Source organism: Falco cherrug, chromosome Z (genome assembly GCF_023634085.1).
Source record: "Falco cherrug isolate bFalChe1 chromosome Z, bFalChe1.pri, whole genome shotgun sequence".
In the NCBI taxonomy this organism is placed as follows: Eukaryota; Metazoa; Chordata; class Aves; order Falconiformes; family Falconidae; genus Falco; species Falco cherrug.
In genome coordinates this window covers 29,612,753-29,901,110 of record NC_073720.1, presented here as the reverse complement: position 1 = coordinate 29,901,110, position 288,358 = coordinate 29,612,753, and the positions used below count along the sequence as shown (strand labels likewise).

General features: G+C 40.5%; 1 protein-coding gene across 5 annotated transcripts; it reads right to left on the bottom strand.

Moving 5' to 3' along the window:
• Nucleotides 1–62,062: 62,062 nt before the first annotated feature.
• On the bottom strand, nucleotides 62,063–182,110 carry SMARCA2 (SWI/SNF related, matrix associated, actin dependent regulator of chromatin, subfamily a, member 2). 5 transcript variants are annotated; one of them, XM_055698385.1, is made up of 34 exons: nucleotides 181,955–182,110; nucleotides 171,744–172,004; nucleotides 160,969–161,092; nucleotides 149,151–149,480; nucleotides 148,167–148,268; nucleotides 145,635–145,884; nucleotides 139,067–139,193; nucleotides 137,661–137,834; nucleotides 137,263–137,436; nucleotides 133,134–133,304; nucleotides 129,094–129,147; nucleotides 127,506–127,636; nucleotides 127,231–127,291; nucleotides 125,623–125,723; nucleotides 125,179–125,326; nucleotides 121,818–121,981; nucleotides 120,035–120,101; nucleotides 119,383–119,493; nucleotides 117,650–117,892; nucleotides 117,239–117,352; nucleotides 115,071–115,178; nucleotides 112,605–112,691; nucleotides 111,638–111,684; nucleotides 110,210–110,376; nucleotides 107,021–107,184; nucleotides 104,336–104,563; nucleotides 100,613–100,690; nucleotides 96,225–96,443; nucleotides 78,314–78,531; nucleotides 69,277–69,382; nucleotides 68,386–68,487; nucleotides 64,939–65,071; nucleotides 63,642–63,784; nucleotides 62,063–62,973 (listed from the first exon to the last, which is right to left on the bottom strand). In XM_055698385.1, the coding sequence occupies exons 2-34, from the start codon at nucleotides 171,966–171,968 to the stop codon at nucleotides 62,938–62,940; spliced, it is 4,707 nt and encodes a 1,568-aa protein (XP_055554360.1). In that variant the 5' UTR covers nucleotides 171,969–172,004; nucleotides 181,955–182,110; the 3' UTR covers nucleotides 62,063–62,937. The 5 variants fall into 5 exon arrangements, with proteins under 5 accessions (XP_055554360.1, XP_055554362.1, XP_055554363.1 ...); XM_055698387.1 differs by lacking the exon at nucleotides 181,955–182,110 and adding an exon at nucleotides 181,630–181,754; XM_055698388.1 differs by lacking the exon at nucleotides 181,955–182,110 and adding an exon at nucleotides 180,718–180,734.
• Nucleotides 182,111–288,358: the final 106,248 nt, after the last annotated feature.

Genomic DNA, 288,358 nt, shown 5'->3' with positions numbered 1-288,358 from the left:
AAATCGAAGACCCCTTTCAGGATTTTTTGGCTGCTTTAATCACATTAAAAAAAAACTTAAATATTCAGATAATGTTGGTATTGCTTTTTCTTTTCCTTGTTTAGACTTCATATTGTTTTCTAATGCTGTCTAGCAGTAGTAAAAATATCCAGGTTAACCACACATTTTCTTTATACAGAACCATGGACGTGAGCTTAAATGTATATCTGCAGCAGGATTTCATTTAAGATTTGGGTAGTGAAAAGTGGAATGTTTGCCCTCTGCAAAGGTCAAAATACAGGTGTCGTCTTGCCAAATACAGAGAACCCATAAACAGAACTGCATAGACATTATAGCCTACATTGTGCTCATCTGCAAGTTTAAAAGCAACATTGTGTATCAAAACTGTGTTTTTCAGCCTTTACGCAGTGTTGCATTCTGCCCGTGTGAGTGAGCAGTGGATACATGTGGAGCTCTGCCTGGGCACAGGAAAGCTACCTGGGAGCTTATGGGTTAGAGGACAGACCAGTGGGGGTGATACTGCAACGGGTGTCCGCTACAAAGACAACCTGCTCAGGAGGAATAACTAGAGGAGGGACATCTTAAACTGGAAGAAGCCTTATATTCAGAGGACCTGAGACACTGAACTACCCTGGTATCTGGAGTGGCAGCATAGCAGGGCACAAGCAGTCCAAAAAAGTTTCTGAAGTGTGATGACAACACATGTGGTTGGGAAACCAAGCAGGAAAGATGCTTTGCTGGACCTCACATTTGCAAACAAGGAAGAACTAGTCAGAGATGTGAAGACTGGGGCAGCCTTGGCTGCAGTGAGCATGAGATGGTAGAGGTCAGGATCCTGAGAAAGACTAACACAGCAAACAGGAGGACTGTAGCCCTGGACTTCTGGACAGCAGACTGTAACCCCTCCAGAGATCTGCTTGGAAGAAGGAAGAACCCCATGGGAAACAGCCCTGGACAGAAAAGGAGTCCAAGAAAGCAACTTGAATTTCAGGGATCACCTCCTCCAAGCTCAAGAATGGTCCACGCCAACAAGCAGAAACCAAGCAAAGGGGGCAGGAGGCCAACGTGGATGAGCAAGGAGCTCCCAGTTAGACTTGGGCATAAAAAGGAGGTGGACAGGAGATGGAAGACAGGGTCAGGACCTAGAAAGAGTAAAGAGATGCTGTCTGAACATGGAAGCATGTGTTCAGGAAAGCCAAGCTCACTTGAAGTTTAATCTAGCAGGGGATATGATGGTAAAAAAGGAAGAGTTCTACAGGGTCATCAGGAATAAAGGGCATCCTAGACAAAATGTGACCACATGGAGCCCAGATTTGATGGCAAAGAATACAGAAAAGGCCAAGTTGCTCTGTGCTGTGTTTGCCTCATCCTTCAGGAACCCCAGGTCCCTGAGTCCAAGGGGAAAGTCCAGGACCATGTGGACTTGCCTTTCCTTGAGGACAATCAAGTTAGGAGCATTAAACAAACTGGACTTACACAAATACACGGGATCTGACGGGTTGCACTGAGTGCTGAGGGAGCTGTCTGATGTCATTGATTGTGGAGTCTCCGCCAGTGGAGGAATGCAAAATCCAGCTGAACATAGCTTTCAGCAACCTGCTTGACCTGACCCTGCTTTGAGCAGGGAAGGTGGACTAGGTGTCCTCTAGACAAGGTCCATTCCATCTCCAACCATTCTGTGGTCCTGTAGAGGCAGAGTAAACAGTGCTCCAGCTTCTCAGAGCTCCAGCCCTGCCACAGCCGGCTTAATGGGAGGGAGCATGTTTCTCTCAGGCAGGGCTGCTGAGCTAGTCTTCTTCCATTCCATTTCTATCATGCAGCCAGGGAGGTCTCCTAAAGAAGATAATGAAGAGCATTCAACAAGGTTAAGAAAACAAATTCCCTGAATTTCTGGCACAGGCCATGGAAGCAGAGATACATCAAGATCTTTTTATATAAGCATTTGTGCTTAGGAGTGTAACCCAACTATTAAATGACAGGAGTGAGGAAGAAACCTCCCCACTGGGCTGTTTTCTCCATAATTACCAATTACTGGGGCTTCTGCACTTTCCTTTGAAGCACCCCACAACTAGGTGCTGGCACTCAGCCAGGGAAAGGATGCTGAGATACTGCTAATTTATGAAGCGCAGGAAATACCAAATTACCTTTATTAGTTTTAATCTAGGTTTAAAGACTGACTATCCTAGAGGCAAGCCCTTAAGTGTCATCTGGAAAAAAAATCGTGTAAATTGAGCTTGTTCCAAATTTGAAAGTGTTTAAGAAGTTTTCCTATGTTTTCTAATATGTACATTAAGTTGGAAAGGAAAATGCTCTCCTTTTCATCCACTGTTCCTCCCACTTCATTGTTGAATTTATGCAAATATGTCCAGCATGCTTCTGTTGCTCTATTCCCTTACTCTCCAAGGTCTCATCTTCTCCTCACCTTGTCTTTTTGGGAAGGGGTGGAATTGTGAGCTTCTAGGTCTCCCACAGCATATGGGTTACACAAGCAGGCTCCTCAGACACTGCCTTACACAACTGTCATGACAGCCAATGCCCCGGCTATTTGGAGTGAAGGCAGAGGGAAATGCATATTTCTTTCCATACAAGTCACAGACCTTGAGTATTCTAAAGCCAGCAACGACAGAGTTAAACAAGATTGTGAAAGCAGGTTTTTCAGAGCCCAGACTACATTTGCAGCTTGAAAGCATACTGTAGCTTTGAGGAAAGTTTTTCATTATTGGACAGGATCCAGCATCTCGCCATCTATGTTACAGTTTGCTCAAAGGCAGGCAGATTATGAAGAAATAGCAGCCACATCTGTGGCAGCTACATTTATCCCATCTGCTTTTTATTTTATCAACTGGGAAAGTAAAATCCTAGTCATCACACAAGACAGTTTTATAAGGATTAGTGCAAATAATTTGGCACTGAAAAAACATACACATAAATGTTTTACCTTCTGGATGAAACATTTAAAAATTACATTTTGAATGTATTTAATTACAGTTACAAGCTTTCACCATTTATTCCAAGTCATTATAGTGCTTATAAGCTTCATCCAAGTGGTTTTGTGCCTCCCTTGCCTGAATAATTTTTGGAGCAGGTTACTAAAAGATGTTACCACACAGTGGTCTTTAATATGGCACTGGTCTGGATGCCCCCATTTTACCTTTGCTCAGGTCAATGCCATTAGTGCCACCAGGTGAAGTTAGGAGGTTGGTGTAAATGTGGAGAATAAGAAGGAACAGCAAACAGGAGAAGCAGAGGGACAGAAGATACAGCTCCACAACAATTTTTTTTCTGTCACTGATATGTGTCCAGGGTATCACTGGTAACCACATCATGCAGTACTGTCTATAAAACAGCCAGGCACTTCCCTGTGATCTCATTATGTGATTAACCTAAGCACAAATAACCTCACTTGTCTAGAAGGTAGAAACCTTTCCTTTCTGGTTTAGCTCTGCAGGCACATTTGTTCCCATGCCAACACCGGTTAATTGATTTCTTCTCCCTCTTTTTTTGTTCAGCTCTCCTCCTTCTTTCCTGTGTATTTCTCTAAAGAAGTCATAAGCTCAAACAAAACAAGGGGTTTACTATAATAAACAAGTCAATGTTGTTTATGTCTCCTCTTCCTAATAATTTTGCAAATCCTGTCCTATACCTTTTTCAGTTCAGGTAAACCTTTCTTAAGCATGGGCAACAAGAAATTTGCATAGTGTGCTGAGGAAATGTTGCCAATGCCTTGTATAATGACGTTAATATGTTCTTATATCTACTGGAATTGATTCATGCATCAGAGAGTTGCTGATCTCCCCAGGCACAGAGAAACTGCATCTTTGGGACAAAAGCACAGTGTGTTCAGTTCTTACTTGCTGTGTCCTGCATGGAGTACATTTGAAAGCCCTTTCGAAAGGATGCTAGTGTTACTGTCCCCATTTTACAAAGGCAATTCAGAAAATGAAATAACTTGCCCAAAGCCATAGAGCAGGCTGATAACTAAAATTAAGTGAAGACTATGTGTGCCTTGACCAGCAAATGCTTTGTCTTCTGGGTCACACATGTCAAAGAGAAGTCAGACAGGCATTTCTAATCTAAGGACTAGAAAAAATAAGGTGAAATAATGAAATTCTGTTGACTTCTCATCCATATGACTTCTGAAAAAAACCCCAGGAAACATGCCAGGGCATAGCATTGCTTTACAGTCACATTGGGTCGTTCCTTCGCAGAGTACAGGCTATCCTTGCCAGGTCAGAAATTATTTCCAGCTTGCAAGCAGACAACTAGCTCTATTACAGGCCCAAGTAATATTGCATAGCCCTGATCCTGCAAGACTTAATTTTTTTACTTTATCCACCATGATTAACAGCAGCTGCTTACATGGCTTTTCATTAAGTACTCAAATGAGTCTTTGAAATATTTCATCAAATTCATTGGGAGCTGAAAAATGAGAAGCCTCTGAGTTTGGGACATCTGTCCCAACCCACTATTCTCCACTAGGTTTCTTAAAATGTTGTTATTGACACCTTTCTCTGAAACAAAAAGAAAGCACATCCACCTGGTGCATCAGCCACTCCTCACATTTTTGTGTCTTCTGCAGACATGCTGAGGATCATTCTGTCCCATCTTTCTTGTCATTAAAGAAGATGGTAAACAGGATTGGAACCATTATTGCCATGGAGGGCAACCCTTGTGACTGGCCTCCAGCTGGGCTTAATGCCACTTAGGACAGCCCTTTAGGTCTGCTCATTCAAAACACCTCACCATTTACTTATCTAACCCACACTTCACCAGTTTGTCTATAAGGATGTTATATGATACAGCATCAGACATCTAGCCAAGTCCAGAACAACAGTATGCACTCCTCTTCTCATGTCCATTGAGCAAGTCACTTCATTGTAGAAAACCATCAGGTTGGTCAGGCATGATTTCCCCTCCATAAATCCATGCCAAGCACTCCTGGTCACCTTATCTGTAAATGGCTTCTGGGATTACTTGCCCCATTGCATCACGGACAAAGTGTAGGTCCAATTCTTAAAAATGGTTCCTAACCTGACTGTCCTCCACTGAGTGTGGACTGCCTTAGGAGCCTGGAATACCTGAGGGTGTTGTATTGGTAAAGAGAGAGAGGAGGAGGGTATTAAGAACTTCAGCCCTCTCCACATCTTTCTCCACCAAGGGCCCTGCCCTATTCAGCAGTGGGGCCATGATTTCCCTAGTCTGCCTTTTGCTGCTGCTATTCCTGTAGAAACCTTTCTTGTTGCACTTCACATGTCTTTCCAGATTCAACACCAGGTGAGCTTTGGCATTCCTGAACACATGCTTCCATGTTCAGACAGCATCTATCTTTCCTAGGTCCCCTGACCCTACTTCCATCTCCTGTCCACCTCCTTTTTATGCCCAAGTCTAACTGGGAGCTCCTTGCTCATCCACGTTGGCCTCCTGCCCCCTTTGCTTGGTTTCTGCTTGTTGGCGTGGACCATTCTTGAGCTTGGAGGAGGTGATCCCTGAAAATCAAGCTGCTTTCCTGGACTCCTTTTCTGTCCAGGGCTGTTTCCCATGGGGTTCTTCCTTCTTCCAAGCAGATCTCTGGAGGGGTTACAGTCTGCTGTCCAGAAGTCCAGGGCTACAGTCCTCCTGTTTGCTGTGTTAGTCTTTCTCAGGATCCTGACCTCTACCATCTCATGCTCACTGCAGCCAAGGCAGCCACGAATCCTCATATCCCCAGCTAGTTCCTCCTTGTTTGTAAGCATGAGGTCCAACTAAGCACCTCTTTTCTTAGTTCTTTGATCACCTCTGACAGGAAGTTGTTTAATCTTGCACTGGAAATGTCTTGAATTTCAGGTCTATTGCTCAAAAATTGTAAGTAAAGAACACTTCACTTTGGAGATAATAGCTTGTAGTTTCATCGATGTAAGTGTCTGCTAATTGGATAAATGCTGGACTCAACCTAAAATACACATCTGTAGTTTTTTCTTGCTGCACAAATCAGGCTTGGATACAGGGTTGAGGATTACAGTGACTTATTCCTCAAACAAAATTGGCACAGATGTCAGTCCTTCCACTCCATCAAGCAGTGGAATGACAGTTCAGTTTGTCAGCATGTTGTCTGTTTTAGGAACAAGACGTATATTCTACTGGACTGTGAATTACAGAAAAAGGTAAATACAGCTTTGCATTTTTGAAACATGTTTAGTGCATAGATTTGTGAATCTGTATCCAATGACATGGACCTTAAACTTACATTTGTACTGTGTTAATTTGCCATCTTATTTTACTACATCTAATTTGCTGTTTACACTTGGTTTTTTTGCTTTTTCCACTAGTAACTGCTGTGAGGAAGACTTTCGTAGTGTATCCATGAAAGATGTTATTATTTTTCATAACATCTTTCAGGGATGGTCTCTGAAATGGAACTAATTCTTGCCCCTTACTTCCTACTTAATTTTTAACTTACATTAATAGTTGAAGAGATTTTCTTTGTTTTGGTTTGGGGCTTTTGGGGACAGGCAGGGGGGATTATGTGACTTTTGTATATAAACCAAAATGGAGGGATTCTAAAATAATTTTGTCTGCCAGGCTGTATTTAATAAGCAAGTTTACCTGGGATATGGGGTGAGGTCTTTTTTATTTCAGTTAATGCAGAACCACCATGTGGGATGGGGCATTACCCTTTTACCATCATTAGCTCTGCTGTCTTGACTTACTGAAAAGTTCTGGTTGGAGGAGGAAAAGAAAGGAACATGAGTGCAGAAGAGGGGAGACAGGAATGCTGTAGTGCATCCCACAAGTCATCAAGAAATCAACATGTACAGTACTACTGCTGTAGGCTTGGAGAGTGGTCTTAATGCTGTGATAGATCCAGCCTTATGACACAAGTGACAGCTGCTTGGGGAACAGTCCCTGCTAGTATTGTCTTCTCACAAAAAAATCTTTCATCCTGTTGGCAGAAATGCCTTGAATCATGAGGGCTGCAGTGAACAATGCAGCTTTTGCTGCCCAGCAAGCCTTCAAGAAGTATTTTGTTCTCCATTTTCTACCAGATTTCCCAGTCTTGCTCCTTTGGCATGTTGCCAACTTCTGCTATAAAGTAAATCAGTTCTGTGCCTGTTCTTAGACAGAAGGTGACACTTGCTAAGTTTAAAGAGCTCTATAACTGTAAAATGCTTCTTTATTACTGCACATGCACAACAAAAGAGTCCAACATCTAAACCCTTTTCCAAGCAAGTAAGTTTTTTAGCATAGGAAAGTTAAACACAATTTCCATTTTCTCAGCTCCAGTTAAGTCCAGTGTATTCAAACTTGGAGCAAAGTGTATGAACTGATACACCCATTCGACTTGTGTGACAGATACCTTGACAACTTATATTTTACCAATACATTTTATTTTATTGATAAATTATTTGGTTAATAAGTTAAAAATTCTAGAATTAGTGTCTTTACTTGCATATTTAAAGAGATGCTGTAGCGTTTTCATGCAGAAGAAGGTACGTGGAAGGCAGTGAAAAAAAGAACAGATGTAAGGTAAGGGTGACCTCTATGTTAAGTCTTTACTATTTAAGGCGGGTACGGGAATAAAACAAAATTATGTTGTTCCTGGAAAAACCTGGGACAGTGAGGAGTGGCTTGTTTATCTGTGCTAACTAGTTGCCTGCTGCAGTGTTGAGACTGAAGCTGTCAGCCATAGGAAATGCTTCAGAAGTTGATTGTACGTGTAAGATCTCATGGGAATATAGTTCAGCCACCACCATGCTGAAGTGGGTCCGTTCTGTCTCTCTTTACTGTGTTTCAGTCAACTCTCAGCATGCTTTACAGAATTCATATGGAGATGGGAAGCACGTAGAAATCACAGCATAGAATGATTTTTTCTGGAGTTCTGGAAATTAAAACCAGCTACAGGTTATGATATATATATTCAAGAAACTAATACTGCTTGCTCCTGGCTAGGTGTTGATTGTGTAAAGAATCAAATCTGTGTTGTCTTTTCTCTCCAGGATAGAATTACCCCATGACAAAGCTAGTAGAGTCCCGCATGACTGTTTCACAGAGCCATAGCTTTATCAGTGATGACAGAACTGAGAAAAACGTGTATTTCATACATACAGTTCTTAACAATTTATTCAAGTTCTTTAAGATCTATCCAGACTTAGCCCTCTTTTCTGACATATTAACTTCTATAGTGAAGAACAGAACTGAAAACAGAGAGGCAGCTGCAGTCACTATCCTGCATACCTCCCCATACTCTGACAGGAGCTCTGTCCTCCAGCTCTCCTAACTGGTATCTCTTCCACAGCAACAAGGCTCACTGTCATGGAGCATGACAGGGTTTCCAATAAAATGCATTTCATCTCTTTCTCTGGGAGATGGATAACTTAAATGCTTCAGTGCAAGTACCCCTGCCTATTGACATTTAATATGACCTTCATGCTGTACTCATTTCTGCAAGAAGAGTTTAAAGGTCAGGGAAAGCAGCAAGCATGGTTGAGCAAGCAGATGAGAGCACCTTTACATCAGTAAAAAAAGGTATCAGGCAATTTGTAACAGAAGTAGTGCATAATTAGCCCTTCTGTGAATAAGGACAGGTCTATCAGATTCTAGAAGATATTTATAGACAGAAATGAAGTTTAATAGCTAAGAGTTTTTAAAAACAAGGAGTCCTAACATGGTCCTGGTACAAGTTGTGCACCTGGACAAGCATCTTATTCCTCTACCAAAATCAAATGGAAATATTTCAGGAGTTTTGGTACTTAATTGCACTGCATCCAATTTAAACAGCAGGCGGAACTGCCTAAAAGCTGTTAGAGACCTAACAGATAAAGTTCATTTGATGCCAGATTACACTAGGTCATGGAAAGTGGAGTTGAATTTAATGGACTTGACCCAGGTTGGACTCTATGATCTTTATGGGTCCTTTACTTGAGGTATTCTATGAATCTATGATTCTAAATTCAAACTAAGGGAAGATTTAATTGCAGAACAATTGCATTCAGGAAATCAAAACCAGTGCAGAGATTTTTTTGCAGAACTGCTTTCCTTGTTTCTCTGTGCTTGTTTCTAGAGGACTTCTGATCCAAACCTTTGGAAAATATTTTCCTTAGAACGTGGATTTTCTTCTTGAAATGAAGTGGAGCTGGAAGACAGCACGCAAGAATTTGCATTTGGCTTTGCATTGTCCAGACCAGATGACTGAATTGAAAAGGAATTAAAGTTTTATATCTCTTAGCTTGAACTTTACATGCAGATAATGCGTGGGATGTTTGAGACTCTTATTACAAAGCTGGGGGGTTTCAGCTGGGAGTACATCAACTTGAAAAGATGACCTTATTTGTGCCTTTACCAAAGCACTTTTGTGAAATACAGATGTTTGTAGGAAATATAGTCAAATGAAGATGCTTTGTGGATTAAAAATTTCTGACCTTGCTTGTCTGGCCACATTGTATATCTTGTGTTATCTTCCATGAGTGCAGAGGATCTCTACACATTCTGCCAAGGTTAGCTGGGTGGGTTGTGTAAGCCAACTTAAATGGACCATTTCTGCTGGTTAGTCTTGAATTATGGCCTCAATTGTGTCACTGTTTCAGGGAACAAAGGTACGGTTATCCCATCTTTAAGAAGAGAGAGAGAGAGAGAGAGAGAGAGAGCACAGTTATGTTGCAGGTTCTTTTCATCAAAGTTTCCATCAACCGATAATACAAAAGGCAAAAAATATGGACATAGTGTATGTGGTCATAGTACTGAAGTGTTCTTGATCTGATAGTCCTGCTTGCATTTTTTGACATTCACATTTTTACTCCCAATGAAGCATGAGATTCTTTAATCCTTTTGGTACTTACTAGTGTTTTCACGTGTAGTAATGAAAGGTAGATTAAACATTTTCAATATAAAATAAAAGATAGGACTTAGGGTATATCTCTAACATTGCTTGTCTGATCACAAGCACATATGATATAGCTTCACATTACCAGCCCATTTTAAAAATTTATCTAGATTTTAACAAAGCTTATCCAGACCTTGCCCTGTCAATCATTATTCCTCCAAATAATTTTCAACATTTTAAAGTCCATTTAAGTCTTCTTCTTTTCTGTGTTCTAGATAGTCCAAATAGAGCAGCACTTGTAATGTTTTAGTTTGGATGTGCACACCAAACTGGGGCATGCTGACTTTTTCCTACATTTTCTATGAGGCTTAGAAAACTTCAGGATAAAAATACTGTTTTACTTTAGGTGTAGCTGAAGTATTAAGGACAACAGAGCAGTCACACTTTATCATTATCAAATATATCTGTGAAGTAAACGCTGAACTGAAATGGCAGTGTTTGTGTGTCATTGTATTCTGAAGAACCATAGACCCACACAAGTGGTGGGACTTCACATCTCCTGCCAGCCATTTTAATGTACAAAAGAGAAGACTAAATCCATATAATTCCAAATTAAGAGACATGGTCAGAAAATCAACTTTAACATTCTTATTCTTGAAATTGATTCAGAACTCCTCAATCATAAAGCCAAATTATCAATACGTTGCTCTGTTATGACCCCTTGAAGAGAGGATGGGGCAACCCAGCATTTGCACTGATAGAGTTCTGGTGTGGGTTTAAATCCTCCCATTAGACATGCTCATCTCCATTTTCATACTGCTTAGATCAGTGTGTAAGTACTGAATGCACTACTTTAGCACTACTAAAACCAGCAACTTGCTTATCTGCATTTATGTTGTAGTGTATCCACCAGTTGCATGAAGCTTGCTACTGCTTACTTTAGCACAAAAGTGATCACAACACACCGTTTAGTTGGTCGGCCATTGTATTATTTAGCATATTGACCTACTGCCTATGTATCCAGTATGCCTGATGCCTGTAATATGAAATTAACCAGAACACTTAGTCCAGTCTGAAATGTCTTGTTCATTTCTCTTTACATTTCATGGGTATGTTCTTCTTTCCTTTTGGCTTTTGGACATGATCCTTTTCCCCAACACACATATGTTGAAGTCAGAGTGAACAAGTCCCATGCTTTCATTTTGAAAGGCAGTTTGAAACTACCCCAGGAAACCTTCAAGTTTTTGCACTGTACCCACTCACCTTAAGACTAGGCAGCTGTGTCGTGCAGCAGAGGCAGAATCAAGGCAGGAGTGCTGCTGGTATATTTACTACTGTCTGTATTCCTGCAGCTCGAACCATCCTTTTCAATCACTACTAACAGATGGTGTCCCCTGTCACACCCCAACAGCTGTGTGTGCTGTGTCAGCTTTCAGGATAAAACTATCATGGATGAAGCCATCAGAATGATTACCTTAAAATATGTTTTACTATACTTTGATCTGGCATCTTGTGTACTGCATTTTTGTGTTTGACTTGCTAGCAAGCTCACCTTAAGCTGTGAAACTCAACTTTAAACTCATCATTTGCGAAACAGAAGCCTAGAGCTCAGAAACCTATTAAAGATGGTACCAAGTGCCCTTGCAATGCCACTTGCCACTTCTCTCATCACTCTTGGATGCCAGTCCAATAGGTTGTGCCAAGTTTCTGCAAATGATCCCTTTGCCATCCTCCACACTAAGATGTTTTTGGGACAGCCAAACACATCCACAACTGACCTGACTGGTGCTTCAACAGGAAGGTTGGACTGAGTGACCTCCAGACACATTTCTATGTACTACCTCCGAGGTACATAGACACAGAACACAGTGTCTGTGGATGGAGATTTTCTGTTTGTTAGTTATTGCTTCTCAGAACAGACAGTGCTTATTGTTTAGGTTTCTTATTGCATGATATCAAAATGGCTGACTGACTGCTCTGGCCTTGTGCTGTGAAATTGCCCCCTGGAGCAGAACTAGCAGATAGCTGCAGTATGTTGGAGACATGCTTAAGCATGTTGTGCCTCAAAAGATGAAGATAGTTATGTTCATTGTGATCATGAAGACATAGACAAAAAGATTAATAGGCTATTCAGAAAGAACCTGAGCAAACCACTGTAACAGGAACTGCATGAAACAGAAGATGACAAATAAGGATTAAAGTAAGACATTCTGTATAATTATCTTGTTGTCTGCAATACTCCACAGAACTGCAGAACCACTGCAGAGAGAAAAAAAAAGACAAAGAGACACATGTGCAGAAAAAGGTGTGTTCTGCAAAACAAGTTCAGACAACCCTTAAAAATGAATGGTTGAGACTACAGAGAAAGAAGCAATCTGTGACAGTTGTATAGCATGTGTGGAAATGGAGAAGAACGCCTTTCAGACCAGTACTAATGCAACAAAGATCATGTAGAGTAGGTGAGACTAGAGTGCCTTGACTTACATATCGTAATACTGGGACTCGGAGGACAGCAGGTAATAAGTTCTATCAACTTAATTTTAAAAGAAAAATCGTCAACAGTACCAAAAGATGGAGGTTTTCTTTAGAGCAACTAACTTATAGGAATAGAAGTGTGGAGAGCAAACTAAGCATTAGTTCTAAGTTAGCTTTTATTTAAAGAGTCCTTAAGGCAAAATTCTTGTTGCCTAGCAGCAGTGTGTCCCCTTGTAACATAATTTGGTAAACGTAGGAGACAGTCTCCAATGTCCTACTCACTGTAGCCTTACTTTAAGTGACCACACACTTTATTTATTTGATAGATATCTTGTGGTTGCTATGGCTAAGCCCTGAAATATTTCCCAGATGTCTTAGTGATGTCCCACTATCAGAAAACCTATGTGCTGCAACTTCTTTGAAAGTTATCAGGTTCATGTTGATTATGATTCATTGTTTAACATATCCTGGAATATTTTCCTTCCCTATTAAATGTTTCTACAGAGTATGTTGTACACTAACCTTTCTGGAGGTAATGACGAAGTTACTTTATATTCAGTCTATGTTAGCATTAGCTTGCAAAATGAATGGCTGATTGATGTTTAGCAGCAAATTCATGCAAGACTATATTCTTTTCTCCATCTTTGATATCTTGTTATCTGCAACTGGATAGAGCTGGACAACAATGGAAGACTTCTCACATAGGTAAACCAAGGTCAATTTTTTCAGCAGAACAATCCCTGAAATAACTTTGGCAATGTAACAAGAGGATTATCTACCCCAGCAACCTCCTTTCTGTATAGAAATCAGAGGCCCTGGACTTCTTTCTAGGGCCCCCTAACTACATTGAAATATGACATTAACTTACAGAGTTATTTAATGTTTCAAAAATACTTAAACCCAGTTTAATTTAATCCTAATCCATATTTACACTTCTGAGCTTTTCAGTTTTGTTCCACAAAAAGGTCCAGTCTTGGCATTTTAAATAAAGTTGTGTTCATCCTCACAATAAAATTTATAGAGATTGTTTTTCTGCTCTGTGAAAAAAATCCTGAGAATAAAGAACCAGACTAGCATGGGAAAAACATGGTCTAGTGAAATTCTTAGATAGAAACAAGCAGCAAGTCCAGCTTTAAAAAAAGTGTTTTGGTGATTCTTAGCACTGCCAGCCACACATACCTATTTACATGGGTCTGAGTCCCATTTTCAAGACGTCTTTAGCTCTCCAAGGAGAATGTACAACCTCTAAACACGGCCATAGATCTTGATCTTATTACTGAAAGATAGGTATCTTAGGAGGCTTTCAGAAGATATGAGTAAATGCTTAGAGTGGTAAACCATGTAATCAGCCAAAGGTGGTAAACTGCTGTACATTATAGACAACTTACACCTGATGAATTTTATAAGTATTATATGACTTTAAGTATTTGGTATTCACTAATAGCAGAAAACATATTTCCACACCATGTCTAAGAACCAGCAGAACAGTGGCTTTATAAGCCATTAAAACATATTTCCTCTAAGTAATATTTAGAAGCAAAGCCACAGAAACCAGAAAGGTCAACCAAAGGGCTTGAGAGACCTTTCTGATGAAAGCTGCCCCTCCAAAGGCACTGTGGCTGTGTGCACAGACCTTGACAGGTTCAGCCCTTACAGCAGTTTCTGCAGAGACTGACCTTTTAACTGTGCTTCTCTGTACTCTTGAATACCCTCACTACTTAAGTGAACAAGACTGGGAACTTAGACATAGCTTTATGTGAAATGCTGGTGCTTATTTCACCAGCACAGATGTTGTTTAGCGTGGACTGAATGCTTTCTGCTGGAAAAAGAGAAAACACAGTATCCTGGTCCTCTTCATGCATGAACCCTAAATATTTGACTTGGTAGCATGTATGAGATTTACATCGCATGTTACTCTCTGCTAAAGATAGAGCCATTCCTTATTGCCATAGTTTCCAGCTCTAGAGACCAAATTTAGCCACCCTGCTCTAACCTCACTAAGTTCAGTAAACTCTTCCTCCATGTACTCTAACCTTTCCTATACAACACTGTGATCTGGGCATCCATTTAAGTAAAATGTACAATGGATGTCCTTTATCACTGACTTAATGACTAGAGCCATAGGTACAGTACTGTCTTATTTTATCATTATTTTTGGTAATTGTGAGGAACGGTCCCTCCTGTGAGAAGGCAAATCATCTTCCATGTTACTGTTCAGCATTAAAATAGATAATCTAGTCCTGTCCTGAGGTGCATAGCTGAATAAATCAGCAGAATAAAACAGCATCAGGAGAAGAGCGGTTCCTTCCAGACTGATTTTATCAGGTTTTGCTCTGCACAGCAGGCATAAATTTTGTTGCCCTGAATGTTTTGCATTGCATTTCAAGCCAGAGAGTCATGAAGTTTTTAAAAAAGGTTTAACATCTGCTGCCTTAATACATCAACATCTGTATTCATATGTGTAAGCAAAGAAACTCAGTGGGGATTTATAACCCACCAGCAAGTAACAACTTGAATTAATACAAAGAATTAATCCTACAAAGGGGGGAAAGGGGACATATGGGAGGACTCATGCATAGAATAAGGGGTTCAAAGACCTTGATTCATTCATTTGTATACTGTGTTGTAAAGTCTGCTGCCAAGTTTTAGTCAGCAGCTATTAAAACATTATTCCAGAGTGCTCCTTTGCTAAAAAATTAGCATGTTTAAGTCACAGCTCTTAGATTCAAGGGGGTAACAAAGGAGTTATAGACAGAAGAAAGGAAGAACTGTATTGTGCAGCCACAGGACTGAGATGCAAGACTGTTAGCTCTTTCCCTGATCTCACCCAGATGAACTGGAAGCCTCCTGCAGGGCAGATGGAATTGGACTGCAGATCAACTAGGTGCCTAGTTTAACTCTTAACTGCTGAGTGTCTTGTGTATGATTTTAATCGTCAGGAAGAAAATGAAAAAGCAAGGAATAAACAGAGGTTTGGTCCCAGTATGCCAGCTGCCTAAGAGACTGGAATGTAGACCAGCAAGTAGTTACAGAGATTACACCATGGAAGGTCACCTGCAGGGAGATGTCTCCTATGATGCTGCCCTGCAATTAGGCAGCCGTGAACTCCTGTGGGTCCTGCCTCTGAAGCATGCAACTGATTAGGAGGTTTTGCACTAAGGTATCAAGTATAAAGGCTATAGGCAGAGCAAGGCAGACTTCTATTTACCAGTACAGAGTCATGAAGCAATACTTAAAACCACACAACATAGACATGCTGCTTAGGACATTTGTGTTTGTTAGGAGTTTTAAATTATGCTGGGTTTTTCCTAGTCATTTTCAGAACTAGTTGAAGCCCTGGACTAGTCTTAAGTATATACGTGTTTCATTTCTTCAGGTGGACTGAGACAACTCTTTCTATTTCACAATGCAGCTAGTAGTGAGATTTTTTGAATAAAACTAACAGAGTTGCTCTAGGTTAATATTTCTGACTTAGTCATTATTTCCATCTATTTAACAAAATCATCAAGCTGAATCTGTTTAATTTGAACCCTTCCTTATTTCTTGGGGGGAAAAAAGGCAAAACAGAAAAGGAAACCCACAATTTTGACACAATCAACACTTCTGTTAGAAGAGGGAATTTGCTTGGCCAACTCCACCTGTTGACTTGCTACCAACTTAGCCTTCAAAAGGGAAACAGTTGCAGCTTTAACAAGTAGAGTGGGTGGGAGGAGGCATCTAGAAGCCAATCAGCTGTCCCAAGCACTATTGCTAAATTCATTTTCATCCTAGCATATACTAAAGCAAAGTAGTGTGAAGCCAGTATCCCCTGGTGTCAACTTCTTCCTTTCCGTAAGGGTTCTGGAAGGCTTCAGTAGGCTTGTGTGAAAGAGGGCTTGGGCATCTCCTCTGTGCTCACTGAGTGATGCTGATGGGTACATGTTTTATTGCCTCTCTTGTGCCCCCCCTTCCACATAAATGTCATGGCTTCATCCTAAGTAGGCAAAAAAAGGAACTTGAAACTCTTGTAGGATTTCAGTAGAAGGATAACACAACAGTAAGTTGTCAAGTATACTAATTCCTCCTATGTTTCATTTATAATAAGGAAGAGAAAACAAACAGAGGGAGAGGTCAGCAGAGCAATGGAAGATTTTGGCTTCCTGCAAGTATCATAGAATCGCGGAAATATAGAATGGTTTTGCTTGGTTTGGAAGGGGCCTTAAAGATCACTTAATTCCAGCCCCCCTGCCATGGGCAGGGACATCTTCCACTAGACCAGGTTGCTCAGGGCTCCATCCAACCTGGCCTTCTTCCAGGAATGAGGAATCCACAACTTGTGTGGGCAACCTGTTCCAGTCTCTCACCACCCTCATAATGAATTTCTTCCTGATATCTAATCTAAATCTACCCTCTTTCAGTTTAAAACTATTCCCCTTGTCCTATCACTACATGCCTTGTAAGAAGTTCCTCTCCATCATTCTTGTAGACCCCCTCTGGGTACTGAAATGCTGCTATAAGGTCTCCCCAGGCTGTCTCTTCTCCAGGCTGGACAATCCCAACTCTCTCAGTCTTTTTTCATAGGAGAGGTGCTCCAGCCCTGTGGTCATCTTTGTGGCCCTCCTCTGGACTCACTCCAACAGGTCCATGTCCTTCTTATGTTGGGGGCTCCACAAGTGAATGCAGCACTCCAGGTGAAGCCTCACCACAGTGGAGCAGAGGGAGATAATCACTTTCCTCAGCCTCCTTGTAACACTTCTTTTGATGCAGCCCAGGATTTGGTTGGCTTTCTGGGCTGCAGACACACACTGCTGGGTCATGTTGAGCTTTTCGTCCACCAGCACCCCCAAGCCCTTCTCCTCAGGGCTGCTCCCAATAATTTTCCACCCAGCCTGTATTGATACTGGGGGTTGCCCTGACCCAGGTGCAGGACCTTGCACTTGGCCTTGTTGAGATTTGCATGGGCCCACCTCTCAAGCCTGCCAAGGTCCCTTTAGATGGCATGCCTTCCTTCTAGTGTGTTGACCACACTACACAGCTTGGTGTCATCAGCAAATTTACTGAGAGTGCACTCAGTTCCACTACTCGTGTTGCTGACAAAGATGTTGAACAGCACCAGTCTCAGTATAAACCCCTGAGGAATGCCACTCATCACCAGTCTCCGCTTGGAGATTGAGCTGTTGACCACAACTCTTTGAGTGTGACCACTCAGCTCACTCCTTATCCACCCAGTGGCCCATCCATCAAATCCATGTCTCGCCAGTTTAGAGACAAGGATGTTATATAGGACAGTGTCAAAAGCTTTGCATAAGTCCAGGTAGATGACAACAGTTCCTTCTCTCTCACCCATCAGTGCCCTGTCATAGAAGACCACCAAATTTGTGAGGCATGGTTTTCCCTTAGTGAAGCCATGTTGGCTGTCATCAATCATGCCCTTATTTTCCATGTACCTTAGCACAGTTTCCAGGAAGCTCTGCTCCATGATCTTGCCAGGCACCAAGGTGAGACTGATGGGCTTGTAGTTTCCTGGGTCTTCCCTATATCCCTTTTTAAAAATGGGCGTTATGTTTCCCCTTTTCCAGTCCATGAGAACTTCACCAGACTTCTCAAATGTGATGGATAGTGCCTTAGCTCCTTTCACCCACCATTTCCCTCAGGGCCTGCAGATGCATCTCATCAGATTCCATGGACCTGTGCACCTTCAGGTTCCTTAGATGGTGTCAAACCCTGATCTTCTCTACTATAGATCTGCTTGATTTACAGTGGGCTGTTCTTCATTCTACCTGTTGTTGCCTTTGTGTTCTGTGCCTTGGACCATGCGGCTGGAGCACTTGCTGGTGAAGATGGAGGTGAAAAACTCATTGAGTACCTCAGCCTTCTCCATGTCCTGGGTAACAAGCTCTCCCATTTCCTTCCAGAGTGGGCCCGCATATTCACTCGCCTACCTTTTATCACTGACTTACCTATAAAATATTTTTTTTTTGTTGCCTTGTATGTCCCTGGCCAGATTTAATTCTATCAGGGCTTTAGCTTTCCTAACCTGAACCCTGGCTGTTCAGACAATTTCTCTGTATTCTCCCAGGCTACCTGTATTTGCTTCCATCCTCTGCAGGCTTCCTTTCTGTGTTTGTCCAGGAGCTCCTTATTCATCCATGCAGGCCTCCTGGATTTTTTGCCCAGCTTCTTCTTTGTTGGGATGCATCACTACTGAGCTTGGAGGAAGTGGTCCTTGAATATTAACTAGCTTTCTTGGGCATGTCTTCCCTCCAGGGCTCTATCCCATGGTACTCTCCCAAGGAGATCCCTGAAGAGGCCAAAGTCTGCTCTCCTGATGTCCGGAGTAGCAAACTTTCTGTGTGCCCTCCTTGCTGCCCTAAGGATCCTGAATTCCACCATTTCATGGTCACTGCAGCCAAGGCTGGCCTTAAGTTTCAAATTCATGACCTTGTTGGTGAGAACAAGGTCCAGCATGGCACCTCTCCTTGTTGGCTCCTCTATCACTTGGATAAAGAAGTTGTCACCAAGGCATTCCACAAACCTCCTGGATTTCTTATGCCCTGCTATATTGTTCCTTGTAGAAGAATGGCTGCAGAAGCATGGCCTTAGAATCTCTGAAGATCTGCACAATCCAGGCCTGGTATTAGAATAGGCCTGTAATCAGAACTGTACTGAAGTTGCTGTGCTGAAGTTAACAAGAAAGGTAGCCTTGAGCTATTCGTGAATCCTGAGACCAAGTAATTATGTTGTGCCAACACGCCGTGGCTGTAACAAGCTACAGCTGCTGGCAAAGCAGGTGCAGGGCCAAGAAAGATAGGGACCGGTATGGGAAAATAGGGAGTAACAAACTACAAGGCTGCAGCACAGCAACACAATTAGCTACATGGATAGAATGCTCATTTTAGTCATGATAATTAGGGGTGTGAGAACGGCGCGCGTTTAGAGACTACTAACCAATTATATCTCTGCTTTACGAATATGCATGTGTATCGGCTCTATGTAAGCAGTGTTAGAAACTAATAAAGTTGAGCAAGATGCATAACTCATATTGAGCGTCTTCTTGACTCCGGCGAACCCTTCTTCCAACAGTTCCTTCAACAGATATTAGGGTGTTTGAAGTCCTCCATGAGGACCAGGGCTTTTGAACATGAGGCTGCTCCTATCTGTCTATAGAGGGCCTCATCTGCTCGATCTTCCTGGCTGGGTGGTCTGTAACAGGACCCCACTATAATGTCACCTGTCCCTGCCCCGCCACGCCTTTAATCTGACCCATAATCTCTTGGCTGGCTCCTCATCCATCCTCAGGTGGTGCTCCATGCACTCTGGCTGGCTGCTGCCATAGAAGGTGACACTCCCTCCTTTTTTCCCTGCCTGTCTTTCTTAAAGAGCTTGTATCATAAGTATGTCATGTTTAATTTCCAAGCTTCAATCAACTATATTGAGAAAAACAAATTACTCCTATTTTTCCTGTCTTGCATCATCTGCCCTTTGTTAGTGCTTTTTCAAACTTTATGAACTCATTGGATTGTTAGAGTACGTTAGTGTTTTAGTGTGACATTTTCAACAAAACATCCTAGTCATCCAAGATCTAAATAGCTTCCTGGGAATTCAGGCTTGGTGTTAAGACACAAGATGCTTTTCATTATCTGCATCATCAGCAGGAGATGCTATTCAGCATGGGGCCCCTCTAACAGATTTTAAAAAGTCAAAAAACATCTCTGTAGCTAGAACCAGCATGATATCAATGAGCCAGAGAGGTTTTCTTCTTTGTGAGTGTGCTGCAATTAATTTTTCCTTTGCAATCTAAAGGTTAGCACAGGTGCCACATACTTTAACCTTACGCACAGTCCTCAAATCTATGAAGCAGATATAACAGCTCAAATGGAGGATAATAAATTCCAAGACTGGTTGAATTCTTCTGGGTTTTTCCAGGTTTTTTTTCCCACAACCCTTAAGGTTTTAGGTGACAGTGTAGTGTTTCCTTTGTCCAAAGCATGGTGCAGACTAAGCAGAACACATCCTGACAAGCAAGGCTGAGCTTCCTTTTCACTCCACTGTATGACAGACTGAAGGTGCAAGACACACTGCTCATTGGAGACACAGCCAATATATTCTCAGGGAAACACTGACTACAGACAAAATACCTTGGCTTTGACAGGTAGATTTTGACAAAGCTTCTTCATTGAGATGGTCATTGCCCTTAAATATTTAGCAAAACACAAGTTTACTGAAGGTGTGTACAACAACTTGTGTTAGTTCAAGTCACAGGTGAACTAGATGAACCAGTGTGAAGCAGACTTCAGATCTCCTGCCCAAGGCATTAAAGACTACTCAACTGCAATGGGCACCATCCCTGGAGGAGTGCTGACTGCCTGGTGTTAAAATGGTTTCTGTCCTTTTTTCAGGGAGAACCAGTTCCAATCTGTGAGTTAGCCTTTCTGAAGATGGGACAGCGGTCCCTTGATTCTTGCTGGAAGTAAAGAAATAGTAAGCTTATCCACGCTTTAGCAGCCTGTGCCAAGAGCTGGAAATTCCTCGGCTGTATAATTCATCTGCACAAAGGCAAACCAGACTCCTGCACAACACAGCTGCAACAAATTGGCTGGCTGTGTTTTCCCCTTCTTCTCATAATGCAGATAAAACTGTTCCCAGGCATGAGTCTAGCAAGACTTGTACAAAAATTGCTCACCCTCACTAGTACCAAGTCAGCTTCCACCAACAGCCCCAATACTGGGACTGTTGGGGCTTCTATATCTGGAACCGGACACATGCCAAACTACACAACAAACCAGAAGCACCCTAAGACCATGGAGTGATGTGCTTCTGTCAATGCTGAACTTGTTGCTGAAGTCTGAGTGACCATTTCTAAGAGCCTAACTCAGAACTTCCTCTTTGGCCTTTATTATAAAGAGAAAAAAGGTGACAGAAAAACATGTATTTTGCATACAAAGTAAATACACACTTGAGCTTTGTTGAAGTAATGGTTAAATTGTAACTTATGCATCACAAAACTTCTCACTTCCTTCAAACTGCAAGGGACGCAAGAACAGCACACATGGCTCATTACAGGTTAGTTGTATTTTCAGAGTATATTTTTTCTGAATAAACCTCAGTTTTTAGAGTGGTGAGACAAGCTCAGCATGAAGGCTTATGAGATCAATACATTAAAAAGTATTCTCTTCCCTTCCCAGAGGCAGCTTCACGGTGGTGCTACAGCAAAGGCGTTTTGTTGTGGGAAACCGAGCTGCACTTCAACTGTGTATTGAGTCACTATCCCAGGGGCAGCAGAGTCACTCCAGCACTCTGTCGAGGCATTTCGTCATGCTTCACCTCGGTGTTGCAGTTGTAGCGGAAGGGTCACAAGCCAGTATCAATTTACCAGACACTTTGTGATAGGGCCCTTTTGAACAACAGTCTCTCCAGTCTACCTTACAGAGCTGCAACAGAGCTCCTATTTTGCCAGTTCTCTGTAGGAACTGATCATTCCAGCCACTAGTACCATGTCCCCGTCCTCCAAGCACATTGCTAGCTTCACGCCTTGTTCCAGACTGCTGCAACAGTCATATTTCATCAATAGTAATAAAACAGAACTAAATGGTAGCTTCTGAAAGAGATTAGGCCATAGAAAAATACTCAGTTAAATGGACCTAATACTTCGAGGGAAACTGATAAACATGCACCCAGTTCTCTTTCTACAGTAACACAGTGGAATGGATTTATTCCATGGCAGATTTGCAGTTTGCTTCCCCCATCTTCCCAGCATGTGGTTAAACAGTTTTATTCATACCCAAATTCACTAGTGTATCCCAAACTGGCTGCATGACAACGTCGCTGACATTTCCAATTCATAAGGTCTTAATTCAGAGTCATTACAGCAACTAGGAGAGAGCCTGAATGTAGGAACAGACCTTTGCTGGAGAGTTATCTTTGGGATTTTAATGTAAAAGGGCACCTGTATTAACTGAAAGCTTACCTGGAACAGCAATATGGGTGCAAGTACTAACCTTGTTTACATGAGCCATTAATAATGCACAGGAGTGTTTGGCATTTGCACTCAGCCTCAGAGCAACACTCGGCTCAGGAAGCCTCAGTTTCTGATCATTTGCCCAATGATGTTTGTGATATTATACAGAATTTTCCTGAAAAAAATGGCTTATTTTCTAGACAGCTGTGAGACAGTTTTGTAGACCAAGCACTGCACTGTAGATGAGTCAACATTGTAGAAGTTCTGGCAAGTTAGAGTAGAAGGAATCACCTGTCTGATGCTATAAGAAAGGTCCAGGAACAAAGGCTCTCATTTCCTGAGTTTCTAATTTCTTAACCTGGAGATTGCACATTTTTTGGCCTGGAAACCCATACGCATAACAGAGTCTTGTTAAATAAAAATTCATTACAGAATAGGAAAACCTTGAAAGTCAAGCCATGACCTCAGTGAACTTGTTCCAACAGATATGACAGAGCTGCTAATGTTTATACAGTGTGATGTGATTTTCCATACTCGCCCTTGTCTCTCTAATCTCACATGGATCCACAGGTCAACATTAGTTATTCAACTCCCTTTGTTTTTTGTTTCATGCCAGGATGGAGTATCTCGAGTAATCCTGCATCTTCTTCACAAAACATCCTGTAATTTCAAATCTTAGTTGCCTGAGGGGAGAGAGATGACGAACAGTCATTTAGTCAGCTCAGCATAAACCAGTCTAGTATAGAACTTTAGACAGCCATATCCGTATTTTGAAGCATCTTTCTGTGGCTGTGAGGTTAAGCTGGCAAAGAGACCTGCCTGGCCATGGCAGGCTGCAGGCAGAAAGCAGAGAAAGTACACACAGCAAAAAGGTAGGTGTGAGGTAGATGGGATACAAGCCTACCCTCTGATTTCTGTCTGAGACAAGAAGTTTAATATAAAGGCAGCAAGGGGTACATATCCAGCATTTGTGTAAAAACATGGTTTCCCCCCAATGACAGGTAACTGTCTTTTGAACTGGCAAAAGTAAAGACAGCAGAAAAGCAGAAAAGTTACAGTGGGCAAATTTATTATTTGCAGGAAGAAGGAAGGGTGACCACCAAGACAACCGTGATCAGTGTTTGGTTTGTTTCAACTTCATCAGCCTCATACTACCTCCATTTGCACCAGGTCTTTTTGTCCTTTCAGTTGTGGCATTTCAGGTTGAGGCTATGATCCAGAAGAAAGCAGGCAAGACAGAGAAAAAAACCCAAACTGTATAAAATCAAACACAGTGTCTCTAATTCTAATGAAGCATTAACAAAATAACACTTTCAAGGGAGCACTAAAGGCCAAATAGCTTCTCACTTGTGGATCAGTTAAGTGCTAAAGAAAGAGCAAAAGAAAGAATGGAATTGCTGTAGAGAAGGAAACAATAAGATGGTTATGGCTTTTCAGAAATACAGGCATGAAAGACAGGGGCCCTGAGGGAGCTGCATACAGTATAATTTGTGTTTTAAAAATGGCCCTTCTCCCCATCATCACTGCTTGACCTCTAGCCATATGTACCACATATCCCTTCACTCCTACTAGACAAAATGCTGGACAGAGGCCAAGGTGGACACATTTCTTGTTTTGTTATGGAGGATAAATGCCAGCTTAAGTGTTCTGCAAGCCAAGAGGAGAACAGCTGCCTGTAGAAGGGCAAGACAAGAGGAGATTGTTTGGGCCATGAGCTCTGCTTTGTACCCACAGGCAATAGGCCACAGGGCAGCGAAATGTGGCAGTGGAGTGGGATTCCCAGGAGGCACCCGGAGGGCAGTGCTGCTCTTAGCAGCCTTTCTTTGTGTGTTCAGTATAAAGGACACGTCTGGAAAGAAGTGAAACAGACAGTAGACCTCTTCACCTGGCTTTTCCAGAGACCCTGCTGCCCGCAGCTGCCCAGCTCAGAGAAACAGCTCACAGCCCAGATACCCTCAGGGACCACACCGCTGCTCACAATGCCCATGCTGGGGAGATGACTAGGTAACTACCTTCACCTCTTGTATCTGTAGACCACTGGAGCCCTGTAATCCAAACCCTAGCATCACCTGAGCCTCTTCCAAATAGCTCCTGTGCTGCCTCTTGCCCCTTCCTTTCTCCTGCTGCTGATGGCAGGGCATCCACCATCCACAATGGGGTCCCACACTCCTGCTTGGGAAAACCTGGGAACTCTCTGGGCTCTGCAGACCTGCATAGCCAGCAGAAGGCCTCACATACTCATAGGCATACAGGTTTTAAACACTGTCTTTTCCTCATGCTTCCTTATCTTCCAAAGGCTCCTAACCACTCCACAGCTTCCTGCTGTTGCTCCTGTCAATGCTCTCCAACAGCATCTGGACGCTCCAGCCTTTTACAGCTGCTCTTTACACCTCACAGGCAGTAATTAATTCTACACTGGTGGGCATGCCCAGGTTCCTCCTCAGAGATTCACATCCTCTGAGACCTGCCCAGGCAGCTGGAATATTACAGCAGAGATTTAGACTCGCTCCTTCCCACACAACTGCTATCCTCCTGGATTCTGGCCTCAGAATCATGCGTATTCATAGCCAACAGGGCAGGAAGGATAATTTTTAAAAGCCCACCTGCTAGAGGAAGCAACAGTGGCTGGCTGAAACACCTGTAGAAGAGTGAATCCTGTCAACATCCCAGAAATTCACCATACGGGATAAGCTTTGAGGTCTGACATAAGGTCATCAAGTCAAATCAAAAGAAGATGCTTCCATTCCTCTACGGGAGTGCTCAGAGCCTGAATCACAGAAGCAACGCTTCTTTACCAGGATAAGCTTCACATGAGACATGACAGGAGATAACTACATGTGGGTTCCCCTTTTGCTCTTGCTTTACATCCAGGTAGCTCCACCAACTACCTTACAAGTACTCCAGAAATGCTTCTGTATGAAGCCGAAAAGGGTTTTGGCTCCAAAACTGTCTGAAGTTGGGTTGAACAAAACTGTAGCTGGAAAACAAAGATTAAAAGATTAAACTAATAACTATGGGGATTTATGATTTTATTAATATGATATACTCATCTGAGTTAATTTTTATTGATCAGAAATAGGATTTTCTCCTTTGTTATGAGATGACATAAAGCAGATAGACTTGGCTCTTTCCTCTTCCCTTGTTTTTATATATAATTTGATTGGTCCATATGATGTGTCTTCCTGATGTAGGAAGCAGGAACTGAAAACACATTTCCCTGTGTTTTCCCACATCAGAATATATTTATTAGTACAAGGCTGTTTCATGGCAATTTTCTAGCCTTCCCCCATAAAAATAGGTGAATGATCAGTACAATAGTATTGGCAGGCCCAGCTGGATCCTCATGACCTTTGATTTTATTCTCAGATGCAACATAAATAAAATCACAAAACCATCTTCCCCACATGCACATTGAGACATGTATGTGCAAACATCTCCACAAAGCCATGACCACGGGAGGAAAGCAGGGTCAGAGAAGGCATGAACTACATTGGCATCTAACTTACTAAAATCTCATAGCCTAAAGGGTGCAAATGACAGTTTGCAAATGAAGGTTTTATCCCTCCTGAAATTAAGCTTAAGATATTTACGTCTGGAGAAGTCTTTTTTTATTCCATCACAGAGAGCAAGAGTAAATTAGTGGGACGGGTAAAACACATTTGTTTTTGTAGTGCATGTTGAGAGGTGGCTGGAGAGAGAGAATCTTGTTTCTTGCCTGTAATCTGTGCTAGGAGATGCAGTCTGTTATTTTTACTATAAAACTATGGACGACATTTTCTTTTGCTGAGTAGTAGAATAATTTCAGCAAACAGCTGTAATCTGTACAGGAAAATTAGTGTGTATAGATGGTAACTAAATGATGCTTGGGCAGAGGTAAGATGGAAAATACTAGAAGTATATACATATATAGTTCTTTGCAAAATTCACTTATTTGTATGTATACATGCATATATTTTTGGTATTATATACAAACATAAACCCTTACATGGACTGGATTTTTTTTTTTTTTTGAAAGATTTTTTTTTGGTTTGTTGGGGTTTGTTTTTTTTTTACTTTTTTGTATCAATGCTCTTCCCATCCTCAGACAAAAATCAGTTACATTCTCAAACCGGGTACCAGATGAGTATTGGGTTTGGACTATTATCAGTTAGTTAAGTTAGATAAAGTAAATCACTTACATGCTTAATTTTAAATGAACCAAAACCGACTCTTTATCAGTTCAAACTCCACCAAAATTAATTAGTGATGGAAAACTATGCAACAGTTTGTTGTGCTACAGCTGAGGTGAGATGTGGAAGAAAGCTGTCTGGGTTATACCGAAATCAGAGAAGACAAGAGATCCTTGTGGGCACATCTTTTTTCTCCAATGTCTTCTTCTCACAAGTCCTCTTCCCAGGAGTGGGTGAGCATCAGCAGGGGTGGATATTTGGAGGAAGAAGTGCTGCTGGGCAGGCAGGGTATGGTGGAGACACCTGGAGGACAAGGGAAGGAAAAATGTGGAGATACAGTGATAAACAGAAAGGTACGGGGAGTGCCATGGGACGTGCACACGCACGTACAGGGAAGTGAGACTATTGCAAAGAAGATGCCAGCAGAGAGACTGAATCAAGAGGAAAGATTACGTTGCGAAACAGAGCTTTCTGAAAGGACAAAAAAGGGAAAGAGGACAAACAATACAGAAAAAGGGAAAATAAAGACTTTGAAAATGAGAACTTGGACAGGAACAGCGTGGAAGGGAAAGACACAGGCAGCCTAAATGGTATTTTAAACATTAAGTGGCAACATTACATAGTGATGATGGCCACTGTATGTGCCCTTCCCCTTCTCAGCTCTGCTTGTGTCAGACTGTGGGACAGCCTTACACAGGAAAAGTTATGATTTAGTGAGCAGAAAACTGATATGAATCTGAAACGTAGCAAGGGAAAAACTGCAGAAATTTCACCTTGGATGTGTGTACTAGGAGAGGGAGGGAAATTACCCACCCTGCTGACATAGCAGGTACCATTGCAATGCCTAACACAGACTCCCTGCAGACTCCTTAAGGAAATAAAACTTGTTTGTTTTAAAGTTTGGAAAGGAAAGTTTATGCTGAAATAGTAGTTTATGTATACTTAGATCATAATAATAATATGCTGGACAGCCTGAGATTGTTCTTTTTCTTAGAATTTCTAAATTATGTGAATGCTTATGGTACTGCTGAACAATATAACCTTTAATATTAATTGGTTTGGTTTTAGATAGAGGGGAAGATTTTTAAGTATTTGACATCCACAGACAGAGGTAACATAATTAAAACAAAAATTATTTCAGTAACATCTTTTGAATATGTTGACCCTTCCACTATTCTTTTTCTTTTACTTTTTCTTTTTCTTCCTTTTTTCTTTTTCTTTTTCTTCCTTTTTTCTTTTTCTTTTTCTTCTTTTTCTTTTTCTTTTTCTTTTTCTCCTTATTTTTATTTTTATTTTTATTTTTTGTGTTTCTTTTTCTTCTCCTTTTCCTTTTCTTTTTTTTTTCTTTTCCTTTTTGAGATAGTAAGTCCTGTACAGATGTTATGAATACCTACATTCAGGTAAAGTACCTATACCTATATAAAATGGATTTCGTCACCAAAAATAATTTTGAGGAATATGACAGGTCAAAACCCATATATCTTACTCACTCAACAATTTTGACCTGAGCCTGAGAATGAAGACAAGACAGATCAAAAGGCACTTTTGTGGAAAATTAAGAGGGGTCAGCATCTGAACTCCCATGGAAGAGGTCCCTCTGGCTTTAACAAAGGGGTCACAGAGAAATAATTGTAAGCACTTTCCAACCACATAGCTTCAGTGTGGGAATGTATCACTGCTATTTCAAAGCTGGGACAATCAGGGCACGGAGAGGTCACCATGACTCCTTCAAGGACAGATAATGAATCACAGGTGGACCAACACAGAGTGGTGTTGTTCAGATTTCCAGGCCAGGGTCACAGCTGCTGGGTGCACCGACTCCCTTCCCAGTATCAGATGATGAACATTTCTAGTTATTTACCAGTTGTGGATTTTCTATTTGCACTTCTGAAAAAAGCCTCCGAAGACCGAAAGCCAGGCTCAGGCATCTCAATACCCGAGTGAAGTTAAGTGTTAGTGCATTAAAGAGCTGTTTACACTGAAGCAAGAGTACACAAATGCAGAAACACAGCTCTGTGCATTTAGGCAGCTTTATGGCATAACTGCAGTGCCATGGAGGTAACAGGCTTACAGCAGAGGTGGAAGCTGTGCTGAAGCATTAGAAAGGTAGTTGGAATTCAGATGCTGAAAGCAGGACTTAAGGAGAGATTGGGTCCTTAAATACTTACTAAAATTCAGCTCTTGAATTTGATCTGTGTTTCTCTTTCTTTGTAATGAACTTGTGCATTGATATCTTCTGATTTGAATAGCAAGCTTGCAGCAGAAAGTCTAGTCCCATTCACAGGCTTCTTGCCAATCTGGCTCAGCAATCTCATCAGAAAGGAGTTTGTTGCATTGGCAGCTTATACATCCTCCAGTGTTCAAATAACAAAGATTTTTCCTTCTGCACAAGATGTTCACTTGCTGGAATGGTGGCTGGGCACACTGAGAGTTATAGTTTTGCACACACAATGCAGACAGTGATCCACTGCAAAATATTTCTATCACTTAAATGTAGCTGATTCCCAGGTCACTTCTAATCTTTGATACATTTTTTTTCTGGTTTTAAATTGACAGAAATGGAAATTAGCATGTAATCAAGGGTCATTGATTTTATGGCACTGGTGATGGAGACACCATATACACACCCTATGATGCAAAGAAATATGCTTGCTACACGAACAAGGCTTTAGACACATCTTAGAGGGACACATTTTCTTTTTACATGAGCCAAGTTTAGTAAACTGTAGTTTGTTATGGCATCATGTACACACAGTTTTGTGCATTTGTACAAATGTGAGCAAAAGGCTTATATACTTTTGCCTGTAAATTCATACTAGAATGAAATTTTGCAGTTTTAAACAAACAGCTGAACAGTATTATCTGTCAGTTAATTTGCCCTGGTAGTTCCAGTACAAGGGGGACTTCATGAAATCACTATGTTGGCAGGTTAGTATTTCAGCTGTGTAAAGGTTGCTGATATTTTGGTGGGATGCTGAAGAGTCACAGAGGTGGATATTGCATGTGTATTTGAAGACACCTTTTTGACTGTCACTAGCATATAGGTCAGTACTGAGGTGTTCAGGAGTAGTAATGATGCCATACACCTCAGTCATGGGAAGAAACATATTCCTTCTTGTACTTCAGACCCAGAGGAAAACCCCATGAAATGTAGCTTTTGACATTTTTTTCTAACAAAAGTGCGATTGCATGGTCCCATCTTTGGTGCTTTTTCCACTTGCTTGTCCATGTGTCAGCCCTTCTGTGCAGGACTACTCTGGCTCTTCTTTCAGCTGAAAATTTTACAGTTGCACCTGCAACTCCCTGGTTGGCAAACACAGCAGGTGGGTCGGGTTTTCCAGCAGATGTGCAGAAAAGCCAGAAAACAGCCAACCAGAAAAACCCACAGGCTTGTAAATCCAGGCCTGAGCTGCATTTGTATTCAGATCCATTGCAGGTTTTTCACATCACGTTCTTTTCGGTGTTAGTGTGGCTTAAACAGGAAGCTGCATACCAGTGGAGACAGAAGGACCGTATTTATAGGCAAGGGAGGATTTCTTGGCGAGGTGAAGGAAAACACTGGCTGCTGGCTCAGATTGTAAAGGATTTTCAGGGAATGACCTTGGAGACTCTGCCTCTTGGAAACCATGGCAACCAGCATTTGTTCTTGTAAAATAATTTCTTGTCTCGCAGTGAGCGATTACATGCCTCCTCCAAACTCTGAGGCAGAATCTCTCCATAAAGAAGAAAAAAAAACACCCACAGAGAAAGCCTGAGTTGATTGTTCTGAATACCTATATCCTAAATAATGCACTGTGGCATGGTTATCTGCTGCCAGCTGAACAACAGGCTGAAGAGTAACCACTGGATAATTGTCCATTTGTTTCTGGGTTAGCATAATTAAGTCTGAAATACATACAGACATCTTTGGTGAATGCCTGTTTGTCTCCCTAATTAGCATCTGACAACTATCAGGAAAAAACATTCCATGATTATACTGAGGCTTTTATTGTGCAGTTTGGGAATCACTCACACAGTCTTTTCCCTGTTCTTAAACACATTTTAAGGGGGTAAAGGCCATGTGCAAGTTATCTGTTCCTCAGATAATCAGTCTGTGCAATTCTCACTGTAGCCTTTATGTATCTTGTGCTCCGTCTGTGCAAAAACTCCCATCAGATGGGCATGTGATTGAAAAGAAAAGTCTGTCATCAATCAATACAGCTGAAAAAAGTCTGCAGGAAAAGAAACCTAAGAAAAAGGGGAAAAAAAACCCAAAAACCAAACCTGCAAACCCTAAGATAAAACTGTGGTAGCTGCTAAGCTTGTCCTTGCACCACTTGTGGCCCCTCATTGGTGAAAAAATGTGCAAAAAGGAAATGGGCAAGCCTCCATGGCTGCCTTAGGGGCATCTCTGAGGTGGCTGGCATTTCATTTCTATAGGGAGTCAGGTCACTGAGGCAATCAGCTATGCTCTACCCATCATAGCTTTATAGCTGCTTCCTTTAATCTGAAATAAAGGTGCAGGTGCTGAAGATTGCATGTTTTGAGCCTGGGTCCTAAGCGGGACCCAGCTGTTTCTGCCTGTGAATAATCCCTCTCCTGCAGTAAATTTTCAGCCTTCTGACAGAATTCATACACATCTGAATGGGGACATGGGAATCTCAAGGACACTGGTGCTTTTACAAGACCACTGAGCGTTTGGAGCTGGGTAGGAAACAGACAGCAGTTTTTTTTCTCCTTCCCCTGCTGCCTGTGCTCTGTCTGATAGCCCTGTGTATCCCAGCAGGTCACCAGGTGGTGACCCCGACTTGCTCCTGAGGACCCTGCAGCTGTCTCCTCTGGCTCCACAGGGAAGCCCACAAATTCACGTCTAGGGTCTTCTTCTGTCCACTGCAAGAAGCGAGGAGAAGTCCCTGGGGACATGGATCCAAGAACTGTTGCAGTGGCCCTTGAGAGCATTTCGTTTCACCTGACATCTCTCCTTGCAGCCTGAGAGCTCCCTGGGAAAGCTAACCCATGGACTGGTTTGCATGCCCACCCACTGCCCACAGATCCCCCATCTCAGCAGCCCCAACAACATCCTGCTCCAAGGACCCTGGGAGCTGGGGTGAACAGCCACTGGAGGGGCAAGCAGGCAGAGTGGTCATCCTGACAGCAATAGCGAGGACCTTCCCCAGCCATTTCCCTCTGTCAGGTCTCTCCTGAACCTTCCCTCAGGACTCAGGTGCCCTCCCTGGAGCCCGGGTCACCCCTTGTGCCCCTCTTCACCTGTGCACCAGCCAGACTGCAAATGCAAGATTTATGCATGCTGAAATATCCTCATGGCTAATACCATTTGTTGCTTTCCTTTATCAGAGACAAGCCTCTCTACGGTAGACATAATTATGATTCATGGCATTATTAGTGACAATTAAATGTCATACTTGAACACAGGTGACATAAACTCCTATTTCATTGCAAGAGTGCCTTCCTGCTGCTTTGCCATGAACGGTGACTTTCCCTTGCAGCTTTAAATCACTGTGCCAGGGCATGCAGCTAAGCAAGGACTCAGCCCTCTTCTTGATGCCAGCACTCCCCAACGGTCCACAAACATCCTCCAAAGAAAATTGCAGCAAACATTCATTTTTAGAAGATTGGAGCCCAGGTGCTCCTGAGTCACAGACACAGTGATGGGGGGAGGGGCAGTGGGACCTGCACGTGCCATTTAAAGGCGCTGCTGCCAAAACTGTGGCAGCAGAGGGGCCACAAGTCAAAGGGGAATACAAGCTGCTTGGGGAGGCTTGCTGCAGCCGTACTGGGTGAGCAGCCCAGTGCAGATCTCTATGGTGGGAAAAAAAGGAGCTCTCTGATGACTCAGGTTGATACAGGTGCTTTGGGACCCTGATGAGGCCCATCACAGACCCTCCTTTAACAGAAACTACAGTTATGTCCAGGGACCATGACTGCACCGATGCACACACATCGATTTGGGGGGTGTGCCATCCCAGCCTCAAAGCTGGGGAGCCTGGAGACAGGGCTTTCCCCAGCCCCAGTCAAAGCGCTTTGCAGAGGGGTGCAGTGATGCTGCAGCCAGACTTGCAGAAGAGTCATGTCTAATAGATCCCCAGGAGCCCTCCTGGGCCACAAGTACACATTTCCCAGATGTCTGTGCTGAAAAGAAAAGCTTGGCAGACATGTGCATTAGCTCCCAGATTAACTCCACAGACCTTTTCCAGCCAGTTACTGAGAAAGTGGGAGGCTGAGATCAGAAAGCATTGCATGGGATTAGTCATGCATCTGCCATTAAAATCAATGCTCTGCATTGCTTTGAAAATCTCAATTTGCAGTTATCTGCCTCTGGGACACAAGCAAAGAAAAGAGAAGAAAAGGACAGAATGAATCCAGAAACTTTTGAGATGTATATGGTGACTCCATGGTATTTATTAATGATATCCTAGGAAGCTTACCTTATTCTTCATATCACATTCTTCAGATTAGTTCAGTTTCAGTTCAAAATGTCTAAATAAAGAAAAGGATGATATAGTAATGGGGAAGAACAAAGGATCTGCTTAGTTTATATAACACTGCTAGACTCTGGTACAAAACTTAAGTCAGATCCTAAAATGACACATTTTTCATTAGTGTTTTTTTTTTTTTTTTAAATACAGGTGTCTATTTTCTGTAACTTTAAACTTAGGGTTTTTTTGGTTTTGAGTCTTAGCCTAGGTGAGGACTTCAGTGCTTTCCCTGTAGCATGTGTGCCAGAAACATAGTAGTTGCATGAATAAACAGACAAACCCCCAAAGTTCTGTGATTTCTTAGCTCTGTGTATTGCCACTTTCAGAACCCAAAAGCTTGAAGGCATAGTGTGGTGAGACCTGGCAACTGCCATGTTGGGAAGGTGGTCACAAGTGGTGTGTATTGGGTAAGAAACAAGCTAGAATGATAAAATGATAAAAATACTTTTTTTAAAAAAGTGAAATCCATGAAGCAAGTGGTTAAATGGTTATGTGGATTCTCCCAGTGTTTTTCCAGAAGAATGTTTAACATGCCAGATGCAGAAAAGGTGTGGCAACTGTTGGTGTTAGGAAATGATACCAAAGGAAAAAATCAAATCACAAAGCAAATACTGACCACAAAGCAATCACAGAAAAATCACAAAGCAAAAAGGTAATTCCTAGCTTTAGTCTGCAGCTGCTTTACATTTGTTTCTTATGGAGGTAGAAAGGAGTGAACCAGGTGGCTGACTTGTCCTATATCCCCCATTTTGCTCCCAGAGCTCACCTTCAAGGGGGTCTGGCAACAGACCTTTCTAGCAATAAAAACAATATGTGAAAGTGAGTTGAGGCTAATAGTGCAGCAAACCAAGAGACAGAGAACCGACACAGGGCGAGAGAGGGAGGGACTGTGCAATGGCAGCTGATGCAATAGCACATTTCCACAGGCTAGGACAACAGGGAAGATGAATAGGGAGAGGTGGCCACCACTGACTGGAGAATGGTTCCGCAGCAGAGTTCAAGGCAGGAGTCAGTGTGAGGAGTCAGACTGCTGAAAGGACACTGCGGTTGCCACCCTTAACTTGGTAGCCAGTCCCAACATCTCATTCTTCACTTGGTCATTTATTCTTACCAGTGAAGTGAAAATCTGAAAAATTCCCTTTTGTACCAAAAATACTTTTCATTCCAGCCAAACAAAAATGTTGGATTTTGCAGCCCCTGTAGCAAAAGCAGAGGAAACAGAACTAAGCTCAAGGGTGCACAGAACAGCAGAGAAGCAAGGTCCCCTTTCTAACTGCTAAGGTCAAGGGATCCAAGTTCAGTGCTCTGCTTTTGTGCACCTCTGCATACTTTTCTGGTTTTGAGGCAGGGATCTTGCAGTGTCAGTGGGGCTCTTCACCCCCACTGGAAATCCTGCCATTTTGGGTGGCACCTTTAGTCACTTATGAAGCAGCAATGTGCCAGTGGTTAGGACACTAGCCGCAGAGATAAAACATGAGGGTTCGCATCCCAGCTCCACCAATATCTTAGTGATTTTATCACAGAAGTTCTGTAGCAATCTTCTGGATCAGAAGAAGATGCTGAACCTCGGTCTCACACACCCTAGGCAAGTGCAGCCCTGGATAAGAGAAACTATTTCATTGGTGATGTGCCTGTTGCCCACCATCCTGTGTCTGACCCCCTTATGCAAACTGTATTGCAATGTGCAAAAATGCATTATTCACTGAAAAAACTTTCCTCAAATCCCACAGCTCAGGAGAGTGGCTTTCACAATACAGTTATTTTAACAGAGCACCAGACAGTGAAAAGACTAAGATGGAGGGGGAAGTTGCTCGGTGTTTATAAGCATTTTAAAAGTACCCGTACAATAAGAAAGCACCAAAATACAGGATGAGAATGAGTATGGCAGCCACAGACTGGGGTGCGTGCTAGGGAAGAGGGTGAGATAGTGGAGATGCTGTGGTAAGAGCTGTCTGCAAAAACAGTGAGGGGACGGGCAGCCTTTTTCACTTGCACACTATGTTACTAACCACTTGTGACCGGCAGAGCTTCAAGATGCACAAATGTCTGAAATAATTAGGTCAGTCATGTCTAGATGCAGAGACAGCTCCATCAGCCTTTGCTGTGCTGTAGCTTTCAGCAGGAAACTGTGACCATCATAATACCAGAGTTCAGGAGAGGAGTATAAAAAAATCTGCATCTGAAGGGGTACAGAAACTAGCCTATTGCCAACAAACTGAATGGGCTGTGAGAGCTGCCTGCACCTCTTCCCACTCCCTGCAGATTGCTTGCATAGGCAGGTCTTTGACTTCAGAGGCTAGTATGACTAAGCAGGGGAGATCAAACAAACCCATCCTGTTTAAACATAAACTTAATTGTCTGCACAGCAGAACACATAAGTCCATGCAACATAGTATGTGTTCAAACTGAAGCTCACACTCAAGGATTTCTGTGGGTAGGGAAGGACTGTGGGATGGCAGCCTGAATGTTAAGTAGCTGCATCATCTCCACAATGTCAAAACATCATCTTATGCTCCAAGAGGATTCTTTGATCAATGTAATGAACACTATTCTGCCTGGCATGTGAGGCAGTAGGTGCGCCAGGCCTGAGTGTTCACTGGCTCCTGCTGGCACAGAGAAGGGAAAGGGTGCTTCTGGCAGTGGAGCTGCACCAGCACAAAGGCAGCAGGCACAAGGGACAGGCTCCCTGCATTGCTGGCTGGGAGTCTGCAGCCGCACACAAATCATTGCTGTTGCTCAGCCTTGCAGGTTTGGCCCTTTGGCATCAATGAGAAACATACTGCTAGAGGCAGGTGCTAAGACTGTTTCATGTAGAGATTTCAAAACCTAACGGTGGCAATTTGTTTTACAATCACATCACTATGCCTCAGACAGTCAGTCCGGTTGGTGTCTTTGCACCAGAAAATGCAAGAAGTAACATCCTCCTGTTGCACTACTCTCTTTTTGTTTCCACAATGTAACAGAGCAACTTTGATAACAAGAGCAGTGAAAACTAATCTGCCTTGTTTGGTTTTGAATAGGTTTGCAGGTGACTGTGACAGCAAATAGAAAGCTTCCCTAGCTGTTAGCAGCAGGCCCAGGATAAGTAAATTCTTGAGATTGGCTCCATTCTTATATTGAATCAAATATTCACTGAAGCAGCTCTGTTTCCTTCTTTGGTGCAGGTTAGAAGCCACACCATTTATTTTTTATTTGATTTAAAGTGAAATGCAGAAAGACTTGCAGTAGACTACAGTACAAGTGGAATTTAGATGACATTTGATAAGAAAAAAAGGGCATTTTTTCTGCATAGGCAGTCAGAGGTTTTTATACCTACACACAGGAGTTCTTTTAACCTTTGATGCAAATTATTCCAAAGAAACCTTAGTGATAACAGAGTTGTGGTCACATCCAAAATAATTAGATTTTGCCTTCAGTTGCTGGTGCTCAGGATTTTAAACATGTCTACAGATTCCTGTAATTTCTTTCTTGCCTGTTACAACAATGTCAGTGAAGAGCTTAGAGCCAAATACAGGGGCTTATAATAAAAATGGAAATAGATCACTAAAATGACATAGAGAATAACTCACAAAACAGTAGTTATTGAAAAAATATTAGTTGATTACCTAAGGTAGTCATCAACTTCCTGCATTCAATCTCTCTGTATCTAGTAGTTTATGAAGAAAACTATTGTATTTTAATATGCACTATGCTTATTGTAGAATCCACAGGATTTGTAATGCAATAAGACCTCCTAGCAGCTTTCAGCTGTGGTAGCCAAAAGTGTTACGATCCCAAGGATATTACATCATACACTGACCCTGGTTAGCCAGCAAAAATAGTATTGATTTATGAGAGAGTTGTGGTAAAGATTAGATTTTTATATCATAACTCCAACAGAGTACCAATACCTCAGGAAACGACACACAGAAGCAGTCGACAGAAATGTACCGTGTTTCTGGACAATAACTGAAAGAGAATATCCAATGGCATCCTGCGGAGGGCAGGACAACAAATGGGGCTTAACACTGTTATGTGCTGAAAATGAGTTAGAAGCGGTGATTCCAGGATCTGGCATTCACTCTCATCTAAAAGGTGGACACACTATGTGCCTATGTGGCCCCTGCCCCCACTTAATTTCTTCTTACGATAATTAATGTTTCCTGGGATAAAACCTGTGGCCCCCAAAGGCTCCTTGCCACGCTTGCTGTCTGGTATTTAGGAAAGACTTCAGCAGGCATTAGCAATTCAGGGTTTAGCTTGTTTCTTCTTTTCAAGTACCTGTGACTGCACTTTGAACTTCCCCGTCCATAACAGTTCTCTTCCGATAAAATGCCAATTATGTTTTCAGCTGGGGTGAGCAGGCCCAACAGCTACCCAGATGTGATGTTCTTTGGTGCCCTCTTTGGGACTGAGAGCCACAAAGCCCATGGGAACACCGGGGTGGGCAATGGATGGATGGTGGGAGCAGAAAGTGCCAGAGGCTGGACCCAGTGCAGCAGCAGTGGAGCAGCTGCTCAGCTCGAGAAAAGGAGGTTTCTCTGCCAGTTTTAGCCTTGCTTTATATTAACTGTTTGCACTTTAAAGCTTTGGGAACAGTTCTCAGCCCATCCATACTAGCAAGGGGTTACACTACAGCAGTGGTTGCCCTGAAGAACTGAATTACCTGGGCTCCATTCACAAGCTGTACCCACCCCTGCGTTCTCCTGCGGGCTTTCCCCTTTCATGCAGTCCGATCGTGTATTTAAATCTCTCCAACTAATTAACTGAATACTTGTGCCTGGAAAGGGGACCTCTGAGAGCTCTAACAGCAATTGGAGAGGTTGTTTGCCAAGGTGGTGGGGATTTGCCAAGCTTGCATCACTTCAACATTTCCAGGCAATCTAGTCTAATGGGACTGACAGATGAGACAGAGGCCAGGAAAGAATCCTGGGAACATTTTACACCACTTGGCCTTGGTTCACTCTGCTGTCAGAACTCAAGTACAAGGCATCTGTTTGAGATGCTGTCTTAGAGGTAGGATGGAGATATGAGAACCAGTTTTAGGCATTTAGGAAAACCACTGTAAAATCCCCATGTCATTTGCAGCATCTTTCCTTCTGGAAAATCCCTTGGAAAGGGCAATGTCTCTGAGCCTGCTCATAGACAGGCATCCAAAAAGCAGTATCTTGACTCAAAAGTTTCATTCATATGTTGGAAAGTAGGACTGGACCCTCAGATAGTGCATCTCTCTTTGTCATAATAGCAATTAGCACATAAATCAAGGCTTGGCTCTTATATGAACATTTAGCTTAAACAGAATTGCTGTGAGAAAAGCAAGGAATGGATCAGTTTGCTTATTCTGGGCTTAAAATAAGATGGCAAAAATTGACAGTGAATTCATCACAAAGGATGGTAGCAGTTCAGAATTTGTCTGTGGAGGACATCCTGCAAATCAGTCTTTTTACTCAGATTGCAGTTTTGAAACATCTGCGTGAGGGACGTTCCAAGTTACAACCCACAGCTTATTTAATGTTTTTCTAATTTAATTATTAAGTCTGTATCAGTAGGTGTTAGCACTGGCTTGCCAGGCAATACAAAACGACAAAAGCATCACACATCATCTGCACAGCCAGCTGTTCAGTGAAGCACACACGGCTAAAGGCGTCTTATCAGTGTGTGTAAATACCTGAAGGGAGCAAATCTGCCTGAACCAGGTCCTGGGCAGCCAGCTCCAGGTGGTCCTGCTTGAGCAGAGGGGTTGAACCAGATGACCTCCAGAGGTCCCTTGCAGCCTCAGCCATTCTGTGACTCTGTGAAAAGCTGTATTCTTCCAACAAAATTAATCCTACATTAAAAAAGCACACAGCTTGTTACTTGTAAGGACAACAATGCTTATTTGTCTGTAGTGCAACACACCTCTCAGCCTGTATCCTCACCTGGAAAATACTGTGCTAGAACAGTTCTTTGGAAGTCATGGAGTTTAAGCTTATTACATAAAGCAGAGGATGTGGTCAGGGATCTTTTCATGCATCATAAAACAATGTTATAAAGGGTGTATGTGAAATCAAACCAGAAAGTGGATATGCATTATTTTCTCTCCATAGTGACAATGTACTATAATCTACCTTCTACTCATACATGCACTGCACAGACTGTCAGGACAGAATGAGAGCCTTACTTCACCATTTTTTGTCTTAGATTTCATGTTCCATGGAAGCTCAGTGCTGCTTCCTTTGCAATCAATGTTTAAATTATCGTTAAGCTTAATGAGAGCAGGACTGGTCTACGTGCCTTAATCTAAAAAGTGAGTCTAATCCTAAACAGCTGAAATGAAGTCAAAACATCGTACAATACTTTTCTGCGATTGGCATGTTGTCATGAGTGTTTGTGGACGTAATTGGGGAGAATGTTAACACAACAGGCTGTTGGCACACAACAAAAGTTCCCCATTCTTAGATTAGTACAAAAGGAAAGTTGTAATGTTTATCTGCAGTGCACGAGACATGAGGCCTGTGATAATGCTGTGTTTTGTTTAACTTTATTTCTCCACCTTTGTTTTTTGTACATGTTAATAATTTTTCTGAGGGATCTTATTTCTATTACCTTTTCTCCCCCTCCTTGCCCCCACACATCAGAAGGGAAAGACTTGGTTTTCAACTGGTACAGATGCATCAGCAGATCAATTTTCTAAAGGCAAAATCACTAGATGTTTACATTGGATATGTGCTAATACAAACTGGGAGTTTAATCAACAAGGTTATGCTGTAGAAACAAAGCTAATGACAGTCTGATTGACTGGGCAACATCTAAGGACTATTGCACAGCTGTGCCAAACTGGATTAGTGTGAATTAAAGCTCTGGGTATACCTTGTTCTGACAAGAGATGAGGCGGTGTGTGTCTGTGAGGTTATTACATTAACAGCATTGCTCAGCGGGTTTCAGCAGAGCTATATTCCAAGAGTGAATACAGCCTAATGCTTTCAGATCATACACATTTACCCTGGAATGGTGTCGCCTGAAGTTTCATGCAAAAGGAAATTCATAAGCTCATCGACACAGGACATGTGGCAATGGCTTTCATTTTGTTTTATTCAGGCCTTTACTCCACTCCTTATATGACAGTATTACAGCCAGAAGTTCTTACCAGACACTTGGCAAACTACCTGCACTGCCTAATCGTTGTTCTTTTACTGCCCTGCTATCTTTTTCTCTACACTTACCCCCACATCAACATCCCCATTACAATGCATAACTTCTAATCCTAGAACACTGTGCTCCTGTTCCGTCCTCATTAGATTATCATCATCAGAACAAACAGAGCATTACTCACATCAAACAGCACAGGGGCTACTCAAGCAGTGCGTACACAGGCTGTCCTTCCCTATAGCCTCTTGTTTCTTCAGCTTGTAGCCTGAGGAACACAGCATTAAAAAAATACAGATCATAAAAAATGGTTGTCCTCCACACTGTGTAAAAAGTCATCCCTAGGTCATCCTGTGAGTTTTATCTGTGTCTGTTTTGAAGATTTCAAGTTAGTCACACCAGAAATGGTATTTTTTGGGTGTTCGGTGAATGTCAGACATGTTGTTACTGCTTGAATAGATAGCGGTAGGTAAGCATGTAATGACTAAAGCGTTTCCTTGTCCTATTTAGGTTGCCTGGATGCATCGCCAGATAAATGCATTCAGCAGAATCTGAATTAACCTACTTTGTTAATTGGATCAAAACCACCTACAAAGACAAAACATTTCAGTTTAGCATGTTTTTGCCATGTCAGGTGTCCTTAATCATGAAAACATCGGTGAGAGAAAGATCAGTACCAGTCACGTGGGAGTTTGGTATGAATGAGGAACATGTTTTTACCATTTCACAAAGGCAACAGCAACAAAAAATGACTCCTGAGAACATCTTTTAACAGCATATTTCCAGGCAAAGGCTGTTGGTTCACTGATCCCTCTGTTTCTGTGGCCTGACTAGAAAAGCTGTGGTATGACTTTCTAAAATGTGAGGCACCAGAAGCTCTCAGAGCACCACCAGCATTTGCACCTTTGGTGTTGTTCACCGGTAAGCCAGAAACAACACAGGTCACCTGGGCACCTGTAATGAAGACCCACACCTACTGAGACTTCTCAGAAATGCCTGACCTTGCTGGGCCTCTGCACAGACTAAACTTTCGAAAGTAATCACAGAAAGTTCCCCTCTGCACTGTTAAGTGCATGTGAAGTTAAAACCTCAGAAATCCACTGAAAATCAAAAGCTGAACTTGAAAGTGCTAGTCTTTTAAGATACTTCCTAATATATCTCACCTGATAGTCTATCTTTTTTTTTCTTCCCACTCAGGCACACTCAGTTTTTTCTATTTCAGGCAAATAATAAGTTAACCATGGTGATGATACACTCTACAAAAACCGTCTGATTTTGCTCACTGTAGCTCAAGACAGATACAGCAGTAATACAAGAACAAAAGGAGTGACAGACCAATGGGATGTTAAGCAAAGTTTCTTTCCAAGAAGAAAGTCAGTAGCTCAAGAATCCAAGGAAAACTTATGTGGTTTTGGCCCAAAGAAGTCACTGTAGTGTTCTCCCCAGGCAGGATTTCAACCATGATGAGCAAGAGGGATCTGCACAAAGGTTAAATATTAATGAAAAACGTGAGGAAAGTTCCCTATTTATTTGGTCTTTGTAGTAGTAGAATGGGGACAAGCTGAAAAGCAAAGCATTTCAGATCAATACCAGGAAACAATTTAATGCATGTAACAAGTCCATATGGAACCCTTTGCCACAAATTAAAAGTGACAACAATAATTTAAGATGATTATGGAAGCACTGAATAACAGATATTGGCAGCATGGTGTAGTGCTACAGGAGGCTGGTGAAGACTAATTACAATCCAAAAAATCATTGTGCCATCACCATAAGAATGATAAAAATAATAAAAAGCTTCCCCTTTGGGCAGAGAAATTAGCAACATGTTTTCTTGCATGTTCTCTTCAGTCAGAAACAGAGACAGAAGCAGAACAGGTCCAACCCTCTCCGGCTGTTTGTGGCTAGCTTAGTAGTTTTGAGTCATGTTTTGCCTTTGTTAGACAGGGACAGGGACCAAAGAGGAAAAGAAGGTGGTCAAAGGTGAGGAACATTTCCTCAGCTCTTACAGAAAGGCACCTCAGTTGCTCAAAACAGTCCACTCATAAAAGAGACATCACTTGGTAGCAGTCAGCTCTGTTGTGGTTCTTCCTAAAAATAAAGCAGGTTTGCTTGTAGTGGTGGGCGTTTGAAGACTAAGACACTGACAAAACAGCACCTCCTTTATCTTTGCATTTTCCTCTTGATGTCTCAGTAGTGCTCCCATGTCAAATATTTAAAAGAAAGCCATCTTTTCCCAATCAACGTATTTACTCCTCCAGAAATGCTAATGGAGACTCGGCACCAGAATAAGAAAGAAACACAAAGAGGGCAGCAGCACTGTACTTTTATCTGCTTCAGCAAGCAGCTGTCAGCACTAGTATCAAAATTACCCAACAGACAGGCATCCAAATTTATGCTACATGAATGTTTCTTGAATCTATTGCATACAGCAGAAACCTAGTTTTTCTCTGGTCGTTGCTCTGAGTGATTATTTCCAGTCCTTCTTTTCAACTGTACAAACATACACTAGGCCAGTCACAATGAGTGGAAGGCCATCAGGTTGGTCAGGCGTGGTTTCCCCTTCACAAGTCCATGCTGACTACTTGCAGTATCCTTTTTGTCACGCAAATATCTGATAATGGTTTCCAGGATTAGCTGCTCCACCAGCTTCCTAGGGATCAAGATGAGGCTGAGCAGCCTGTAGTTCATCTGATCTTCATTCCCCTTCTTGGAGACAGGAGACATTTGCTTCCTTCCAGTCCTCGGGATCCCTGCCCAATCATGCCCTTCTCCTCCACACCCTTTAAAGGTGATGCAAGCAGCCTGTAATGACACAGGACAGCTCTCCCAGCACTTGTGGGTGCATTGCATCAGGCCCATGGATGTCTGTAGGTCCAGTTTATTTATATGTTCCCTAACATGATCGTCCTCCACTGAGAGTAAGTCTATTTTGCCCTGGACTTTCCCACTGGTTCCTGAGATTGAGGGCAATTCTTACCAGTAAACACAGAAGTGAAGAAGATATTGAGTACTTCAGCCATCTCTGTGTCCTTTGTCACAAGGCCTCCTGCCCAGTTTATAGTGGGGCCATGTTTTTCCTAGTCTTTCTTTTGCTGCTGATGTCCCAGTGGAAACCTTCCTTGTTGCTGTTCACATCTCTTGCCAGATTAAACTGCAGATGAACTTTGACTTTCCTGAACCATCCCTCCATGGTCAGATGCCATCTCTGTATTCCTTCTGGGCCACCTGTCCTTCCTTAGACCTCCTGTCCACCTCCTTTTTATGCCAAAGTTTAGTGGGGAGCTCCTTCCTCATTCATGCAGGCTTCCTGCCCCTTTGCTTGGTTTCTGCTTGTTGGCATGGACCATTCTCGAGCTTGGAGGAGGTGACCTTTGAATTTCTATCAGCTCTCCTGGACTCCTCTTCTCTCCAGAACTGTCTCCCATGGGGTTCTTCCAAGCAGATCTCTAAACAGGACATACTCTGCTCTCCGGAGGTCCAGGGTTGTGGTCCTGCTGTTTGTCCCATTCCAACCTCTCAGGATCCTAATCTCCACTGTCATGGTCCCTGCAGGCAGGCTTGCCCCACATCCTCATATCCCTGACATATTCCTCCTGGTTTGTGAGTATCAGGTCCAGCAGAGCACCTCTGCTCCTTGGCTCCTTGATCACCTGCATTGGGAAGCTGTTTATTCTTGGATTGGAAATGTCTTGAACATCAAGTCTGTTGCTGCAAAAACACAGTAGGTAAAGAACTAATCCTTTTGGAAACAATAGCTTGTTGCTTCCTGCGTGAGACTCATGTCGGTGTCCCTGCCACTGTAGTGACACAGCTATGCTGTTCTGGAAAAAGCTCTTGGACTATCTTGTGCACTCTTCTGCACAAACTGCTGCTTTCTGTTGGCTCCCCCTGTTAGCTGCATTTGTCACCATCCAAGCTCTTCATCAGCTATAGGATGACATTCTGTCACCCATTTTCCCTAAAAGCCAATCTCTTCATGCCACTCTTGTAACACAGCAGCTACAATTCTGAACCTCTCTCATCTGTGTTGTAAACAACAACCCTAGGATTTATTTGGCTTAATTTTGCCATAGAGATAGTGTAGGTTCTTTTGAAAGCACATCCCATAATAAACTCAGGGGTTTAATTCAGTCTGATTGGCTGCAAACTAGATGAACCAATATATCTGATACAAAAATGCATTACAGATACAGAGTAGTCAGAAGAATTAAGGCATCCATATGGCATTTGGACTGAACTGTAGTACAGAGACACCTACAAAACAAAACAAAACAAAACAAAAAAAAGGAATGATAGCTTTAACAAATGAGTCAGGAGAGTCAGGAAAACTGAGGAGAAATTTTAGGATGTCCAGAAGGTACAGGAAGAGAATTTGGTCAGTGCTTCTCCATGTGAGTAGTAGTGGCACTGAAGTCTGGAAGACAATGTCAGGATCTGTGCAAACAGTAATGTAAGATATACACCAGTTGTCAGAATGTGCATATAAAGCATGACATCTACTCAGTCAGGTGCTCTGACACAGGGGTTAAATCTTAGCTTAAATTTTTTCAACTGACTAAAAATATTACTTAACTTGAAGGTGGAATTTCTTTAGCAGTAATCCTTCCTCTAACTTGCACGCCTTCATCAGCAGGAAAGAGCTGCCACTTCCTTAAAGAAGGCCTTATCAGACATAGAAAACAGAAGCTCAACAGGATGCTGTAGGTTACTGAACCATCATATACAATTCTAGTGGGAATGAGATTCTTTATTCAACTGAATTGAATAGGTACAGAAAAGCTGGGTGAAGTGCCAGGAAGGAAGTATGGGCTGGATACTCCTGCCGTTCCATTCTTTAGCTGCTAAAAAACACTTTTTCAGGCACTGTCAGTTCCTCTGTACAGCAAAGAAGGAAAACTGCAAGATCTGTGCTACAAATGAAAATGTCTAAACATAGGGATATGGCAAAAGCAAGGCTGTCTGATAATTTGCTGCATTAGAGCTACAATTCCCTCTTGTAGGACCAACAAGGGGCCTCTACGCAACGATGCCTTTCAATGGGTCACAGTCTGGCGGTGATGTTTAGCATATGCTCCAAGGACTCAGCACTAAGCCTGCTTGGCCCCAGGCTGTGATGCTGACCAAAGTTGCCAAACTAAATGAGTTAATCCCCAAAGCCACTTCATGGGAAACTGGGAGAAGAGGTCAGAGCAGGAGAAATGGTAGGCTGAAAGAAGGCATAAGGGGAGGGAAAGGAGAGAGAAAGACACCTGTTGTAATGCTTGATTAAACAACTCAGCTGAACACTGACAAAAAAGAAAACCAAGCCCTCTGACCAAACTTGGGGCAGAAACACATAGTAAAATTTCTCGGTATTATGGCTCCTAACAGAACTGGTTTGCATAGGCTTAGTTTATTTTCTTAATTAGTTTATATGTAGAGCTCTAAACATATTCAAGAAAGCCAACTTTATACAGAAGAAAACTTACGGACCTCCCAGAAAGACTTTAGTTGGCAGTAAGGGACAAAAACACTGCCATAAACAAAGCATTTCAGTGACTTGCTGAAGCCAGAAAAGAAAAAGGAAACAGGAGATCTACTTCTTCCCAGACTCGAGGTCAATTGGACAGGAAGGAACTTTTTTCAGCCTGAGCAGGCTCTTCCAAGATCTGAATGTCAGCAACTTTATTATGCCAACTAATTAAGACACAGGCAGGATGAAGTTTTCCTCAAGCAGCAGGATCCCATCACAGGATTCAACAGGCTGTACCAAGTCAGATGGGAAGTCATGTGGGGTGAGACTCCAGGGCTGGTGGTGACCCACACCCACATGTGGGCTGCTGGTCCTGGGCAGGGATGTTCTTGGGGATTTTATCTTTTTACATTCTGTAGAGAAATTAAGCAGAAAAAGCAGAAACCTAGAAAGGTTGCCTTCTGCTTTCTTTTCTGAGATTTCATATTTCTTTACCATTAAAAGATTCAAAAGCTCTGTAGGTTACGATGGTCAGCTCTGCTGTGCTATTCCTTGATCTACCACAAGCTGCAATTCTATCATGGAAGGAATATTTCAGCATGTTTTGACCTGGAAGTAAGGAAAGAAATTACTTTTCATTTCTTCAGGTTGATATAGTGAAGTGGCTTTGAGTTTCTTTGAAATGGAGTTGAGGTTTACATTCTGTGTGCTACCAGTTAAAAGGAAGAAGTCTGCTCCAATGAGAAGTCACAGTTCTCTGACATTATTTTCTTGGTTAAGAATTAAATATATTTCATAGGCTGGCTTTTGCATTGTGATTACCATTGCTGTCCTGCTGGTTAAAAAGAAGACTGCAACAAGAAAAACCTTCTCCTTCCAGATCTGAAGACAAATAACAGAGAAGAAAGTAACCAAGAACAGCCCAAGACTAACACAGGCTGAAAGGTTTGCAAACCAGAGGCCTTAAATTTGATTTGAGCCATACATTGACCTCAGAGACTTGTGCACTTCTCTGCTGATTAGGTTTTTGATACTTCTGGCTTTTGCTTTCTGCTAAACATTTATTTCCATGGAAACAGACACTGTATTAATGAAAACAAGGAAGCAGGTTCTAAAAACTAACATTTAAAAAGAATTCAGCAATTCGTACCTGCTTATACAGAAAGGTACTAGTTGAACAGCAAACCGCATCTACACGGTCCATCTGCCCACAGAGGTGTAAAATTTTGGATTGCAGCAATTAGCCTGGTGGTACACTCATCTGCTACTCGCAGAAGGGTTTGTTTCAAAAAGGCTATTCTCAGCTGGCTGTAAAGGAGATTGTACTACCTCGAAGTGTGACCAGCCAGAGGGTGTCAGTTCAGAGAATGCACAATTGCATTTCACTTCAATGCTTCATCAGTAAAAATTATTGACATTAAATGGTCAGTGCATGAGTTTGCAGGGTAGAGCTCTTCAGAAATTTAGATTATTCTCTCCCAGTTTCAGTTTAATTTGTTAAACATTGTTGTTTTCCTTCACATTAGGCTTCTGATTATAATCATCCTAAGCAGATGGGGGTGGGGCTGTGACTGAGAGAGTTCAAGATGAGATGTTGTGAATGGTTTTGTACCAGTATTGGTACATACTGAAAAATATTTCAGTAGTGACAAAGCATGGAAGGTGAAGATAGAGAAGGCAACCTTGGATTTAATTTCTCCCTTCTGCTATGTGGTGCTAGAAGCAAATCACAAACTTTCACCCACAGCCAAGGCTCCCTCCAAGCCCTGGGAAAGTGATGCCACCTTCCTTGCCTCTTGATAGGCAGGAGCTTGAGCATCACATGCACCTTCACGCCACTCCATCCTGTGTGATGATGGTGTCGAGGCAGCACTTGTCAGGGCAGAAGGGACTGGTTGGTGCTCTCTCATCATGGTTTGTTTTTCACACAGTGAAGCCCTGCTGGCATCTTTTCTGGTCCTCTGGATAAGGTGAAAAAACTTGAGCAATTACTTCTTTTCTGTTTGCAAAGGGGAAAAAGAAACCAACCAACCCTAAAGCTTGGTAAACTGGAAGACCCTGAGCTGTCGAAGCCTCAGTGATGGGGACCCCTTCACCCGCCCTGGGAAATGCTTTTAAGCTAGGATCTTGCTTTTGGTCCCTGCCTGAGCTGTAGCACCAGCAGGCCCTGCCTGGCCATGGGCCCCACTGAGCTAGGGTAACCTGCAGGCTGATGTCCGAGCATGACCTTGGCCATCTCCCTGACCACATGGCCATGCCCTGGTCATTGCCATGGACCTGTCCTGCTGCCACCCACAGCTCCCAGCTCTCCTGCCCTTGCCCTGCTCTTCGTTTTCCCTCCCTGACAGATTGTTCCTGTGCTTAGAAACATCTGTCCTGGGAGCTTCAAATTATGCCTTGATTTCTACTTGTAATACGTCACAGTTGCATTAATTTACAAGAAGAAAAAAGTAATTAAGACGCCTGAAGTACCTGGTTATTAATGAAATGTGTTCCTTGTGCAGTATTCATTGTTTTACATAAACTTGTTTTAAGTTTGTGAATTATTTCAGTTCTTCCAACATACCAAAGCCTGGGATGTGTTTCCAGCATGCTGAGATGGCATGAAAATACTCCGTTGCTACATATATGTTTACACTCAGGATCACTTATGTCATAAAATCAAGAAGCTGATGGATTGCTTAAGGAAGTATTAGTGCAAAGCATCATTCTCCCACTGAAACCCAAGAAAGCTAAATACCTAACATCCCCAAAGTTTGGGGTTTTTTTTCCTGTTTGCTTAAATTAATTTTCTTTGGTGAGAATTGCATTTTGATATAACCCAAAGATTCCCGTCAGGCTTGAGATACACTAGGACTGTAACTGTACAGAGATTCTTGGAGAAATATTTCCTTTTCCATAGTCTACTAAAGTCTGGAGAAGAAATAGATGCATTGCTTTACCGAGGGGGTGGTCAAACCCTGGAACAGGCTTCCTAGAGAGGTGGTCAGTGCCCCAAGCCTGTCAGTGTTTAAGACACATTTGGACAATGCCTTTAACAACGTGCCTTAACTTTTGGTGATCAGGCAGTTGGGCTAGATGATTGTTGTAGGTCTATTCTATTCAACTATTCTATTCTTTTTCTTTTCTTCTTTTCTTCTTTTTTCTTCTTTTTCTTTTCTCTTCAATGCTGTTCTGTTCTAACGACAGTGGAAAGCAATAAAACATAAACAAAACATTGAAGGTAACAACTGAGCAAACAGGCTTTTAAACTACTTTTTTAAAATTTCATTGGAGTGTTTCTAAAGCAAAAGGTAAGTATCTTTTCTAGTGTCTAGTGGTGCCACCTGTGTCTTATTTTGCATGCCCTCATGGTCATTGTCTTCATGTTTCTGGCAATTCTATAATTCTTTTGTTTTGCTGTTTTTGTTTGTTTTTTGTTGATTTGGATTTAGGGGTTTTGTTTGTTTTTTGTTTTCTGTTTGTTCCCCTCCCCCCCCCGCCCCCCCTGCATGTATATTACAGAGTAAGTCAGTTTCACAGTTTTATTTCTGTTTTTTGGGGGGGCGGAAGTCTGTGTTGTATCAGAATATCTGAAGTCTGGAGTTGGAGCAGGAAAGGACTTCTGGCACTTAGGGAAGCCTGACATATTGAACCAGCATCATGCTACAACTGCCTTCTGATGCTTTGGGAGGAAAGGAGGTCAAGGAGTAAGATCAGTCAATATTCTGAGGTCTGTAAATGTTCATAGCAGCCTGAGAAGGGAAATCAAATCACATGGCATTTAGCCAACACATAAACAGAGGGAATGGAAGGAATGGATGTAAATTTGGTATCCAGAGTGGAACAGGATGATTCTGTAATGGGGTTTATACAGTAAATATTGTCATTTCCAATTATAGCAACATATATTTTTCATGTCTTTCCGTAAAGATTCTAAAAGCTGTCTTTTTCTAGTATTTTTCATACGAACTACCTTTCCCCCTATTTCTCCTATATCTTTGACATACTTCAAATCTTGGGATATTTCAGACAGGGATTTTGGGATCCAGTGGAACTCTGCTGAAGAATGAGCACTAGCAAAAGCACAGCGCTCACCTGCCTTGGGACAGAGTATGTCCCAAGCCCAAACCAAACTTAAAACCTCACTGTAGACAGTCGCCTTCCAAAGCTGTTGTATGGGCCCACAGACAACGCAGAGAAAAGACAAAAGTGAAGAATGTTATACCTAAGATTCTCTTCAAGTTAGCTGCAATTCGCTCCTCTCTGCATCAGCATTTCAGTGAGGGCCAGGCTGAGGGATGGCTTTACTGAAGTGTTTGTTCATGACCACTGTGAATCCTGATCTGCAGGTTTAGCGGTTTAACAGAAAATTGCAAGTCAGACATATAGAGATACAAATGCATAGAGATACAGGAGTACTTCTATTCCTTTCATGCCTTATACTGTTTATTCTCTTTAATGGAAGCCTATCACAGTGGGTTTTACAGAAGAACATGAATTTCAGACAAAATCTGAGTGAGCTTGACTTTTCTTTCTTTCCTCCAGAGCATTAAAAACAGTCTGCTTTCCGCTCACTGCACACTTGCAGGTAGACCCTGTAACTGCTGATAGCCCCAAAATATTTCCTATTGTGATGTGGAAATTTAGACTCTGCTTATGCTACATCGCTGTTCACATGAAAGTAGGAGCAGTCAGGTAAATGTAAATTAGAAGAAAGTATTGTTCATTAAAACCAGAAACAGGCTACTACATAGCTCAAAGGATCAATAGTAAGATCTGGCAGTTCGATTTTGGTTCAGGTTGAAGGAAATAAAAGTTGAGTTTGAATTTATTCAGACAAGAACTGCTACCGTTTGTCGTTTGCTTGACGTTCTACAAGAAATACTGACAACTTAACTCAAATTCCCTTTGGACAGGTATCCTCAGTGCAAACCTGGAGGTGACTGAGATGCACAGGACATCTGAAAAGACTCATGACTGAAGGGCACAAAGAGCAAGATATCCTTTTAGCCTGTAACAGTAGTTTATCCCATTTAGACTTGGAAATATTTTCATGAGTACCTGATCATTTACAAACAAAAAATGAAAATTCAGCTGTGTATCTCCTGCAACAAACATTTTGTTGCCATTTTGTAATAACCTCTGCAAGCATTAATACTTATATAAACAGGACTGGGGATTTCATTTAGCGTTCCTTCTACCTGTCTGTCTCCCAGCCTGGAGTCCCGCAGGCATGGGCTGCTTGACCTGCCAGTTCGAGATCCATTGCTTGAGAAGGCAAATTTCCCTGGGCTTTCCTCCCCCTGCTCCCCTGCAGCGATGAAGAAGCCCCTTGCTGGAATGGAGACACCGCATGGCCAGAGGTGGCCTTCAGAGGCTCCATGGACTAAAGCAGTTCCTCAAAGCCCTCTGTAGCCATGTCTGCAAGACCTGTCATCAGCCTGAAACTAATTTCTGTGTTACAGAGCAAGAGATGCTTCTGAGAGATCTCATGAATTACTTTATTGATCATGAAAGTAGGTATTTTTTAAACTTCCTAAGAATTCCTCACTGAGTTTAATTTTCATTTAAAATTTTCCCTCAAGAAAGTCAAATTGGCCTTGCTAGCTAAAATCTTAAAGGCAAAATACAATCCTTTGCAAAGAAGGATCATTTAGTACACAGTCAGTGGGTTACTGCCTTTAATGCAATTGAGTCCAGCGGAAAACCTTGCCAACAACTACTGGGTGTAAAGCCTGTCAGAAGAAAGCCGATACATTTATGTCAGACAGAGTATTTCCTGGCAAAACTAGAGAGGAAAATAGGCTCACCAGTGGACATGCAAAAGTATAATACATGTGTGATCTTACTGAAAATGTTTACCCCTGCGGTGAGTGCAGTCTCCACAGAAGAATGTTCTCTGTACTTCTCTATATCACTAAAGCTAAAAAGTGTGTACTGAATTGTCATGTTTATCTTTCCAGCATTTTTCAGGACTGAATGCTGTAGTCAAGTCAAATAGGGACATCATATGGTGTACTGCCAGACCTTGCGCGCACTGAAGAGCATGCCCCCTGTGCTTGCAGTTCAACCTGGACAGACGAATAAAGGCCAGCCTAACTCAAACAGGGCTGTCATCTGATGCACCTCAGTGCTTATTACTGAAGTATATGGTAAGATTGAGGTGGGGGCTGATGGCTGGAAAGGATGACAGGAGGTTAGAAGGCATGATATGTTGGAGATGGTCTTCTGGCAAGTTCTCAGGGGACCTTTTGTTCTCTTTTTGAATGGCAAAGTGTGATGTTGCCTCATATGAATAATACTTTTCTTTGAAAAGATAGTCGTGTGAATTATGTATGGTAGATATATTTTGGAGTTTAAAATTATGGTCCTTTAATGAAGCTGTCACTGTCTGGCACTGTGTTTGTTTATCCTGTGTCTGGACAGAAATAATTCAGAGATAAGTTAAAAACCATTTTGCTGCACAAGCTCTTTTAGTTTGAAAATAACTAGAGATCACTTTTTGCTCAATGACTCCATAGGCTGAGCAGCCCCAGGGAGACCACTCAACGGGCATCAGGCAGGTGAGGTGGCTGGAGGTGAAAGACACGCCATTACACAGTGTAGGGGGCTGCCTTTGTTACGTTGTAGGATTAATGTCTGTGATTCACTTTACCTATCTAATATTGCTCTGGTTGATCCCACAGAGCTACATGAAAGGAGGTTACAGCAGCAAGTGGAGAGGAAAGCAGCAATGTGGACATCTGCAGGGAGAATACCATGAACTCTTGGAAAGCGGTGAGAAAGCCAGCCACCACTGCCTGTTACCAGAGAGGTAATGGGATTGCTTCCCAAGGTCAGAAATATTATCAGGCAGATGCTAGTCCATTAAAAGAAGCAGTCTGAAGGAAGAAAGCAGCTCTCTGTGATCAGAGGAACAGAGGCCCAGGCAGAACAGGCAGCAAAGCTACTTGCTGAATTCAGCAGCGATGTCACAGATAGGGATGAGGTGCTTGTGCTCACCTGAGCTCTGAGAGGTGATGAGCTGCCCACTCACACAGCTGGGCCTACCAAAAGTTTGCCTCCTTTATTAACCCCTGTGCACCATCCAGGGAAACATGTTCACCTAGAAGAGGTGCTTTGAATCCACTTCAGGAACTGTAGCAGCCATGTCTCTCAGGTGCTAACTTGCAATAGGACCTGGCACATCTGGAAAAGCAGATGACAGAATAACTGCATGGCACCTCCTAAGAAAAAACATGCCACTTGAGGGCTTATGAAAAATAAACTCAAGCTTCTTCCTTTAACCTACAGCTTGGTGGCTGTGTCTCATGTTGGCTGAACCCAGCATTTATGTTCTGGGAACCAGAAGGAGGCTTTGAAGTGAGTTTGAGTGACATAGGAGAAACATACAGTAATAACCTTTTCAATTTGTTTACTCCTAAGCAGAAATAATCAACTCGCCAGAAATAGGGCATGCAAGCCTTTTTTTTTTTTTAACCTGTCCATTCAGGGAAATCATCACCCTCATGTACCTAGATTCTGGTATGGGCTCTGCTACACAGTGTCTCTGTACCTTCCAGATTCTCAAGAAGTAGTGAAAAATTTGATTAATGATGCAGGGTAAATGATTTTCCTATAAGCACATCGAGATTTAGATTTTGTCACACAGAAACAGTAGAATATAAGGACCCATGAAGAAATGGCACAAAAAGTTACATCCAGTGGTGCAGCAATGGAAGTTGGTTTAATAAGGGTTTCCAAAGCAGAAGTAAAATGTTCTTATTTTGGTAAGATTGCCTCTTATGTAGTTTAAATTAATTGTGAAGTTTTAAATACCTATTTTAATTACTCCTTCTAAGAATTTAAGTGCACTGACATTGAATACTTACCATCTTTTGTGCATCTGCAGAATGTCAGACATACTCAGCTTCCCTGCTTTGTTCCTTGACCTTAAGAACTGCTCAAAGAAACTTCAAGAACTGCAGAAGCACTGGCATGTCCCTAGCGTTGCACCAGCAGGCAACAGCACTAATAGCAACAAGGCGTCCCAGTCTCTGAAAATGAGAAGCCCTAAGTGAATAGTCAGACAACGCCTTTTTCCACCTTCTTCTCTGTTCCATTTCACATTAGAAGGACGGAGGAGTTGGGAAGTAAAGCTGCACAATGAAGCAGTAATTGCTTCAAGTTTGTAAGGCATCCAAGTGCCTATAAAATTGATTTCAATGGAAGGTGATGGACAGAAGAGCAGCTATGCTGGAAGCCCAAAGGGAGTATGCACATAATAGATACTACTACAGTAAAATGGGATATAAACAATAATGCAAATAACACAAGTGGATATAAATTCACCTTCACCAGAAACTATGGCTGTTTCAGAGAAAGAAAATTACTTTTGGCATATAGATATTTCTCTTTCATTTGCAGTGAATTTATGTCAGTATTGGGGTCTTCTCTGTATTTTTGTCTCCATCTCCCGGTGTGAGAATAGCTTATGTAACGGTTGTATTCACAGGTGGCAGATGACACAATACATAGCTTAAAACTGTCAATCTCATCAGAAGTGGTAAATGTAATGAAGCATCAGTATATGTCACCACGGCAATGGATTGTGCATGAAAATATGACACTGAATACAAAGCACAAACTCAGGAAGCAGCTGCCCAAGATGGAAGTTGTCATGAAAATGGTCCTTGTCTCAGGTACAGTTTCCAATGCAAGTCTTCCGGTCACTTCAAAAAAGGAAGGACTTCATATTGCAGTTATTTGTTGCGATTCAGCCTTTGAAAGCAACTTGGCATATTGTGGGAAGAAAAACACAAGCTGTCATCATCTAATTGGAGAAGAATTTTGCTTTTACTATGTCTGCTGTGGTCATAAAAATAAGGAAGAAGTAAAATATCATGCAGCTTGGAATACAAGCCCCTTATAACAGAGGCAGAGGAATAAAACTATTTTACCTCAGAGTCAGATCAAGGCAGAGAGTTCAACATGTTCTTCAACACACCCATTTCACTGTGTGAACGTAGAGTCAGAAGTATGGTAAACATTGCCACTTTCACAACACTCTCAAGTAAAGCAAATGGAGAGAGGACTAGTGTCTGGAGAGCAGGTGTCCTCCATATGAGAAAGAAGTGGAGATACAGCCTGCACCAACCTTCTCTCATTTGAGGAGAGGGTGAGCTGTTAAGGGGAAATAATGGAGTGGTGCTGCAACTTCCAGTTAACTTCTGTTTCATGTCATGTTTAAATAGTTGTTGGATAAAATCATTGACTTTCCCCACACAGAACAAGAAGGGCTGCATCTGGATAATCCTTCATGGCATTTTTGGTTTTTATTTTAATTAACAAAGTTACCCCAAGCATAAACATGTCCCTTGATGTTTAAGCACTTAAAATTTACAACTGCACAGTCCCAAAGCACAAAGTTCTGTTCCCACTGAATGGGATGTCCAGTTTCAATAAAGCAGAACTAAGTAAATGCTGGCTGGTAACTTCTTTCACATCCTCTGCATATTTTCTGTCTCATCTACCTTCTATCCTTTGTTCAGCGCAGCACGATTAGGGGTGAGGGACTCCTAGAACAACATACAATTCTACTGCAAAGGGGTCAAAACTGTGTATCATTCACCTCTTTGCCTGTCCTGAACTTACTTCCCCTTCTTCCTTATGGTCAACACACACACATAACTACTTTTGCTAGCCTCTTTTGTGAACCTACAGAACTTGATTTACAGTCATGTTTCAGCTTACAGTTCAAGTCCCTATTCAGAACTGAAAATGGATTCTTTTGTGGGAATTTTAAAATATTTCAGAGGTTTTTCAGGGGGGAAACTATGACACTAGTCTAAATACCCCTTTATAAAAAATTCTGATTTTGTTTTTAACATGTTATGGCCTGTTTTATAGACCAGACAATATGTTCAGTAAACCCTGTTGTGCAAGCATTTTTGGTTTTAATGAAAAAGTGACAGTAGATTGTACATTATTAATAGAGCCATTAAGGCCTTCCTTGGATGGTTGTCAGGACTGAGCATGTACCAACAACTTCATAAGGGCACACTATTCTGAGGCTTACTGCTGCATCAGCTGTGCCTTTGTTTTACAGTACACAGAAGCTGTGGCAGTATTTGTCATGACACACCCTGCCATGTCTGCCTCAACAATCACTGAACAGCCAGCTTTATTCATGAACTGAGTGAGTGAAGAGTATGCTTCCAGGGCCAGAGAGGTGGCGGTGAAACACCCTGACACTTCTGTTCAAAAAGCATTATACATGACAAGGAAAATAGAAAGACGTGTGGGTCTGAAAACAGCCAGCGCACTACTTTGCATTAAGGATCAGACAAATTTAAGCAGGAAGCCATTTATATTAATGAATATAAGGGTCTGCATTTTCTTTGTTTCTTCCAGGAGGTGTGTCAGGGGCACAGAAGGAATATTAATAGCATCTGAAAGGCATAAATGCTGTTAAATGTTATTCATCTGGCCAACTTACACTGCTGCCAACTTCCCAGAAGAAGCGGATGCAAGAAGAAAACCTGCCGCTATTTACTTCGCTTTGCTTATCTTTCCCAGTGCTCAGGCTACACCGTTTCAAATTTACTAGACAATTTTCTGAAATTAAGGTAGGAAATGAGTTAATTTCGCTCAATATTGATTGTAGCATTGCGCTTTTGTGTATTGTCCAAAAGGTATTCCAAGTGCTTTGCATGTCAATTTGTACTAGAAGGGAATCCTGTATAAGAGAAAGTGTGCTTCCACCTTTAACATGGATTTGTACATACCTTCAAAAAGGATTTCCTCCTCTTTTTTTGTAAAGATTTTGGAAGCTTACATGTGACAATTTACCCAGAACCTTTTTCTTCATATAGTGATGTGCTGAGATTACCAGACAAAAAAAATCTTGAAAAATACGGTAAAATAATACAGAGCAAGATAACAATTAGAAAACTACTCTGCGCAGAAACTAATTCAAATCCTAAGCAGAATAACAGGACCAATGGTAGCAGAGGCATAGGCATGAATTCACAGTCATAAATCAATTTTAATCTAACGATAAAAATAATTGCATTTTTTCTCAAAAGTCAGAGGGGAAATTGAAAGTATTTTGATATTACTTAAACCTGATAAAACAAAAATTGCTGCTAAGAATTCGAATGTGTTTCTTCATGCAAACATACTCTCATATGGTTTATACCTATTTATTAAAAAAAAAAAGAAGTTACTTTCATTTTTAATAGACACATTGGTCTTTGTAGTTAATACTTTTTCTCCAGCTGAACACTCATCTGTAAATAATGAGTTCTTGAAAAATAAATCAAACTGGGTCACTGGAAAGTCATGAGGCACTCTGGGGATGGGTAACATCATACTGTGCCTTTTACACCTAAGTTGCCTGTTTAAATCCAGTATAGGCCAGCAGCGACTGAAGCCTACTGCCAGATGTTTCTTGTCTGGCATAATGGGTTGGTAGACTTGTTTGCAGTGAAAAAATAACATTTACATATGGACTTGTGAAACTGTCACTAAAGAGAGAATGGTTTCTGCAAACCAAACTATGCTGTATCACAGAATCACAGAATGACTGAGGCTGGCAGGTACCACTGCAAGTCATCTGCTCCACCCCCCTGCTCAGGCAGGGCCACCCAGAGCCAGTTGCTCAGGACCATGTCCAGATGGCTTTTGAGTATCTCCAAGGCAGGAGGCTCCACAACCTCTCTGGGCAGCCTGTGTCAGGGCTCAGTCACCCTTACAGTGAAAGCGTTTCCTGATGCTCAGAGGGAACCTCCTGTGTTTCATTTTGTGCCCATTGCCTCTGGTCCTGTCACTGGGCACCACTGAGAAAAGCCTGGCTCTGCCTTCTTTGCATTCTCTCTTCAGATGCTAATTTGCATCAATAAGGTGCCTTTGAGCCTTCTCTCATTGAGGCTGAACAGTCCCAGCTCTCTCACCCTCCTTTCGTATGTCTTATATTCCAGTCCTTTAACCATTTTAGCAGCCCTCTGCTGGACATGCTCCAGTACGTCTGTTTCTCTTCTACCAGACAAAGCACTCCAGATGTATCTCGCTAGTGCTGAGTAGAGGGGAATGATCACCTCCTTGGACCTGCTGGCAATGCTCCTCCTAATGCAGTCCAGGATATTGTTAACCTTCTTTGCCACAAGGGTGCATTTTTGGTTCAAGTTCAACTTGGTGTCCATCAGGACAACCAGGTTACTTTCTGCAAAGCTGCTTCAATGTGCCCCTCAGAGATCTGTGGTATCTCTCTGAAATACAGGGTCTGACATTCAGACGGGGCATTCACTGGGAAAGAAATGTTTGAAATTGCTAAAACTAAGCAAAGCTGACTTAACTCAGTGCAGAGCTAATACACACAAATGGACACAAGACAATTTTATAAATAGCTTTTCAACTGAGCTAGAAAAATCTGAAGCAGTTAACATGCTCCAAGGCAGTACAAAGAGATATGATGTAGACACTTACTGAGAACCACACCGTTCAGATAACAAAGAAATGTTCTGTTTACAAATCAGCTCCTAGGTTTGCACATTTTTTACTCAATGTGTTCAAATCAAAGTTTTGATTTTCCAGAGTAGCAACATTAACTGTAAATATGTAGTTTAAAAGTTTACACTACCACATCTTAGTGCATCACAACCCTGATACCTCAAGGCAATACTTAAATAAATTGACTTATAGGTTGGCTGACTGACTGCATAACTATCGACTCTGCTTCAGTCTCCACTCTCCTGCATTACAACCAGGAACTGGAATGAAGCTTTGGCAGCCATAGACAGGTCTATAGTCTCCATGCAAGGTCTGTGTGGAGAACCTGTACCAGCAGCACGCCACAGTTACCGCAAAAAGAAACACTGGGTGCTTGTAGTGGGTGATTCTGTTAAGGGGCACTGAGGCACCCACTTACTGGCCTGACAAGGAAGCACATGAGGTATGCTGCCTTCTAGGAGCTTAGATCCAAGGTGTTGCTGAGAGCATACCACAACTTGTCAAGAGCACAGACTGCTGTCCTCTGCTACTCTTTGACGTGGGCACAAATGACACCATAAGCCAGAACCTGGGCAGAATCAAGGAAGACTATAAAACTCCAGGGATGCAAGTAGCAATAGACATATAATGAATATGAACTTCTGGCTTCATGGCTAGTGCTATCGTGAGGGCTCTGGTTTCTATGACAGTGGGACATTCTTTGACTATAGCATGTTAGGGATGGATGGAATCAATCTCTCTAGAAACACGTATGGGAATCTCAGGCAGTAGGCTGGCCAGCTTGATGAGGTGGGCTTTATACTGAAGGACCTGGTGTCCAATGTGGCAATGCTCACGCCATCACATCCAACTGTGGAATAAGCCGTCCCAACCACAGCAGCAATATTTGTGCCTTAGCTGTCTCCCACGATGAGTGCCAGGTGGCCAGCCACCTCAATGGTGCGTGTGGCTGTGGTGGATCCTCTTGCACCCCTCCTGGGCAACAGGCGTGCTTGATGACCTCTCTGAAATGCCTGTACACCAATGCACGCAGCATGGGGAATAAACAGAAAGAATGAGAGATCTGTGTGTGGTCACAGGGCCATGACCCCCTTGCGATTACAGAGGCATGGTGGGATAGCTCGCATGACTGCAATGCTGTCATGGATGGCTGTGTGCTTTTCAGGAAAGACAGGCCAGCAACATGAGATGGAATTGCAACTGGAATCTATCAAGTTCTCCCTAGGGGTGGATGCAGAACAGGTCAAGAGCTTATGAGTAAAGATTAAGGGGCAGGCCAACATGGGGGACACTGTTGTGGGTGTTTATTACAGGCCACCTGATCAGGAAGAAGTCGTCGATGAAGCTGCCTACAGACAACTGGAGGTAGCCTCAGGGCCTGTGATGTCCCTGGTTCTCATAGGGTACTTCAACCACCCTGATATCTGTTGGAAAGGCAACACAGCCAGGCACACGGTCTAGGAGGTTCCTGCAGAGCACTGATGATAACCTTTTGATGTAAGTGGTGCAGGAACAAATGAGGCTATGTGTGCTCCTAGATCTTCTGTTCACAAAGAAGTGCTGGTTGGGGATGTGATGGCTGGGACCAGCCTTGGCTGCAGTGACTGTGAGATGGTGGAGTTCAGGATCCTGCATGGAGGAAGCAGGGCAACAAGTAGGACGGCAACTCTGGACTTCAGAAGAGTTAACTTTGAGCTCTTCAAGGACATGCTTGGAGGAATTCCTTAGGTCTTGGCCCTAGAAGGTAAGGGAGGTCCAAGACAGCTGGTGAATGTTCAAGCATCACTTCCTCCAAGCTCAAGATTGGTGCATCCCTATGAGTAAGAAATCAAGCAAAGGGGGCAGGAGACTTGCATGGATGAGCAAGGAGCTTCTGGCAAACCTCAAATGGAAGAAGGAAGCTTACGGGATGTGGAGAAATGGACAGGCCACTTGGGAGGAATAGAGCGATGTTGTCAGAACATGCAGGAAGGCAACAAGAAAGTCTAAGGTCTGTTTGGAATTAGATCTGGTAAGGGAGGTCAAGGACAACAAGAAGGGTATCTTCAAGTACATTAGTAGGAGAAGGATGACTAGGGAAAATGTGGGCCCACTGCTGGATGAGGTGGGTGCCCTGGTGATGAAGAGCACAGAGAACACTGAATTACTGAATGCTGCCTTTCACCACCAAGGCCGGCCCTCCAGTTTCCCAGACCCTGGAGGCAAGAGAGGAAGTCTGGAGAAAGGAAGACTCCCTTGGTCAAGAAGGATGACGTTAGAAATCACTTAAGCAAACCTGACATCCACAAATCCATGGGCCCTGACGGGTTGCAGCCCCAAGCGCTGAAGGAGCTGGCAGATGTTATTGCTAAGCCACTCTCCATCATCTTTGAAAGGCCATGAAGAACAGGAGAGGTGCCTGAGGACTGGAGGAAAGCCAATGTCACTCCAGTCTTCAAAAAGGGCCAGAAAGGGGGCCCAGGAAACTACAGGCCAGTCAGTCTCACCTTCATCCCTGGAAAGGTGATGGAACACATCCTCCAGGAGATCATCTCTAAGCATGTGAAGGAAAAGGAGGCTATCAGGAGTAGTCAGCATGGATTCACCAAGGGGAAGTCATGCCTGACCAACCTGATACCCTTCTGTGATGGAGTGACTGGCTGGGCAGACAAGGGGAGAGCAGTGGATGTAGCTACCTTGACCTCAGCAAGGCTTCTGACACTGTCTCCCACAACAGCCTCCCAGGTAAGCTCAGGAGTGTGGGTCAGGTGAGCGGACAGAGAGGTGGATTGAGAACTGGCTGGACGGCAGAGCCCGGGGGGCTGTGATCAGCGGCGCAGAGCCTGGCTGGAGGCTGAGGCCAGCGCTGTGCCCGGGGTCAGTGCTGCTCCAGTCCTGTTCAACTCGCTCATCAGGGACCTGGACGCAGGCACAGAGTGCACCCTCAGCCAGTTTGCTGATGACACTAAACTGGGAGCAGTGGCTGATACCCCAGCAGGCTGCGCTGCCATTCAGCAGGACCGGGACAGGCTGGGGAGCTGGGTGGAGAGGAACCTAATGAAGTTCAACAAGGGCAAGTGTAGGGTCCTGCACCTGGGGAGGAACAACCTCATGCATCAGCACAGGCTGGGGGTTAACTGGCTGAAAGGCAGCTCTGTGGAGAAGGGCCTGGGAGTGCTGGTGGACAGCAAGTTGCCCATGAATCAGCAGTGTGTCCCTGTGGGCAAGAAAGCTGCTGCTATCATCCCGGGCGTGCATTAGGAGTCTGGCCAGCAGGTCCAGGAAGCTGATCCTCCCGCTCTGCTCTGCCCCCGTGAGGCCACATCTGGAGTCCAGTTCTGTGCTCCCCAGTTCAAGAGAGACAGGGAACTACTGGAGAGGGCCCAGCGGTATGCTGCAAGGATGATGAGGGGAGTGGAGTGTCTCCCTGATGAGGAAAGGCTGAGACAGTGGGCCTCTTTAGCCTGGAGCAGAGAAGACTGAGAGGGGACCTTATCAGTGTCTACAAATATCTTCAGGGTGAGTGTCCAGAGGATGGGGCCAGGCTCTTTTCAGTAGTGCCAAGCAACAGGATAAGGGGCAATGGCCACAAACTGAAACACAAAAAGTGAATATGAGGAAGAACTTGTTTACTTTGAAGGTGACAGAGCGCTGCAACAGGCTGCCCAGAGAGGCTGTGGAGTCTCCTCTGGAGACATTAAAAACCTGCCTTGGTGCAACTCTGTGCAACCTGCTCTAGGAAAATCTGCTTTAGCAGGGAGGTTGGACTAGATGATCCCCTTGCAACTCTGACCATTCTATGTGATTCACGCCCACTGAGGCCTATGGACACATATTTCCTGAAAGAAAGAGAAATGTTTATTTTATTGCTTAATCACTTCAATTGTTATTAGGTAACGAACTGTACTTTTACTCCAAGGTATTATTTTGCTACTTCATTTTTATTATTCTTATTTTAACATTTTTTTAAACTTATTTTAACATATTTTAACATTTCAGATCTTCTTCATCTCTGAAGATACTTCTGTGGTATTTGAATGAGTTTTTATTTTACATTCAGGACAGACCACAGTGGACCTCTCTACAGGAGCCATTCCTGCCCTTCTGTCCCTACTGTGAAAAGATTTTTGTGAAACTCATAAAACAAGGCCATATCTATTGAGCTATATTATCTCTTTATTATGAAAGACCAACACCACATTCTTCAAAATTACTGGAATTTTATTTGCCTCAGGCTTATGATTTGCAACCAAAGACATTGTGCAAAGAAAGCAAAGATTAAGTACACTTTAGGGAAAAGGTGATAATCACACTGGTAACATAGAAGATCAGTCTCATGAAAGAAGCCATCCATTACACTATATAGATTGCAATATTCAATAGCATTTTTTTAACCCAACTTTTTTAATAGAGGAAAAAAAATTTAAGCCAAAGTTTACTGTAGACATAAATTTGATACAATTCAAAAAGCATTTTTTCTGAAGATCATCAAGCGTAAAGTGGAAAACTGTATATGGGACAAGGTGAATGAAGGCTAACTACTGTACATTTATAAGCTATTAAACAAAGTTGCATATGTACCACAGTGTAAAAAACTAGTACAGAACAAATAAAAACTTTGAAAACTGCCTGATGAAAAATAAAATAACCAGTGGCTTTTAATGGCTTCTCCTGGTTATCAATGCTACAAAAGACTTGTTTTTTTGCCTTTCTGATGCCACTGAAAAATATCGTGTCAAATGATAAAACCAGGCACAATCAAACCATTACCGAGTTACAACCAGGCCATAGAAATATACTATCAACCCACATTTTCCATCAAAAGCTTTTTTATGCTGTTGTTTTGTTTTTAAATCTTTTGAGGCCTGTTTGGTCACAATATGTTACATTTTTTCCTTTTTTACACCATGATATCATACGTTTGTCTGGCACTATCCTAAAGCTAATTTATAGAGAATGAGAATACAGAAACAATCCAAGGTCTATTTGACAAAATGAATTCACTGGGTGTAAGTAGGAGAAGGGAGAAGAGAAGGGGAAGGGGTCAGTTCTGCCAAGAAAATAAACCCTACGGATCACTCATCATCACTTCCGCTTGCTTCCGACTGGTCCTAGAGGTAAGAGACACAAGACAAGTCAGAAATTCTTTGCCAGCTATGCTGTGGAATTTGTTAAAGAAGGGGGAAAAAAAAAGAAAGTAAAAGGAAGAAAGGTGACAAACTGAAAAATGAAGATAACCTTTAGAAAGGTATTATGTTATCGAATACTTGTCTTTCATGACAATTCACTTAATTGCTGTAGACTTCTTTAGAGAAGGAAAGACACGGAGTCAGGAAGCACCAGACTCTTCCTTCTACCCAGACATAACTGGGAAAAGATCTGTTTTCATTTGTTGCACTAGTAGAAGCATCCACCAAAAAACACCCAAAACAACCCCAAACCAAAAAAACCCCACATACACCCAAAAAAACCCCAAGCTAAGACGTTTTCATCTGTGGACAAAAGCAAACAGGCCATGAGATTTCAGTGTTCAATGAAATCAGGAACAGCTCCAAAAATAAGCTCCAAACTTCTTAGACTTCTTGTCTTTCAGCACTGGAACCAGATCTCATAAGCACACCCAGTTACAATTAACACCCCCTCCCAATTCTCTCAAGATGATCAATGCAGATTAAAAATATGCTGAAGCATGAATAGTTGAGAATTCTGACAGCAAGCAGGACAGGGTAGAGACGCAATCACTGCAACCACTTCCACAGTCTCAGTGAACAAAACTTACATTTTCATCTTGATCCTCATCACTATCATCATCACTCACGACAGGCTTGGCTTTTGCTCGGCTTTGCCTCTTCTTGCCTTTTCCTTTCTCCCGACTTTTTTCATCCTTCTTATTTAGCTTGATTTTGACTTTAACTGATTTTGCTGCAAAATTTTTAACAGCATATATGAACATAACTTTCACTTACCAACTTTTAAATCCTGTCTCTGTTCACAGAAATTCACCCCTGGTAGCAGCCTGAAAAGATACTACCCTCTGTCCTTTATTGGGACTGTGAAACAATGAAGCAGAGGTATTTGCTTTTATTTCTCTACTTCTTCATAGTTATAAGAATAATTTGTATTAAACTATAAAGAATAACTTTAAGTTGACCATACGCATCTGTTTCTCATTCTTGGAAAACAAGGTGTCTACAGGTAGCATACTGTCCTGTGAGAAGATGCACATCTAAAAATAACTTTCTTCCTTGCACAGATATGTTTATCTTTTGTACAAACAGAGTTCTTTTATTTTAAACCACAGAAATGCTAGGTGGAGGTGACTGCAAACTTTGAGTTGACATCTTTCTGAAGAACATGTTAAACTCCTGATTCCAGAATATCCACTCATTTCCAAATGAACTGCTGAAGTTGCATGCTTTGCACACCCACCTGACATACTTGTAAGAGTAGCTTAGGGCCAAGTACTACAGTTTCTGTAACCTGGCAGATGGGGCAGCTGGAGAGTAAGGACATACTGGGTGGCAGAAAGTGGAATGAAGGGATTCCTCCTCTTCCACTGTATCATGTTTCCAACTCTGCAGGGACTGAATGAGTGTCACCTCCTGCTTCTGAAACAATCAGGAATTCCACTTAGTCCTTCTTACACTGAAGAACATTTGTAACATCTTCTGGTTCTTAACCAGGTCATGAGTTTTACATGTCACACCATGCCTGCAGGTTGACCACCCATGGATAAACACTATCTCCAACCTTTCCAGGCACCGCTATTTACAAATAACATGAATGGCACTAGAAGGGCTTATAAACACTTGTGGACAGTCAGATCTGCTTCCACAAAGCACCTCTGTGGTGTGTTTCTTGCTTAAAAATGGTCTACTAAACTTGAAGAAGTATAGCCAGAACATACAGACAAAAGACTTAAACTAAACGTTAACACCAAAAGTAGCAAACTTAGTAAGAAGTTACTTTCACTAATGTAAACCAGAACCTTAGAATCAGTCTCCATGCAGAAACTATAAAACCTCCCCTTCTATCCCAAGATGTACTTTCTTTTTGGTATTTAGCAGGGGACTCACATTCTGATTCTGATTCTTCTTCTTCATCATCCTCTTCATCATCATTGCTTTCATCCTCGCTTTCTTCTTCTTTGGCAATCTTCTGTCGTGCACTTTTGAACACAGACTGAAGAACAATGGAATCCTCATAGATCTACAGTATGAACACAAACCTATGTCAGAACTGTAAGGTCAAGCAATATCTAAAATTCCAAGCATAGACCTTAATTTCCAGTGCAAACCCAGAGTATACAGGCTTTTCAAATACTGAGCAACCACGCTTGCTGCCTGAATTTTTCATGCTCTAGTTTGTCAATAGTAAGTCACAAAAATACAATTCATAATATATAAGGGTGTTTTTCTTATTATTTTCACTACCACAGGAACTACTGTGTATTTTCATTAGATCATAACAGCCTTAAAAAAACCTGTCAAAGCAACAAACTTCAGCAGTTAGCACCTTAATTAAAAAATGGGTTATAGTCTAGCAGTACAGTTGCTAATGACAAATGCCTAACCCTCATGTTAATTATCCTTAGTTTTTTCTGAAATATAAAGTGGTTACAAGGAAAATAATTTATCCTAAGCAGCTTATCCCTTCCTCTCAGGTCTAAAAAGACTGAAGAGTGTGGGGGCTGGGAGGTGAGGGGGAATCAGTGCTTGTTCTAAACTCAGCACCTGTTCTCAAACATTCCATAGCTTGCTGAGTATCTTGGGTACATCTGATTTTCTCTTTAACCTCAATCATGAGGGGACTCCCAAGAGTATGAGGACTACGTTTGGCTTGTAACACATTTCTCAGGCTAACAGAGTAAAAATCTTGTTAGTCTTGCTGAGCATCTGGTCCTTTGTGATCATAACATGAACTTTTCAAATCGCTGAGGTGGCATGGAGGATAAAAGCCTCAGAACAGAAAGTCTGTCTCTCCCTGAAAACCCCTCATAAGGTTCCAGCTCAGATGGAACTGCTTTGCTCCAAGGAAAAGCAGCATGCATCATACTAACAGAACAAACATGTAGAATTTACTTCAAGTCACTGTGTACTTAAACAACTGCCTGAATTAGCCTTTTGGTTTTGGGTGCACACACAAATAATTAGTTTACTGAAGTAAACTGGCACCTCAGAGCAAAGGTGGACCTGAACTGTTCTTTGTAATAAAAAACGGAGAACTGCTGCAGAAGTACCGCACAATTCACTGGAAATCAAAATGAATGGCATGAAAATTTACCAGAAAGAAACCTAAAAAAATAAAATATTCTTACATACAAGTTATTTGGGCTTCATGCTATAAAAAGTAATACTAACTCTGGTAATTAATGTTGTGTCCTGATTTTAGCTGGGGTACAGTTTACCTTTTTCTTCATAGCTGGTACAATGCTCTGTGTTTGATTTAATATGAGAATAAGGTTAACACACTAATGTTTTAGTTGTTGCTAAGTAGTGCTTACACTGAATCAAAGACTTTAAGTTTCCCCTGTTCTGCCAGTGAACAGGGGCACAAGAAATTTGGAGGCAGCAGAACCAGGACAGCTGACCCAAACTGGCCAAAGGGATATTCCATACCATAAAGCATGATGCTCGGTATACAAGCTGGGGGGAGCTGACCAGGAGAGGCCAACTGGTGATTGGGGACTGGCTGGGTCAGTAGGTGGGGAGCAATTGTATTGTGCATCACTTAGGTTTTTTTGGTTTTTCTTTTGGGTTTTATTCCTCTCTTTCTCTTTCTACTTTTCCTTATGATTATGATTATTATTTCAATTATTAAATTGTTCTTACCTCAGCCCACCATTTTTCCCTTTTTCCCAGTTTTCCTCCCCATTCCACTGAGGGACAGGGGGTAGCGCACGAGCAGCTGTGTGGCACTTAGTTGACAGCTGGGGTTAAACCACAACATGCTGGTATATTGGAATAGAAAATAGCACTGTGGTAGTCTAACACAGGTCGGGTTATTTCCAAACAGAGCAGCGATATGTACTGAACACTGCTGCCCAAACTGGATTATTCCCGTCAGTTCTACCACCTCTGCTAACATGAGACCAGTTTCCCATTATCGACTTAAGTCATTTTGATGAGAATAATTTCATTATCTTTCCCATTTAGCTACTGATTTTTCTTTGCCTCTTTTTACCTCCTTTACCAATTCCTACCATTTTCTGAAGTCTCAGTGATACTTTTTGGTATTAGCTTTCCTTCACTTTTTTTTGTTGCATTTCTTATTCTTAGATATTTATAGCTGTTTTATTGCTATGTTACTAAGCAGTAAACTGGCAACTTACATTTGGACATGTAACAAAATTTTGCCCCACACCTCCTACCATCATTAATTTTCTTATTAAAATATATTTTTTTAGCTCATTTATTTATAGTTTGTTTCCATTAAATGGCAGACAATAAAAATACTGCACGTACATAGTATGGAAAACATATTATATCTCTATATAGTGAAAAAAATCACAAATTTATGAGCTGCATTCAACAAACCTGCATAATTGATTACAGCTCAATTTAATTTTTAATTCTAAAATTTTAATATAAAATCCTTAGTTTAACTAAGAGTCATCAGTAATGTTTAGGAATTTGAAGGATGTATTACTATTGGCAGCATAAGCCTTCAGCTTACTTTTACTTCTTCTAGCATTCTTTTTTTCCTCTTGCACATTACAGGAGTTGCCTTCATGTTTTCTGTTTCAATTTGATATTGTGTTTGCATGACACCACTTGCACCTCATCTATAAAAATCATCACCCATGACTATGCTTCACTGTATTCTAAGACAACTTTCTTATCTGTCATCCAGCTTTTGTAGTCTTTCCTTCTGTGTAGGTGTCCTGTTCTGAATTCACAGCACTGAGGACATTCATGTGTGTAAAACATCTGTTTGAGATGAGAGATTTTGCCTTCTAAACCTAAGACTCATATGGGATTTACTATTACTGTCTCTTAAAATGGACACTGATGTTTGACATTAAAAAAATAATAAATAAATTACCAGAGGGTTCAGAGAGTATTAAACGTCATACAGAAAGATTTACTGCTGGACAAACCTTGAATTTGTATCTTCCATTAGCAGAACCAAAGAGTTCACTACAAAGTATTTTCCCAACATCCCATCCTAAGCTGTACCGTTACATCTGCTCCTTCTGTTGTTCACTGTAGTAAACCCAGGCTGGTGTATCACTCTACATGCACTCCCTTTTACCATAGATTCAAAGTCTTACAGTAGCACTAAGCTACACACAGATCAGAAAAAAACCACCTGATCTCAGAATCAGAGTAAAAACCAATTTCTCTGTGTGCACACACTGCAGCTGTGTCCAGTGAATTCTGGATGATTCTAATAACTTAGGCATTTTTCTCTAGCCCAAGTAACAATGCAAACACAGGGTTTATACCATAATATAATAATCCACAAGCACTGAAAACATTAGGAAGGGGAAACCTGTATGTTTAACTCAAAGTGGTTCAGACCTGTGATCCCTCCAAATTGAATGTCTGCGCATTGTGACACAGCAACATGACATCTTTCTCCAAGTCTCCAAGACTCCGATACTTATGGTTGCGAATTCTTTCCTGTTGCATTTGTTGAGGAAATGAAGAGAAGTATGGATGGACAGTGGTGCAGAAAGAAAAACAGCAGACAGGACACTGAATTAATATTTCAGTTCAACACTTTAAAAGCTTTCTCTAAAAATTTCACCTAAGCACCTGTTTAAAAGAAGCAAAGTCTTAAAACATATTATTATTACTCAAAAAAGTACACCATGATAATAGAATAAAAATTAAGCAATTGCTGTGTGAACTGGTAAAGACAAAAGTAACAGAAATGGAACTCTTTACCAAAAGAGTTCCAGTTTCTTCTTTTTACCACAGAAACAAAGTAAGCCATGACATGAATCAAAGTCATAGGGTTATGACATCATCTGACATGCAACAAGCTGCCTAAACCTCATCTGCCAAAACTGTGTTTGGATCTGACCTGGCTGCTTCAAGATGTGATGCTAGTTTAGGGATGAATATACTCCCCTAGAGCCATTAAACACTGCAAACACTATGTTTTTACCAAAGATGTGCTTCAGATTCACAATTAAGTCTTTTGCAAAAAGACAGTGAGATGTAGTCTCTGAAAGCGTCATTCATGTCACACTGTTAACATTTTTATTTGACTTTGAAATCACAGTGATATACTGCAATATATGCTAAACAAAACTCCTAATAAGGTGTGTAACAATGTTTAAAATCTAAGCCACAGATACAGGTACATGCAATATTCATGTTGTAATTTTAATGACAACTTCATACTCACCTCTCTGTTCAACAAAAAGAAATGGAGGCATTTCCACTTCCAAAAAAGGTTCTTACCTTTATCTTTTTGAAGTCCACTGGCTTCCTAATCAATTCATAATACTCTGGTAATTCTTTCCTAGATGGGAGCTGAATGAAAACTTCACTTAACTGCCTTCCTGAACTGTTGAGAAAAACAAACCCATAATGCAGAGAATTACTACAACTTTCTCACAAAACATACATATGCAATCTAATCATAAGAAAAAAAGAAAAATAAAACCACAATTTTTTCTTTCAAATAATCTGAAATTGAACCCTGCTTTGATTTTTTTAATTTGATACAGATAATTGATTTACAATTTAAAACATACCCTTTCTGCTGTTGACCTAACATATCACCATCATTATAGGATCATGTGTGTGTAAGAGGCTTTATGGAAGCAGAATCAGGATTTGAATCTGAATTCTGTAGTGGTTTGCCAAGTACAGTCTTATCCTTTTCTCAATTTTGTTTTATAATTTTTAACAAGTGTCCCTCCTGCCACTTTTTTATCTTCTCCTATGTCGCTTTATACCTCCTTGTCTAGCAAACCATTTGTTCATATGATTTCCATTATACTAGATGCTGATTTCTATTAGACTAACTAGACCCCAAAAAAATTATTAACTACCACCAATAACCCTTAGGTTTTTAAGAAGATGGCTGTAACTGTATGGAAAATCTCTGCTGCCACTTGTATGTCTTCAGTCATTTGAAATAAAGTGATGGGTTATGTGAAAACCTTTCATACTCTAGGAATATTGCTTATCACTTACAGGCGTTCAGAATTTCTAGGATTTCCAGATTTCCCATTGTTCATCCTTTATTAATAGCTATTTTAACACTTCCAAATTGAGGGTTTTTAAAAATCTTCTTATTTGTGGTTTCCCAAATAATACATGGTTATAAGTCACCTGGAGAGGAAATGTGTTGATGGCCCTGCTCCATGTACATGTCATTTTTCTCACGGACAAAGTAGCAGGAAAAAGCTCTGCTGAAAGGAACTGTAAGTCACTGCACATAACATTCACAAGTATTTCCCAGCCCACATTCACCTCCTTCCTTCTCTCACAGCTATTCCAAAAGGCACTGTTTTCTCATTTGCATCTTTGGATGGTAACTCGGGGATACCAAACCTTCACAGGAGTTGGGCAAGCAGTCTGCCAAGTCCTGGTCTCCACCTAAGCTTCTCTCTTGCAGTCACCTTCCACAGTAGCGTGGGATCTTATCTGACCAATTAAACTAATACTGAATCGAAAGTTAACTGACGCAACTCTGCTACAGAGGATAAGGATGATAAAAAGCACAGAACAGCTCTGCCCTTTACAGAAGTCATGAATGCCTACTATATCTTAGGCATTGCTTAGAGCCTAAAATAGCATCAGAATTTGAGGAGATACTGATTTCCTTATGGACCTGACAGACCTATGAACAAGTATGAATACACAGATTTTCCTTATTTCCCAAGTAGCTGTTGCTCACCTAATCCAAGTTTTCTTATTGTTCTCAGTTTAGTCCTGGGACACCGCTGATCCTTACATACACCAGAGAGGACAATAACATAAATGTTCTAATCACAGCTTGCTTAATCAGTGTTGTTCAGCCAATATCCTGGGTGCCAGCTGGCAGCTAGAGTATTCTTCCATCCAGTGCAAACCTGGAAACTAAAAGCTTCTCTCATCCTGAACACTTTTGTCTGACTTGCAGCAGCAGAAGCTGTTCCCCTTGCCTGCTTAGCAGCAACTGCTAGGCTGCCTTCTAGATTACAGCAATATTATGGCGCATGCATGGACACACTTCTGGGTTGTGCTACTGCCTGATGAGACAAGGTGATGTACTGTGCATGTCTGTCAGGGAAGGTGAGTGAAGTCTGTCTACACCATACAGCTATTGGGGTTGATACCCCAACAGACTACCTGCTCCTCAAAATCCAGGCAGTTACTGGCAATTTCACCCAACAGATCTAATTTACTTGGGAAGCAACCTATTACCAAAATAGAGGAAATCATAAGATGACCAGATAATTATCATTCCAAATGTTACTACTTCTCTCCTACCAGCAAATAACTGTGAAACTTAGGCCATGGCAACTCCCATCTCCTATGGCACTGATTCACACCAAAGAGACAAATTCATTACTTTCATACTTCCCCCGTCAAAGTGGGAGGTATTTATATTATGGATTTAAAGGCAACAATCTTGTTAATGATCTATGTTAGTGACTATGTCATGCCACATGACAGAACTTGTCGTCCTCTCAGACAGTCCTCTCAAAGAGAAACCGGAAGCAATACATGAAAAAGCAATGCACTAAGTACACACTACAGAACTAAATTAACATGTGTTTCTAATACTTCACAAACTGAGGACTGTATTTGTTTTTTGTTCAAAAAGAGAAGTGTTGAGCACTCACATCTGCAACTGGGATCAAGGAAATTTGTTCCAAATCAATAGAACATCACTAAATACTCTGAGAAATCACATCTCTGGTGTCTTAAATTTTAAGTTTCTATTCTTCATTTGTAAAATGAGACTAAAATGTTGCAAAAAAAGTTCAGTATCCGCAAAATATTCAGACTTCTTATGAGCATTACAAAGGAGCCCAGGGAGTATTCAGCCATTCATTAAGTGATCAGTATATCCAAGGCACTGGTGCTGTAGAAAAGCAAAGCAAAGCAGTACACTGCTGCACCATTACACAGCATACTGTAATGTACCTTCCTGATGGAATCACATTAGGTTCAAACCTTTTTTGTCTTATATCCTATTTTTCTCTATGCTTAAGTTATTTTAATAAATCTGTCCAGTATACCAACATAGGATAGAGATGTAAGTTAATCCTTTAAAAAGTTGGGTTTCTTTTTTTCTTTCAAATCTTTCAAAAAAACTACGAATCTGGATTTGGTATGCAGAAGGACTGAGTTATTGCTGTGTTTTCAACTTTAGCAGCTGTGTTGGTGGTTTGTTGTTTTTTTTTTTTAACAGAAATATCTATTTGAGAAAAATTATTTAACTACTGATGCTAGTGTTCCCTCAACTATGCTTCAAAGTCTAACAACAAATAGAATGATTTAAGTATAAAGGAAATGTCTAATAAAAATTGATTTTAATCAAATTTTAAAACATGTTTAGCATATTTGTCCTATTAAAAAAGCTTGTGATCATTATAGAGGTTTTCATCTCATGGCTATATAATTTTTTTCCCTCCTTTTACATAGACCCACCCACATACTGTATTTTATATGAAAAATATAACAGTAGTAAATTATTAAACAGCAATATCCTATTTTCAAGATCTGAATCTAGCCAACTACAATTTGTTCACACATTCTATTAGACTAAGAATGCCACAGAACACCTTTAAGCTTTTGCTTGATGTAATTAATTACTGAGAATCACTTAAGGCCATGAAAGAAATAGCATTAAGGGCATGAAATATGCAACAGACATAAGACTAGTGTCTAGTCAGATCAATAACAGTTTACTCTGTTCTATCATTTTTATAGAACCTCCTCTCACAAAAAAAAATTATCTTCTGCTCCTTTTATATAAGTGCTTCTATACTGTAATTAATGGTCTTTTCTTACATAACCTCAAATGGCTGTGTTGTGGGTATAATAGGAGAAAATTAGTAATTACTAATGCAACTCTGATTTTAATCCCTGTCCCCACTTTTGTAATTAGAAAATAATAACCATAACTACCACCACATAAAAATCATGCACAGTAAAAATCACTTATGGTTGCTTAGCAACTAGCAGGATACATGCTGAAGGGAAGAAGGACTGGAATAAATTAAAAGACCCGACTGCAAAAGAACTGTGAGTGACAGTTCACTGCTACCGCATCAGCTCAACATGCTAGTCTTATGTGTGCACACATAAAAAAAAAACCAGCTTGCATGCTGTGCAAGTTATAAATCATCAAGAAATACCGTTTCTTTTCTTTTGCTTAAAAAAGTATTTGTGCTCAATGTTTCTGATATTCTCTCATTTTTGTCAAATGGCTTACAAGGTGCATATGAGAATGTATTTCCACCCATTTAGTCAGTATTCTTCAGTGAAATTAAATGCAGGAACAATTAGGCCTCATTTGTACAAGACTCCTTTTTTATTTATTCTCCCTGTAGCGGACCCACTCAGTATTAGATCAAGACGTGAAATTTAGACAAAGTATGTAAATAGCGCTGATAAATAACCCAGAAAGTATTTGAAAAACAGAGGCTGTTACAAACATTTAACAAAACGTGGCCTTGGGAGAAGGTACAGATGCCATAAATACTCAGGCTGGGGCATAACAAGATAAACTCCAGGAGAAGAAATGGTTAATGAGACCAAACAGAAAATTACTTGAACTATGTGTGAGCTACCCTAATCAGCATACTAAAAGATCCACCCTCGAGCAAAGAAATCTCTCCACTAACAAAGCCCCCTCCCCATAAAACATGCGTGGTGGAAAAAAAAAAAAAAAAAAAAAAAAAAAAAGAGAGAGAACACTGTACCTTTAAATGGAGACTAGGCCTGTAAGAGACAATGAGACTCAAGTGTGACTAAACCTAATTGTAAACAGTTGTCTGGAGTGTATAAAGTGTTTTAGTATGTTTTAAGGGGTGTGCTAGCTTTGTGGACTTACCACCTATCAGCCGTCTCCGCACAGACGTGCAATAAGCAAGTATCCTGGCTCTGTGTGCAAGACCGGTGAAGAACTCCGTTTCTGAGACAACATCCCTAGTGGTATGTGGCCAGAAGCAAGCTGCTACTGACCTGTCAAAACTACTACCTCTGTTGATACCCTTTCTCCTTTGGAATCAAAATGAGACACAATATGAGGCTGAAACTGCAAGACATTCTCATATTTCTGACATATTTCACACTTTCACCAAATACTGAAATTCAGTTTAGAGTGGGTGGAATGAAAAGTCCTCACCCTAGTCTGAGAGCTCACAACCAGAAACACAGCGCACAAATTACAACTCCTAAACAAACTGAACTCAGGAGGAAGTTCTCTAAAAAAAGGTATGTGTATGCCAGGAGAGTTAGAAGGGCTTGCACAGCAAGGTGGTTCCTTTGTATGTAACAACTTCCAACAGTAACCCAGCTGGAGAATGCAGGAGAGGATTCATTTTCATTAAATGTATTTAATGGTTCTTCCTTTCTGGAAGTGCAGTAATACATGGTAGACCTGTCCCCATCACTGAAATGGAAGTGGGTAAAAGTACTTAAAAATGTAATTCTTTGTTTTGGTGTATGGTTATATACTCCATAACTTTGGCTTGGCTATAAATAAGAATTATTTGCTTTGTGTGTTGAATATTCAAGTGTACCAGTTGGCATAATTAATTACTAGTTAGATTAGTAATGGCCAATTACATTACTCACCATTTTACAACAGCTAAAAACTAGCAACTTGAGAAAACTGCTGGAAATAATCTGAACAAAATTAATTCCACATACACTGAAAATGCTCTCTCCCTGAGCTATGTCCTGTCAAAATCAGAATACTATGGACACAAATTTAAACATTTTTGCTTTAATGATGCAGTGATCAAAATGCTAAGCACCACAAATGGGAAGTCTCTTGCCAAGCAGGAAGCATGGGGAGGGCACAACAACTTTGCTCTCCAACTTTCTTAGCAGCTGTTTCTTATTAAACTGTGGTCAACAGCCACCTGTTATGGGAAGGAAGCTTTGTGAAGTTAACTGGCACACAATGCAGGTCCTTACTCTAAGTCTCACAAACAGAGCAGAGAGCAGATAGATCACAAATGAAAATCACTCTATAGAGCATCATCCTGGGACTCTCAAAGTCAGCTGTTGCTATATAATCAAAGCTAATGCAAACTAGCAGTGGCATCAAATGGGAATCTATACAGGAAACATCAAACTGATGCAAGACAGAAGAGGATAGTAGATTTGTAGGGAAGCTGAACAATTATAAGTTATGAAGTATAATTCTTTTTCTCCACTTAATTTTAACAACCAGGAAAGGGAAGCTAAGCTTACAGCCTATTTTCCTCTGAAATAAAAAATAAAGGAAAACCTTCTAAAGAGGAAAAAAAAAAAGTCTGGAGGGCTAAGCCTGCATGTACCTGATGCAAAATCAGCAGCTGGGGCTCACATTTGGTATAAAAATTCCTTATTCTTAAAAGAAAAAAAAACAACCAAACCAATAAAAGATGAAAATCTAAATAAAAAGCTTGAACTGCACTAAGGACATGACAATGATGAATTGTAATTTTACCTCAGTGCTAGCTTCCACTGTCTTGCATGGAGTTATTTAACTGGGGTTTGCAGTAGCTGGTTATCTACCTCTGAATTTCCTTTTCAAAGAATCATAGGTTGCACACTAAGCATTAACCTCAAATGTTGCTAATTAGTCTCTTTAATCTTATTTTGACCTTTATGTAATAATTGTGTGGCTCAAACTTCAGTTTACTAAAGTTTGTTTGCATTATTGTAGCTTCTAGCTTTCCAGCCGATATAGCAATCCAGCCTATTTTGTTAGATGCTTTTTAAATAAGGAAGCAGAAGACTGAACTTGTCCCCAAACATCTACAACAGAAGCCAAATACAGGACAGTTAGAAAAGTATTTGGAGGCTCCTTCCCTGCACCAACATTATACAGAATCACCACACAAAAGCAGCCAACTGGTACTCCAGATTTTTGTCGGCGCTATGGAAAAATGTATTGGGTTTTTTTTTTTTTTTTCCAAAAAGAAAGATTTCAACAAAAACAGAGAAGTGGTTCTGTATTTACAAGGAGCTCTTCTCAAAAGCATGGGGAAACATGAGATAAAGCACATAGTTTCATTAGTTCAGCAACACATTCTCTTGATTTTTTTTTTATTTTTTTTTTTTGCCTGTTGGCTTACTAACTGCAACAAAACTTACCGAAGATTTTTGACAAATTAACTCAGGCCAAAGTCAGTAAGATTTTCGATGGGTATCACCTGACCACCTTTTGGGACACAATCAGCCATCTATGGTCCAGATCAGCCCTCTGGACTTTCATGAAGTAGAGATGAAGCACCTATTAGCACTGAAAATTTAAGCTAAAGATGATTTCAAGCATTCAAATATTAAATACATGAAAAACCTTTTTTTTTTTCCCCAGATGAAGCTCAGGGCCTGCTTTTCTTCCAATTAACCTGTCTCTCTATACTTGCCCCAGTTGCGTTCACTCACACAGGAGCCCACAGCTGAATAAACATGAGGCCCCAACAAAGCTGAGGGGTTCCAATGCCTAAAACCCACTCAACAATAAAGCTGCAAGTCTTGAAAGTGTTCATCTAACTCTAGAACCCAAAGATTTTAAGATATTAAAGCTTCCTGATGCCTAAATTTGCAATTCCATTCTGTCCCAGTTTTCATAGGACTGGGTGGTTTGGTGCTAGCTCACGTAACAGAACACAAGAATTTGGAACTCTTCAGCATAGCTCATTGCACTGAAGACTTCAGTTTAACAGGCATTTTTAGTTCCTAATAGAATAGAGCTCCATATACTTTTTAAAGTGGGAACCAATTCTGTCTTCCACAGATGTGGGCTCCTGGGAAAGGGAATAGTATGCCTTGTCACTGCATAATAGCACAAAAGAGTTAACTTGTTTGATAGAGAACAGATACAAACTTCCTGGGGCATAAGTGACAGGAAAAAATCTTTTCCCCAGTAACTATCAGTAGCTATCCCGTACTGCAGGCTAGCAGAAGTAACACTGCTTGTTATTTTAAAAATGAGAAGTATGTAACCTGACCAGAAGTGCTCAGCTTCAGGTGAAGGCTCAAGGCCAGGGGTCCAAAATGAAGAGAAGCTTCCTTGCAGCCCTGACTGAAATACATGAACTTAAACACTTCTCTATTCTCAGTTTTCTATTAGTTAAGAGTCACAGCAAGCTGAATACACTGAAATTGTAGTCAGCTTTCTGCTCATCATGTTCATTGCTGTGAATCCTGTTCTGATGCAATACACTCTTTGATGTTAGAGAGAGCCCACAGATCACAGAATGCTTGATTTCAACAGTTATGTGCCAAAGAAGTCAGGCATCGAAGCTCTGTGTGCTTCACCAGGTACTGCCCAGGTTAACCTTGTACAGGCAGACCCAGAACAGCAGCTGCAAATAAAGGAAGAAGTGCAACTTCCCATTTCAAGTCACAGACTGAAAGTTGTTAACATGCAAAAATTACATCATTACACTTACGCAGGTCACAATGCAAATACTTCTTGATTTTCTCTGAATGCATTTAATATTAATTTAGCTTATGGTTGCTCCTTATATGATTTAAGTAATTCAATGTACAGCAAAAAAAGGGGTAAGTACAAGGAAAGTTTTACTGATTTTTGGTAAATAGAGTTGAGTTTAAAAATACAACTTTCTCAAACAAGTTTAATTCAAAGATGCCACTAATGCTCTGTTTGTTCTTCATGAAGCATTGATGATTTTCAGTTCAAAAACCTGCAAAACTTAAAACTTCAAATGATATTTCAGATTAGCAGCAATATTTTTTCCTAAGGCATTGAGCATTTTCTTACATTGAAAATAGGGATTTCTTGATAAACAGGCTTCAATTTCAGCTGCAGACAACATACTATGCTCAGTATTTCTACAGTTTTCCCTGTGGCAGCTCAGAGGCACATGGTATGAGCCCTACATTTTTGGGGCAGTCTTTCAGGTCATGGGTTCTCACCATTAATGTTAACTCGCATTGATAAATCTGGAGCTATGTATTTGAAAAGATTAAGCTTCAAACATGCTGTACCACTGAACTGAAGGAAAATCCCACTCAAGGTAAATGTTCTTAAGTACACCTGAGCAGAATTATTTCATTTCTAAGCAGGAGCTCCAAGCCTACTTTTGTATTTCAGTAACTTCCTATCAGATGAACTTTAAAAAACCCTCCACAAAGAGTCAGACTTAAAGGATCAGGCCCTACATGGAATTACTTTTCAGAAATGCTTTGTTAGCAAATCCTTCTAAAAACCAAACCCAAAAAATAAACCTGTTGAGAAATGCAGAGAGGTGTATCAACAGAAGAGGGAGAGAGCACATGCAACACAGAGAGACTGTCTCCAACTCACCTATCCTTGTAGTTTACCACAGTATCAATGATAGCATTCATTTGTTTGGTCAGTTTGGGTGGGTTGGGTGACAACTTCTCTGCAGGAGGTCTGCCTCTTCTTTTCTTTCCTTTCTCTCCGTCCTCCTTCCCAGAATCTTTATCCACATTTCTGCGTCTCTTCCGTTTTTTAAGCCGAACTTCCTCTTCCATTTCTTCCAAATTGCCGTCTTCAATTGCCTGACAACCAGGGATTAAAAAAAGTATGTTTTAAACAAAAGAGATACTGCAAAGGGAAATAACAAACTATGTAAAAACAAAAAAACAGCCCCACAGGATGCAGAAAACTCAACTCAAAATGTTCAGCTCATTTATAAGTAAAACAAGAAACTGAGTTACTGGCAATCAGAGAGACACTAAATATTAACTTGTTCTAAGAATCCCACTATCATCTAAATAAATGAATGTTTAGCTGAACCTTGGATTCCACACCTTTCTCGCTCACAGTTTCACGCACAATAACGGCCTCTGGTACTGTGTCAGTTAAGTGTACAACAAACATAGATTGGTTCACATCAGCGGCAGTTCTGGTTTATGTAGTTCCATGCAAAACAGACTCTGATTATCACATGTTTTCAAACAGGACAGTCCAAACTATGCTTAGCTCCCGAAGCCAGATCCCACACAGTTCTTTGTGCACAAAAGAACACACAGATACTTTATGCAGTAATGTCTCAACTTCTCTTCCAAATAGTTTAAGCAACTTCCAAATCACCTAAGTGTTAAAACCACCTCTAAAATGTATCATTGTCTTCTAGAATAGTAACCCATAGGCAGAAGCACTGACACTACAGTGTCTTGCTGTGAAAAGCACTCATAATATGGGATGAAAAAAAACCCCAACAACCAAACACAAATGGAAAACACCAACCAAACGTCCCCAAACAAACAAACAAAAAAACCAACACCAAAACACCAAACCGCACACACAGTCACAAACAATGAACACTAGTTTCAGTTACCTGGAGGTATGCTTTTAACCAGACCCAGCAGCACCATGCAGAGGGATAAAAAAAAAAAACAAAACAAAAAACTCTACAAAAAACCAAACTAGGAATAAAGGAAACCTGTTCACATAGTGACTATCAGATCCATGTGATAAAGCAAGACGCTGAACTTTTCTTGATTTGGGAAAGCCAACAAAAGAAAAGAAACAAAAATACTGGGTCATAAGAGAACTGAAATTAAAAATAATTTTTAAAAAGCAACAAAATATCTTAAGATTATGCTTTCTGATTAATGATTTCTCAGAACATAACTGATGTTGATATTTGTCCCTTTTGCCTCTCAATATTGCCTTAAGTACATGCAAATGCTAATCAATCCTTTCTCGTAGCTGAAAGAGCTCTAATCATAAGGCAATTACCTTCATTTCTCCACAGCACCAAACATGGCTAATATTTATGATCATGTGAGCATAACCATCAATATAAAAAGAGTGATCATAGCCCAGACATAATTTTTCTCAATTGTGTACAATGTCTCTTGAAAAACGTTTTGTGAACAAAACCTGATGCACAACAAAACAACCTGACATGTTAAAAACACCAGTGGGATTTCAAAATCTGTTTCCTATGCACACTCCGATGTGCAAATCCACAGAACAAACACAAACGCAGAATCCTGAGGGACAGCCTGAAACTAGGCCTTAATAATCAAAAGACAATTTACATCATGCTTCCACAGCGTTCAGATAACCACTATGAAGGAGGCTTGAGATCTGATGAGTTAGGAAGAAAAGAGAAGGAAAATAATAATCTGCACACAAATTCATTAATATTCATTTGGCTAAAGCAGGACACCCACTATAAACCACTGCAGCTAACGAAGAAAAGGAAATTTCTCTGCATATCTTGGAAGCTAGAAAAGCTAATAATAAATACAGCATGCAAGGCTGTCAACAGTTAATGTCATTGCTCTCCTTAAGCACTCAGTTGTACATTGAAATACGGAGAACACCGACTTCTGATGTGTTACACACCTACACATGCCTGTGATGTCGTTCTACTGAATCTTCAAGACGGCAATGAAAAAGGATATTTACCTTACCACTATCAGCAGGCCGGCTATCGGAAATCACAGTTAGTGGGGATAAAATTAACAAGCCAGCAAAGCAGCGAGCTGCTAGTCTCTTCATCAGCTGATCAGGAAAAAAAAGAGAGCTGGGGAAAGGCTATGTTTTCATATACAAGTAATTTTATTTTACTGAAAATTTAATACTGAAAGGATTGTGGATACTCAAATCTGCTGTTTCATTCTACCTACTACAAGGCCTGAAGCCTTCCTCCTTCAGACTGCTTTAATATTGACAACTACTTATCATATTTCTCCCCTTATTATTCTAGGCATCCAAATGAGATTTTTAGCTGGGCAGTTACTGCTTATTGTTAGCATTTTAATTATAATATCACAATTAGACAATTTAATGTATGATTTTAAAACTGCAATAGGTTGCATGCATTTTAAAGATGCATTTATTACAGAAAATGTATTCCTATTGCTCTGCAGTGAATAGATCTGGTTTTGGCTATTGAAACTGGCAAAAAAAAATATCTATTCTGATTCACAAGAAATTAAAGAACCAAACCAAGTTATCATCTTGTTAACTTTGGTAACATTTTGTTGTCCTTCAGAAAACTGCTATTCACTTAACTAAAATTTATTTATATTTTTGCTTGCTTGACAAATTTTCTACCACCAAAAAAATAACAGTGGTGTTGTCATCACAGTTTACTAACATCTAATTTTAGAATTCTGCATAAAATTTGTGCTTGGAGTAGGCAAAGTTTTGGAAAAGGATATCAGCACAAAGAGAAAAGGTAAGTAAAAAGGGGTTTTTATATATATATTACATATAGCATTGTAGTAAAGACAAAAAATAAAAACCCAAGTAAAATAACATAGCCTCTTGCACTCTAAAAATCAGTGACAAGCAGATAGCACATTAATTCCTAGCATACTATAGCAAACAAATATTAAACTCTCTGCTTAGCTAGTATCAATTGATTACTATACTCCGCTTTCAAAAATTTATACACATTAATGTAAACTCGGACAGTTTTCCTTAATCTAAGACTTCAGTGACACCACTTGAAAATCAGTGTGACAACACCAGCAGTCCAAAAATGTTGTTATTGTGACTGCTAACATTAGTTCTCAAATGGAAATTTTTTATTTTGTATATAAACAGTAATATTTAAAACTAAACCTATATGAACTATGCCACCTCTAAAGATGGCTTAAAACTGTATCACACAATTATCAGAGATATTAATGCTCTGTATGTACATCCACACATATGATCCATGCATGTGTATATGAGCAACAAAATATTTATTAAACTAATTTTTTCTGAGCTCTTTGTTTAAAAAGCTTTACTATTCTAGGGCTGAAGTGCCATACTGAAAAGAATGCCCTTCCAAACCTTTACCAGTACGATAATGATACAAATCCCAGACACAAATCTCCAGTTCCTGACAGATGATGGGCTATGTGAGAGTACAAGATAGCACACACACATCTCCCATGCTCAAACGCCTCTAGATTAGTGAGGTGAACAGCAAGGGTGTGAAGGAAAATAGTACAAAAATAAAAATTTAACACTTTTCTTCCCTTAAGGAAACTGCACAAAAGAGTACAATAAAGTTTGAAGACTTCATTTTTTTGAACGAAAGCTGTGAAAATTTGATGTCAGTTTTGCAAAGGGCTGGGTACTTCATGGAAAGCAGAGATACCAGTGGAAGTGTGAGGACCCAATGTTAAGCACAGTACTGACAAAATCATCCTGCTTTTCTGAATCATACTGCTGTATCCTGGTCCATGTACACAACAATTTCCTTGCTAAAGAGCTAAGAGTACACAGCCTTCTCAGGGCACCAGAATTTTAAGAAAGAACATACTGACCATGGATTAAATAAACCAAACTGCCTTTCTCCAAAAAGAAGCATCCCACTCCTCCCCCAAAAAAGCTAAAAGTGGATTTTTCAGAAGGCATCCCAGACAGCTGTTCTTCCTATTGCTGCTTATAATTACATTTCAAAAATGTATTATAATTCAAAATGGAAAATAGCTGTTTTGAGGTAGAAGCATTCTTAGTGAACATGGATATAGCTACACAAGCACCACAGAAACAAAGTAAAGATGACATGGAAACTTCTTTTTCCATTTCAAGAGCAGGATATGATGTATGTATCCTTAACTACTTCTTGACATCATAACAGAGCATCACAATTGAACACCATTTCAATTAAGAATTATGGACCCAAATAAGCACTAAGAGCTCTGACTTTCATCTCCCAACTGTCTTCTGCAAGTCAACAATCATGTTAGTCTTATATTCATTTTAAATAGATTTTACAGGAATCATGTAACTCAAGTGTAGTCATGCAGTGAATCAATGGAGGTGCTCAGCATAAAACCAGTTTTGGTGTCTAAGGTCTGCCCTAGTATTTAGATGACACAACGTTGTAAGGCAGTTATTTTTCCTTTGATTGGAGATAACTATAGTATTGTTAGAAGAAAGTTAAGGCATAGTGAAAGCTATTGCTACTACTTACAGTCAAAGAAACCGTACACTCAAAACAAAAGTGGTAGGCAGCCATGCACAGTAAGTCTACTTACTGAAATAATGCTGAAAATAGGTTCAGATTACATCGAAAATGGACACATAACGCAAGAACTCTTCCTTTGTTCCTCTCTGATTTTATCTTAACAAAAGGAACATTAAGATAGTGTGCCCCCTTCCCTTCAGGCATCAGTGCCCTGTGTCTCTCCAACTTGAACTTGAGTTAGAAGACAGCTTCTGACTAACATCACCATGTGAACAGATTTGCTAACATGCTAATTAAACTCCATGTTTCCATAGAAAGCATATAAAACAGAGATGAAGAGAAAAAAAAGTCATCTTCCCTACTCCCTGAACAAAAACTCAATCATGCAATTTCCAAAAGAATGAGCTTTTCCAGGAACAACAAATAACTTCCCTGAGAATTGTACTGCCTACCGGCCACGAGGCAACTAAGCTTAAAGGGCTGTTAAGCACTTTAAACCAAAAAAACACATCAGTAACACAGTTACAAACAACAGTTGACTGCTTTGCAAAATGTTCCCATTTGCCAATTTGGAAGACAAGAAAGAAGTAAAAGAACCCTACAGGAGGCTAATAACAAACATGGAAAGCACCAACACCTGGTCTACCTCACCCTACCAATCTTGCTCTGAGGCACAACCCTTCAAGTCCTCTACTGAAGTCCAAGGGAAATTCGACTTCCTTTCCTCCTTCTGTCTTGCTCTATTTGAAATCCTGCCCCTCTTGATTTTACATTTTTGTTCTCAGATTATATCTGACAGTTGATGAGGACTTCAACTTTCCAACCTGAACTTCATTTTCTCAAAAAGATCTGTTCAAAATCCAGTTCTCCTCCTTAGTTTCTCAACAGTGACACTGTTGGTGTTTGGGACTGTTTCTAATTTCCACAGACTGGATTTATTTGTTGGTTCTTTAAAGCAAGTTCCATTACATTGTAACTAATTATCTCTTACTTGCTTAATTATTTGCACAGAAACTCAAGGTGCTTATTTTTAATTAGACATTAAGAAAACAATAATACAAATTAAAAATAGTTTTTCTTTACATTTTTATTTAGACTGAGGCCAAAAAGACCTGTTAGAACCTTGTAAGAAATTACTTAAATTTAAAGAGAAATGGCCTCAACTAAAGCAACAGAGTATAACATTAAAAAAATACCTTATATTTACAATATTTATAGGATCAAAATTTTAATCTGCACTGAGAAAAATATTTCAGATAAACTATCCTAATATTTAGTTTTAATGTAAAATATCTTAATGCTTAAGTTTAATCTTTAATGTGGCAATCACTAACTGAAGCATCATGCAAAGCCAGCACTGATAAACTTGCTCCAAGTTATAGCGAACTATGTTGGCAAGGATATAAATTTTCTTCTGTTCAATCCAGTAAAAAAATACAAACCAATAATCAGTATCATTCTTCCTTCTCCTAAAAAGTAAACAATTATTTTAAACGGAACCACTCTGATTTTGCACCTAAGACCTTTTCATGAACTTTGGCGACAGAAAAACTCAAGAACACAATGACTACCAATGACACCAGGACCCACAGCCTGCTCACAGAGCACAAGGAGAGTGCTGCATTAGGTGGAAGGAACTGGGTGATAAAATGGAACAAGTGTGTCATGCTGACTATAAAGATGCTTTGCGTAACTAATCAGAGCATTGAGAAAGTACATACTTACTATATTAAGAAACTAGAATGTGGAACTACCAGATATCATCACTGCTCCATGGTTTACAGCTACTTAGCCACACCTTTATTAAAAGACATACAGAACTATCTCTTACTGTCTCCTGCAGATTTCAAAAGTAAAGCGTGATTTACCCCTCCCCTCTGACATACAGCTGTACTTTATATCTTATTAAGAAGATTTAGTTTGAACACCCTCTTCACCAAGCCAGCCTAATTTAGGAGCAGCAGAAAGGGGCGGGGGGAAGGGAAATCCAAACAAATTCTATATCTGAAACTATTGCTATCAATCTCTTGCTCTTTATCACTGAACTGTTTTGTTGTGATGGGGTTTTTTCTGTTGTTTTGGGTTTTTTGCCCCAAATCTTCTCCCCTTCTTTTCAGAGAGCTAGATCACCTGCTGAACAACTTGTTGTCACTTGGGAGTAATAGCCTGTTTCTAAACACAGTGAAAAAACGCTGTCATTGAAGACTGGAGGACAATATATAACGGACTTGTGAAATGTAGCACGTGAAAGTTGCCAGATGATAAAAAAAAATATTCTGAAAGTGATATTATAATAGCAGTTCTGAATTAGATGGTAACCCCTGTAGTTTGGATGGCTCAGAACTTTACAGCATATTGATGACTTGAAGAATAAACATTGTTGACACACTGGCATAGGAAATAGTCACAGGCATCTTTGGAAGTATAATTAGAAGTAAGATTTACAGAATAAGTAAGATTAACTAACTTTAGAAAGACACTGCAAGGCTATTGCTTATGAAAATACTGCAGTCAAATTTATGGGGGAGGAAAATAATAATCTTTACAAACTCACATATGTAAAGCAATAAACTTCAGGTGACCAAAGTTATCTTTCAAGACTGACTTAGTTGAATTAATTTTAGTTTGAAATTCTAACTTCAAATAACTAAATGACAACAAAACAGGGAACTATGATTAAGCCATGACGTGTTTTTTTTTAAAGTTAATATGATACAATTTTTCTATACATACTTGCTTTTAAAATTGGAGAAAATGATCAATTCTTTAATGTGCATACAGGGATATAATACTCACTTCATTTAATTGAGATGGATAAAAATCGCAATTTACTTTTGTACATTAGCTTTTATCTACAAAATTTATAAAGAACACTATTAAGCCATGAGTTGCTACACCTCTGCTAGACACAGAAGAAATCTGATTTCTTTAAGTGTTCCTTGCAAAAACTGCTTCAGATCAAAAAACAAAGATCAAGAATTATAGGAACCTCTTACAAGCTTGATACGGACAGCAAAAGTCTGGGTTATTTTGATGACTGCAGGTACCAAAGCCTTATTGAAGTAAAATAGATGATCAGGAAATCCAAGAAAACCTCTAGCAGGAACTCAAATAAGGAAGCATTTCATTTCACACTAATCATAGAAAGGTCCTTCATGTTTCCTAAGGTTTAAGAAAGAGGGCTCTGACTGCCAACAAGTCTTCCTTGGTACCTGCTGCAGTCTTTCCATTTGTGAATGATCTATGACATGCAATTCTCACCAGCACAGAAAAACAGCTGACGGAAGGAAGATACATGTTTCCTGGCTTCAGATTCACAAGCAATCCATCTTGAAGTAAAATCTATCATGACAGAGATGCCTCATTTTTTCCTCTTTATCATGATCAGTATGATGGAGATGCATATGTTTGTTGCACTGACAGGATTCTTGATCATTTAGTGCCTTTTTTGAGTGAGGAAGAGTGGAAGGGGAAGGGTTTCTTCCTTTTTTATTTTCATCAGCATTTTCTCCCTGACTTATCTGGAGTTATGATCCAGGAAAGCCTATTTCAGCTGTGTAGATGACAGTATACTGACAACAGTATTGTGACATTATCAGTACTCCAGTCACCCTTTTTTCCTGATCAAGTACATTAGCTTCCCTACAAGAGGGGGCAAGGATAATTAATTGCATGAGAAAATTACCCTTTTCTGACATGTGCCAGGTGGAGGTGGGGGAGATTACTTTTCTCATTTTTTCCTAAATTCCTTTAAAATAACAAGCATGGAATTTAGTCAACAACATAACACTTTCGTGTCCTACAACAGAAGATATTCTATTTTCCTTGGCATTCCTTTGGAATGGGAATTAATGGTTTATTTTTTAATTTATTTTAAAAAACTTTCCAGGGCTTAGCCACTCTTCATTCAAAGAGCATTGCCTCTCTTTTCTTCTGAGACCCTACTAATCAAATCAGAAAGATACCTGGTATAAATACAGGGTTGTCCTGTTTCCACTGTGATAGAGTTAATTTTCTTCTTAGTAGTTAGTACAGTGCTGTGTTTTGGCTCTGATGTGAGAACTATGCTGACAGCACACTGACCTTTTCAGTTGTTGCTGGGTGACGTTTATACCAAATCAAGGACTTTTCAGTTCCTTGGGACCTGCCAGCCAGAGGGCTGGAGGGGCACGGGAAACTGGGAGGGGACACAGCCAGGACAGGTGACCCAAGCTAGCCAAAGAGGTATTCTATACCATATGGCTTCATGCTGAGTATATAAGCTGGGGGAAGAAGAAGGAAGGGGGGGACCTCTGGCATTATGGCGTTTGTCTTCCCAGGTAACCATTATGTGTGATGGAGCCCGGCTGCCCTGGGGATGACCGAACACCTGCCTGCCCATGGGAAGTGGTGAGTGAATTCCTTCTTTTGCTTTGCTTGCATGTGCAGCTTTTGCTTTACCTTTTTCCTCACCTTTCCATTTTGTTATTACTATTATTGTTAGTATTATTGTTGTTCTTACCTCTTTATTCTGTTTAAATTATTAAATTGTTGTTATCTCAACCCTTGACTTTTACATTACTTTTCCAATTCTCCTCTCCATCCCTCTGAGTAAGGGGGAGTGAGCAACTGGCAGTGTGGTGCTTGGTTCCTGGCTGGGGTTAAACCACAACAAGGGTTTATACCCTTACAAGATCAGTCCTTCAGAAAGAAATGGCATTTTTGGCTCTTTCCAAGATCACATTTATTTTCAGTGAACCTTGCTAACATTTGCAGTGACAAATATCTTTTCTATGATAAACATAAATTTGAGTAAGCACTGGACAAAGGTAAGTGGACAGGAACAACTCTTGCTCTGCAACACACCCAACAGCTGGATACCATATCATAGTAGAAAGTTTCCTATGAAGAACAAGCTGCCTCTTCTACTGTGGAAACAACAGAACTGAGGGCTGTAAAACAAAGGTATGATCAGCAGATTTCCAGTGTGAAATCACTCATTTTGAGCCAAATCGTTAGCCTTAGAGTAAGTGAATTTGGCTCTCGAGTGAACAGATATCCAGTGATGCCTTCTAATTGCTCAGAAAATATTAAAAGTGTTTTCTTTTTTTGTGATCAACAGACTAACAAAAGGCTTCCATTTTTAACAGGTGAGCATAAATTTTGCACATGCCCTGAAACACTACTGTTCTTAATACTATAGCATGAGAGCTTATAGTACAAAGCTTAAACTGTCACTTTTATTCATGTCAAAGTAAACACAGCTTCTGCCAGTAGTCACACAATTAAGTACTTTCTTCCATATGTCCTCCTTCTCCCTTACATTCAAGTATATCCACACATTCTTAAAGAGGCATTTTTTCATTCCAAGTTTAAAATGTGGAAGATAGCTAAATGGGAGCAAAATGGAAAAAATAAATTCAATACAAACCAGATAAAATATATTGCATAAAACAAACAAAATGAAAAAACCCTCAGCTTTCAGAAACCATTATAGTTTCATTATTTTTCAAGGGGATGTTCACAGGATCTCTTGTATCTATGTATTCACAGCAAACAGCTTAAGGATTTTTTTAATAGCATGGGAAATTGGTTATAGAGATCTATCACTATTAATGCAGGTACTCTGAGGTAGTTAGGAATAGGAACCATGCAATGCTAAGAGAGTATAATATAAGAAAACGCATGGCAAGAGATCAGACTTGACTATTCACTTTCAACGCCAACAGAGGGAAAAAATTTACTCATTGAGATAGATGGTGTTTGAAGAATAAACAGTGGGAGCTAGCCCTTTAAGACAATCCAATAGAGTTTTTCAGTAACTTTGCAGAATATGGAGGAAGATAGCATGAAATGAAACCTAGTCAAACTTTGGACAGCTTGCTGAGAATACTTAAGTTTTATGTATCTTTTATGTATTTTATAGCAAAACACTGTTTTGTGAGGCTAACTTCTAGCAGTGATGCAGTGAGTTCCATGTTTTCAGGATGCTTCTAAAGCTGCAGTTAATCAGACTGGCAGGACTTACAATACAGCTTGACCCTTAATATGCATATCGCAGCAAAAAAGTAAAAATCTAATGTGAACACTATCTGTCTAGCGGGCTTTTTGGGTCTTCTGGGATACATTGCAATGCAAATCAGTCTGACAAGAAAAAACTATTAGCTAAGTAAAGACCAACTGAAGAATACAAAGAAGATTCCTGGAAAGGCCATTAGGCTTAAATTTCTCAACAGAATAACATATAATATAGTATAAGGGCACTTATTAAATAACTAAAGCAAGGCTGTAAGCAGCAACAAAGTCCTATGGTTCTGAGTTTGAAATCCAGCTAAAAACATTTTATTACATTGTGAGATGCAACTGAAAAGAATACATAATGGATATCCATCAAACTAATTTGTAACATTCTCAACAATTTCAGAGTACAGGATGAAATTATAAGGTTATGATTACTGGAAAGCTTTTGTGGGATGTCCTTTTTTAAAGTTAAAATTCCACTGTTAGAGTAAGGAAATACACTGATGTACTCATTAAGCAAGGTAAGATGATCCAGGAAGCCAACTGCTTAAGGCCTTCCACTCACGATATGCCTAAGGATAGGCTGAGCAATTTTTGACAAGTTCAGTCTGAAACTTTTCTGTTCTTCCATATTTCTCAAGTTAGTACTTCCACACATGTTTACATACAAAAAGAGACAAATTGCTTTCATTTAAGTTGTGGGGTTTTATACAAGTTGCAGAAGCAGAGCTCTGCATACATACACTGATCCATCAAAATGATTACTTTTGCCTGCCATGCCTGCTGCCCCTCACCTTGCCCCTGATAACAAGGCAAAATATTAAATACTTCCCTTTTTGCAGAGTGAGTAAATACTTTGGCCACAATGTATACTTGGAAAGGTATGGGTAATTTACACATATCAGAAATGCAAATCAACACAGGAAAATTTATTGCCTCTAGTCACAAGTTAGATAAGTGACAAAAGGCCATCTACTGCATGTGACCTACCATCATTACTGTCAAGGCATGTCAGAGAACAGAGCAATGCAGTGGACCCAAGTGTTAAAATGTTTGCTGCTTCTTTTTCTGTTGCCACATGACCCTAGCAACAGTAATGTTTTAAATTTTAATGCAGACCTTTTTTGTGGATTTTGTAAAGTATTTAATAGTTATTTGGGTTTCAGTTTTGGAAGTTGATTTGAGTTTTGAACTTCCATGTGAAGAGTATTTCGGGCATCTTAACCACAGGGCCTAATTTTTTCATGCAAAATTTTGCACTTGAAACAGTAATAATATAACTAAGCATGAAACCCAGAGTTTTAACTCATGATTGCTAGGCTATATAAACTTGGTATGTCAGAAAATTATAGCTATTTCAAAGAAAATGCAGTTTATTTAAGCCTCATGTTAACAACAATACTTAAGATTTTATTTTTTTTTAAATACAGAAAGATGTTTATAAGCACTATTCTAATATTTTCTAGGGGACAATATAGGTACAATTCCAATTGAAATTGTGTTAATATTTGTTATGGTACTTTACATGTAACCTATATGGACAAAATCACAGACTAAAAAAAAGAATCCCATGAAAAAACATGGCAAAATATTTTACTGATAGGTACTCTGAACAGCTGTTCAGCTTTCCTGACTTGAGGTCTTTCTCACACCGGAACTGTTTCTTCAACACTAAAAAATGCCTTATTGAGAATATCTCTCAAATATTGAAGAGGTATTTCAAAGTACTTTGATAGTTTCCAAAACTAATACGCTCAATCCTGCCTCCAGATTCTGAGAAAGATACCCAGAGTGTAAATCAGGTTCTTTTCTTTATAAACTTACAAACCCATCTTGCCAAAATAAAGAACCAAAGCTATTAGGTAGGTGCATTTAAATTCCTTGTCATAAATCAAAAGTCAAGACAAGCCCCTTTCATCTGAACTGCTTCATTGGTTTTAATTTCACTGTAACTTAGAAGTACGCATTTTTTTCCTTTTCTGGAATAGATTCTGAACTGAATTTCCCGAAAAGTGCATGATGGGTAGAGTAATACTGAGAACACAAAAACGTTTGGCTTTGTGAAGCCTTAAAGTCATGTCCCATTTCCTAATACTTCAATAAATCAGCTTCCACATGCATGAAACTTAACAATCTCATCTTGCACATCAAAAAAAGTACTTGGGCATCCTGATGATTGCAGGTCACAAAATAAACAACACCCTGGGACAGTGGACTTTTTAAGCCTCCAGTGACCAAGTCTTTTAAATGTGACTTGTTTTCCCCTACAGCTTTAGAAATTCAATTGGATCTGCAATTCAATAATAGACAGAATAGTTTAGATCAGAAGCCCTGGGCAAACAGTCACTTACTAAACAGGTTTAACAGCAAGTCAGGAAACTTTGCAGTTCTAAGTAGAAATGGTATAGAGGAGTAAGGAAGAGAGAAAACCAGGGGTGGAGAGTTATAATGTACATAAACTATGCACTACGTAAAAGGTGGTTTCTTTCCTCCTCCTTCACTTCAGTCTCCAATATAGACTATATAAAAAACCTCCACTACAATTAAAAATTACAATCAGCAGATTAAAAGTAAAGCTAAAACACTTATTGAATGTAATGCTGATTTTCCACACAGTTATTTTAGTATCTAACAGACTACTGTAAGATCAAATTTTACCATCACAGTTTAGGAAACCAGATCTTAAAAGATCTTCTTAGTACTGATTCTAAAAGTTGTATACATGAAAGGGAAGCTCTCTCAGAAAACACAAAACTAACTGAAAAACTTTTGGTAATTTATGTCAATTTCTAGTAACAAGCTGGCCCAACTTTACTACTATTGATGTTAGACCTAACTTTTAACAAAGTATTAGAGAGTGTGTAAAATCAAAAACTTATGTAAAGTTCCAGCTAATGAGAAAACAGTTGAAAACATGCACAACATTTTGCTGCTAAGTAGTTTGTTTTATTACACAACATATTTACCTTAGTAAACATAAATGCAAATAAAACTTATGTCATGATTATGTCAAACAGTATTCACCAGATATGAAAGCCAGCATTGGTTTTTTTTAAATTTAAATAAGATTGACTAATTACAGACTAAATGCTTGAATTTCACTTACAATTTTAAGATCAGCAAAACAAGCAGTCCACAATAGTTGACTTTTGCATGTCTGTGTTGAAGTAAAGGAACCACTGCTCATTTCGGGCTCAAGTATGTTTCTCTGCCCAACATGCAAAACTATTTCAAATTAACTGAACAAATAGGGAATAAAACTTTATTCAAGTCACCTAGCCAGCAATTAAATCAAATGAGAAGCTGAATCCAGGTGCAGCTGTCTTAAGAGTCTTGTAACTACTCAAAAAAATCCTCTGATTCTTGAAGTTTGCCCTAAGCAATGGAGTCCTTAGCAGATGACCCCTCTAGAAAATAATCTGCCATGGGATCCAGCAAAGTATTTGCAGTCCTGTTAGAAGTGGTGCAGGGACAGAATCTGCTAGAGCATGAAATACTCCCAGAATATAAATGCTTTGTAGGATCAGCAAGCAAACTCCTCCCTTCCTGTTTTGTGTTTGGTTGTTTGGGTTTTTTTTATTTTTTATAAAGAAATATGGTTGTTATGCCAACAGTTACAGAACAGCAGGCTGCAGTGACAGCTAGTGATGAAGACCGTTTATGTCTCACAGCTTCCCTGGGAGGCTGTTACTGAATTACAGATTGATCACGGCAGCAGCACAATCTCACTGAACAATGTGTATGTCCATAGGTTTGGCTTCTGTAATTATTTTGTCTCCTGTTTCCAAACTCAGGTACTTGTCAGTATACTTGAATGGACTAGATGACCTCCAGCGGTCCCTTCCAACCCTGACTTGATCATGCATACAGACTGTGAGGTGTATGACAGATCCTGGGGGATGTGTTATGATCTTGACTATTCAGTGTTGGGTGTACCAGCAGAGGGGTCAGGGTCTAACTGAAAAGGAGCAGGTAGCTGATCTCCACAGTCCAAGTTGTGGCTGCTGATTGAGGCAAAACTTCTTGGAAAAGATCTAGTCAACTTCCACAAGCCACATAAAGAAAAAGAGACAGCTGAGGACTAGATATTGATATTATGAAACCAACTTATCAGCCAGAAATGCAAAGTTTTACTCCAGAAAACCCCATAAGAAGATAGCTATAATGCTGCAACACCAACCACAGCGAGAGAAGAAATGAGGGGCATCCGTTGCTGCTGATAAATAAATCTCACTCTTCTTTAACACTGTAATAAAATAGAAGTATCTGTTTTGAAGGGTGGCATGATACAGCACATGGGAAAAAGTGTGTCTTATGAATTAAAGTACCATTCTTAATTCAGAACTTACTGGTTCTTCTATTTTTTCCAGTTCTACTGATACAAGTAGTTCACTGCATCCAAGTTAACATGAAATGATTAATTCAGTTTTAATACAATATGCACCATACTGTTACAAGTCACAATGACAAAGCCACACGAGTCAATAAACTATCTACCACAATTTTATATGCTTATATAGTTAAAGATTCCCCTGAAAACCTTGTACAAGATTATTATCACTTTTTCTATAATCTTCCAAAGAAGTAATTACAGAAAAAACAAACACCTAAATTCTGAAAGAATACACAGAAGCGATGGTTGTGGGAAGACAATGGATGTGACAAAGAACTTGTTCTTACATACACTCACAGAAGAAAAGATCATGAAAAAAGTCAGAAAACTTGCCTTAGATTTCAGTAGCCACACAATGGAGAGGAGTTTGTATTCTGAACCTGCATAAGCAGTGTTACACTTAATTCCTCTGAGTAAAGAGTCTAAAAAATATTAGTAGTTCCTACACTTGCATTTGTTTCAACACACTCTCCAGTTCACCTGTAAGTTAAAAGATGTATACAATAGAGTCACAGTAGTGACTGCAATTCACTGTAAAGCAATCTGACTTAGTTTTAATTTAGTTAATATGAGAACATGTTTAACAAGTCAATAAGGAGGAGGAGGGAAACTAACTTTTCCCCACAGAGTAACAAGCCATGTTGAAAAAGGGGTAGTATATGTACCATCTTGACTAGCAAGGTTTCTGACCTAGCCTCACACAAGTCTCAGAAGGGAACAATGAAAAAAATGACTATCGAGTAAATGGAGAACTGCTAATCAACTGTTTTCAGAATCGACCTTAATGGCTCTTTATAAAATGGTTCAGTGCTTTTCAGTGGTTTTAATGTCTTTAAAAAGAAAGTATGTCTACTAACCCTTCAAAGAACACCAAGCCAATCAGAAGATCACCTGAGGACAGGCTTAAAAATCAGAATAATTTTGGTAAAGAAAACATAGATATTTGCTAAATCCTCTTACTAGGAGGGAAACATTGATTATACAAAACCTTATTCTGAAAAACTGGCTAGGAAGTAGATTCACAGAAAAGGATTAAGGGTTTATACTGGATCAAAGATTTAACACGAGTCAATACCTTTAGTGTTAGGAAAATGAAATACTGGATCGTGAGGTGTAAAAGTTATACAAAAGAACTCCTCATCATCATTCAAATGAGGCCTGGAATTTTAATGTCTAGCTTTTGACCAAACTTGCAGAAAGATGTCACTCACATGTAGAACAGCTCGGGGAAATCACTGAAAACAATCAAGACATCCAGGAAACAGGAACTATGGGAAAAGACTGAATGAGCAGTGGTTGTTAACCTTAACAATGAACTGAACAGGGAGACAACTCTTCTATGGCATAAAGAAAGGTAGCAGCTTGTTCTGCATAGCCAGAGTGATTAGAATAAGAAATAATAGGTTTAAAATCCAATAAGAAAAATCAGATAAAATATAAGAGAAAGCCAAACAGTTAAATACATTCTCCTGTGGACTTCTAAATTCACTGCTAATGAAGACTTTGAAGAATACACCAGGTGAGCATCTATTATAAATGACACAGGGCTGTCTGATTCCACCCTGAGTAGGAAGATGAATTGGATGATTTTTTTGGGGCTGCCATTTTTGACAGTAACGCACTTAACACAAATATCAGAGCCAGCTCAAGACACAAAACGTACAAGCCAAAGCTAACTTTTACATTGCTATAGCCAGAATATTTCTTCATTTAAAATAATCAGCTTAAAATGACCTTGAGTAGACAAGCACTGCAAGCACTTCCATCATAGGAAAGGGAAAATGTTTGAGAATTCAGACAGCAGTTTATGTTTCCAGGTCTTTCTTCTCCACTGACTACTTGACAATGTCAAGTATCAAACTCCTGTAGTTTCATAAACTTGCTTAGATTTACAGTTGATATATAATCCAAACCTGTGCTTCCCTAAGTTTTACATCCAGCAGCAGAATCTGGACTAGCTCTTAGCACAGTATTGCACAATGCACTCTCACAAACATGATGTTTGTAACGTAAGCAGGTAAGTTTTCCACCTGTCTTTAGCGAATTATACACAAAAAGTACACTGTACATTCATGTTTGTAATTATACTGTGTAAAAACGTGCTCTGTCAAACCATGTAGACTAGTTTTGTACATACAATACTTTATCTATATGTTTTGGAAATCTTAAAATTATCAAATTTCCTGGTTTTGAAAAGACTTACCAACAACCAATCCGCACCTCCTTACTACCCCTGTTACTACCATTCTGAAAAGGGGACATGCATTACAGTTCATTAGATGTGTACTTCACAGAAGAATATCAAGAATCCTCAAGTACAACAAAATCATAGATTTGCTGTAAATTAAGTTTAGAATCTTTACTTTCAGGTCTTAAGTTCTTGTACTGTTTATTAACTGTTTTGATCTCAGTAGAGCAAAGAAATGCTCAGGACTTGGAAATGAAGCAGCATGAGAGTAAGAAGACTTACTTGAAAGTTTCCAAATTCTTAAAAGGGTTAAATTCAGGTATTTTAAAAAATAATAAAATAAGCTTCTGCAGCACAGAAAGCTGTAATATACACTGATAACTGGTCTTCTCCATCATAAAAGAATTCTTCATGTATCCTAAAGCTGACACTTAAGAAAGTGTCCAAAGACATAAGAAATATGTCAGGGTCCACAGCAAGAGAATAGTTGCAGTAGAAGGTTATCACAGTCCTGATTCAGCATATAATAACACTGATTGAAGTTTCAGCAATGCAGCTTAAAACTTATTTATGCCTTCAACACAGCAGCAAAAGCTGGATTGGGATATTTGGCCTTAACTACCATATTGTGCTCTCCCTGGTGCAACTGTGCACTCTTTAAAAAAAAAAACACCACAAATGAATAATTTTCAACTGTTAAAAACCCAACAACCAAGAAACAAACAAAAAAGGGACAACCTACCCGCAGCCATTGCTTCTCTGTGAGAGCATCACTGTAGTCCACATCCCTGCGCTGACGGGATCCTCTTCCAAATATTTTCTCTTCTTCTTCTTCACACGTAAGCCTTTCAACTTCAGCATCATCCTTAATAATCCAGGATGGTAATTCATCCTCCTCCATCAAGCGGGGCTTACGCTTGGGGTTTCTGGCATCCTCCCTGCGACGGTCCATGTCCATGCGCTGCAGTGGCAGTTGGGAAAGGATAAAACAGTTTTAAGGACAAATTTTAAGTGAACCATGGAAACTCGTGGCTAGCTAATGATACTTGAAACTTTAAAACAAGTCTTTCACAGGTACTTCCCTTCCACAACACTTCTAAATATTTCTAAAATGCAACTATAAAAAGAAGAGGCTACACTTTATTTTCAGTCAAGCTCACTACTCCAGAACTAGCTTTTACTGAAGTAAATAAGACAACACAGCAGCTAAGTGATACAACACAGATCACAAGAACACGGTTGTGTTAATTAAAAACTCTCGTCCTTTTTTGCACAGGTTTTATAATTTCTTTGTATTCATAACTGTGATCTGCAAATTCTAATCATTCCTTGACAACATCCTATTAAGTTGTTGTTATTATCTTACCAAAAAGAATAACCAAAAACACACTAGTTTTGTGAGTCTGAATATCAGAAGAAGATTTAAAACTGGTACGACAAAAAAGGAATCAAGGCAGAGAATTAAGAAATTCAGAGAAAAGCTTGCCTACAGAGTGCCAGAAAGCCAACATGCTTAAACCATGAACTTAATGCTGTACTATGCAAATATCAGAACACATACAAAAATACCAAATAAGATTAGGTAAAGTGTTAAGAATATTAGAAGGTAATGTTAAGACTTTCAGCTGAAATTGAAATAATCACATAAATTCATTTCAAGTGTGGTGAACAATTACCTCAGAAAACAGATATGGATACTTAGGATTCATTCCTGAGTATTCAGGTCATTCCCATCGCCAGCATCCACCTCTCTCGACTCTACACTGACCTATGCTCCTGTGGTCCTGTGAATCTAATGTGCGGGTTTTTTTAAGTAGCCCAAAACAGGTAATATGAACAGCCTTTTCAAATAGGCCTTTTGAAGAGTTATATAGCACTTAAACACTCAGTAATCAGTTGCTAAGCAAAGAAAACAAACAGGTGGCCATAAAGCATTTAATTTTCATGTTTGAAAAACTAACATAAATAGACTCACGCCAGAATTGGCTGTAGCATCAAAACAGGCTACCGCTTTGGCCAGTTAACGTTTGAAAGACAATTATGCACAAACCCTTCCCTTGTGTCCATGATGCTGTGCTTATACAGAATGCCAACTAGACATGCCAGCATTTTACATCCCTAGTCAAGATGCAGACATGCATAAATGCAGAGGTATTATCTACCTACAGGGGCAGCTCAAATCCAGCCAGATTACTAACTGAGGTTTACTGACTGCACTGTTGAATATGCGGAATCTTCTCTCATCTTGGCACTTCTCAAATACAAGCATTCCAAAATAATTCCTCAGGCACATCACCTTACCTGGTGCCCTATCTGATTTCTAAACTCAGTGAAACGCAGAACCTAAGATGCGTGTCTTCACTCTGCGGGTCCAACTACATCCAAGAAGCAACTATAAATACATGTGGGTTTTCTCCATCTTTCATTACCTCAGACAATGATGAATGGGCTGCATAGTCTTTACTTTTTTATAGCAGACTTCATGATTTCACCTTTCAAGGAACATCTCATTCAGTCTGAATTAATTTCAAAAAATGTCTCATTGAAGTCAGATATGTGGCTTGTTTTATTGCTAACTTGGCAACTAGCAAGCTGCACTAAAGGAAGGCCCAAATGGGATAGACAGGGTAGATTTCTCTATTATTTAGCAGAGAACTTCAGTAAAGTTTGGGACGTCATATTACAATGACATTAAGTATATGAAGTGAATGCAGAAGCTTCATTTGTTTTGCTGATGACCATGTTTCCATCTCTAAGACAAAGACTGAACAGTAAGGTAGTATATTTTAACAGCTGTTTTCTGAAATACATGTGCCTGGGAAGGAAAATTACAAGACACTAAGTTAATCTGAGATGTAAGCGATACAAACAGCCATTTGTACTCAAACCACTTTTATCTCTGGGAAAGCTCTGTCCTATCTTCCCATGTCTTGCCAAAACATCTGCTTCTAAACCAGATACCATATTATATTGTAACTAATAAATTAATTGTTTTTAGACTGTCCTCAATGAGGCCTAAATGCTGGAAATGAAAAACCAATGCTTATACATAAGTGGAGAACTAAAAGTGTTGGCACACTCAAGGCCTAAAACTTCCATTTTAGAAAAAGCACAGAGCATTGCTGTCCTTTGAACTATGAACTGTTATCTTAAACTTTCTAAATCATAATTAAAGCTGTTCTGAAAAAAAACATACAAGCTACTCAGTATAAAACCAGTAATTTATACTTAGTTGCTGCTATATTGCCATTTTGGATTCAAGGAATTAAACTGTATTTGCACAGCTAGAGTATGAGCACACATTTAGCTTTCCACTTGAAAGGCTCTTTTTACATCAGAAATTTTTATTTAAGTAAATATAACATTAAACATAACTTTTTTTTCCCCAGGAAGAGTAACACTTTTTGAAGCACACTATTATAAAATGACAAGAGTTGTACAGAAAACACTGAAACACTGACTTTTCTACGAATATTTCCTAAACTTTTTTACTATGTGATGAGGTGCCATCATTTGCAATGAATACAAAAGGAGGACAGTGTGAAGTCTGAGGCTATCTGGAGTTTTTATCTCTTGTTATACATATGGAACCTCTAAAAGTCAGGGGAACAAAGTCTACTTGTACACATCCTCTTTCTGAACAGTGTAGTTAGTTTTATAGCTACATCTCAGGATCTATGCCAAGGAATGCTTCTAACCTGAAAAGTGACAGCAGAACAGCTGCTTAAGGAACTTATGTGCTCTCTTGCCTATTGTTTTGGAACTGCTCTCTTTAAATAAGCAAAATATATGCTTTTACACCTCTAAGCCAGTGAATGAACAAACCAAAACACATTTGTTGGTTATTGCAGCTTACTGCATTCTGATTATATCTGCACAACCTTAAAAGAGACAATAAGGTGGCATAGGTATCACTGAGGAAAGGAGAATAGATGCCTGTGTATCTGACTATGCAAGAGCTAAAATATTAATAAAAAGATGATCAGAAAACCTGACTGCAAACTTGTTTTTTAGACTTTTCTTTTATAAACAGTTTACTAAAATGAAAAACAATTTCTTTATTAACAATTATTTCTTAGCCATTAATATTTAACTTTACTGTTTCTATCTCAAGTGTTTTAAAACTCCTGGCTTTTGAAGCATGTTAGCTTTGCATCTTCAAATTTTTATTACCTACTATCAACTCTTCATTATCCCTTAACAACCTTCATGTAAATTAATGCGGAAAACACAAATTCAGCCCACACAGTGCTAAAACTGTCTTCACTCTAGGCCCCTCAACTGTTTTATTGAATGGCTGTTAATAGCCTTCAAACTTAATCCAAAAATGTGACTTTGTAGAATTTTCCTGCAAACAGGCATAAATTCATCAGCTACTTTCAATCTATGGATTGCTAGTACAGCTGCTGTAGGATTAGAGGGCAGCGTGCTTTACTTTCACTACTGAAGTATTCTCCTGTTGCTGTGACAGTGGCTCCCAAAGGTCCTCCAGCAATCCTCACGTTGTACACACACTAAAAGGCAAGAGACGTGCCTACGCTGACAATTTAGTAATTACTCCACCAGCACTGTAGCAGCACTAGCAAAAATGGGAAGTACCAATAAAAATTAGTTGCTCACATTTGATCCGCTTCACTAGCTCTCCTTCACTGACTGTTCAACAGCTGTAGCAGCAGAGATGCAGCTGACTAGGCCCCTGACAGAACCATCGGCAAACCCCAGTGAACTCACACAGAAACAGCACTGTCAGCCTGCTAATCTTGCCACATTCCTGGAGTTGTCCTTGCCAATATCACAGCCCAAAAGTCAGAAGAAACGTTGAAAAATAAAAAGCATGTTGTAAAATGAGCAGGCTGAACTGTGCAAACACTGCAGATTTCTCAGGTCGTGCCAGACCCTTTCTTCAGATCGGCACTGTCCCACAGCACTGTCCACAAGGACCTCTGAAGTCTTTCTGTCACGTGAGGAGCTCTGTATTTAAGTACACTATCTTTCTTTGCTCAGGTGAACAATGCAAGTAAATAAAGCCTACTCCTCCAATAAAGTTCTCCAAAATTTGAACAACAAAAGGCTAAGGCCTTTGTTAAAAACACTGGAGAAATACTCCATTTACGATCATATCATTCTTACCATAAAGAGATCAAATTCCTCCTCTCGTCGGGCAATCATCTGATTCAGAGTCTCATCATCAGGAACTTCATCTTCCTCCTAGTTACACAGATAAATAAAGGTATCAGGAAGAAGCTACATGCCACTTGAAGTAGCAGCCTCCATCAGGTCAGTGTTGCACTGACCCTCCTTCCGTCACAACACGCGTGAAGCACTCAAAACTGAAACTTTTAAAGTGTTAAGCAATTAAGTAGTAATGCAAAATAGACATCATTAGAGAGGTGACTGGGACTTATTACCCCCTTCATAAACTGAGCATGAGGAAATGAGCAAATATGCAACCAGGAAATTTGGGGTTGTGGTTTTCCTGGGTCAGAAGCACAGTTAGTGCTTCAGTTAAAATATATGCATTTCCGTTCTGCTCTTCTACAGTACTCCCTCAGAAATACCATTGTGCATTATGAGGTCTTTGCTGTCAAAGCAAGGAGAGTGCAAAAGTCCTGGTTAAATGAAAAAAGAAGAAAAAAGTCATTATACTGGGAAAAAGCCCTGCTGAATCCCTCTTGCTCTGGACCATTATCTGCCTACAAATTGAGATGTGAACCTCTGACTTCAGACAAAATTAATTATTCCATAAACACAGAAACAGTCCTTGGTAAAACAATTTAGAACAGTAGAATTCAACTAAAAATGTTAAAGCTGAACAGCTATGATACCCATTTTAATACAATCAGAGTCCACAATGTTCAGTTCCCCTCCTGAATTGTTCTTAAAGCACGTGGCATTTCAAATCTGACAACAGGTCAATCGAAACAATAAAACCACATACTGGCTCCTACACAGGGCTTACTGAACCTATATTACAGTATGCTGCAGTCCTAGAATTTTTCATGAAAACTCATGTTTTGTACTTAGTGAAATGGGAGTATAGAATGCCGCACATAGCAGCCAAAAAAACCTAATGTTCTGTAGCTTTTTCCCCCTGAAACAAACAGAAAAGGTCTTTATCTCTATCCACACATCTTATTTACCCTCCACTGGCAATATTTCTGTATCTCAGAAAAAAATGCAGTTCTTATTAATGCAATTCCCAACAAACTGAACACCTCTGTACCTTAATGTACATGTAATTTACATTTTAACATGAAAAAAAATAGCTGGGAAAATGACAGAGAGCTAGTTCTTCTCAATTCTAGTCAGTGCACCTTTAATGTTCAAGAAAAGGAACATAGTTACACACACAGACAGACTAGTATATGTCCCTTCTTTTATGATCAATGAAGAATGTGACCCTTAATGAAAGTTTCATATTCTTCCTATCATCTCAGACAGAGCAGCTTGTGATCTGAAAACAGTAAGGGATCCCACTGCAGAAGCTGTAACAACAGTGCCCACAACATCTGTGGTTAGTCTTAATAATCCTGTTGCAACCAGGCAGCCTTGGCAGAAGAAAAGTTTATAAACACCAGTGCCAATGAAAAATACCTCCATGAACACAAATTACTTCTAATCACCTGTCATACTTTCCTATTATTCCAATGTATCTTTCTAAATACACAGAAAATCTTTGCTTTATCTAGTACTGCTGAAAGAAAAAACAGAGCAAATAGGAGAGGAAAGAAGAAAGAAAAATAAGAGGAGTTTTGATACTGAATTTACGAAAACTACTGAGAAGGTACAAATAAGAATATAGTGCTCTACATACAAGTGCAAAAAACTTTGATATGCAAGTTTAAACCATGCTTAGCATAGGAATATTTAACTAGGTGGTCACTACACAATCTCTTTATTAGGTGTTCTAGTGTGTATGTGCAAGTCAAAGTTGTTTTGAGATGAGTAACTTTCTTGTCACTGTCTCATTTGATACTCAAATTTTGTTTCCAGTGATGTTGCAATGAAGAAGCAATGGCTGACCAGTGCAGGATGGTGCAAATTCAATCCCTCTTACTCCCTCAGCAGTTTCAGTGTTTGGGTGAAGTTTTGCATTGTCTCTGTTTACAAAGAAATTTTACTTGAAAGCTTCAGCTTCAGTCTGAATGTTAGGGGTCCCAAATATGGCTTTCATCCAAATGTTGAATTTTGTTCACATTAAAAGAAGAGTCTGCAGTGACAGGCAAAAGAAGGGGCTCACCATTCCATGCCAATGCAACACCAATGTTTGCTTTAAAGACTGATGCTGAGTTATGGCAAGCAAACCTTGGTTAAATCTGTGCTTGCTTCAGGATGGTAGACCAAGAGTATTTGAACAACACCCAAGAAGCAGATTGCTCTGAAATCATCTATGAAATAAGGCATGTCAAGTAGGCCTGAACTAGAGTCTTGACTTCTGAAACAATTTCAGAAAAATATTTTCTAGAGCTATGAAAACATAACAGATTTACATCAATTTTAAAAACAAATCGGCTTATGGAAAACTTCTATTGGTTTCAAGTTCATCTGTCTACTCATATAGATGGTATTGGCTGGTTGAGAACTACAGTTTTACTTTATCAAAAATGGTACATATACAACATCCCGTTTCTGCATTCAAACCCTAAATAAGAGAAAATTACTGCTAAACAGTTTGTCAGTCCTCTTCATTTCTTATGAAAAATACAAATGCAAGAATACAAAATTCTATCTTAATGATATACTAGCTTTTTCTAATGCACAAGAAGACAAAGAGTTTAGACAATTGTTTAACTATTGAAGAAGTAAACTCCTTGGTCTTTGAAACTTTACCCCACATAATGAAGGATGCCTGTAAAACAGACTATAGAATCTTCTTTCCTTTGAGTGTCCACCCTGTTCAGACATAAAAGGCACACTCAGAGGCAAAATTAGACTTTAAATCTCTGTGTCTTTAACCAGTACAGGTTATTTTTGAGGTGGGGAAAAAGTACTGCAGAATGGGATTCTTTTGTGTCTTCAGTGTAATTGATACATTTATACACTCTGTCCCAAATATGGCTTTCATCCAAATGCTGAATTTTGTTCACATTAAAAGAAGAGTCTGCAGTGACAGGCAAAAGAAGGGGCTCACCATTCCACAATCACAATTTCAGAGAAGAATACAATGAAAAGACAGGGACATACAGTCAAGTGATTCTATAATTTCACTTCTCACTATTACAAGGAAAGACTTGACAGCTGGTTTTTTAACAGCTAATTGTTTCTTGAAGAAGAAGTGGTAATCAGAAGTCCAGGTTGGACACAGCACCAGAAAGAGAGTTATTTTGCTGGCTTGCCCTAACCCTAGAGCATATCAAAGCAGATCTTAACTCTTTGGATCCAAAGGATCCAAAAGAAGCACAATAAGCAGAGTCTTTCAAGATTGAACCTAGGTAGTACTAGTTGCTCAGCATGTCTGAAAATCAGGTTACTTAGTTTAACACCTCAACTGGATTTAGGAACTGTTTTATAATCTGTTTTGGAAAAAATCTTTGAATAAAATTCTTTGCCAAAATTATGAGACAGCAGAAAGGGTTTAAGTTACAATGCCTAATTCTACACTAAGATTTAATTCTAACAATTGCATCACAACCATTACATTATAACCTATTACTGTGAGCCAAAAACAAACAAACAAAAAAAAAACCCCAAAAACAAAACCAGAGAGAAAAATTAAGTTGTTTCTTTGACTGGACGGCAAGAACATGATGACATTTCTGATTTCAAAGGACAGGACAAACTTTGGATCTGAGGAAAAAAATGGCAAAGTACTTCCTGGAACATTCCCTTACTGATTCCTTCTCACCACTTTACCTCATTTTCTTCTTCATGTTCCAATATAGCCTGTAGGAAGGCTCTCCTTTCATGGCTTGAAGATTTCTGATCAAACATTCCAGCCTGAATAACTTTTTGATCTACATTCAGCTTATACTTTGCAGCAGCAAGTATCTTCTCTTCCACACTGTTCACAGTACACAGTCGCAGGACTCGAACTTCATTCTGCTGACCAATTCGGTGAGCTCTGTCTTGGGCCTGCAAGTCCTATTAGGCAAAAAAATACAAGGAATGATTTATAATGTAAGTCTGCTACAGAAATTGTTCTCTGCTTAAAGGACATTATAATGCTGAATTCTTTTTGTTATACAAAGGAAGTACTCAAACAACAGTCCACCACAATTCACATGGTTCATTCCTCATCATCAAACTTCATCAGACCAAGGTAAAGGGAAAAATAAAAGGAAAAAACATGGACATGCTCTGTACCGTGTGCATGCAGTAAACCAAAAACTTCTTGAAAGCATGTGCAGTGACTGAGAACGGCTGATGTATTTATTTTTTCCCTTCCATTCAAATCTCATGGCCTTCCAAGCCAAAATGAACCCTAAAGTAAAACATGTCTTGTCTGCAGGAAAAGAAAGCAACTAATTACTAGGAAAAAAACCATACAGAAACTTACCTATTAAAGACCATTGCTAATTCTTAAATACATGAACTAAAAATTATTTGATCTGTTGAATTGGCTTTTAACTGGGAATATTTGCATTAAAACAGCTTAAATATGATCTTCCTGATTTAAAGTTCATACATACAAGAATGTGAATCAATATAACTATTTTTTGGTCAGGTGACTGCACTTAAGAAATGGTGAAAATAAAAAGTACACTGCAGGTCATAGGTAAAGAATTTCTTTTATTAATTCAAAATCTTATCTATTTTTTCGGGGAAAAGAGAAATCCATTAACTCCTATAAATGATGTGTTTCTACTTCAGCATAGTCAGATAATAAAGGGTATTTAACCTCAAAATGTATCACAGTTTTGTGCTACCGCACAACACAGAAATTTCTTAATGTAGAGGGAAAAAAACCAGGCAATGAGTGTGCCTGTTTCAGTCCAGCACCTTGCTTTTGCCACCGGTTAGCTCTTCCCTCCCACAATTCCCTTCCCAAGCACTACATCCCATGAGGCTGCTGCAACCTAAAGGTGTATTTGAAGTTCGCATTAACAGTGAAGATGAAGCTACAATATGAATTTGTTTACATAATTATTCTCAGAAGCACAGGAAAATGGTAAAGCCAGGAAATGTAAGTATTTCTGGAAATATGCTGTTTAAGTGCTACCTCTCCCTCACCTCCTCTTCCCCCTCAGTTATCCCCTTTTAGCACACTGCTCATTAAAATGAACAGCTCAGTCCCATCTGCCAGACAAGAGAAACTGCATGCACTGAAAAGAAGGTTGAGGGGAGACCTTATCACTCTCTACAGCTACCTGAAAGGACGTTGTAGTTAGGCAAGGATGGTTCTCTTTTCCCAAGTAACAAGCAATAGGACAAGCGGAAACAGCCTCAAATTGTTCCAGGGGGAGCTTAGATGGGATATTAGGAAAAATAACCACTGGAACAGGCTGCCCAGGGAAGTGAGTCACCATCCCTGCAGGTATTTAAAAGATGTATAGACATAGTGCTTAGGGACATGGTTTAGTGGTGGACTTGACAGGGTTAGGTTTATGTTTGGACTACATGATCTTAGGGATTTTTTTCCAACCTAAATGATTCTAAGCAATCTGCCAATTGAACACTCCAGAAAATATTCTGTAATTTTCACTATACCGCAAGGATTTATTGCTATCAAACTGTTGAAATATACAGTACTCTGCACTAAACTTGTCTGTGAAAGTGACCTGAAGACAACCAAAAATACAAAGAATGAAGTGTTTTCTACGCTGCTTTCAAAACCTCTAAATATAATTTCTTATATAAAAAAAAATTTCTTAAGCCTTGCTTTAAATGAGTCACCATGGCATCTATGGGAGTTCAAATGCCTTCAAACTTTTATATAAAACTCTCTTTAGACTCACTTCCCTTACTTTTACATGTGGCCATTGACTACGATGCGATTTGCATATATTTGCACAATAGCTGAAAACATACAGATAGCTAAGTACTTTCAGAGATATTTAACCTCTTCTGGATTTTTTAAATAAGCCAAGCAGTTTGATAATCTCTTTTACTAGTCATCTATACTCACTCCTACCCACCTACACCAACAGTTTAAGTTCAGTGTCTCAGGCCAAGACTGCTGCACTCATACGGCTAATAATTTCCTGAGACAGGCAGTGCTCTGCACAGCCTTTACTAAAATAGGGCAACCTATCTGCTGAAGACTCAAAATGTGGAGTTACTTATGTCCTAAGAGTTAAAGAATGAGTACAATTATACAAATTAAGCAGGCCTATAAGGCCCCTAGCTCTCAGGATTCCAAGACTCAGACAAAGTATATATACAAGCACAGAATTACTGATTACAACCGAAATGTTTCCTGGTTGTAGCAGTTTGCTTCACTAATTTTGTAACAGTTTTCTTCACTCAAAGCAGCATTTTATGACTTATCTGGATCTACTCCTTTCACCCCAGGTGATATAATCCCCAATTTAAAAAGGAACCCAAAAAAGCATGATGATATTCTTTGCAGATTTCATGAAGGTAAGTAAATAAAAATACCTGGTGAGGATTCCAGTCACTATCAAAGATTATAACGGTGTCAGCAGCCTGGAGATTTAAGCCTAGCCCTCCAGCTCTTGTACTCAGCAAGAAGATAAAGTACTGTGACCCAGGTTCGTTGAACTTCTTCAACAGAGCAGCTCGATCCTCTGATTTCGTTGTGCCTGAAAGGATATAAAAAAACCCCAACCTTACAATAAAGATGTGAACTAAAATAATGTAAATACAATGTCAGCTGCTAAAGGTACGTATTAGAAGGGAAATCTTAGCTCACTTGCTCTTTGCCATATCTGCCACATTTTCCATAATACAAAATAAACACTGGCCATGAATGTTTTGGTCAACTGCCTATCACATCTAAGAGGCAGACTTCTAAATACCTCTTATTAAGTATTTCTTCTGACGTTTCAGAAGTGGACTTTAAAATGCTGGCTAACATTGTTTTTTTATAACTCACATAAATGTCAACTGAAGTTGCTACACACAAACAGAAGAGAGCTACAGTTTTTATTAATGCCTTCTGGACACAACAGCATCTAAATATTTCAAAAGTTACTTAAAATACAGATTTATCAAAATGTGAGTGTTAGCCTTCAGAGTCATAATTAATATGAAAGGGATTGAAAATTCTTAAAATCTTGAGGGTGATAGTGTACAATGGCTGAGGGAGGGCAGGCAAGGAATTAAATACTGGTGAAACCATAGACAAAGTTCTAAGTAAAAACCAAGCCCTGTGCACTCTGACAATGAGATGAATTTCATGTACTTCGACAACAGTATATGCATCATCTTAGCCTGGTCCACTGTTTTCCTCACCTTTTTCACGCTTCTGTCTGTAACTGAAAGCCAAAGAAAGTCTGCTGGTTTAGGAAGGTATTGATAGATGTATAGAAGATGGATGTTTTTCTGTTACTGTGGTAGGTTGACCCCAGCCAGCTGCCAGACTCTCCCCCCACCCTACCCATCCTCAACACTACAGGCAGAGAAAATAAGATGGAAAAGCTCCTAGGCTGAGATAGAGGAAGTTTAATAAAAGTAAAAGCTGTGCATGCAAGCAAAGCAAAAAGAGGAATTAATTTACTACTTCCCAACATCAGGCAGATGTCCAGCCATGTCCTGGAAAGCAAAGCCTCAGCACCTGTAATGATTGCTTGGGAAGACAAATGCTGAAATGAGGAATGTCCCTGCATCCTCTTCCTTCACCTCAGCTTTTACTGCTGAGCATGTCCCTTTGGTCTGTTTGGGTCAGCCGTCCTGGCTGGGTCCCAGCTCACCCCCAGCCTACTAGCCTTGAAGGTGGAGGGGTAGTTTGGAGAGAAAGCCTTGACACTGTGCAAATATGGCTCAACAACAGCCAAAATGCTGCAGTGTTATCAATCCTGCCTAGCCAGAAATGCAAAGCACAGCACTACATGGGCTGTCAGGAGGAAAGTTAACTTCATCCCGGTCAGACCCAGTACAGTCACAGAGCCAAATGGCTAGCCCACAGAAACCTATTCCCTTCAGAAGCACATGACTTGGGTAGAAAACACTCTATGCAAGCAGACAGCTGGATAGTATCTACATACATATTACATTCCAGCCTGGAAGATATCATCACAAAACTGGTTTTTTTTGTGTTGATAAAACACAAAAAAAGAAGAAAAAAGTTGTTGATAAAAAACTGAAAAAAGAAGAAAAAAGGGTTCATCTCACTAGTTTAAGAAATTACCTGCAAAACCTTAAAGAAAACAGTATTTACTACACTGCATATTACCATAGACATCCTAGCATGAAAAAGAATTAATTTTAAAATACATGGTATAAGGTAATTTAAAACATTTTAAATGCAATATAATGAATATTTCCTGAATGGAAGCTTTAAAACATCTGCAGGCCAGAGGTGCAAGGAGGGTTTGGGTAGCACAGTTCTATTGTTCTGTAGCCAGTTTTGACAAAGGCATCCTGTGGCAGTGAGACAGCTTGTTTGCATCTCAGATTCATTACTCCATATTACAATTGAGGATAACAGTGTTTCAAGTCTATGTTCATTAATATTAGTAAAGGATGAGAACACTTCTCATCATTACTTTTTCTTCCAAATAAAGCATGAAGCAAAAAGTCTACTTAAAATGCTGCAAAAAGGATATCCAAAAGGACCTTAAACTCTCACTTTATTCAAGAACCTTAAACTCTCACTTTATTCATGCCATTCTTTATATTTTTCTTAAATCAATGCTTTTCTATTAAAAAGCTGTATTTTGATAAATGCTGCTGGCCCTATGTTATACTATAATGTGTGAGATAAATACATTAAGTAAAAATAATGAATATTTAAGAAGGTCAGTATGAGGCAGAGATCACCAACATGAAAGAAGGCAAAATGAAAACTTGTTTCAAACCGGTTTAATCCTCAGATGCTATTTTTAGTTATTTTCCTTTCAATATTACCCCACTATGTTTCTAAAACATTTTTTCATTCAAAGGTAATAAAACATATCTATACATAAAGTAATCGAGGCTACTGACCTTCCTGTGAAATTCAGGAAGAAAATCACAGGTACTACTTTACCTGTCACTGAAATTCAGCTGTCCTGTGGAGAACAGCAGCTGAACTTTAAACAGGCACAAATTAATTAATTCCCTGGAATTTCAGCAGAACACTGGCATTATCATCTCTCATCATGCGAATACTTTCAGGCAACTTAGATGGTGACAACTCATTGGGACCCTGGATTTTAAACCTTGTTAGAAAAGAGATCAGCCCCTAAATATCAAATCTCTACATAACCTGCATTCCAGGAACAGACCTCAGTGTATGTCAAAACAATCCCTCCACTGAATGGTTTGCAGGTTAAACAGATGAAAGAAAACAGTCAAAGAGCCAGGGAGATGGAGAATTAATTAAGATCAACTCTGCCAAGAGAGGCAGAAGTACATCTTCCTCAGTACCTTCTCTGTAGGAACAGGGAAAATTCTAGTAAGCTGCAGCTTAAGAGTCTACCGCCATAACTTCAAGATACTACCCTTGCAGACTCTTCCTTCATGGATCTGTCAAATCATTTTTTGAACATGTGTACACTTTTGTATAGTCACATCACAGCACTGCTGTGCTAGGAAGACACTAGCAAGAGAACCCAGGTCTTCCATGCCCAAATTACTGAAGCATGCTACCTCCTTATTATTTATCCTTTTTTTCATTTAGCTTACCATCAAGACGCAGGTAAAGGAAATTTCGAAAGGCAAAGTAGTCTTCCATAATGGTCATAAGTGATGTCATTTGACAGAAAAGAAGCACACGATGGTTAGTAGCTCGTAACTTTGGTAGAATACGATCGAGTAGCTCAAACTTCCCTGAGGCCCGATAAAGTTCAGCTCTGTTGAAGAGAAAAAGCACAGCAAATGCCAAAATAAGCTTGCATTTAGAAAAGTTTTTAATCATTATCATGTCAGAGTATAACAGAAAGATGAATTTACTTAAGATAAAACTAATAGCACTTTTCTCTCTTTAAACTGTTTATATTGATTAAAATAAAAAATAAACACCTATGTGAATTCCTGTTTGCAAAGGATTTTTCTTCAATTATGAAAACTGTGTGGACTTTCAGCCACACAGAATACCCTCCTTTATGAAACTAAATTCTGTTTCATTATTTATCTAAACAGACATTATTTCTCAGCTAGATAAGCATTTTATCAGTTAAGACATTCACCTGCTAGTTTTGCTTTCAACTGGCATTTACTGCAGCTGTAAGTTGTATTTAATCAGGCACGTTAGAAACAATTCCCTTTCCACTCAACTACTATGTACATGAAAGTGAAATATTCCAAACTTAACCAATGTACAGAGATAATGGGAAGAGTCTGACAGAGGATATACTACTCTTCAGCCATATATCCTTGGTAGTCCTGAACAATGTTTGGTTGCTTTGATTAGCTGCTCTTCTGTCTTCTATGCAAAACAAGACTCTTAGGAATGAAACTGAACTCATAACTGAGAAAAGTAAACAGGTTGTCTAAATCAGCATCACAGCAATATGCTTTACAAAAATAATTTTCACACAACTTTTTTTCCAACCTTAAGTCTGTACTCTCAAAATATGATTTATCATTAGCAACAGTACACTGAAGTCCACAAGACACATGGCTTTCTGATATGCAAACATATGTAATCAGCAAAAGACTAAACTATTCGGGAGACAAGTGGTCTCATACACTAGTTAAGGAAAAAAAAAAAGAAGTATCATTAACACCTGAACAAGAAGGGAATCACATGGCAGATATACACCTTTCCTAGAGAAAGCATTAAGTTCTAGACAGTTGCACAAAGAAGTGCCAAGGACAAAATTTAAATCTATGTAATTTGAAATAATGGAAGAAATGCTACTTTAATTTGGAATAAAGATGGTAAAGAGGTAAAAGCAGAAAGCAAAAATTACAAGAAAGAGAAGAAAACCCCAACTGATACCTCTGAAGAGTCATTCCAAAGAATTTCAGATGCTATCTGAGCTATTCCAGTACAAGGGTATGTGCCTTGTACGTGTACCTGTAAATTTTTAGCATGTACCTTCTAAAAAAGTAATGTGATACATTAGTTCCAATACAACATTATGAACAGGAGGAAAAACTGAAAGTTACCCATTGATGACACCATTTGAGTAGCCTAAGTGTTCAGCGAAGGACTCCTGCAGAGTTATACAAAATAAACAGATTATTATGAACTACAAAGTAACCCAAAATTATGCATTTTTATATCAATTAAATATATGACTGTTGGGGCTTGAGTTCCGTTATGTTCACACTTTTGGAATCTACCTTGTAGCAACAGTGCTCTGCTTAACATTTTCCTGTACTACTATTTTTTTAAATTCATGGTTTGCAGAAGAAACTTCCATCACACACAATTTACCAGTTTACAAACAGTGTAGAAACTAATTAATTTATACTAATTACTGGAAGATCCATTTGGAAATCACTCAGTTTAATTAGTTAGCACACAAGAGAACAAAAAGTGAAAACTACAATGATAATACATCACAGTAGGTACTTAATTATTCTTTTCATAAATGTAGTTACACTCCCGATATTTATGATGCTTTCTATCTTTGCAGATATATTATTACATTTATGTACTTCGAGTCCTAATGAGAGATACTATATAGATAAGTACATTTTTGCTGAAAAAACAAGGTGTATATAGTAGGACAATTCTGGCTGATACTGTAAAAGATTAGCAACCTGCTAATTACAAAGATCCTGCACATGACATTTGAACTAGAGTCTCTACATCATAGATCAGGTCTAAGTAGAGATTAAGTTGCTCTGGAATGTCTTAAGTTAAAAAAAAACTTCATTTTTTAAAGGTGATGTCTCCATAAGATTAAATGCTTTAAAACTAGACTTCAGATTGCCAACAAAAAATTGGCGTTTGGTCCATTTGTTTCTAAAACAATGACCGTAATGACTTTTTCAACTGTGTCCTTTTCAGCAAAAATGATGTGGACAGAGATGTCCCCTTCCACACACATAAGCTTCAGCTGCAGTTTTCTATTATGTTGGCCTTCTGCATAAAAACAACTCTCAAAATCAAACCTGTCAGTCTTACCTCAATGTGTTGAAACATGTATGGGTGATTGCATATCTTTCTCAATTGCATGATAGTGTTCATCAGAGTTTTTGCCCCACCTTTTCCCTATGGGTACAAACAATCCAAATTAAATGATATGTCTAATTTCTCAGCTAATTAATGAAGCTTTTGAAAGATATTTTACATGTAGGCATAAAAATGCTTCTATCCCAAGCCTGAACACGCATCACTGATAAAAAAAACCCACCAAACAAAATCTAAAACAACAAAAAACCTCAGAAGCTACTGTGCAGTTCTCTTACTGTATAAATTCATCTATCATTAAGGATGCTCCATAACAAAAAAGAAAGACCTGAAAAATCCACAAAGTGCATTATGTACCTACCTGCAGTATTCACAGTGGGAAGTGGAGCATCTACTGTCCTGCACACTGCTTATTTGTACTGTTTATTATGAAACAGCACAAACTCCATCAGGTCTGAACCCTCTAACAGGAAACAATTCTAGATGAATGCCTTTCAATTCTACAGTGTCTCCCCATCTGTTAACTGGATATGTGGGTTTACTCTTTCCAGGACAAGTAAAACACAAGGCCACAGGCAGCTAAAAAGCTAGAGATGACCAAAGCCTGTGAGTTACTTGAGTATTTACAAAGTATATTCTCAAAACCTACTCTACAGTGAAGGTTTTTTAGAACCAGGACAGACTTCACACAATTGTGCTAGACTAAAAACTGGTGGATACAAGTTTGAGAATATTATATCATATGAACATCAATAAAAACTTGTTGCTTTCAGATGCCATTTTGCTTTGCTATGATTTTATGAAAATGTAATCAGTGTGACAACAATATTCCAAGCGTACTGCATGACTATTTCAGATTTATTTTAAAAATCTCAGCCAAAACAATCTAGCAATCTCCAATAGTAAAACTACAGGAAAAGTACACTGTTTGATCGTATCATATACTAGTAACATTCTACTCTTTCCTGGAAAGAACAGTGAAATCATAACTTCCATCTAGAGACTTTACTTTTGAAGGGGGTACCCCACACATCTAAAACTTCGGGGTTTTTCCTTTCAAAATCTCCCTAATTTGGCCTAGAATGCAGTTCAATTTTGTTCTAAGATTAGGTAACTTCCTAGAGCTTCCCAGCTTAATGAATTCTCTCTAGTCTGAGCTGGTGCCAGGCTAGAGCTGCAGAAAGACTGTTCGTAACACAGTAGTAGTTTGATCAATGAACCCAAGCCCCTCTGCTGAAAACAGATAGCATGGATAAGACAGCCTGATGAAGCAGTTAAAGAAAAAAGAAAAAAAAGCAAGCAAGAAAAAAATTTTAGATGATTGGGGAGAGGGAAAGGAGAAAGAGGTGTTCAGAAGACAGCAAAGTCAATTTGAACTGGATAAGCAAAAAGCTGGGTTGAGAATCAAGTCAGGGAAAATTGACAGAAGATTGTGAGCTGGTGAAAGAAAGGAAAGAGACCAGAAAGAGAAGGAAGCAGAAGACTCCGTTACAAAATGAGATTTGTAGGACAAAAGTAAAGACATCAAACTACAGAATTACATTAAAAATACAACAAAGGAACACAAATGAATGTTTACAAAGTGCTTTAAACTATGAAGATGAGTATTAATATCCAACAGTAAGAATCAGCTTTGCCTGGAGTTTGAAAAAGCACCAGGAAAGGAAACAATTTGACTGCACATAACAAAACAAAACAAGATACTGAATAAAAAAGTAACCCATTGTACCAATGCAACCTGCAAAAGGATCATGGAAAGAAAGTATATGATTGCAGTGCAACACATAACAGGGTGCAAACACACACTGTGACACACCAACTGTTCTGCAGCGCCTATTCGAGGTATTTTACATTTATTATAATGTGGAAAGTATATACACACAAGGTGATGAATGGCAATTTGTTGATATTAACTGGATCGAGTCCCATGATGGTATAATCAAAATTTACTAACACGTAGTCTAAATCTGACTACAAGACTCTGAATCCTACTGTTCTCTTAAGTAACTTTGTCATTAACAGATCTTACAATATGAATGCAAGCATAAAGCCCTAGCTGGCCAAAACAAGATTTACACTGAACTAATAGCTCTTAAAGATAAGATGAATAACCTTCTGTAGTCTGCATTGCCACAATCACAATTATTCAGGTACATTACTGGATCAAACTTGGCTAAGGGAAATGCTGGCTTTTTTCAAACATTGACTGTTTGCAGAATGCCATTGTAACTACAGTGAATACAAAAAGCATCTTTTCCTTCTGAACAGAAAGCACAAGCTGCAGTCTTCTAAAATAAAAGCATATCTGATAGACATTTCTTTTCCCATGACAGATACCTGCAGTATCTGTCTATAGACTTATAGAATAAGTCTACATACTTATTCTATAAAACAGAAATCATATTAACATGTTCAATCATAATACATTGTTTTCTACATGGTTTAGTCTTTCTTTTGTACCTTCTTGTCTTTTTCAGAACCATCAGTGAGAAGGATTCCCTTGGCTTGCATGTGACGGTACAGGATCTTCTGAAGAGCTGACATATCACATTTGATCACATATTCCACCTAGTGGGAAAAAACAAAAAAACAACCATAAACACACTGACATGTTAGTAGGATCTCACTGCAGTTTCTTGTCATCCTAAAACAGAAACCAAAAAAACTACTCATCTTTCGTCTGTACCCTAACACCACATATGATTTCAGTGAGCAGCAATCCAACTGCAACCACAGCAATGAGTATCTCAAAAGATTCTCTGTGAGAATCATAACCACTATGAGACAGTTGGATCCTAAGAACGTAACTGCAGAATTGCCAAATATATTTTTTACTCATTCTGTAATTTTAACAATTTAAAAAAATAATTAGAAAGCAATTTTGTTTTATTTTACATTTTAACTTGTTATTTAAAAAAATAAAATTATGTTTAATAACCTGTGGACTTTATGTCTGTAAAGCATTACAAAAATATCAAGCAAACCATTATAAAAATATCATTTTAAAAAAATTGTATACCTAGTAAATAAGCATCCCTTACAGTATCTAATTAGCATTATCCTTACCTAGGTTGGCATAGAAATATGCCATTTTCTCAACATTAGCTCAAACCTCAGGGAACAAAGTACTGTATGATCCTCACATGCAGTTTGACTTCTTGTTCAGCTTTGTAAAACTCTATTTATTACAGCAGGTTTTGACTGCACACTATCTTTAAATCCAGTAATACAGACTTCATACCCCAATTTAACCCATTTTTTCCTGTTATTCAATTTCCAGATTACAGCCACTATGTTTTTAATAAGTTATGTAAAATAAAAAGTCACATAACAAAGCCACACTAGTGGCTAGAAATCTTTCAAGTGGTGACGAAAAGAAAAAGCATAAGCTTCCTAATGTTTAATAAATACATCAAATAAAAATTATCAGGTTTTCTTCTCAGAAAGACAGGAGGATGAACTCATTAGAGAGAAGTGACTATTCCTTCATTGGCTTCTTTACCAAGATTTATCAGATGAAATTACACTGATTAACAGGCTTTGGTCAACAAGTTCAGTCCTCATGGTTGTACTAACTGCCTTTTTCACAAACAAGATAATGGAAACAAAAAGAAACATGGTCCCCTGAGTACCAGTGTTTATGCAACTTCTAAATCCTCCTCTTCCAATGCCTGTTAATGGATTTATCAGATACAGTGCCTCTACCTGGCAGAAATTTGAATAGAAATAAAGATTTCAGTAATATTTTCAGAAGTATGTTTCATTCTGAAATAAATGCTTCTGAGGATACTGAGAGTCTCACACTCAAAGGAACAGAAAGTCACAACAGTAGAAGTGTTCACAACATTATAAAGATGAGAAAGAATTTTTTTAAAGCCTTTCTTTGAATACTGTCATTAAGCATCTCTACAGAGCTCTTCATGCAGCCAGTGTTAGTCAACTCATAACAAAACTTACAAAAATTTCATTTTGGCATGGTTTTAACCAAGTTGACCTTAGCACCAAATTTTCCCTAGACCACCTTCAAATTTACTTGTTTGTTTAGTTGCTATTGTTATTCTGGGAAGGGTGAATGGGAGAAGTGATGCAGGATTGCAGAGGACAACAGGGTGGGGTGAGATGAGCTGGCCAGAGATAAAAACAAGGACCTTTCAAATCAGAAAATGATTTTATATTCCAAATTAAAAAGCCACTAGTTACAAAAAACCTGTGCAATTTCAACAAGACACTTCACACAACTCCACAAATATCAACATAGGATCAAGTTCCGCCTGCTTTATAAAGTCCAGTAGTCCTTTAGGAATTTCAGTGAACTAGCTAAGGGAGCAAGGGTTCTACCCAATGCAGGGATGACGGGACAAGACAGAATCTAATCGTCAGTGTATGGCTGGCTCACAACTTGAAACCAGATATTAGGGAAATATAATTGTTGCATGCCTTATATGGATGACTACAAACAGAAATAAAGCTGGAAGCCTAGTGAGGAATCCTGAGAATGCAGAAACTTCAGGTATTCAGGCTTCCTCAATGGCCAACTTTCTTTGCAGAGTTATAAACAAACCACAGGAACATTACATAATGCTTAAAAAAACTATTAAACCCCTTCCACAACTCCTCTCATTGCAAACCTTTTCTGGCAGTTGAGACTCAACCTCTTTCTTCAATCTCCTCAGCAAGAAGGGTCGGAGCACTTTATGGAGACGACGGATGATCAAAATTGTTTCTTCTTCATTTAAGTCCACCTACAAAAGTTTATAGAAGTCACTACGTGGTAACTCAGTATATTAGGTAATATCTTTGCTTATATGACAGGTTAAGCATGTCTGATAATTGCTTGCATGTTACAAGCAAACCAACTCATAATATTTTAATATCAGAAAACTGATATTAAAATTTTCTGGCATAAAAAAGGTGGCTTTTAGTTATGTTAATTTCCCAAGTACCAGGGAGAGTTCAAACACTAATCCTTCTGTATAAGCTCCTTTCTGTTTTACAAAAATAGTTTGCTTCTAATGTTTTAAAAAAAACTGCTACAGTACCCTTTCTCCAGTCATGGCAAATGGAGCATTGAACCACTGTTCAAAGGTGCTACAGCTCTTGAAAATGGTTGGGAGGAGGAAATTGAGAAGAGCCCAAAGTTCAGGCAATTTGTTCTGCAATGGAGTCCCAGTCAGCAGTATTCGCCTAGGGGCCACATAGTGAGTATTCAAGACCTGAGTCAGCTTGCAGTGATGGTTCTTCATTCGATGGCCTTCATCTACTATCATGTATTTCCATCGAATCTAAAAGAAAAAGAAAAATTGGCAAAGTCAGATCAGGTCAGACTTAGTCAAATTCCTCCCAACAGGCGTAGAACAATAATACTTGAAGCCTGAGACATCACTCATTCTCATTTATGAGAAAAGCCAAATCAAGCATTAGCTAAGTACCAGTGCCCTTGCAGCAAAAACAGAAAAAAACATTAGGTTTGCTGGATCTGATGATGAATTCTGATTTGAATTGCTCCAGCAAACAGCAGATTCCTCCCATTTCTGGGAGACAGATTAGGGTGATTAGCTAGCTCTTCAAGAATATGATTCACAGGGGAAGAAAGAGACCACATGAACTCCAGATGACCTATCTCCAACACAAACTTTGACAGGAGACAAAACCATTTCCAGAAAAAAGAACTTCTCACAAAAACCTGCAACTCTGAACTTTGTTTTGTTTCAGCTAATCCTATGTTTTTACTCAAGAAGGAAGCTGCATAATTACAATCATCTCAAGTTACTCAGTTTATTCAGTCACAGCAGATGTTGAAAGGAAGTTGCTCAAGCTCTCTGTTATCATGTGTACTAACTACATGGGCAGTAAACACATGTGCCACACTGACATATGACTAGGAAAGCCTTGGTTTGTACTTTCACAGGTGCTAACTAATTCCATTTCCCAGGAAAGGTTGAATGGCATAGTGCTGTCCTTCCTATCTTTTTAGGAAGAGTTGGCAAAAATGATAGGGGAAGGAAAACTCTGCAGTCTCAAACTGTTCTCAGGTGTTCAGAATTATGCTAAGAAAACGCACTGCCTTTGCATGAGAGAGGAAACATGAGTAATGTAAATATGCAGTATGTAATAGAGTGAAATAAAGTGAAAATGAAGAACAAAGAAACAGTAGGAGCGTATGGTTTCTCTGTGTGTCAAAATGCCTCTTTAGTCTGCTTTGTGTGCACATAACATAGTCTTACAGTACAGCAAATTTCAAATTAATTCATTACAATTGAGGCACACCTGTTGACACTTTGTGAGCCTTTAGGAACTCGGCCATGTGTGGTAAAGACTCTGGATACCAGACTGATGATACAGGTAACAGTCATTTGGGTAAAAGTGACCACACAGCGGGAAAGGCTCTAATAAAAGTGAGCTTCAAGTCAGAAACAATGTGGGAAAAAAAATAAAGTCAGGACTGCAGATTAGGTAAAATGCCATTAAGCAGAGGGTAGAAAAGCAATGTTTTTCCAAGGACTGGCAGGTATATAGTACTGACAGAATTACACAAAGGAATTACTGTCCTGGCCACATTCAAGGAAATTCTGATGTTTACAGGGAGAAGAGCTGTGACTGAGAAGTCCAATCATAAACAGAGTAATAGAAAAGTAAATGAAAGGTTTCATTTCTGTTGAAGGACAGAACAACAGCTCAGGACTTCCCTATAAAACAAAAATGCATTTTGTGCCAGGCACTATTTCAACATGTTTTGAAGGTCTTGCTGCTAAGAGATGACAGTCATTATTACCTTGGCAAGGATATGTTTGTCCTTTATTATGTACTCATAAGTAGTTAAAAGAACATTAAATTTTCCACTTCGAAGCTGAGGAACAAGTGAGCGGCGCATTGCAGGTGTACCCTAGAAGAGAGAGCTAAGTGAATAGTTATTCTTTCTTCTAATGAAGAAAGTATATAATTTTTATGAATTAGCAGATAAAGAGCAACCACATGAACTTGTAATCCTACAGTACTGCAAACAATACATCAATGCATTCCAAACTTCTTCAGAGTACTTTCCCTAAACAGCTACTAGACTGTAGAGCTCTGTTTATGGGGCACTGGAAACATGTAGCTAGCAGTCTAGCCTCCTTACAAATTGCTTGGCCATAACACTACTATAGTGAGCAAAGAGCAAAGTATTCAGCTATGTATAAAATGTGAAGCAGATATCATTTGTATTACTCTTATCAGAAGCCTTGCAACGTGATAATTAACAATTTGATTCTGCACTTCACTATGTGAAAGTAATTACAGTTTATTACAGTCTTATGATACTGCTTAGTACCTGATATACATGACAAAACTTCGCTAGCAGTTTAGAAATGTATGCAGAGGCAGTGTTAAAACTGGCTCTATTCTCATTCCTTCAACTCTATAATCAGATAAAAAGCAAATCAAACCTTGTAAGATATCTTCACCACAGAAGGAGCCCATTTGTCAAATTCATATGTCCAATTGGATAAAGTCCTATCATAGAGATAATAAAGAAAACGTAATATATCTCAGCATTGGCAGGTAATACTTTATAAATGTTTCCAAGTGTATTTTCAAAAATGCCTTTTATATACTGTAATAAAATACAAGCAACTCTGAGAAGGTAGTAAACAGAAAAAAGTGTTTTCAGCTCACATTCAGGGGCCTCTTTGAAAGCAATTCAGAGTAGTATTTTGCATGCATCTTGGTATTTTGGAGCATATTAAAATGATAACAAAGGAACAAAAATCAGATTTTTAAGTTCTTTTATACTACCTATCATCCAAAACCTGATGTTACAATTTTTCAGATACAGCCTCATGAAGTTGATTAGTTCATCTGTGTTCTACTCAAGTAAAACTACTCATAATGCCACCCAGTGCCACTATACAGGTCTGTTTTTGCACAGTGTTTCTGCTGTTTGATCACAACAGTTAGGTTTTAATAGCTAGGCTAGTTGTTATCATGATATAGCAGCAAAAAATAACTTTGAGTTTTTTCAGTTGCTTGCCTTGTTTTCTTTTAATTTCTCTTACTGGACCTGTGATGACAACAGTGCCAGCTATTAAGAAAAGGCAGGGAAAGGCTGCTTTTAAAATACATGCAGGAAAGTAATTTCTGCTGCTTTCTTTTAGAACATAAGAAAAATAATTACCAAGAACTTAAAATAAATCACATTTTTTTACTGTGCCCATGTGAAATCAAACATGAATGACATTTCCCCCTTATTTTTAACTTTGTATTACTTGTATAGATACTTCTTCTCCCAATCACTTCTTTTCACACTAGATCTCATAATTTGTATTCATATAATTATGCATAGCTGTGGTATTTATGTTAGTCAATCAGTTACTACCGCAGCCAGAAGACAAGATACCTCAAAAGAAATCAAAAGAGATGGCCACGAATAAAATTTATCCCAGTCCTACAACACATTTGCACGCTCAGCACAACTAGCAGACAAATTATCTAACAAAAGGCCAGGGAGCTTCTGCACATCAATCAAGTCACTTACAAAAATATGCAAACAACCCCTCAATATGCTACATCAGTTTTATAATGCCTGACAGTTTTTATTTTAAACACAGCACTAGAAATCACTAAAACCCACACCTCACCTTTGGAGAAAGGAAAATGCATTAAGAGAAATGTATAAAACAAGCAGCATCTTGGAAAGCTAAGGAAAAGCAAAAGGTGGAAGCACCATAAACAATCATGAACTGGACACCTGACCAAAGTGTGAGTATCATTCACCAAAGCTACGTCCCGGGCTAGTTAAACAGTACTTAAAAGATCATCCAACCTCATTAAAGCATGACTACTTGGTATCATCAAGGTGCCAGTTGTTTAAAGAATTAAGCAACAGATTTTTAATATCAGTTATAAGTTGTATGGGGAACCGCACGGTTGTAATATGAAAAAAATATCCCCCTCTTGTGGCTTAAGAGTGAATTACAGTAAATTCACTACGAGCTTGCGAAAAGAGTGGACAGAAACTAACGGCATCAAGCGCTTTATCAGCCTTCTGTTCACCCTTCCAAAGCCAGACAATTACGTGAGAAGAAATGTCAAAGTAAACATTGACTACATGCTCAGTGTAATGCCACTGTGCATCTCTGGTAGTATCATTACTTGAAAAACAAGTTGGTGTATTGAGAACACACATCTGCAATGCTTAGAACGATTAACAGAGAGGGAACCTTTACTTACGAAAGGGGAACAATGATGAGATAGGGGCCATTGAGTCTTTTGTGCTCCATCAGGTAAGTGATGAGTGCAATAGTCTGTATTGTCTTTCCCAGGCCCATTTCATCAGCTAAAATTCCATTCAGATTGTTATTATAGAGCGAAACCATCCATTCCAGTCCCTGGAGCTGAAATGAAGGGCAGTAGTTTCAGTTATTAAAACCCACACTAATTAATACCAGTACTACAGAACCAAAGTTCTGATGTCCCTGCCTACTTAGATGTTCAATTTCCTTTAATAATACTATATGCACAGGGATCCCCAGCTATCTTAACACCTTCCCGCCACAAAAAATTAAAAAAAAAAACAAAAAAAAAAACCCAAAAAACCAACCCAAACAAAAACCACCAAAACCAAACCACAAGAAAAAACAATAAAACAAAACAAGTTACATTTCTTGTAACAGCTATATGGAAATCATCACTCCTGTTTAGCAAAGCCCATAATATGAAGTCAGATTTCATAGATGGAGGTTTTTGTGTACTGCATACAAAGCAACACAGGCACTCACATGTAAGGCTGATAAACACTTCACATCATAAGTTTGTTCTTCAATTTCAGTACTAACACATGTAATACTTTCTGTGTGTATTTCATGGCATTTCCCTGTGTCAATTAAAATCTTTCAAAACCAAATCCATCAAGTCTGGGCAAAACATGTAAGCTTCACACTTGCCAATTGCATCACTGGTATGCTAAAACTCATGGAGCACATCCATTTATGTCTGCTGTCCAGACCTTCACATGTCAGAGTAGGCCCCCTTTGTTCAGTTACACCTTCTGCAGAAAATCCCAGAGCCAGAAGGAAGCCAGAGTACTGTAGCTAAGAAATGTCTACATAAGAGAATTTCACATTCCAAGGAATACTGCTAGAAAGCACTGACTCGGATCATTCCCTTGTCACACAGACTTCCACATATCTGTGTATCTCATTACTGATGCAAGTGCAAAGTAAGTGTTCGCTTCTAAGACCCAGACTTCTGCTGTGTCCCACGTGTGGAGAGAGAAGTAAATTAAGAAGCCTAAGAAAATTCAGAGAGAAAACACTATATGCTTGAAGTAACCTGTTGCTCCTATAAGAGAGTATCCAAAATAATGTTGCCAATTTACTAGCTCTATGTATGTACATTGCTGACTGATTTCTGTTTAGTTATGAAATACTCAGGCCACCAAGAGTTTGTTCTGAATTTGTTCTGCACCTTTATGTCCCACTTTCAAAGCAGTTTAAGAATTGGGAATAAGAAAACTGTCTCTTCTATGTCATTGAACTTTCTCCACTGACATATACCGCTATGAAGGAAGAGACAATCTGACCAAACTTGACAGTAAGAAACAAGGAAAATCAGAAAAAAAAGTTGAGAAGGAAGAAGTATGTAAAATCTAGAGGACAGGGAAATACAAGGAGTGAAGGAGAGAGTCACAGAACAGTCTCCTTAAGAACATTCTTGCTAGAACCAAAGCCAAGCCTCAATGCTCCTGACATAAAGCTCCTTAAACAAGTCTACCTCTTACCTCTGGTGCAATTATATATAGAACAGACACCACAAAGAACAAATCTAATTATTCAGTTGCTAGATATCATAGTGAGTAGCCAAAGGACCTGCTTTAACTGGCATGCCCTGTATGAGTGTCTGTGTAACTGCATTTTATTTTGCTTTGTGGCACACAGGGAAATTGCATTGCAAAACACGGATCTGCATAATTTAAGAATATTTTTGTGCTCCATAAGTAATTACAATTTAGGAAGTAAAGGAATTACCACAATCTTAATTTCCCATCCATGAGCACTTTAAGCCAATATGACCACCAAATTAGTACTGTTACACACTATTCATTTAGTACATCAGGTAAACTTTCCCAGACAATGAATCATGATTATGCAGTAAAGGTGGTGTCTTGACTGTGTCTGTTGGCTCCCTGCTTCACTGGGTGCACAAGGGGGATAACATATTGACAATGAGGCAGCAGAAATAAAAAGGGCATCATAGCTGACAATCTGGCATATATCTCTATATGGTCGGATTCTATCTTGTCTTAGTCATGATGTTCCTCAGTGGTGCCAGAAAAGTTAGTTAACCTATTGTATTCAAAATCAGCCCCTGAATGACATATTCCTCTCTGCTGAGGGCTCACAGTGAGACACCTGGAAGTGCTAAGGATTCAGAACAGAATTCAAATTCAGATGGAGTTTTGCTGTGAACAAGTAGGATCATGGGATTACTCAGTTTGGAATAGACCTCAGGCAGTCTCTAGGCCAATACCCCGCCCAAAGCAGGTCTAGCCTTGGGACTAGGTTGCTCAAGGCTTTATATGGTGAGTGAATGAAAACCTCTTAAGGCCCTGCTCTACAGCAGCCCTGTTCTCTTCTGTACACCCAGTATGAACACTCTTGTTCATTTTTGTTATCAGCATTTGTTCATTTGCCTTGTTATCCCACTATGTCCCACAGTTAGGAACCCAATATAAACATACTAAAATGCTTTGGAAAGACAAACCACCTTAACTCTTGAACTTTGTATTATTTAAACAAGCTACTGTAATAGATGGCAATGCTAAGGAGCACAGGAAGCTGGGGGCTGTAATCGTAATGCTTTGTACTTAGGAAACAGTCTTCTTCCTAGTTCTCTGGAAGTAGAGACAGATACACAATACACCTTTATGACATCTCAGTAAGTATTATTCTTTCTTGTATGTGGATGTAGAAATAATGTTCTGACTGCAGAAAAGATACAGGTTCTTGGAGTTTCCTATAAAGCTGTACAATAGAAGAAATGTTGAAAACATGTGCCAAGGACATGTTCAATTATATATGAATCTAGCTTAGGTCAGCACACAAGTTCCTAGTTACTAAATCCATGCATGTGTGTAAAGAATGTGAGACATCGGTTTCCATAGTAAAGTATTTTGTTTCCAACTTTCATCTATCACTGCACTGAAATACTGGGATCTTAAAAAATAAAATGCTAAATTTTTAAACATTGGAAGAAGAAAAATATTGTTAACACACCACAAATGAAAACAACGAACAGAACTGAAATTCCAGGTCAGTCAATGAGGATAGCAAAACCAAAATATTATTGGTCTGCAATGAAAAAAAAGTTACAGGTATATACAGAAAGTTGGTATTGTTATTCAAGCAGTGTGTATGAAACATTATCTATGATAGGTAATGGCCATTGCTTTGTCCATGTAATTCCCAAATTCTAACCTACTAGAGATCTTGCATTTCTTAACACATTTTCAGTTTGCCACTTGAAATACCACATTGAAATGTTGAGCATAATTCTAAATTTTAAATATTTTAATGCTTTAATGATTTCTCACCTGGTAATGTTTTAGTGTGCCATTAATAAGAAGAGAAGACTGCTTTTCCACCCTTTCTGTGATCGCATGAGCAACAGTGTAGTAGGACTGAGACCCTCTAGCACTATATTGCATGCTATATTCATCATCCACATCTTGTTTGGCTGTCCTAGAAAGCAGAAAAAGAACTAAAGTGAATTCCCACAAACAGCTTTTTTGACCACAGCTCACATATGTATGTCTAAAGAAAGTGCAAATCCCCAACCATGGCAAGTACACCAAAGGGTGCAAGCTCTTTATAAGTAGGACACAATTAATACCAAATGACCATATTCCTTTTCCTGCAGGTGTTCATGCCAGAGAAGCTACCACAACTCCCTTTAATCTACAGCAATTTACTCTTGAGAAATGCCACTGTAAGAAATCACAATTCCTAACAGAAAACAGCATATAAAGAACACTCACTCAATGATTTGCTTTGCATCTTTCTCAGAAACTTCCTCACTGTTAGGATCCAGGAGTATCTTCTCATCTGCTTCTAACCTGCTTGATTCTTCTTCATCATCCTACAGAATACAGAAAAAGAACAGAGGTCCTGGGAAGTGCAGCATTGTCCTAAGTCATACTTTCAACTGGCATTCACATATTGGTAGCTTTCATTGGTTAATGCTTTATGACAGAAACCTGAAGCACAAAGTTCAATTTACACCTATTCTGCAACAGAATTGCACTGCAGCATAACAGGAAGGTAAATTTTGACACGCATTAACCAAAAGGAAGTCATGATACTTTGAAATAAGAAGCAATTTCCCTTTTCACATCTTACTTTTAAAAGCCTTATTGGGTTTACTGCATTCATGAAGAGGATTCCAATACCATATATATGTTTATATCATATTCCCGTTGTGTGATAATTTAATAAAGCTTAAAAAACTGCCAAGAACTGCTGGTTTAGGGTTCTAGGTTCTTAATTTTTGAAAAACACACCACTTTTTCACTTTTTTAAAAATAACTTTTAAGTCTCTGGCTACAGTTGCAACTGATAACCAACAATTTAAAATCTCACTTATGAAGCTAAAAAAAATACTGCTGTGATTTCTGCAAGTGTATTTTCCTAAGAATGAACTCGCCAGCCCTAGAAAACACTGCTGCTGAAGAGTCTGCTAAAAATGTGGGCACACCTCTTTTAACATTCCTTCTAGAATCTGACAGGTATCAGACCCTCCCTTCCTATCTTAATACTACAAGTCTTGCAGAATTACATTACCACTAATTAGTCCTACAAAGGCATGTACCTTAACATCATACAGTCCAGTCAGTTTCAGTGGTCAACTGGTCTAGTATTGTAAAGCCTGCTGGACTTATATCTGAATTCTATACCTCAGTCTGCTACCAGCCTGTTGACTGAACACGGTCCTTCTCCATTTCTCAGTTTTCCTCTCCTTTAGAAAGTACTTGTCTGAAAAATGCTATGCAAGTGGCAGTATTGATTATTTATATTATCTAACATTATGATCCTGCAGGGCTGGAATCTTTGTGTGTGTTAATTTTAAGATTATTTTTAGATTTTTTGTAATAATAGTATTTAAATCACCATTAAAATACTGAATCAAATAGCTTGTCCTGAACTGTCTGAACCTAAATCCCTGACATAATCCCAAACATTTCAATAAACATAATAAATAACTGTGTTATTCAAGATTGCCAATAAAAGCTCCAATACATAGACATTAGAGATGTTAACTTCATTCAGCACAATGCCACAAAACACTCTTTTCTGGAATCTGCTTATATTCTCTGGTTAATGATCATTAACAGTCAGAGTAAAATATTTATTTTTCCTAACTCTGATTACCCGTTAGGCATATATGGCATATAAAAAGGGCAACTGCTCTGAACTGGAAAGAATTTGATTAAGTTTATTTTCCTATTTGTATTATTCTTAAAACACCTACACATCTGCTACCAGTTTCCCTTCCTTCCTTACGAAAAAGAGGAGAAAATCACATAGAATAAGTAATTATTTTTTTTTACTGTGCGACTGGTCGCATTATTTTTTTTAAAGATACATACCTCTTCCTCATATTCAGAGCCACTCTCATCTTCACTATCTGACCTGGGAGCAACCTCATAGCTGTAAAAAGATGACAGAAAGATTATGAATTACAGATAACAAGAGGAGGGATTAGATTCACTAGATCTCGTATTCAGTTTACACATAATACATGAAGGGGGGAGTGGGAAGGAAGGGAGGGGAGATAAAAAAGGAAAAAGAATAACTAAGAGAAGCCTATGAAAAATATTAATGTAAATAGAAAAAGCAGCCTACTTGTATCCTAACTACTTACCCGGGGTTCATTTCCAGCCAGGCATCCAGCTGACTTGCTTTTGGTGCTTCTGGTCCAAGAAGAACTTTGCCTGTTTCAGTGTGAGTCACTTTGACTGGAAGGTCACTCATCTGACTGCTTTCATCTATGGGCTAAATATTAAAATGAAATTTTATAACATAAGGCAACTGAATTTCACGCTGGTCATATACAATTAAAAGAACTAATAGCACCTTCAAAATTCCAGATCTGAACAAGCAGTGTAGTTTTGTTATTAGAAGCCACACCTTCTCACATAGCTATCAAGCAAATGCTGAGTCACAGTATTTCTGTATGTAGCATAGTCTATGTGACATCTACAAATACATAACAGTACTACAAATAAATTAACAAGACCAGCATGGAAAAGAATACACTGTTGGCTTCTGTGAAATAAGACACAAGGTATGTATGTTTATAGGCATTTAATTCTGTTATTTATACCAATACACATCTGTAACAAGAAAGCATACGCTAACCTTATGACTTTTTCTCTTACATGGAGAAACAAGGACGTTACAATTTAGCTAACTTTTTAAGTAAAGAATGCTTATTTTAAAGATTCACTGTCCTCACTTCTTCAATTAAGCTGATAAAGCATCTGCAATAACAGAAACTTTTACTTATTCTGGTGCTCTAACAAAACCAGAGTAGCATAATTAATTCTGTTATTTCTTTGCCCTGTTCAATCACAGATTTTCTGCTTGAAAAACATTTTGCCTTCTACTACCGCTTCTACTGAAGAATCTTTTCCTAGTACATATATGTGAATAAGAAAAAATAATTCTGAACAGTTAAAAATACAGTGACTGATAGAGTATAAAATGTACTCCATTTCCATAGATAATGAAGTTACAGGAACATTAGCTGCATTTTCCTTGTGCAACGGTAACTATATTAAAGGATTTTGCTATAATTTTGAACTAATCAGCAGAAGTATCACTTGCAAGTATAAAAAAGACCAAAAGTAAAACAATAAATACAATTCTAAAGTTTTTATATAAAAATAAGATGGAACAGAAAAATGACATTGACAAAATAGCTCTTCATGAGGCAGCACATTCTCTGGTACTGAATGAAAAATATTATTCAAAGAATGACACAGAAAAATTACTTATTTCCATTTGCTTCTGAGGAAGAAAGAACTTTCAGATCTCTTAAGCCATCACAATAGTATAGTCTGTCCTGTCTCTGAAAGGTAATTATGTGCAATGTCAACAATATATTTCACAAAAATGAAAAGCTAGAATATATAGTGTTTATAACTTCATTTTAGTGAGTAAATTATGTATACACACAGACTGCTTAAGCATTTAATAAAGGTAAGAGGGATTCTTCAGCATACTCAGTGATAGATACAATATTTTTTTTTAGTCTTCAACTTTCTGAATAGAAACAGGCTAGTATAAATGTTAATCTAGATAAATTTTATTTCTGGTCATAAACAGCTCTTCTTAGAACATTTGTGGTCATGATTTTTTTTTTTTTTAAGCTATAGCAATGGCATACAGAACAATCACTAGAAAGTTTTAAAAAACCAACCAAAAAAACTACCCTGTAAAATTCATACCTCTCCATCAGGACCAAGACCAGATGCCACTCCTTCTGCATTTTCTTCGGCCTTCTACATCAAATAAAGAAGTGAAAATATCACAGTCAGATTACAAGCATAGAGAGAACACTTTAAATAATATAAGCATTTTGGACCATGAATACGTTTCATTCCATTTCTGAATAGCCTGGGATGCATGTAATTTAAGGCATGGGTGAATATAGGTAGAGCTAGGCTCAGAACTACTACCTGGTAGGTCTGGACCTAAAGCTCAGTTGCTTACAGACTGTGCTAATACAAATAAAATAGTAATTATTTTTCATGTGATTTACTATTCATTCCCTCTAAAGTGCTTTAATCTCCATTTCAGAGGTGTTACCATATATCACAAACTGTATATTGGTGTAGGCACTTTCGAGTATGGACACAATTTTGGGGTGTCTGACAACTAACGAGAATGGGTATTTTGGGCGTTCCTTGCACTATATCTCAATAAAGTCTAGACCACAATTACTCAAATTACAAACGAAAAGAATGCTGGAGTTCTTAACTGGAGTAAGCTAGATACTTTTTTTTTTTCTCGCCAGGCACCCCCGCAAGAAATAAGCAGTAACTTCATCAAAGTCTGTCCTCATTTACCCTACTTAAAAATGTCAGGATAGTATTTGAAAATGGAAGACATAGCTTGCTTTTGAATTGGAATTTTCCTAAACAATTCTGACAATGAGCAAGAAAGTATAGAATACAACTTCTGCTCCTGTCACAGTGCTGGGTTTGTAGTACTACGGCACAGTTTTATTTTGGTTACCAATGTAAACAGATCAGACTAACAACAAGACCAGATCTCTTAAATTGTGTTTTATAGATAAACAACACCAAGTATCATTAATGTGTGTGATAAATTCAGATAATCCAGTTTTTTCTTTTTTTAAGAAGTATACTTCAGGAACAGCTGACTTCCGAATATGGAGATGATCCTCAATATCCACTTCAGATCAAGCCTTGAGCCTTTGTCTTTGCCATTAAAGTCCATTTCCCAAGGCATGAACTTCAAATGAATATGCAGCAGCAGATATGGGTCAATTCTACATTTTAAAAAAGTTTATTTTTATTCGTTTTGCATAGCCTTTTTACTTCTGGACACATGCCTAATTACCTTTGTTCTACCCTTTCACTAGTATTACCAAAAATGGAAATCTGGCTAAGCTTGATTCTAGTCTAAAACTTTTAAAATATTTATGAAGTATTAAGTTTTTTAATATACAAAAAATAACCTGCAGTTGAGGCTTATAAATACTTCACTGAGCTACACAAATGTCATTGGTCCTGCCCAATGCAATAAGCTTGCAGACTACTTTCTTCAGCATTCCTGGGCAGCAGATGTGTCTGCTGACAAAGAAAGGAACTTTACCAAAACTGAAGAGTTTAAACAGAGGGGCAGAATAAATTACGGTACCACATATCTGGTCTTGGCTGAACAAGTTACATCAAGTGAGGGTATTTTTTATCTGGGATAAACAAAAGGAGAGGGGTCCATTCTTTTGCACATGACACTGCCCTCTAACATACAATAATTGTTCCAATCAATGGAAAGGACTTTACAACTCAAAACAAAAAACAGATGTCCTCATCCTATCATTACACTCTCTGATAGAGCCCCTCCCCATCTTTCCCGTAGCTCCCCTTTAAGTACTGGAAGGCTGCTATAAAGTCTTCCTAGAGCCTTCCCTTCTCCAGGCTAAACAACCCCAACTCTCTTAGCCTGTCCTCCTTGGAGATGTGCTCCAGTCCCCTGATCATCTACGTGGTGTTTCAAACACACCACCACAAATGAACAGTAAGCATCAGTGTTAGTCACTGTGCAAAGATCAGATCTTGCTGTGAGAGCAGAAACTTTACGACTTATAGTTAACAAACATTTTGGAAAGCACAAACCTATGCTACAAAGGAGATAAATGTAAATAATGACAGATATCTCGCACTTATATTTTGGGCTATGCAAACACGTCTTTAATCTTGACAATTTAATCCTTGACAAGGAAATACCAATTTTATGGAAGTAGAAAGCTACATTTTCTTCATTCTCTGTATAGTGACAGGAAAAACTCCTATGTATAAAGGTGAAAGGCTGCATAGCAACATGCAAGTTAAACTATCCTATCAGATGAAAATTTCATCTGGAGTATTTTTTTATTTATCCATGACTGCAGTGAGAATGTGGAACACTAGCTGAACAGGAGGCAGGAGACAGAAGACACAAATACAGGAATGTGAAAAAAGCAAAAAGGGAAAATCTACCATTAAAATTCTCCAAGCTGTATCGCAGAGAAAAAGTGGACTAAGCTGAAATTTTGTTCTTGTAAGAATGTAGGGTTCACTTGGATATTATATAATGTGAGCCTGGCAAAGACAAGAAGTACTTCTTCATCACCTACTGCCTCATTGTTATTTCTACGAGAAAAACCTAAGAACTCTTTTATCTATCTCTTTTAGGTACAAGACATTTAATTATGTGTGTTAGTAGATTAAACTGTGTTTACATGGACTGCAAATCATAAAAGTGTATTAGAAGTGTATGACTTGGAAGAAGACACAGTGCCCACCAATTTCAATGAGTGCTGCAGCCACGGACAACTAATTCAGAGAATTATAAATTAAAACAAAGAATAATATTTATGTACATTCCTATATCCTTGACAGCTGAACAAAAGCTTGGTGGAAATAACTTAATTACAAACAAAAATCTACAGATGATCAAGACAGAGCTGAGATTTTTTTTCTGCTTATCTTCCTTTACATTTTAGACTAGGATATTTATAAGCGCTGAATATTTGTGGGGCATATTTCCCTTTACTTCAGTGACAGAAAATTATGTCTTTATTGACATGGCCAGAAAAGACTCTGTGTTCCTCATACATACTTCAGCTAAACTGACATAGAAATTGCTGAAGGAATTAGTATTTTTCATTAGAGCAGTGCATTTACTTCAGACACTATCTCATTAAGGATTATCTCTACTGAAAATTCCATACATTAAATCAGGTCTGTTCTCACTGGTAATGTAGGTCAACAACCCCATTTAAGTTATGTCTTAACTTTGTAGGCAAGGATTGTTCCTATGTTAAGAACATGCTCTCAACAAAAAGTACGGAGGTTTTAGAGAGGGACAGGAGAAAACATGGAGCATATTTTAATTTCCAAAATTAGAATTTTTCATTTGCTGGAATTTATTAGCATATTTAGAGTGCTGCTTGTAAACCATGTAAATATGAAGTTTATATTTGCATTAACAATTAATAGCAAATCAGGCATGGAAAAGCATTATAAAAATCCTCTTATTCAACTTGCAAGAGAAGAAAGGTACTCAGAGGTCACAAAAATGACATATCATTAGTTAATGATTATTTCACACACACAATTGCTGTTTTGAAAATAGCACTGTTCGGTTTCCACAATGAGAGTCTCTCACAAGGTAAGATATTTCATATGAAGAAAGGCAATTTTGAAAAGCTTCAATTAAATGTTAAGAACGCGCTATGAATAATACTATTGGCAGAATACCCATTTGCTATAATAAACCTACGCAAGTTCTTTCCCTCTAGTCATTTCCAATGGTCCTACAAAATGGACTGAGCCAAGTGTAGAACGTGGAGGTTTAAAAAAGTTACTCTGTATGAAACAGTTATACAGACCAGACTTTTCCCATCTTCTGCATACAATGTTTTGGATCCACTGGATCCTTTTTGGGTACTTCAATCCTAATTTACATGTCACAGCCAATTTTGCCTGTAGCACAGAAAGTTTATCAGTGAATCAATGTTAACAGCCCACGATTTTCTAATCCTGCCCCCTTTTCACCTTCTTTGGAATTAATGATAGCAAATTTCTTACATATTTCAGTGGAGATAGATGAGTTCCTTCAGTGTGAAGAATTTGGCCATGTAAATGACTTTAGATACTTTGGTATGTGTATGTCAACTGGGTATCTCTACATTTATTAATATTAAAATTGGACTTGAAGGAGACATGGCCTAAAAATATCAGCTGTAATTACTTGCCTTCTTTCTTCTCCTTCTCTTCTTCTTCTCTTTGGCTGCTTGTGCCTGTTTATGCTCCCATACCAGGTTAGTCAAGTTAGCCACATACTCATCTGTCTGCTGCAATAGGTAGGCCAGGCGTCTATCTTTCTTTTGGTCAATCAGCTTGCGGTAGCCTTCTTCATCTTCAGCCTAGCAATACAAAATAGACACCAACCATGACAGAAATGCTTCCAAAGAAACACCAACCTACTCCCATTATCAACAATCATGTGTTATCTTAGGTCATTATGATCTGCATCGGGGGACAACTAGATGGGTAAAGATCATATGATCAGGCTCACAGGGTCATACACTTATGTTAACAGCTCACAGAATCTCAGAATTACAGAACAGTTTGGGTTGGAAGGGATCTTAAAGATCATCTTGTTCCAACCCCCCTTACATTGGCAAGGACATCTTCCACTAGATCAGGCTGCTCAAAGCTTCATCCAACCTGGCCTTGAACACCTCCAGGGACTGGGCATCTACAACTTCTCTGGGCAACCTGTTCCAGTGCCTCACCACCCCCACAGTAAAGAATGTCTTCCTTATATCTCATCTAAATCTATCCTCTTTCTATGTAAAACAGACGTCCTCATCCTATCACTACGCTCCCTGATAGAGCCCCTCCCCATCTCTCCTGTAGCCCCCCTTTAAGTACTGGAAGGCTGCTATAAAGTCTTCCTAGAGCCTTCCCTTCTCCAGGCTAAACAACCCCAACTCTCTTAGCCTGTCCTCCTTGGAGACGTGCTCCAGTCCCCTGATCATCTACGAGGACTGCCTCTGGACCTGCGCAAGCAGGCCTATGTGCTTCTTATGCTGGGGCTCCAGAGCTGAACACACAAGGCTCTCACAAGAGCCAAGCAGAAGGGGAGAATCACTTCCCTCAGCCTACTGGTCATGCTTCTTTTGATGCAGCCCAGGATAAAATTGGCTTTCTGGGTTGCGAGCTCACACTGCTGGCTCATATTCGGCTTTTCATCCACCAATACCCTCAAGTCCTTCTCCCCAGGGTGGCTGAGAGTTACACTATCTGGAGACAGTAAGAAGAGGGATTATCACAGGGGTCAATCCTGGGGCATATTAACATCTTGATCAGTGACCCAGAGGAAGGGATGGAGGACACCCTAGTCAAGTTTGCAGATGACATGAAACTAGGGGAAGCTAGTCAATATGCGCAAGGGCTGGGCTACACTTCAGAAGGACCTGAACAGGCAGAGAAGTTGTACCATTTCAGACCTTAGAGGTTTTCAAGACTTGACTGAAAAAAGCCTTGAGCAACCTGCTTTGAACTCGATCTGACACTGCTTTGGGAAGGTCGTTGGACTAGAGCACTCCCTGTCAGCCTGAGTGACGCTGGGATTCAGGGACTCTATGATTCTAAATATCTCCTACTCTCACAGCCTAATGATCAGAAAATCTAGAGCAGCTACGACAGGTAAGGGAGGAGGAAGTCACATCAAACAGATGTCTCCTACAGAGATGATTTTTCAAGAACATGTAGTGCAGGTAGCCCATACCCAGAGGAAGAACATCGGAGCTGGATGTGAACTTGCACTTAGTCATTTTTCCAATATCAATACAAATCTTTTTCTTTTAGGTGTTAGAAGAGAATTTTCTTTTGGGCAGATAATCATCTATTATCTTTCCACTCTGATGTTATTTCATCTTTGACACAGGTCACTATCAGAGACAGGATTCACCAGATAAGCCATATCTCTGAGTCATTCTGGCAACTCTGCATCCTTATGGCACTGTGTTAAATGTTAAAGGTAAGACATACAAGGAAATACTACTTTCATGTGCTGTGAAGATAATAATGCAGCATTTGAGCATGTCAGAACAGAAGAAAAGCAGCAGAGACAGCTTTGTCAATTTTGGCTAAAAAAATAAAGTACATGATGCCTTATAAAAACCAAACATGAGTCAGAAACATTTTAAAGATGATTACTTTAGAAGACAGCACGCTAGGAGATTAAAAAACCCTTGTGCCTCTGTGGAGAGACATAAGAACTGCAGAAAGTTGACAAGAACAGCTGTAATGTTCAAACTGAGCTGGTAAAACTGCTTGTAAAATTCAGTTGTAATGCTCAACCATCAGAACTACAACACCCAAAACCTAAGTTGTTGTTAGTATTATTATTATTACTACTACTACTGAATATAGTCATTGCAATCTACTGCTACTACTACTAGTAGCAGTAGTAGTGGATACGCAGTCATCGTAATCTAGCCAAGGCACTGCCTTTATACATTCAAGCTTCTCTTGACAGTATCTTTTAAAATCATACCCAATGCCCATCCCTGCATATGGTATATATTACTATTAATGAGCTGTGACACAATCACCATTTCTAATCGCAGTCAATGAAGGACACTCTGTGGAATGAATTCAACATTCTGAAAAGATATTCAAAGAGTTTTAGCCACAGCACATTTTCCTAGACCACACCAAACGTCTGAGAGTAAAAGATTTTTGTAAAAACCGCTAATACATATGTGCAAGTTCAGAATTTATCACAACTGGACTAAAAATGGGCCAAATAACCCCACTAACATAACACACAGTTTGCTTTTGCAGAAGGATTTAATAGAGCAGCAGAGGAAAAGACTTCTGAGTACAAAGCCCCAAACTGAAAATGCCTATGAAGTGCTGTATCTATGATAGCACCTAACTACAGCCTAGATGAAGGAGTCTTAGGACAAAGCACTGCTATTCTGGAAGCACTGGTATCCTGTGCCATTTCTGGACATTCAAATCTACTTTGTACGTTTCAGCAGTGGAGATCTTTATTATTTGTTACACTACATGCTGGGCTGACATAACCTCAACATTACAACAAACAAAAATATTTCTAAAATATCAAGTTTAGCTTTTTTTAAACCAGCTCTTTCTTTCTCTAATACTTAACATTTTTAAAAGCTTAGTTAGACTGCTGGCAATTATTAATTATAAAAAGTCTATAATGCTGATTACTATGTAATTTTAAGAAATGCTCTAGGGCCTAAACATTTGTTATTCTCTTATGCAAGCCCTTCATTTACATTTTACATGCAATGCACTTAAAGTTTTAATCATATTTAATTATGTCTACATTTTGTTTTGTGATTTTTAAAACCCAATTGTTCAGTCCTTATTCAGGGTGGGAACAGATTCTAGAAAGGAGCTAGAGTTTTGTCTTACGTCTGCACCCACATTAGATACTTACTGTTTTTTGCCAGCATGTTTCAAAGTAAGCATGGCAATTCTAATTCAATTCTGTGTTTGTAAAGTGTTAATAAAATGTTAAAAAAGAGCTAACCAATATCTTGAAGAAATTTTTCCAACCCCATTTGCTAACATACTTGTACATATGCATTAAACTGCCTACACTTTAAATTCCAGAACTATTTCAATTCCTGAAATGTAGGCAGCCCACTGATTGGTTCCACACCATTCTGAAAAGACATGGTTATACAAAAAAACATTCTACTCCATCCTAAGAGTGATACAACTAGTACTGTGCAGGTGCACAGAAGGGAAAACTATGAAATTGCAGGAAGGAATATGGTCCCGCAGTGTTAATGGGTAGAACTGGCTGCTATGAATTTTCAAGATATATTCATTACTGCTATTGGTTATGTACTTTCACACGTGAGATCAGCTTTATGTAAAAAAAGTATGTGGTGTAATGCTGTGAACATGTTAATCATATGGAATCTTCAACACTAAAAACCTAGAAATAAAACACAGTGCAGTATTTATATAATGGACCAATACCCCTGCAATTACATAACAGTGTTAGTATATGTAGTTAATGAGATTAAGTGATGTTATACAGAAGTGGCTGTGCTAAGTTTTCATGCTGGTAGAAAACAACAATTACTCCCATCAAAAACCTTTAAAAAAGAAGTAGCTATAAGTGAAAATCAAGTGTCACATTCACTACCATCAACAGAAATACAGGTAATCAAGCTGTAGCAGTTTCAGATTTATACTTGTTGCATTATAGAGGCTTTATTCTTCAAAGAAAAAATATGTGTGTGACTGAGATGGCATATGAAATATTGAAAGGAAGCAGCATGTAATTTTACCTAAAATAACCATATTCCTTCCTCTACTCCTTACCATTAGTCTCCTCATTCTTTCTTTCTCAATTCTCTCAGTTTCTTTTTTCTGCTCACGCTCAGTGTTGGCATGCCAAGTTGCCACAGCTTTAGAAAGTTTCTGAATTTTCCCAGCAACTGACCGGTGGTACTCTTTAAAATCTTTAGCATGCTGCAGTATGCTATTCAGGTATTCCTAGGAAGAGAAACAAGTTAGTGCAGATGCTTGGGCAAAGCACAAGACTTAAAATCACAAACACGTAAGTTTTAATCTTACAATTTTCCAATTACTGATCACATGATTTAGGGTTTTTTTAATCTTAGAAACTTCAAAGGTAAATAAAATATTTAATAGAGAAGACACACAGCAAAGGAAGGTGCATTTCTGTCATGGGGCACAAAGCTAATAAGTTAAAATACCTGATGCTTCTGCCTACGCTTCCTCTCCTGTTCTATCTTCTGCTGTTTCTCCAGCTTTTCCGTCATACGGGCCTCCCTCAAAGTCTGGCGCTTGCTTCGTTTGTAGGCTTTGGAGTTCAGTGCTGTCTCCAGCGTTGTGTCACGACGCATACAAGCTACTACCTCTTGTCTTAGCTACCATTGGGAAAAAAGAAATACTTAAAAAAAACATACGTAATTTTTAATACACAGAGGAACAACTTTAAACACTAGTATGGCAGAGTAAAGCAGTAACAGTCCAGAAGATGTACCAGCCTGTTCTTCCCTTTCCATTATGGTTCTGAAAAGATCCAGCATCTATACAGTTGCACCAGCTATATCTGTCTCCTTAAACAAATCTTAAGTCTCCATATGATGGCCAAGTGTTAATCACTCGTAATCATTTATTCCTGAATGATGCTGCCAGTGACTGTCCTGCTGCAACAAAAGGGGCTACCCAAGATGTTACACCATCAAAGTAATACATGACATATTTTCTTGAGCTGGACCCGAATGTAGCTGACAACTCATTTCATGGTCAGCTGCACAGGAGTCAGCAGGAAGAGACAAATGTTAAGGGCTCAGAACAGTATTGCCACAGTCCCCAGCAGTACAGCAGGGAGAGCCTACTGGTTTTCATCTGACCTCTGACAAAACTTCATTACAAAGGAATGCCAAGGGTAGAGGGAAGGAAGACTTGGACATCATGGTACAACTACTGCCAAGGCTTCTGTCAGGAAGTATTTCTGTTTGACCTGCCAAATCACATCTTTGTTCTTCCAAACTAGCTTGAAGTCTCTTGCCACTTCCAATGGCAAGAGGCCCATTACTCTGGCAATGTGATTCCTTTTCTAAAATTCATTTGGTGATACATGCGTTCAACATCCAACTTGTATCTTAGGTCTGATCTTGTTACACTTAATTTTCAAAGTCTCTGTGCCACAGTGGAAATCCTGGAAACAGATCACAGTGAAACAGCATACACAACATACAACTCTTCCTCAAACAAAGGGACACATGACAACTATATGAACTATATCCAGAAAGATATAGCTGGGATTTGTGTTGAAAATCATCTTGCCATCTGTCCAGCTCTTGTTTTGTCTTTGTACCAATGCCATGTTCGTGAGGGAAGACACAGTTCTATGTTACATTTTAGACTGGTAGACAAAGCAGAAAGTTAAGATAACTCTGTTGAACATTCTGTATCTAAAACAAAATAAAACTTGAGCATTTTGTGACTTGCTTATCAGTCAAGTTTGCTCTCATGCAAAGTCTCCTGCTTAGGCTCAGTGTCACTGCAAAATCTCTTGCCAATTTACTCTTTGCTACATGAACACATTTGGCTGTGACCTCTATGAGAATTTTCCTGAAGCAAAAGGCATTACCTGGCGCTGGAAATTCAGCAACCTAAGTGCCTTCAACTCCACAGTAGCTTTGGTTCGCAGATCAGGGGGCAGAGAACCAGGCAAGTTCTCCAGTTCCTGGATTCTGTGAGCAATTCGAGCCTGAAGCCTAAGTAAACAGAAAAGAGGATAAGACACCAGAGGAAATCTGTAAGTGGTTATCAAAATTATACAGTAAAAATAGGCAATTTATTTCAGGCATTTATTTCACTTTTACTACTTGTTTCTGAACTAACAGGCTTTTGCAGAGATGACAATAGGTAACCTTTTCCACTTTGAAAATAAATTGTCAAAAACTGAATATACCCCTTGGCCCTTCCTTTAATTTTGACTAAAACTATACATATAAAAAGAAACTTGGGGAATTTTATTTTATTCATACTATACAGGATTCTGCTTTCAAGCTTCTTGCATGGGTACTATTTTATGCACAGTGTAGTCAGTGATGACACAGACAGAACTTTCTTTAATATCTGGAATTATGCTTCCTTATTTTATTGACAAATGAAAAGTTCATTAGTAAAGTATTCAAACATACATAGCTGTTACATTATAAATCAGATTCTATTTCATTCTTCCTTTACAAGTCAATTTTGCATTCATTTGCAGATTCAAGAGAAAGAGAAAGAATAATGGACAAGCCAGACAGAACTTTTTCTTTGCTATTTTTTACATTGAAAACCAAGATCAAAGAGCTAACATTACAATTTTTTGTGGTTTATTTACAAGTATTTCTGGGAACTGCAAATTTTGCCAAGGTATTAAAACAACAGACCCCAAAATTTTAAGTTATCCAAAAGTTGCATCTAAGTTCAACTGAATCAGTGCCCTCCATTCCCAAAATGCAATCAAAACCAAACACACACATGCCCTCTCCCCCAAAACCAGAGTCCTCTCTCTCCCAAAATCAAAAACTTAAAGGCCCAGGAATAGGAAGGTATGTCATCTTCCTACATTGCACAGGCCTCAAAATTTCCCTTTTCTTTACTGTCACATAGCACAAAACATCAGATCGTGTCAGGAAAAGATGTCTGCTGCTGTTTTCCTGTGATGAGGACTTTGGAACTGCCCTAAAGAGAGAAAGAAAATGCTTTCTATATGGCTTCTTTGCATATAGTGATTACTCCCACCTTGCCCTTTTGCACCTTCATCACTCCACAGTATTAGCACAGTGACATAAACTCTCATACACTCAACATATCAGCTGCACAGCTGGAAAGTAGATCACACATCAAGTAAAATGGCTGTGCCTGATACAGAGTCAGAACAAATCAAAATATTAGTATCTCACAGTAACTGTGAGAAAAGCAAATGGAATCACTTGTACAGTTGCAGACAATATCTCTTCTGTAACAGTACTCCTTCCTAAAACTTCTAAACTTCCTAAAACTATGCATTTTTTTTGTATTACTGAAAGACTTTTGAAGTTCCTGGAACAACAAAAAGGAGGTGATGGTGCATTACTGCAGAGGGACTAACTTTGGTGTCCTTAACACAGCAGAAAATTGAAGCATAATTAGGTTAGTTAAGCTCTTCATACAGACTGAAAATTAAATCAAGAAGGGTTATGTCCTAATATGAGAAAGCTCTATTACAGACATCCCAACTCAAGTGAATGCAATAACTACTTGAGGTGTTTCCCACCACAGCCACCCTCTAATCCTTAAAGAGTATGACTGCAGTTTGTTGGGCTATTGCTATCTTCATAGAAACATACTAATAACTATTAGGTAAACAGAATCCAAAGAAAAAAGTTTCCTACATGCTTTTTACAAGCACTTGAAGGACATAATCTCACCATTTGTTTTAAAGATATATTTAACTAATCTTTGCAGTTAGCAATTTATCTTCATCCATGCAGAAAGCAGCTAGTGCATCTACACAGAGACCTCTTCACAAAAGAAGTGATGCACACCTCTTCCTTATTACAGCAGAGGTTACGCTTGCACATTCAAACCTGGACGTCTTGAACACTTGAACATCCATGCAAAACTGCACAGATGCCATGCAGTAAGCCATGAAGATACATAAGAAAAGACTTTGCAGGTAACAGAAAGAAACCATCGACTATCTGTAGGACACTAGCAAGCCTATTTTTTTTTAATTAGCAATAAGATGGAAAAAAGCCCTTCCACATAATAGAACAACTTTAAATTACACACATTAGTAGCTTTAAGAGATCTATTCAGTGAAATCAAATGCAGCACTTTGTTTTTAAGAAACTGTTAAGAAGAGTTTTATAAAAGCACAGTATGAATTTTTCATTCTAGCTAGATTTCAAGGAACACAAGTTTAACAGCTCTCCACATGAATAATTTAAATTTCTTATATGGACAAGAATTTTGCATATCTAAGTTTCTTTTTATCCACCTTTAGTTATAAAGAAATTAACAACAATTATCATATAAACTCATCTCAAATCAACATATGTTACAAATAGCTTCTCAGCACAACCCCGTGAATTTGAGAGCAACATTAACTCCCCATTTTCTTTCTCTTTCTTAATATACACTGGAGCCTTTTTTATAATCAGATGAAGGCTTTTCAGGGAGAAAAAGCAGTCTGCCAATGTTTCATTAGATTCAAACCTTTTTCAGGTCCCACAATATGTTAATAGATGTATTACTGCTTCTCCATCGGTACTGGTCTATTTAACACATGGTTAATGAATGAGAACATTATACTGTACTTCTAAGCACCTATTTGATTAATTGTTTGATGAAACAAACTATCTAACTTCCTAGTAACAAAGAAAGGAAAAAAAAATGCTATGACTGGAAAAAAAAAAAAAGTGGAATGTTTTAACAGCAAAACTAAAGTATTTCACGTTTAAAATATTGTTCTGTAAGACATGCTCTAATACATAAATCAAGCTCCCCAAAAATCTGCCAATTAGTACTTCGGATGCATGTATACAAGAGAGGTGGCCAAACACTTTAGCAATTAACTTTTTATCATGTAGCTCATGAATCAGCACTCAATTACTGTCTCCCCAGCAGCCCACTTTGCACCTTTAGTCCAGAAACACCACGTTTGGGTCATTGTTGCTGTTTAACCCTTGCCAGCAACTAAGCACCACATAGCCACTTGCTCTCTCTCCCCATGCCCCCCATAGTAGGATGGTGGATGAATCACAAGGGTAAAAGTGAGAAAAAAGCCTCATGGGTTGAGACAAAAACAGTTTAAAAAGAAATTATTTTTTAAATTTAATGAATATAGAGAAAAACAAAAACAAAGAGAGAGGAAAATAAAACCCAAGAAAGATTAAGCAATGCAAATGAAAACAATTGCTCACCATCAAACTATCAATGTGCAGCCAGTCCCCAAGCAGCAGTTCCCTGCCAACGCACTCAGCAATAAAATGAGGGGTATGCTCAGGTACTGAGTATCCCTTTGGTAAGTTAGAGTCAAATGTCCCAACTGTGTCCACGCCCACCTTTCCATGTATCCCCAGCCTACTTGCTGACCAGGTGGTCTGAAGAAGAAAAGGCCTTCAGGCTGCATAAGAAGGACTCAGCAGCAACCAAAACATCAGTGTCTTATCAACAACATTTTCAGCACAAAACCAAAACATAGCCCTATCCTAGCATTCAACTTTATCCCAGCCAAAACTAGTACATTCCTTGAGTAAACCTAATCTGTTGTTTTCAAGAATTCCTAAATTAAAGTATTCAAAGCTTACACTTTCTCACAGTAAGGCAGTATAACAAAAATTTTCTTTTGCGTCTAACTTTACATTTGAAATATGACTCCCTAAAATACCTGTATGATAATTCTGTCTTTTCACAAAAACGAGTAATTCAGTTTTCTAAGTATTTCAAAGTATAATGCCCCTCTATTAAAGAAGTAAACTACTGAGAGATCTCAATAGAAAACCATTTCATAAAGCTTCTGCTAACTTCACTGGTTTCAAGATACAAATGTTTGTATTGTTTTTTTCTACTCCCTTTTTATGAAAGAAAGTGTGAATACATCACAATTTTGTATTAAACTTGCCTATATTAAAGCTAAGTCTAGTACTGTCCAAAGCACAAAAGCTGTTAAATTGCTTTTTTCAAAGCTTTGGTCTGATGTTACTTACACCGTTCTACATAATGAAAAGACTTCCAGAACTTCTAAGCATTCTGGTACACAAAGCAAAAACAAAATCCAGCAGTGTTAAAGATAAAAGAAGCCTGGATCATTATCTATATGCTACCATAAAAAATAAAACCCTTCTGATGCAGAACTCCTACCAAACTTCCACCTCACTTACTCTGCCAACAAGATCAAGTTATTTAGAATTTAATGGACATGCTGTATCTGCAACTGGTTCTCCTGAGCAGTAAATGCAACACTGCTATTTTGTGTCACTCCTCACTTTCCTCTACTTATGCATACTAAGACATAACAGTTTGGAACACATTGTAAAATGGAGCAGGACTGGAAAGAGGAGGAGTAACAATTAGAGGTTAACTGATGCAGGGAAGGTTATACTGAAGTGGCTACATGATTCTTGCTCAGGTTAGTGCTACAATTCTTCACTCAGAGCAACTGTAAAACCATATAATGGTGGTTCTACAAGCTTTCTGAAAAAAGGGTTAGAAAACAAGTTATTGCTCAATGGCTATTCAGTCCTAAGATAAAAAGGGTAAGAGAGGATGCCACAGCAACATGATAATACATTACTTAAGCATTATCTTACACAAAAAGTAAGAGCTTCTCTGGGATCAAAACCTTGACTCTGGACACAGCACCACATGCTAAAACACTTCCTGGTGTTTTACTTTCATAAAGCAGAAGTCATTAAACCAGTCTTCAGTGAGATCACCATCCCTTTTAGCTACTTTTCCCTACAAACTTACTGTTACAGTAACTAGAAGATGCATCTGTGACAGTATGCTCCCTTCTTGCCCCACCATCTCCCATCCTGACCTGACAATGAACAACCGTATTCAGCTCCAGCTGGAGCCGGGCGTTTGACTGGAGCAGCACGCCTGTCTCACAGAACACAAAACGGGTGCAGCCCAACAAGCAAAACAACTGAGTGACGGCCGGGCTGCGGCGGGGGCCTCTCAGCCTGGTGTTGCTTCTGTGAGGGCCAGGAAGACCCCGCACAGCTGTGACCATCAATCTGGGTCCGCACCCAATCCTCCCCGCTCCGCGCTGAACCATCGGGCCCAACCGACCTTCCGAACCGACACCTTGCTAAGGGCCAGTCGGCACACAGTGACTGACAGCCCCACCTCACCACGAGTGTAAAATCTGGCAAGTTGGAAATTTTTTCCCCCCAGGGACAAGAACTCTAACTACGGGGTGGGTGGATGGGCCTGGACCTCTCTCCTCCCCAAGCAGGGATGCCTCCTTGGCAAGGTTTGCACCTCCGACTACGGTGGATGTTACCCGGGATAATACTACTAACAGCAGCGCTGTACTTTCAATTCAAGCTCAAATTTTGCAGTAAGTGTATTTATCAATGGCAATTCTGAACTTGTTCCATTTGTTGCCTTAATGAAACATCTGGGTTTTTTTCAACTTTGCCAAACAGTTTGAGTGAGAGTCCTTAAACTGGGCTCTGACAGGCAAACGTTAACTGGTGAGTGGCTGTATGCAGTTAGACTTAAACTCGCTGACCAAGTGTGAGACTAGGATTGGATCTAGCAGCACCTAGACTCCCCTCTGAGGAGAAATTTAGAAAGGAAGGGGACCCTCTCCGAACCTTGTGACTCAATGGAGAGCTGTCTCCCCACCACCCCCAGCTACTCATCAGACTCATAATGTGACAGCATCATCAATCCAAAACAAGCAAATATGTTAAGTGCAGTTTCTTTCCTCTGACTGATAATGATCAAGAACATATTTTAGGTGCAGGTCAAGATCCTTCTGCCCTGCAGATTCTCACGGTCAACTGTTTAACAGCCTTGTTGATGGGAAGAGGGGAGAAGTCTCTTTCTAACACCACAAGAAACGCCATCCTCTATACTTTGTAATGAATATAATTCACCACCTAATTAAGGCACTCAGGAGGCAACTTTTAGAGATCATTCTTCCTGTTAACCTTTTTTTTAAATCTTGTCTGTGACACCATTAATATTGTCTCTACATTTTGGTAGTCCAACCAACCCCATTATCACTAATAAAATTTGGTTTTGCTGTGCCCATTAACTCATCGGCCTTTTGACCTCCATTTCTAGCTTCCCTTCTGTTTATAATTCTGAAAACTTCCTGCATAGAACTGGTTTCTCTGTAGACTGTATACAACGATTTTGTTTTCCTAACTTTCACTGTTTGCAGCATCCAAGTAATACACTAACCCAGCAGAGCCCTTGAGCCTGTTTTAAACTTATCTGGTTTTCAGTGATACTGCCTGTACAGTTTAGTAGTTCGTAACCTGGGGTAGAACTAAATCACTACTTGGTTTGACATTTTGTACTTTGCTTTGATATGGTCTTTCTCTGCAGACTCAACATTATACTATTATCACTGCAGTAGCTGATTGCAAGGAGTTTCAGCTGAGAAAGTGAAAAACAACCGGCTGCATAAGCATTTGATTCATGCTACTCTCTTTTACCTATATTCACGTTCTTGGAGTATTTCAACAGGATCCAACCCTTGTGGCTTCTGGATAGGGCTGATGCGATTCTGCTTTTGTTGCAGCTGAACAATGGGTGAAGGCTGTCCAGGTGGTGGCTGTGGTACAGAAGGGCCAGGCATGGCAGCAGCAGGCTGGGCAGCAGTGGGGGCAGGAGAAGGCCTCCCGCTAGGGGGGGGTGCGGGAAGCTTTTGCTGCGCGTTGGAGACGCTCACATCTGGGGCTTGGCCTGAATCATAAAAAGTACTTATTCATAACTTGAAATACAGAACACAGAAAGAAAATCAAGATGGCTTCTAAAGACAGAATGTGAAGCCGAGGCAAACATTCAAAATCACCAGTAAGAGCACACTGAGACAGACTGCACTCCATGTTTTAAAAAAACATACTAAAATGCAAGTATAGCACACATTGCAGGAAGTCCTGCAAAGAAAAACAAAACACCTGAAACTTAACGATGGATGTAATTTTTTTCCCATTCCTGCTGACTTCTAATTCTAGCATTAGAAGTAAAACAGCTCTAGAACTGATTTTGTGCAAGTTTAGGACTTCATTCCCATGTTCACTACCCTTGCACCACTTAAAAGTCATCTATAATCACAACCTGACAACAAGAACAAGCAGGTCTGCTTCTAGAGCTCTATCAGAACTAGATAGCTGTAATAAAATTTCTACAACTGTACTCAGAAGTACCTATCATATATGAATAGCCTTTGTTTTGCTATGATCCCCTATTAATAGTATTTAAGTATTTCAAATACCAGGAATTCAATTACTGTTTTATCTTACAGCATTCTAATAGTCTTAAAAATTAACACCTCAGTTAACATGAAAATAGTATTTGCCATTGATGGACACTAAGGGTCATAGATTTCAGCATGCCATATGACAACAAGCTACCCATACATTCAGATGTTCACAAATTGTCACTGACAATAAACATTGCAACAATAAAGATGTTACTTTATTGTCTGAGGAGTCACAGTAATTTAATGTTAGGAAAAACAACTACAAAGTACACCTGCAATCTAGTCATCAACCTTAATTGAACCTTAATTCAAACCTTAATATCCTAAAATCCATATAAAAAGATTCCTTCAAAGATCACCATATGTCATTCACCTATCTGCATCAAAGTCCAGAAAAGGCACTTGAGCACAAGCTGTAGATTCTGTATTTAGCAACACTGCATTTCAGCTTATAAAAAATACGTAAAACAAAGCCCACCAAAAGGCTCTCTGTAGTCTCAGTTTTCAGGGAATCATGCAAATTGAATTGTAAAACAAACACTACCATGAACAACTGCGTAATGAATAAAAAATAAATATAAAGAAATAAGTACAATCTTTAAAAATGTATCAAATAAAACCTCCAAACAAATAAAGTAAGGACAGACAATTTTTTTCTTATGAAAAAAACAAGCAATGAAAAAAGACAAGCTGTAAGATGCTTAAACAGGACAGAGATATTATTATTGCATACTGGATTATTTAGACAAAACTATCCATCTAGCAATTCTGTGTAACTACCAGCATTTTTAGTAGCAGTTTAAGCTAGAATGCACTGTGTCAGGTAAACTCGTATACACAACCTCTCAAGAAACACTTTTCCCCCTCATTCTTATCCTGCTCAAATTCTAAGTATTCATTGGGAGTATTCCAAGAAAAGTAATTCTACATCTGATTATATGTTAGTATTTAATCTGTTATTTGTAACTAATGACAGGGAATTTTTTTATGGCCTCAATTATCACAGAGTCATAACTCCCCAGATCTACCCACAAACAACAACATGGCATAACATTTCTACAGTATGAGAACCCTCTGTTATTTGTAATCCTGTGTTACTGTATTTATTTTTAAATCTCTCTAAAAATAACCACAAAATTTCAAACAATATATATTACTAGGGATTTCTAATTCTTTTCAGTACAATACTTCTTCCACTCTACTTTCAAACAACAAAATCAGCCAGTAAACCAAAATCTGAATGATTTGGTTCAAAATCTCGTCATCATGTGGGGGACATAAAGTTACACTGTTCATGAGAGTTCAAAGACTACACTGAACTTCCAAAGCAATCCAAATACAAAAAAAAAAAAAAAAAAAAAAAAAAAAGAGCAACCTAACTCTACCAGGGTTTGAAAATACAGTAGCAAAAACCATGGTTGAAAGACAAGCTTGCTGCAACTAAGCAGGCTCAGAACATAAGTTATTAAGTAGATTTTATGGATGTCCCTCAGGCAGCTTAAGTATTTCATTCTGATTGTAAAAAGGTGCTTCATGTTCAGGCTGCCTAGCAATTGCAGTAACTTCACATGGTCAAATCATTCATGCATGAACAAATGGTCAGACTCTCCTCAATTCAAGTCCTAGGCACAGTAAAGGTTACGCTAATTTTCTGCACACCTTTCTACCTTCCCTTTTTTCCCCCTGCATCTTTTCCCCAAACTCTACCCACAACGTTTAACCATAACTCTGTATGTGACATTAGCATTATACTCCACTATACCTTCAGTCCAAGTTTTAGGGGTAATGGCAGCTGTATGTCCAGGCATCCCTGGAGCAGGCCCTGGTCCAGTTGCAGCACCAGTCATTGTATGTAACCCAATGCCTGCAATTTGACAGAGGAAAGAAACTTACTAACATACAAAGCATTTCCAAGTATTCAAAAATTATTTTGCTTTCTAGCATGCTAGCGTATTCAGGCAAGTAGTATTTTTCTTCATTAAATATGGATTTAAGTAGATTTTATTGTGAAAAAATGTATGTAATAAAGCATATTAAAATCATCTCCCAAAAAACCCTTATTCAGCAGCAAAGCCATGTCTACCGAAATGAAGTGACTAGTGAAAATATTAAAATCACTACTAAAAATAAAATAGTGCCATCTTAACCCTCGATTTCTAATGCAAACTCAGTAATGGAAGTGTTCAGAAACTAATAGGTGCAGGGTGCTTAACGTAACAGTTTTCTTTGGACCAAAATGCACTTGCTTATTGCACCGTCATATGTATTTTCACCAGGAGAAAAAACAAGAACATTTTCTTTTCCTTATGTTTTTCACTTGACAGCACACTATACATGGTTTGTTTTACTTTAAACAACCTAAATAACCAGTCAACTTGCTGCAGATTTTTTATCTACTTTTCTGCGTAGTGACAGGAGACCGAAAATTCACTCCAAGGAAAACAGTAAAATTGCCATCAGTAAAGTACAATTAACATGCAAAAAATGTCAAAATCAGGATGGACGCAGTATTGCATAGTGAAATCACTCTCATTTCAGTTTCAACAATAACCTATTAATAAATACATGTGTTTTATGCACTTGCTCAGGCTTAAAAACAAAGGCTGCTGTTCACTTAGATGCCAGAATACAGTCCCAAGTTAGAGCCCTGCACAGCATGCATTTTTTAATTTTCCACAAGTAAAAGTTCAAGAAAGAACTAAAAGAGAATTCCCTGTGCAATGACACAAGGCTTAAATGCACTTACCAGACTGTCTGTTGAAGGCACTGGGAGGCTGCTGCTGTTGAATGCCAGGCAGAGTTCTCTTCCCCTGAACAGCAAGCTGGAGGTTTTCTGGTAAAGGCTGACCTCTAGCTAACATTTTGTATGCTAGAATCTGAGCTCGCAACTGATGCAGCTGTACAGGGCTGAAAGGGGAAGGCCCTCTGTTAGGTTGATTCATAACTTGTGGGTCTCCTGCTATTATGGGTCCTGGCTGGCTGGGAGTCATCTGGGGTGGAGTTGGACCTCCTCCAGACATTGGACTGGACACATGCTCTGCTGCTCCAAGTGGAGATGGGTGTGGAGACATATAACCTAGAACAGGTAAGAGGATCACAAACTTACCTCTCTGGTTAGTCAAATATAAATTCCATCAAATTTCTTAAACAGTACATAGAGTATAAAAATGTCTCTCTGAACTCAGGATAGCAGTAGTATTTTCTGCAAGATCAAAAGCACAATCTGAAGTTCCCTGGGATATCAAGAAAGCCTCATGAGCTATTCTTTGAGAAGAACTATGATTATATAGTCCATTAATTCCTAAAAATAACAATTACCCTCAAATTTGGAGTAAGACAAACTAAGACATGAAATACAATACAGAAGCATGAGGATGTGGTACTGTTTCACTACAATGTTGGACAAATACTTCCTTGTGGAACATATGCAGTGAATTCTGCCTATTTTGCAGCTTAATATTGTACATTTATTTTGACACACACACATCAAGGAATACCCATTCACTGATAAAGAACCTCATTGCCAAAACTCACCAACATACAGAAATAGAAACAGATGGTATTTCTGTACAACTGCTCTTTAATTTATACAGAATAAAGGTTTGAGCCCAACAAAGAATGTTCAATATCTTTTACCATCAGCATGCTCAAGAACTTGGAACATCAACTGCAACCACAAAAATCACCTTCTGAAGAAGCTGCTGAAGACTGTGTTACTCTATAAAGCTCCAACAGAGCAAGCACAGTCCTGAAGTGAACAATGCTTGTATCTCATTATAGCTCTTGTGAATGCAGAGTCTGAAGTTCAATTACACTTCATATATATCTCCTTGAGCTTCACAATGCATCCATGAAAAGAGATGGCATAGATTTTTGGTGAGATTTCCAAGAATATGTATTGCGTCAGAGAAAAAATATGAAAAGCAATCCTTCAGGTAATGCACAACAAACAACTACATTTCAAAGATGTCCACCAAGAGGGAAAAACGTATCTACCTGCTTTACTTTGGCATTGTGGAGCACAATGCCCACTCCAATTTGAAAAGCCTAAAAACCCCTCATAACAAAAATCAAGAAATCTTCTGGCTCGCTTCCAGATTCTTAGTAAGCCACAGATCACTAAACTCCAAAGTTCATGCCACAGTTCATAGTTCTGTGCCACCAAATCTACTCTTCCTCCACTCTTCCTGACACTTTGAAGTGAAACTACGTCAATTTCATCTATCCAGATCACAGAAACAAGTAATTTTGCCCTCTCTTTAGCTTCATTGTCCTTATCAACCCTTCAGTAAGGGCAACATAGGCAATACGTCAAAGTAGCCTCAAGTCTTCTGAGATGACAGCACCTGTAAGTCACTAGAACTTATACAAGTGGGTAGATGAGAGAGCTAAAGAACTCAAAGTCCATCAATACTGAAATCTGGGGATGAAAATATTCTACAATGAAGTAAAGGTTGTAAATGCCTGAGAAAAAGGACAAAAAGAAGATTTCAGCTCTTGTATAAAAGGAAAATAAGGTAGAAGTAAAGCAGGGAAAAAAGGGTTTTGGGATGCGAAGAGACCAGACAAGACAGAAACAAACACATTGAGGTCAATCTTGTAACTAAAGATGATGATGACAGGAAAGGAAGAAGACTCTAGCAAGAATAAGAAAAATTAAACAGTTCAAGAGAAAAATAGGGAAGTGAGGTGAGAAGTTCAAGGAAAAAGGAGAAAGAGACCTTAAAAAGTTAAAATTACTGAAGTTATTGACCGGGTCAATATAAAAGTTGTTTATACATTCATTGGTGGTGATAAAATTTATGATAAATAACCATAAGTTCACTCCATTATTCATCTCCTTCCACTAAATTACCTTTGCCTCATTTTTTTTTAAAGAGTGAAAGATACAAATCCCTCTTGCTGAGCACACTGCTTTAAAAGAACAACCAATATGTCACAACAAAAATCAAAATATACAACTGCACTATTGTTTTATGCTGTAAAGTGGGGTTTATGTTTATCCATTACTATCACATTTCTAAATCTCAGAATTTACATTAAATAGCACCTACTTTGAATTACATTGGTTTCGAAATTGTCTTTCAAAGGTGTCTTTCCCCCCTGAAGTTACATTGTCCAAGCTATATATTCCTCAATCACTGCCGGATGTCAGACCCAGGATCTTGAAATCCATCTGGACTATAAAAATCTAAAACTGTGGTGCAAGATATTGAGCACTTGTTTTCAATTCTGACAGTTCCAGCTGCAAGTCTGTGACTATGTTTTGCAGAGAGTTTTTAGAAGCAGGCATATTGAGCTTTCTAGATTAAATATTACTTACACTTTCTCTCTCCCAAAGTCCTATGCATCAGGATTCTTGGCAATAATAGGAAACTAGGCTTGACAAGAGTAAGAATGAAAACAAAATTCCAATAAAATATCTCAGGAAAGAACAAAAGCCTTCCAAACTTCTTGTAAGGGCTCTAAAATGTGGCATTTATAGAACAAAAATTTTGTGATGCTATATGGAAATTTTCCTTTTTAAGTTTGAAAACTTTCAGATGATTTAGTGGTTTGATGATACACACTGTCACAAGGCTGTCCTAATAAAATCTCCATACCACTTGCATTTTTCCTATCTTATTACCCATACTTCCATACAAGTGAGCATGCACACATGGGTTTTGAATAAGGACACATGAAGAATCACAAATATTGAGTTTAACCTGCATATGTCATAAAAGGAAAAAAAACCTAAAGACACGGTCCACAAGAATTTTTACTATATAGGCAAAGACAGACACTTTTTGAACTTCGCAAACACACATTCATCTGCTATGAAGCACTTCAAATGCATTTTTCCACAGTAAGTATTCAGCAGGTTTTTAAATACCTACCTCATTGTTACTTGCTGCACTGCCGAGTACACCTTACTCTAGAATTTCCACAGATTTTTTTTCTATACTGCATAAACCATTTCTGTTTAATTTAACCTTCAAAATGAAAGATGGCACAAGCAGTGAATAATAAAGTTGTAGAACACTCACAACAGGAGAGTTCTATGTGCTTTCAAAGGGCAACAGATAACCTTTAGTTCTGAAAAATACATGAAGTAGGATACCCAACACCAGGAAAGGGAGGCCAAACAGCCCAACCCACCATTTAAAGTCATGGTACCTTCAAAGCTTTATGAGAGGTTTCTCCAGGTCTTATGTAGGTAAGTTCTGAAAATCTCCAATGATGGCGACTCTTAATCACTCTCATGATTAATATTCTTTCCCTTAAGTCCCATCAGAACTTCACTTACATAATTTGTGATCATTACTTCTTCTGTTTTTGCTATGCACCTCTGAGAAGAGTCTGGTTCTGTCTTCTCCATAATCCTTCAATGGGTTGTCAGAAAGGCTACATCAGAAATCTTTCTCAAATTTTCAGCAGTTAAGAAGCACTGCCTGCATAATTAGCAACACTATTTTCATCCCACTTTGGTATCAACTTATTCCACAGAAATACATCACAGTATGTCATAAAAAATATATATTCTTTACAGTATTGACACTGGAAGAAATCCTAATTCTAACACTTTACCAAACACAAGTATTACTGGAGGGTAGACTGGATTAAAAGTTTCTGCTTTAATTGCTTTTAATTTCACTTAAAAGAAGAAAATAATATCTTCCTTGTTTGTTTTAAAGCTGAAGATCCAGACAGCTAAAAATTGGGAGATTATTATTTTGTCAGCTTTTAATGCTATAACAAAAGAGAGCAGAACTCATATGAATTCTAAATCCTGGAAATTAACATTAGAAAGTTTCAAGGTTTTACTAGTTCAAAAACTGGAATATTCACAGAGGTCTGGACTCCGCACTAAAAATCAGGAAGACCTAAATTATGAAAGTGTCTGAGAACCATATATGTCAAATCTTCCTGCTAAAACTGATAGCAAGAGTATATTTTTACTCAAAAATGTGACTGCAAGAGAATTTTTGGATAAGAAAGATATAGGTAGGAATGAAGAAATTTAGTTGTGTAAGTCATTTATGTTAACTATCACTTCAACCACCAATTAAAGTTAATTCTTTAGAAAAATAAGGAATCACGTACATGGCCACAATACACAGTAGGAAAGCATAATGTCTTGGAACACAGGGGAAAATATGTTCATGTTAGACTGAGACTACAAACTTTCTTAAGGTAAGTGAAATATAACATTTCCCTGTTGGTAATGTGACCAGGATTAACACCAGTTCTTGTGAAACTCCACAAAGAGAAAGAGAGACCCCGCAATTCAAAGTAATTTAAAAATGGGCCTGCAGAAGTAAACTGTTGAGAGGTCTTATGCTGGCAGGCAGATGGATAAGGTGACAGATCTTTTCTCATCTTTAAAAGGCTGAAAGTGATCAGAAAAGTAAGTGCGGCTAATTTAACAACAGTAGGGCAATGAACATGGTTTGTGTACTAGCAGTAATTTGGTGAATTCTGTAAGTTAAACTTAATCAGTGTATCTTTGTAACAAGTCCAACAAATACTGCATGATAATTAAAAAAATATACAGATCAAGTCCCAGAACCTTAAATGCCTGCAGTGCTTATGTTTCCACTTACAAATAGCCATCAAATACACCCAAAGTGTTGAAACTGGCCTGCATTTCACTGCTGTATCAAAGTAACTGTATTTAATTTGCTCCAAATTCCAGAAAAACACAGATTTTTTTTTTTATTTCAGTCCATTTATATGTTTTTATAAATTCTTTCTAACAAAAAATATTTAATTTTATATAAATACTTGGCTTGTCTTTGCAGTTTCTCCCCATTCCTCTCACAGAGTCAAATCTAAATATAATTTTCATCTTCTGGATAACTCTGTTCAGCAGTTTAACAATTTACAGTAATTTTCATACTTCTCATACCAATACTGGGTTTTTCAGCACAGTTCATTCAGAGAGGCTGAAGGCAGTTTCTAACACAATTCAAATTCAGTTAAGTGTAGTAAGATTGCTATCTAAACAGCTAGATATAAAGTTGGAGCAACGGATTCTCCTTTCATTTAACCCATCAGCATTAAAAGAAAGGTATTAAGAATAAACAGGGACATCATTGTGCCTAAGTTCAAGAAAAGAAAACTGGTCACCAGAAATACTCAGGAATGTTACCCTTTCTCCAATTTGGCAGCAAGACTGGAAAGGAGCAACTGTTGAGTAGAAAGATACCAAGTCAGAATATTTTTCCGCATACACTGACATCAGACTTCTGAAAACCATCCTATTGCAGTATGACTGCAATAAAAATGTGACAGTCTGCCTAAACTAGTAACAGATTCTTTCTCCATGGCTAGCATCCAACTGAGCACCAAGAAAAAAACCCACCAGAATCTAAATAATAAAGTTGCATACCTTATTTTAGTAATTATTGTTAGTTAAAAACCTGTAAAAAAATCTCAGAGCAGCATCTCTTGAACTTCCATTCAAACAGTGAATAAGCATTTACAAGCAAAATGACAAAGTTCTTGCAGATTTAGCTTAAAAATGTTTGGTTTGCTCATTAAAGTAAGTCACCTCACCTCATAAAGGGCCAGTTAATTATTTCTTAATACAGACTGTAAGAATCAAACCTTGCAAAATTCTATATTAATTTGTTCTTTGTAAGTTCAGTGGTCTCTATTTCAAGATTGTTCATTCACAACTGCACATTTGATTTTGTCGTTGTTTAACTCCAGACAGCAACTAAGGATCATGCAGCCACTCACTCCACCCCAATCCCACCATGAGATGAGGAGGAGAATTGAAAAAAGGTAAAACCCATGAGTTGAGATAAGTACAGTTTAGTAATTGAAATAAAGGAGTAATAATAATAACAACAACAACAATTGTAATGAAGAGGGAGGGAGAGAGAAGAATAAAATCCAAGAGTTAAAAACCCACAAGTGATGCACAATACAACTGCTCACCACCCACTGACCGATGCCCAGCCGGTCCCTGAACAGCGCTCAACCCCTCCTGGCCAACTCCCCCAGTTTATATACTGAGCATGACGTTCCATGGTATGGAATATCCCTTTGGCTAGTTCAGGTCAGCTCTCCTGGCCATGCTCCCTCCCAGCTTCTTGTGCACCTGCTCCCTGGCAGAGCTGGGGAAACTGCAAAGTCCCTGACTTAGGGTAAGCACTGCTCAGCAACAACTAAGGCATCAGTGTGTTATCAACATTATTCTCATATTAAATCCAACATACAGCATTGTACCAGTTACTAAGAAGAGAATTAACTCTATCCCAGCTGAAACCAGGACAGATGTACATAAATTATATCTATAACTGCATGTGCAGCTTGCCAATATATTTCTAATTTATCACCCACATTCATAAGCACATATTTTATGAAATTCCTGCTTTTGTACTTGAGACACACTTTTGCAAGACCTTCTTCTTCTAAAAATTACTAGAGACTGCTATTGGAACATTTGACATTGAAATGAAAATTATTTTTGTAATCAGTTCCAACTGTAAACTGCATACAGGACTACTGCCTATGCATTTATCACAACTGTTCCACTCAGAGCTCTAAGAACAGCATCATTTTATGAAGACTATTCATCTTCCCATCTCAAAGAATTAAATACATTGTTTCCTCCACCAGCTTACTAGCTCTTCTCAGAATCTTGGAGCCTATTTACAGGCTCACAGATTTCTGGCAATAAGGGACAGTTACAGCTACAACATTTTACCTAAGTTGTCTAAAACAAACCAAAGACCTCCAAACAATCTCCTCCCTTTGGTCCACAAAACAGATGAGAAAGACTTCCAGTGTTGACTTAAATTTCATGTGACACAAAACCTACAACATGTATTAAGTAATCCCTGTCCCAAAGGTTAATTATCTTCATTAAGTAAGATGCAGTTAATGAATACAGACTGAATTAACCTATTTGAAATTTGCAGATACCAAAATTCACTGCATTTTTCATTTTTTTTGTGGTTTGGTTGTTGGTTTTTTTGAAGATAAAGGATCCATCTATTACAAGCCTTTCAGCCACCTGGGAATATGAAGACTGATCAAGTCATCTTTTAATTCTGTCTCAGAGAGAATGAAAAATGGAGTTTAACATTCTCCAAGAAAAAAAAACAAAACAAAACAAAAAAAACCAAACCAAAAAACAGCAACAACCGCCCCCAAAATCTTCCAAGTTTCAAATAATTCCTTTATTTGTCTTCTAAATATAGCACAATTTTACAGAACCACAGAATCATTAATGTTGGAAGGGCCTTCTGAAAGTCATCTAGCCCAACCCACTGCTCAAAAAGTGTCAGCTACAGCAGGCTGCCCAGCAACACATCCAGTCAAATTTTTACTATCTCCATGGATGGCAACAAGACAACCTCTCTGGGCAACCTACCGTACTGTTCAGCCACACCCACAATAAAAGCATCTTGTCTTATGTTCCAATGGAATTTCATGTAGTTTATTCTGTGCCAGTCGTTTCCTCTTCTGTCATTGTTAATCACTGCAAGGAGTCTGCTTCCCTCTTCATCACTCTGTCCCATTAGGTATTTCTGAGCCTTCCAGGCTATGCAGTTTCAGCTCACTTAGCATCTCCTCTCACAAAAGATGCTTCAAACATTTGATGCTACCTTAAACATTTCTCAACATCTTTCTGAACTGTAGATACTAGAATGAAATACAATACTATGATACAGCCTTCAGCCAGTTCATTAGAGAAGGTGACACAACCCTTCTATTAATGTGCCGCTGCTTCTGTATGCAGGTAGTACATTCCATCTCATGGTTGCAAACACTGTATATGGCAATACACATTTAAGTCTGCCCGAACAACCAAACTCTTTTCAGCTTTTCTGCTTCGTATGATACAGTCTCATACCACCTACACAATAAACTATTTTGCTCCTAGACATACGATACTGTTGGCTGTACTAAAATCTGTGCTAGCAAAATAAAAGCATTCTGTGGCATGTCCCCATCAGCCTTTGCTGCCAACTTGTTTGTTACTTACTGCTAAACCCCTGTGCTATCTGCAAATTCTATCACTGCTGACTTTACACTTTTTTCTAGAAAAATACACTGAACAGCACTGAACCAAAAGTGTCCTACAAGACTAACTAGAAAAATCCACAATTGGATGATTATCTTCTATTTACAGTTAGCTTTATAATCTGTCATTTAACTAGCTTAATATATTTGATATAGAATATATTGATTTTACTTAGTGCTATCTTTCTTCTAAATCAGAATGTCATACAGTAACAAGCCAAGCGCCTTGTATAACTCTATCAAGTAAAGCTGTGTCTATCATTACTACCACTGGTTTCAAAAATGCATAAAGAAACCTCATACATGGGTCGGGATCCATTTGCCTGACAGCTCTACAAATACTGTACTGCACTAAGTGCTGTATGACACCTCTCTACACTTTAATAAATCAATTTAGCTTATGATCTCCACAAAAAGAACAGTAAATTTGTTTGACAAGGTTGACTTTATGACCTTCAGAAAGAGATGGACAGGGTCAAGAAGTGGTTCCATATGAACCTGGAGAGGTTCAACATGGCCTAGTGCAAGGTCCTGCACCTGAGTCAGGGCAAACCCTGGCATCAATACCGGCTGGGGGATTAAAGCGTTGAGACCAGCCCTGCAGAGCAATTGGGAACAGAGATGGGTGAAAAATTCACATGAGCCAACAATGCACACTCACAGCCCCAAAACCCAACCGTACCCTGGGCTACATCAAAAGAAGCATGGACAACAAGCTGAGGAAAGTGATTCTGTCCCTCTGCTCTGCTCTGGTGAGAGCCCACCTGGAGTACTCCTCCAGATCTGGGCTCCTCAGTACAAGAAAGACATGGACCTGTTGCAGTGGGTCCAGAATGGGGCCAAAAAAATGATCAGAGGGATAGAACACCTGTCCTATGAGGAAAGGCTGAGAGGGTTGGGCTGGTTCAGCCTGGAGAAGAGAAGACTCCAGGGACACCTTATTGCAGCCTTTCAATACTTACAGGGGCTTAGAAGAAAGATAAGGACAAACTTTTAGTAGGGCCTGCTGAGATAGGACAAAGGGTATTAGTTTTAAACTAAAAGAGGGTAGATTCAGACTAGATATAAGGATGACATCTCTTACAATGAGGGTGATGAAACACTGGAACAGGTTGCCCAGAAAGGTTTTAGATGCTCCATTCCTGAAAACATTCAAGATAAGGTTGGACAGGGCTCTGAGCAATCTTATCTAGTTGAAGATGTGTCTGTTCATTGCAGAGTTGAACTAGATGATATTTGAAAGTCCCCTCCCACTCAAACCATACTATGATTCTATGGTTTTTCCACAAAACTATTCTCAATGGCCTGAATAACAGACAAGGCCATACAGAATTAAAAGACAATGTTCCTTGATTTTACTTAGAATCAGTGCTACACTAAACAAGATTTAACTGATACATCACCAATCTGCTTATGCTTTCAAACTAATGGCAGGAGTTTAGGGTCATCCATTCCCTGGGGTTTTGAACTTCTTCAGCTACTTTCCACCTAATGTCTGAAATAATAAAATTAACTAGCGTATATTGAGGCCTACAAACAATAAACCATGAAAAAAATAGACCTAGAACTAAAGAAGTGCAATTTCTATTTGACATGCATATTGCTAAAAATTGTGGTAAACTGAACTATCAGATATCCAAGATTCTACAACGAAGTGAACCTTACCATAAGTCTTGGTTTCTAATAGTATACTAAACACAACTGAAGATTTTGTCAGGATAAGAAGATTTACCATGAATTCTTAAAGAACTCACACTGTCCTCTCACTATGAGTGTGGGCGTGGGCAACCTCCCTGTCTTTTAACACATTGCCTATTTCCACAAAACTTGCAGAAACACAACTGTCTTACACGACTCTAATACCATGGTAAATCAGACTGTGAGTATCCAATAGGTTGAAAGGCTACTAAGAAACCTGGTTTTCTATCTTGAATTTGTACACTAATGAGGAGACAGTACAAGGTTAGCAGATGGGACTTTGCCCAATGTGTATCAGAATAGCCTTAACTGCTATCACCATTTTTTGTGAAAAAAATAATTGCATAATAAAAGAAGGAGACACAGAGGCAATGAAAGCTAAAACACTCCTTGATAATATCAAGAGTATTTGAAACACTAGAATGGGGCGGGGAGAGAGGGTGTGTCTAATCATTTCTTTAAAAAGCCTGCTTACATCAGAACTCCAGTATTCTCTGTTTACCTTGCAATAGTTGCCGACTTTGACCAAAAAGAGAGCAGGAATCTGTAGTCTTTAGCCTGCCACAGTTGCTACTAATACAATCATCTTCTCGAAGAGCAACACAACCTTGAAGTCTGATCTCAGCCAGCACAGGAAAGAAGAAAACTCAGAGCTACTTTCACCTGAAGCATTTGCAACCTATGCTCTTATATTTTGAGCACATTATGTTTGAATTGGGCCCATCTTCATCTTCAGACTATGCTCTGTTCATTACAAGGAACAAGTTCATAACAAGCAAAAGAGTGTCTCTGAATGCAAAGGTAAACTTGCACTCTCGGATGACCACGCTTGCATCTCATTGAAATCAGTGGAAAAGCTCTAACTGATGTCTCTGCATTAGTCTCTATAAAGTCAGTTCTATTTTACTTAACTGATGTTAAAAGATGTAAATGGAAAAACAGTACTTTCTAATGTTCAAGGTCCCAGACAGGGATTCAGCTGACAAATTACAGTCACAGCCCACCGAAAAGCCACAAAGCAGTTCAGGCAGAGTCATATTGCTGATCTGTACCTGTTTTCTCCTTCCAGCATTTCTCTTATCCTATGTAAGAAACAGCTAAATACATCAAACAGCAACCACCTCTTAATACATTTATACGTAGTGTGTCAAACCAGGACCCTAATTCCAGTTGGGATTCTTCAGGTGTTGGTGGAATACAATTAACTAGGCAACATACAAAGCCTTATCTGTTGAACTAATTAATACTAGTAGATATTAACAGTTAAATCTCCAATATACTGAGCTACTTACAGAATGCTTGTCCTCTTATGTTGCAAATCAAAGAACACAAAGAAGGCACGTAGCAATATGGTAAAAAGAGTTTCTATTTTCTGGCATAAAAAATTTTGGAAAGAACTTTGATCAGCCAGCCCTTGATCAAATATTATAAATGTTAAAGAAGGTTTCTTCAGGTTTGCTTGGGTTCTTCTCTCTTATCATTCCTTCACCACAGGACTAAAATAAATCATATTCTAATGCATTTACATTTAAAATAGCTACAAAAGATAGGCAAGAACTAGGTGGGGATTTTTAAGAGACGCGAACAAATCTGTCATAGCACAGTATTTCTTACATGGTACTTACCCCAGCCGCAAACCTGGACCATAGCTTTTTTCCCAATACATGACTGATAGACACTCCAGAAAGCAAGGGGATTCCATTATTCACCCTGCCCTGTGATATCAGTTCAGCCTTTCCAAAAAAAGCTCAAAGGAAATACTGGAAATCTGTTACACATAAGTAATGACTCTTTGTGGAACAAAGGGACCCCAAAATTATACAGCATGCAAAGTATGTATAAACCTTGGCTATGCTGGTCCATTGGACTCTGAGGTGGGCCCATTCCAGGGTGAGGAGGTCGCATACTCTTCATGGAGCCACAATGAACATCTTCAACCATTCCTTTTTCATGCAAGCCATCGATAGACTGTAAAAACAAAATAAGGATTTATACAGATATAGTATATAAATCCACTATGAAAATCCAAAGTATTTTAACTCAAACTTTAAAACAAATACATCAAAAGTACAAACTTTAAAATACAATGGGAACCTTTACCCCTGCAATCAGACATTTGGGGAAGCACAGAATACCATTAGACTGCTCATCCCCTCTGTTTCCTTTTTGCTGTTTTTTCTCCTCAAGAACTGTTTGGCGATGCCAGGGAGGCAAACTGTCCAAATACAACACATGAACCCTATTGGCCTCATATTACAAAGCAGTGTAACACACACCAACTTATGAAAATATAGCTTGTGGCTTGGCTAGAGTTATTTTTAACCCAAACCTTGCCCTTTCAGCCACTACTCTGTTGGAATGACCTAAACACTGTTTCTCTTCAAAAACAGAGATGACATTGCAGGAGGCAACCTCTTCTTTGCAAGCTAAAACAGGGACAGGCATTCAAGGAAGGGAAAACAGTTCTACTCAAATACTTGTGCTCCCTACAGTTCCCGTCAGCTCATTTGCTACTCAAAACCTACATTTCTTGTGGTACTTGAAACACAAAACAGGGCCAAATGCCTTCTTCAGAGATTTAAGAGAAGACAGCTTGGTGTCAGAAAAACATGCTGAGTACACACAGGGCACTGGAAAAGGCTCCATAATAGAAACTGAAGGACTCTGGAAGTGAAAATATGGGAAAAGTTACATCAGAAGGAAGACGGCTTAAGAAAAATAAGAAGTTTTATGTGAAAGCAAAAATTACATCAGGTCCCTAACTAGGGAAGAGATTATGCTCATTAACTCCTAACTTAGAGCACTGCAAGCCTACTGTGAATGGAGACCTCACAGTCTGTTTTATATAAATGCACATGTACTTATTGAGAATTCTTTTTAAAAAAAGTTAAGAAAGCTTACTCCAGTGGAAAACACAGACAGTTAACAAAAAGAGTGTGAAAGAAGCTACATGAAGTCACAGGAAAAAAAAAGGCGCTGTCACATTTCTTTTTCTCAAGCCATTTGTTGCACATGAATCAACTTAAGCAGAACTAAACAGGTCACCCTTTGTACAAAGGAACACCTAGTTCTAAATTTTAATTTGTAAACCCTTCATATAAATTTTCCACTTTCCATTGCAGTAATAATATTTGATTGAAAGTTTCTTTAAACACGGGTGGCTTTTTTTATTAGAATTTTTGAAGGATTTAATTTCATTTTTCTTTATCAGAAACTATGGGTTAAAAGAAGAGAAGTTACAGAAAAGAAGTAATTTTTTTTCATGTTTCATCAAATCATTTAGTTGTCACAACAGTATAAAAACATTTGTCAAAACAACCTATATCAGAAAAATACCTGTTAGTCCAGAAGTTATTTCTGACTACAAGAACTTGGGACATGCAGCAGAAATGTAGAGATAGATGACTGACACATTAAAAATAGTTCCACTGTGCTAACCAAGAAATCCCAGTGCCCTTTTCTGAGGCATGAACATTCCTCCTTCTTTCTTCACCCCTGCTTACAAAGACAACCAATGCAGAAGAAAACACTGAGTTCTGCCTGCAGAAGCCGACTACTACAGAAATCGAAACACTTGTAAAGCCAGATTCATTCCTCTTTTATCATGGTTTGTGTCGGAGACTAAATCTTTAGGACTACCACCAGGAGGAGAAGACTGTGCAGGAAATTGGATCTGTTTTCCACAACAGAGGACTGTACCTGTACACATCCGTGGTGTGACTGCAGGGATGGGTGTCACTGCACTGATGGGTGGCAACCGTGAAACCTCTGTGAATGCAGACAGCTCTGATGGGACTAAGGTGGGACACAGCATGCGTACCCTGGGCATCAGAAGTACCAGCATATAGAAGGTGGGGAAATGAGCTAGCATTAACAAAGAGCAGTCAGTAGGAAAACAAGTATGTGGCCTTTCAAAAAGAGAATAAAAAAAAATAATCAAACAGGAACAGAAAAGTAATGACACGACCATACAAGAATACATCAATTGAAGGAATGCTTCTATGGAAAGAATTGATCTAAAGAACAGGTTTTTGTAAGATAAGTGTTTAAAAGAACAAACCAAAACCTGCAGCAAACTGAAATGCTTCGAGTCTAATGGAAGGGAGCCTAAATATAGCAAGAAAGGGGTTTGCTTCTGTGTGTTTGCAGAAATTATGCTGTGAAAAGACTAAAAGTGAAATTCATTAGAAACAGATTAGGAAAGGTAGAACTCATTAATCAGGTTTTTTACTAGCAAAGCTACAAAAGGTGAAGATGGCATAAACTTCTTCCAAGACAAAATTAGTTTTAATGATCACAGTACTGCTAATTTATGCAAAGAGACTTGTATTTCCAAGAATGTTTTTAATCTAAAGGCACCTCTACTGTCTATGGAAAAACCCTATAAAGTAAGTGAGACAATTCAGCAGAGGACTACAAGAACTGAAAATCAGTTATTCTTCATAACTTCTTTGAATAATCATATAGTTACAGAGTTAGATGATAACTTAAAATCTATGTAACAGATTAAAAACTACAGAACGGATCACACACAATATAATTTCTGTAAATTTTTCAGTACTGTATAAACTACTAAAGATTATCTTCCACTACGACATTGTTGACATGAGAAATGTAACTTACACTATAAGCAAGGCACCACTACCATGTTGGGATACTTTTTTTTTATTGTTTTAATGTGACAGAAGGGAAACAGGAGGTTGAGACATACTCAACTTTGAGTACACTTTACTATTTTCATTGGTCCCCATAAGTCAGAACAACCACAGAACACACCAGATATATAAACAGTGCTTACAGAAAATGAGGACTGAACTTCAACTGTATGTAAGCCCACACCTACAAACTTGGCAGACTTACAGACTTCAATGCCTAAGACATAAGGAACATTTTGCCTACACTGCTTTTACTCTGAATTTAGTAACTAAGGTCTTCCCAGAGACAGCATTGCATCACAGTTTGACCTATTTCCAGGTAAACTGTCAGATTATGGTGTCTCCTTTTGTTTCCTTCCCCCTTCTTAAAAAAGCAAACAAACAAAACACCAGCCTTGAAATCAGAGACTAAAATCAAGTATCAAGCTAGATTTCTTCTATACCATGCCTCCTTTATACCAAGAAAAATTACATAAACCAAACAGGAATGTGTTCTCACATAGAAACACCAAATTGTTTAGGTTGGAAAAGACCTTTGAGATCATCAAGTTTAACAGTTAACACAGGACTGCCAAGGCCACCACTAAACCATGTCCCTCAGCACACATCTATGTATATTTTAAACACCTCCAGGGATGGTGATTTCACCGCTTACCTGAGCAGCCTGTTCTGGTGCTTGACCACACTTTCTGTGAAGACTTTTACCTTAATATCTAATCTAAACCTCCCCTGGCACAACCTAAGGCCATTTTCTTTCATCTGATCCCGTCTTACCTGGGAGAAGAGACCTACCCCCACTCTCACTATAACCTACTTTCACATAGTTGTACAGAGCATAATAAGGTCTCCCCTGAGCCTCCTCCTCTCCAGACTAAACAGCCCCAGTTCCCTCAGCTGCTCCTCACAAGCCTTGTGCTCCAGACCCTTCCCCAGCCCCGTTGCCCTTCCCTGGACACGCTGCAGCCCCTCTACGTCCCTCCTGCAGTGAGGGGCCCAAACCTGAACACAGGGTTCGAGGTGCAGCCTCACCAGTGCCGAGTGCAGGGGGACAGTCCCTTCCCTTGCCCTGCTGGCCACACTGCTCCTGACACAAGCCAGGGTGCTGCTGGCCTCCTTGGCCACCTGGGCACACTGCTGGCTCATGCCCAGCCGGCTGCCGACCAGCACCCCCAGGCCCTTTCCCACCAGGCCCTTTCCAGCCGCTCTGCCCCAGCCTGTAGCGCTGTGTGGGGCTGGTGTGACCCAGGTGCAGGACCCGGCACGGAGCCTTCTTGAACCTCATCCAGCTGGCCTCGGCCCATCAGTCCAGCCTGTCCAGATCCCTCTGCAGAGCCTCCCTGCCCTGCAGCAGATCAACCCTCTCCCCGCAACTTGATGTAGTCTGCAAATTTACTGAGAGTGCACTCGATCCCCTCATCCACATGATTGATAAATATATTAAACAGGACTGGCCCAGCACTGAGCCCTGCGGAACACCACTTGTGACCAGCCACCAGCTGGATGTGACTCCATTCACCACCAAACTTTGGGCTCGGCCATCCAGCTTTTAACGCAGTGTAGAGTGCACCTGTCCAAGCCATGAGCAGTTTCCCCAGGAGAATGCTGTGGGAGATGGTGTCAGAGACTTTACTAAGGTCTGAGTAGACAACATCTACAGTTTTTCCCTCATCCACTAGGCGGGTCATCTTGTTGTAGAAGGAGATGAGGTTTGTCAAAACAGGACCTGCCTTTCATAAACCCATGCTGGCTGGGCCTGATCCCTGGGTTGTCTTGCACATGCTGCAGGATGGCACCCAGGATGATCTGCTCCATAAACTTCCCTTGGTCAGCACCACAGTCAGGCTGACAAGCCTGTAGTTCCCCAGATCCTTCTTCCAGACCCTGTAGATGGGCATCACACTGGCTAACTTCCAGACTTCCGGGATCTCTTCTGTTAACCAGGACTATTGATAAATGATGGAGAGTGGCTTGGTGAGCTCCTCCAGCAGCTTCTTCAGTACCCTCGGGTGGGTCCCATCCATCCCCATAGACTTGTGTGTGCCCAAGTGGAGCAGCAGGTCAGTAACTGTTTCCTCCTGGACTGTGGGGACTTCATTCTGCTCTTTCTCTCTGTCTTCCAGCTCAGGGGGCTGAGTACTCTCAGGGTAACTGGTCTTGCTATTAAATGATGAGGAAAAGGCTGAGGTACTTAATGCTTTCTTTGCCTCAGTCCTCATCCTTTGTGGCAATGTTCCCTCCTGCATCCAATAAAGGATGCAGATTATCCTTGGTCCTCCTTTTGTTTCTGTCCTGGTTTCAGCTGGGATAGAGCTGATTTTCTTGGTGGCTAGTGCAGTGCTGTGTTTTGGACTTGGTGTGGGAATAGTGTGGTCAGGGACTTTTTGGTTTCTCAGGCCCTGCCAGCAAAAAGGCTGGAGGGGCACAAGAAGTTGGGAGGGGACACAGCTAGGTCAGCTGACTGAACTAGCCACAGAAGTATTCCACACTACAGGATGTCATGCTCATTATATAAATGGGGGGTTCAGCTGGGGCTGCGGATTGTTGCACAGGGACTGGCTGGGTGCAGGAGGGGGCCTGGAAATCAGGACCATGTTAGCTGAAAGGAATGTGCTCGAGCTTGTAGGCCACAAACCCTGGGAGAACAAGGAATGTGAATAGATAACAATCAACAGGGTGAGTCATGCTGAGAGAAGCTAAGGGAATGAGGAACGGATGGCACCAAGGAAAGGTAACACCTTGCTGTTAATTGATGGCAGTTAACCACCAATCAGGGATTGCCTAGCCTGCAATGCTTAGCTTCAAGAACCAATCTGTTTAAAAAGCGCAGCTTCTGAAAGTGTATATAAACTCGTGCTTCTGTACAATAAATTGACATCTTGCTTGCATCAAGCTGCGTCCCGTCTCTTCATTCGCAGCAGCTGGCATCAGTCAGCAGGTGGTGAGCAGTAACATTGTGTGTCAGTGGTTTTCTTATCTTCCTTCCCTTTGGATTTCATTCCCCTCCCCTTCTCACTCCTTTTCATTATAACTGTTATTATTATTGTTATTGTTGTTATTATTTTGTTTTTATCTCAATTGTTAAACCGTTCTTATCTTAACCTTCCAGTTTTACATTCCTTTCTAACTCTCCTTCCCAAACCCCAGCGGTGGGGGTGGGGGGGTGAGGAGGTGGGTGAGTGAGCAACTGCACGGCATGTAATTACCAGCTGGGGTAAAACCCCAACAATTTCTAATGATCTGTAAAAACACTTTTTGTTATCTTTTATGGCAGTGGCCAGCCTGAGGTCTAGCTGGGATTTTGCCTTTCTAACTTTCTCCCTGCATAACCTTGTGACATCCTTGTAGTCCTACCTAGTTGCCTGCCCCTTCTTCCAAAGGTGCTAAACTCTCCTTTTCCCCTGAGTTCCAGCCAAAGCTCTCTGTTCAGCCAGGCTGGGCTTCTCCCCTGCTGACTTGTCTTCCAGCACATGGGGACAGCCTGTTCCTGTGCCTTTAAGATCTCCTTACTGAAGAATGTCCAGCCTTCCCAGACTCCTTGGCCCTTCAGGACTGCTTCCCAAGGGACTCTGTCAACCAAGGTCCTAAACGTGCCAAAGTCAGTCCTCTGGAATTCCAAGGTAGCCATTCAGTTGACGCCCCTCCTTACTGCTCCAGGAATTGAAAACTCTATCACCTCATGATTACTATACCCAAGATGTCCTCCGAACACATCACCCATCAGTCCCCCCCTGTTTCTAAACAGCAGGTCCAGTGGGGCATCTCCCCTGGCTGTCTCACCCACAAGGCTGTGTCAAGTAGTTACCTTCACTCCAGAAACCCCCCAGACTGTTTCCTCTCTGCTGTGTTGTACTTCCAGCAGATGTAACTGCACAGCATAAGTCAATGCATCACTGATGAACAACCAGACAAACTGTGGTCATCCTTGCAGCAAGCACTTGGCCAACAACTCTGTTAATCTCTTATACATCACGAAACCATCATTTTACATGACATGTCTACTGATTTTTCAAGGTTGACACCACCACTTCTTTTTTTCATTAATGTAAACACAGACCACAAAAGTAATGCACAGAACATGACAGCTAGATAAAAAGGCATCACTTCCAGGGCCATGACAGAATTTCAAGAATCTCAGAATGTCTAACATGCACAGATCTGCTAGCCAACAATATTTGAAATGGGAAACCATTTGCCTTCCGTTATAATGGACCATCTGAGTGAACAAATAATATTCAGTAAAAAATACCATTTTTGTAGGAAAATAATTTTTTCTTTCACTTTTTCTCTTACTCACCAAAACCAGTAATATTGCCAGTGACATCATAATTCCTCCACAGCCAGTAGTCATTTTCAGTACACACCATTGCAAAGTCACAAAGTGATAATGCATCAGGTTATGATTAAATGGAAGAGAAAGTAAGAGCTCACAGTACTCTTCCCGTCCCTCAAGTAAGAACCATGCAAGTTACACAGATATACTGTTGTCATAACTAAGCGTTAAACAGTTAAAATCACATGGCCCAGCTGGTAAGAGCACACAGAAGGCTGTACCAGTTCAGATAAAAGCATCCAGCCCTGTGTTCTGCCTTCAGAGGAGCTCATCTGTGGATGCTGAGGGAAAAGTAAGATTAGGGCAACCATGTAACTGCTTTGCTTTAAGCTTTCCCAGCTGCCAAGTATTTTCACCTCATGAGACTCTCTGAGGCTCTTAGTTTGTCTGTTTAGCATTCCTCCCCAGACAGAATTTCAAGTGTTTCTCCTTAAATGTAGCTGTCTTGCATCCATCACATATTTGAGTAAAATCTGGAACTGTATTTTCCTGACGATTTGATTAACAGTCTAAAGATTACTTAAGAAAGTAGCAAGATAGCTAATTCATTGTTTCTGTCAAAACTGCATTATGTAAATCAACAGTAAATTTTCCTGTGGAAGGGTTTTCTGGTTAATAAGTAAATATGTAGTCTTTAACTTTCATATTAACTGTTGTTAAGAAACCATACTTTAGGAGTTACATTTTATCAATATCAATTTGCATCAATCAGTGTTTTCTTTATTGTTGGACACTGGATTTTCTGAGGGTTTTTTATGCATGACATCATTCTTTGTAAGCTAGTCAAACATCTAACATAGAATTGTTTCACTACTTAAGGTTGTGAATTTTAAAAGTAAAAACCACATCCCATTGCATACAGGGGATGTGTATCTCACGAGCAGTTGTGCAACTGAGACACTTTTTATGTAATGTCTCAATGTGACTGCATTTCATTAGGGGAAAAAAAAAGTGTTATGTTACATTATGACTTGAAAGTCAAACTTCTTTACATAATGCTAAGAAGAAAGAAAGTGTTTACTTGGTCAAACTGCAGGTGGATGACCAGTTTTTCGATTACATGGAACAACACTCAAGGAGGATTTGCAAAACAGTTTAGATGCACCCTTTCACAGCATTTCTTAAAACACACCCTTCCCTCAGCTGTCACGATACATGATTTCTGGCGTTGCACAGGAAAACAGACCAGAAAACTGATCTAGACTGAAAAATTAACAAAGGATATTATTTTATTTTATTTTTTTATCTGGATCACTTCAACAGACCCATTTTCCAGCTTAGTGACCCACACACAAAGGAACGCTGGAACTTGGGAAGTGCCAACCTAGAGGACAGCAAGGCTGTTGCTACTAAAATAAAGACTTGTGAAATTACAGCCTTTGTTCCATTATCAGAATCAAGGTATGGAACGGGAAAGCAATTTTACTGTAACTATAATGACTACAGTCATCTCTGAATTGGCTTTCCAGATTCTTCACATTCGCGGTGCATTCTTTAAAACATTTCACTGCCATCTGAATGAGATAATTTCTACTCTGGCTCACAGAACTTCTTAGATACTTCCAAAGTCTCTCAAATAACTTTGTGGGATGACATTTGTTGGTTTGTTTCTAATGATAAGATAGCATTAAATGTCTGAAGAACACCCAAGGTGAAACAGGATATATAGTTGAAAACATAATGTATGGAGCATTCAACTGTTTTATTGCAAAATTCATGGTGCCACCCTCTTCTTCTGCAGGTACAGAATCTCTTAAAAATTGAAAGAAAACAGAGAACTGAAGGATGTAAAAAACCTGGATGTAAAAAATGATGTTTGGGGCATTCATCAGAGTACTGGAATCTTGGGCTGTAACTGACACCATAAATCAGGAAATGCCAGTGTCTAATCTGGCTAACAGCTAAATTACATGCTCCAAGATTCAAATGCAAAAGTGTTAGTTACTGAATAATGTGGCCAGCAGAACTACAGAAGTGATTGTCCCCCTGTACGAGGCACTGGTGAGGCCACACTATGAATGCGTTCACTTTTGGGCCCCTCACTACAAGAAAGACATTGAGGTACTGGAACATGTCCAGAGAAGGGCAGTGATGCTGGTGGAGGGTCTAGAGAACAAGTCCTGTGAGGAACAGCTGAGGGAACTGGGGCTGTTTGGAGAAAAGGAGGCTCAGGGGAGACCTTGTCAATCTCTATAACTACCTGAAAGGAGACTGTAGAGAGGTGGGTGTTGGTCTATTTCCCCAGGTAACATGAGATAAGATGAGAGGAAATGTCCTCAGGCTGTGTCAGGGGAGGTTTAGATTGGATATGAGGAAAAAGTGCTTCACCAAAAGGGTTGTCCAGAACCGGAACAGGCTGCCCAGAGAAGTGGTTGAGTCACCATCCCTGGAGGTATTTAAGACATGTAGATGTGTTGCTTAGGGACATGGTTTAGGGGCTGGACTTGGAAGTCCTAGACTTGATGATCTTTAAAGTTTTTTCAAACCTAAATGATTCTATGTACTGACGTCTCAGAAATTCCAGCAGTTCAGTAGAAATGGGCAGCTGGGTCATAGCCTCCTTCACTTCAGCTGTTTTTGTGCTGCTAGAAGTTTTAGTGATAAAGTTCTTCATGCGAAAGACGGTAGTGTCATGTCCCTATTGACTGGACACTGTTTTAATGAATGAAACTGATCCATATGTGAAAATGGCAATATGAAGAAGTGGTCAATTCATGAGGAAAATTAAAATATGTTTATATTACTTTAAAACTAAATTTTTTTTTAATGTGCATATAACAATTCCAAGTGCAATCAACCATAGTTACCAAAATGTTTTCAGTATCTTAGCTCTGTAAGTTCTGACTGTGTATTCCTGAGAGTAGAACATCAGTGAAATTGGAATCATCCTAAGCTCTAAATCTCTGGTACACAACCAAATAAAAATGACAATACATAGAGAGACTGTTCTCACAGAGGAAATTCCGTGCAAGCAAGTTTTGTTCTCAAAGCAAAATACATTAACGATAGTCTAAGCATGCGTGTAATTTTAAGGTATGAGTACAACCACTGAAGTCCAATTATTCACATGTTCTACACTACATAGTTTTCAATTCCTTAGTAAAATGGAGCCTTTATAAAATAACTTAGAAACCACATTTTTCATCAACATGGAAGAGTCAACAAATTTGTAAGCACAAGCCCTTTAAGAGTTAAAAATACTAATTAAAAAGAAGAAGACAAATTTCATGCAAAACTTAAAACCATCCGAGAAAAACACAAGATATGTTCAAACAGGGGGGGAAGGGGGGGGGGGGGGGGGGGCGGAGAACAAAAAAGGTGGTTAGAAGGGTCTACCATAAGGTTTTAACACTATAATTCAATTATTTTTTCCCCTAGTAATGCCTGTCTTTCTGAAAAATACAGTTTACAAATGATGATTTCTACAGTAGTCTACTAAGAACAGGAAACTGTTTACTGAAGATGATCCATATATCTGATTAATAAGGACAGAAGTAGGAATGTAGCTGCAGTTTTGCAGGTGATACATGACGTGTAATTGCAGTTATGCAGGCCTAAATGTAGTGTAAGTAGTTCTTTTAATCAGTGGAGGGTACTACTAAGAAGAAAAGGTTCACTTGCAATAAACTATTACCTTATGCATTTGGTGCATGCCTTCCTGTGGATAATCAGTAGGCCCCATTGTTGGCATTGGATGCGGGACACTGGGCGGACCAGGACTTGGCCCCATCATGCTGTGAACTGAGCCAGGAGATGGCCCTGGTCCTGGGCTAGGTCCTAGAATCGGTCCAGGTGAAGGTCCTGGTCCAGGGGAAGGACCAGGATGAGGCATGGCGCCAGGCTCTGTAGGCGTGGACATCTATTTTCTGTCTCCTTTTCAATTAGCAGAATAGCTCTAATAACAAAAACAGAACAAAACAAAAACAAAACCAGAATTTCTATGTGACATTAGGGGCATTGAAAAAAAATGTAATAAAATCTACTGGCAATCATTACACACACATGCACATACACATGCAAGCTGTCATCAGCAACAGATGTTTAAATGATCCTTAATGTTGCACAGCAGTTTGACCATCCTTCTAAAAGCCCACTAGGATAATGATTCTGATAGTTCAGTCAGTTTCTAGATATTTATATGTTACTCACAGAACAAAGCAACTGATGCTATGAGAAACATCTACCAGAGACGACGATAGTTCAACTGACTTGCCATCACCAGACATATCACATGGGGTCAAGCACAGTACTGCTAAAGGCAGAGAAGATAGCTGAGCACCTCTGTAACATGTGGTTCAAAACCCTCTCCCTAAACACAGGCAACTGCACTGAAATTAGTACCTACAAAATTCAGGGTAAGGCAGCAAAACAACTATTTAAAGGATTAAGACTATTTTCTGACTTTTTAAAAAAAAGTTAGATATTAATGTTGGCCTTCTTTTGTTATCTCTTTATGCAATTGTAATAGGAAAAAATACCAACAAACCAAAAAAACAGAAAAGACAATTACTTTGCAATGAAGAGTTATAGTTCACTTCAGGGGTTCTGCTGATGTCACAAACCAGAAGAGTGCAGCTCAAGTGGCTTATAAAACAGTAAGTGCCCTGAGAACAAATGGCAGGCTTTTTATAGGCTGGAAAACCAACTATTACTATATTTTTATTTCTGTGTTCTTAGTAGAACAAATTGGTGCAGGCTACAGGCTTGAAACATTCTTCAGTTTTCTGAGAACTTTTATCAATGTCTGATATTAGGAACTTTTTGTTTACCAATGTCAGAGTTTTGTAACACAGTGACACTGCTGCCATATTTTTCCAAAACTGATGGTCAGTTGCTGCCAACGAAATCAGCCATGTTTCTTGGTACTCCTCAGTTGCAACATGTGTTTGATGTTGCATGTGTTTGACTACACAGTGATCTCATTATTTAAGTAAAGCCAAAAGAAAAGTAACCCTACACTTAAAAAAACCCCAAACACCAAAATAAAACAACAAACCAAATCCACCAAACCATCTAGTGATTTAGGTTACTGACCTGACTTCCTGAAAAGACAAATGAGTCCCAGCACCAGTGCAAAGAAGCAAGTAGGATCACCACTTCCAGAAATAGCTGATGACTAGATGGGCTTAGCTTGTTCCCTTTATTTACTTTACATGTAGGTTTATAGTAAGCTTACCTGCCCATGCTTGCTTGTCCCATAATAATAAAGCCAATACAACAAAAAATGAGTCTTATTAAAAAACATTATCATTTGGTACATCACAAGGTAATTTCAATGCAATTGGTATATTACAAGACCTAAGATGACTCCCTGTCCCAGCCTCTGTCCTTACAGAATGTATCACAGAAGAGTGTTCCACCTTTCACATCTGGGCTCACCACTATTCATACATAGTTGGCAGTAATTACTTTCTAACAGGAGTAAGTGGTGTAACCCTGCTATGACACTATCTATATAAAGCCACACTGTAACACTGCAAACACCCTGGAGACACTCAAGAAAAACAAAGTACCCTTACAAGATTCCCAACAAAGCTGAAAGGAGGCCCACCTGCAAGACATGTTGTAAAAGAAGCTGATTGGTGCTTACTGCTCGCAATTAGGGAGTTCAAAGCTTACAGAACTGACCGCCTGCCGCCTTTTACTAGCAAGGTCTTATCAGAACCCACACAGAAGATAAAATGCTATTACATCAACACTGTTTTCACTTATTTACCCCCAGCTACCTAACTGTTCTGTCAGAATCAAAACCAGCTTAACAGCTTTTGCTTATAAATTCCCTTTTGTGATGTTTCAATAGCTACTACTCTCTTCTGATTAAAGACAAATTAGAACAATGCTCAACTCGTTCAAAATAAAGTGCACTTACCTGAAATAAGCTACCTTGGAATCCTGTTTCCTTGCAAGGTAAAATAGGGGTATGCCTCTGAAGCTTCTCAGTTTAAAACCGAAACACTACAGTCACTAATTAGTCCCCTACAACCCCATGACATTACCACAAAAGGAATCAAGTTATCAAATGTTTGCAGCAGCATACACCGTGCCATAGCTTCCTGTAAGAGGCCTGCAGTTTGGCTGCATGAAGGACAACAGACATTTCCACACAGCAAAGGGGGTTTATGTGAGCCAGTCATTACACTGCAAAATATAAGGTTGACATTCTCATAGCTGACTCTCTCTGCACATTATAAATCAAGTTCAGTCCATTTAACAAAGCAGAACCTAGCACCACCATCACTATCCAGAAAATTTATACAGAACCACAACACAATCTATTACAAAACTACTATCAGTATACATTATCCCAAAATACACTATTCCACAAAAGGCTTCAACCTACACCTATGCATTAAAATGGGTGTCAAAATCTCTCCCTCTATTCAACACTATTTCAAATTCAGCTTGCAGTTCTCATAAAAATTAACTGGCTCCAGTCTCAACTCCACTAGTTACACTGTTACTTACATATACATCAAACATGTCCTGTATGCCAATTTGGAAAATTTTACATTCTTTTAAATGGGCTAGCAAGTCCCCAACCTGTGAAAAACAGTAACTACCAGAGGGCAATGCTGCACCCCTTACACCATATCAAGTCCCTTCATTATCATGCTTTAAGGGCAGATAAATCACCCAATCTTAAATAATTGTGAATTACTTTAAAGAGATTTGTATTCAGAGGTTTTTGTATGTCAAAGAGCACACTTCTATGCTAAAAAAAAAAAAAAATTAAAAAAAAAAAAATTATAAAGATCTATACCAGGGGAACATAAAAGTATTAGAGAATACCACCTGAATCCAAGTAATAAATCCTGTCCAAAGACATCCATGGGTATTAAGAGACAAAGCAATTTTCTCTGGCAGCAGTAGTCAACAGAAACTAAAAAAGTCACTGCCACAAACCAAAACACATTACACATGGCCCTCCCAACTAAGGATCTGTTCACAGAACAGAACTGCTGAAAAACTTAAGATTTAACATTTTTCAAAAAAGCTTAGTATTGTACAAAAAAAAAACACACAGAAAGGCGCCCTGCCCTCATTAAAATTCAGTAAAAGCTAGATACTTAATTCCTCTAGGCCCTTATAAAAGCATCATTGAAGTCAAAGCAAAAACCTACAAAGACAACAGGTGCAACAGCAGCTAGGCTCCAACCAGATAACATTGGTATTACTTTAGGTAAATTCTGGTGCCTGTAATGAAATAAGCAAAATGAAGCCAACTCCCCGCCAAAGCTAGTGTTGACCCCTGTGTTTGGACTGCTTTTCAAGGAGTAATGCCTGTTACAATTACAAAGTGAGGGGGAGGGAGTGAAAAATAAGAAGTAAATGCTTCTAACATTATAAGGACTTCAATAAAATGAAAGGAAATACTTCCATCTCATTGTCCCAAATGATAGGGCTGCCGGCCCTGATTCTCAAATGCATTATGTGCTGCCTAATTGTTTCTCAAGTGTCTAATCTTAGAATTTCCTCAAAACACTCATGGGAGTAGTGTTATTCACATGACTTCAGGTAAGACATACCTCTTCTTGAATCGTAATCCCTTATTACTTTTTGCTTTTACTTACATTGACATCACCAAATCTCGTTTGTGAACAGTCCCAAATGGGACTAGTGGCAATTGAATTAGCTGCAGTGAGTCACACAGTTCTCCCTGGAGAGAATCTCAAGAGATCTCTCTCCAACCCCTGCTGGACAGCCAGAGTTGATACAAGAAAAAAAAAAGATATCTATCGTCAAAGTAACAGCCAGATGCAAATACAAGAAAAGTCACAAAACCAAGAGCTGAAACTGAAGAGACTTAGGATCTCTGCTTAACTATTTCAAGATTAAATGGTTTAGGACAGTGAATATCTACATTACAAAAATTTGAGTGAATATTCCCAAAGTCTAAATGTTTCTGCACTATCATTTTATATGCACCTGGAAGGTTCTGTAAATGTAGCTAATTCATTGTACAATAGGGTCTCCATCAGCTCACTGTTTCAGGACCCACAGCATCCAAGCATATTACATGTTTTGGTATAAACCTGCTACAAACCCAAAGGTAATAAAGGCATGAATTTCTTTCACATGAAGAAAGTATGCAATATTAGTAGATCCAAAAGTAAAACACAGCAGGTAACAAACCACAGGCATTACTTTGGAATTCAAGACCACCTAGACACCCAAAAAGATCCAGAGATTATAGACTGCTTTGCCACAGGGCACACAATGATTCTAAGAACAGATGGAACAGTAAGTATTCATAGTTCCTCCAGTTGTTTCCCTTCACCATCCACTCTAACTTCTGCCTTTTGATGACTGAGTCAACCTAAATTCAACTTCAGCTAGGATGTTTTGACCAGATCCCTGCCTTGGATAGGTAGAGGAAAGAAAGGAAACTGCACCACTTAGATGTGATGAAAAGGAAATGCGGACCCACACAACAGCCACATACACACTGCAAAGCAGACAGTAACTTTGCCTTCACAGAAAAATAGTTACAGTCTGCTTTGCCCCACACATCTCCAGCTGAAGTCATGACTCACGTGTGGCTTTGAAAAGATATACTGTGAAACTGTGATACCCTACAGGCTAAAGGAGTTACGCTACATGAAATGATACTGTCAGTGATTTGTACTATTTGCTTAATCTGCTAACCATAATCAAATGAAGATGTTCAAAAGTTTAAGAACTGATTAATAATAACAGCAGCTCATCATAATTAAACCAAATAACTTACAATACTTAGAAGCAAATCAGTGTCTTGTACAACCCCAGAGGACACACTGCATTAACATTTATCAGGATATAACTACTGTCATTTCATCAAACAATGATTCAATCAATAAATGGGTTTACCTGTAACAAAAAATCAGTAAGAGTCAAACCTTCAACTAACATAAATCAGAGTTATTCCGTTCACGTAAGAGAAGTGAAACACACTAACAGCTGAGGGGTTCTGCCTTTGCATATTCATGCATGTAACTTCACAACCTTCTGGAAGGGAATCTGCAGTTTAAACTAAAAAACACAGAATCAGCAATGCTGCACCTTAATTGCTTATCCAGACACTCAGGCCAGAGACAATAAATTCTGGACACTGCTTTAGCTGCTTGTCTAGCTTCTACCAAAGACTGTCTGCATGCCAGCAGAATAGGTGGTATGCTTACACCAGAAACTTCATTGTGGAGTCATGTAGCATAACGCTCCTTTACACATGTAAAGACAGCTCACTTTAGGGTGATAATCCTAATACTCCCCACCTTCAAACCCTTACAAACATTCTTCTAGAAATCCTTATTCCTTCTCTGTAGGTATTATGGGTTTTCATAAAGGAACTTCTCAACGACTCTAACTTACAGTCTACCCTCTCACAAAAAACTAAAATCAGCACCAAGAAATGACTGGCTAACAGCTGAGGGTTGAAGATACTACAGACAGTCAAAAGGCATCACCACAAGTAAGAGTTCACACAAGTTAGGGTAAGCTATGCTGCCAGACTTTTCAATGAACAGGCTACAGCATAGATATATGATCCTTTCTAAGGGTTTTGCTGCAGGAGGCAATGGACTTCAGGAGAAGAGGCCAGATAGCTGCAGCCAGAGGTTTAATTGCCTTTAATCACATAGCTACAGCCACAGCAGGCAATGCCCAAGATCAAGTCCATGTTTGCTACCCACATAGATTCCACCACATGCTTTGGGCACAGAAAGATGACTCATGACAGCACTGATAGGTTACGGATTAAGTTTCCATACCATGACCTTTACTACAGGTATTAATCAGTTATTGAGCATCATCTTCACATTAGATTCTGGGGGAAAAAAAATAAAATAAAGCAAGCCATAATTACAAGTATGCAGAAGGAATTTGCCATATTACTGACAGGCTTTCTCTTTCCTTAAACAAGGAAAAAGAGTAGGAAAAAGGGGTAAGGTTGTTTTAAATACAAGTCACTTATGGTAAAATATCAGTGAAGATACAAAAGAGATATTGTTTCTGTGCCAACAAACATTGTTTACATTTTCCCTAAAGGTCCCAGCTCTAAATGATCCACCTTGGTGATCAAACCCTGGACTGATACACAGTAGATATTCTCTACCAAGTGAAGACAAACAAAAATGTTTACACCTAAGTGATGACTTTTACATGTGTCAGAAACAAATAAAATAATTTTCAGTGTTAGTTGTCTTATTCTGCTATATTTGCAAACTACCAAAGTTGCATTTGAGTAAGCCTTGTTTTCCTTTTTCCTTATTTTAACTTGCAAGTAAGATGTAAGCTTTTCCCTGCTGCCATTTTCATGACAAGTGATCTTCATGTCATAACATTATGTTTACTACTCCACTAGAGGATCAAACAAATAAAAAAATCAAACTGATAAAGTTCAAAAGAGGTGAAGGTACAGGAAACACTCTTTATACATAGAGAAATTCAATTGCAGCATAAACCACAAAAAATATAATAGGCATTTTAATAAGTAATTTACAAAAATGTTCTGTCATATGAAGAATGAAAAGTCTTCTGAAAAGGATTACTAGTTCACAGCAATATTACTAACCAGGACCATGAAACTGAAGGTAAAAATGCAGACATTTTTTAAAGTTGCTACAGTGCACATTCTGACCTCAACTTAGAAAGTCCAACAAAAATTTAGAAAATATATCTGCAGATATTAATTTCATATAGGCCTCTGTCAAAAACATACTTAATATAAGAATGCTAGCTGGAGCACTTTTTCTCTTCTTAATTCCCAAGCCTCAGGTGTTGGTGAAAGCATTTTTCAAACTTGACAAGAAACTCTCACAGACCACTTCAGAACTGAACAAAGGAAAAGATCTAAGGCTGCTTTGAACACACTCTTCTGGCACACGTTCTACGAAACACCACAGAAATACCAGTCTTAAAGGTGAGACACAACTCACGAGAGAAATACTGTATTTAATGAAGCTTTACCCTCACCTCTGTCAAGTCTACATATGATACACCTAACTTGGGAATTTATTTTTAAGTGCTTATTATCCACACAATCTTTTTGCTTTGTATTACTGATATATATGGCCATAAAAATCTGCCTCCAATCCCATCCTTCTAGTACACCACTTTTTCCTTAGCATAACAAAAGGACAAAAGAAACAAAGTCAAAGACAGTCACAAGGCAATTAGGTTCCCGAAGAGAAAGTGTGCCTTTATTTGCACAACAATACTAACTCACACAAGAAGAGAGTGCCCCACCCCGAACATGTAACTGGTATACTACTGAAGCAATTAAATTCCTGTACAATGTTTATTGTCTGGGTCTTGTTACTTGTTACAAACCAAGTAACACTGAAGAAATCGAAACAATAGAGAAAGAAAAAAAAATCAAGCGGAACAGTGCCATGTCATAGATCCCATATAATTTTTTTTTTACCAAAAAAAAAAAAGGTAACTTAAGTAAATAAATAAATAGAATTTATAGCTTCAGTTCTTCAGTTTGTTATTTATTTACCTATCTAAAATATTAATCTGAAGACATCTTAAAAAGTACAGAGTTAATCTAAAGTTTGGGAAGTCTGAATATCAAACATAAGCAGCAGATACCAAGGAAAACCAGCTTCGGTGCCACCTATGCAGTCACGCTGACATTTAACCACTCCCTTTACTCGACCATAACGCACACTCGGGGGGGAGCCCCCCCTCAGTTAACTGTAACTTCAGCTGGAGTTCAGAAGAACTGTAACTTTTCCAGCCGTGCGCAGATTGTTGCTCCTCCATCACAAACTTACAGGTGGGGGAAGGACAAGACACAAAACTCCACGTCTCCCCGCACCACGGAGGTATCGCAGCGCCGTCGCGGGGTGGGGAGGGGAGGCCGCCCGGCCGGGCCGGCGGGGCAGGGGCGCAGGGCCGGCGGGGCAGGGGCGCAGGGCCGGCCGCGGGCCGCCCCCCGGCAGCACCCTGCCTCGGCAGCGCCGCGCACCCTTCCGGCCGGCCGGGCGGCGCGTAGGCCTCGGCGCCGCGCTGCCGGTCCCGCCGGGGCGGGCGCGCTCGGCCAGCTGGGCCCTCTTCTCTCCCCCGGCCTTTCGGGAAAGTTTTCGCCCCGGCCGACAGGCTCCAAGACGCCCCTGCCTGGAGAGCCAGCCCCGCTGTCTGTCTCCCCCCCCCCCGCCCCCGAAGCAATGGCTGCGCCGCTCCCGGCGGCGGGCCGCGCAGGGCCCCGTACCTCGACGGCGGCGGGGGGGGAGCCTCGGCGGCGGCAGCCGGGCGAGCAGCCGGGGCATGCCTCAGGGCTGGGCTGGGCCCGTCTCCCCGCCGCTCCTTCCCTCCGCCACCATGTCACGGCGACCAAACATGTCTGTGCGCCTGTGTGTGGCGGCGGTGACTTCCTGATCCGCCGCCGCCACTGCTCGCACAGGCAGAGCGAACGGGAAAGGCCGCCCCCCCCGCCGCCACCGGCGCTTGCCTCCCTCTCTTCCACGGAGGCCCAGGGAACGGGCTCCGCTGCTCTCCTGCCCCGCCCGGAGCTGGCTGCAGCACCGGCCCGCCGCCTGCCCCCGCCTCCGGCAGGGGAGAGAACTTTTCCAGGTGCTGACCACCGCCGCCCCCCTCTCCCGACGGGGCAGGCGAGCCGCGTCTACCTGAGCATCCGCGTGTGTATGCATCCTCGCTCCCGCCCACCCCAACAGAAAAAAAAAAATAATCCGCGCACACCGGAAATAAAATGCTTTTTGCTTGGAAGGCGATTACAAAATTGCAAGCGCATGTTTTGTGCTACTCTGTTTCGACGCCTGCTGCAAGGCGGCGGGGGAGGCGGCGGGGGAAGACATGATTTCTGCAGGGAAAACGGGACGGGGGGGACGAGAAGCTATTTTGGGAAGTAAATCGCGACACCTTTACAGCAGGAGTGACTGACTGCACAGTTGAAAACAGAGTCTGAATAGCAACAGGAGCCGCAGCCTGTCGGGCGAAGCCTCAGCCCCCACCTCCTCACCCCTCCCGGGTGTGTGTAGCGCTTGTGACAGGCAGGCAAGGAGATTATCCGGATCATGGCCTCCCCAGCTCTGCCGGGTAACGCTGCTACCCCCACAGGCAAAACCGCTCCCCCACGCACCATCTTTCTCCCTCTTCTTGTCTCCCCACTTCCCCTTCCTCGCCCCATTCTGCGCCAGCGCGCACCACGGCGGAGAAACGACCCCACCGCAACACGCTCTCCCGCCGCCGGACACCGTGAACTTCACCCCGCGACCCGCGGCAGCCGCCGACCGGCAGCCTGCCAGGCGGCCCATGCCAGCTGGGGCGGCGGGAGAGGCCGCCCCCGGCCCGCCGAGCTGCCCCGGTAGGGGTGCGTGTAGGCTGTCGCTCCCCCGGATCCATTTCTCTGCCGGTCGCGTCACCCGCAGCCCGTGACACGACTGCTCGGCGGCACGGCCACGGGGTGCCACGGGCTGGTGGCTGCCGCCGCGCCGGCCCGCCGGCCGCGCCGCTGACGAACGGCCGCACGGCGCGGGCAGGGCTCCCCGCCGTCCCTCCCGCCGTTGCCGGTGACTCACAAGTCAGCCAGCAGCGACGCCTCGGGGGTTCTTTCCCTCCCACCCCGGAGATTTGCATCGTGATTATTCCAGAAATACCGGCTCAAAACTTTCTTCTCGCCACCCACTGGGGGATATAAATATTTGGGAGGGCCGGGCGCGTAGAAGGTGGGGAGAGGAAGCAGGTGGGACGACGGCGCCCGCGGCCGGCGGGGCCGTGCCTGGGGAAGGGGAGGTGGGCACGGTGCGTGTCGGCACGATCACCAACAATAAAGGACGGCGCAGGCACCGGCCGTGCCAGGGAGCGGGGCGGGGGGGGGCGGATCGAGCCGTAAGTTATATTTACCTTCCGCCCGGGAGGAGCGCCGTGCTGGATGTCGCTCCTCTTCCCCCTCGGTGAGTCACCCGAGTCCGGAACCGGAGCGAGGGACTAGATTATGAACATGACTTCATTGATGACAGCCATTCCCTCCTCTCCCTAAACTCCTGCCCCGCCTCCGGCCCCCTCCCACCGCCTCCCCTCAACGACGCCGCTGCTCAGGAAGCGGCATTCCCATTGGTCCGTTGGCGACGGAATGCCCGCCCCCCCACCCCCCCGTGCGGAAGGGGCGGCCCTATTGGCGCCGGCTAACTGTCGCTCAGCCGAGGGGCTGGGGAGGGCAGGAGGTGTGCGGGAGTGTGGTGTGAGTGTGCGAGCGGGCGCGTACGCTGCGGGCTCTGCCGTGCGCCTCCGCGCAGCCTGGGCTGCCGGCCGGTGTTCCTTCGCGTCCCCTTCCCCAGCCCGCCTGCGCTGAGGAGGGAGGGGGACGGGGACGGGGGCCCCTCCGCGCGGCGGCGGCGGCGGCGGCGGCACTCACGGGAGTAGTTTGGGGAGAGGAGAAGAGGTGTGGGGCAGGGAGGAGACAGTCGGGTGGGCGTTGGGGTCTCCTCTACCTGGCGGTTGGCGTGGAGGTGTGTGTGTGTGTGGTGTGTCGGTGTCTCTCAGCCTTGAAAAAAAAAAAAAAGGGGGGGAGAGGGGGAGGCATGTACGGGCGTTGTCATTCATCCCGAAACTTGCACCCTCTGTTCCCGGTTTCCGATGGCGGAGGGTGCCGTCCTGGACGAGAGGAGGCTGCCGAGAACATTCCAGCTGAAGCGGCCTGTCAGGCGGGCGCGGGCCTCGGAGTCCGGGCGGGGAGGCAGCGCCGGGGCTGGGAGCCGCTGCCCACCGCGGGTCTGGGGGCGGCTCCCGGAGCGGTCGCAGATGCAGTTAAGGCTGTGTGAAGAGCGGAGTTGGATCCCTTGCCTCTTAGGGACAGGAAGGGTAAATAGCGCAATTATGTTGGTTCTGTATCGCTTGCCTCTATCCTCTGAGCTTTTCCACAGTTGGCTTAGAAGTACGCTTCTCAGCTCCGTGCCTGGTGTTGTAATTTTTTTTATTTTTTTCTTTGTCTGTGCCGTAGATCGTTTACATGATCTGCAGCCAAGCGCTGCAGAGCTCTCACGTTGTTTGTAGAAACTCTGTGCCTGTTTGTGTAATGAACGGCCAAGTTCTTCGTTAAAGTAATGGGCCCGCCAGTCTGAGAGGTTTTTTTGAACACCAGCTGTAGAGTCGACCTTAAAAAAAACCCAGACAAGACAGGAGCCGAACTCCCTTACGTGGTGTTATATGTAATCATCATTTTTTTTTTTATCATGTCATACGGGAGGTATTTGCTATTCCGAAGGTAGTGTGACTCTTACTGTGCATCTCACTTTGCGCTGCGGAGAAGAAAACGTGAAGAGGAACCTCACTATTAAAATCGGTAGCTGCTACAGATGCTTAGGTGACAGTGTTTAACGTGAAGTCCCTCTGTTGTGGCGGGGTGGAGTAGTTAAGGACCTGAAGTAACGCTGGGAGCACCAAATGCACCTTGTTGTCATTAAGTAACAGCTATTGTTTACGTGGTGTTTAGCTTGGGGCTTTTTTTATTGGTTGAATAGGAGCAGTAATCACCAAGTTACAATGCTGGCTCTGCAGTGCTAATTACTGTTACTGTAGTTTTCCAAGGTGTTATTACTTAATCGTTAGCTTCATCTTATTTGTTATGTAAAGTGACTACCAAAATGCTGAAGGGTGTGTAAGAATTACTGCTAACTGAACAGCACTAAATATCCAATAAATAAATAAATTAAAAGTCTATGTTTTCAGTTCACCATTGTCTGTGAAAAACACTTAACTTGGGAACAAAATCAAAGAGATGGAAATGTTCAAATCTGTGTATACAAAATAGCCAATATCATTACGTAAAACTTTTGAGTCACGAGTTAGTTATAATTTTGGTTTTAGCTGTGTCTTAAACTATGAGTTCTAACCCGGTGTCTTAAAGATAAAAGAAAGTAGTTAACAATCTTGGAAAAGTACACTAATGGAAATTAAAAAGATAAAGGGATTCTTCCTTCGTTTGTTTTTTTTCTTACCCCCCCCTCTTCATACCCTACTGTAACTCTCACTAGGAAGTCTTTACCCCCTGCTCCCCCAGCTCCATTCCCCTGAGTAAATCTGAGGGCTTTTTGCCTTTTTCTAGAAGAGAAAGCAAGCCTTAAGCAATGGAGGGAAAGCTTACTTGCAAGACAGCTCAACTGCTTGTTGGACTCAGCCATTCTAAACCAGGTCAAGCCATTCTTTTTGGTAAAAGGCACGCAGACAAGGAAAAAGAAAAACGAATGTTTTATTTTAGGCAAAATATAGAATGTTCATGGCTTTTGGATAAATGCACATATGTTTAGTTAATTATGTTTATTTTGGGAAGTGACTGCAGCAGCCAATTTTATTTTGGGGCAACAAAAACTCCAGTTGAATAGGCATGTTGCTGATGTCAATCAGAAGAGGTTTTCTCTTGTATTTTAATGAAGTATCATTTAATCTCATTATAACCTGTACTGAGAGTTTCTAAGAAGTGTTATTTGTCAAGGCAGGCATGTTCAGCTGCTGTGAAAGTGCTGAAATTGGTAGGATCATTAAGGGCTCACTATATGAGACTTGGGTGGCTGAAGCTTCATGCATAGTGAATATACAATCATGGTGCATGTGCTAATGGATGCCCCCCCCCCCCCCCCCCCTTGGTTTGTCTAGCTTAGCAAAAAGAAAAAAATGAGTACTCTTAACTGAATTAATGCTTTGGATGATGCTGACAACAGTAAAATTGTGCATAAAATTTTCAGACTAGATAAAGTACCACAGTGAGAAGAGGTACCATTTTGACTTGCTAGATGTCATGTTGTAGAACTAAAGAACATTGAGAACATTGTTTATGTGAGGAATGATGCCAATATATTTAAAACTGTGTAGAAGCCCAGTGTATTAGTGGAACTCTTGCAGGGACACTCACACCATAAGAAGGTCATTACGGTCAGGGAGTTGCAGATGTTTACAGCAATCTCGCCATTACCACATGGAGACTCCTGCTGTAAGAGTTTGTGGTGGTTTATCTCGGCTACCAAATCTCTGCCAGAGGTTGGTTGCAGCCACAGCAGCAAAAATGGCTCTTTTCTTAAGTGCTTCAGCCAGTTCATAGCAAAGTCCAGCTGCTCTAGTTTAGGTAGCCAGTGAAAATGGGTTTAAATTAGAACATTCCATGAGAATAGCTTTGTGCTCAGGTTTCTATATAAATACCAAAACAGAATAAAAATATTTTAAGTGTGCAGAGAAGTCATAAGTAAGTAAACTTAAGACTTGTCTTACAGAAATGTGTAATGTTTTTGCTTGTGTCTACTGCTTTGGTGGATAGTATTCGCCCCCAAAAAAGCCAAGAGAAAAAGCTTATTTGTTTGAACTTTAATCAAAGCCTTTAAAGGTGAAAATGGGTGAAGGCATGATACTTCTGCTTTACAGTGAGTTATACTCATTGAGATCATCATCAGACTGGGAAAGAAGACTGGCCTCCATGAGTCTGCTGCAATAAGGTGGAAGTGTATGTCCTTTACACCAAGATAATTCATGCATCTTGGGTAAATAACACAGGGGAAAATTATTTTTTTCTTTTTAATCAGTGAAGACAAACCCTGTGATGATAAAGTGAATCACTGAGATAAGAAACCCTGGAAACTGTCTGTTTTGCTGGTAATCTCTGCAAAAGTCTTCTCATGCCCTATCCATTATATATTGAGAACAGTACTTTTCCAGAAGTACGTGAATACTAGAGGGAGGAATACTCTTTACCCGTCTATTGATCTGCAATGTGTAGTACTATGCCGTACTCTGTGGAAGTGGTACATCTCAGCCTGGCATGACTGGCAACAAAGTAATTATTAGAGCTGGTTAGAGTTTTTCCTTCTTTTATGGAAGATGTAATTGCTTTCTAATTTAACATTTCTGTTCTAATGCAACTTTCATGAGTGTGCTTGGTACTTGTGCACTTTCCCCTCAGCATTTTTTATGGAGTCATACATGCTGATCTAGCTGTCTTCACAGGTTTACAAGATACAGCCTCTTTCAAAGTAGCTTCATTTGCTCTCAAGGTGTGTTTGTGACTGATGTTGAAAAGATAGTATTTGGTTGAGATCTTCTCAAGGTTGAGTGGAGGGGAGTAATTATCTCTTTTGACTAAAGAGCTTTCTGAATCCATTCCAAAATGAAGTCTATGAGAAAGGCGGGTTGGCTTGCAGTGGCAATGTGTTAGTGTTCTTACTTATTTTGCAGTCCTCAAAATTCCAGAATTTGGTTTGATGTCATATTTTAAGGGAGAGGAGAACCACACTGTCTCCTTGTTTTTTTCAGGCTGTCATTTTGCTTCCTAACTAGGTGGTCCCAGTTTTGTGTTTGTGTTTTTGCAAGAGTATTGCTTCACCCTTGATTTTATTAAATTTTGTCATAACAGTTTCTGAGCTTCTCTGCAATTTCTCAACAATATTTTCAGTTTTAATCCTTTCTTCTAAGGTGCTCACCAAATCCCACTAGCTTTTTGTCAGCTGCCCATTTTATAAACAAACTAATCACTGAAGCAATATAAAAAGAATATTAAATAGAACCATGCCCAGAACAGATTTCTCTGAGGTTTCCTCAGTTATTAAGCATTCATTCTTGGGTGCTAACCTGTTCTGGCAGCCAGTTATCTTTTTGTATGTTTTTGGTAAGGTAATTCTTTTCATAGTTTTGGCTACTCCTGGCCTGTTAAACTGCCTATTGGAAGTGGTCAAACAACTTTTGCTCAGTGGGGCAAACCCAGAATTCTGAACCAGTGCCAGTAGTTCTTGAAGAGTCCCTTTTGCCAGTTTTCCTGTGGTTAATAGTGCCTCTACTGCAAATGTGAATTTACTCAACTTTAAAGAGTATATAAGTACAAGAAACAGAAGTGAAACGTATGGTGACTTGCTTATTCTAGTGTTCCTGGTACTAGACTTCTGCTCATTACAGGACAGTGGGGGAATACATAAGGAAAACCACTGTAGAAGTTTGATCCTATAAGCACCAAAGGTTGTGAATGTACTAGACTGGGAAAAAAATTGTTGTATGATTATGAAAACTATGGTGATTCAATTTAGGCAAAGTGAAAAACAAGTGTAGAGGACCATTTTGACTTCTTCTGGTAACATTCAACTAGAGCCAGGCTACTACTCAAAGAATTACATATATTATAGGATCCATTCTAGCTTGCAGTGTGAGGAAATCTAGGCAATGAATACCAGGGCCTTTGGAAAGTGTGACTTGAGGTTGAATTCTGGATAAGTCACAGTTATGTACCAGGGAGATCTTACAGCTGTTCTGTGTTCCAAACATGATGGTCACAAAAACACAATCACAATAACCTGGATCCTCAGATTAGTGGAATTTGCCATAGCTTGCTCTTTTCTGCTCCATGCACTTTTATTTCCCCTAGTCCAGTTTTTGAGCTGTGCTCCTTTCTTTTTACTCACAAGTATTTAACTTTTCACTTTGCAGCTTCTGCATTTTTATAGTTATCTACTTTTTTCATTTGTTATGCTTTTTTCCAGTTCATTTGTTCCTTCATCAGTGTTGTTTATGCCAGTGTTACACATGGTGACTACAAGGTGGAATTATACTACCTAAGGAATACTCCTTTAAATAAGCTACTGCTCACCATAATACAAAATGTAAGAACCATTTATGAGTACTGTCTCCAATTCCTGAAATACAGACTTGACTTTGTCCAGGTGGGATCACAATAAGGCTGAATTTGGCCTACATTGCTGCTATCATGGGACTCATCCTTCCTAAATACATGGGGTTTTTCATACTTGTCCCATCTTTTGTGCTATGAAGTTATCTTTGTTCTGGCAATCAGGGAAAAAAAAACCCCAAAACCAAAAAAACCACCCACAGACTAAAAGGTAACTCTGAGTCTCACTCTTTGAGAGAAAAAATAGTGGGATGGTTTTTTTTCTGTTTTCACGGGATTACTTTGAGGTGCTGTTGCCTGTTTCATGTGTGTTCAGGTTTGAGACTAAAAAGTTGTGAATCCACAAGAAAAGGACAGGTTATATCAATACAATTCCTTTTTTTCCTTCATCAGTAGAAGATATTTGCAATTCATGAATCATGGCGCTTTTTCCCCCTAATACAATAGCAGCTATCAAATGAAATTATAAAACTTAACAATATGTTCTAAGTCAAACAAGCAAAAGCCTATTTTGTATCAAGTAGCAGAATATGTTGAGATTACCTCCTACCTGAAGGTGGAACTTTTGAGACAAGTCCAAGAGCTTTTCATTAGCCTTTGTATCTCAGAAATGTATCTTTCTCAAAAATCAGCCCAGTGGGTATGATGGCAAGAAGAAACACAACATTAAAAAAGGGAGGGGAATTGTCAGTTAAGAAAGAATTGTTTCAGTATTTTCTAAAATAAATTTTGTGTGCTAGGGCAGTTTTGTCATGTGTACTTTAACACAATTTCTCTGAGTGATAGCCATCTGCTCACTTATACAGTTTGATCAGAAAGGCCAAAGGCAAATAGCAGCCCGGGGGTATGTAACCTTCTCCAGAGGCTATCGAATGCCTGGGGCCGTTGGGGCCATCTCTGCTGCCATTCAACTTGTAGAATAATGGTAGGATACAGCCTTAAGGTTGTTCTGTTCATGCTTACTTAAGAGTTTGTTGCTAACAGTTATAGATAAGTAGGACTCCGGAGATACTTTTATTTTATATTTATACTTTTTCATCACTGAATTAGGTGAATGAATATGAAATATGGCTGCTTGATAAGGAAGGTATGTGATTTAAGGTGTGGTTTTCATGTTGGCTAGAATATACTGACCTTGTCAATATACAGACTATTTCTAGTGTAGTGTTCACGTTCTGGTTAGGGTATTAGAATAGTTTGCTTCTGCTTAGTTTTGGTCAATTGATCTTGACTAAATCATTCACCATGAGACAGTGTACAGGACACAGCTATATTCAGCTATGCCAATAGAAGATGTAGTCAGCTGTCTATGACTGCTGTTTACAATACTGACTGCTTCCAGTGATCTACTGACATAGCAGTTCACATGACTGCTGTCTAATATGAGAAATTCAGGTTAAGGTAAATAGTGTGAGCCAACCCATCAGATTTTGCCCAAGTAATGTGCTACAGTCTGTGTTTTCAACATACAGAGAATTTAATTCTTTGCAAGAAATGTCATGATAGGTGAAGGCAAAATAGCTGAATCCAGTAAAGGACATCATCCATAAATTCATTTTTCATTCATGCAAACGTTTAACAATTAAGTTAAATAATTTTAAATTCACTTGTTCTAAGTTGTCAGGGACATCTCTGTGTCAAAAAGATGTGTGTGCTGCTTTCAGAAACCCTAATGAGTTGTTCAGCCTTTATACATGTTTCCTACTGTATCACATACAAATTCTGCTACCTTAGCTTGCAAGGTTTTGTGTTAATTGTTGCACTGACTTTGCCTGCTGTCTGAGAATTAGAGCCTGTTCACCCTTTGCCATCTTGTTCAGTGACTTGTATGTATTAAACTTAAAAACATTTATGAAATGTTGTTTTAATGCAAGATGTTTTAATCAACCTGAGTCATGTACTTGTGGCAGTTACAATGATGTGCTTGAAAGTTTCAGGGTGTGATAGTGATAATGATACTGTAAAGTTCATCTTCTGCAACAAATGTTAAGTTAGATAGCTGTAATAGCTAAGGGCAGTTAGCCTCAGGCAAAGAAAGTTCTCAGAACAGCCATAGCTACATACTGTCTTAGTACCTCAAAAAATCTAGTGTTTATTAATCTCAGAAATTAGGAATAAATGCAGGAAAAAAGTGGCAGTAGGTGAAATCTAGTAGGACTTGGCAATGAAGACTGTTCTCCCTGGATTTGCTAGAGACATCCTATGAGAAATTACTAAGTTCTGCTAGGTTCCACTAGATGAAATAGTGTTCCTCTTATTACAGCTTTGACACAAATTCTAATAGATTCCTAGAAAATATTTTAATAGGACAATACCCCATGGGTAGGCTTCCTCTCCCATCAGCCACATTACCAACCCTTGACGTAGGGCCAGGAGAAAAGAGCATGTTCCTGGAATTGGTCTGCTAGGTTCTTAAATATTTGTGGAGATAAACTGCTGGCAGAGGCTTGACTGTGCTGTTCCAGTGTAACTTGTGATAGCAGAGGTGTGGACATGGTGCTGCTTCTGAGCCAGAACCATAAAGTAGTGATTTTTGCTGTGGGGCTTTGTGGATATCTAGGGATGTGGAACAGGTTGCAGTGCTTTTGCAAAGATGTGGAAGAGCACCTTGTTCTCAGGATAGGTTGGGGATCTGACTTCACGGAGTTAAATAGCTTTCCAGTTGAGAAGGCGTAGGATGGAACTGGGTGTATATGCTTTTAAAAGGCTTAAAAAAGGAAAATCGGTGCACATGCAAGCTTAAAAGGCAAAGTTGTTCCTTAGAATGCTAAAGGGTAGTGGTGTCTGACCCAAAGGAGAACAGAGATTCTTTTACTACCTATTTCATGAAGTCGCCCTGCTCTTTTGTTGAACTGAAAATAAAGTCCACTGAAGAGACTTTAATCATGGTGACTGGGACAGTCCATTGTCCTGACTGGTGGAAGGCAGAACAGTCTCTGTGTTAGTAATGTCTGTAACAGCTGCATCGCGTGCTGCAGTGCTTACAGTCAGAGCCCCCTACATCTCTTTCCAGGCACTCTTTAACGCTCAGGTGGAATGTAATATATGTGAGAGACCATTATCACATTCAAACTGTTGCATTCTGGTCCACCTGTTTGATTTTTAGGACTTCTAAAAGCCTTTATCAGTCTGAAAGCTTGTAACTGTCTCAAACAGATTTAAGTAGCCTCATGGTTTTTTTTTAAGACAGAATAAACAGAAGTAATTTTAATGAAAAAAAAAAACCGAAACAAAACACCCCGTTAGGTTACATATTTTTTTTTAATGCTTTTTGTGTCTAAAAGAGCAGAATTGGATACTGGTCTTGAACAATATGAAAACAACCCATTTCTGATAAGAAGATAGTCAAGAGGAGTTAATTTCTGTGTAACAGCCTGATATCAATGGTTTTCAAATACTTTTCTTGACTGTTAGCAACTGCCAGGAAACAGAAGTTATTTTCTTCCTTTCGCTTCCTCTAGACTGTGTAAAACATATGCAATTAATTACCAACCCTCCTTATTTTCTGACAGTTTACCACTTCCTAAAAATGCCTGGGACTTTTCAGTGAAATTAGTCTATTGATGACTTTTTCCTCTGTAAAACTAGTATAGAATGATGTGCTACATGCAATAACAAAATAAAACAAAGACTTTTAGATGTCAGGTCACTCCCTGGGGCAGGGCAGAGAAATGTAGGAAAAAGTCAATTACCATTTGTTATCGAAGGTAGTTGCTTCTTTAGGGGTTCATAAAGAGTACCTGAAAGTACTTAAAAAATATTACCATAAGATGTTGAGGAGATAGATGCCACAGAATCTTTACATGCTAGTATCTGGGTGACAGTAGGTAAGTTTAAAAGCTCAGAACTTACTTTAATCCTGAACAAATATCAAGGAAAATAGACCATCAGGTGACTGGATTTGTACTGGAGAGGCGTTTGTCTAACAGGGTTTTAACTTTAGTACACTTGCTAATTTCAGTAAATATAAAAAGAGGTGCTTTAAAATTTATCTCTATTTAGAAGCTTTTGAAAGTACAGTGATCCCGCTCCAGGGAAGCCAATGACCTAGATAAACTTATGTTCCTTAATTACAAAGAGGCTGATATTAGTATCTTGGAGGATGAAACTGCGTAGATATGAGCATTATTGACAAGGTAATAGTAACATAACTATGTTAACTATTTTCTGTACTATTTATTGGCCCTTTGTTTACCTCCTATTTAGCAGGACAAATGTATTTTTCAAGGGATGTCAAGGATACAGTCCCTTGCCTCAGTATTGCCTTCCTCTGTTCTGATATGTACTCACAATAACATTAGGGACTATAGCTGGGCACCTTTTGCCCCTGACTGCCATCTGCCTTCTCACTGGACCCAGTGCTGTGAACAAATCATTGAGCAGAGGAAGCTTGCAGTCTGGGTGTTGTGGAAGCTACTAAGATGTTTATGAAAAATTACACCTGGATATAAGTGTATGCTGCTGTTTCAGTTCCTGTGTTAGCAGCATTTAAAGCTGTATGCTACATATAGTAACTATATGTAGTATACGGACTGGTAAGCAGCACAGATGCATGATTGTATTAAACTTGGTCAGAAGCCTTTCAAAAAGTACAGAGAAGCTGCCTTTTTTCTGGTGAACTTCTGAACCTCCACTAAGACTGGATGCATTGAGAGTGATTAGCAAGGAAGAAAGCAAATTTGTGACTGGGTATATGCAAACAGTCTGAGATAGAAAAATAATGGAAAACCATGCCCACGGTAACAGCATAAGGTCACATTTAAAAGGTATGGAAACCAGTACAGGACTGCTGTGTAAGAGAGCCCCAAGAGCAAGTAAACAAATACAATGTTACCAACAATATGCTGATATATCCCTACTTTTAACAAAATAAAGCAAGCTAGCAACAGTGTAATTGGAGATGCAGTTGTGTAAGGCCTCAAACAGATATGAAAGATGTGGCAATCTCTAGAAATCTCTTGTAAGGCTTTCATTATGTGGCACCACAGTGAACAAAACTGTTTTGTTTGTACTTGGAAAAGTGCTACATTATTGTTAATAAATTGGGATTTGTGATCACAACCTTCTCTTCTTTGAGATCCTTGCAAAAGGAAAAATTGATTTGAAGTAATTATGAGAGGTGTATCTCTCACCCTTCTTTCAGCTGCTCTTCCCACATCCCTCCTTCTACAGCCAGGTACTGTCCTGACTATTATGTTTCTAAGAAGGGACTACGCTCACTACTTCTGTCATGGCATAGGACAGGCAAAGGTGGACTTGATACTTTTGTTGCTCATCTTTGTTTCCACTGCTGCTTTGTATCACCCAGCTTTTTCCTTAGAAGCCAACATTATGTAAGTAGGAGGTAAAAGTGACTCTTCAGGTTGTATGGGCTGCTGAAGCAACTGGTCGTTGCTATGTCAGCCCAGACCTAGCAGGTAGTCTGCTGTTCCAAGTCTCTGCCTACTTTGTCTGGGCCAAAAGGTAGTCCTTCTCACATGCAAGATTCTCAACAGGCTGCATTTTAAAACCTAGGAAAGAGCTAAATTCAGAGTAATCCAAATAGATGTTGCATAACCATGGCTGCTTCTGAAGCCACTACACCAGGTACTTTCCCAAACAGCCCAAGAGCAAAGGTGTGGCGCAACTCCTTAAACAGGACAGATCCAAACTGGAAGGCTAACCCTAAAGGTATCGGTAGTATATTAAGTTCTGAAACCGTCCCAGAAGTTAGATGGGAATTATCCACTTGAAACCAATTGGCCATTCAACTTATTCATCAGTGACCTGGACACAGGCACAGAGTGCAGCCTCAGCCAGTTTGCTGATGATACTAAACTGGGAGCAGTGGCTGATAACCCAGCAGGCTGCGCTGCCATTCAGCAGGACCGGGACAGGCTGGGGAGCTGGGTGGAGAGGAACCTAATGAAGTTCAACAAGGGCAAGTGTAGGGTCCTGCACCTGGGGCGGAACAACCTCATGCACCAAGTAGAGGCTAGAGGTTGACCTGCAGGAAGGCAGCTCTGTGGAGAAGGATCTGGGAGTTCTAGTGAACAGCAAGTTGCCCATGAACCAGCAGTGTGTCCTGGTGGCCAAGACTGTTATCATCCTGTGCATTAGGAGTGTGGCCAGTGGGTCCAGGGAGGTTATCCTCCCTCTCTGCTCTGCCCTGGTGAGGCCAGTTCTGGGCTCCCCAGTTCAAGAGAGACAGGGAACTACTGGAGAGGGTCCAGCAGAGGCTACAAAGATGATGAGGGGAGTGGAGTGTCTCCCTGATGAGGAAAGGCTGAGACAGCTGGGCCTCTTTAGCCTGGAGCAGAGAAGACTGAGAGGGGACCTTATCAGTGTCTACAAATATCTTCAGGGTGAGTGTCCAGAGGATGGGGCCAGGCTCTTTTCAGTAGTGCCAAGCAACAGGATAAGGGGCAATGGCCACAAACTGAAACACAAAAAGTGAATATGAGGAAGAACTTGTTTACTTTGAAGGTGACAGAGCGCTGCAACAGGCTGCCCAGAGAGGCTGTGGAGTTTTCATCTAGGAGAACCTGCTTTAGTAAGGGGTTGGACTAGATGATATCCAGAGATCCCTTTCAACCCTGACAATTCTGTGGCTGGACAGACTTTTAGCTATTCATGTTGCCTGGCAAGTTGGCCTGCACAGCAGACCTGTAAACCTGTGTTTGTCACCACATTATGAATTTTGGAAGAAAGGGATTGGACCATATGCATGCATAAGGCCAACAGCAGCAAGATCTCATTTCAGCCCATGGGCAACTTGACAGTAAAGTTGTTATCAAAACACATGGACTGTTGAGGAATTACCCCAATACACTGCAGACAGTGGGTATCACTGCTGTGTGGTAGGCAACCACAGAGAATAACATTCACAGTGTGATACCATATTACTCTACCAAATCTAGAGATGCGGCTCCATTACCGGAATTGTTAATATATCCATAGCTGTTCACCGCTCCCTGGTCTTTCACCACCAAAGAAGCAACATTTTGGCCATTCTAAAGAATGAAGGATCCCAATAGAAGATGTTGTCCTTCTAAGTTCATTTGGGAAGCACATTTGACTGAGCCAGTTCTTTTGCCTCCTCATGACTGATACAGCTTTTGCTAGTAGCTGGTGTATAACTTCAAAAGTAAATCCTATGTACTGTTCCATCTGATAGGTGTTTTTGGAACATCCTGCCTAAGCAAATTCATATGGAAGCAGTTACGATTGTAGTTGGTTAGGGATGATCTCAGGGATAAAGTAGACTTTGTAGATATAATACTCCTCTTAACATGCTGTCTTGTCTCATATAGACTTTGTTATTTTCTAGTTAAGGCTGTGGTAAATAATTTTAGGAATAAATACCTTAATACTGCTGTGATTGTGGAGAGGTTACTGCTGAGCTGAGGAGTGAGAAAGTCTACCTTCAGAGAAGGTCTCAAATTTCCATCATTACAAAAGTGCCATTTCCCAGGCAGGGTTATTTAATGTGTAGGTGGGTTGTTTCTCTTGCATTCTTGGATAATTTTACTTAAGAAACATTCTGGTTATTAGCAGGCACTGATGAGCAGAGGATTTGTTGTTGAAAGGACTGTGATAGTTACCACAAGCTCTGCAAGCGACCAGTACAACCCACTCAGGAATGAAGATCTACAGCTATATTTGGGTTTGTATCTGATGACCAGGCTTTGACAGAAAACCTTCGGAAAAACAAAGCAATGATTTCAAAAACTGGAAATTATATTAGTGTAGATGTGAAACCTTTCCTCCCTTGTTTCTGAATGTGCATGTGTGATCTGGGTTTGTCCCTTTTTGGAAATTCCTTCATTTTTAAGTTAAATACCAGCAAATGAATTGCTGCCAAAGCATTCTGGAACCTTACTGTGCATAGCTACCCCATTTTTCTCTTCCTGAGAAATACTGCTTTCATTTCTTTTGTACCTTGGGCTAAAGAAAGCACATTAATTTGCACTGGATGCTAAACTGAGTAAGCTGTACCAACACTCCTGTTCAGACCTCTAACACCAGCCTTCTTACTATATATTCCTGGCATGACTCAGCATGCCACAGTGGTGAATTTTCTCCCCCAGTGTTTCCTTATGTCTGCAAGTACACTGTGGAGAATAATATTCTTGTGCTGCAAATGTAATTTGGCCAAGCACCCAAATTCTTGCAAGCTAGAAAATCCCCATTTTGAAAGCACAAACGCAGCATGCAATTTCCCTGAAAGAAAAAATAAACTAGTGGCAGAGATATGGACAGCACACAAAGGTCAACTCTTTATCCTGTGGTCTAACTGGTAGAAATGCTGAATCTTTAGCATGGTGAATTTCCCCTTGCAGCTCAATAGACTGCATTAATTACTTGATGGGAAGAAAGGGATATTTTGAAGGCATTTTGCAAAACAGCCACAGTTAACAAGAATTACGACAGGTAGGTTTAAAAGCTTATGGTTTGAAATTTGGTTTCCATTTAGTGAAAAATTATTTTAAAAACAAGCCTTCCAAGAATAGATAGTGCAAATAAATAGTGACTTATCCTTGTAACAACTTGCTGAGTAACTTCATGGGGTGAAAATGTTTGTAGGGGGGTGTACTTTGATTTCAAATACAAGCAGGGCTTTGTAAAACTCTGCACACAGTGGCTTTGTTTGTGCCTAGAACCTACTCCAGATGGGTTATATATAAATGGAGTACAAACCTGTACAAAGTAGTACAATGTTGCAGTGACATTATTATGCAATCAACCAACATCTTCAAAGGTTTGTTAAGATACTTCCCAGTTTTCTTTCCAATCCCATAGAAATTCTGCTATCCATCCAATCACAGATTTTTGCATTACAAAGTTATTTTGGTGCTGTCTCCAAAAAGTGCATTACAAATCTGCTGCAGTATTGGACTGTGCTGGTTTTGCCTTGCAGCTGGATTCCTGATTGGGTAAGTCTGTGACTACATCCAGTTCTAGAAGAGACATTTTTTCTTTTTAATTGGTACAGCTCACCATTACTTGCAATCCACTGTCTTCAAGATCCACCGCCCACAACTACTTTTTGGTCAAACTGAAGACTGAAAAGAGGGGACAAAATAGTGGCTGAGTCATTTTTGTTTGTGCCAACCAGTAGCTCATTTGCTGATTGGCCACATGCCTTTGATCTGGATTATATCATACCAGGGAGCTGCTCCAGCTGGCCACAGATTGGGGATTGCAAGCTGTAGTCAAGGATACCTGCAAAGCACTGGGAGCTGCAGCAAAGAGTATTTGGAGGGAAGGCAAGGGAAAAATAGAGGCAAGGAGCCAATTTCTGATCTCAGCATCACTGATGTCACCAGTGAGAATCTGGTCCACAGTGTGCTGGGCAAGTAAGAATAGAAACAGGTCAGAAGCAAAAGTGACAGACAAGCAGAGGTGACAGAGAGGGAATAATTAATCATGTCTCAACTGTAATTTTAATGACTGCTCTGCTTTAACACTTGTAATGCCTCTTACTCAGCCAAAAGCACAAAATTAATAAAATCTTTCCAAGAGACTGGCTTGTCTGTCATAAGCAGCTCCAGCAGTGATTTTTACTGGTGGCACACTTGGCTGCAGATCCATCTGAAGAGCAACATGCACAGGTCTAATAAAGAGGAAAAGGTTTAAATCTGCTCATGCTTCAGGTGAAATCCTATAGTAACAAACTTCCTTACACTTAAGAGCTACTTTCTTATAATGTTCTACATATTTCTAAGATTGCTTAACTTGCTGGTGCTCTAAAGCTAGGTAAATACCAACAAGCCTTTATTTATTTATTTTTTATTTCTCAAAATTCAACTACATTTTAGAACACTTTCTCCTCAAAAAAGTCCCAAACAAACCCACAGAAAACTACCCTTCCTAAAATATTTTCCTTTGAAAATGCTCGTCTCTTGGAACTCTATTGGCAAGTCAAAATAGATGAAAATAAATGTTATGTTTGGTGCAAGGATTTTTTAGTAATTTCACTAGACCATTTGTTCCGAAAGTAGTTTTTCATCTTCCAAAATAAAGAACAGAATGTATGCACAACGAATGCCTCATCTACCTCCAAATGCTCTCCAACCTAAAAAAAATATTTTTAATGAATTATTTGCTTATAATGACTCTATTCCAAATTCTTCCATTTTACAAACATTTGCCCCAGGAAAATGTTTCTGGGTAGGTGGACCTGCAGTCACAAAACTAAGGCAGATCCAATAGGTGGTTACATGTGTCTAGATACAGCTAGAGCTAATGTAATTCAATACTAGAAATACATTTCAGTTACTGCCTTTCACTGAAAAGGACATAATTCTCTAAAATAAGGCTTTGGAAGTCTTCATCCATTATTTGAATAGCAGTCTGATTTTCAGAAGTGCTGTGTCTGGAACATCCCCCTGAACTAAGGGAAAGGAGGCATTGCTTCCTGCTCCTGTTGTACAGACACTTGGCCTGATCTAGCAACAGCATGTGCTATATTGTTTTTCTGACTGTTGCATTAGAAAGTACTTTTTGCTGGAATTTTTTTGTAAGTGTGAATTTAAAGGAGTCTGTATTTGGCTTGAAGCTGACAAACTTTGTCAAGGTTGAAAAATAACCTTCCACAAAAAGAGCAAAGAAAATCATACTTCCAATTAGTGACACTCTTAGATGTAACTAAAACAGGTACTGCATATTAAAACCATGGACCTACCGTGGCCCCAAGAAACAAAAACATCATCCAAAGTCAACAGTTTCCATTTAAAAGATATTTGCAATTCTTATTTCTAGATGTTTCTGTTGCAGTTTGAATTCTCTTATCCTAGATTGCACTAACCACCCAAATTTGCAAGTGGAAGCAGTTTTATGGCCTCAGATTAGGATTACTTGCAGTATGAAACACTCATCACATTTACAGATTTCTAGCCTGAAGCCTAAATGAAGCAGGTGTGTGATTAGAGAATTAACTTAGCTGACTGAGCTTTTCAAAAACTCATCTGAATGTGTAGAATGTAACTCTCCATGTAAGATACAGATTCCATGTTTTAATACTGCTGGATGAGGTCGTTCTCTCTTAAATTGGAAGAAGCTTCAGTGGGAATAGATGCCTATTAAGAAGAGTCACTAAGGGAGTCAACAGGGTTGTACAATTCTCTGTCATAGAAGCCAAGTTGTGTTATTCAGCAAATACTTATGTATAAATCTAGGAAACACCTGTAGTGTTTTGCAACTCAGTTCCAAAGTTGAAGAAATTTTAGAATGTGAGTTGTCTTGCTGTAGTAAATTTGCAAAATACCTTAATGCTATTATTTTTGAAAAATAAATATAATCTCATTTTGCTTTTCACTACCGCTACTGTACTTAACGTTTCTTCAGTAGAAGTAAGTATTTTTTCCCTTTACAGCAGCTGGAGCTGAGTTGCGCTCCATGTCTTTCTGGTATAACTGTCTGAAAACTCATCCGAGTACAACCGTTAGGGACAGAAATTTGCACCAAGTGCTAGTATAAACTCCAGTGTGCCATACATGCAGCCAGTCAACTTCTTACCAAGACAGCTTCTCTACTGGTCCACTAGTGAAGAACCTCCCCACAGTGATCCTCCTAGGAACAGTGATCAGCTCTTTGTTGTATACTCGGTTGTATACTCACTGGGGAATGTAGGTGAAATCCAGGATGTGATTATAAAGTTTCCTTCCTTTCAAGCTTGATTAGCTTTTCTTTATTAAGTCTCAAATGAAAAGTCTATTCATTGCCAAGAGAGCATTCTCCATTTTTCTGGAAGAAAGCATCATGGGGTGATCATATGCAGCACACCTCCTCCTTGCTTCCCTCTCAGCAGTTCATCCTCTCCTGTTTTACAGTCCTCATAGCTGCTAGCCTGGAGCTGAAGCCCATTCTGCTTCAATCTGGTTTGCCCAAACCAGATTCTTCTTCACCTGATTCCAAATAAAAATAATCATATTTCAAAGCTGAGTCTACAGTTTCACCCATAAATTGCCAGCATTTGTTAATACAAAGGAATGCTTAAGAAGATGCATGTTAATGATGTGGGGCCATAACTCTCAAATGGTCTGGTTTCAGATAAGTGCTTTGAGAAATACTTTCCAGTCTGTTATTAACATCCATTTTATATGCTGCTTATTTGAGAAGATTCTCCTGATATGCAGATTGCAGCCAGGAATAATGAGGACATATAAGGTTGTTAGGAAATGAGATGACGCCTTTGATATGAATGAGAGCAGTGATCATGGTACCACTGACATCATAGTAGTGAGGCTCCTGCAATTTGTAGCAGATCAATTGAGTGCACATTACAGAATACATGCAGATAAGTTCCTTGCATCATACGTAGTAAAGAGAAGAGGCTCTAAAATCCCTAACAAAAACGTTTCTGCTCCGCATTCTGCAATGAAGGATGATATCTAATGAACTTGAAGTATGTATACCTATATATATATATTTCTCTGAGGCTAAAATTGTGTTTCACTTGTTAGAAAAATGGAATTTAGCACCATCCAAACAAGTATTTTTATGCAGGCAATGCCTGCTGTTCTCCAAAAGGGTAGTCCAGTTGTTCATAGTATTCTTCTTTCATTCATCTGCTTGTACAGTATTGTCTCACAAATTCTCTAAGAATAAGAGTAAAGAAATGGATACTTCAGACCCATCTTTCTAGTTCATAGAAGTAATAGGAAAGACATGATCCTCTCCCCAGGCAAGAATGTTCTTTGTGCTAGCTTACAAACCACAGTCAGGCAACAGATGTGAAATTGCTTGGTAAAATTCCCATGATTTCTTGCTAAAGTTATGGAAGGGCTGCTTGTTTCTTATTCTTTTGTAAACCAGGCTGATGTAAAAAGAAGTCTCTATAGCTTGAATCAAAGCACAACATTGTTTTAACTTGCCTAGATGCTATACAATTTTAGGAACTGCACTTGTGTAACATGTTGTGGGAACCGATGCCAGCGTTGATATTATGTTAATAACAATATTAGCATAAAATAATAAATTCTAAATGTAATTTATACTTTCTTGCACATTAAAATTATTTGATTCATTGATAGTTCTTCAATCCAGTCACTTAGCCATACCTGTAACTTCTGGTATTTCAGACATTCCTAGGTAACGTGCTGCAAATACTGGAAGCAGTTGGAGTTTAAAAGAAGTGCTGAAATCTGCCTGTTTTAGCCTTCACCATGGTTTGAAGTAAGAGAAGAGAGCAAAGCACATTTTAAATGCAAGTAGGAAGTCAAAGATGTTTCTGATATATCACAGGTTTTCATACAGCTTTTTAAACTGTCCAGGAACTGGATTTATATATTAAATATTAATAGCTGAGCTACAAACTCTTTGGTATTTCTGGTTTCTTCACCTTATGGCAGGTTTGGTTGCAGGCAGAAGTTACCTCTTTAGACTGCGTTACAATTTTGGTGGTCCGGCATATTTTGTGTATCATTGAAGTGGTGTAAGGTAGTGTACTGACACAATAAGGCTACTGCTGTTTTCCCTCAATGACATGGAAGTAGTTCTTTAATGTAAATAACGATAATGCTTCACAGCTGGTGTAACAGCCCATAACAGGTTCACATTTTGTCCAGGAACTGTAATTGCTTTTTCTCCAAAAGTTGGATTTGCAGTCTTCTAAAAGTAATTATATGATGTTGTGCTGTGTGTTTCTCAAAGCTTGAAGATGTCTTTAGAAAAAAACTATTTTTCAGCTTCCAGCTATAACTGTACTTCCAGATATAATCAGAACGTGATCTATGCTATTTTTCCCTAATCTCTGTCATTTCTTAGCATTTTTCCTGTAACATTTCCCTAAGCATTATGAATGAAGGAGAGAACTGAATATGCCTGAAACAGTAGGTTTTGATCCGCTATACCATTTAGCTTTTTCTGATACGCCTGCCAGTGCACAGGATTATAGCTGTGCACAGGTTTTTTTTTCCTTTTTAGGCTTTATGATTGGAAATGTAACCTGTTATGACTACAGCAAAGAATGCTAATCGGCACGAGTTTGAGTGTTAATGACATTGAGCACCATCTGAATACAAGTTGTTCAGCGAAAATCTCTGAAAAAAGGCAACAGTCATTTTACAAGACTGAGGCTACTGCTCCCACAGTTTCAACTACCAGAAGTATTCCTCTGTGGGTTAGTATCTTTTCTGATAGATTAGTGGACCTTACTTAGTTAAAGATCATAGGTTTGAAAATCAGTATGGTAGATAATCAAACTTCTGACGGGATACTATAAAATGAGCACTTTGGTGTCCAAGTAGTACAGTTAATGAATGATGATGTGCTACTGAGCCCAGGCCATTGTTGTTTTTTAAATAAGTAACAGCAGAATGCATACTGCATCAGGAATAAGTCTTCTGTTTTGCACTTCTTGAAACATCCAGACACTGATTCCTTCTTCATGGATGTGAAGGATGCGATAAATTTTTTCCATTAATATGTTGACACCTCTCTTTCCTTGGCCACTACATCTTGCCTTAAGAATGTCTGTTAAGTTCTGTACTCCAAGAAGAAGGAAACAAAGATCTTTCTTTCATCACTTTTCCTTCTCATTAGAAAAAGCATGGAACAGACATTTAGTTTTAAGATTTCAGGTTCACAACAGTATTAAGATGCTGGTAATAAGTGTCTGCACGCTTGAGTGCCAAGGCTTGCTTAAGTACAGCATAAATGTAGTAGTGTTTATAAAATATATTTTAAATACTGCAGAACCCTGAAGGCCAGAGCATGAAAAAACATCTGGAAGTAAGAAAAAAGGAAGAAATATTGTGCTCAGAATCTAATGGGGTCCATTCTCTTTTGTGAGAAAGTTGTTGAATGAGTGTCCATGTGCTCAACAATAGACAATGACTACATAAATTAGGCCAGATTCTTAATACTGATAACCAAGGTCAATATTTTTAAAAGTGCAAACTATTAGTCATGGAAATACAGGGCCTAATCTTAGAATCTTTTTCACAAGGAAAGTGTTCTTGGCTACACTAACAGTGCTCACCGGAGTAAATGTACTGAGACCAAATTTTTCTCTAACACTGACTTTGTGCACAGAACTTTTATCACTACTGACTGGCTAACAATGGATTTTGCTTTAGCAGTAGCTGTGGAGGAATCTGGAATTCAGTCATTTTGGTGTCTACTTTTGAAAAAAGAGAGTGGTGGGAGAAAGGGAGCCCTGTTGCCTAAAAAGCAGAAACGTCTGCTGGATTATTAACGTATTTTTGGCTGAGTTCAGCAGAAGGGCACCTTGTGGCCGACAGGTTCTTCCCCCAGCAATTCAAAACAATGTAGTTAAAGCAAATTTCTCATTTCCAGAGAAGCAACCTAATGAGGCAAAAACTAATTTTAAACATGGGATACCTATCCACAACTTACCAGTGGTAATAACACTCAAACTCACTTGCAGTTGCATTGTTAACCAGAATTTTTACAGCTCCAGTTACATTATTTATAATGTTTCCGTAAGTGATCCATTCATAGATGCTGACAAATCTTTCAAATGGCTCATTTCACCTCTTCAGCCATGAGGGAGGTACCTAGGCTTAGAAGCACAGTTTATTGAGAAGCTCTGGGTGCAAGTTCAAAGCTGACCAGAACTCAGATGTTTCCATTTTCACTGATTAAGGTTTCCCTCCCACAGAGTGATTTAAATTGAGTTGGCAAACTGTGCAGAAGTAGACAAATAGGCTTTCATCTTAGTTCCATTGTTTTATGGCAGATTGGGTGGTGCTTCGAGGAAGGTGCATGTATAAACAAGCTCTAAGGTAAAACACTGGCAACTCTGCAAGTGCTGAAAATTGGGCATTCATCATGCTGAAGTGCTTCCTCAACAGAGAAAACCAATCCTTGCAGATGCTCATCTCAAAGATTTGCACAAGATGTCTAAGTTTTTTCAAAGGAGAAGTGATACAGGTGCTGGACTTACACTTTCTCTGAAGATTAGCTTGTACCCAGGGAAAATGCAATAGAATGTTTTAACGGGCACTTTCAATAGGTTCTTTAGGTTGGGTTAATTGAAACATGTTCACTAAATTTAGGTGAAACCAAGCCATTTCTCCTTCCCTAGAAATTCTTCACCACTGCTGGGATTATTTTTGCACACACACACACACCCCCCACCCCCCCCCCACCCCCCACTTTGAAAAGTGAGAAATTGCTTCATGTACTGTTCAATTTTTTTCTATTGTGAAGTTTCCTTATAGAAAGTATATCCAACTTACAGTGTCTCTCTGATCACATGACATAGTGTGTGTGCTACACCTTGTTTTGCAAGCTAGGCAGGTATTTAATTAACTTTTGAAAATGTTCAACCTTAATATTAACTTTTGTTTCATAGTAAAATTTCACTCACAGATTGGGATAAATATGATATCAACTAGGGTTTTTTCCTCTTTTCATCGTGATTTTTTTAAAATAAGCAAGTATTGCCCTTGTTTTGCAGGTAGGCAGTCAGGATAGAATGGCTAAGTCTTGTAATGTCAAAGTTTAAGCACCTAGAAACTAAATGAAAGCATGCAAACCGTGAGGGTAACAGAACCAGTGTCACTGTGGCTGGTAGGCACTTACAGTAGAGTCAGGTGCAGCAGTTCGCTCAGGGTTGTGATTGGTTGGTTTTGAGTATCTCCAAGGATGGAGACTACACATCACCTCTGGACAATCTGTTCCAGTGTTTGATCACCCTCACAGTATTTTTTTTTCTTGTGGTTAAATGCAATGTCTTTTGTTTTGGTTTGTGACCACTGCCTCTTCTCTCTTCATGGAATATTACTGAGAAGAGCCTGACTCCATCTTCTTTATTCTCTCCCATTGGGTATTTATGTATATTTATAACCACCACAACACACACCCTTCTTTTGTCCAGTCAGAACAGTCCCAGCTCTCTCAGCTTCTCTTTCTATGAACGGTGCTCCTGTCCCTTCATCACATGTGTGGCCTGTCATTAGACTCACTCCAGGATGTTCATGGTGTCCTAGACCTGGACCAAGCATCTGCATGTGCATTCACCAGTGCTGACCAGAGAGGAAGGATCATGTCCCTTGACGCATTGGCAATACTTTTCCTAGTGCAACCCAATGTACCATTGACTTTTTTTTCCACAAAGGCACATTGCTCGCTCATAGTCAACTTGTTGTCTGCTAGGATCTCTAGCACCTTTTCTGACAAGCTGCTCTGCAGCTGTTCAGCCCCGCTGTGCGTAGCCCCCCTTTATGGTGGACTCCCATATGTCCATTTCGTACATAGACCCACCCAAGCACATAGGCATCTGAGGTTTTGTTGTAAGGCATTCTAGGTACCTGTCCATGCCTAGGCTGCAGCTGGTTTGGCAGGTCTGAGCACTCTGCTTTCCAGGTCGTGCCTGAGCCTGTTTAGAGGTTCTTCAATAAGTGATGCTGTTCCTACAACTCCAAAGGGATGCATCATACACCTGAATGTATATTGCTGTCAATAAATCACCCCAAAAGAGAGTGGCTGTGGTCATTTTCATTCTTAAACATGGCTGGCAGTTGAGGTAACTTTTTTTTTTTTTTTTTTTCTCCCAACAGTATTTGCCCAGCAAACAAGGAACTGGGCTTCCTGGTTTCCAGCATTTTCAGGAAGTTCAAAATCACTGCTTCCAGAGAACCCAAGTTCAAATTAACTCGTTTTAATTTTGGGCCAGTTTATACATGCTGTTGAACAGCCCTGACATAATACTTTTAAGACCTCAGCTAGGTTGGATGCTGTTTGCAGGCCTGCAGCAACAAGCTGCCTTTCCAGTGTACCATGGCAGCTGTTACTTTATAAATAGACAGATAGCACCCCAAGACGCTGAGCCATCCTGTTGCCCAGAGCTACTTAAGCTTTGCAAGTTCCTGTAAACATTAGGGATTGCACTAAGCCTGATGTGACCAATAGCAACTCCAGTGACTTCAGAGGCGTTTGTCCCACTGTCACCCTCATGGAAGTTACTATTTCAGTGTCATTAAAGTAATACCCATCAAGTGCAAATTGCTTGCAGAAGCTTTTGGGTGGAACTTCACTGGACAATTTAAACCTATTTGTCATAGCAATGATAAGTGAACTGAAGATGGGAAATCAATCAAATTTTAGTGTTTTATTAAGATACGAAAGTTGGAAATGTCTCCACTACAGGTAAATCCCTATAGAGAGCTTCCATAGAAACAGATGATCCCATCCAGGAGAGCAGGACCAGGCCATATTAGAAAAACTAATTTCAAGCAATTTACATTTGTTCATTGCAAAAGCAATTTGTCTTAGACCCACTGCATACATGGAGGGATGAGAGGCATTTGTCTTTGTTTTGAAAATGTAACATATCATAACAGTGAAAAGCTTGGGGCTGCCAAAGGGCAGACTGAAAGGACTCGCGCATTTGCCAGGTAGGCCAGAGTCAGGATCATCTGCCAGTGGTCAGCTACCAATTTAAAGCATTTGTACTGGGTCTGGCTGGGATGAGAGCATTTTCTCCGTAGAAGCTCCTCTGGTGCTGATAATACACCAGTGTTCTAGGTCCTGCTGAACAGCGTTTGCACCGTGTCAAAGCCGCCTCCGCACAGTCTGCCCCCCAGCAAAAAGGCTGGTGTGCACAAGAAGGTGGGAGGGGACATACCAGGCAGATGGCCCAAACTTAGCAAAGAGATTTTCAATGCCATACAGTGTCATGTTCAGCAACAAAACAGAGGGGAGCAAGGTTGAGGTAGGCTGGCTGTCTTTCGCTCAGGAACTGGTGGGGCATTGGTCTAGCATGCATCACTTGCTTCGTTTTGCTTCTTTTATTTCTTCTCATTTACCTGTTTAACTGTTTTTACCTTGACCAATGAGTTTTCTTGGGTTTACTCTTCCTTTTTATCTTTCCCCATACCACTGGGGTTAGTGGGGGGGAAGCGAGCAAGTGTCTGTGTGATGCTTAGTTTCCTGCTGGGGTTAACCCAAAATAGTGTTTTAGTGTAATTCATGTAAATACTAGTTTTCAGGACAGTGCTTTAGATGGGTTTATTTCCAGTGGGAAGTGCCATGCCCATAAAAAGCTGGTTAAGGAAGTAGGAAACATTGTTTATATTATGTTCACTCTCCAAGGATCTGATCTTGCATGAAGAAGCTGTCTGATGTGCTTTCCTTGAAGCCAGTGCAGGTCCACTCTGCATGATCTGACTGTGGGGTCAGGTCCCATGCTAGCAAAGGATTAAATATGTGAAGCATAGATACTAAGATAAACATACTATACTGGGTCAGGCAGGATGGAGTTACTTTTCTTGTAGATGATGCCTTGTTTTTTATTTGTAACTAAAGCAGTGGTGATGATAATACACCAGCATCGTGGCTGTTGCTGCGCAGTACTTGCAATGGGTCAGGGCTTCCTATCTTCCCAGCTCTGCCTCCCCAACAAGTAGGTTGAGGGAGCATAAAAAGTTGAGAGAGGATATAACCAGAACAGCCGACCCAAACTGACCAAAGACATGTCCCATGCCATACAATATCACGATTAGCAATAAAAATGGAAGGGTTGGTTGGGTTTTTTTGGAAGTGGCCATTGCTTGGAGGCTAGCTGGTTATCAGTCTGCTTGCAGGATTTGTCTGTCATTTTCTTACTTCTTCCTCTTTCCTTCATTTATTACACTAATTTTATCTCAATCTCTTAAGTTTTCTTGCTTTTGTTCTTCCTATTCTCTCCCCTGTCCCACTGTGGTAATGGGGGTGATTAAGTGGCTGTGGGAACTTGAGCTGCTGACCAGGGTTAACCCACAACACATGTTCTACCTAAAATACTAGTAATCTGTGACACCTGCCAGACAGAACTCACACACAAGCTGATCTTCATTCACACACATGAAGTTACTAATGGCAAAAGTGTTCATTGAAAGAGGCCCCAAAACAGAAAAGAGGCACTGAGCCTTCTGAGAGAGAAGATGGCATGGAGGAGTCCTACAACATTTAGCCAAAACAATTTTGTGGCAACTGGCAAATCTTAGCTTGTGTATCTACAGAACTATTTCTATACAGGTGATTTCTGATACAGGTTTCATTCAGCCATCTGTCAGTAATGATTTCACTCTTTTCTCCCCAGAAAAGTCTTATTCGAAACCTTTGTTGTTGAGTTGTGTGACCAGTGTCTCTGTAATGATAACAACTGTGAGTCTCAAGGACTGATATCTTAAAAGGCACCAAGACATCTATATTGTTAAAGACTTGTAATATTTTATTTCTCCTGGACAGAAAAAACATGTATCAACAACAATGGACAGAACTAACTTGGATTTCAAAAAAAGATTTTCACTATAATTTGTTAGAAAACTTAGAAGTTGAACTTAGGAGGGAAATACTGGAATTTAACTGCTTTTTTCTAGTTCTGTAGAGAAGTCAGCAATATCTACACTGCGATACTGCTGTAGTATAGCACTGTATAAGAAGCATTTCTTAGTAACTGCTTACATTAATGTGTTACACAGCCTCTAATACTTTAACCTTGGGTGCCCTATCACAGAAAATTCTTAAATGTAAATATTTCCTACTTGGGAAAGCTGAGATATCACCTTACCCTTATTCTGCTTGAATTAGCGTGTGCTCTAGCCAACATTCTGCCAAACTAGCATTTGAATGCAGATAACACTGGCATATATATGTCAGTAAATAAACATTTTGATGCTATCAAGAAGAGATAGGATATAAACAGTTTACCAAAGACTACGGATAGTAAGCATGGGAAATACCTCTCTGGAGTGGCAGACACAGATCTGTTAATATCAGTGATTACTTCCATATGGTGAATTGGAGTTACTTGGACAAACCTGCTACTTGTCAGACAGTATTAGATATAATCTTGGGACAATGGCACAGTTAAATCGCAGGTAAATGAATTATAGCATAAACCAGTGATGCTGCATAGGTTTTGTGATTGCAGTCAAGACCAGAATATGCAAAAGCAATCAAGACCAAGGTGGATGTTGTTCAGCAGATCTTGTGCTGGTTTTAATCAGGGGTTCAGAACTGAACTTGGTTACGAACTTGTGATGGTTAGAGTTTTCTGTCTTGACTTACCAAGATAAAAATGATCCATGGCCTCTCACCTGGAAGATGCATCTTCTTCTGTGCCTTCCTATGTCAGCTGAGCTCAGCTGACAAAGTTATATTCAATCTGCTCCAGTTCATAAGAGGTGGAGATGCTGACAAAGAGTTTTCGGCCTTGGTCTCATTTCCCTGTCAGTGGCCTGTAAATCTATAAAATCACATCTTCCTGATTACTTGCTTACTATTTCTCTCCCCTCCCACTCAGTTGTGACATATGATGCTTTTACCAGTCACTCATGATAAAACAGCTTGAGCTGGAAATCAATGCTGGTATAAAAACTCAGAAGAGCAGCTTCAAACCCTCTCTGTTGAAAGCAAATCTATTTTTTTCTAATGCAGACATACCTGCTTACAGAAGTGATGGATGTGGCACTGTGAAAAGACATAAGCATGTGTTTAACTCTAAGTATGTGCTTAAATCCCCAATCACTCAGTGAGACTTGGAGCATGTGCTTGTTTGAGCTGAGGCCTCTATTGCTAATTCTAACAACCTTCAAGAAAGCTACTAAACTGATGATGCGATAGAAGCTGAGATGGCAACAACTTCAAGGATATAATCTTAAAAAGCAGGTATTTCCCCCCTTGCTGTGCTTGTAGATGCAAAAAGAGAACTTGCCTTTCCAGGCTATTTTTATATTTGTTTGTTTATTTATTGTTAGGATGCATGAAAGAGATGTGGAGAATTGCACTAGAAATGTTTTCCTTTTTTTTTTGGCATTTCAGTAGATGTTCATGGACAAGGTTAGTCTGTTGGCAAGTCTGGTAAGAGTATAAGGGAGTCCAATGGAAGAACTTGAATTACCAGGAAAGAGGATCAATGTCTGTCAGATTTCTTCAGGGTTTTGAAGCAATGTTGCATACTTGTGACCATGGCACCACCACAAAGAAGGTACTTCCTCCTCCATGCAAGCTGCTACTGAAAGAACAAGATGAAATACACTTGTTTTCATCATTGCTTCAAATGTAACTGGAGAATAATTGGCTTCAGGCACTGAAAGCTGGCACTGAAAAGGGAGTAGCATTATGCACTTCGGGCTAAGGTATGTCCATGCTACGAATTAAGCATAGACTTCATTATTCTTTTTGCCCAGGCATGCTTAGCAAATGCATTTCATTTGTAAGGCAGAGCTAAGATGCCGATTTGGATGAACCTCCACAATACTGGAAGGAAAAAGTGTGAGCCTGCACCATGCATTAGCCTAAGTGACTTGTTTCTTTTACATGATCTGGAATGAACATGTTCATTCTGCAGGCCAGTCCACCTAAAGCTGTACAAAGCTTTAATCTTTCAGACAACAGTGTGCCTTGGAGTCTTGAGTTTTTGCCAGGCTGAGTAACAGCATTGTTCCTGGAAAGAGAACTGCTTGTGTCTGCTGTCTAGCCTGTGCTTCTCCTTCCAGGGTGGGTGAAGCGTCGGGGCTGGCTCATGGGCATTCTCGCCCTCTGCACACCCTCCTCCCATCCTCTGCATCTGAATATTACCTGGTCCCTGCCTTGTGATTTTTGTTTTAATCACTACTTCTTGCTCCTTCGTCATTCTTGCATCATGCATTGTAAATAGTCAAGATAGGGTTCAAAGATGCAGTGTGAATAAGACATATTATTTTTTTTTTAAATGGTAATAATATAACCTTTTCTGGTGATATCCTTTTTTATTACACATTACACAGGGTGACTCATCATTACTGTACACTCACCACATTTCAAGAGGTAATGTGTTGGATCAGACATCACTGACAGTGTGACAAGTGCCTTTGTGACAATTCCTTCTGTATTTACATCACCCACCAGGTGACATATTCTGATAAATTGTCTGCCATGCTAGATTTTCTATCAGCATACTTATGCTTGAGAATGTATTACACTTTTGCTTTATGTGTTACAGCAGTTCATGTAGAACGTACTGGATTAACTTTACCGTATCTACCACAGGAAAGGAAAATATTTGTGTGCTGAATATTACTACCTGTAGTTATATTGGTGCATAGTACATTGTTTGTTGTTTCATGGGTTATTCCCAAAATACAAGTTACAGTACAGGTAACAAAAGAAAGCTCAAATTGTATGAAGATATCAGTGTAGGTAAGCCCTGCATTCACCAACAAAGAACTGATGAAACACTAATACACTAAGGTTAAACAGCAGGATTAATCTTTTTTCCCCCATTTGGGGGATGTGTGATAAGCTTTCTTGCTATTTCCATTCCAGTTTCATTTTCTGCAACCTGGATAGGCTCTGGCATTATCATATTTCAGTTTCTCTCTACTGTTATGCCCATGCCCTTACTAATCCATCATTTTATTTGGCCTCACATTTCAGATGTTAGATGTAAGCTGTGATACCTGTCTTGGCTATCACAATGAATGCATTTGGAAGAGTCACTCACAATGGTTTGTCAATGGCTCTGTCCACCTCTTGAAGAGCAACCTGATGGAATTACCTTCTGTCTGATTTAATTGTTCCCATCACGCTCCCCTCCAGCAACAGTTGTTACAGAAATATAGAAAAGGACTTTTTACATACACACACACACAGAGTACTCCTCAGCTGATGGACAAAGAACACTTTCCTCCCTTCAGGTAAGTTCTAACAAACCTGTGGCAACTCCTGTTAAAGAAGGTGAGTTACTACCTTGAAGTACCCAGTAGCACACATGCAAAACTTTTTGTCTTAATATGATACTGGAAGCAGCATTTTAGTCATGGAGGCATCACAAAACTGTTGAAATTGATCTGGATTATTTCCTTCAGCCTATAAAGAACTCACAACCAGAAATTATGAGTCCTATAGGCTGTTATTAAGCTAAGGACCATAGAATAAGAGAAAAAGCAATTATTTCATTACTGAAATGCACAGATATAACTTCCATTATTTTTTGCAGGCTGAACCGAAAGTTATGCTTCTACTGATTGCACTGTTATTCAAGAGAAGGCCAATGTAGAAGTAGGCTGCAACTTCCTGTTGAGGGAAGACTAAAATTCCTGGCTGTTGACTGATACAAATTTTATTATAAAAGAAAATAAAGACCCAGGTGGTAGCTGCTACATCTTTTTGCAAGGCAGACTGAGTCATACAAATCATTCACACAAGGCTGGACTGAAATCAGTTGTACAATGTGATTTTCATTGCCAAGGTCTTCTATGAAGCCTGTAACTGCCTGCTCTGGTCAAAGGAAACAGGCCATTGAAGAAAATTAAAATACATGGAAACAGTGTGACCAAGGTAAGATGATTTTGCTAGACTTGGGGAAAATGCAATTAACAACACCCAATGCGTGCTTTAAGCTTAGCACAGGGACTGACAGATGGACATGAGCCTGCATATGAAGAGGGAAGCTGAAATAACCATTCCAAATACAACCTAAACCATGAAAGTGGAGCTGGAGGACTGGGCCAGACTAGCTCTGAAGAGTAAGGTATCCCAAATGAACAATGCAGCCATAAATAAACTAACAACATTTGGGAGATTCAGAGTAGACAGGAAAATAAAATGTACAGTGATGACATTTTCATGGTCTCACATTTTATGGACCTCCAACACTACTTCCTTGATTTACACTTTTTTTTTTTTTAATGCAGAAGCGTGGAATCTGATGGAAAATAATAAAGACAGTATTAGAATGCAGCTCCTTCTGTGTCAGAGAGGAGGAAGTATTAAACAGAGCTACACAATAACTGCAAACATCTGAGAATACTCATAAATATAGTTGAGAAGCAGAGCTTTCCATGCAACATCAGAGGCTTATTGAAATGACAAAATAGGGGAATAATTACCAAACTGGTGATGGCCATCTCTGTTCAGTATGTTTTGCACAGCTATGGGTATGCTGAGTGCCCTCAACTACCTGAGTGAGCTATCGAGATTTTGAAACACTGCAGGTAAGTTGAAGTCAGGTAGTAAAGATGTTGGGGGTAAGGGCTTGTGTCTCTTTTATCTCTGGAAACAGCATGCACACTCACAATGACAGATAAGGACTTCATTCATAAAGAGCACTTCAGCAGTGAATGCATTGGTGATTATTTCCTTCTTGTGGGCACAATGCATGGAGGAAGCCACTCAGGCCACATTGCCTAGGTGTTAAAGGTGAATGTTTTGAAAACTTCTGCAAAGGAGTGTGGATTGTTCCTGGGAGCCCACATCATTTTGGGAGGAATATGACAGCTCAAGATGTTTCTTTCTGAATTTGAAATAAAAAGGCATGGAAACTCCTATTAGGAAAGAAATAAGAAAATTACATTCCTGACCTTTTTTTTTTTTTTTTTTATTACTGTCACTTTTTCTACAGGACCAATTTATATATGGCCTAAGTCAGATGTTTTTGAGGTGCTGATGCTAAATTGCTCTCCACAGACAGACATCTGAAATGAGCTGCTCCTCCTTCAGTTTTCCACAGCTACGGCTTGCTTTTAAATGAGGAAGCTGAGAGCATTCCCTTTTTGTACAAGATCAGTGTTACTCATTGTGGTCAGCTGCACAGTCCAAAGATAGTTCCTGAAAGGACTGTGCTTCAAGGCTGTTGGTTTGTTGGCATGGCTTCTTTGGTGTAGGAGGTGTCTTTTTAAGAGATCTTTTTTATTGGTGACTCCAGTGAGAGCTTGTGACAAAATAGGAAGTGACACTGCAAAATATCCTAAGTGATAGATTCCCCCTCTATTTTAAAACTAACATGATTTTCTATTTAAATAGACCAGGGCTCTGGTATTTATTCATATTTCTATCATTTCAGTCCAATATATTTTTAATGTAGTTTTGGCTTTGTGGGGCTCCAAAGAAACAGAACACAAAAATAATGCATCTGCATGGGGAATATGTTATATATCCTTATAATAATCTCTTTTTCAGACTGTACTTATGCCACTGAGGTGATAGAACTCAAGGCTAAGGCCTAGTCTGTCTAGTAGGAATCAGAAAAAATGGTTGAACTTGACTTTACTCGTCTTAGCCCAGCTCTTTGTGGTTTTCTTATCTGGACGTAAAAGCCCATGATTAAGTTCTGGCTGTTAGACACAGGAGTACTACACAGGAAGGGCAGCAGAAAAACTCATAAGCCCAGTTTTGTGAGTAAGAACTCCTTTCAACAAAAGAACATTGTAAGACAGACACATGGTGTCACCAGAAAACATGAAAAAAAAAAGCTGGCTCTTCTGTTAACAATCAGAAGATCAAGAAAATAATGTAAACCAGGCAGTTCAAAGCACACATGGGTGAGTGTACATATGCATATAGGAGAATATAATGTGGTAAAGAGTAAGAAGGATGCACTGGAGGATTCACTTCACTGACAAGCAAAGACATTATCTGATATATTACACAGAGCCCTAATATGTTATAACTTTGAATAAAGACTCTGGATTAATTTTTGATACCCCGTAAAATATTTGTACAGTGAACACCCTGATGTTTCTCTTGGTGTTGAAGGTGCTTCTGCAAAAGTTGTTTTGCTTATTCATTTATTCCTGGCAGAGATAAGATTTCAGATAAGAGCTTCCATTCTACTTTATTGGTCATTCAAGGCAGATAGTCCTCTAATGAAGCATGAAATTGTTGGTCATTATTTCCTTCCTGCTAGCCTACCATTGCCTTACACGATGTATAGGGCATGCATGATAGTGATACTGCTGTGCTGCTGTGGCAAACAGAGAAAACTGAATGGAAGAGGCTGTTTACTTTGTCAATTACCATTATAACTCTAACAAGGTGTTAAGAGTTGCCCTGCCTAGCCTTACTCTGCTCTGTCCCTTAGTTTGCACGCTGCTGTCTGACAGCAGATTGATCTGCTCTGATCTTCAGCGCATTTGGTCCATAAAGGAACTGTACTTCAGATACCTGCTTTCTGCACTTTTAGTGGTCTAGTAACTTTTTTATCAGTTAACTGGGCTATACAGGGTAAGTCAGAGCGAGTGAGGAGTGTGACGGATGGTAACGAGTGACACTGACCAGGAGTGGAGTGTCCTGGTCTCAGACCTATCCCAGACCAGAAGAGTGTCTTGGTCCCAGCCCTGTCCCAGACCTCCCTGTGTTCTCAGACAGGCTATGCCCCAGCATCTCTGGGGTTAATGCCTCCCCACTCTGGGGCAGAGGAAGGCTATTCAGGCACTGACGGGGGACCTACATATCAAGACAGCAGAGACATTTGAAACACATTTTTAAAGGAGAAGCAAAGCACTGGACATTGTTGATACATAAAACTGAGCAGGATTCTTCACTCAGGGATCAGTGTGAAAACATGTCTTAAGTCAGAGGTTTTGATCAGATGGCCTTCGCTTTTTTAGGTATGGATGCCCTTAGCAGTTTTTATAAGCTTCATGGAAGAACATCAGGGCAACACAAGGCTATTTTTTCATACTTAGCCGCTGGAAGTAAGGTGAATTTATCAGCCTCAGTGTGGTTCCTTCTGAACAACAGCATCCCACAAAGACAGAAAGCAAACAAGTAATCCAGCACAGCATGGCATGATTAAAATGAACTCTATCTTGTCTTGTGTACCTGAAGGGACAACCTTTTTGTTACAAGGCAAATGTAACTCAGTCTTCGTGGTGTCTCACTCGTGGAACCTAGCTGAGGAGAGACTATAAAATATGATGGATTCTTTATTATAGCATTGGGATTTGTGTGTGTGTCTGTGTGTATGTGTCTGTGTGTATGGACAGCTGCATTTCAGTGAGGACTGAGAAACTAGGGTGGACTGCATTTAGAGCAAAAGCAAGTACTTCACTGGCTAAGCCACCAATCCCTCTTTTTCTTCTCTTTCTCCCCCTTTAAGCTCTTCCAAATACTCCCCATATGGCATCTCCACCCATATCCAAGTGCTCAAGTATAAACTAACCACATACTCCCCCTGCCTCCCATCTACAGAAGAATTTGTTCCATCGCACTGGAAAGCCACAATGTTTATTACATCTCTGTCTAAGATGAACCTCAAAGCAAGCATTTCATAGTCTCTCATGTAATCATCATAAGGTAGAAAATGAAATTTCCAAAACCTAAAAGCATGCTGCAGAGAGCTTCAGGGCACCGCGTGTCAGTTTTTACTTTGATGTATCCTATGTTTAAGAAAAAGCCAGAGGGGAGGGAAGAGGAAAAAGACACACTGACTGTCTTCCTTGGGGTTTCCTCTCTATTGCTTAACTTTTTGGATGATAGAAAGAAGGAAATAATCTCTCCTTGCTGCCTGGAGTGACAATGGAAATATTCTGAAAAGCCACTTAAGAACTTCATTTAGCACCATGGATGGTTTCGCATTCCCTCTTGCATCTTAATGAAGCAAGTACCACCTCATGGGTTGCAGTGAGGGTGTAATGATTTTTAAAGCATTGGTAGGATCAGCTGATAAATGCCAGCTACTTAGTTTCCTAACATGATTTCAAAAAGAGCTTTATCTCAGACTAGTGAACTTTTTCACCTGGTCCAGAAGTAAGGAGGTGTCCTGGGGGAGCTGGGATTTATTGTGTGTGTTTATCCAGGTGCTGAGTGTTACTTTCTGAAGTGTCTACCACTGTTAATTTCCTAGGAGAGCAGAGCAGCACTCCTAAGGGTCAAATGCAGTTGAATATATTAATGTCTTTCTGTCCCTGTCTTGTCTATTTAGTAAGACATTTAAGCACATGCTGTACTATGGTCAAGAAGCAGAGCTGGATGTTTTTCTCCCAGTGCAATTGAATCCTCCCTACCTGCTTTCATCATTTAGTTGCATCTTCAAAATAAGAGCTGCTTTTCTTACAGTTTTCCTAAGACAACTCCATATCTCCCCCCTCCTCTCCGCCACCTCCTATTTGCACTTACAACTGCTGTCACTGTCAGCTGTGCCTGCCATCTGCTTCCAGAATATTACGAAGCTGTAATCATAGGACATGTTGGAATTTATTCATACAAATCAAAGACATTCAGTTGCTGTCAGGGGTGGATTTCATGCTTAGGAAGGCACAGGTCTCAGCAGAGGCTTTCAGAGCCAGCAGCTGGCAAAGAGAGGCTGCAGGAGGTTTCCCTGCCCAGTTTGGCCATCCCACCTCACTGCTGATCTCTGGCTTTTCTGTGTTCTCAGGGCTGGCCTCAGCTGAAACAAGCTGACTAATTCTGCCAGATTATTTGCATTTTAGTGGTGAGTTCAAATCTAGGTAAGGATGAGACCAAAGTAATTTTTCACTTGTGACCCCATTTATGCCTAGTCTAGAGAACTGTATAGCTGCAGCAGTTAGCTTCTCTGTCTTGCTCCCCTTACAGCTAAACTGTAGCTCAGTATATTTTTTCTATTCATGTTGTTTGGGGTAGGGACTACTTCATTAAGTCTGAGCAGTGCCTATAATTGTGATCTAATCCTTGTCAAGGGCTTCTAGGTGCTACTTAAATACATGGTAGTAGTAATACTGGAATGACAGTGGTGAGCTGGCTGTATCTTGCCACATGGATAGCAGATGCTAAGGGTTACTCCTGCACTGCTCAGTATATACTTTCAGCTTTCCGTTTAACAGAAGAGGTTGTGATAGGCTGTGTTTGCATTACAAAGTGGTATGGAATGATTCTACTGCTCTAGGAGAGATTCTACAATGTGAAACAGCTGATGCCAAGGAGGCACGTACACAATATGTATGTTTCAGGGTGGTAGATATTTTTTTTTTGCTTTAGACTTATTTTGCTCTGATCCCCCAGACTGAACATACATTTGAGTCAGGAGTGCATTAGGCGCAATCTTGGTGTGCAGCTTCCAATTTGGCTTCATAAAAGAGGAGTCTGATCCATGCTCTGTGGTGTAAACAAAAGTGGGGGTGATGGAGAACTATGCACTTCTGATCCAAACTAAAGGGCTGATGTGGATGCAGCCAAGAAACCACTGGACCCTGCAACATAAAAGTCCATTCTTGCTCTGTTGCTTTCATATTTTTGTTTGCAGTATGCTCCATTGACTTGGATACTATTTAAAATCAGTTTAAAAAATTTTACTCTTTCATAGTTCAATACATTTGGTGCCTTGGTGTGCCTTTTAAACGATCTCTGCTAGGTCTCCCAGTTTCCAAAAGCACCTTGAAGTATGCCAGTGTTTTTATAAATGTCCCTAAACTAATTAATTCATTATTATGTGGGAAAAGCAACAGAAATGAAAAAAAAGAGCTGTTACTTATTTCTGCAAAAGCAAACCAATCCCCAAATGGATTTCTTTTTCCTCCAAGACCTGTTGAGAGGTGGAGATCCAGCCTGAATGTAATGTGCTTGTGGCCTCAGTGAACCAAATGCACACTGCCTGCGCTGCCCACAGCAGCTAAGCTGTTGCAGGCTCAGCTAGTAGCTGGGTGCAAGCCAGCTCAGGATCATGGAGGCTGTTAGATGCAAGACAAAGATCTGTGGTGAAACACTTGGCAGGTATTAGACCACAGAAACCAAATGAGTAAAAAAACTTCATTTGGCTCCATTGTGGCTGCTAAGTTGATGTGTAGGAATAAAGAAGTGTGACCTACCCTTTTGCAGTGGCAGTAAGCAGCTGGAGGTCTGCAAAAACAGGATACTTTAATCCCAGAGGGTTTATTTGTTTAATTTAGGAGGAGATCTTCAAAACACACACAAAGGAGCTAAATGTGACACACAATGCAAAAAGAAGCAGTGTTTCCAAGGGATCAGTTAAGATGAACTTTCTCATAATTGTCTACCTGCCCCCAAGCTGGTGCCACAGCACTTGCTAGTATCCCCTGAAAGGTGGGAAAGATGATGAAAGTATACTTAATTTGAATTTAAAGTCCCTGACAAGCACAAAGAGTACATCAAGACAGGAAAGATTGGAGTGAGCTGGTGCACTGTCTTTGTGAGGGACTGCACCTGGTACCATGTCACTCAAGGCTGACAGTGACACAGATAAGAGGGCAGACATGGAAAGGATCAGTGAAGGCAACAGTAATGAGAGGGAAATACCAGAAATTGGGGAGAGCCGTGATATATTACCACCCTGGATGAAATGCCTGAACCTTGATTCCACAGTGACAGTTCGTCATCTTTGCTGTCAAGTTGTGTGGAGCAGCAACAGACATCTAGAAACGCTGGAGAAGGAAATGGTGATTGTGGGTTTCTGACCATAGTAAGCAGGCAGAAAAGCACCCAGTCCTTGAGTCGTTGTGTTGTGGGGAGGCTGTTGTGGGCATACAGCTGTGAGGCAGGCAGTGGCACCTACGGAAAACCCATTCCAGTACTAGTGAGTGATTTATGGACCCAGGCAAGCACAGGCTTCTTTGTAATGCTGGTTCAAATCATCTCACAACAGAGCTGTACCATTTAAATGAATGGCAGATTACTTCAGGTACAGGTCAGAGAGGCACAAGCAGTTCTGCTACATCCAAAATGCACCAGAACAAGTGAAACTTATGGGGACAAGTTGAACCAACCTTCAGTTCTTTGCTCCATCCCACAGCTCCTGTGTGAACGTGCTGATGTGCATGTCTTGGGATGGGATGTGAAGCCCCTTTACCTGTTACGCCTCTTTCACCATCAGAAGCAGGACAAATCTTATTAACTCAGACAAGGAGCCTCATCATGTTCATCATGGAGCTTGCACATCCTTGTTCTGAGCCGTAACAGACAGGTATGATAGCAGGGGTTGGAACTAATCTGAACACGTCTGCACTGTGTGGAGCCAGCATGTGTTTAGTCTCTCTGGGCACATCTGCACTGGATGGTGGGTACTGGGTACATACCCCAAAGAACCTTAAAGGCCTGATCCTTTATTGACCACATCTGAACAGATGTTTCCTTTCAGGCTCTCTTGTCTTAGTCTTTTCTGTGAAAACCATGGTGGTATGGGATGATGGCATCCCCCAAGAGATAGACAGCTCACCAGGACATGCATCTAGGGTCTCAAAAGTTTTCCCAGGCCCTGCAGCTGCACCCCTGTGCCTGAGGTCCCACCACTTCGATGGGGTCTGTCACATTGAGTCTGATGAACGGCTGTGGCAGGGGGTGGGCAAGGAAGGACAGATATCCTGTTGGGCCATTAGGTTCGGAGAGGGTCCCCTTCCTTTCTAAATTTCTCCTCAGAGGGGAGTCTAGGTGCTGCTAGATCCAATCCTAGTCTCACACTTGGTCAGCGAGTTTAAGTCTAACTGCATACAGCCACTCACCAGTTAACGTTTGCCTGTCAGAGCCCAGTTTAAGGACTCTCACTGAAACTGTTTGGCAAAGTTGAAAAAAAACCAGATGTTTCATTAAGGCAACAAATGGAACAAGTTCAGAATTGCCATTGATAAATACACTTACTGCAAAATTTGAGCTTGAATTGAAAGTACAGCGCTGCTGTTAGTAGTATTATCCCGGGTAACATCCACCGTAGTCGGAGGTGCAAACCTTGCCAAGGAGGCATCCCTGCTTGGGGAGGAGAGAGGTCCAGGCCCATCCACCCACCCCGTAGTTAGAGTTCTTGTCCCTGGGGGGAAAAAATTTCCAACTTGCCAGATTTTACACTCGTGGTGAGGTGGGGCTGTCAGTCACTGTGTGCCGACTGGCCCTTAGCAAGGTGTCGGTTCGGAAGGTCGGTTGGGCCCGATGGTTCAGCGCGGAGCGGGGAGGATTGGGTGCGGACCCAGATTGATGGTCACAGCTGTGCGGGGTCTTCCTGGCCCTCACAGAAGCAACACCAGGCTGAGAGGCCCCCGCCGCAGCCCGGCCGTCACTCAGTTGTTTTGCTTGTTGGGCTGCACCCGTTTTGTGTTCTGTGAGACAGGCGTGCTGCTCCAGTCAAACGCCCGGCTCCAGCTGGAGCTGAATACGGTTGTTCATTGTCAGGTCAGGATGAGGGGTGTGGAGCACACTGCCACAGCGACCTGGCACCCCCTGCCTGATAGTGCATTGCGGTTGTCGGCGACTACAGGTTTCATAGCCCTGGGATGGAGCGGGTAGGTGTGGTTAGTGTCCAGGACACTGGAAAGAAACCAATTCTTGGGAAGCAGAAATTCAAGGTGGTACAAAAGCATTTTTTTCCTCCTTGCCTAAATTAGCTGTACATAGACTTATTTAGGTTTGAATGCAGGTGTGTTTTTCTTTAGAAAATACATTAGCAAGACAATTTGAAAACAGCTTGGCTCCTGGATAGTCAGACCCTCACACCTATAAACTGTGTTAGTTGTATGTGCTTAGTTACAGACTCTGTCAGGTATAAACCAGCATATATTAGGCCAGTATTCTGTACACGCTGAATGTCAGCCTGTTTCACATTGCTTCAGCCCTCAGCTATCCTATCTCATACCTGCCTTTGAAATTAAAGTCTGCTGAAGTAATTATCACTGTTTAATGTGAAATATACTTTTTCATCAAAATACTGCAGAAATTATTTTTATGTGCAGCCTGTGGTGAAACATAGGTACAGATCCATGGGTCATGCATAGGTTATAGAAAAATCTGGCTTTGGTAGCAAACTATGCAGCTCTGAAATGGTGTTTCTTCAAACACAGCCCAGTATTTATAGTAGGACTGAAAACATCATTGACTGCTGACTGTTCAGACAAATGATACAGTGCTCCCAGGACAGTCCTTTCGGGGCAGGTATTGAGAGGAACTCCACACCTAGCTTCCTAGGTTCCAAGTTCTGATTTTAAGTGTGTAGTTAGCAAAATTAAGATAGCCCGGTCTTGTGTGTACTGGTGTGAACAGAACAGAACAGTAATAAAGTAATGAAGTAGTAAAGCAGCAAACAGCAACATGAATTTGGAGGCAAATAAAAGTGAGCAGTTTTTATTTGAATTTTCTTTGTCTTAAAGTCAGAGTGAAAAATAACATGATTATAATGGAATTTTTCAGGGTGCTTCTTATTAGAAGATTTAGACTGAAGCTTACTATTTGCTCTCTATATGCAAATAATAAACATCTTGCCTTCTACAAAGTAGTTCTTTTCTAACCCGAGGGCTGATACTTGCAGGTAAATTTGTGCTTCAACACACTCTTCTGACATGAAAAGCAGTCATAAATCCCAATCTAAACTGCAATTTCATGTCCTCTTAGAAACCACTCTAACAGAGGCATGGCAAGTCATTGAGCTACTTGGCAGAGTAAAGCCTGTCAGTACACTGACACTGCAGGCATGTAACCTGTTTTCTCTGCCTCCATCTGCCACATCAATTTGGGGTTGGGTAGGCATTATGCAAAGCAATAGCTGCTACCATTTCAGAATTATTTATAATTCCCCTTCAATTCTCAGCCGTTTCTATCCCATCCTATTGCATCAAGATTTTACCTTCGCACACGTAGTGATTTAATGAATCTGAGGGAATGGGAGCTCAAAACATAATGGGAGTCACCGTTTTGCCAGGAACACCGTTTTGCCAGGAACACGGTAGACCATGAGGAGACTATAGACAGATGGTCCATTAAATGCTTGTCTTTTACAAGTGTGGGGGATATCACTCACACAGTGAAAACTGCAGCCTCAGGCCACCCCCACAGCTAGGAAAACTGTAGAGAATAGTTCTGCACATTTTCCAAGGTCAGACTCAGAGGGTTTCTGGTGACAGAGGCTGGGGACACGCAACCTGGAACACTCTGCAAGACTGAACTCCCCTTGCCCTCTGTGGATAGAGCAGAGTGGTGGAGCTGGGTATTGAAGCGCTGGGGCCAGGCTTGGTACCACAGGGGCTGCAGAGAGCAGCAGAGCTTCAGGGGTGCCATGCTGCACCAGGTTACTAAAGCATTGCTGAAGTTACCTGAGGTTAATGTCTCTGTGCCCTGCGTATAGGGCACATCTGTGAAATGTTTCATTGCAACTGAAATCAACACCTCTTATAACCCTGTTCTTTAGCAGCCATCATGTGGGTGCATGATGCCTGCATGCCTTTCTCATGGGAAATATCTCTCTGAGACCACTGTGGGCTTTGAGTGTCACTACCACCCTTTTCTCCCCAGTGTCATCCCCCAAATCCCACTCTGCCCAGGTGTATCACATTGTACCTCAATGCAGCTGCTTGTTGATAGAGAAAATGTCAATAGTCATAGTGAAAAAAACTCCAATAATGGGGGTGGCAGATGAGAAAGTAAGCAGCAACAGCAGAGAAAGGGTAAGACTTTTTCTTAGCCAGAGAGTTTCCCTTTTTAGAAGTGGAATCAGGACACGTAACAAACAAGGACAAATTGGAAGAAAAATTATCCTCTTATGTCTTGTTTTGTGTTTTCTCTTAGGCTCGGACTTGTACTGTATTGGCATCCCAGACTCCTATTAGAAACATCTGTTTGAGGTTTGGTGGTTTTGGTTTTTTCCTTCTCATTTTTCTCCCTTTTGCTTTTGACTCTTTCCCCCCTCTAAGTTTCCCCTAGTGATATTTTCTCAGTTTTTGTCTTCTCTTTTGTCTTTTCTTTCCTGTCTCTCCAGGCATCTTTAGCTGCGTCTGTCTGCACAGTGCCCTATCTTGCAGAGTTAGTAGATTCTTCAGATGACCAGTGTTCTAGCTTTAGAAAAACCTGTTCTTTCCTTTTTTCTTATTCCCACCACCTTTTACTGTCTGCAAAACCAGCTTGAGAGTGGCAGAGAAGCTCTCTGTCCTTCCAGAGACACAGTGCCACCTTACTTGGAAGTGGTTTTCCCTCACTTCTGCAGCTAATGGAATAATTTCTCTTCCTAGTTACTTTGATGTGTTTCTTCCTTAGCCTCCCAGTGAGTGAGACACCCATGTGTGGGTTATTGGCAGCCAGGCATTTTATCATACCCTCTCTCAAGTAATGGGTTTGATTTTCCTGTTCATTATGGTTGCTCAACACGTGGTAAAGTGCTGCTTTTAGGACTCTCTAGTCTCTCAAATTGGTGTAAAAGGGGTTTTGGCACAAGTAAGAATAAAGACCAGTACTGTCATTACCTGCTGTTCAAAATTACTCGTTACTTACTTTTCTTTGTGAAATTGGTGCTATCAGTGATATGAGAGAGGGAGGATGTTCTTGCCACTAAAAAAACTGCACAGTGACTGGAGGGACCTCAGACTTATTAGTATTCTTGCCTATTAGGTAGTGCATAATGCCCATTAGGTAATACAGCTTGAGTCCAGTTTTGGTCTCCAAAACGTGAAAAAACCTTGTATTTTTAAAGGTGCTGGAGGATTCATTTTCTTTAGGATTAATTATTGTTAGTACAACACAGATGGCCCCACCACTCTTGTCTTCACATAGAATTAAACCAAATGCCTCCTCACCTGCAATAATCACTTTTTGCAGATGCTCTCATTTTCTTCTCCTTGGCTATATTAATTTGTAGGATGTTCATGAGAAGGACTTCTGCATGGCCTGAGCTTTGTCTGTTTCAGAGCTGGATAAAACCACTTAGAAAAAGGTATGGTTCCATATTCTGAGTTTGTGTGGAGCACCATCTTGCTTTAAAATCAATTTCTACCTTATTTTTCAGTGGTTTCCCTTGAACAGAAGAAGAAAACTATGTATATCTTCTTGTAGTTATAAAAAATTTATCCTAATCTGTGCTTAAAAACAAATAGGTCATAAGATTTTCAAAAATCTGACATTTTATGTTCCTTCCATAGTTCCTTTTTGGTCAAAATTTTCCCTTTGAATGACTCTCGCATAAGTCATTTCCACAACATTGGCACTTGACCTCATACTTTTGTAATAACTGTTATAATTTACTTCAGTCATTTTCTTTGTTGATGGGATGACATGTGCCTCCATTAGATGACCTTTTAAGTACCCTTTTTTTTTTTTAAGGAAATAAAAACAAATTTCCAGTCTGAATAGGTTTTCTCTATATTTTAAAGTCTTCCTGCAAAAGTATCTGGTGCATCTTCTTGAAGGAGACAAGGAGCATGAGTGTGCAGATGCATGTGATCATGTCTTCTCAAAGTCACAGTTTTCAGTGGGTGTAAATATACCAAGGCACTGCATTGCACAGTGACAAAAATTGCCAACAGTTGTCTGCTAAACAGCCAGGTCTCAAAGTTTTACTCCACTTGCAGCCAATTCTGTCTTCATAGAGGATCTTCTGGAATTTGCAAAACACTGTGGAAGATACAGAAATACTTCAGTAGAGTAATTATGCATTCAGTAAATCTCATATTAATGGGGTATTATATAGAATTTTATATTGTCTTTATTTTTAATAAGATGCAGACTATTAACTTCAGATATCAGAATTCAGGAAGTCCATACTTTTTCAGTGTTTCTTCAGGCTGTCAGCAAACTTTGAAAGACTCACATACTGTTCAACTTTTCATTTTCACCTCAGAAACCATGAGCACTAAAACCATTGTTAGTAAAGATGAGACAGACTTCGAAACAATTCTGCAGAAGTGGAGAAATTGGACAGGAGTTTCTGCAGTGAGGGTAAATTTACACATATTTTTTACATATACATACACACAAAATATATAATAATTTGCTGCAAGAGTTCCCTGATTCATTTAAGGTTATGGTATGATGTAATGATTCCACCCTTTGTCCTTTATTGAAACATTAATACACATTTTGCACTGGGACATGAAAGCAATATTTTACCACCTTCCACCTCTGTCTTTTAATTTTGCTCTAATTCTTTCTACGCTGTCATTCCATTGGCTTCTGTTTGCAAGTTCAATCTTTTATTTTGCCCTGTTTCAAATTTCAAATTACCTGCTCTTTTCCATTTGCCGTTGTGGCTACCTCATTATTCTGCTGCTTATCTTTCTCCTATGATCATCCCTTTCTTGGCAACAGTGGTGAAAGCCTTTCCATGGATTCAAATGATTAAAAAGGTAATAGAATTAGAGAAAGAAGCCTGAGGTCAAATAATAGTGCCGATGTGATTGTCTTCTTGGTCCTTCATGACTCACCTGTGCTGGACCTCCTTCTTCCTTTCACATATGCATACCAATGATAAATATTATGCTGTGCAGGTGGGGGCCACTGGTAGCATCCTAGGCTGCTGGCATTAGGGATAAAATTACCACTGATTTCTGTGTAAGTTGTAAAGGATGTAGTGCTTTCTATCTAGAAAGATAATACTAGTTCTCCCTTCCAATCTTCTGCTTTTGGCACCAAGACATTAACACACTTCATGCAAGCTGGGTCTCTTCCCTGCAAGAACACAAGTTTGGCTGTGTGTCCACCACATTTCTCTGTGTATTAGCCTACTCCCATTTTCACTTAGAAGTGTCAATACTGTCATAAAGCTGATTACATTTGAAACAAAACTTTTCTTTTGGTGCCATAATGACTGATGTAAAGGCCATTTCCCATTGCTTAATGAATTACTGCAGCAGCCGTCAGCTTTTAGCACAGGTGGCCATTAGCTGCCAAGGAATACCTGACCCCAAGCCTATTATTTATTGGCTATAAGTGTTCAACCAGACAGTCATTACATTAAGTATGAAATACTGTAATTCCCTTTTTTATGTGTTGAAAAGTTAGCAGCTGAACCACTCATTGCCATGCATACCTCAGCCTGGTTGCAGGCGTGATGAGATGCATCCCGAGGCACTGACCATAGAAGGGACAGTCCTACCCTCTGCTGCCGGCCCTGTCCTGCTTGCTTGTGAGGCAGCGAGTACTAGAAAGGTGCTTCTCCATCCTGCTTTCAGAGGTTTTTGGTTCAAACGCTCTTTCAGGTGCAAATTGTCCTTTTCAAAGAGCATGCTTCTGCTCTGCAGCTGCAGCTTCAGACCATGAAAGTGCAAACAGAAGGCAAGTTCTCACATGTAGTCTTGACCCTGGGTGAAATGATTCTGTTTCAAACCACATTTGGGGTTGTTTAGAAAAAATCCAGAACACCCTCCACAACAAGAAATGTCACCAGTGAATTCAGGTAGATTCTGGCTCTTGTGGAGAGCAAGAGGATCCTTGCAATCAACTATTGTCTTGACAGTTTCAGGCTTTTGTATTTCCTGCTCTTTAAAGCAGGCTAGTTTCCTTCAAAGGGATAACTTTCAAGGGTAAGTTCCCCTTGAAACTGTATAGCAAAGATGGTCCTTGTCCTGACTGAGCCCAATTCCCATGCACCATTTCAATATTCCTGTCTAGGCAAGAGGGCTCTTCAGAGGAGAGGTTGAAAGAATCAGGCTGCCTGCACTGGGATGTGCACAGAGCTTGCCCTGTGCACAGCCAATAGCTTGGACACAGGTGAAGGCCCAGAATGGCACATTGGTAAGAGTGAAGTATTTCATATATTTTCTGCACATATAACAGCTCAGCAGGAACCAAAAGCTTTTTTAAGCAGTTCAAGTAGTCTACAACTGAAGTTTGCAGTAAAATGAAACCTACTGCATCACCTAAATGTGTGTCCATTACACAATATCAGGGTTCTTATTAACGGCCCTGTCAACAAAGCCTCAATGATACACATTTGGAAATGTATTACAGTCCAGTGTATAAAATCTTATGATTATGCAGACTTCTGATTAAATGTTATATTATAGTAAATATTTATGAACTTTCTTTCCCTGATTAATAACACAGATGTTTTACTTGCACATAGCTAAAGCAAAAAACCCAGCCCCTTTCAATTTCTCCTTAAAGTTTATAAAGTTTCTGACATTTTCTCCAGATCAGAGAAACTGCATGCAAATACATGTTCTGCCATTCAGTCAGTAAGGCAAAAGCTAAAATCAATTCATTCCCTGGAATAATTGCTCAGCAAACAGGATGCATGTAATCCATTTTCATTATTAATACCTCGGTTAAGATTCAGGTACTGTATTTTACTTCTTATAATGAGCACAGTTTTACAATGGATGTGTGGAGTTTGCAGTACATAACACCACTGACAGCTGCAGATTTCCTGTCATGTGCACCAGAGCTGGATTAAATATAAGTACACTTCTCTGGGCAGTAACAGAGTGAAGAGAGATAGATTTGCAACATATGCCTACTTTACTGCATATGTGCACACCTCATTTTCCCTGTTAATTCATCGCATGGACATATTTTTTACCATTTTATTTATCCATGAAGCTATGTTCTTGCTGTTATATTGCGTATCAGTTAGGCACAGAAAGATTATTAATCTGAGAGATCTACTGTGGTGACTGTTCTTGTGTGTCACATGTACCTTATACAATGTGGGGTGAAGACGCTAGATTATGCACTTCACTGCCTAATTTGTTTGCACCATAGGGATAGGAGATTTTAATTTCTGTAATAGCACTGACTTGGCCGATTCATGGATTAATGATTTTCTTTGGTGCCACCTGTATACTGAGAAGAGCAAACAGAGAGGTGAGGTCATTAAAATAAATCTCTCCACCTACTGCCTAGTTTACATCCAGGTTTTTATGCATTGCTGGAAAATATTCCCTGTTTCAAATAAAGATAATTCCTAATTGCCACACTCCTCATGAGGATGCTTTTGCAGCTGGTTAAGAACTGTTTTAACAACTATTTTTTTAATTATGCTTTTAAATTACAGACCTACCATCATCCATGAGTCATCCTCCTCACCGACCGTTTGAGCCTGGCTTTACAGTACTGGTGCCTGTTTCATTTGGGTGAAACAGCAGCACTGTGTTTGTGCATGAGGACACCTTGGGGAGGGAGCACGAAAGAAGCCTCTGGAGCTTCTGTGGTACAGGCCTCCACCCTCACACTGGTGCTTGCTGCTCATGTGTTTTTCAACAGCATGCTCTGTCAGCAGCATGCAGGCTGAAGGGACATGCACGCCCTGCTGCCTTCCTTGTCCCAGGAGCAGGAGGCGCCTTATTTAGTGCGTCGGTGGGAGGGTTCACTGCAGAGATTGCTGTGCCTCTGAGGATGTTCAGATGGCTATTTTTTTCACATGCACAAAACTGTGGGTGGAAAAGCAAAGTGAGGGGGACAAACAAAATTCCATTGCCAGCCACCACAAGGGTGGGAGTGGTAAATCTTCTCAAGATGAAGGAATTAACTTTTCCATACTTTGTTTCATGTCTTCTTGTCATTTCTGGGGGAGGTTTGCTATCTCTCAGACCTCCAAGGCTCATTCTTGCATCTATCCTAATGAAAGCTGTTAGGTTGCATGTGTAAATATCTAATGGCTACCACCTAAATACAGGAAGGCATGAAGATGAAGCATGAGGCTGATGTTTGTGCCCGAGATATTTCTCCCCCTTAGCTTGGATGCTGGGTTTCATGTCACATTCTCATGTTTCGCTGCAGCGTATGCAGCAAATCTCTGTATTTCCCTTTTCACAAATGGACCTCTTGCTGTAACAAAAAATTTGCACAAAACCAGAAGCACGTTTATGGATCTCTGTTTGCTTAAGATACATGTAACTCTAGTAGCATGTAACTATTCAGGATAAAAAAAAAAACAAAACAACAACCAAACAACAAAACACACATATAAAAACCAACCAAATAAAACCCCAACACCACCACCAAAACCCAAACAACCACTGAATGATCACAAGATTATTGTTCTTTCACTGTAGGGAAATCTGTTCAGTCTCCCATAACAGACTATTCAGTAACTAAATGCCCTGGTCCAGTCACTGTGAAGGAGCGGACTGTGCACAGCCAGAAATAGCAGTGGGAAAGAATGCACATCAGGGAGCACATTCCTCCCCCCATCCTGGATGTGCTGAAGAAACAGAAGGGAAAATCTCCTTCAAACTGGAACCACGTGACCCACAGCAAATCTTCAGTCAGGAAGGGGCTACTAGCAGTATCTGGTATTGGAGCCCAGGTTCTAATCTATGCCAGGCTTTTATTAGGATTTACTCACCAACAAGACATATAGTAGGACTATAATATCAAGAAGACAGTGAATTTAGTGTCTCATACAGAAAATGCTCTAATTTTAAAGTACTAGGTTTGACAGTGGGTACAGTGCAGATCCCAAAAAGACACTCAAACACCATCTGCCCTGTGGAGGGTGCAGCCTGTCCTTGCTACCACCCAGAGAGAGGAGAAAGAACAGACTGCAGATGAGAGGCAGCTTTTGCAAAGGACAGAGAGACATCCTCTCCTGCACTCAAGCTTGTGGTCACAGGCACAAGATCAAAAGGCAGTATGGTCCTTAATAAGGGAAGAAAAGTGTGTAATTCATGGTGAAGTTTATGCAACAAAAGGCTCTTTTCCCTAGCAGCAATCAATGCTGGTCTTCCCTCTCCTCTTTCTGTCAAGATATTTTTTTTAAGAAACCCATTCGGGACTCAGAAGAAGCAAAACAAGATGGGGTTTCCCTCCCATAGCCCCCCATCCCACCAGAATGATTTTATCACTAATGGCCAACCTAAATAACATAGAGTGTAGCTTAAACAATATTTTGCATGCAAATGCGAAGATGGTGTTACCACAGGAATGAAGTCTGTTGAGGTATGGGGTGAAGGAGAAGCTGGCTGCTCTCTTCTGAACAGACATGAGTGGTGCAGCAAGAGGTTCACAGATTCAGGGAGGGCAGGAGGAGTATCTCTCCTGCTTTTGCCAAACTCTTAGTTTTGACTTCACTGCCCAGTAGGAGACGTTTTTGATTCAGGAAGCCAACAGGGAGTTAGCCTGTTAGTACCCAGACAGTCAAGCGGTTCAAACCAGCCTTGTACCTTTTCTATGGAAGCACAAACATCTGCATACTCTCCATCTGGCATAAGGTCTCTATTTACCAGCGCTCTTCAGCTTCAGAGAAGCAGTAAAAGACTCCTTGCCCATACAAAGACCAGAGCTTCATGGGAAAAAAAATTTAGCTTGCTGCCTGCTGCATTGCCTTGGCCCTTTCGATTCAGACTGCTGAAAACAGTCAACAGCTTGTTTCCATGGAATTTGTACTATGCCCCGAAGTCACATCATAATCATCTAGCCAGCACTGCTGGTACATTCATATCCCTGTGCTGGAGGCAAGAGCATCCAAATGCACTAATGTACTACACAGCACCGATCACCATTTCCCAGCAGTGTGCAGCTGACACGAGTGATAGAGGTATTCTGTCCTGACACCTCTCACATTCCCACAAGAGCATCACAGCATGCTGTTAGAAGAGCTCACTTGTCAACTGGCAGCCATCCATGCTAAATAACTGGGTGCAGCCCTATAAAAGACTTTTATCATATGCTTCTCTGCCTATGCTTGAAATCCCCCATCTTATTTTTATTGCCAATTGTTAATAACCCTTCACTGGTTGCTGAAAGCAGCAAACACACTTGTCCAGCTGTGTTTGTGAGTGAAACACAAGGATATCAATTTGATACAAGTATTGTTCTCATCTTGGCTGTCCATGATTTGTGCATCGTGATCTAAGTTGCTTCAACCCTTCATACCTTCTGTCTCTCCTGCTGCTCCATGTCAATATTGTCTGTTTACTCTGCAGAAAGCACACAGGCTTTGTTTGCACAACAGTGAGTACAACAGGGCCCCAAATTTGGCTGGGCCTTTTGCTGGAGAGAATTCCTCCTGCAGATAAGACCTGAATTTTAGCATTATTCTGAACTCAGGCTGAAAGATGCAGACACCCATTCAGGCTAAAATTCAAAGGCAACAAGTAGCAAGGTGACAGATATCTGCTTCTGCCTTTTGGTATGTAAGCAAAGGAATTAACAGGCTGTAACCACTGGCATATAGAGCCTGGAACAGATTCTGAAATTGACAGGCACTGATGTTTGTGTCAGCTGAAAAAGAAAGCAGCAGCAAAAAATGTAGAACAGAGCAGTAATACTTGAGAAAGTCTCCCGTTGAAAACAAGGAAATCTCAAATACTGGCAGAACACAACATCAGTTGAACTTTCCAAAGAGCAGAAGGACCAATTTTAAAGTGCTCAGCATGCCCAGTCAAGGCCAGGTTTTCAATTTAGCTCAGTTCCCATGGAGGCAGCTAAAAAAGAGCCAGATTTTTTAAATCCCTCAGTATCCAGCTGTTTCCATTGCAATAATTCTAGCCCAGTTTTTAAACAGAGCTCAGAACCACCCAACAGGCTGTGTCATTTCAAAAGCTTGCCCTAAGTGACTTCACACCTGGGGTCATTGCTTCACTGGCTACCTGTCAGATGCTCAGGTCACCTTTGTTTCTGTCTTCTCTCTCCCTTTCTGAGCCCTGATGTGGTCTGAATAACATAAACTATCAAAAAGCTGTTCAGCGTACATGTAGAGAGGAAATATCAAGAGATGTACCGCATAGGCTGTGGCACGGTAAGCTTCACAGCTCCACCAATTTACTACGAGCTTTTGAGCTGCAAGAACCAGCATTATGCTTTGACCTGCCAATCATGCTGACTCATGCCAAATTATGTCATCTTTCAAATGTCTGCATTTGGAGGTCTCAACCTATTTTCACATGCAGATGAAGCCATGAGTTTCTTTCTCCTGAAGCCTGCAGGGAAGATGAAAAGACAGCAGACACCATAATTGCAGAAAGGCTGTGTGTCAGGTGATGCAAAACATTATCTGGATATCAACACATTTGTAGAAACAGCAGTTGTCCTTCATCAGCATGTCAGTGTAAAGCTTTTCAAGGGCTGAAGTAACCCTTTGTTAGGAGAAGCCAGCATGGGAGTCCTAAGCCACACACAAGCTCCTGTACCCTCTCCCCAACTTTCTGGGAGCTTGTAGGAAGAGCTTGATAGACAGCCAATACGGATGGGAGGGGTAACATCTTTGGCACTAGTGCTTACTGTCTTGCACGGTTCTTGTGTAAACGGAGATGTGCAATTCAGTGTAGGGGATGAAGCACAGAAATTCTCAGAGGTGGTCTACCAGAAGAAAAGAAAAATAAGAGTTGCTCTTGCTTGTGCTGTTTTCATTGGGGTTTTTTTTGAGGGAGGTGTTTTGTTTTTCTTTTATGTGATGATCCAGGAGACACACAGCGAAGGCCAGAAAACAGAGCTGATCAAAAGGCAGCCCACTGCACAGCCAGCCTCAGGCTGCACACACCGAGGCATGGTTAGCTGAAGACACTTTTCTGCTTTCAAAACTAGTTTGAAATGTCTGTTGCTCAAACCAAACTCCCTAAACAAGAGAGGGCTTAAAATGCAGGTGAATTTCAGAGTCTTTAAAAAAAGATGCAGTTGTTCATTTCCCTGTTGGAGAGGGATGCATCTCCCCATTTGAAGCTTCCTCCTCTGTCATTCCTTCCTCTCATTTCCTCGAGCCCCCTTGCTGTGTGACCATGTGACACGCAGCCGTTCAGTGAGAACTGAGAGAGATATTGGCAGTTTGGGAGCTGTTGTTCCTGCTTATGTATGCAAAGAACATAATTGCTAAGTGCATCATCTGTTGTAATTTACACATACACACAGCATAGATCAGGGCAGTCTTCACATAAGGATTCAGTGCCTTATTTTCTTCTCTGCTTTTCTGGGCAGGAAAATATTACGTTTCCTAGACCTCATTATGCTATGTGCTGCACAAATGCCCTAGAAGGTGATCTCCACCCCACATAGTTTACACACTCGATACAGCTGCAAAGAACCGGGGCGAGAGACAGTATTTCTCTAGCTCTGCCACTTCACACACAGGCAGTGCAACTTTTCAAAATGACTTGACTAAAATCATTTATGGTGGTCTGCAGCAGGTGTGAGAGGTCTGCAGTACAAAATCCAGCATTACAAAATCACTCAGCATTCACAGACTCACGAAAGCAAGAGCTGTGCTGTTCCCAAATGTTATCCTAGCAGGGGGGAACCAAAGAGCAAGCGGTGAGTACTGGCCTGCAAGATAAAAATAGCAGCTCTGTAATACTAAGAGGACAAAAGTCTTGAAAAATCAAGAGAGGATGTGTGAGGGGATTTTTGGTTGGCTTCCCTGTCAATTGTTTTGACTGTCAGTGTCACAGCAATTTGACTTCTTGTGATCTTCTGCAGCAGAAGCCAACCCAAGATGCTCTTCCCCTTTAAAGCCTTCAGATGCAGGTCAGACAGAGCCCCTACCTGAAAGTGGAGATTGCACAGCCATATCAGAGACCTCAGAAACCAGCACTGTGCTCCATGATGATGGGAAAAAGGGGTGGTCATTCCTTTGCCCATCTCTTAAGTAAATCTGCAGCTCCCAATGCACCTTGAATCCCTTCACCAGGTTGCACCTTTTGCACAGGATCTCCCAGTTACCCTTTATGACCTTCAGCAATAGACCCTCGCCGTCCAAAGACTCTTTTGAGTCTGTGGCAGATCCCACAGGTATTTGTTAGGAACATTTACCCATTGACCTCTGACTGAGCTGTCTCAGGGTTCCCTCCCAACCTGGCTCTTCTGCTTGGCGAAGCAGAAAGCTGCGCTCTTGGGCACTGCTCTGTGTGCAGCACCACCAGAAGTGAGGGACCTGAGAGCTGTCATTGAGCACTGGGTATTTTCCACACGTGCTTTCAGGTGATGCTTTGCATGTTCATGCAAAGTGCTTGATTTGCCCCAGCTATGCCATGGGGATGAGGCCTCCAGGCAGAGCCACAGCCACTAGAGGGCATTTGAAGGACGCCATATCAATGGGTAGCATGTGGCTAGCCCTGCACGACTTACACCTGTCTGTGTGACCCACTGTGTAGAGCTATAGCATGACAAACATTCTCCCACGGCCATTCTCATTCTGTCCTTCTGCAGTTTTCCCTGAGTGTTCTGGGTTAGTGGTTTGCCACAGACATGGCATAGGTTGTTCTCATGGCACATCTGGATCTGCTGCTGCAGATGGGCAAATGGGCAGTAGCTGAGGTGGAGCAATGCTGCTGAATAGACCACTGAATAACAACACCTTTTTTGATCACACCCTTCAAAATAACTATGGACATAAATATTAGTAGACATAGCTTTGTTCTTCAGTTTTAATCAGCTGCCTGTGACCCCCTCATTTAGTTTTCCTTGACATTAAGTCAGAAGCCCATGATGATTTTCATACCTTTTCCCATCTTCTCTCTCTCAATGGAGACATTTGTTCTGAAAGGGCAATCTAGCTAAAGCATACACCTACACTCTCTATACCAACCTCTTACAAGTCCCTTTTGATAGATGAAGGAATTTAACATGGCCTCCTTTATTCTAGATGAAAGCCATGACCCTCATGATACAAAATATTTGCAGAAACTTCACCACCATGTAACTGTCTGCCATCCTAAAAGAATGTATGACACAAACTATATGAATCCTTTCAGTCCAGCTTAAACAGTTCCCCCAGTGATCCTCTGGACTGCTTTTGTTCCTCTTGTGTTTTTTTGGAGACCAACAGTACAGAAGTAGCAATAGGGCATACATGCACTTGCACAGTGGGTTTCTGTGCAGATGAGTCGCCATGTGAGAAGTTTGCATTAGGGAGTTTCAGGTTGGTATGGCTGGCAGCCACTCTGTGTTGGAGAAAAGGGAAGAGCAGGATGAGGGTGAGCATCCACAAGCAGTGGGCCAAGAAATACCAGAGCGAGAATACCTGGCTTACAACTTGTCTGTTGTCAGGCTTTTTTGGAGTGTGAGAATGACCAGGTGTCATCTCAGTTATGTCTGGATTGAATTTCCCAGCAAAACTTCAGATTCTCAGGAGTGTCCTTCTGAAGAGGAGTGGGGGCCTTGCAGGTTGGTGCTTTCCGTAGACAAATTTCCAGAGACAGGACACCAAACCAGCATCAAGACAGGTCAGACTATTAAAAAAACAAACAGAAAACATCATATATACCCCTCAGACTCCCTCAAGTGCTGGGTCAGTTGGACTTGCAGTGGGAATTGGGAGCCCTATGGGCACAAATCCAGAGCGAGACCCAACCACTATGCCTGGTGCAGCAGCACAACACTGTGACTTATCACTGTGTGCCAGCATGCAGCTGGTGTGGTGTGGGAGTGCTAGGTTGGCTTTAGCTCAGGACACACACACCTGTGGTGGTGTGAGCACCTGTCTGCTCTTGGGAGCCATCCTGCTGGGCACATGTGATGTTGTAATGGTGCACTTGGGCTTCTTATAGTGATTGCTGCACCACCCTTCTTCAGGTTGTCAGGAGTTTGGTTTAAGCACATCAAGCTTCACGGTCAAGAGAGGCACTTTTATAGAAATTGACTTCTCAAGTCTCAACAACACCTCAGGAGTCAGTATTTTTTTTTTATGTCATTTTTATGTCAGATTATTTTTATGTCAGAGGTAGGGACAAGAGATGTTTCCTAAACTTTCTGCATGACCCTGAGTCCAGCATCCAGCTTTTTATGTAACAAATCAGCTTTTACAGGCATGGAGCTACCTGTCGCCACTCATGGATTAAGACTGGGTAAACCACAAAATGAGCTAATTGGTGTATTTTTCACTTAAGAAGAGATTTAAAAACCACTTGTGATGGGAAGTGTGAGTGATACATTCTGCCTGGGGGAAAAGAAGTGATCTCTCCAGCAGGCTTCCCCTGGGCTCTGAAAGCAACTCAGGTTGATGCTTTCTTGATTTAGACAGTTGGGGATTTGAGAGGGCTGGTTAGAGGTGGGAGCAATGGGGAAAATTCTCTCCTTGCTTTCTCTTCTGTTACATGACAGTCACACAGCAGCTGCTTAACAGGCTTCCTCAAAGTCATTACGGCAAATGCAGATTACACATCACACACAACAGGCAGTTCCTGCAAATCTTGACAGATCCATCCCTTTAAGATATACTAGTTTCAGGAAGGCCAAGGATGCTATTGCTGATCAGAAAGATATAGCTTCCCCCCAACACCTGTCCCCGCAGTGTGAGGTGCAGCTTGGAAGGAGGACTGAACTAAATAAAGTATTTCTTTCATAGAGCAAACAGAGGGCACTGGAGTTACATGGTTAAAACTCCCTACTGCTGCTGGTTTCAGGGTAGCTATGTCAGTTTAGGCTGCTATGGTGACACACAGGTGGTAGAAGAATAGTGTGGTACCATAATCCTGCCTATCACAAGAACCTGGTATTCCCCTTGGACTGCTATGCAAATTCTCGACTGGAAGATACCTTTGGAAGTCATCTGGTCCAGATCCTGCTCAGAGCAGGTCTATTGCAAAGATACTCCAGTTGGAAAGAATGAGTTGGCTAAGGTGGCAGTTTGTACACATCAGGTCTCAGCCACCAAAAGAGGATGTGAGCCTCACAAATCAGGATCCATCAGTTACTTTACAAGTAGTCAAGGCAGCACAGGTACTAGAATTTTAAGGTGAGTTGAAATTAAGTGTGAGAACTCTAAGATACTGCCTTTGTGGAATCTTATTGGCTTCTGGCATGTGAGTCTTGCGATGTGATGGGGACACATGGCTGCCATGTCCTAGTGAGGTCAGCAAGAAAAGGATAAGTTTGCAGTATCAGAGAGGAATGGGACAAAGGCAGAAATACATTTCCAGTGTAGCCACAAAAGAATTCTGTATTTGAAGGGGGTCTTTGCTCTCCTGTATCAGTAGAAGTGTGGTAAGTGCTGGGATACAGAACCTTCAGAAAAAAACAGTGGAAGATTCAGTTCTTCAGGAAAGGACTTTATACATCAAATTCTGGTGTTCTGCAGAAATTAAGTTATCACTATTGTAGTGCAGCTATGGAAAAGTGAAGATACCAAATGTACAGAAGTCATAATCTCTACATAGGATTATATCAGGATTACATCAGGAGGAAGAAGGGCTACAGGTGAACATTGGTCGGACAGTAAATACAAAATGAGTATACTGTACACTGACTTTTGAATAAATAAATACGAACTTGAGTAATTTCTTAGGTTACCCAAAGTATCTTTCTGACTTGTGTTTGCAGAGGGGGCTGTTCTCCTTAGCATATAAAACACAGCTCAGACATCACATTACAGTATTTGTCAGTATTTTCTAAAACTAGTTGAGATGTGTGTATGTGAAGGCATCACAATTAAAAAGGTTTAAGCAAAAATGAACATTCTTACAATTTTTAATTTTTTTTCTCTGGTGTTAACATTTGCTGTCATTAGATGATAATGAGTTCTACTATGAAGCCTTTGAGAATCCAAGTGTAACAAGTAGTCATGAACTTTGTGATCTTCCTGGTAGAAACTTAGAGACGTGTTTGGAGGTGTTTATGTTTACTGGCAAAATACCTTGATGTATTAGCTACTTGTAGATTTTAAAACATTTTCTAAGCAGTTTTTTCTATTTTATATAGGGCTAATGCTGCATCAAAATCCTTAGCCTTCTCCTCAGTGCCCTCATTCAGCCTACTGGAAGAAAGGTCTGTTCTCTCCTTTTTGTGCAGCCAAGGGCCTCTCGGGAGACACATCTTGGTGGTTGAGGAGAGTGTCCCAAGAAAGCACACAAAAGCCCAAGGTGTAGAGCAACTTCTGACCTTGGTGGGCTTCCTTTCACTCCTGTCCTAATCCCACCTCCTACACTAGTATTTGAAAAGGTAAGCAACTTAATGTAGGGATTTTTATGTCTCTCAAAATGAGACTTAATTATAGAAAATAACATTTTTGGCTGGGTAATGGGACGAGGTCTCAATTACACTTTGGCCACCACATTTTTTCAATGTTGTAATCACAAAGATCTTTCTGGGAAGAGTAAATTGCAGGAAAAGTAGCTTACTCAGAAGAGCACTGTTTTTCTGTACATCATCCATAGAAAAAACTAATAGCTAATAATGGAATTAAGCTAATTTCTAGCGCAACTGGATGAGGCAAATATTTGTCTTCTGCTGAACACCTTCCATTGCAGTCTGCAAACACAAGCTCCTAGAATGACCTCCGCACTTCTTTAGCTTTTATTCAAAGTCACTGAGATGTTTATGATTCAGTTTCCTCCCCCATCTCAGCAATAAATACCTACACAGCAAAGGCCCATAAATCTGCCATTCAGGCAGCAATAACAACAACATGCCAATCCAATAAATGACTCCCTCACATTGTTTTTATTATACAAAGAGAGCTTTTTTTGTGCTCCATCCAAGAACACCATCCTACAGGGTTTACTTCATAACAAACCAGGGAGGTCCATCAGAGATGGGCAGCAGATCAGAGGAAAGATAGTGTCATGTGCACTAAAGTAGGGTGAAAAAGATTAGAAGGCGTAATTATTTATGAGCATTTTCTTAAATCTTGAATCACCCAATGATTCTGCCACATTCACTTTTCTATATAGCTTACCTTTTTTTGGAAGAGGTGTTTCATAGCTGTATTCATGAATATCTGGATATTTAAGCAGTGCTGTGCATGGTTTGCTATTCTTCCTGCTTTCTGAGTAAGAAAACAAATTACTCACCTACACTTTTTACTGCTGACCTACTACTAAGGGATGATCAGCCTACAGACAGTTGAAGCAAACCGTTTGCAGGCAAATCATGAACTCATACATGTCTACAAAGTGTGTTTCAAACTCTTATGAGCAAACCAATCTGTCAGAATGTAAGGCATTTGCAAACAGAAGAAAAGACTGCTTTCACTCAGTAGTTTGCTCATCACAATTTGCCAAGCACTGAGATGTGTGATAAAGCAGAGAGGAAAACGATCTTGTAATGCCTTTATCTAGCTGCAGAAGCAGTAATATTGCTCCGATTTATAAATGCAGCAGAAAGATGGGGTTAAAAAATAATCATGTTCCACTACTGCTACTTTGCTTTTGAGAGCTAGGGTAGATGTGATCTATCAGCATTTTTGTTTCCCTATAAAGATAGATAGATTTTCAAAATTGCTTTACCACTTAGGAATAAAGACAAAACACTCGCAGACAATAAAAAAATAATAATTAAAAAAGGCCCAGAAATCAAAAGCTTCAGTCAGATTGGCTCACAGGTTTAAGTCCTTAAGGACTTGACTGTCTTCCATATCTACGGGCTCAGCCTGTGGCACATCCTTCAGAAAAAAAGCCAGGTTTCATTGTGGCAAAAATTTTATATAAATAGTTTTTCACCTGCCTCAGGAAAAGGAGGAGGAGGAGGAGGAAACAACCAGGATGATTGTATCCTTTTGTTGGACTTCTCTGCATAGATGGCTAGATTTAAAAAAAAACCAAGGCACTTGCTTTAGTAGATGTGGTTTAAACCTGATGCCAGGAAGAAAATGAAAGTGGTGGGACTGAGAATCAGAGAGGAGGCCACAGCCACTCTGCTTTGATGGAAAGATGCTGAAAGACAATAAAGGAGGAAGGATGAGCAGAGAAGGGAGATGTGATTCTCAGGACAAGAGGGAATGGTAGCAGTCTTAAAACCAAGACAAACAGAATTCAACCTTTTCTGCAGAGAGCATAATGTTAAAGGAACAATCAGCCAAGGAAGCTGAAATCAGGAGATCCTGAAACAGGGTGCAGTGTTAGAACAAAAAAGAGAGTGGAAGATGAGGGCAAAAGTCTCAAAAACAAGGAAAGCCAAAGTGCTGCAGCAAGACAGAAGGCAAAGGTCAGTGCTGCCTCTGTTCTTCTATATGGTGGCAGTGAGGGCTCAACATAGGTGTCCATCTGCACAAGGAGAAGGGCATAGCAGTGCAGAGTGTGACTGCACTGCAGCTCACTAAAAAAAGCAGTTTCCACAAGAAAGAGAGAAAGATGCACACTAGAGCAGTTTAACACCAGCTGTGCTTATTATTTTTTTAATGGGGCTTTTCCTTGAGTTGTACAAACAAACCTAATTTTGAATAGGATATTGTCCTTTCACTGCTTTCCCCTGCAGCTGATGCTCTGTCAGTATCTCCTACCCTAAAACACAGACTGCATTGTAGTGAAGCTGCAGTGCACTGTCAGGGACAGCAGCAAGAACTTCACTTTGATACTGTGCTGCTGCCTACAACAGCAGGAAAAAAAGCCCTTCAAAAAGAGATTGTCTGGCTGCTCCTTATTAAGGCGTTTAGCACATTTTGTCAAGAAATGGTGCAAAATCACAAAGTAACCCATTGGGCAAAGCACAAGGCCCAAGGAACAATGGGAAGCCAGAGGTGACTGCTTTTTCCCAGCTTCAGAGCATTCTGTTGATTATAGCATTCTAATAGCAGTGTTTCACAGGCAGCTGTTCCTCCGTAATGCTGTGTGGGGACAAGGGAAAATTAAGGGATGCCGAGTTGTTGCCTGACTCCCCCTCCAGCAGGACCCAGCCCTGGAGAGAGGTGATGCTGCCCAAGGCAGAATGAGGATCATCTCTATTTTCCTTATTGTGGGCTGAGAGGTCAGTTCTAAGAAAAACAAAAAATGACAGCTTTTAAAAAGGCAGCATCCCAGCTCTTTGAAAATATCCCAACAAAGACAAAGTAACAGCTTGCTCCTGTCTCTTTAGCCTCTACCTATTACAAACTCCAGCACTCTGCTGTGACACAGGACATAGAAAACTATTTCTGCAGGCGTGATTTAAGAGATATCTGTGGAAAGATTATCTAAGGTGTCTATCTCAGGTACTTAGAAAACCTTAAGACATCTTTATGACAGAGAGCTGAAGCTACCCACCATGCCAGGAATACAATTCTATTACACATCTATTGCAGAAATAGAGCCAAAACCCACAGCAAACTCTGCATTCATTTTTTGCTTTCTTTAACTGCAGAAGACTGGGGAGTCCAGTAACCCTGACAATGTGCTAGCCTTAAGAAATTGTATTCAGCATGCTGTGTGTTTATTCCCCACAGCCTTGCACTACGATGGAGGTCAGGACAGAGGTCCCTTCAAGCCTAATGGTGGAACTGTATGCATCAAGGATGATACTGAAAATGTGACTTGAAACAAGAGTGAAATACGGTATCTTTAGAGCAGTGTTATTTCACAGCAATGTCGCCTTGCTTAACTGCCTTTGCCAAATAGCCAGCCTACCATGCAACAGGAGAAGCTGGGTGGGTCTAGCATAGGACAAGCGTGGATATGCCCTCTGAGGCTACACCGGCAGTTCAGGCTGCAGGAGCAGAACACTGCAGGCAGAGGAGGTGACAGCAGCCTAGGTCAAGTATGCAGCCTGCCTCATGTCAGGTGAGTTTTGTGGAGACCCCTGTGCTCTTTCTGGAGCCATTAGTCAGCAGCCCAGGAATGCGCTTTTTCGGGAAATGCGTAAAAGCATTGTGTACATGTTCACCAAGGACCTTGAAACGAGGACATAAATTCTGTGCCATTTGTTTAGCTGCTTGTCGTAGACCAAGGTAGGCAAGAAGTTTTTCAGATAGTTGTGATGATCCTCAACGTTCCTTTACTGAAACTTGGGTAAAATCCTACTGTCTTAACACCCCTTTTTTTACATGGCCTTTCCACAGGCAGATTTCCAAACAGTAAACAAAAAGGGCTTCAGGATCTGACTCAGGGAATTTATTTTCTCCCATAACAACAGAGAAGGAGAAGTTTCTTAATGCTTTAAGAAACTGAAAAAGATTTGTAAAGCACGTCCACAAATGTTTCTCTGCAACCCTTATTTCCTGGCCACAGTCGGCCTGTCACATTTCCAGTGGTTGGTTGTTCGGCTTAGGGAAACAAAACGGCTCAGTCCCTCTGCTGAACTTCGCTCCGTTTGTATCATAACAGGTCATATAATCCTAACCACAGTGTCACTGTGTCCTTGTTAAACAGGAGAATGCTTGATGCGTAAATCTTCCTGTGCTTAATTTTACATGCCACATTATTTCTAGAACATTTAGAAATGCTGCACTTAGCCAGCATTTATCCTCACTGCCTTGGCAGTTTCAGTTTCAGCGACTTGCTTCAAGATATGGCACCAAGTTTTCATTGTCAGCAATGCCCACAGTGTCTGTGTGATAACAAAGCAGAACAGCTCAAGGTATAAACTCTCCCTCTGAGCAACATTCACCTTTCTGAACAGGACAGGCCTATAGATCAAGCTTTGCTTGGATCCCTGCACTGATCATAAGCCCTGTGACCAGACTCCAGCCCTCTTTTCCAGGGCTCTGCAATCACAGGGAAAGCTTAGGAGTACAACACTCACTCACTTACCCATCAGTCACACAGCCTGCTGTTTCCAAGCATGTCTTTCTCTGCCTTGACCTCACTTGGTATTTGCAGGCTCACAAAATGGTGCACCAAGAGAGGGAATCCTTATTGGACCTGCTTGCGACCACAGGCTGTGCTTCCAACACCAACTGGTGGCCAGTCCTACCTGTGTATTGAACTGGAGTTGGCTGCAGCAGGCAACAACAGGGTTGAACCCTGGTGAATTTTAGATTAGCTGCAAGACTAAAGGCATTCCTGTCCACTGCAAAGGTACAACCCTCCCCTCAGGCCAGGATAGGAAGCCTTCTACTCACCTTAGCTAACCTTGACAAATGCACATAGTCATGTATTGTATAAATTCCTGCTAGAGACAGGTTATTGACTTCAGTTCCTAAACCAAAATGATTCAGACAGAGCCACACTTTAAAGGAATTTAAAAAAAAATAATTAAAAATTGTTGTTTTCCACAAGCAGCAGAAACTTCTACATTAGCTGGAGGACATCACAGTATACAGAGAACAAGTGCTGGAAATCAACCCTCTTTTTCTTAGCTATACTAATACAAAGCAGTAGCCCCATGGTTCCCCTAGAATTTGTGTTTTGTGTCATAGTATGAAACAATCCACTTCTTACGAATTGTGCCTCTCATCTGTCAGTAGTTAAATTGCTTGTAACACAGTCTTGAACCACACGTCCAAGATCTGATGATTAAAAGTGCCCCCAAACCTGCTCAAGACAAAACAAACAATCTTTTCAGGGAAGAGAAAGCTTTACCAGCATGCAGTTGCCATGTGTAAACAAAATTCTCCTCTCAAGAAAACTTAATGACCATCATGACAGATTTACATTCTCAAATCGGCAATGAGGCTTGGTGAGGACATGTGAGTGTAAGGGAAAAGGAGTCAGGCAGATGCCTCACAGCTCTACTGTTTTGCTTCAAGTCATCAAGCAACTCTTCTCTCATCCTCATTTTCCTCCTTTTCCAAGATCAAGGTCATAATTCCCATTTTAGTTGCCACTGAAATGTTTCTCCTGTGGAGAACTCCAGTAAAAGGGTCATGCTTGAAAATGACCATTCCACTATTTGTGAATTGAAGGAGCTGGGGAATGTTTTGAGAAAGGACATCCCAAGGCTAAAATTAAGGAAGTGGTCCTTCTCCAAGCCTCTTCACCTGCTGATGAGCCTGATGCCTTTCCTGTGATTAAACTTGTGCACACAGCAATAGCAGTGTCTCTCCTCTCCATAACTGCTTCCATATGTACAATTGTGAGGGGTTACTACTCTAAAATCTGCAGCTGTCACCAACCTTTCCCTCAATATTCATCACACCAACATTTTTCCACCCAGTGGATCCATTGGCAGTGGGAGAGTCTTCGTGAGAGCAAGTATTTGCATACCTGCCCTAAAATAGCCATTTCTGAATCTAGCTCGGGAAAAGACACTAACTGGTAATTCCTCCCTTCTGTTAGCCAGTGCTGGAGACTTCCCATACAATGTCCCAGCACACATTTCCCAAAACAGTGTTTTGCATCTAACACGGCAGGCATTAAATCAAACTCCTGCTCTGAGCAGCTCTTGAGGAAAAGCTGTTACGGGCATCTGCTCTCAAGACTGAGGTGCACAAGTGCCTGCAGCATGGGTATCCCCACAACTATTAACCTCTGCTTCAGCCTGTTCTGGGATGGCTGTTCCGCTACCATACAAGTTACAGAGATATCAGCCAAGGGGACTGACATACCTGAGGTCTAGATCTTAGCAGTGATGACCACTTTTCTCCCTTTGAACTGAGGCTTTATTAGAAGTGTTGAGTAGTTTTATTTATGACAGTAAACACGGAAATGCCACACTCCTGCAGTCACAAAGAGAATATACTTCATAAAGAATGGGGCAGAGAAAAAGATAAATCTGTTATTTTTACCTGAAAGAAATCTGTGCGGGTCACCTTGGCAATGGTCTGGTACACTAACTGTGTAGAGTTGCTGGGATATTTTGTGCTTATGTTGTGTTCTTCAGTTTAACGTGAGCTAAGTGAAAATCCCATCACAAATTCCTTCATCTGCCTTACTGCTACAAAATTCTGACATTTCCTTTCTTTTTTCTTTCCTATCTACATTTTGTGATGTGTCAGCAGCCTTCAGCAATTTGCCCTTGCAATCCATTCCTTGAATATTTTCCAAAGATTGTACCTCTAAGAAATATTATTACAGTACCAAACCCACATGCCAGCTGGGTTCCTCACTATGCAGCATGCTGTGGAGGGGTAGAGCAGGGCTGTGCATGACTCGGGCAGCTGGACTTTACCATGTCTCCCTTGTGCCTTCTGGCAGCCATCAGTGACCACACCACTGTTGGAGCCCTCAGGCTAGGTCAGGAGCTCCTTCACATGCCAAGGAGTTATAGCACTGAACTCCAGACTTTTATTTACAAGCTTTCCACACAATGTGACATAGATGATAAAGCTCGTTTTAAAGCCCTATTGAACACATGTGCTTGCTGTGTGTCCTCTCCCAGCTGAGGAAATGTGCATGAGGAAACATCCCACTGACTTCTTTTTGTGAGGATAAAATCAATGGCTAATGGGAATAGCAAGGTCTTGAAGATTTTTGGAACCGAAAAAAAGAGCAAAACAGTAAAAATTTACAAAGCAAACTCAAGTGAAAACAAATTAATTTTCCTTCATCCTTAATAAGCAACTGGATTTTTAAGTCTGCTATTTTTATAGCCACATAGATTTTTTAGATCTATAGGCTGAAAATTCAGGTAACACAGACAGAGAATATTAACTATTTTGTGTGTCACATTTGAGCTAATGACTGAGACATTTTCATTGTCAGAAAAGAGTTCAGTATGGAAATGTGCCTTCTGGGAATGCAAACAGCCCACAAAATATATTTGGCAATGGTAAACAAACAAAGATTTGCACAGGGTTAATTAAGAGCAGAAAAGACAAACCTGTGTGCAGAACTGATTTACAGTCAAATTCACCTGCCTTGAAAACCCAGATTAGATTGCATGTTGCTGGATTATCAAACTGGTGTTCCAGTGCCTTTGCTTACCAGAGAACAGTGTAAATTAGCTGATAACTGTGGAGTCAACCTTTTAAGGTGGAATTGGTTTAAACTTTAGCAGTGTCAATGGGGAGGGCAGGATGGAATCAGGGGAGTAGTGGTTTATTGCAAGAACTGGAAGCGTGTCTTGCTAAACACAAACATACGCAACATAAGCCATATAAACTATTGAAGTAGAAGGTAGTGTCTACATTCATGGCAGTATGGCCTTTCCAAACAGTGCACAAATAGATAAAAAATACTATTGGAAGAATTTGCACTTGCAATGCAAAACTAAAGACAAAAGTGTATTTGAGGCATACATACGATGTTAGAAAATGTCACGTAGGATGTGGGGGGCACTGTAAACTTCTAAACAAACCCAACCCTGGTACTGCTAATGTCAAGAGCCCAATCACTAAAATCAGAGCTATAGCTCAAACTGTATTTTCTACAACTCAAAAAGCTTAAATCTCATCACAGAAACAGACTAGTTCAGTTCTTTATTCCTCCCTTGCATCAATCAGTCAAATCGGATTTCAACAAATTTCAGGAAACACAAAAAGATATGAAAGACTTTAAATGTGATTTGAGGATTTTTCTGTCTTCCTTATGATTAATTAAGCCTCAAAATGTGTAACAACCAGCAGATGTCTCTGCAGCCACCTGATCAGCAATACACACATGAGGAAAAGCAGGGAGGGAGAATCTGAGTGGGCATTTATCTTAAAGATTTACTTCTAGTAATGTCAAACCTGCACAGAAAATTGTGGAAGAGCAGTCAGAGACTGACAGCATTACAGCAGCACTCCATAGGAAGGAAACAGCCTCTTGGTTTTAGAAATAGTAACACGAATGCCTAGGAACTCTGCTATCAGATTGGTTGATCAAGAATAGTAAGTTTCTCCACTTGGTGTCTTTGCCCGTATTTTTCAAGCTGTTTTTGTAATTAAAAAGGGCAAGCCTGTCTCTGCCATCTTGGGATCTAGCCTGTGTCTGTGGTATGAGCTCCCACAGGTGGAAATGACTGTCACAAGCATCCCCCACTCTGCTCTAACACAAGGCATGCAGGTTCAGGCTTTCTTTTGCTGATGTATACACAGAAATATGTGAAAAACTAGTATTTACCCTAGCAAAACAAGACTCTCTGCTGTACATTGAATTCGCTCCATGAGGACAGGCTGAGCTGGAACATAAGCCAGATGTTAGTTCTGAGTCACACTATTTAATGTGCTGTGGTAAGGCACTTAAATGTTATGACTGTGAGAGCAATAGAAGAAGCTATCTGATAGCAAAGCACATATTTTCTGCCACTGTGAACGGATTTGTAAGCCCAGTGAGTTGCTGACTTGCAGCCTAGGGTCTCCTGGCAGTGTCATTTTTATTGAACCCTGCTGATATTCAAGAATGCCTGGAAAGTATATTTGAGTGGTGTTTGTGCCCTGTACAGCCTCTTGCCACAAGGGTATGCGTGGATGGTTGGCATCTGACTTGGGACAACTGAGGAAAACACCTTGGAGAGTGCAGCAGGAAGACAGAAACTCTTTGAAGTCATTTTTACTCTTCCTGAATCCTGGGCGGCCCAAACTTGCATTTGACTTCAATGCAGTGTGCTTATAGACTGCTGTACAAGGAGGACCTCTTCCCTTTCACAGATGACATCAAATGAATGTTGGAGATACAGAGACACTGTTTCATGTGTGTGTAGGTGTTGCATCTCTCCTATGCCACATCTGTGGGTGGTGGGGAGCACAGGTTGGGACTGCATGGTGAGAAAAGAGCCCCTGCTCTGCCTGCTGTACCCACTTCCCTGTCAGACCACATGCGAGGTACTGCCCTTGCTTTAGCAACTGAGTCTCTGGCAGTAACCTACATGCATATATACATGCCGCCGTAGGGGAGGAAAATGTAAATCACTACTTAATGCAATTCTCAGAATATGTGTGTGCAGGGCCACAGTTCATCAACAGTGTTCTCCTGATCTTCTAATTATTAAAATTTAAGAACCCCATTTCATTCAGGCAATGGAATAGGAAAATCCTACTGGCCTTCTGGTCCTTGGCTGAAGTCACATAAAAAATGTGATCCTTTTTCTCTTCCCCTTCCAATGAGGTTGTGGGTTGTTCAGTTTGCAAGGAAAAAGGCCACACGGTGGTAGACATATTTATTATATGCCCTGTCTTTGTGTAGAAGGTCTTTCTTTCCCCCTGTCTTTAATTTCCATGAATTGTATTTTATTCTCTCCCTTTCTTTTAACTATGTAACAGAATTTGTATATATGTTTTACCGCTATTTTATGAAAAGTTTGCAGTTCACACCTGTGATATATGATAGATGATGCTGCCACAGGAAAAGTAGCTAGTGTTGTTACAGACCTTCATCTTAATTATGAAAATTCTTTATTTAAATGTAGGGCTAAGCATACAAAATACAGTACTAGACCACCTGTTAGTTTTCCATCTGGGTTCATTTGCAAAATACTCTGTTTCCTCCCTAAACACTATTTATAATCTTCCTTGGAAAACAAATATGACTAATCTCTGGCATACTAAAGATAGCTATTTGCATGCAGCTTTTAATAGAAGTGGCTATATGGTTCAAAGTAGTAACAAAATACATTTATTTTGTTTTGCATGCAGGTGTAAAAGCTCACATGGCGTCTAAACACACACTAGAAGAAATCTTCCTGTCACGCTACTTTTAACTGGCAAAAACTGAAAATCTTCAAGGTGTATGAATTCAAGGGAAATTTAAAAATTAGATGAGCAGTTAGCATTTTGAAGTATCTAATCAGGATTTTTATGTTGATTCTGAAGTGACTTGTGTTTCTGGCTTGCTCAGCCTGAAATGTCCCTAGCGGCCTGATTTCTGAAGATGAGCACTCAGGTCATTACAAAGCATCTTGAGCTGAATATCCCAAAATCAGCATGATGACTAGTCATTTGGACCAAATCCATGTGCCCCAGACCAGCAGAAGTGTGGATAATGGGTCTGACCATACCTTCAAGCAGCAGTCGCAAGGAGCCCACTGAAAGTCCCTGGCAGATGCATGTGTGGGACTGGTTCCACACCACCCTCCAAGACCTTTTGCTGGTCACTGTCAGTGTAATCCAGAGCATGGACAACGGGCTGCTGTGAGTTACATCCTGATTTTCTCTCTCCACTCAGCACTGCAGAGAGGTGAAGGCCTCATCCCCTGCTGACTGCTCCCTAATTACTCTTTTAGATCTTTGAGTCTGGTATCATGACATACCTTCGCAAGTCCTCCTTGCTCACCCTAACACATCATCTTTAGAAAAACTCCATTTGACAGTTTCTAGACTGGAACGCAAGGAGGGGCTTATTTCAAGGGTTTCCTGATTAGAAGGGCAATTGTTTCAGGAGTATCTTAAGCTCCTATTCCTCTTCTCTTCATTTTTTGGTGGACTGAAAAATGTCTTCATACTCCCTTTCTTTGTTTTAATTTTTCATTAAGAGGCAAAGGCTGATTTCTCCAGACTAACTTGCATGCAGAGTTCTGAATAAAGTTTTTGCAGCGTCATGTGGACTCTTTATTTATTTTGTGAGTGTGTGTGTGTGTGTGTGTGTGTGAGGAGAACAAGAACAATTGTGTTCTAGAAATCACATTTTAAAAGTCTGGAATAAGTTACCAGGCTTACTGACACTGCTCCTCCAGGCTGTCTCATCATGTGTCTCATTGCTCTTTCCTGTCTGTCTTGCTGCCATCCCTGTCTGGTATGTTTTAAGTTATCTGCAACAGACTGTCTCTTTTTTCTCTCTCATTTTCGGTGGTATCTGCTATTACAGCATTGTTGCAAGCTGAAGATTCCAGGTGCCATTACAATACAGCCCTTCCCCCCCACTCCAGATCTGACACAAATGTGGTGGTCCCTGGCTACTGATTGTGAAATGGACCACACTTGAAAAGGTGCAATATCCCCCATGCAGAATCTTTACCATAGCACCTGGAAAGTGTGAAAACTCTATACAGCCAACCACTTTTTATTTTATGTTAATAACAACAAAATGACACACCACAATACCAACTGTCTATTTAATTTCTCCCTGTCAATGATGAACAAGCTGCCTTATCTTAGGGTGTTGTATACATTTACAATGAAACAGAAAATCAGAGCAGATGCAGTAGATACAAAAGAGAGATAACATACTGAGTTTAAATTACTATAATGCAAACATTAGTAGCTATTTATTAACAATTTAATTAAACACCCTCTCCATGCCACCTCAATTTCTGTTCTTTCAATCACATATGGCAACTGCAGAGTGCATTTTTAAAACATTTACCCCCAAATGTTTGCATACTTAGGGCTAGAGGTGGCTCAGGAGCTGAGGAACACTCTGTAGCACATGGTAGGCAAAGGTGCTTGGCTCCACTGGTGGGGCTGAGCAATGTGACACTGAAACAGACTTTGGTCAAACTTTGGCCCATGTGGTATCCCCCTTCAAAGGGCTTCAGAGCCCTTTCTCTACAGATCCCTCTTTCCCCTACAGGGAGGCTTTGGTTGCTGTTGGTGTGCTGCTGGTGATTGCCCTGCTCTTTGCTCAGTCACCCTTTTCTGCTTGTGTGACAGCTGCAGTTAGACCTACCACCCCACTCCAGGACCATCAAAAGGCATTACACTGCTGTGCCTTGCCAGAACCAGCTGTGCAGGCTGCCTTGTGGAGGGACCTATGTTGCTCAGTGGGACTCAGCCAGCACAGGGAGTTGCACATGTAGTTCACCCTTTTCCTGAAGCCGGTCCTCTTAATTTCCAAGGACAAAATAGAAAAACCATGAAATAAGAATCTTTATCAGCTCACTTTGAAGCCTACTCTTGAGCCTTCGAAGGTCCCTCTTCCTGAGCCAGCATCAGCATTTATCCTTCCCTGCTAAGTCAACAGAGCTGTCCGAAGTCCAGTCACTGCTTTTTGCTGCACGCAGTTTCCACATCTGGGATGCTAGCAGGAGAAAGGTACCTATCCACCATAACAGCAGCCTCAAGAGTACTATGTGCCATGCTTTCAAAAAACAAACAAACAAACAAACAAAAAACCCATTAAAAAACAGCAGGGGAAGGGAAGGGAAGGGAAGGGAAGGGAAGGGAAGGGAAGGGAAGGGAAGGGAAGGGAAGGGAAGGGAAGGGAAGGGAAGGGAAGGGAAGGGAAGGGAAGGGAAGGGAAAAATACTAGCTATGGCAGAAACCTCTGTTTTCCATTTGTTGCCCAGGAGGAAAATTTTCCCCACAAGGAAGTCCTGGGTCTTATTTAACACTCTGGATGTGAACACTTCCAGCCTCTGCAATAGTATGAGGACAAATGCACAAATGACATAATTTCTCAGTAGGCCAAGACTGATCCAAGCAGTTACTCTGTTTGTATGGGTTCAAAGGAAGTGATTTTGAACTCTAAACTAAAGTTTTCAGATGCGCTTCTGTTTCACAGACCTGTAATAAAATTTGCACACAGTGAACATGCTGGTCAGTCTGCAATAGGCATGAGTTTCAGGGTTTAACGTGGCCTGTAGGAGCTAAGGGTAAGGCTTCTGCAGTAGAAATAACCCAGTTTTCAGAAGTACTAAACACCCACATATTTTATCAGTTCCCATGGAATTTGCAGATGATCCAGCTATTTGAAAATTGTGTTACTCAGACAACTGTGGCACCAGATACCTGCAAGAGAATTCATTGGCAAATGGTCTTTTGAGAGGTCTGTTTTCAAGGTTATTTTAGCCTCTGTGTTGGTTACTGTCATGCAAATAGTTGCTCCTTCTAACAGGAGTCTGCAGAATCTATCGTGGGAAATTTCTTCCTGCTTTAAGTCAAATTCTTATATGTATTTAAAATGTTTTGAAAAATGCACTTTTTGGAAAAAAAAAAAAAAGTCAGGTGGCAGATTCATGGAATTCTTCCTTTCATCTTGCCAGGTTAAAGGAAAATCTTCCATGGCAACATAGAAGCAATCACTCATCCATTAACAAAAAGCCTTGATTTATTTTTTCATTGTAGTAAGTTTAATTTTATTTCATTATTATAATTATTAACAATTAAGTATTTATAATTCATATCAATAATTAAAATTAATAATAATGAAGCCAATTAATTTCATTAATTCAATACTTTACCAGTATGTCTTTTTCACATACCTTACTACTCAACACTTTTTTATTTTCAGTCATTTGCTTTGCTTATAAATAAACATTTGTTAATGCCAAGTGAATCAGCAGCCCATTATTAACTTTACAGAGCCTGAAATGCCAGTTTCTCACTTTCTGGGATGTGTGCATATGAAGCAATCCCTCTCTAGAGAATTAAAAACTGGCCTTTCCCCACACACCCCCTTTTGCTAAGTAGAAGTATTTTGTAAATGGGAAGAGTAATTCCTGGAAGAACATTATGCAGATGGGGATCACAATTTTAGTGCTCTTCCATTTGGAATTTAATCTTGAAATAATTTGAACAGTGGTTTAAATAATGACTCTCTGAAACTATTACAGGAGATCTGTTGGCACCCAAGCTTAGGGTAAAGACCACATGCATTTCATGTGATCTTCCTTTGAAGTTAAAGACAGCAGATATTTGACAGGGACTTTTTTAAAAACACCACAGTGGTGTGTGTGTCTGAAATTTTTCAGATACAGTGACCAGCAATGGTCAATCCTGTTCAGAGAGGTAAAAGCCTGTAAGAACAGGCTTGCATATACAGGTTGTAAATCTTCATGTCAAAATCAAGACCTTATCTTTAAAAGCCTTTCTTGCATTCCCCTTTAGGATTTTTCCACATTCACCTTAGCCGCTTCATAGAATTTCAATATAAAAAAACAATGGCAGGTTTGAGCACACAGGTAAATGTGGCAGATGTTTCAGTTATAGATCTGGCAGTTAGGGAGATGCATTGCTGGGGAGCAAAGCAGAACAATTCTTATCCCTCAGGGTTGAAGAAAGGATTGTGAGGTCTGTCTATATCCATTCTCCGTATCCTTATTAATTAAAAACTGTCCCACAGTAGTCATTACCTCTGAATAGTATCTTATCATCATGAGACAGTACCACCAAATGGCACAACCCAGCATTGCTGTGCAGTTTTCCTTTCTTGGAGAAAGGATGAGTAAGATTAAGCACGACCATCTTCTTCGCTCTGATGCCTTTAGGCATGGTCTCTGCCATTTGGTCAGTGGCATGGGTGTAACAGGACATGGGATCAGGTGGGACAATGTATCTCTGGTCAAAAAGTAAGAAGAGAGGTGTTCTCTCCAGTGTGTACCTATCTAAGCCTCATCAAAGATAACTGTGTGTATTGACCTCACCTAGTAGAAGAACCACACAGAGGTGATTCCCAAGGAGATGAGTTAAGGACTAGGAGGGAAGAAGCATGTTTGGTGTCTTCATCAGTACCCTAAAACTCAAAACATCCTCTGAGGATGTTGCTGCAGTTGAACTCTGCTCCTTCCAACACTGTGAATCATTTCCGCTTTTATTACAGCCAACTCCCTGAAGCTTCACCTGGGCTCCTTTCTAAACAGTCCTCAGAGAGTGGAGGGCCCAAATGCATGAAGCCATGGACCATTTTGGAGAAAAGAATGAAAACAATCTGAAAACAATCTTAGTGTTATCAAGACATTTCCTTCTGCAGTCTGAATATGACAGGTGCCAAGTCAGGTTCCCTGTTGTGCTTTGCTATTCACTTTCCTGACCTGACTTTTTGTTTTACCTGCCACATGTGTTTCTGGGTGGGCAGTGAGTAGAGCAGCCTGGCATGGGCGGTTTAGTGTTGTATTTCTGGGTGGTTACTTAAGGGCACAAAGAGGTGCCGTTTCACCACCTCCTTTGTCAGCACAGGAGCTCAGTCCTGTGGAATGATGGACCCAGGACACCACATGGTAGAAGGTAAAAGGGCTCCCTGGGCTTTGGATTGTGCCTGCATAGACATATCAGAAAGCTGCATGCCCTGGGCATGAATCTTCTGAAGACCTTGATTAGCATTTCTCTCAGGACCATTGAGCTACAGACTGTCACCTGTTTTGCTCAGTCATTTCATTTAAAAAGTCCCCCTCATGTGTTTCCTATCATGTACACTCAAAATGCCGCAGCTGTTGGAAAGCCTCATGTGAAAGACAAGATGGTGAACTCAAGGCAATCACCACAACACATCTGAATGAACAGTGAAGTGCTGCTCTTGGATATGAGCATAACAGTGAGCACAGAGTAGGTCCTGTTGCCAGCAAGTAAACAAAAGCTCAGAAGCAGAGAAGGCAATACAGGTTTGCTTTGCAACTTCAAGCATTTGTGGGTGCAAGGCAAAAAGTAACCATAGTTTCTATGAGCACAAGGAAAAAGTCATGTTAACATGGCTCAGAAGACCCAAATATTCATTGCAGTCCTGCAGAGTTACACCTGTGAAGCTCCACTCAGTGCTATGAAATTGCAGCTTAATGCCAATGGAGTTAATGCAGTAGTCAGTTAGTGCCCACGTGTTTGACAGCATGCAGAAACAAACACAATTTACACTTCCAAAGCATCAGTACAGTTTTAAGAGATTCTGTGGCCTCAGAGGTTCATTTTCCAGGAGACAGAGAACCAGCACTGGGTTCGATTTTTTTAAAAAGCTTGAGTCATTTGTTTGCATGGCCTGGAAAGGAATGAATGCATCTTGGGCTGGCCATTCCCAAAAGGGACGAATATTCCCTGCCCTCTCTCCTGGTAAATCCAAAGCAGATATATGTTATTCAGTGGACGGAAGTCTGTCCTCACAGACATTGCACAAGTATACCTCTCCAGGAATGGCCACACAGCGCTCCTGCCTTGCTCCCTGAAAGCTGTGCTTTTTCCAAGAGCCACACCTGGTTAGAGAGGCTAAACTAGGAAAGTCAGACTTTGCCCTCTGTTATTTATTCAGCCAGATTGCAGCTCAGCACAAACAGTTCTGATCTCCATAGCCTGTGGTGGGTTTTGTTTTCACTGGTGGCTAGAGTAAGTCCAGTCATCCTGCTGAAGCTACCCAGAGCTACTCCAGCATGGGGAAAACCAGAGACACACCATATCTATCCTAGTGAACTTGGCCCATTTGAGGAAGCGGTGGGGATGGGTTTTGTACAGCTAGGTGGAAGGATAGCGAGTATATTTCAGATAATGATGTTTTAATTGCCACAGAAAGCTAGCTGCCTTCCTGCCTAATAGGAGCATGCTCATGTCTTTTTAGTGTATCTTCTTTCTCCTTACCTTTGTAACTGGACGGAACCGTGCACGTGAAGCCCCAGATAACTCTAATACGACTTGTAAAGGTGAGATGAGCCCATTGAGTGACAGCATGTTTTGACAAGACAATAAGCATCTTGGGAAGAGAAATCTGCATTGGTGGGAAGTAATTTTCTCAGGGTGCAATGCCACTAAAGCAGGCAGTGACAATAAGTCACCTCCTAGGCTGCCATTCCTGAACCCACTCACCATCCCAAGCCCTCACAGTCCCATGTTTGTGGTAGAAACAGAAAAAAGTGTAGATATTACTGTGGGAGAAAATATTCTTTCAAATGGCTGATAATGCTGCTTTCAGCTTTGCAAACTTCTTTACTAGGACACTTCTCTGCCTTGAAAAGATCATTGCTCCCAGGCTGACATCAAGGACCAGAGAGGCAGCTGCACATAGAGGACTGCAAGCAGCATGACTGATGTCAGCTGTGAAGCAGCAGCAGAGCAGACCTGCTCCAGAGCTATTCCTGTGCCACAGGGTCTGCCTGAAGAGCTCAGGGTCAGGCCCTTGCTCACTCAATGTGGCAAGTAGCCGCAAACTCTTCAGAGAAGTAAGGGTGAAGGGGTTTGTCTGAGAGGTTTACAGCTTGGTTACTGTGGTGTTTTATTTTATTTAGATGGAGACTGCCCACACCTGCCCTCTGGTGCAAAACTGTGCAAGTGAGAACCAGAGTCAGCATCGTTCTCAGATTTGGGGGGCACAGAACACAGGGCAACATATGGCTACAGAGGCATGGCAAGACAGGGTGTGACTTTACTGGTCCTTATTCGCCTCTGCAGAAGATGCAGGGTTGAGGTACCCTCCAGCCCTCTCCTGACGCCAAAACACTCACCCCACCTCTTTTGGCAAGATAGTGAGGAGAAAACTCTGAACAGCAGCATACCTCCCCACCCCATCACCTCTCTGGAAGTTCTACCTCCAACTGCAAGGGTCTGTCCTTTCTTTCCACTTCTTGTGTAGCAAGATTTTTTTCCCCTTTAATCTCTCACAGCTTCCCTTGGCTATAGTTCTGAAAATTAGTCTTCTCCTAGTCAGAACCAGAGCCTACATTTAAGAGCTGTTTTACATTAACACACTTATATTAAAATGTTCTCTGTTGCAACATTCTGATTTATCTATTGATCTTTATTTTTGGAAATGATTGCTTTCTAATTTATTTAGCCATTTGTTTTGGCTGTCAAAACATTTTTAATTTTAATTACTGCGTATCATACTTCTGGGTATAAAACTGTCAGATAAATCTGAGTATCTGCATAAACATGTGGGGAACTGCATGTGTTATCACTCAAAAATTGCTGGTGGGCAGTTAGCAAACTCTTGTCTGGGATCTGTGTTCAGCTGCTGCAGAACAGCACTGATAGGTTGGACTGCTGATTAGTTGTCAAACCATGTGCTGTTATGTCCTTGACTCTTCATAACACAGCAGACTATTCAAACTGCGCAGCCCCTCAGCAAAGTAGCCTGCACAGCCAACTTTACTCCAGTCAGTCACATCCAAAGTGCTCATTTGGCAGGACAACCCAGACAATAGATTTGTTCTGTATTTAAAAGTGGCATCATTTGCTGTATTGGGTGGCCAGCAGACAGGTGTCTCCTTGTCGGTCCCTAGGAGCACACAATTGTGTTTGTGTTTGGTTTTTTCAGCAAGAATAGTTATTTTTCTCCATGCCATGACTGAAGCACTGACCTGCCTTCTCCTGACCAGGAGAAGAGGAGAAACTCTGCAGTGGCTCTGTGCTGCTGACCATGCACTAAAATACAGCAGCCACTTATGCTTATGCAAAGTCGCTATTTCTCCCTGGCTGAGGGTCTGGACAGTCAGGCAGAAGACCCATATCACTGAAGCACAACGTGGCCCAGACTGACCTCCTGGAGGAACAAGGCTCTCTGAGCTGGCAGTGGCACTCTTGGCAGATGGGCTGCAGCCGTGTGGCACCCTGTGAGCACAGTTGTGGTGTTTGGCTGACACACAGCACCAGGTAATGTGTCCTGCCAGCATGCCTCTGGGGGTCCTGGAGCCCAGCTTGACAGGTCACTCAGGTTTCCAAGGGCAGCAGTTCCTCTGAGTAGGTCAGGACGACCTCAGTCCAGCATCCTGACATGTTTGTTCAGTTGGACCATGCAAACATGTGAGAAGCTGCATCTACACTGGGCCCAGAAGAATCATTTTTTTGCCTGCTGTTTTCTGTCTGGTAAGCTGTCCCTTTATCAGCTGGTCAGAGCAGACTCGGGCTTGTCCAGTAATGGAACTCCACCACACAAGACAGGACTTTCCAGACGTATCTGGACATCTGGACCTAAGACCTAGGTTCGTTACAATCTATAAAAAGTTTTCTTCTCACCTTTTTCCAGTACCACACAATAACTTTCTGTTCACATGAATAGTTAGCAGCACTTGGTGCTCCTTTCAAACACCTCACTGTTTGGGAGACACAGGGGAAAAGTCCTTATATATTTCATACACTACCTACTGACCTTGTCTTTGTTTGCTGTCCCTGTTGCTACTGTCCCCTCTGGTGTTTGGAGTTGAAGCTCCGTGGAGGTGCGTGTGTCTGTGTACACAGCACCTAGCACAGTGGAGGAAGCCAGCTCTGCACTCCTGCACCACAGATAAAATATGCTTTCAACCTATCAAGTATAAATAGATAAAAATATAATGAGCAAAAAGACAGCAGACATGTTGATGTCAGTGGCTTCTACCACCCAGCACAAAGGTCTGCTGCAACGTTCCTGTGACTGTTCTTTCAATTAATCCTTCTGCAAGTTAATCACAAAGTAAAGCAGATCTTTTGGCACACTTCCATTTAATCCTCACTTGGCTCATGTCATGCTTGTGCTGTTTTGCTATTTTTGCTATTAAAGGTATATTGTTTTACTTTCTAATGAACAGCCTCTCTGAGGCAAAGAGAGAATTACAGTGATCTTTTAATATATCCATCTTTGATTTTTCATTTTGTACCTCAAGTGCTCAAATTGAATGAACTATATTACCGTCTGGAGATGTAGTATTTTCATTTCTGTTTGTCATTCTACTTTTAAGTTTCATTAAAGAGCCTAATTCTGGGGTTTAAAGAATAAAAGCATTTTAGTGATTTTACTTATGATAGTGCTGTACTCCTCTCCATAGTGGTTAGGCACTGAAATGACATGGCATCTCATTGACTGTTTAAGATTGAACCAACCAAGGTAATCCACCTAAGAACAGGCCCTTACTTTGTGGATATGCACTGCTTTTGGTGTCAGGGAAGGATGATGCCAATGCACTGCATTCCTGCTCGTGGTCAGTCCAGGACCCAGGGTAACGAACAGATAAGCCATCTGAAGCCTATCAGTATCTAGAACTGATGGAGTGCTAGAAGGAGCAAGTGTGACAGAGAGAGTTTTTGGGTTTGCCCTATTTTCTGCTGCCCTGGTGTAAGCTCTTGTATCAGTGCAGCAGTGCTGTGCATGTGTGACAGGCCTCCAGCTAGGACATACACTGTAGATGTGAATGTCTGCAGAAAGGGATACATGGTGGTGTACAAGAGCCATTAAATGGACTGTCAGACCCTTGCAAAACACGTTACTAGTCCCCCTTGAAACTAAGGACAACATTATTTCAGTACAGAAAATGCAGACTATCCAAGGAATCAAGTTTAAAACAAATGGAAGGAGGTGTTTCATCACTCAGTAGGCAGTATATCTGTGAAGCTCCTTCCCAAAGGAAGCTGTAGATACAAAACGTTCGTGTCCCATCAGAGGCAGATGGAATGAATGTTTCGTAGCCAGTAAATAGCATCAGGCTCAAAAAATTGCCTATGCAGAGAATAGATGTAGGATGAGAGAGTCCTGGGGACATGGCAGGGGATATGCTTGCATTGTTTTTATGCTTTTCTGGACACCTGCTAATGGCAAATGCAGGAGATGGGTTGCTGGGTTCAACGCACCCTCCCTTAGAGACAGCACAGCCCTTCTTATGTTGAGTGGCTGTGTGGTACTTAGTTGCTGGCTGGGGTTAAACCACAACAGTCCTTTTATCATGACAAACCTAACAGCAGGAAGTAAAGGGATTGATGTAAAATAGGTGGAGTATCGAAATTATGGATTATTTAAAATTACTGTTGTTTTCACTTGACACTTAAATGTTGATTAATTTATGAAAGCTCTTTCTCAAACAAAGTAGCAAAAGCAGGATAGCAATTTGGGTATAATTCCGCATAAACTTTTTTCCTACTTGATATCATAAAAAGCACATTTCATCAAAGCACAATAACCTTAACTCAGACCCTTGTTCAATACTGCTTTTCACCTGCAGTCATTATAATTAGTAATCTTACAGTATTTGTATCATTAGTTGGAACATCTGTGAAGTTATATGTGTTTTTTTGCAAAGAGAGCCTCACTTGTGTTTTGATGAGGGAACAGTACTAAATACAGGGCAGAATGAAGGTTATTGTGATAAAAATGTTTTGCTTTGCACTTGATGAAAAGGAATATTGCTACAGTCAAATAAATTATAATCCCAGCCATGCTCTTAGTAACTTTAAAGGGCTCGAATCTGAAGGAAAAAAAAGGCGACAGGAACTCTGCGATCTTGAAATACCATCAAGGCTAAGACTTTTATTAAACTGACATGAGCTGTTTCACGGCCAAGTTTCACTCGCAGAGAAGAGAGCAGCACACTGAGCAGGATGGCAAGTTGTTTGAAACCCATCCTTCCTTCCCCCACCAATCTCACCTGCTATTTCATGCCCCAGCCTGTAGCTGGAATTACAGCACCTGTAGTGTTTCAGATGTTGTGCACTGAGTTGCAACAACCTGTGTATGTTAAGGTGCCATTGACACCAGGATGCTTTCCAATTGATTCCTACTTTTTCAGTTTCACTAGTGTGTGACCTCAATATTCGTTCTGCACTCCTCACTTGACCCATTTGCGGTCAGTTATCAGGCAACAAAACTTGTGTCAACAGGCATTCAGTGAGATTAACTGCTAGTTTCCAATTACTAGTTGTTCAAGATTTATCAAGCGTTGTGTCTTTAATTAGGGAACTAAGATGTAAACGGCAGTGTCCTTTACAAAGTCAGTCCTGCGGGAATAATTTCAAGAGCCAATGGCTGTTGCTAGATAGTAATTAGGAACCCAAAGGGATTCACATATGAATAATAAATTAAGGTGCACAGTAGTAGCAGGAATTTATACCTGGAACCTTAGAGTTCTTAATGACCCCATTAAAAGGAATAAAGTAATTTGTTATTTAAAGGATCAGGAGATACTGCATTTTCTAAGCGTACAAAGCATATACAAGGTTAAGAAGTGCAAGGTTGAGACACAAGAGGTTTTCTGCTGTCCATTGGTAAGTGCTGCCAAGAAGAGTTAGCCTTCTGGAACAGAACATTTCTTACATTTTTTCAGGGACACAATGTCTTAAAGTCCCAGGTGCTGATTGCCTAGAACGAAGGAGTGAAGTTAGGCCAGGTTATTTGATACGTCTCATTTTTTAAGTGTTTTATGTGCCTGAGTTTTGCAGGGTAGAGCTGGTTACTGAGTGAGTGTGGTTTACTGCTAAGAGACTAAGGGAATTTGAGTGTTTCAGGTATTCTGGTTGAAGAACTGGATGGGGCAGCACTTCAAAAAATTAGTAGGATAGACTCAGTTTTCTGTTGTAGAAACCCTGAAGACTGAGAGCTCATTTGTGAATCACTCTATGAAAGTGAATTTGAAAGGCTGGAATAATCACTGAAGACAGGTGAATATACTGTATGGACACACTTTCAGATTACAGCTCACAACAGTATTTTCAAAGGCCTGGTCTGAACACAAGACTTACTCCCGCATTTTCTTACATCTCAGCTGAGCACCAGCATCACCATTTCCATTCTAGAAACCATCTCTTAAAAATTATGAAAACCACGGGTATTTAATCCCAAGACAAAGGAGGAAATATATTTGTGTATCTTTGGTAAATGTCACTGGATCTGAACACCACTTCCCACTTGTCACTCTAGACATAGCTGAAGGTTAGCTGCAAAACTCAGATCCAAGCCTCCTTCAAATCCAAGTCCATGTGCTAGACCACCTAGCTCAGCCCAGGCAAGATGTAGCTGAAAGAAAAATCTTACAAGCACAAGTAAAAGCAATAAGACATTTCATGACAAAAGCATTGTCAAACTGACAAAATTAAAGAACATCTAGATCTGAGCAGCTCTTTTCTGCAGGTTCCCCAGTCAGGACTACTGAGTGCTAGCCACAGCTCTGGTGCCCAAGTGGAGTAGACCACTTAATACCTATAGAAGTTTGTCTGTGCATGGGAAGCAGTCAAGCCGTTTTAAAATCCCATAAAATTAACAGAAAAGAATTCCAGAACATTCAAATCTTACACAGAATTCTTAGCAGTAGGAGGGTCTGTCCCTTCAAAAGAAAGAGGCAGAGCATGTGAATTTTTTTGCAAGAAACAGGAGCTTAAGCTTCCAAGCTTGCCTCCTCCTCAATTATTCATTTAGCAGGCAGTTCACTTTGTTTAGGCAGCCAGTCTTCCCTGAGAGCGAGGGCAGTCAGCAGTGACTACAGGCTGGAGCTTGGTCCTTTCTCCAAAGATGTGGAATGCTGGATCTCCAGCTCCCAGTCATCTAAGGAAAGCAGAACACTGTTGACACAAGAGATATATTGCCTTTGATCACCTAAATTCAAGGTTAACTATGCACTTCAGCTGCCTAAGTGTAATGAAATATGTATGATTTTTTTTTCTTAAAAAAAAAAAAAACCGTGACCAGCTTTCTAGTAGCATTTCGTCTTCCCTAAAATCGCATTTCCTAATCTCAGAAAGGTTAACACTTGTCAATATAACATCACAAAATAGTAATGCAACTTCTGCTCACACATAACAACATGAGAAAAACCTGTGCTGGTAAAGTCTAAAGCTGCAAAACTTCCACATTAAATAAATATGTAGTGCCTTAAAAATGAAGCACCATCTGAGGAACTGCTATTTTGCTTCTGATACCTATTATTTTCCTTTTAAAAGAAGTTACATAAATCAAGGAAATAAGCCTGATATTGTGTTCTATGCCTCTGCAGTCTCATGAGTCCACAATAATTAGCTTTCCTTCCTTCTACCCTTTGCCTAGCACTGCCTTGAGATTCCCTCTGCATTCCTGGAACATGTCTTTCACTCCCTGTACTATTAAAATGAGACAACATGATTCCAGGTTACTTATGTGATGACAGCTGGTGGACAGACAGCCAAAAAGATAGTGGCTGAACTTCACTTTTTCTCTGCTGTTAGTGGAGAAACCAGTTGAAAATGTCTCCTACAGCCAACTTTCAATTTGCTACAAACCTTCTATACACGCAGCCATTTTTGAGAAATTTTTTCCTATCAAATTTTCTTGAGTCTATTCTCAAGGTGTCAGAGTTCAGGTGGCTGAAAAAGTGATCATTCAAGCCTCCTCTCCTTCAGAAGCCAGGGCTATTTTAATTTGTTTTTTGTTGAGTAAAATACCTCAGTCAGCTTACTGGTCATTTTCAAAGCATGATACCATGAAGGTAGTCAATGTTTTTAATAGCTATGCATGGTAGCCAGTGTATATAAGTACATTTATTGATTTAAGCAATGCTTTTTACCAACAAAGCACCAGTTATTATGTTACCAAAGTGTGCCATTACTGATTCTGCAACTGCAGTGACATGCTCCTAGTAACTGACAATATTTTGGTGACCAAGTCAAATGAGCCCCTTATGTCATGATTTTCACTTTTATGCTCTTCATTGCCAGCCTGTTAAATAGAGAATCACAGAATTATAGAATCATTTAGGTTGGAAAAGACCTTTGAGATCAGGCTCAACCATGTCCCCAAGCACCGCATCTACACATTTTTGAAATACCTCCGGGGATGGTGATTTCACCCCTCCCTGTGCAAGCTGTTCCAATGCTTGACCACCCTTTCAGTGAAGGCACTTCTCCTAATATCCAACGTACACCTCCCCTGGTGCAACTTGAGGCCATTTCCTCTTATCCTCTCCCTTGTTACCTGGGAGAAGAGACCTACCACTACCTGCCTACAGCCTCCCTTCAGGCAGTGGTAGAGAGCAGTGAGGTCACTCCCGAGCCTCCTCCTCTCCAGACTAAACAGCCCCAGTTCCCTCAGCTGCTGCTCGCAAGCCTTGTGCTCCAGACCCTTCCCCAGCCCCGCTGCCCTTCCCTGGACACGCTGAAGCCCCTCTACGTCCCTCCTGCAGTGAGGGGCCCAAACCTGAACACAGGGTTCGAGGTGCGGCCTCACCAGTGCCCAGTGCAGGGGGACAGTCCCTTCCCTTGCCCTGCTGGCCACACTGCTTCTGACACAAGCCAGGGTGCTGCTGGCCTCCTTGGCCACCTGGGCACACTGCTGGCTCATGCCCAGCCGGCTGCCGACCAGCACCCCCAGGCCCTTTCCCACCAGGCCCTTTCCAGCCGCTCTGCCCCAGCCTGGAGCGCTGTGTGGGGCTGGTGTGACCCAGGTGCAGGACCCGGCACGGAGCCTTCTTGAACCTCATCCAGCTGGCCTCGGCCCATCGGTCCGGCATGTCCAGACCCCTCTGCAGAGCCTCCCTGCCCTGCAGCAGATCAACCCTCTCCCCGCAACTTGATGTAGTCTGCAAACTCACTGAGAGTGCACTCGATCCCCTCATCCAGATCATTGATAAAGGTGTTAAACAGGACTGGCCCCAGCACTGAGCCCTGGGGAACACCACTAGTCACCAGCTGCCAGCTGGATGAATCACCACTCTTTAGGCTCAGCCATCCAGCCAGCTTTCATCTCAGAGTAAAGTACACCTGTCCAAGCCATGAGCAGCCATCAGGTGAGGCTGGCAGCTTATGCCCCATCAGAGGAGGGGCAATTTAAATGGCTGAGCCTGGGTATCAATGTCAGTTTCATATTTGGGAGCCTGCACCCAAGAGTTCACAGTTTCTTTTAGCTGTCAAGACACTTTCCTCATCTGCAGTTTTCCACGAAGTAGTATTTCCAAATGGTTTTAGTAATCCTTCTGCAAATAAAATATGACAGCCAGGCTGAACATACCTTCCAGTGTTGATCTGCCTTTGTGCTTGCCAGTTCTTCCATTTGTATTTCATGTGGGCAGGGCAGAAAATAATCACATGAGGTACTGGCCTTGTTCCCACTGTTGTCAGCATGCTTTTATCTCACTTTTATCTCAAGAAGCATGCACTTGAACTTAACTCTTCAAATATTTCTAGAGGCCACTGTCAGCTTTGCTGAGTGTGACAGAGCTCTGTGTGGACACAGGTGACAACCCAGCAAACTGACATTAAAGCAAATAGTGCTCTAACACGCATCTGCCTGCATGAAGTCTAAGAAAATATGACTGAAAGGTCAAATTCCAGTTTCCCTTCATGAAATTCTGTTTTGTCTAACACCCCCCACAGTGTTTTGGCTGCAGTTCTCTCTGCAAGCCCATCAATTTATTGATGATCAACTTTGATCCAAATCAACTACTCTTTCCTCCTCCTGGAAACAGCAAGGTTACCTGGGGATGGCATTGCCAGAAGTGAAGAAGAACAAGTCAGATGAGAGGGATGAAGGCTTATGTTCAGGAAGGTCAGCTGCAGAAAGATTGCAGATGTGAGCCAGTTGCTGTGGGCTGTGAAAAGGGACATTCTTGTTGTAGCAAAGGAGAAACTTAAGTTGCAGTAACTTCATGTTTTCAGCTCTGAACCATGTGGCCTTGTTTTCTGTCCTCCATTCTTAGAAGAAGGCAGCAGTGGAAAATCATCATCAAAAAAATTCCGTGCCTGTTCTCTGTCCTTTAGGCAGGGTTCAAAGGGATTTTCTGATCCATACTAGCTGCCATGGTCCTGGGAGTGACCACAATCACCATTAGGATAACGAAAGCTTCTAGGGAGCTTTGTCCAGAAAAATGGACATCATAAGTGGAAATCCAGTCACCCCTGAAGGAGAAATGTGGGACTAAACTGACTGTCCTCAGGAGACCAGGTAATGTATCCTTGGGCTCACAGCCAACTTTAAGTTGTATTATTCAGAGCAAACAAGCCACAGGTCAGAGAGGACACTGGCCTGTCTGGAGGCCCTTGTTCATGGAGCTGCATCACACTTTATACACTTGTGTAAGACTATAAAACCTGTGAATCTGAAAAATCTTTACTAAGATAAAAATACATAGTATCAAGCAAAAAGATGTTTTTTTAGTCCTACCCTTTAATTCCCAAATTCTCCTTAACTTTGAGAAGTTAGTTCTCAAAACTTAAATTTTGCAAATAGGCAGACAGAAACCCTCTATGTTGGTCAGGATCCATCTCTGAAGTTTCTAAATGATGCTTCCTCAGGATCACAGCTGAAAAGCTCCACCTGAATCTTTACAGTGTTTTCATTTTTTAGATCTCCCCTCAAGAGGAACACATTTTCAGTATGTTCTAACAAGTGGTTGCAGAAAAAAAATTAAAAGAGGAAGCAAACTACTTCCTTCCCCAAAACACATGAGCACTTTAAGTGGGGACTAGAATAATCATATAGGACTCATAGGAAAAAACCAAAATATATTTCCAGTGCTTCACCCTACAGGAGTCCAAAAGAACTCACAAGACAACTGACATCAGCACAAAGACAGCAAGCAAGTTTTCATACTCTTGTCAAAGTGAATCATTCCCACAGTTTCTGACCCAGCTTGAAAAAAACCCCACACCACAATAACAACATTAAAACAGATTATTCCACAGTCTCTAGCCTGGCTGAGAAAACTGAAGTATGATCAGTGCTAAGAACAGCCTCACAGCAGTCATTACCTACATGTTAATCCCTTCACATTTCTTTCTCTACATGATCCTCTTCTCTCAGTCAAATAGTTACCAACAATAATTTAAAAAAAAAAAGCAGAAGGGACCAAATGCAGGCACTGGTTTTTTATCTGCTGATAGTGCAACCCAGTTCTTCATGTATTCATGAGACAATTGTAGTAACAGCCAAAAGGTGGTATTACACAGTTACTCGTCAGCAACATCAGCCTTAACTTTGAGATGAGCCTTGATCATTCTCACTATGCACACAATTTCTGGTTGCTGCGATCTGCCAGCAAACGTCAAAAGGGCCAGCAGCATACCCCTTAGAGATTTTGGTGAAGCATTAAAAAGCAAAGCAGCAAAACGTGACTTTCATTTGTCTTGAAGTGCAGATTACCAAACCCTTCTTTCTTTTTCTTCCTCTGTACCTTAAGGGGTTGCTTGTGGTATCAGAGGTAACTTAATCTGCTTGGGCCGAGAAGGATGTGGAGAAGATAATTACCTCCTCTGAAATTCTGACAGCCTTCACCTAAGCAATAATGCAGCTGAGGACAAATATGGGTAAAAGGTGTTTGCCTCATTTTAATTAGGACAATACAGAGTTTATTCACTGCTCAGTGGCTACCTTGGACTCTCAGACAGGTGAATTTTATTCACTTTGATAGATGTGCTGCTCTGCTGAGTGGATCTGCTAACAGGAGGACACAAGAACAAAAGAAGGAACAACAGCCAGAGAAAAGCCTTTCTCCCACTGAGGATAGAAATGATGTAAGAAAAGAAGTACTGACTTCTATTTTTCGATCAGAGCTTCAGCTACCACAGAAATATGTATTTTATAATATATATATTTAATATATAATATGAAATACATAATATAAAATTACATATATATATTTATAAGATCTTATATTTTAAGGATCTTTAAAGATCAGACCGCCTTCTGTGAGAGAAGATCAACTTCGAGAACACTTAAGGAACCTGAAGGTACATAAGTCCATGGGACCTGATGACAATAATCGGTGGGTCCTGAGGGAACTGGTGATGAAGTGGTTCATCCACTATCCATCACATTTGAGAAGCTGTGGTTATCTGGTGAAGTTCCTGCTGACTGCAGAATAGGAAACATAATACCAATTTTTAAAAAGAGAAATAAGGAAGACCAAGGAAACTACAGGCTGGTCAGTCTCACCTCTATGTCCAGCAAGATCATGAAGCAGATCATCTTGGAAACTATGCTAAGGTACATGGAAAATAAGGAGGTGATTGGTGACAGTCAACATGGCTTCACTAATGGAAAATCATGCCTGACAAATTCAGTGGCCTTCTATGACACAGTTACAGTATTGGTGGATGAGGGAAGAGCAACTGTTGTCATCTACCTGGACTTAGGCAAAGAATTTGACACTGTCCCATAACATCCTTGTCTTTACACTGGAGAGACACGGATCTGACAGATGGACAGTGGATTGGCTGAATGGTTGCACTGAAAGAGTTGCGGTCAATGGCTTGATGTCCAAGTGGAGACCAGTGATGAGCGGCATTCCTCAGGGGTTTATACTGAGACTGGTGCTGTTCAACATCTTTGTCAGCAACACGAGTAGTGGAACTGAGTGCACCGTCAGCAAATTCGCTGATGACACCAAGCTGTGTGGTATTGTCAACACACTAGAAGGAAGGCATGCCATCTAAAGGGACCTTGGCAGGCTTGAGAGGTGAGCCCATGCAAATCTCATGAAGTTCAACAAGGCCAAGTGCGAGGTCCTGCACCTGGCTCAGGGCAACCCCCAGTACTAATACAGGCTAGGTGGAAAATGGATTGGGAGCAGCCTTGAGGAGAAGGACTTGGGGGTGCTAGTGGATGAAAAGCTCAACATGGCCCAACAATGTGTGTTTGTAGCCCAGAAAGCCAACCAAATCCTGGGCTGCATCAACAGGAACATGACCAGCACATCGAGGAAAGTGATTCTCCCTCTCTGCCCCACTCGTATGAGACCCCACCTGGAGCGTTGCATTCAGCTTTGGAACCCTCAGCATAAGAAGGATGTGGACCTGTTGGAGCAAGTCCAGAGGAGGACCACAAAGTGGTCAGAGGACCGGAGCATCTCTCCTGTGAAGACAGGTTGAGAGAGTCGAAGTTGTTCAGCCCAGAGAATAGAAGGCTCTGGAGAGACCTTATTAGCAGCATTTCAGTACCCAAAGCAGGTCTATGAGAAAGCTGGAGAGGAACTTTTACAAGAGCATGTGCTGATGGAACAAGGGGATAATGGCTTTAAACTGAAAAAGAGTAGATTTAGATTAGATAATAGGAAGAAATTCTTCGCTGTGAGGGTGGTGAGGCAGTGGAACAGGTTGCCCAGAGGAGCTGTGGATGCCCCATCCCTGGAAGTGCTCAAGGCCAGGCTGGACGGGGCTTTGAGCAACCTGGTCTAGCAGAAGGTGTCCCTGCCCATGGCTGGGGGGTTGGAACTAGACGATCTTTAAGGTCCCTTCCAACCCAAACCATTCTAAGATTCTGTGATTCTATGCTAGCTCCTTGGGTTTTCTAGACAACATATAAAGGACAAGCAAGATGATTATGTCACCCCATAACAAAGGCTGGCAAAGTTAAAGGAAAGATAAAATCATAAACAATCTGTAAGAATAGTAATCAAATATCTCTATATTTAAAGATACCCCACTACCACAACATTTGTAGGCAAAGTGATCAGGCCTTCAAGGCTGCTTATTTACCACTCCTTGAATATGAGTGTAGCAGGAGGGAATCAAGCTGAAACAAAATCTGGTGATGTTGTTCACAGTGTTTGTATATATCTTTTTTATATAAATCTCAGATTTTACAAATAAATTCTTTTTACGTTCCTTGCCAATACATTATTAAAATTAAGCAAAAAGATACAGACAGGAGTTAATAAGAAGTATTTGATGAGGTATTTGAGAATGTTATGTATACCAGCACTGTATTCAATGCCAAGCGTATTTATAGCAGAAAGCAATTTCAGTAATAATGTAATTTTGGATCTAATGTACACCATTAGGTTCTCTTTTATTAATGAAATAATAACCTTTTAGTTTACAAGATCTGCTGCTATTTCTGTGGTTGTCTTTTCAGTGAAGAAAAGACTTTTAGCAAATGATGCCACAGAGCATCAGTTGGTCAGCTGGGTTTTTACTTTAGGATTTTTTACATTAATGGCCTAATCATCATGGTGTTTTATTGTAAGAGCATTAGCCAGGAAGAACATACTTGCCATGACTAAAGGATGTCATAACATTTCTCCAGGATTTTCACTGTAATTCAGCCTTCATTACCTGGATCATTATGGTACCGTGCATTTTCAGACACTCTGGTGCCATTGCCAGAAGTGCTACAGCACTTTACAAAGAAGGTACTTTCAGAAGATACATTAGCAACTGAGAGCCTTGTCTGCTGGTGAACCATGTATTTAGGCTTATGTCATCCAAGACACACATGGGATACGCCATTGTAGGTAGAGAACCAAATTTGGCTGTAAAAACAAATACCTTTACCTCTGAGGATGTGGCCCAATATAATCTTGTGATTACATTTTCTTTCATTATATCTGCTGTCACTACGCTTTCAACATTGAGGTTTCTTTTCACTGAAGTATTGTCAAAATGGGGGTAGAAAAATGAAGGATTGAGGCAGACTATACTGAAAAGAAAGGAGAAGTACCTGGTTTGCTGCATTGACTGGTTATCTCTGTAATCTTTTTGTGTTAGCTGTGCCCTCCAACTGAGGTGTCCAGCACAGTTAAGTCCCAGTGCAATGGGTTTTTCTCTTTTTTTTTTTAGTTTGTCACTGAGTGATGATACTCTGTGCCTCTCCTTTGCATTAATCATGTACTTCCACAGTAGCCAGATTCACTGGCCAGCCAGTACCTGCCTAGGACAGAACCAGACATGCTCACCCATTTAAGGCATCCCTAGTTGTCCCATGAATACATTAAAAATACAATTTCTGTAAAACACTTTTTAAAAAGTTCCAGAAGATCTTGGAATGGCTAACAATTTCCTACAGAATTTACTTTTAGGTAAAATCTCTGTATACACTCGCTCACTCACTCACACAATTTTCCAGTAACAGCAAAACTCTTTCTTCTAAACCACTGGCCAGTACTCTTCATGAGTAACATGGCCACTACAAAGATAAGTAAAACCTTTCAAAACAACACTATCATGTACTTCCCAGGGAAAGCATTTATTTCTACATACTTAAACATCTATCCCCAAAACAGCAGCCGGGCAAGGAGAGATTTTTATTGATCTTCCTGCTTAATTATATCTGTATGAGAATTATCATGCACTCTAATTAGACACCTGTTCTCTCTGCACTCACAAAAAGTTTCAATTAGAGTAAAAAAATCAAATTATTAAAGCACTATCCTTTTCACTTTTTTTTGGCCAGAGATAATTAGGGGAAAATTGGCTTAAGCATTCAGACATTCATTCAGGACTCCAGTCAGTTTTCATATAATAAAATAACAAGGCTAAATTCTGTTCGCCATTACATTATGTAAATGGAAAGCTGTATTAAGTCCATTAGTAGATCTGATGTTCACCAGCTTCATGTCCAGTAACCTCTCTTTGATCCTTTTAAACTCAGATCTTGGGAAGTAATGCTATTCCTTCCTTTCCCAAAATACCTCGATACAAGTTTGCAAGGGAAAAAAACACTTTTCAGAAGCCGATATTTGTAAACAACACTGAATGCTGCAAGTGGTCTAGGTGTAGAACTGATAAGTGATGAGCTGCAGGTCTTGTGCACAAGGCAACATATTTTCCCTGTTTTACCAAGTTAACCCCCAACGATGGAATGCATGGATGCAGGCACTTACTGGGTTGCTCAACTTCATGTGATGTGTGGAAAGGTTTGCAGTGCTGCGTCTGCACAGGTTTTGTGTGGATAAAGACCAGAAGCCTGCAGGCTGAATTCCTATCCTCTTTTTGTGGCTCTGGCAGCAGACTGCTTCGCTAGGGAAGGCAAAGAAAAAATAATATCAGAATTAGAACTACAGGCTAAATTTTGGGCATTTATCTTATGTGTGGGGCTGTATATTGTTGTATTACCTACATAAGGCTTAGGAAAGCAGACAGGTAGGTTATACTGCATTTTTTCCAGCATGTCCATCCTGACAGATACACCTGACACGTCTGGAGCCACACACATTTGTTCCCTGATGAGCACAGAGGTACCACTCTAACACTAGACAAGGACAGGCTGCCAACCCAAATGTCTGCTGAGCTGCTGCCTCACCTCGTTAACTCCTCGCTGTGTGCATGGAGGGTCCAGCCCAAAGAGATGCCTCTCCTCTCCTCCACTCTCTTGCTGACAACTGATGCAAGAGCATTATGAAGTGTACTCCCCAGCCCTCCTGTTCAGACACATCGCCTGCACCATGATTCACCCCTGGGGCAGGTAAAGGTACCTGAGGGATTATTCCCTGGCACCTTTTCTTGGCAGCAGGGGAAGGCTGAGAGCCCCAGCAGGAGCCTGTTGCCTCTGCTTTAGCAGCGGGCACTCTTGCAGCTCTTGACACAGCCCAAAGTCTCATTTCTTTCCCTGTGACCCAACACACACTGTTATCCAGGGGCGGGGGGGAGAGGAGCAAATCAAAGAATGAAAGTGAGCCCTAAAGCCTGGGTGAGCTGCCCAGTGCCTCTAGTTATGTTCCACCTTTCCTGGCTCTCTCCATCATCCCTGAGCTGGGGCAAGCCAGGGCCTGCTGTTGGAGTAGATTTTGTCAGAATGTAACACTAGCTGTCTAACACCTGTTTGCATTTTCATAGAGACTAGCATAGGAAGGAAATGTTATTCTAAATCAGCATACACATGGTCCTATCTCAGGTTGCATCCTTCCTGGGGGTAGGGAAGCACTCAGATGTTTTTCATCTGCTCTCTTTCACACAGTGTGGGCTACCCTACCTTTCATATCCATTACTGTCACCATTCCTTTTGGGACCATAAGGGAAAGGCTGTCCTAAGGACCTCATAACTAATATTTCCATGTCATAAGATGGAAGTTATAAGTAGTAGTAGTAGTATTGGTATTAGAGCTACCATAGCAGCTCTTTAAATAAGACTGGTGTTTTATTGTCCGTGACTGCATTCAATAATATTGTAAGAGACTTATTCTGGTATAAGGAACTTGTATGCTAGACAGCCCAGAACAGATAAATATGCTTTGGGAAACTGAGGCACAAAGCCATGATTTCAGGTGTCCCTAGTCCTACAGAAAAAAAGCAGATATGCAGTTCTGCCAACAGCATAACAGATACTTTCAGGACTAATTTTGTGCTCAAGGAGGTGTTACAATATGATAGAGAGAGGCAAAAATGTACATAAACATGTTCTTGAACTAGCATCAAGTTTTGGTCAGTATTAAGTTCTAGTACAGGTGCAAAATTAGCCCTGGACTGTAGAGGGACAACGGTGTGCACAGCTGAAAGGATGGAAGTGCATTAGGTTTCACCCCTGGTTGAGGCTGAGGAGAGGACAGCGTGGATTCTCCCACAGCCCCTGAGGCTGATGGCATCTGGGAGCAGCATGCTGCTGGGTGAGAGGTCTAGACATTGGGCTGCCGGTGCAGCAGCACCTCCCTCCCAGTTTGCACTGGGCAGTGCAGTGTGCATGTTGCTGTCTCCTAGCCAAGACCTTGCCTGACTGATGTGGCTGCAGGCGGCTGAACCCACTGCAGTCAGCAGGCAAGGGGGCTGTTGGGTTTCTCTCAGAATTAAGAGAACAAGTAAATACTGCTGCATAACTATGTCGTGTTACTCACATGCAGAGCAAGCAGTGATAATCACTCAAAGCAAGCCATAAGGCTCATCAGTCATGTACACCTGGGTCCCACCCGGCCCCTGCCTCAGCACATACCATTAATGAAAAGGGCAATAACCTTCCTCCAAAGCAAAATCTTGCCTTTTTGTATACAGGTTAGAGGGGAAGACAGGGTGAACTGCTTTGGGTGGAATGGGCTTTGACCTGAACCTCTGCCCAAAATGGAAGTTGTCTTGCTCTTCTTCTTTTTTGCAGCCTTGCATGTCTGTGCACCTTCTGGATTATGTCTGGTAAAACTAACCAAAGACCTCATTCATCTCAGATCTCAGAGCTTGTTTCCAGACCTAAGGAGGTTTGAATACATTTGCATAAGCAAGGAAAGTTGGCTTGTCACTGAGTGGTGATTTGGTATTTAACTGACACAATTAAAAAGTCATGAACTGGTGGAGCAAAAGACAGAAGAGAATTGGTCTGTGACAACACTAAATACTGATCTGATTGAAAGTTTCCTAATTGTTTTATCCACTGATAATGCACTAAAGAGCTTTCATAAAACATACATGGCGGAATGTAGAAGCATAGGAATCATCTAAATTATATCCCTGCCCATGTAGCCATCTCGCAAATCACTTAAAACACGGCGTTGTCCTACATTATCAACATTATGTTTTAAATCAGTGAAGGCTGCAAAAATTGAATCTAGATGCAGAGATCCACTCTGCTTCATCAATTAAAGTACAACAAGTAATAAATCATAGAGAAAATGTATTCTTTCATTATACTGGCAAATCATTTAGAGTGCTATAAAAGGTCAGGGATGTCATCTGATACCACACATGAAGTTGAAAACACTTCTAGAAAAGTAAACAAGGACTTTTTTTTTGCCATAGAGAGCAGATGGTGCAGTGCAGTGTCAGATAATGTATCAACACCAAAATAGAAGGGCCTCATTACATTTCCAAAGTAGACAAAAAGTAGAGGATTGTTTAAAGTAAAAACAAAAAACCCAAAAAACAAAAAAAAACCCAAAAAACCCAACCAAAACCCCACAAAACCAACAACAAAAAAACAGCACAAAACCAGAAATACTTCGAAGTAGCAATAGTTTGAAGTAGCACTAGTTTGGTATCAAATCAGTAGAAGTTGAACAGATATTAGTATGAAACATTTCTCTTTGACTTGGAAACTAGCCAAATTCAAAATAAGTGTTATGTTTGCTAATAAATTGAAGTTGAACCATAAATGGTGCGTTTTACTCAGTTACACCGAGTCAGGTTTTTTGACTCTTAAAACAAAGTATCCAAACTGATGTTAAAAAGACCAAAAACTGAAGTCCAAATAAATAATTTGTCGGTGAGCCTGTAGGGTAATATCAACTACCCTATGAAACAACAGCAGAGACATAATTCTGATCATTTCAGGCATTCAGACTTCTTAATCAAGTATATGTATAAACACAGAATTAGAAAATTTTTACAGTAAAGTTTAAAAACTTCAACTAGCAGAAACTAGCCTAGACTTTTTCACCTAGCCCACATAAAGATTATGATCCAAACTGCTCCGGCACTTGTCGTTTTACCAGCATTAACCATGCAGGTTTTACTTACAGTTTTTATCTAAACCCACTGATGTTCAATATTGAGTCTTGGGAAACTTCTTCCACATGTGGTTTCAGCTGAAGAGAACACTATAACACCACATCTGGATTTGCTGTAAAATCACCTGCTTCTAGAATAAGACTTTCCATAAGTAGTATGTCTATTTGCTACTTTTACAGACAAGCCATGGGCTATAGACCTCTTTAAAACCAGCCTCGAACGATGTAGTCCCTTTTATAGGGATGCTATGGGAATGTATGTTCATGCAATGCAGAGCATCATGTCACAAAAGGCCTAGGATTACCACCTAACTTCAGGCACCTATGCCCCCTGCTGTATGTTTTGCAGCCCCCTGACAACAGCTGTAAAACAAGTACCTCCACAGTCAAGTAGCTCAGCTGAGACCTCAATCCCTTCCAGGGGCCACTGTCCTTTATAAAGTGAGTAGAGTAGCTATATCCCTGCTTTTGGTAAAGCAGGCACTTAACGCAGCTGGGATGAAGTCAAGTGTCACGAGGATGGCTCCTAACCAGGAGACAGTTTGTTCAGCGGCACAAATCTTTTCTCAGAGAACCAAAGGAGCTAACCCACAGAAGTGTCTAACTTTAGCTGTACTGCCAGGTTTGGGAGTGCTGAAGAAGAGAATCCGCTCAGGGAAGACAACAGGTTATGAACCTTCACAATGCTGCAGGGGATGGCAGAGGAAGAAAAAGCAGCGAAACGTGTGGCATGCACTTGTGTTTGTTGCTCATCAAGCCTCTGTTGTAATCACGTCGGAAATGCAATCCCAAACTGGGGCATGCAGGAGTGGCACCCTCCCCTGCAGACTTTTGGGGTCAGAGAGAGAAGAATTGGAGACTGAGGCACAGCTGGCTGGAGGTAGGGAGCCTGAGGTTATGGATTGCTGCTGGAGCAGGGGGACATGCTCCAAATTGTGGGGAACCTCTTCTGATATGTGCCTGAGAGAGATCTCTTGACAGCATCATTTGTGGAGATGTGAGGAGCTGAGCCTGTCATATTGGCTGCTAGGGAACCACATGCTTCTCCCACGGCCAGAGACATTAGATTGAGCTTTTGGCAAGGAGTAGATAGCCCACCCTCTGCAGAAACACAGTCTCAGTGGACATGAGGAATCAGGGTAGGATTGCAGTTATTGCAGGATTGAAGGCTGTAGAACTGCAGAAGGCATCAGTCTTTGCCTTTCTGTCTGTGGATGTCCTATGAGTTTTCCTGGAGGATTTGGATTACTGCAGGTTTCCAGGGACTTGTACTCTGCTTTTCCTGCTACTTAGAAACTTTCTGGAGTGTTGCATGAAATGAGGTGACCTTGAAATCATGGAGTCCTATTCAACTTTTCCATCCCCTCCCGTGAAGGACCCCATTAGTAGCACTGGCACCCAACCACAACTAAGTAATGACTTGTTCTTCCCACAAAGGTTCTTTGGGTCACAACATTCATGCTTTAGGAATCCTTGTGGTGCCATTCAGCTAGCAGGATAAGCAATTCATTCTCTGTTAATAACTTTCTAGGCACATTAAATTGCAAAAGAACACAATAATTAGGTAGGGACAATACTCATGCTATCTTTATCTCAAGCTAGTCAGTCCCTGGACTTTGACAGCTTTCACTGGGGTCATTCCAGTGGAGCAAGTCTTGGGTGAGATAATCTACATTGCAGGCTGTCCACATCCAGTATATCTAGGGTCTGAGGCTCAAAGATGAAAAATTTTCTCCATCATGTAATGTTGTACAATACAGGCAGAAGAAATTATTAGTATAACAAGCTACCAGAAATGCCACCAGAAGTAGTCTTAGTGTCTTGTGTGTTGATGAAGATGTCTGCTGCCCTTTGCCACTGCCAGGGGATGACACAGCATCACTGCTGGAATTTGCTCAGTACACATTCATGATGTCTTGTCCTTTCCTTGGACACCAACGTCTCCTTCCCTAGTCCTTGCTCAGATGGACCAACCAGCCAGCTATATTTAGCCACAGTTCTGACAGAGAATTCTGTAAATGGGGTGGTCTGGGAGCCCACACTTGTAATGCATTGTTCTGAGTGGCTACAAACATATTTTTCAGACATCTGATATTTGAGTTAAGGGAGAAGGAGGAGGAATCCATAGAAATTAGCAACAAATTGGTAATATCAACCAGCCATTTTAAATCTCTGTAATAACACTAGCACTTAGTGATGTATTTCCAGCTAAAGCAAAAAGAATCGGGAGTAAGGCAAAGGCAGCTCAGGGTAACAAACACTAGCCTGCTGTGAGTACAGAGGCTGTCAAGCAGTAGCTCCTGAGCTCTCAAGATACATTTCTCTGTTTCACCTCAAATATCCAGCTGAGCTCAGAGGCTAGACATAGTTTCATGCTCCTTTGAAAGGCTGAACAGCAATAATCAACAGTGGTATTTACACAGTGCTTGTCTGTTTGGCATTTTACAATTAATCAATCAATCCCTGCGTCTCTTCAGGGAACGAGGAACTAAAACATGCCTTCCAGGAATGAGAAAATTGAGAAAGAGGAGCTAAACACTTTTGCATGGCTTACAGAGATCCAGTCTCAGCAGAGGCTGTGGAACTCAAGAGGCTCCATCACCCCCGGCTGCACCCATGCCACTAGCCCACACCTTTCCCTCTCAGTGCAACTGCAATATAAATGCTTCCTCCTCTGTGTGTGCTTGCCAAGACCCAGGGCAGCAGCATCATATTCTCAAGTATGCCAGTGGATGTGGTCATGCTACTGCCAAGGTAATTTATAATAGGTACAAAAGCTTGTTCTTAGAGTGTTGGTAAGATATATGGACATAGTAAAGGCTTATTAAAGACTAAGCCACACTAATAAAATGCAAAGGTTGTAATTTAGAATGGAAAATGCTATGATTTAAAAGCAGTGGCCCAATATTGGATCATCATATATATTGTTAATAAATCAGAACAAGCAAGGCACAGAATATCTGGTGTAAAAGTTAAAGCTCTTATCTAAGTCTCTCAGGTAGGGACTCCAGGCTTTCTGTGCAAGGTAAACCCCAATGTCTGTGTAAGAACCTCCTCCATGTATACTGATGGCTTCACATACAGTCTGCCAGGGCTGAAATGGCTCAGGGGTGACATTTGGTGGAGAAGGTCCTGCTGTCACCCCTCTTTAAGGTCCGTTTGCTCACGTGTCTGTAGTCAGGTGCAAAAAGGCTCTGCAAAGAGGATATGCACAACTTTACAAGTACACAGGAAGTATTTACTGACTGACACACACACAAGACAGCTATGATTTTATGAGCTACAAGACAGAGTTCACCACCCCAAGAAGCCTTGGCCCAGTGGGCAACATCCAGAGGAGAGCAGCCACGGCTGTGGCTCCCTAAAGCAAATCCTCGCCATTACAAACCAGCATCTTCCACCAGCTCTATCAATACCAAGGGCACCTAAAATAACTCGGCAACCAGCTCCCCATTTCTTTCCATTGGAAGTTTATTCCTCCTCATGTCAGTATCTTTCCTCTCAAATTCTTGAGCTACCTTGATTGCCTGCTGGTAATTTTACATTTGTTACCCTTATTTCTTATTTTCTACAGACATTTGCACAGTTCTTTGTTGCAGGTCAGCAGCGTCACCAGCAGTCTGAGACAAGATTATACAGCCAGGTGGGAGCAGAGCTGTGCCTCAGATTCCTGGAGCATGAGCAGCCAAGCCCTGGAGGGGGCATAGGTAACAGAGAGGGGGGTGCCCTCTGTGGCACTATCGCACTGACCAATCTGTTCTGTACCTTGTTGGAAAACATTTAGGCTCAGACATTAACCACTCTTAAACACTTTGTGTTAGACTGTGCACTGATTTACTCCCTGGCAACCCAACCAAAATCTGAGGTTATGAGAGAAGTAACGAACATAAAATTTAGTAGAAACTTACAGCACCTGAGCAACTGAACAAAGTATTCCTGTACAGGCTGTAGTCCTCTCAAAACTCAAGGGAAGGAGGAAATAAAAAGGGGATTTGTGTCTTAAGAACACAGGGCATTCCTCAGCAGAGGTATCCATGCTTATCAATGCCTTCTCCGCATAGTACTGCTGGATGCATTGCAATTGTTCATGTGGGCAGATTAAAGCTTACGCGATTGCGACCTTTGGTGTTTCACCCATCACAGTCTGGTTCCTGAGGCATTGACCTTTAATCCATGACCTTGAATCACATCATCTTCTGATGATCAACATAAAAACCTCTTCATGCAGAAACCCTCCTATTCCTATCTCCAACTAGGTGTATCCTTTGGCCTTTGGGCAGCTAGGATATACTGGTGTCTATGACAATGGTCTCCGGCTGGGGTTTGTAAGACATCCATCCCCCTGGGAATGGAATGCCTTGTGTCAGATCAGTTTTTCAGCCCTAACACTATTTAAGATTTGCAAATAAGAGAACACTTAAGAGGTGTAGATTCACAATAATGGAAAAAACTTATCAAAAGATCAAATATCAAGTTCGTTGCTAAGTTTATATTTAATGATGAAGACTTTCCTTGGCTACTGCAGTGCTGCCAGTTGCCTGTGATTCTTACTGATCAGTCCCTGCAGTGCCCTTTAAGGCTGGCATGTCCTGGAGAGTTTTAGATCTGTGTCTTTTCTTCTTCCATGGCTAATGATTATAGGAGCAACTTCCAACAGTTGCTTTAGGCAACATGGTTTTTTTTCCCCACAGTGTATGCAGAAGTAATTGTCCTTGTTCCTACACCCCCCCTTCCCCTCCATCTTCTGGTTTAACAGCACCTTACCTCCAAAGACCAGCTATAGGGGTGTTTTGTGCAAAAAAGGAAAAGGAGTTTGGGTCATTTTTTATCATCATTCCATTAAGGTCTCTTAATAAATATTTCTATTGCATACCTGAATTAAAGCATTGCTAGCTTCAAGCTTAAACACTATTTTTATCTCACCAAGTCTTTTAAGACACAGCGGTACAGCTTTATGAGTCATATATTCAAGAAGTTACTAACCAGATAATAATATGTTTTACTAACCTGGGGATCAGTTCACTCTCAGCACCACAGAAAGTCTAATCAGTCTCTCAGCACCATAGAAAGCCTCACCACGATCTCTTGATCTAAATGAATGACAAAACTGGAAAGTGAATTATCTTGATTGGTTAAAGCTTCTTTATTCCCCTGTAGTTTCAGATCCCCACAGGAGCATAGTCACACCAATACTGCCAAATATTCATTAATTTAAATGCAGTACTATTAGTTTTCATGGTTTCCAACTGAAGTGCAGCTGTCTGCATGACCTGACATGTTCCCCCAAAGCAGCATTTCAACAGCCGTTACAGAAGCTGTTGCATCCCCTGGAGTTCCCATTTAATGCCTTCAAACCACAGGCTAAACTGTTCAAGTTTTCTAGTTTAAGATTTATTTTACTCAGTTACAAAACTCCCAGATGTCCTCCAGCCAATTCATAAATGACAGAATGTACTTGTTTCCTTCCAGCTAAATTTAGCCAGGAAGGCTGTAGAGCATCACAACCAAAGCACACAGAGTGTGAGCAACCAACCAACAGTAAGAGACACAGTACAGGAGACATTAATTATTTTACATCCATAAGAAGTTCTCACTAAGTTCATTAAAATTTTCTGCCTACCTTACATCGGTTGTGTACAAAGCTTATGAGTTTGTTAGAGAAAGAAAGCAAACCAAACTGAGCTAAAGAGCCAGGAAGGGGTTTGGCTACTGCAGCATGTTAAGCATCTGCAGCCCTTCAAAAGACAGGGAGTGGAGTGTGGGAGTGCTAAGTATTAATACCAACGCTTTCTGTGTAACACTCCTTTGCCTCATCTCAAAGTGCTTCACCAAAGTGAGCATAATTATTTCCATTCCTAGCAGAGTACCCTGGGAGATAAATAATGCTTTGTGGAGGGGAATAACACCCTGGCACACAAACCTGCCTGTCCTGGCAAGCTGTTGTGCCATCACCCTAAAAATCTTCTAAAAAAAAGGGTTTGTTTTCCAGTCACCTGTCTGACCTGCTTTTCTCCCAGAGGACAAGCCTCACTTCAGAAACAGGCATTGTGCAAAGTCTCATCTAAGGCGCTTTTACACCAATGTAAGGCTCTGTCCCCTCTAGCGGCTGGACCATGTATAGAGGGGGGGTGTGTGTGTGTGTGTGGATACAAGCTAATGGAGCTGTTCAAGCAAAAATATCTGCAGGGCTGCAGGTATGCGTTCCAATCCCAGCTGGCACAAGGTAAGAGGGAATAGTTAAAATGAAGGCCATAGCAGATTTTTGCAGACTCTAGAAGGTGAAGATGAAAACCTAATGCTGGATGTGAAGACTTGAAAGTGAGTGAGCAAAATGAGTCAGGCAGAACAGCACAGTGTTAAGGAGATGGTTTTCGCAGTGTTGCTTTGAACAGGCTGTGGGGAATTAAACATTTACAATATGTTCATTTCCATCCTTTTAGAACTGCAGCCTAGACAAATGATGAAGGAGACAATGTGCAAAAGCTTCAATGTGTGAGTGCCACTTCTGCTAAGCTTTTTGACTTTAAAATAGCTAAGTCTGCATGTTTGACACATTCTAAGAGTTAAAGTACAATAAGATTCCATTTTTACCAAAATTAAGGACTCTTTCACCTCCTGCTACTTCCTCTGTCTGCTCTCTGTTATGACAGCGCAGCTCTTCCAGTAGGTCCTTAACTCCTGTGGATAGATGTGGATAGCTGCCTGTGACAGATGATCAGGCTGTAGCTCTGGCAGAGATCCCTAAGCACAGATGTGGATGACACAGATTGACAAGGTGGCAAATAATCATGAGGACTCAGTGGGTGTAGTATCACATATGTATAAAATATATAACATGTAGTATCTACAACATACATAAATTCATAATATGTTTATATAATATATATATTAGGTTTATGTATACAGATACAGAAATATGCATGCATGTTTGTTTCTGCTGTCTGGATCACCTGGAAAATTGAAACCACTTATGCAAAATATGCTTTAACGTGACCATTTAGTGCATGGTCATGGTCATAAAAGGAAGGGCTGAATGTCATGGCAACAAATGCATGGGCTGCAGTGTGGGTGTTGGTGTGAGAAGTAGGAGACAGCCTAACGGGACATCATCTGTCAATGCAGAGGCAGAGTGGATTGCTATAGTTCTTGGATGGATAAAGAAGAAAAATGGGTAGAAGCCAAAAGTATGATTTTCCTTCTGAGTGTGACACTGATGACCATGTGTGCTTCGCATGTGTACTGTTTTGAAGTTCACACAGCCAACTCTCAGACACGCCCCCACACACAAACATTAGACAGGAAGAGGGTATGGAAAAGATCCATAAAATCATCTGATGGGGTGGAGGAAGTATCTTACAGCAAGGATTTAGAGATCCTTTCTTAGTCTTCAATCATTTTAAGTTATAAAGAAAAAGTAAAAATCATGGTATAGATTAATTACAGTGTACAAATACCTCTATGGACATAAAACACTCAACCCCCCTTTAATTCAGCAGAAATGCACAGCAAGAACCAGTGGCTGGTTAAAGCCAGAAATATGAAAATGAGAAAGAAGACTCAGAGCTTTTTGTGATCTTTAGCTGCTGGGGAAAGCTATCAAATCAAGTGGTGGGTTTTCCACCCACCTCCCTAGAAGATACTCTGCAGTGAAATGACACTGGTTTATACTGGCTTCAGTATATGGAGTGGAGATGGCCAGCTGAAATAAACTTCTCTGATCTTAGAATCTGTGCAGTTAAAGAAATGCAGAAATGCCTTAATTCCGCAACTCTTAATCTGTAAAGTGTGGATTACTGATCATTTTCTGGTTTGGGGTTTTGTTGTGGTTTCTTTTTTTTTATTTTTTTGTTTTTTTCACTAACTAGCATTATTATGCTTTATTTTGTCTTCTACAGCATTTTCCCCAGTGGCAAGCTGGGTACTTTTGTCATTGAGGCCCAACTCATTCCTGCAGCAGCATGGTGGGTTAACAACTGGCTTAAGTTGTCAAAGGCAAAACCTGGGATTTTACAACTGGCCTTTTATAAACGGTATACTGAACATCACTTGCCATAGTTGAATCACAATTTCTGCTACCTTTCTTTCAAAGGAAATGGTAAGTTGTCTATTACTCTTCTCATTTAAAAGGTTCTTTTCAATAGTGTGGTGCTGACTGATGACTCCAGATAGTAATAGTGAGTGCTGGTGCAGATGTCAGAGGAGCAGCAGACCAAAGGGTAATGTTTGCCTTAATGGAACATTATGCAATAAATTGGAAATAAGCATGGATGAATTTTAGTGATGATACTCCAGTATACACTCTTTTCTGGAATGTCATTTACAGTGGCGTTGAAGATAGTAATTACAAATACACAGCAAGTTATCTGCAGTGACATTACTTCCACACAGACCAGGAGTTTAATAAAGATTCCTGTCTTACCGTGTTGTTGATGCCATGCTACTGACCTCTTGAAGATACACAGAGCCAAACTGTGATTCCAGTGCCTTAGGTAGTTTGTATGGTTCTATACTGGGTCTGGTTGGGGTGGAGTTCACTTTCTTCACAGTAGCTGGCAAGGTGGTGTGTTTTGGATTTGTAACCAAAACAATGCTTGTAACAGTGATATAACACAGTGATATTTTAAGTATTGCTGAGCAGTGCTTGTGTAGCATGAAAGCTTTCTCTATTTCTTTCTCTGTCCTCTCAGTGAGTAGGCTAGGGTGGGTGAGTGGTCAGGAGGGACTCAGCCAGGAAAGCTGACCTGAATTAACTAATTTCATGTCATGTAATGTCACACTCAGCAATAAAACAGGGATGAAAAGTTTCTCCAGCTCTGAAAGTGGCTGGGCACCAGTGTGCTTGCTGGTGGGAGGTGGTGAGTGATTGCCTTTGCATTAATTGGCATTGTTTTGGGTTTTTCCTTCACTTATTAATCTGTCTTTATTTCAATCGATTACGAGTTTTTGTCACTTCTGTCCTTCCAGTTCTCTCCCACACCTGCTGGAGGGAACTGAGGAAGCAACTGGATAAGTGTTTGGCTGCTGAGGTCAATTGACCACAGGCTCCCATGTAAGTTGATAGCAGATGATAGCAGGGGACTATTTTGGCACAGGTATCTTGGCTGTCTGACTCCATGGAAAGAGAAGAATCAAGTCATGAGGAGGTGCTAAGACCATCATTGCAACTTGTCCCAAGTCTGGACCCCAGGTCAGGTCGACCCTGTAGCAGACAAGTGAACAGGGAAGTCCCTGTCATCTCCCACTTCTAAACAAGGTATCCATCTCCTTAACTGGTAAAATACAACAGAGCTTGTAAACATCAGCTGTGTTCCTACAGCCCGCTAGGAATAAGAAAATAATAACCGTGGCTAATCCTGATTCTATCAGAAAATTAAGAAGTTTGCATAATTTCTGTTCAAGCTATGTCATGAACTGGCACAGATACACCATTTGTAAAAATTTTATTTACTAGTAGTGAAGCCTAAGCAAGTTAACTTCCTGATGGACAGCCCTCACCCAGATGGAGGTTGGTGGGGGCTTGCTCCTTTCTCCCTAGCCAAGCCCAGCTTGGGCACTCAATGATAGCAAACAAGGGGAGGGCAGACTCTTTTCAGTGGTGCCCAGCAAGGCAAGAAGTGACAACAGGCACAAACTGAAACACAGGAGATTCCCTCTGAACATCAGGAGACACTTTTTTTACTGTGTGACTGGGTGACCAAGCACTGGCACGCATTGCCCAGGGAGCTTGTGGCATTTCCCTCCTTGGAGATATTCAAAAGCCATCTGGATATGCTCCTGGGCAACTGGCTCTAGGTGACCCAGCTTGAGCAGGGAGATTGGGCCACATGACTTCCAGAGGTCTTCTCCAGCCTCAGCCATACTGTGATTCTGTGATTTTCAATACCAATCAGTGCCCAGAGGGATTCATGAATGTCCTGGTTACATCTATATTCTCTACACCCCATCTGAGGTGCCCTTAGGGTCGTGGCAGCCTCAGCTGTGACCTGGGAAGTGGAATTACATATGGTCAACTTTGCCAGGCTTTGGCTTTATTGGCAACTGAGTAACCATAACAGGATTGATCGTACCCCAACTTTTCCTGTAATCAGAAGTCTCCTCCTCCCTTGAATGCTACTGTACGTCTCCTGTCTACAGGAAAAACATACAAGTTTTAGAATGACTGCCTACCAGCACTTGCTAGCAATTCCATTTGACACCACATAAGCACAAGATACCTGAAAACAGAGTAACACAACAGAGGAACGCTGCATCTCAGTGTAGGCTCCCAGACTTTGCCCTCCCCACTCGCTAACAGTCCTGTTGTGAAAGGAGTGCTGTTTGGGAGGAACTCTTTAGAGATGCTTGTTAAACGGTACAAATTAAAGCAGGTATTGCTCTTCCTCCAACTTTTAATATGTTTACACAATACTAAGTCGCAAGTGCTTGTTAATCACTTTCAACAGCATGAACTTTTCAAACATTGCACTTCTGTTGATATAAAAAATAAAATAATTTATTGAAATAAAAGGTCAGCTGAAAAAACATTGTCTCTTCCCAGCCTTGTCTGAGTTACAGGGTTATTCTCTTTACTGTAGGAATAATAAGGATTATATTTCACAGAAGACTGCAGCATATTATCCATCTCTTTCTTTTATACCCTAGGAGAGGTTATTTCAGGTTTTGTGGATTCCTAAGCTAGAACTGTATTGTCAAGGCCAAATGTTCTGCATGTGCAAGCATGCTCTAAATGAAGTAAGACAAAGGCAGAGCAGCCTGATATCTGAGAGATGAAATTCTGTGAACTAGGGTGGCATCCCACTGATTCTCTTTTGGAGTGGATCCCCAAACCCATAAATAAAGAAGAAAATCAGATTTGCATATTATTGATTTCCATTGAAGCTTAGATTTGTGGAGCATGTGCTACCTTCATTTACATTGTCACTTCTGCTCTGTCTCAGATCTCCCTTGAGCTTTCTGCTCCTCAAACAGGGCTAGGACACTTGAGAAACCACGTGTGGGTTGAGCATTTGGTGAACACTGGCAGGGCTAAGACTTCATGGACTCCTGATCCTTACCTTACACAGGGTGCTCATCCTGCTGCGGTTAGGGGAACAGAGGGAGAGAAATCATGCCACCACTGCATGTGCCACAGGACAGAGGAGACACCAAACATCTGCAGTGCCACGGCAATTTTGTGTCTCGGAATATTGGGTGCTACAGCTCTCACTCCCCACAAGTTTTGGCCAGTATTTTACAGCAGACACAAAGGGCAAACTGTGATTTTTTTCAGTGTCTCACACATAGATTCGAACTCACACAGGCAGAGAGCCAGATAACAAATCCAGGTGTTTTCCTAGCTGACCTTGTCTTCTTGCACCACACAATGTCCAAGACTTAGATGTGACAGGGTAATTTAGGCTGGAAGGGACATCAGGAGGTCATCTGGTTCAACCTCCTGCTCAAAGCAGGACTACTTTACTTTGCATTATTTAAAGCACACAGAACACCAAAGCCAGTGTTCAAATGACATGCTTCACACAGGATGGAGGCAGTGTTTAAACCTGTCAGCCCTATGTTAGAAACAGACGAATGTGACAGGGTTTACCAGCTTACAGGCGAGAGCTGCCCACATATTCCCTAGGCATCAGCTGTAGCTGCTAAGAAGAACCAGCCGTAAAGAAGTAGATCAGACCTTGGCTTGGCCTGAGCTCCCCATGCACTGCAGTGAGTGAAGTCATTTGTGACATGGCTGTCCCTTTCTTTTCTCCCCTTCTGAAGGGCTATGATACATGATATGTTGCTTCCCAGCATAGCTGCAGATCTGAAGCTAATCTAAATGAGCTTAAGGCTTGATACGGAAAGATAGTTTTGGGGTTACTCAGGAAAATGGCATGGGTGGAGGATTAAAGTAATCTGTTGGCTTGCTTTTTTTGGAAGCAGCTCTTTTGTTCAATAAAAGTTAAAAGGCATTTGGTTAAGACTTCACACAGTTGTCTGTGATTCTTAAGCAGCCAGTGAGTGTACAGTAAGCAGTGAGAACAGTCAGATCTGAAATAACATCATATTTGAGTCTCAAAGTATCTTTTTAATAGCAGTAATTTCTATTTCTATCCTCTGAAATTATTATTACTGAATACCTTCTTAGAAAGCTGAAAAGTAGTTTGCCATTGACAAAGACAGACTATCCCCAAATAAAAAGATTTATATCTATATCTGAAATTCCAGGTGATTATTCAGAACCAGGTGGTTATGCTTGGGCCTATTTCTTTTATCTTACTTACCAGTATAAGTTTATTTACAACTCTGATTCACCCAAAAGAGACATGCAACACAGAATCTTTACATTTCAGTGGCCAATCTTGCAACAAAAGCATTTTCTAAGACATACTGAGAACTTCCTGCTCTCAAACAGTCTAGTAACAAGAATTGCAGAAGCATTGGAAAACTGAAAAGGAGGAAGCTAAAAAGCTGCAGGAAATATAAATGCTCATATTCTTGAAAGGATATTATCCAAACTAATCTTGAGGGAGCTGATCTTTGAATGTGAGGATAAGAACAGTCATTATTCCATTGAACAGTTTGTAAATACGATGATAAAACAAAAGACACCATAGCAGCCTGCTCAGAGGAAAACGGGGGTGTTTGGCTTGTTGCTGACTTGCCCTTTCTTTCTTTGGCACATCTGTCCTCTGAATGTCGTCTGTGAAAGTGACCCTTGGGTGATAATTCTGATGACATGCTCTTGGCAGCTTGAAGTTTAAGTCTTGCATCATTCTCAGTGAAGTTTGTACCATATTTTGATGTCCCTCAGCGCACATATGGGAGCCTGTAAATGTGAAAGAGTGAAAACCTGGCTGTCCAGTACTTAGCAGCACATGGCAAGGATGTCCAGCCATTTTAAGCAGCAGGGAAGAAGCACTGCACCATCACACAACTGTTTTCCTTCCCTCCCAAAGATCACAGAGTTTCCCCAGCCTAACCTGGATAGGAGAAAGGAGAAATCCCAGAGATATTTTCAAAGCCAAGTCTCCAGCATGATGAGACAGGTTTGGTTTCTTTAAAATGGGTGGGTGGAGACAGGGAAAAGGGAATTGAAACTGTTTTGAAGTAATAGCAACCTCGGCTGCCTCAACGGGGTGCAGAGATATGTGATATGCTGTGATTATTGGAGTTTAGAGGCTTCCTTTTCAGACCACAACATTTTTCACTCTTTTCAGAAACAGTATTACATTACAGGTGTTATAACTTTTCTTCAGAATCAGACTGGCCAGGGAACTGTAAATCTAAATCATGGCTGCCCTCAGGAAACCTGCCAGCCTGTAAACACAATGAAATGAGTGAGATGAAAGCTTCTGAGTGAGAAAACGAATTTTAGGCATTCCACTGAAGTCTCTTTAGTTTTTACAGTCTGGCCTAGCATCTAGAAGCAACAGCTGGGGAGGACCTACTAATTTCCAGTGACTAATGCTGGGAAGATTACCTTAAGCTTGAAATCTTTGCATAGGGGTCCAAGAGGGAAGAGAAAGCTTATTCCCTCAGCATTTCTCATATTTTTTCCAGCGCTGCAAAGACACAGTATGCTACCTTAAATAACAAGCTTTCCCACTTCTGAAAGCTTGTATGATCAAACTGACAAAGTTTGCAATGTGGAGTTTATGTTGAAAAGTAGCTGAAAGTGCAGGCTGACCACAAGAGCAACTCTTCAGGACATTGCTTGTTCTGCAGCGTATTTCCTGCCTTGGCATAGTTGTCTGCTTTCAGAGGGCTGTCCTATTTTTAAAGGCATCTCTCTTCTCACAGACTTTTGCTTACAGATCGCGCCTAGCAGGGGCAGGTGAACACAAGCCAACAATATGGGAACAATTCAAGAAGTTTTTTCATGTTCCTTCATCTGAACCTGAGAAAAGGTTCCCTTTAAGACACAAAAAGCTTCTAAGACACACAATACTGTCATTCATTAACATGTTTATCCCCACCTCTGCTCCATCGTTTTTCATTGTCACACATTCCTGCATGTCATCTGGGCACAATGAAAGAAGCCAAAACCCTGCAAGAACATTTCCTGTCCAGACTGTGAGAGACTCTGTGTCTCATGTTAGCTCATTCTCACAAGGTTTCCAGAGCAGAAATTGCCGAGAGTGAAAGAGCATCCAAGAAACACCCATTGCTACCTATGCCAAATGTTCCTGACAGGGTAGTGACCTGAAGAGTCACCTGGATTCCTCAAACATCTTTCAGACAATATTCATATCTCTGATGCTAACTCTTGCCCCCCGACCTCTACTTCCCACAGTCCATAAGACCCTCCTGGATACTTTCCAGGCACTGTTTATTTCCAGATCCCTTATAAAGCTCCCTGTGAAGAAAGTCATGGGGTTCTGCAAATAAGGAAATGCTGGGCAACTGCAAAAGGAGAGGGCAATGATTTATTCTCAGCTACCAGGACCTTTCTTTCATTGCCAACCTGTCAGTAACATTCCCACTGGTGTTTCATACAGTTGCCATCAGTTAAAACAAACTTTCACTGTCCAGCAGAA

Bases quoted from the DNA above. Each gene is read 5' to 3' on its own strand.
- SMARCA2 (XM_055698385.1), bottom strand. From the start codon at position 171,968: ATGTCCACGCCTACAGAGCCTGGCGCCATGCCTCATCCTGGTCCTTCC. The intron at 161,093-171,743 runs GTAATAGTTTAT...TTGTTTTTACAG, and splicing joins GCATGCACCAAATGCATAAG to TCTATCGATGGCTTGCATGA. The intron at 117,893-119,382 runs GTAATAATGACT...TTTTTCTTTTAG, and splicing joins ACAAACATATCCTTGCCAAG to ATTCGATGGAAATACATGAT.